Source organism: Neopsephotus bourkii, unplaced genomic scaffold (genome assembly GCF_033783945.1).
Source record: "Neopsephotus bourkii isolate Nb327-2 ecotype Australia unplaced genomic scaffold, CSIRO-AGI_Nbou_v1 NB_991, whole genome shotgun sequence".
Taxonomy (NCBI): domain Eukaryota; kingdom Metazoa; phylum Chordata; class Aves; order Psittaciformes; family Psittacidae; genus Neopsephotus; species Neopsephotus bourkii.
In genome coordinates, this window is record NW_026901483.1 from 1,407,379 (window position 1) to 1,695,736 (window position 288,358).

General features: G+C 37.5%; 2 long non-coding RNA genes across 4 annotated transcripts; both read right to left on the reverse strand.

The window, feature by feature from the left end:
- Positions 1 to 6,007: 6,007 nt before the first annotated feature.
- LOC133215625 (uncharacterized) lies at positions 6,008 to 46,194 on the reverse strand. 2 transcript variants are annotated; one of them, XR_009726438.1, is made up of 3 exons: positions 46,131 to 46,194; positions 43,456 to 43,558; positions 6,008 to 6,124 (listed from the first exon to the last, which is right to left on the reverse strand). It is a non-coding gene; the product is annotated as an uncharacterized LOC133215625 (long non-coding RNA). The 2 variants fall into 2 exon arrangements; XR_009726437.1 differs by lacking the exon at positions 6,008 to 6,124 and adding an exon at positions 15,592 to 15,857 and having other exon boundaries at positions 43,460 to 43,558.
- A 25,886-nt stretch (positions 46,195 to 72,080) lies between these two features.
- LOC133215626 (uncharacterized) lies at positions 72,081 to 211,727 on the reverse strand. Of its 2 annotated transcripts, none has more exons than XR_009726439.1 (3): positions 211,583 to 211,727; positions 82,992 to 83,276; positions 72,081 to 72,192 (listed from the first exon to the last, which is right to left on the reverse strand). It is a non-coding gene; the product is annotated as an uncharacterized LOC133215626 (long non-coding RNA). The 2 variants fall into 2 exon arrangements; XR_009726440.1 differs by lacking the exon at positions 211,583 to 211,727 and adding an exon at positions 129,632 to 129,720.
- Between the last annotated feature and the right edge of the window lie 76,631 nt (positions 211,728 to 288,358).

Here is a 288,358-nt window from a genome sequence, read left to right on the forward strand (position 1 = left end):
GATCATCACAGAAAATTGCTTAAAAGATATCCTGATACACTATAACAAAGAATGACAACACCTTCATTGCTGGCAGAAGTACTGCTGAATATTTGTTATGTAGTTTTGAGTGGAAATATTAAAATCCCATTTTTTCTGTTATTAAAACATTTTTTTAACACACAGAGAAATAATAACAAAATATTCCCAGTCACTTAGTATTAATTTTTCGTTCTTTTTCCTACATACAGTCTTGCCCAGTGCATTTCACTGTGAGGAGTACTCGAAGATTCTGTATTGTAAAGGAATTGTGAAGTAAGACAAAAGACATTCCTGCCACAGCAAACCAGCCTGCCCTCACTGAACACGCACTAGTTCCTTTACAGTCTCTAAAACAATCCTATTAAGTTATAACTGTAGGATTCACTAAAGTATTTCAAACTGTTTTAGAGTTCCATCAACAAGATTTTCAGGACCTGTAAGAGTTATTTAACTTTCTGTAGCGTTTCAGTCATTTTTATCGCATCTGCTATCCATGCAACCGCTGTGTTGTTGGACTCATGTATAAAGACACTTCACTCCTGGGAATGGCTGCCACAGGAAAGGTTCCACACACATAGACCCAAGGGCTACACATACAGTATTAAATTTAACAGCTCAAAGGAATAAACAATTACTGGGACTGAAATTCAATTGCCTATAGTATGAAATTGCTAAAATAGTTCTGGTAGAGTTACAAATAAATCTTATATCAGAATTTAGCTCAGACCATGGACTATTCCCAGGAGATATTCTGACTTTTTTGAATCTGTTCTGGAAGTTCAGTGAGCTTGATAGTGTGAACACAGTCTGTTCCATGCCTCTGATTTATTAGTATAGCTACAGCCTATCAGTCTATAAATTAGGGTAGCAGCACTGGGGTAATCACTCATAGTAAATAAACATTCAAAATGCTAGAGATGGATCTGTACATTTCACTTTCCTATACACAGACTTGCTGAAGGTTAGCTTGTACCAACTGTCAGTTGTCCCAGTCTGAAGAGCTGTTGTACAGATGTACAAAGAAGCAGCAAAGTTGATTTAACGGAACAAGGAAATGTGAGGAGGAAATGCATTCACAGAGGAACAATATTTTGCAACAGCAAGACAGCTGGAAAACCTGCACCCAGCCTTGGATGCACTGAAATGGTTATTATGGATAGGTTTGGTTAATGCAAACTATCAATAAAATGTAGTCCTATTCCATCCTCCACTACCTTTTCCTTTTTAAGAGAAAAAAAAACCTCTTCCAACTTTGCAATAAAGTGGTAATTTCCTGACTAGAAGCTTTAAGAATACAAAGCTCACTCTTGCTGAGCCAAGTAGTCTCTTTAACAAAGAGAATCACACTTTAGCATTCTGCAGCACCTTTGTGGCATATTCTTCTCATCAGCCTTTCATTGCAGTACACTCATCTTTTCTCAAACCCACATACAAAGAACCACTGTGCACATTTTGCCTCAGATGGCTTTTTCTTTCCACCTTCCCCATTGTTTGCCAGGGTCAAACATAACTGGGTGAGGGAGACGCCCTTGCAACAAGAATGGAATAAGAAGCCAGTGAGAGGCATTATTCCTGCACATACAGCATCTCCTGTACTCCAGGAAAAACATCAGGAAACAAACCAACCATCATATTTTTAGTTCAAAAGGTACATGAGGCAGGGGTGCATGCTTGGAAACCTGTTGAAAAGTTTATTTAAAACTATCATATAAAAATAGACTTGACAACTAAATCAGCATTAAAAATAGTTTCTCAGAGATAAAATAATTTAAGGGTTTTCACAGTTAACAATCTGCTTTCTGCAAATAAACTTCACAGTTTACTATAAAATGATCAAAGAGAGATTAGCTAGCTATTCAATTTACTGGAAAAATGTTACACCATACCAATGAGATTGAAAAAATGACTGAGGAGCTGAATATGTTATAGATGTAATGAATCCAAACAGTAATAGAAATTCAGTGGGTATGGAGTCATTAATGTTAATTTTATGACTATTAAAATCACCAAGGGGAAAAAATTTGCTGGCACGAAAGCTGATAACAGCTAAACAGTCCAAAAGATCTCATTTCTAAAAAGTATAACGAATGCATTTCTAACTCTGGAGATTCTTTACAACACATGATATAGAAAGCATGGAACACACAGGGTTTTTCACCTTCCGTGGATTTGCTAAAATTAACTTCAGTGGCCACCCAGTATTTGTTCACAGTTAAGGAATACCGTGGCAAGAGGGTAAAATACAGACTGGATGGGCTACAGCAACCCCATAGCTTGGTGCTCCTTGGAAGCAAAGGGGTTCCAAAAGCTGCAACGGAAAATTTACCTGTCAGTGGAAATGTCTCTCTGACATTTTAGGATTTTTCTCTAACCCTGTGCTGGTTGCCTCCATTATAGATCTCCCTGTTCTTTGGGCAGAGGCACGGCAGGATCATTTGTGAGATCCTGGTTTTCACCTTCACACTGAATGTGTGAAAGGCTGTGTACAGCACAGACATTTAGAATAAGATAAACCAGCCCAGTTTTGAACAAAAGAAAACCTCTGCAGTGGCAGCGAGGTTACACAGAGTAATGATGTTGGTTTTACATTGCTGTAGTTTTCTGTGCAGAATTCCGTGTGGTCTGTAAGGTTGGCTCAAAACATGATCTTATTAGTAACATTATCTTATCCATCTCAGCCATTTCAGGAAAAAATTAAGTAGCAAAACGGTGCATGTGAATATAGATTTGAAATAACATGACTAACTCTGCCCTCAAACAGCTGAGTGAAGTTCACACTTAAAAGAACTAAGAATCTCCTTCCTTTTCCTTCCAGAAAAGTTTGTGTTATTCTCTGAAGTTAATTCTTCTCCATTTTCTGCCTCTTGAAGCATAATAGCAGCAGGAGATTTTGTGGGCACAGTTTGCAATAGCTCTTCTATGCGTTAGGTTTCAGTACTAATTTGGAAGCTTTTTTTAAGATGAGTCTTCTTTTTCAACGTGAATCTCAACAATAATTTGCCAGTTACAATGTCTCACATTTCAAAAAGTATGTTTTTATCTCCAATTGTCTCTAGTTTCTTTAGGAAGGATGTAATTTCTAGGTGAGGGAAATTCACTTCTTGATTATGAGAACAGAAAGAAATGTCTATCAAATTTATCAATATATATTCAAGGTGCACTTGACAACCTACCTTACCACGAGAAACTGATTAATTTAGAATCTCCGAGGTCATAAAAAAACAAATTTCCAACTCTAAGCTGCAAGCTGAAAATGAAATAAGCACAATCTAATAGTACAGAATGAGAAAATGTTACATATCCACACCAATATGTATGTAAGAATATGTGACTTGTGAACCTTTTCTGCGCAACTTTGAAATGATGACGAGGACACAATATGATTAGGACCAGCCTCAGCTACAGCAAAGTTATAACAGTAATGAAAATGGACATTCTAAAAAATGCCACTCACCTCTCCTGCCATTTCAGGCTGGACACTCTAATGACATTTCCAGGCAATTTACTTACTCATTTTCTGTTACAACAGCTGTCATCATCTGTGATCTGAAAATACTAGAGAACTGAAGAATGTGATGTCTCATCACAAGTCAAAACTTTTTAATACAGTTTGCAAATGAATGGTTGTGAACCAGTTCCCTAATATTTGCCTGACATTCTGATTTATGAACCTGGTTCTCTGGATAAATGTATTTCCAGTTTTCATAGCCACTTCTCCACATCAGCTCTAATCACCCTGTTTCTCTCTTCCCAAAGAATTATTTGGTATCTTCTTTTGCTATCAATAGCAAGCAAGCAAGAAAATTATTAGTATTATTACTTCCTGAATTGAAGTATTTGGAATCTATTTTTGGAGTTCTATTTTATACTTCTTTTAAAGTTCTCCTCGCTTAGAGACAGTAAGAAATGTACTGAAATTGAAAAGAACACCCACCGAGGTGCACTCCGACACCTTGAAAGTTTCTTGTTTAAACTTATCTATTCTAAATTTATGCCACTAACGGGTCTGCCTGCTTTCATTTCCCACATCTCCTACTTGATGACAAATGTGAGAATAGTATAATTAGGTTCTATTGTAATGAACTGTAAAATTTATAGTAGATTATTAAACTGAGCAGCATAGAACAATATTATCATTAAGGATTTATAGGTTATAAAATTCAAATTATATATATTTCATAAATTCTCTCTGATCTTCACAGCTGTTACAACTTCCCCAAATATCCTTCCTGTTTCTTCTTTCCGTCTGGCAGTCTCTCACAGGTTAAGAGAGCTAAAAAAAGTTGCACAGAGCTGAGGAAATGGAAGTTTTTGCACAGTTCACCAGTTGCAGGTATGCTCTTGTTGGTTAATCAGCATGGGTGTTCTGTGTCCCAGCTACAGTTTGTGTTGAGAACATCGACTTAAAATATGTTCTTTACAGTAATCAAAGGAATAATAAGCTTTTAGCATAGCACAGCATATTATTGTATCCAAGGGAGAACTAAGCACATCTTTTAGAGCACTCGGTTCTCTCCTGCATCAGCTTCCTGACAGGCACATTTTAGAAATGGAAATTTAGCCCTAACCCTTCCCCACTTTTTGTCCTCTTGTAACATAAACAGCATAATAGTTTCATCCCAAAAGCTTTGTACCTGGCAACACTGACACCTTGCTGAGAGCAGGCAGCACGTAACGTTAGCTAGTGATCTCCCAAATTGCCATTTTTCTTTTTCAACTACCTCTACTATATATCTTCTTGATAGAAAACTATCAGATGAAGTGCTTCTGAAGTAAAGAAATTCACTTCAGAGGTTCTGCAGATTTTTTTCCCCTAGTTTTTTCTTGAAGTCATGGCTTTAAAAAACACTGACAGTTTTGATGGAAGAGGTTGCTGCCAGCAAGAAAACAGATGCAAAACTGAGGAAAATGTGTGAAATGTTGAGAAGAGTAAATCAGCGCTTCAGTGTCAGAGTCACTATTTCATTATTCAGATGCAAGAGGCTGAGCAAAAAAGATGAAACATGTCAAAAGTAAGAGCGAGGTTAGTATTGAAGTTCACTGAGAAGCTTCAGCATCCAAGGCTTCTGTTTTGGAATATTTATAATTACTTTCCAAAATCCTTGTGCTTCTCTGACTTTCATCCTTTTTGATCAATATACCTAAGCATATTTGCAGCATTTGTTTCACTTCACTGTACACCCAACACAACTGAATTTTACCACTGTAAAGCTACACTGTAATGAATCAAGCCAAACACACCTCTTTCCTTAAATATACAGGAAAGTTAATACTGAGAGAATGTAACGTGTTTGGCAAGGTTGGAGGAAATTAAACTCCTTTTAGAAAAACATCCAAAATATCTTATCCACAGCAGGACTGGATTTATTGCCTGTATATTAGACTGAATAGGGCTGAGTAAGCATACAGATGTATGGTTGCCAGTTCTGGAGAAGGCCACATGGATTCCTACATTTATTCCTGTGTTTCTTTTTAAATTAACAGCATTATCATTAGTTTTGCTTCTTGACAGAAATAACCTGCAGAAGACCTAATATTGGCTAAACTATGGGCCTAGCCACTACCAGCCACACCGCAAATTGGAATCAAAACCTTATTCTGGGATACATCATTTACATCAAACAATCTAAGTGTTCACACTGGAATGCTAATGCAATCTCTCTTCCAAAAATGACAAAACATTTCATTTTAATCTTTTCAAATTATGTTCTTACTACATCTTATCCAAATCATCCTTTTCTGTCCAACTCCACCACTGTTTTTAATAAGCCCTAATAATAAATGCATTTTAAAAGCAAAATCAGTTTGGTAACAACCTTCCAAGATTTTTTTTTTCTTTTTAACTTGCCAGGGAACAAAAAAGGTAATTCGTTATTTACCTGTTCAACAGCCTCAACTTTTCCGAGACATTGCAGACAACCTGCAGAAACACTTCCATCAGCTGAGTCTGTCCCACATTTTCAAGAAAAGCCCCGGATTCAGCAATCTGTTTGGGATTCTCTGATATATTTGCCAGTAGACACTGAACAAAGCAATGTTCTCTGTGCTGCAGTTTCGTGTGCTCCAGAAGAACACAAGATTTTGGAGCCTGGAGATGATCTTGCTATCTGTTAAACATAACAGCCATTAATGACTGATTTCTACCCACTTTTTTTTCCTGAATAAGGCTTCTCATTAGTGTCGAGTACCATTATCTGGAATTTTTCTAACAGTTTTTGCTTGTTATCCAACCAACACATTGAAGGAGAAAGCCTGTAGCAACATTTTTGAATGATGTGTTCTCCAGGCCTTAGTGGCAACTCTTCACTAATCAATAAACTTCATCCATAAAACTAAATGCATTTCCAAGTATCCACCATATGAAGAGTTGAGACAGCAAATAGAATGTGCCTTCTGAAAGTACTTTTCCTTCCCAAATAAGCCTTGGTTATCCTGCAAGATTTTCAGCCCAATGGTAATCTCTCAATCTCACAGGGGAACACACTGCTTGTTTCTTGTGAATTAATATTTTATAGCTTATATTGTGCATTACAATTTTCCAGTCCTCACTCGAGATGAAAGAGGTATATTTATCATTTCCAAGAACAATAGTTTTGTTTCAGATTGCGCAGGGAAGGCCCAGAGCCGTCCTAAAATGAGCACAGAGGAGGGGAAGATGAAGGCAGGCTTCCCAGAAATATAAAAAAGACCTTTTTTCACTTTTTCTCTTTGCCCTTGATCAATTTCTTTTCTCAAGGTGCTTTTGAACAATGAGGCAGGGCCATGTACTTGGCACTGTCAGACCCAACATTCCCTCAATGTCATTTGAAGAAATAATGATTTTCTACAGGAGAAAATACTGTAGAAAGGATTCGACAGATAGCGCAGCAGACACATTTTTCAAATGGGACAGACAGTCCTGCAGTTTTATACCAAGTTTTGGAAAGCAGCAATATACCATGGAAACCGGAGATGCTGCAGCTCAGCTTCAAATCTGACCTGGGCAGGTGAAAGTGGCAAGGTTTTGGAAAGAGAAACAAAAAAGCAAAGAAAAAAAAACCCCTAGTAATGAGCAAAATCCAGGCTGAAGGGCTTGAACAGAAACTATACCAACCAACAAGATGTTAGAAAACCTTCATACGCAGAATATATCCTTTTCTGCTGCCCTGGAGTCCCAGATGATGCCCCTTATTTCACCTGAAGCCCTTGCTAGCACAGTGAAAGGAGGCAAGTGCTTTAACAGCAGTACCTGCCTTCCCAGAGAAGCTCCCTGCCAGGGAAGAAAACCTCCCTTCCTTCTAACACACTGTGCATCTCTCCTCCCAGCATCTTTTTGCCAAGGCATTATCACAGGAGAAGACAGACTGCCTTCCTGCACTCCCTCCTTGCCGGCTCCTTGGGGGAGAGCATGGGTGAATCTACTCAGGATGGCCTTCAGAAGCAGGCAGTGTACCCTGTTAATGCTACTAACAAGTGAAGTGGATCAACACCTTTAAACAACAATATTCCCTCCCTCTGAAATCAAACATATAAATGAACTAAACAATTTCTCACTCAGGCAAAGCAGATTGTCAAAGCTGTATTTCATATATCCCTTTTAAACACAGTGAAGGTTTTCCACATTCTTGTATCACCTCTGTCAATGGGCACAGCAGGGTGTAAAACACAGCTTGTCCCCAAAGGTGAGGAGAAGGCACATTGCTGTGCAGCAGGGAAGGCCGGGCAAAGTTTTTACACTATCCACAAAGTGAGACCATACCCTGCCTGCAGGCAGCGTTCAGCCCATCTCTCAGGCCAAGGTAGATGGAAGGAACTGAGGGCAAATAACAAGCATAGCTTTGCACAAATAGAGAGCAACTGCTCTTTTCTCTGTGGTTGTCCTCTTTGTCTGAACACATGACACTGTATTTCCCATCAAGCAGAGCAGGCTTCCACAAAGTCAAACTGTATGCGTACATTGACAAACATAAGGACTTGCTTTGAGGCCAATTCTGTGTACGATGTGCGTACAAAATACTTGTAGCAGATTTCTTTACAGCAGGTAGCAAACAACATCATCTCAAAGTATATCTCTTAATATATCTCAAATAAGATATATTAAAATATACAGTTCTTCAGGGGTTAGTAGTGCCGGATAAACCAATACGAGCACACACACCTGCAGAAAACAGAAAAGGGTTAAGGAACACTTTTTCCCTTGACCAAGCACTTCTGAAAGCTGTTTTAGAGGTGGTGTATCCCTGCATTTGCATAAAGATGTTGACAAATCTGTCCTATATTTTAGCTTATTCTTGGAGTGATTTTTCTTTAATATATGACCAGAATAAAACTGTGTGGAAAGCTGTAGTGTATTTTGATTGTTTATAGATGCTGCAAATAGTTTAACAAGCACCCTCATGACGTTTTTTGCTGTAGGCAAAACATTTGTTTTCTTCTGCTTGAAAGTAATGGGGTTTTTTACTGTTTCCTTTTTACAACAATTCGGAAAAATACTAAAAAGAATGCTTCTAGTATAATCTTTTATGAAACAGACAATGGCATGAAATTCAATCCAGATCTCATTCTATTAAAATCAAGCTATCCCAGATATTGGCCACCATGGATTGCAAGTTCTAATAAACGTTAAAAAAATCTATTGAGATTTTGACTATTACAAAGTCTTCAATGCACAAAATTCCCTACACAGAAATATGTAAAAGATTCTAATTTACACTATGCTGTCTTAATACTTAATTAATATTTTTGCTCTAATTAACAGTTACTGAGTAGCCTATTTACAATTCTTTCATCTGCTCTCCCCTTTCCCTGCCCGTGTTTGCACTTTTGCAATATTAGCTGTCTGAATACTTTCATAAAAAAATATTAAATTACATTTTGCCCACCTATATTTTCAATGTAATAAAGAGCTTCTGGGCTCTGGAGCTCTGAAGGACTGGCAACCCAAGGACAGCTACAAGAGAGGCTTAGCAATGCAAGCTGGAATATACTGAACCTTGTTAAGGGACACTCCCAGTATCCCAAGAGTTGTTTGTCTTCTTGGACACAACAAATAAAGATGGTTTAGAGAGCACTGCTTTACACACACCCGTGTCCTTACTGAAACAAACACATATTCACAGTATTGGGAAAGCTGTAATCAAAAGTCTGTTCCAGAGGTGTAAATCAGTAAACCCATTGATCTGAGAGAAAATAGACAGTATTCAGTAAAATCCTGATAGTAAAAGTATCAAGGTAAATCTGTGATAGTAACAGTGATATATGTGGCTTGTATTTGTTCTCATTTTTTTCACTTTAAAAATGCTTTGTTTTCACTGACATCTGTTTAAACATGTTTACAGTCTTTCATTGACAACTGATATCTAAAATTCTGGAATCATCTGTAAGGCAGGGGGAAGGTTGGTTATACAAAGGAATGGAATCACAGTTTGGACTTTAAGATCTGCTCCAGAGCCAGCATTTCTCCCTTGCATGTGCCCTGGTGTCAATGCACACTTTGAGGTCACATTCCTTCAATAGAGCCAGACTGGGTTTTTAGAGCAAGGGAAAGTAGCTTGGTTCAAGACAAGTAGCTCCCAGTGACCCGCACCAGTACAGAATCTGGAGCACTTTTTAGGAAAGACAGTTCCAGCAAATGAGTTCAGCTGGACCACTGCCATCTTTGTGGAAGGACAGCAAGACAGCAAGAACATTGCAGTCCAAGTAAATGGCCAATATTTTAGTTGTTAGTGGCAGAGTAAACCATAAACAAGGAGTTCTACTGTAGTTCCCAAGTTATTTATGGCTGAGATGCACCTGAAAAGTTAACAGTTAGTAGGCAAATGCGCTCTTTACAAGGCTCTTGAAAGTCCCATGAAGTCTGTATTTACTTAGCATTTTCTCTAACTCCCTCATTGGAAACCAAGCAGCAGCAGTTTCAGAAAAAGCAGTAAGAGAATAAATGCTTATTTTCCATTCTAGTGCAACAAGACGTGGCTGAACTCCAGAGTGCTCCAATTAAAACTGGACAAGCCCCATGACATGCCTTCCAGGTTCAACCACAGAATACATCTCCAGAAGAAATTCATGACCACATTCATCCCAAATGGAGATGTTGCCTGCAGACAGTATAATCCAGGAACACTTGAACTGCTTTAAAATTTTGAGACTATGAAAAAACCAACAGATCTCAATGCCCTGCTCTGCATGGTTCACTACAGTGAGGCAGAAGCAATAGGTTGAAGCCTGCACCATTTCAAAACAAGCATGCACAGATTCAGTCATACAGCTCTTATTGATCTAAAACCATAAAGTCACCTAGAAGTGTTCAAAAATGCAGGACTATAACTTCAGACCAAAGCAGAGTAATCCTGTTTTCAAAGTTCCCTGATAAGAGCTGCAGTCTTTTGAATTTGCCTTGAGTTTCAGTTTGAAGATCTACAAAAAGATATCTATCTCTAAAGGACTCTGCTCAAGAAATGTCAAATGTAAACAGACTTTGAAGGAGTTAAACAACTGTTTCCAGAGCAGCAATGATCAATTTTAAGCCTATTTGTTGTTTTAGCTTGAATTAACAACACAGAAAGAAGACCTCAACACAAAGCAATAACATGCAGTGAAGTGGTAGGGTGCAGTGTGATTAGGCAGATATTGCTGGGTACCAATATTAATTCTGGGGTAATGCATGTACATACAGCACTTTGCAGCTGACTTCATTTTAATATGTATAGAGCGTATGTTCTGACAGCTGTGTGTCATAACAGGATCCCATCTCTGTCTCACATGATTGATGTGCATCCCCTGAGACTGCTATCTTTCACCACAAACAGGTATTATACAGGTAGTTAGTGTGAAGGGGGTATCATCTGTTACAGGAAACCAAGGGGAAAAAAGCCAATAAACTGAAAAGAGTTGCTTTTATTTAAAAGCAGCAGGACAGGGAAAATAGTTCTTTAAAGGAGAACCTTTCATCTCACAGTGCAGGCTTAGAAGATATAAATGCTTCCCAATTTTCATATATGAATATCTAAATTCAATCTACAGACAGAAATTGAAACAAGAGTGGCCTGGTTTCCAAATACACCAAACACTTTCAATTCTTCTGGTCTCTCTTCTTTTTATATCACGCTGGCTTTTCAGGTATCTCTGTATTGCATATTGCAAGCTCATGCAAGCTTCTTTTATGCAATGTCCACACCGGCTGAACATGAGCCAGCTGCAGGCAGGATGCTGCCTCAATGATGGATCCTACACTGAAACATGGAACAGCACTTGGTATTCTAGTAAGTGCATGGAGAATGGAATCGTTTCTTGCAGATCAGCTAAGTCAAAGTTCAGAATAGTACCCTCTGTAGTCCTGTATGTTGCTCATGTGCCTCCCTGATTAAAGATGAGATTGTAGCATTTTATTTAAATACTGGATTTAGATTAAAAAAAACACCAAACCAGGAAGACTGTTGTCCTTGAATGCAACCTTACGTGAATTGGTGGCTATTGAACAACTAAGTGAATACTGTATATTGCCTTTTTTTTTTAACAAGACAAAACACATGCTACCGCCCCACACATGTGTGTGCACATGCAAACACACACACACATCCTCACATTCAGGTGTCTGAAGTATACACTGATGGAAATCATGACCTCTTAACCCAAACACTGTGGAAAGCACAAACCTCTGAACACAGCCAAGCCATCTGGGAATTTTCTGAAATGGCTCATGTTCTTCTGATCACACTCACATCCGACATGTTGGAAACAGGACTATACATACACTGCAGGGAAAAAAAAGAACACCACAAAAAAGGTTCTACCATTTCAATGGGAGGGACAGAGACAGAAAACTAGTTGGTTGGTTGGTTTTACTGAAGGAAGGAGAGGGAGAAGGAGGGAGACCAGACAGAGGGTGATTATCCAGCTATTCATGTAGGGAGAGAGTTACAGGTCTGTGTATTTAGCACAGTAAGACCTGGATAAAAAGAACTCACCAAAGAGGGATCCAGTACTACAGACTAGGCTGACCCTGACCAAGCAAGTGCTGTAATCAAAAAGCTATGAAAATACATCTGCTGTACCTGGTAATCCCTTAGGCACATGACTATCGGAGAGCCAAAATCCCTTGCTACTGTGAGATGACCCAACTCTGGTTTTGTTGGCCAAAAAGGATGTCTGGGAAAATGAGGAGATTCTGTAGCCAAAGTGGCATCACTGTTCTTCCCACTTCCCTTGGGTCCAGTGACCAACCCTATACAAGAGGAAGGCATCAGGGTAAAAACCCCTTCCTGGCGGGTAGCAGGTACCCCATAAGGCACATAAATTTGTAACACCTTCATCTTTTGCCTATCAGGATTCACATCCTGGTGAAACTTCTGAATTACTAAGGTGTTGCACCTGAAGTGCAAGGGTAACAGTAAACACCAAGGGACACATTTAACGTATTCTAGCTCAGCTGAAATAATGAACATTTACTTCATGAATCCCATTAAAACTAAGTGTGAGATATGCTAAGCAACTTAGCACTGTCAGAGTAGAGATACCATTGAGACTGTCCTGAAGCCAAGCTTTTAACACTAGGATACATTAATTTAGGAAAATGATTTATTAACACACAGATTCTAGCCATCCAGTGGGTAAGACTGAATGCAAACTGACTCAGAATGAGCGACTGCTAGGAAGTACAGACTTTTTTCTGCATTTCCCATTTGAAGCAGCCGTATGGCAGCCTGAATGTTTCCCAAGTGTCCTGAAACTATTATATTCTGCTAACAGGTTGACACCCATAAGCACTGCCAGAATTGCTCTCGTCTATCCCTCATTATTCCCACTTATAACCTACCAACTATAAGTACTTATTCTCTAGGTAATTGCTTCACCGTAATTCACTATTAACTCTGGCCACACTAGAATGAATGGATCTAATAGTAACAGAAATTAGAAAATAAAACCCCAGAGTAGGTACAGAGGATCACTTGGAAATCTCTTAACTTCAAACTCCAGCTAAGAAATCACTATTGAACTACTATCACTCACATCACTGCAGAAAAAAAAGTTTAAAAGCCCTCTGAACATGCTTGCCAACCTGCTTGGCACTGGCATCGCTAGTGACCTAAGAAATGGAAATACCCATCTTCAACTGTTAGCAACTTTTTTGTCCTCTCAAAATATACTGTCTGTCCTGAAGCTGAGCATCAGATAATCAAGACTATTAGACAATCGAGTTTGGTATTGACTGACAAGGCAACAATATTTCTATATTGTTAAGATATCTCAAAATCAAGGATTAAGAAAACCCACAGTATGTGCTGCTTAAAAAAGACTTAAGACATTCCACATGATGACTGCCATAAAAAGAAAATCACTCTGTAGTAAATCAGAAATACTGCTACAGAATGTTCATCTCCAATAAGAAGTAAAAGCTTCCTCTCTAAAAAAATAAATCTCATTTCCAAACTCAGATTCTTTGTGCTTATATTATCTCAAGCAGGACAGCAATTCTCAATTCCCTGTCTTAAATTAAAGTATGTCACAGGGCTCTTCCTCTGGACTAACCCAATTCCTCCTTGCAAACACATCTTCAAGAAGATAAAGAAAAAAAAAATTGACCTTTTTTTGTTGTTATTTTTGTCTTAAAAACCCAGAAGTACTGATTCAATACTGAACTAAGGGTGAAGGTCAATACTAAGCTGGGCATTTTGCAAGAAGCCCAGTGTGCAGATGAAACCCTCCTGCTCCATTGCCTGAACTTGCTGTCTCTGAGCCTCAGAGTAGCCCCAGCAACACCCATCTCCATCTCCTCTTCCCAATTCAGAACAGAACACTGCCTGCAGCAAGGCACTACATGCTGCTCACACCTATGTTTTCTGAATGCTTTATCAGCTCCTCTGTTATCATCCTTCCCTTCCACCCCAACACACAATTGACAATTGCTCCGTATTATTCCCCTTCTCAATTAAACTGTACTTATGGGTCATATTAACACTAAAATCATTATTCAGCAGAGAGGGCTCAACTGGCCACCAACAGAATTCTAGTCGAGATCCAATGTCAGTAAAATCTACTAATACCCATCTCATCAAAAGGCTGACCAACACTCTTCCCAAGCATGAAAAACACAACGTCAGAAAAACTAGCAAGCCCCCTATATACTAACAGAACCAGCCATGGTTTTTACAGCATTGAAGTATTCTATACACTGATCAAACAACACCAAGTACAATTGTTTCAAATTAAATCTTCCAAGCTTATAGAAAAGACTGTGATACTGCCAAGGCAAAAAGCACATTTGGTTTTTAGCTGATGACTGATTATTATTAGACATTCTGTACTAGATCTACGACATCAAACCTACATTTAAGAATTTTTAAAGATCTTTCCCAATGTTTCTGAGACACATTTATGGATAGTTTATGACTTTCCAGAGAAACTGCACCTCAGAATTTTGTTTCACTGACAAGAAATAAGATGTCAACTCTGTTTAGTTTTAATAGACATACTGAAGGTCAATATAGTCTGCATATTTAAACCTCTAGAATAGGCAAAAAGTGAAAAGGCAAGTAAATAATCTTAAAAATACCAGAACCCAACCATAAAAATCTATTGGTCATGTTCAGTGATGATAGCTTACTTTCCAAATAAAAATCACAATTCACCAGTGAGCAGAATTATTGAAGTAATGCTGTACTACACTGTTTTAATTTCAGGTATTTGAAAAAACAATGATACCATAAAATGACCTGGAGTGGTGGTGTCGCATAAATCTCCAAGCACTTTCCATGTCCTTGGATGCTCAAGCCTAAAATTGTTTCATCCTTTAGCTGACAGTGCACACTGTAAAAGTTGCAGTTTATCACTCTTCTTTCATTCTTCTCCAACAGTTACATTACCACATCCCTTTTTATTACTATCACAGGGTGTCACTATATAAGTGACATCATAAGGGGAGAACAAGGATTTGCCAGGAATAGTCGGAATTGCTCTGCAGTGCCACAGAGCTCTACATTTCAGAGAAAAAGGGACAGCCTTGCATTTTAGCATGCTGAACATGCGCTAGCAAATCTATTGCCTGTCACCACAGTCCCTTGGACTGGATAAATTATATCCCGCAGTTGGGTAGTACAAACGTAATTCTGTTGCCATATGTTGTGCCAAAGAGCTCATGCCGTGACAGGCTGCATTACAGATTATGCTTTCCCATGCGATGCTGATTTTGTTCTTCATCTGTGAGAGATAAACCTTGTCTCCTTTAAGATTTTGAACTATCCAAAATAAAACTACCTCCAACAAGATGGAGATGCAAATTTTGCTAAAATTAAAAAAAAAATACAAAAAAAGGAAATAAAATAATCATCAAAAAGGAATGAAAAAGACAGAAAGAAGAATAGCAGAAAAAGTACAACAATTTTTCAGATTTTGGAAATTACTTATCTTGCCCCAGTATACAGCCAGAATTCACTATGCATCAATCCCGCAGGAATTCCAGTTCCACCTCCAAGTTAATAAGTCAGAAAAAATAGAGTCAAGAACACTGTGATCAGCTTCACACATTTTCTTTATCAGACACACTGCAGTATTTCTGAGTTTCTTTGGTTGGCTGATTTCAAATGCTGGTGTTGGCAGCAGCTCACACATAGAGAAAAGGAATATCATGAGAGAAGAAATAAAATAGGTAGAGCCCCCCAGAGCATGTTTAAGAGATTTTGCTTGTGTGTTCAATTTATTACTGGATTTCATTATTTAGCAGAAGTGAACTGAAGTAGTTGATAACATGCCACAAATGATTTCACCCGTCAGCATCCAGCTTGGCTCAGGAATAATCAAAAGCCATTGTTGCATGACTAGAGTTGGACATCAGAGAGAAAGAAGGTCTGTTTGAAGTCTTGTTCCTGGGAAGGAAATGACCACATCATGGAAGTCAACTCAGTCAACACATGGGTTTCATCTCTGCTTGGCCAAGAAAGGTTGGACCAGATGATCCTGGAGGTCCCTTCCAACCTGGTATTCTGTCATTCTATGTTTCATAGGGCACAAATGAAAATAACTGCATTTTAGGCATACCTACAAAATATAATACGTGAGGGGAAAGAATGGACAGTAGGTACCTAAGATCTCACATGAGAAAAGCTACTCCTTAAGGCAAAAGTCTGAGGCAACGAATGCAGAGAAAATCAAACACTTGTACACTTTTTAAAGAATTAAATAACATACATTCCCTAATACAGTCAGTCTTATGCTGCTCAGAGCTGATTTGCTTCAGTAATTTAAAAAAAACCCAAACCCTCCTGGAAGAGAAAGAGACACTCGGAATGGGTTTTGCATAGCAACAGCCTTTCAAATGCAAAGGCTTGCTACACAAGAACATTCAGAGTCAAAGGGTAGGAAAAATCTTTACTGGAAATTCATTCAGAGTCACAGTCACATCAGTTCCTCATCCACCCATACATCAAGAAAGAGACTGAGATATTATTTCAAGGAATCATGCAGGAGAATGAACCCCAGCCCACACTGCAATCATCAAAAATGCTGCTGGCAGAAGTGGAAGTCAAGGAATAGCAAGCACATCTTGCCCACCAAAAGCAAGCCTAGGCCTGGTAGAACACTGACCCCCATGGTGATTTTCGTCTCTTACTTTTTTAAACAATGAGTTTAGATATTTGTTATGCCAGTAGGCAGTCTATAATCCTCACCCCAATTTCAAGGTTACTAGAACATACTCCTTCGGATTTAAGGCCTTTTGCCTTCAGCTAAAATAGAGCTTATTCTAATTATCTTCATTATAACTCCATAATTCAGGGCTCCCATGGGCACTAAGGGTGTAACGAGGACAGCATCAATTTTTATGTCCACTCACCTCTAAATTAGTATGAGCTTATTTCACTGGAAGACTGCGCTAAGTAAAATAAATTCTTTCCGCTCACTTTACAAATGTGTGGATGAAACTTTGTGCTCAAGTACATGAGTCTGTCATCTGCATTCCTGTTTCTCAGTGCTACATACAGCTTATGGTCCAGATGCTGTACATATTCAAGGCTGGTTTATGTGCTACTTTCATGGCCAAGTTGCCAGAATGGCTAGAAAGGTTTATGGCCACGTTAAAGAACATCCTTACGTAAAGTTATCCAACCTCTTACTCACTATCTAATAGCTCCTGGACACCACCTCCCTCTGTAAACTTTACAGGAGATACTCATATACAACCAGTAGGATCAAAAGCATCAAGTAGCCTTTTGCCACAAGAAAACACTGTGAAACCTTCCTCAGTTTTGCCCCAGGATTCCCAAGACAAAAGAGTAATGTGAGAATGGAAAAAGCCCTCAAGGTGAGGGGGAACAGAAAATTATTGTTTCTCTTCAGCTGTGAGATTTAAATTAAAAGAATAGACACCGGCCCTAGATGTGCAGTGTTTTCTAGCAAAGACACTCCAAGTTGTATAGACGCAGTTAATTACCACAGTGAATAATGAGGTAATGGCAGTATGGAGAGTATCTTGAGATGAAAAAGAACAACTCGCATTATGTTCAGTAAAGACTAAATCTATGATAGATCAATATATATGCATCAGCTAATCTCCTGTTCAGTTATTTAATATTTACTGTTTAGAACCGAGACTGAGGCTACTACATTTATTTCATATATGTAAGGCCTGTCAGACCACCTAGTGTCTGGAAAATGCTGTAAGTGAAATCTGATCAGATTTGTTATTTCAGTATTTCTCTTTTTTATTTCAGCATGCCTCACCAGTTGGCAATTACTTCCTACTGTACAACCTATTAAATATTCATGTCAGATATTATTTGCATAGAGCAGTTTTTCTCTGATAAAAAATACGGTATTTGTTCACTGCTCAGAAGATTGACCTACGGTCCCTACTTTAAACACACAGTTATATTGATTGTGAAAATACACCAGGAAAATTATGTAGTTTATATGCATGCATTATTTCTACCGAGTCATCCTCAAGCTTATAATTTAAGCCTCAGTATTTCAGGTAAAATGAAATTGCTTCACTAAGTAAGGCTGCTTTGATTTCAGCTTCGCTCCAAGCTTTGCCAGGCAAGCAGAAAATCTGCACAGTATGAAAGGTCTTGTTCATATAGAATGTATAGTCATGCATTGATAAAATCGTATGCATTCAAAACACACCATGCTTTTGTCCAAATATTGTTTTACAAAACCCTTTTTTTGAAAATGTAAATAGTTCCATATCCTATATTAATGGAAGATCATCATAAATGAACAATGAATTTAGACTTCCAAAGCACTGCTATGACTACTGCATTATACATAGCATACAAAGGACAAAGAAAACTAAGGAGCTTCCTTCAAACAGGAAGAAAATCCCCAAATGCAAAGAACCCCAAGCAACAACAGAAAGATAAGGTAACTGGATTTAAACTAAAAAGAAATGTACTGCTCCTCAGTGTGTCCCCTTGAGGAAGAAACTCTGAAATACCCACTTTTTAAAGTCTTATCTGCAGTTTACTTTGCTGCCCCTCTCACTAGACAGGAACACTTAAGAGCACAAACCGGGAAGGTGAAGGGGAGAAAAGAACAGAGAGGGGAAAACGAATGGACTGTTTTCCTTCCTCTTTTGTTAGCATTTGGCTATTTTCACACATCTAGCCACCAGCTAGTCTTTCCCAAGTCTTCTCCTCACTTCATATATTTTGCCTCCTTGCCTGTCACTCAAGTCTCTTGTTTCTTCCCCATTTCAGTCCTCTGTTTCAAAAGAGCACCATCTAGACAGTTATTCATCACAAATCAGAACAACGAGGAAATTTACAGTTCAAAACTTAGAGGAATGACATTATCCCAGCAGTGCTACTTGCTATGACAGGAAATCCATGTCCCAGTGAAGCCTGTTCACCTTATAAGTCCCACAGCTCAAAGCAGATTTCAGGTTGCGTACAAGCCTTCCGTTGCTGTCTTACGTGCAGATAAACTGCTAGCACTCTGCAATGCCATTTCATTTCAGGACTTGCAGGTCACAGTACTGCAGATGCAATTACAATGCTGAGGTAAACAATCTGTTTGAAGAATGGACTCCCTTCTAGAACTCTGGAATAGGCCTAACAGGAATCACGCTTCTCTAGGATGTGATATTCTCTTAAATCATAAAGCCAAGAAAAAAGTTCTCTGAAGACTGCTGAAGTTGGTATCCTGGGGCATACAATATTCTACAGGTTAGCCTGATGACTACACTTCTGTATTTACCTGATGTTCTCATTTAGTTCTGCACAGGGTAAATGTTAACCTCAGTGGAAACACAGGTGAATTCCTGCTGAATTCTATTACCTGAGAAACTCACCCATGCTACTGCAGGGTTAAGGGGTTGCCTGGCTTACTTTGCTTTCATTTACCAGTTGCAAAGGTTTTTTGGCCAACAATGGAGTAGGTTTGTTCCCCTCTCCAAAAGTAACTTCTAATACTGTGTTTCCATACTCATATATACCTTGTTTTCCTTAAACCCTAGTGATTATTCCATTTCATTAAAAAGACAAATAATCTACAGAATACACAGCCAATTTTCAATCTCTCTTTATAAATGCAAACAATACAGTAATGACTTGCTATCATCTGTACTCGCTGTGACATGGTAGAAAGCCAAACACAAACAACTGGGCTGGAAAAAAGATACAAAGCCTCTTAAAGGACTGTATAACATCCAGGAGATAAGAATAATAGGTAATAAGATCATTTATCTATTGACATATTGCACCCAATGTTAAAAGCCTATAACACTGGCTTTTAAATTTTGTTTCAAGACTTCCTTTCTTTTTAAAATGAGAATTAAACCAGCTTTTACTTTCAGTTTGCAGAACAATGAAACTTACTAAAAAATAAGGAAACCATACCCATCAACATGGTGAACTTGCAAGTCTGGGCTGTAGAGAGCTGTAAATCCAGCAAACAGAAAGATGGTGTGGGACTACTATGCAGACCTAAGTTACAAGCTGTGCATGCTACTGTTTTTCTGTAATTACCTTATATTTCAACAGGAAGACAGATGTAATGTCTCAAAGACGAAGGGTCTATCTGCAGCAATAGGCAAGGCAAGTTTGCTATGTGGTACCTTACTGATCTGCAGATTTAGACAACCGTATTGTTTTTCAGTATATTCAACAGGACTAGTTACTCCTCTATTAACTTTGGTGTTCCAGCATAGCAAAGTATATACTTTAATGAATGCTCCCCTAATGAATAAAATTCTTATGAGTGTGGAAAAAATCACTCTAACCTGTCCCATAATGTGGGTAATGCTTTTTCAAGACATGAAGAATTCTATACAAACAAATCAGTTTTTATTTTATCTTCTTGTTTCTTTCCACAACACCCAGAAATAGTCAAGAGTGGAACTAAACTTTTGCTACTTTGTGTACAGATTTTTACTATCATCCAGTAGAGGCTCTTTTTTCTTTATCAAATTGCTTACTTAACTGATTCAGCAGGAACACTTCCAGCACGTGGCCATTCAACAGATAACTACATAGAAAAGAACAAGCATACTCTTTCTAAAATGCTTCTTTTAATGGATCTGAAGCTTTTCCCCTCACATTCTTAAGCAAGCACATGGACATTTCCTACACTGTTTTTGCTATATAGAAATGCATCCCAAGAATATAAATGTAGTAACATATCTGTAAGAACAATTCACCTCTTCTGCCAGTGAAAATCTGGAATAATTCCACCGATGTTTCTGAAATTATCCTAGTGTCCAGAGGAATGAAGTAAAAGAAAATACAGAGCCTTTTGTCTCCAAGGTCTATTGCTATACAAATAATTAATTAGTGTAGGTTGTGTGCTGCGGGCCTTCCTGTCTGACCACTAAGCAATTAAATAAAGTGATTCTAGGAGCTGTAAGTGGCTGCTCCTGAAAACATACCATACTTCAAAACAAGAGAAAAAAACATTCTTTACTAATTCAATTTTTACATAATTATAACCTAATCAATCTCATATAGACTTTTTGGCATCACTATTCTCTCATTGTTACAACAATTCATAATTTAATCTAGCAGTAACAATCTTAACAACAAAGTCTGGACACATTCCAGGCACAAGGGCAAGGGACAATTTCTACCAGAAACATCATACATACATTTTACCATTACTTAATACTGCATGTAAGAGATATCCATACACAGAGAGATTTAGATTTTCCTTGGAGAAAACTCACAGGAACTATAATCATTAGCTAAATGTCAACCAAATGCATTATGGAATACATCATCATTTTGATTTCCTCAGAAAGCCTGAAAATCACTGAAATAGGAATACAGGATTCTTACTGATACTCTGCTAAGAGAATGAACTGGAACTGAACAGTTAGCAGCACAGAAATAGAAAACAGGACAACACAATATGTCATCAGCTATTTGGAGGTTTACCCAAAAAATTGTCTTGAGAATTAGATGAGAAAACCCTGATCATAATAGCTGATGGGAGGTTACAGAAACCTGAATAGAATTCAGACACCTGGAGGCCCCTCTAACCTTCTGGCAGGACCCAGGAGGGCAGAGATGACTCAAAGCTATCATTAGCCCATCCTATTGATAATCTGATTCATATTGATTGATGTCCTTGTCTCAAGCACACAAATACAATAATGGGAAGTCCCAAGTGGGGGAACAGAAAAGATTGTTTTCACATAGTGTATGGTCGCAATTAAAAAGTAAACTAAAAAAAGTAATAAAAAATAAATATTAATACATGAAAAAATCTCAGCAGTTGGACAGACATTAGGTATTTGCTTGAAACTGATGTCCAAAGCATCTTTTTCTACTTCCATTGTAAAATTATATTTTAAATTAAGAGTGATTATTGCAAATCCTCTAATACTATAAATCAGGGACTTGATAAAATGTTCCATTAGCAGTGATACTACCAAACAACACTGATAGCTCAGGAAAGTCACAATTTATGAAGTTAAGATTCCGTTATGTATTGTACTTTTAATTTAATTGGATCTTTCAGCCACAATCTCCCACAATCAGTTCCACTGTAGAAACATGCAGGTAGGTAACAGGAGAGACAATTTTTACTAAGGTGCATTATCAAACTCACACTCAGGTTTAGAGAAAACGGCATCTTTCTGTTAGGGAGCTTTGGGGCTGGTCCGATGTATAAAACCAAGGTGACTGTTCATCACTGCAAAGGGTTTGTTTTGCAACCACTGTTCAAGCAGAGATTCATTAATTTTGTGCATATGAGGTTCAGAAAGTACCTTCCTCACTGGGGAGCATTTAGTGCAACTAGACAAACACAGATGTTTCCCAGAAATCCCAAAACACTCTTACGTTCAGCGATTCACAGCATTTTTAAAATCAACTACGTTAATCTCCACTGTCCAACAGGCTGTATCTTGCTCTCAGCAGGATTAGTTATGTTTAGATGCAACTGAAAGTTATGGTAATCTCTACTATTTTTCTCTGCCCTTGAACTAGTCCCACCACTGCTTCTACATGAAAGGTTGAAAAGTTTTTCAGGAGCAGTATGGATTGAAAAAAACCTCGGAAAATATGACAGAGAGAGAGGTCTGTTTGTTCAGTTTTACAACAACCACCCAAATTGCTCCTGCTATGCAATCCTTATGGCTTGTCTTCTCTAAGGCATTTTAACCAAAATTTCCATTGTAAGTTCTGTTCTTCACCCTGTGTGTGGCTAAATTCCATTCTTTTCCCTGTTTGTGACCTGGGGATTCTGAAAGTTGCTTGAGATGCCAAGGAAATAAAAACCTGTCCTTCATTTTTCCTTTGACCAGCTGAAGGTGAGAGCTGTAGAAATTTTGAATTGCTGAATACCAGGTACTTTGAATCCTAAAAAGCACAGTGTAATGTGAAGGAACTTGGAAAAGGTCTGTAAAGTCAGCTGTTACTCTGGAGAAAAAACAGCAGAAGACTCATTTCTTACAGGCTGCTGTATAATCATTCCTCATATAAACAAAGGGATGTCCCAGTATTACTTGTAAGGACTGCAGAATCCACTGTTGTACGTTTTCGCTTGAGGCATGTGTTTGTGGTTCGAGATAATCCCTTAATCACTGATGTGAAAATTGCTAGGGATACATACAGACAGGACAGCTAGGATTTTCAACACAGCACCATTGTCTTATTTCAAAGAATGAGCACAGTTTGAAGAATAACCGATTAAGATCTGACGTTATGTATTTTATTTAATTTAGGAAAACACAGTGATCTTTTTATAAGATACTTAATGAAAAAGGAAAAAAAAAAAGAAACAGAACAGGAATTGCTCAACTCAGCACAGAAAGCACAGGCAGTATTAGAGGCTAAAACCAGGATTTTTAAAAGGAAGTTGCAGAATGAACAGCAGAAGAGCTACTAACAGAAGGACCTTAACAATGAGAGAAATGGGCTCTCCTGAATTGCAGTGTACATTACAAGAACCTTCACAGAAGCTAATTGTTTGGGCTGCATCAGAGTAATACCAGAATGAATGAAATTAAAAATCAATCTTGGAAGGCAGAAGCAGGGACTGGGAGAATGAAGACATCAGGCCCATTGGAGGAGAGGATCAGGTCTGAGATTATTTTAGAAACATGAATGCACACAAGACCACATGATTCAGAGCAGCCCTGCAGAGAAGGACTTGGGGGTGCTGGTCGATGAGAAAATGAACATGACCCAGCAGTCTGTGCTCGCAGCCCAGAAAGCCAACCTTGTCCTGGGCTGCATCAAAAGGAGCGTGACCAGCAGGTTGAAGAAGGGGATGATCCTGCCCTTTTACTCTGCTCTCGAGAGACCTCACTTGGATTATTGTGTGCAGTTCTGGTGTCCTCAACATAAAAAGGGCATGGAACTGTTGGAACAAGTCCAGAGGAGGGCCACGAGAATGATCAGGGGACTGGAGCACCTCCTGTATGAAGACAGGCTGAGAAAGCTTGGGCTGTTCAGCCTGGAGAAGAGAAGGCTGTGTGGAGACCTCATAGCAGCCTTCCAGTATCTGAAGGGGGGCTACAGGGATGCTGGGGAGGGACTCTTCATCAGGGCCTGTAGTGATAGTGATAGGCCAAGAGGTAATGGGTTAAAACTTAAGGGAAAGTTTAGATTGGATATAAGGAAGAAGTTCTTTACTGTGAGGGTGGTGAGGCACTGGAAGGGACTGCCCAAAGAAGTTGTGAATGCTCCATCCCTGGCAGTGCTCAAGGCCAGGTTGGACAGAGCCTTGGGAGACAATGTCTAGTCTGAGGTGCCCCTGCCCAAGGCTGGTGGGTTGGAACTAGATGATCCTAAGGTCCTTTCCAATCTAAACCATTCTATGATTCTATGATCATGTAAAATCAGAAAAAATAACATATGCATTACAAGAGACATGTATAAAATATTAAAATATCTTAACCTGGTCTCCAGGTTTTGGCTGGGATAGGACACCAGGCAACAGAGAACTATATGAGTTTTCAGCAGTGTGCCATGCTGAGAACGGTGCCAACCCAAACATACCCCAAATTCCACAAATGCTGGAATCCAGGTAATTTAAAATACAACTTGATAATGAGAATTTCCATAAATCTATCTAGCTAAATAAAGCTGTTTTGAATAGATACAGATTTCTGGTAGGGCATATATATATAACATACAGTGCATTGATCTGCATTTATCTCTTCTTGGGCACCTGCAGGACATTTTCACAAGTGTATAGGGAAACCTTTTCCTATATGAAATCACCCATGTTCACAAGACAAAATGACAATGAATAATAGTATGTGCAGCCTGACTTCTCTAGGAAGAAAGTAGATCAAAACAGGGTCACCTACGGCAGATCACTCAGGACCATGTCTGTGTGGATTTCGAGTATGTCAAAAGGATGGAGACTCTGCAGACTCTCTGGTAACTTATTCTAGCATCCAATCAAACTCACAGTAAAAGATGTTTTTTTTTCTTATGTTTAAGTAACCAGTGTTTTAGTACTCACAACACCACCTGGTTGATTAAATGCAGCTCACTTCTTAAGCGTCGTTTCTTTCTCTGAAATCTTTCTTGCCTCCAATACACTTAGTAAATGTGGAAACTGCTTCAAAGCACCATATGCTGGTGTTTTCTAAACCATCATTTTCTGCAAATTGCCATCTCTCAGAAGTTTAGGTGAAAAAGCTTCCTTCTTATTTGAACAGAAACTCATTTAGAAAGATGAAGAAAGTCCCTCTGCATCTAAATCCTGACTTTTGGCTATTTCTATTGTGAGATAAAACTAGAAAGTGAAGCTAACCCGTTGTCTATTAATACATTACAGGTACTGCATGTCATGTTACGCTTCTCTGGAGTTACTCAAAACCCACCTGGATGTGATCCTGTGCACTCTGCTCTGGATGAACCTGCTTTAGCAAGGGGGCTGGACTAGATGCTCTCCAGAGTGCCTTCCAACCCAACCACTTCTCTGATTCTGTGATATTTTTGAACATCTATGCTTAAAAAATTAATGTACCTTTGAGATGCATCACCAATGTTATATCATAAACTAGCATCTTCAGAATACCTCTCCTATGAAAATGAATTGTAAGGCCAAGTTCTCTGAAAAGAAATTTGGTTCACTGTGCTTCTGCCATAGATCAAGCAGTCCCAGATTAATTAAACCAGTTCATTTCTAGCACTCCATTTTCTGCACTGAATGAATTAATTGACTTAATCAAAGTCTTACAAGTTCTTTGAAATGTAAGCTTAAATTTTATAGTAACATGGACCAGCATTCAGAGTCTGATTTTCAGCTGGACCTGTCCACCCCTTTTAAGTGTCCCATTCACTGTAAGTAGAACTGCAAGCACTCAACACTTCAGAAAGCAGGGTCTCTTTTGTATTAGCACTAGCAGGATTGTAACAAAACAGCAAGAAGGGCACAAGAAGAATAGGAAAAAAGGTAAAAGGGTCAAAAAGGTACCTCATGTGGAAGCCTCAAATAAGCCTCGAATAAGTTTTTCTTGGAGGAAAAAAATGTCTGGTGCTCTGATTCACAAAGAAAGCACATCTCCCAAGAGCTACTATCTTTCTTGGTTTGTGTCAAAAAGACTTTATCTGGTTGTTTCCTTAATGTAGGATAATATTCTAGACAGCCATGTTGTTATAGTGATCCCTTCCTCCCCCAAAAAATTGCAGATGAACCCTTTAGCTCTCCTTCACATATACATCAACAAAGAGCAAATGAACACGAGGTAAATCATGTTCAAATATCAGATGAAACATGGTGAGCCCATACTATTACAGCTAAACAGTCCGGCAAATTTATGACAGCTTTACTATTACCCTGTTGCTCTAATTCTTAAAATGTTGCTGGATTTCAGGCTGTCCAGAAAAAAGCATTTTTTCATAAAAAGACTTCACACTCCAAAGTAAATAAAAATTCATTAAATTTAAGCTCAACTGATCTCTAACAAGGCTACTTTCAGAGGTAAAGAGAGAAATATTCTCTTGAACATTAGCTAAGAAGAAAGAAGCCTGGGCTAACTTGGCTCACAGAAAATCAAGATTTAGTCTTTGCTCCTTTCACAAGTCTGCGCAAACTTTTTTTCCTCAGCCTTTTTCTCATTACTGAGTAACAGTGATACCATTTCCCTGCCTCACAGGGATGTTGTACTCGTGACTGTAGTAACTGTTTTAAGGAGTTCACTATGCCTGTGAAAGTAGGTGCTAGCACATCAGATCCTTAGATATGAAAAGCCATGCAAACACAAAGGTTCACAGGTGCACAAGGGCTATTAATATTTGATTAATGCTATTGATGTGCTCAGATGAAAGATCAGGACTGAAATTGCTAAATGACAGATATAAAAAGTAGCAAAAAAACCACTTAAAGTACCTAAAACAGTTACTATACCCTTTATTTCTTCAAAGCTCTAATGACAAGTCAACAACCCTAGTGTCATATGGGGGGGGAAAAACCAAACCAAAAACTAAAAACAAATCAAAACAACACTGCCTTAAAAATGCCTTAAATCATACTGCATATTTTAGTTTCTTAAATTTACCTAGATAGGTTTTTTCTGCTTATCCCTAGGATTTCATTTACTGTCTCTTGCCTTCTTTAGTGATTTGTTTTCTACTGCATTTTCTTTAAATGCCAAGAAATTACTGTAAATTCTCCATCAGCATGTTAAATGCTCAGCTTCTAAAGTGCTCTTTCAAGCTCAAGCGTGTAAATATGCTGGGGTTTGGGTTTTGTTTGTTTGTTTGATGTTGGTCTTTAATGACTGCATTAATCTACATAGGCATGCTTAAGTTTTTACCATGAAATGAACTAAAATAGTCTCAGTAGCAAACCCAGTTTTTCTCCTTTGGACAACTAATTGCAGACAGATTGTTAGTGGTCCAGGAGGAACTGAAGGTTGTGGGTATGGGGAGGAGGAATTCCTAGCATAGCAATTTCCTTCTGTTTTACTCATGACACTTCCCATTGTATTTTAGCATTGAAATACACATGTATTCATAAGAGACCTATGAACGCGGAGGAGGGTTTTTCCTTTTGTATAAAACCTATTCACTTTGATCAGATTAATTTTGCTTTCTATACACAACTGAAATCTCTCTACAATTATTTTTTTTCTTACTACACAATTCTACTTTTTCAAATTTACCCCTTCTTGTCCTGAGTTTCTAGTATTGTTAGCCCTAATTCTTCAAATTCTCCGGAATTAATTTAAAGCTTCACTCTCTCAAGTACATTCTAGCAGCATAATTCTTTTGTCAATTTATTTCTTTTCACTCAATAACTTCCATTCTTTTATATGGTTTTATTGACGCTGTTAAGAAAGATGGCATAGCCAGAATAAAACTAGAAAAATTAATTTAGAGGAGATGATCAAGACTTTTGTCTTGTCTTAACATTTACAGGACAACTGAAGCATGTCTTCAGAAGCATTTTAAACCAGCATTTTGCTAGTCCATCTCTACAAGTAAATCCTGTATTAACATTCATACTACATTAGTATTGCAAACAGAAGCAACCAGTTTTTCTTCAATACACCTGGATGTTAGTGCCAATTGACTGACGTCTCTGTGACATAGCCTGTAGCAGCAACAGGCAGTACTTCCAAGCAGCAGTATACAATCTCTAAATCACTACCTTACTGAAACTAGGACAGTTTATCATTTCTAGCCATCACTTTACCTGTATCTGTTAAATAAATATTGAAACCCTCCAATCAGTGTTGAAGATTTGGTGGTTTTATTTTTCTCATCTCGTGAGTTTTCTGAATCATACTAAAACTCAAAAAAGCAATTGCTGCACTGAACTTTGGTTTGCAACTCAGCTAATTGTTGAGAAGACGTCAAGGAAAACAGAGGCTTGAACAGCAACTAACTCTACTTTTTCACCACTTACATCCATTGTGTTTCGGAGTTTTACCCCTTAGTAAACTTCAAGAAAAGGACTTAGATACAAGGTCAAATACACACCTATTGGTAATGCATACTTGTAGAATCTTCTATAATTCTCCAAACATTTTATGTTAGAAAATGAGTAGAAATAAAACTAGGCAGTTTTACAAGTACTGTTATGCGTTACTTGTCTCAAACTGGTAATATATCAAACAAGTACCACATCTGAGATTACTAATAAATCCTAATATGATAAACTGCTAATTTCATGTCAGAACTAAAGTGGTCACATTTGTATTCATTAACTGATAGCTTCTGAGCATTTGTCTTTCATTTGGTTGGTGTCTCAAGAGTTAGAACATTTCTTAAATCTCTTTCATTCTTTCACAACAGAGTATGGTAAGTGCTTCTCTTATTTCTATTTTACTTTTGCAGTACTGGAATGCAACTTCATTTAAATTAATCCAATACTTTAATTCTATATAATTCTCATAGTTAATTTGCTGTATTCTTCTGTTACAGTCAGTGGTTATAAAAGCTTAACACAGTTTATCTATTCATGTACACAGAGGAGATACCTGTGATCTCTGGCTTCCATTTATTAATCTCTTCGGGGCACAGGGATACAAAAGACTTGTCTCCTAAACAATCTGAAGAAATAATTTCTAGAACATTTGTAGTCATAGGGGATTATGAATCTACAGAATCTGATCAAAGCCACACTGTGCTCACGAGTAATAGTTTCATTGATTTCAGTGGCCTTTGGATCAGGCCTCAAAACCCAACAACTGATTTGCTCCAAATACAGCTTGGGAAATACACAAATTACAACTGAGTGCAGATTTTTAGATTAACTCGGTTGTGCTCCAGTTTATTATTTAAACCTTTATTATTGATTATCTAATCTGTTTGAAAATCAAATCTAAACATGAAAATTGCACTCCTTTGTGATGGAAATGATGAAGAATTAAGCAGTTATCCAAGGTAAGACAATCAGTGATTCTCATGACTATCGTAGCTGAGACAATGAACCTCAGATCCACAACAAAACAAGAATATCAAAGTGCTGTCTTTTGCCATATATTCTGATCTATGGCTCAATTTAATCACGCTCCATATATATATATTCCTGGCTCTCAGCAGCCAGCTCTGAAGCGTCTTCCTTGAAAGCTAGCCTGAAGTGCTTTCAGTTTACAGAGACTATGAAGAACCACTAGAATAACTGTCTCTTTAACAATTTTCTAGTAAACTACAATTTTTCAGAAAATGGCACTATACAGAAAAGTCTACTACAAAATTCAATATAACAGAAGATATTTAATTCAGAAAGACTGAATTAAATGTTGAGAGAGCACTTGATAGTTTGAAACAACCCACTGATTTTCAGTTCTCTATTCTTTGCACATACACTTAGAATCTGAGAATGGCTTCAGCTAAGAAGAGGCTTTAAAGACTAATTTATATGTTTGGTGGGATGGTGATGTAATTTGATAGCAGAAGTTTTTGTTTGCTTTGTTAATCACTTTTTAATTGCACTGCATTCTTCTCTTTGATAGATAAATTTGCATTACGGAAGAAATGAGAACAAGAAACCTGAATGCTATTAAGTTTTCTATGAATTAACATACTTCACTTCTAATTCCACTCAACAGCTCAGTTTCTCAAAAATCTTAGTCTTTGCTGCTTACTCACTCTACTCATAGAAGTAGACTCAGTGAGGTAAGCTGGACGAACAGGATTCAGACCTTGCACCAAAACCGTGTTTATTAATTTCACTGTTTAAACAGTTTGACATAATAGAAAGCATCCTTCATTGCTCTCAATTAATAAGAAAATTGCAGTACACACTTCTGTGTGTACTCTACCAGAGCACTGAACAGGTACCAATTTCAATATTTGCTAGCTTTGGATTATTTCAGATTTTTCTCTTTAGTTGCTAGTCATTTACCAAAACCGTAAAATCAACAGTGATTTTAGCTGGTAAGTAAGGAATATACAAAGTTCAAGGTTTTCATTACCAAATCACACTGTGATCATTTCAAATACCTTGCTGGTTTTCATATAACACAATTTCTTTAGAGCAAGGGAAAAGCATACATGCATGAAGTGCAATGCCATCAAGAGGCTGAGTCATTAAGACAGTCAAGTGTGTTAGATAACCAAATCTCTGCAGACCCATCACTGGAAGCATAACTTGCTTCCTTCATTATAAAGAGATACATCTTGCTACCTTCTCTCTACCTCCTTAGAGAAGATATCCCCAATCAGATAATAAGGTAAACCAGCCTCTGTACTTTTTTCTCAGCAACTACCATGGTTAGGGGTCATGATGATGCCATTAAATATCAATGCTTCAGACTACACATATTCACCCTGGATATGGAGGGTCACCTGGGATACCAGGTAGAGTGTCTGAAAACCCTCAAGGGTAGCTTCCTACAGAGTATTCCGTAGACTAGTCATAAACACACTGCACAGCACTGGCCTAGTATTCCTTGTGCACTGAAGCACCCCTATGCTCCTAAGACACATGATTAAGTTTTTTGATGTGGGTTTTTTTTTTCTGTTCCAAGTGATGGCTGGGTCATAATCTGCCACAATGGTATTTTTTGTCTGACCCTGAGAGGGTATCTCATGGCAGAGGAGGGTTTCTGCAGGTGCAAAGCTTGCTGGACTAGAGTCCAAGATTCTGCAGGACACAGGCAGACAAATAAGGCTCAGACAAACTATTCTCCAGAATTCATCTGAGATTTGTATCTAAAGAAGTACCTGTCTCATCCCAAGAGGAGCTCCGAAATCCACTAATAAACATGCAGTGTTGCTAGCCAGCAGGAGGAGAAGGAACAAACCAGGCAGTCAAGGTAGATGTGAACTCAATATTGACAGTTCTGTTTAGTTAGCACTTGAGAAGACATCCATGAAAACGGGACTTTTTTGCTGAATACCTTTAAACTGGTAAACACTTTGCATCAACATTAATGGGAAAAATGTGATTTCCATCACAAATATGAACTCTGTTCCACTGACTGTGCTCTTACAGACTGCTTTTTGTATTTTAAGAATGCTTCATAACTCCTGGTAAGAAACTACAAAATGCCATCTATTACAATTTCATGAATAATGAATGCCTATATTATAAACTTTTGCTACAATATTTGCATTCATACAGTTCTTTTGTTCTGAGATACTGTCTTTCGATACTGTAAAAAGTCTTCTTTAATTCACCTGAATGTCTTTCAGAGTATAGATGAAGGTCAGTACTTTCATAAGCTTTCTTCCTCTGTAATCCCATAATACTCTTATGACATTAAGGTATGTACTTAGATTTGATTGTTGGCTTTCATTTACTTAATATCTTGGCAAGTTTGCAATACTGCCACAAAATCTGTTTAGTAGCAAAGTACACAACTGTTCTGCTTTTTAAGATAGACTTATTTGTATAAATTTATTCCACAGGCTACCCATTTCAGTGGCCAGATGTTCTTTTCTCTTCGCTTCTTAATAAACAAATACACTTAACTAAGCAGACATTCGCAAACTTCTTCATCCTAATGGCTTTCATAGTCTACCTTCTTTTTTGTCTTTTCGTCCCCTCCTTTTTGTCTACTTTCTTATATGAAGTTAGGGGCACTAAAGGCATTTCCAACATAAAAATATTCATTTGAAAGGGATGGGCAGACGTATATCAAAACCCTGCTCTCACAAGTAGTTTAATATCTAACTGCAAGCTCACCACTTTTTCTAAACTGAGCCTGACATCTGTTTTGGTTTACCATTTGGTAATGACATGAATACATACTAAAAGGATGAAACAAAATTTAAATGTAAGTACTCCCTTAGATGCACTGGATGAAGAATATAGCATTTCAAGACTACTCATCTCCTTAGAGTTTACATGGAGGGTAGGTGATGGCTTAGTTATATTAAAAACATTTGGGTTTGCTGCTTGGTTTACAAAAACAATTCTGCAGCAAACATTTCATACAGAAAAACAAACCAAAACACAAATACAAAGCAAAAACTTTGCACTTCTAATGCAGCATTTCTGACCAGTGTTAGTTCTGCATGTAAGCATTCTTTTACAGATAAGCAAATGACTATGTTCTTCACCAAAGTTGGCTAAAAAGCAATGTGAAACAGCAAAAGAAATAATGTAGAAGTTGATGAAGAGAGCACAGACTCATGGCAGCAATCTAACTTTGTGAACCAGCTAACACAAAGTAGATTTGCCAAAATCCCAAATAAATATGAAATATTTCAATTCAGGACTGTATTAGATCCTATCACATGTTTGTATAACCAGGATTCTCCCTTCCTCTGAATTATTTGGTACTGACATAATGCTGGATTAGGTAGAGGACTGAGGCTGATGCAGTTCTGCAAAGACCATCTTCCCAGCTTTTTCATTTTGCCTCCAAAATGCCTACAGCCATTAATACTTGTGATCAGAATTAGAAATATCCGTAAGAGTAAAATGAAAGTACTACAGTTCTGTTCAAATGGAATTGTCAGAAATAGTCTGTACTTAGCAAAGTTTTGCCAAATTATGGAAGTTTACTGCTGACAACTCATTTGTAAAGTTTATTATGACAACTCTCTTGTAGTCTATTTCACGTAAAGTTAAAACGGAAACTGAAGCAAAATATAAAATCATTTTATTTAGCACGATTTCTCCTGCCCTATTTCACTTGTGCATATATATATATGTGGGTATTTTAAAAAAAGAGTCGACAATGACATCTAGACAGAGCTGTGCTCATCTGTTCTAATCTTGCACAACCACAACTCATTTCAAGCTTGTAAAGTGTGGTTTATACAAGTTACTCATGGGCATGACTGGCCCAGAGGCAGCAGCAGCAGCACAAAGTGCCTACTCAAAGTCCTAGATTTAACAGTTCAGGCAAAATCCCAGACACAATGGTAGCTGAGGCTGCTCAGACTATTATACTGAATTGCTCAGTCTTTGAGGTGGGAGACTGCCAACTGTTAGGGCACTATCATTCCTAAGGCTTGAGTCATTCATGTGGTAAAGCTGAGAGCCACAAGATGCCACTCACCATTCGTTTCATGCCTTTGGAAAGGTTTTGGCTGCAATGAGAAATAAAAGGGAGGGAAGCACAGAAATAATGAACCATATGCAAAAACAGCAAGAGCAATTTACTCCCATTCTAATGCTTTTTACATCAGAAATAGAAGGCATTGTGCACTCTTCTCAAAGGTGCTGATCACAGAGCCCTGGGAATCAAAGTCACTGACATGCTTAAAAGGTGTTAAACACCCAGTTAAAATAAGAGTTTCCAAGTATCATTTGGTCTTTAGGTATCTGATTGTGTGGACTGAAGTACAGAGTGGTACCACTGAAATTAATAGCATTTCCTAGCCATTAAATCTCCATGTTGCATATCCTGATTAATGATTTTGGAACCGCCAATTGAGAAAGTTGTTCAGCTCAAAACCAGCTTTGATTCAGTTTAACTCAAACTCAGGGAGTGAGGAGAGCTTGTATCGCCTACAATTATCAGGACATCACTTAACAATGGGGATAGCAGAACATCCAGGTTGGGACTCTCTGTGGTAAATTACTTGTAGCTGCTTAAGGGTGGTATGCAGCCCATTTTGACGAGCTATTAATTAGCTTATCTCAAGCTAATCCTGGGAGCCCACAATTGTAGAAGTCATCTGAAGTATGCTTTCATCAAAAACTGTTTCAGCACAACAATAAAACTGAAGAACAGGACAGGTAGAGCTATGTGCTCAAAGTCAACAAACATCCAGAAAGCATTAATCCACTTCCTACCTCTTTCCCCAAGGTTTCTAACTAGCAGATCCCCATATGAAATAGATATTTTACAACATTAAATAGTTGATATATAAAATTATATTATTTTGCTTATTTGCCACTAATTCTCCCCTTTATAACCAGTCTTTAAACTTCTCTAACAGAGAGAAGACAATTATCAGGGCTCCTAATTTTACAAGAAAATGAAGAGGAAAATACCCGGGACGACGGAAAAAAGAATCTATTAGACTTTTATTCTCTCTTTTCAACTGCCATATTTAAGGAAAGAAAAAAGTAATCTGAATATTATGCAAAAATGTAAGAGAAGGACAATGCAATCATAGAGTACCTCAAGCACTGATTCAATCCTCAACATTTTAATTACAGAATTTATAAATTAATTTTGATTCTTCCTGAAAAGTTCTTCATGGACTGTGCACTGAGGTAATACTACCGGATATAATTTATAGTGTTAGGGAAATTCTTCTACAACTCTCATGATTGCCTTCACTCACAGTAATTACTCCCTTCCTAAAGTTTGATCTATGGGTCTCATTTCAAACAAAGGATTAAAAGCCCAGCCTAAGAGGGTTCTGCCATCTTGGACACTAGGGAAATGCTCCTTAAGCCTTCTGAAGGAACACTGAAATTACAGAGTCATAGAAGGGTTTGGGTTTGAAGTGACCTTAAAGCTCATCCAGTTCTAACCCCCTGCCAAGGGCAGGGGCACCCTCCACTAGCCCTGTCCAGCCTGGCCTTGAACACTGCCAGGGATGGGGCAGCCACAGCTCCTCTGGGCAACCTGTGCCAGGGCTTCAGCACCCTCACAATGAAGAATTTCTTCCTAATACCTAACCTTAACCTACCCTGGTTCAGTTTAAAGGCATCACTGAATGCCACAGCCTTCTCCATATCCTGGGCAACCACGTCTCCCATTTACTTCTGGAGAGGGCACTCATTTACCTTTGTCTTCTTTTACCACTGATGTACCTAAAGAATCTTTTCTTGTTGCCCTCGATGTCTCTGGCAATATTTAATACTATCAGGGCTTTAAGTTTCCTAACCTGATACCTGGCTTCTTGGACAGCTTCTCTGTATTCTTCCCTGGCTATCTGACCTTGCTTCCACCCTCTGCAGGCTTCCTATATGCATTAAGTTTGTCCAGGAGCTCCCTGTTCATCCATACAGCTTCCTGGTGCTTTTGCCTGACTCTCTGTCAGGATTGCTCCTGAGCTTGAAGGAGGTGATCCTTGAATATTAACCACCTTTCTTGGGCCCCTCTGCCCTCCAGGATTTTATCCCATGGTACTCTAACAAGCAGATCCCTGAAGAGGCCAAAGTCTGCTCTCATGAAGTTCAGGGTAGTGAGCTTGCAGTGCATCCTTCTTGCCGCCCTAAGGATCTCAAACTTCAATATTTCATGGTCACTGCAGCCAAGGCTGCCCTTGACCATTTTCCACCAGCCTGTCCTTGGTAAGAACAAGGTACAGCACAGCATCTCTTCTCACTGGCTCCTCTCAGTTGGAGGGAGAGATCTCACAGGTAAGAAAGCCATTTCCAAGTTAGCTTTTAGAATTTCCTGGCTTTGATTCAGGAGAAACAACTTTTCACAATTTGACTGTTCACTCAAGCCTTGAATTGCTAAAACCAATAGACAGATTGTGATCGCAAAAGGGGAGGACAGAAATGTTTCATGCTTAAGCCTCCTTGGTAAGAATCACATTATTGAGATCACTAAAGACCTCTTCTCCCTTTACACTGGCAGACGCCCTACAGCTTGCAGGGTGTCCAGTTCTCTTCCTGGATCTCTGCAGTACTCACCAGCCTGCCACACTTTATATGCTATTCCTGAAAAGTGAGAGATCAGTAGTATAGACTATTTGGCCCTTTATCTTTAAAAAACTGATGCTACTCAGAAAATACCAGAGCCAATTCTCTGCTTACACAAATTGTCCTTTTTGTTCCTCTCCATCTAACTGATACAAATGTAATTAACTCCATTAACTTTCACATCCATATTCCTCCCCCCCCCCCCCCTTTTTTTTTTAATTAATACAAATGAAAAAGATTTGGACCTTTACTTTCTGAAGTCAGTGCTGCAGAGAAGGAGACTAGGGAAGCCAGCTACCCTAGAAATATGGCTTGCTATATATGACATTATCCATACCACAAGAGTTTGGGGCACTCTCAAATTACATAATACCACACAGTGCATTTTAATTCAGATGAGCACTTGTTTCTGGAAGGATTTAGACTACCTCAATGATCACTGAGTGACATTAAAAGGGATAAAGAATGGCTTTAGAAGTGGTTGTGCATATATTTAACTTGGTGATGTACTGGGGGAATGAACGGACTGCCTCTCATGACCTGCATGGAAAGGCAGTAGAATAAAAATGTACTTCTGCACTTAGCTTTTCCTTTTTAATACCTGTCATGTCTCAAATTTGCCACCTTTAGATGAATTGCTGTTCCTCCCATGCATAGTGTGAACTGTTTGATGTATCTTTCAAACAGCTCTTAAAGCTGGAATACAGTGAAGTCATGTGATTTATCCTGAGTCAGAGGTGGCATTCCTCAATCCTGTACCCAGCAGCAGAGCAGAAAGACTCAGGATGTTCAGGTTTGCCTACTATTAGGAAGAAGTTATCTCACCCCTTTAGTTAGATTTTTCAAAATTTCTAGATTCCAAGTTTTTTCTAAGTATTTCTTACCATATGCCCAATCTTTTATTGTAGCAAGCAAAAAATGAAAGGCGAGGTCACACCACCTACCAAATTACTGGCTCTTATGGGAAAATATGTAATTCCTCTTTTCTTCCCATATTTAGCTGGATTCAGTCTCCACACAGAGATATACAAGACTGTACTGGAATGGAGCTGTGCATGAGAAATGTTTTTTTGTATGGCAGCAAACTTACTGCCTTCATCACAAATCCAATTTTTGCATTGGTGGGGAAGCCAAAGAAAAAAGACGCCATCACATCTGAGACCAGGACATTCTCCTGTAGAAGAAGTATATGTCCCAGTCAAAATAGTCACTTCCATGGTAATTATATTTTAACCTGCATTTCAGAAACTGTATGTCTTGAAATGACAATCCTGGTATAAACGTTTAAGAACAGAATCTAGAATGTTGTGCTGAATTACCAATTTACTCTCTGACATTTGTTAATACCTGTATTTCACGAGGGAAAACCCTTCTGATACTAGGAGAAGACTAGATATTTCATATATCTAGTCTCATTTTTTAGAGGTGAAATATTTCAGTATAAGTCAAAACAAAATAATAATGCTGGAAATTTTACAATACTTCATAAAAAAAGTAAATTTTAAAATAGATTAAGTTGACACCTCTCTAAATTCTTTTTAACTGACTTATCTATTTTTTCATTATACGAAAACAAGCAAACTGAAACAAAAGAGGTTTTTTTTTAATTCAAAACATTGATATATATGACAGATAGGTAATATATGAGACATTCTTTGACTGTTATCAAATCCTGCAGAAAAAGGCAAACATTCAGCAAGGAAAGGCTATCCTGTCATTTCATGTGAACAGAGAGGGATTGTACCAGTTCATATTTAAAGAAATACTTTTCAGTCCTCTCCTAATTCTGTCTCCTGATAGATGGGACATGATGTTTATGCACAGAAAGGCCAGTAACAGGCACCCACAGGAGCCCCCACCCCATCATCCCCACAGACTGGCAGGATCTCAGGGAGCTGCCCAATAACAGCACAGCTGTACTGCTGTGGGTATGAAGTGTATTGAAAGTGATTTCCACAGCACACATTTAAACTCCGACTAATTGCTTAAACAATACTTTCATTTTTTCAGCATAACTTGCTAGATATGCCCTCTGACACAGTTAGTTTGTCTAAAAACCTCAAAGTAAAAAATGCAGGATGCAGCAACCCCTTCAATGTTAAAAGCTTTAGTTCTGAGCCTTTCATTAGTATACAGAAGGTGAGCCTCTAATTACTAATCTTTCACAGTCTGTAGCACCCTAGGGCTTCCAAACATCCTGGTGAAGGCAGGAAGGATATTTCAGACTTCATTTCAATTCCCTTAAACTTTTGTCAACAGCCTCATTTGAAATGAAAACTGCTCAGTGCTGCTCAGCTGCACTGTCTCAGCTTCTAAGCTACCCAGCCCTGAAAAAATGCCCTCATTAAAAGAGACAGGCATGAAATAAGACTCAGCTTCAAAAACCTCCAAACTACTGCAACACTGAAAGATGAATAAACTTTTGGGGTTTTCTGTATCACGAAGACATTTGGTCATAAGAATATACTCTGGATGGTAAACAAGAGGAAAGCACTGATTTGGTAGATATGTATGAGGCTTGTACCACTGCTTTTTTCTAGTCCTTTGCAGTACTGCTAAACACACTCAGGCCCTGAGCCCATGCTTTGGCACTTGTGAAGATCTGCAGGGAACCTTCCTGAAGGCTTCTCCTTGATGATTTCTGTTATCAGAAGGAAATGTTTCTCAAAATTCAACAACTCACATCACAACGGCCTGTTCTGCGGACTGGTAGAGAGCATTTCCAAACTCTTTACCCTTATGATGTGGGCACTTGCACCTTCTTCCTCTTATGTTCTTTACAACCTGGGTTTTGGACACCATTACAAATGCCCTGATATTTCAATCTAGACACAGGCATACCTAAAGATAATCCTCCATAAACCAGGGCAAATTTCACTGTCAAAGTGATGTATGAACTACGTGACTATAATTGATAGATGGCTATTCCTAGGAAAGACACCTTGGATAATTAAATGTTATTTCTACTTCATTCTTAATTCTGATTATTACATGTGCAGTTACTCATGTTATATTTTCTGATTTGAAAAATGAAAGTAATGAGATTGAAAACCTCTTTAACAATGCGAGGAAGAGACACAAAGATATTGCTTTAAAACCATGGAAAAGGCATCTGTTCTGAACTTCATGTTTTAAACTGAACATTCAAAACATTTTTTGTCGTTCCTGTCAATTTCCAGTATGAATTCTCTAAATCTAACAATATTGTAGCCATTCAGGAGAGACAAATACCTACTTTGAAAAACTTGTTATATATCATGGCTTGCTGAGCTACATCCGCAATCCATCACACCTTGTATGGCTGATATATAATGTGCTCTGACATTTTATGGAGATATGTTAATTAACACTTTATAATACTGCAAAATCTGCAAGTAGAATTATTTTGAACTTTTTTTTCCTTTTAAAGCCTATTAAATATTCCAAGGATTAAATTAGTAAAAAAAAAAAAAAAAAAAGGTAGGTGTGTGTGTGTGAGAATTTAAAAAATAATTTATTAGGAAACAATTTTATTTTAGAATGGATAGTTTTTAATGTAACGGTATGGTTGTTAAAGCAACATTGACACTGATAATACAAGCGAACCATAGTGCACCATGCTTCATACTTAGCATTCAGGGAAAGCACAATCTGCAGCAACAATAAAGAGTAATTCTGATCTCTGGAGAGGAGTCTCAATGATCCCATTAACATTGATCACGTTGGAAGAAGTCTCAGGCATAATACATTATTAATATCACCCCTTTCTGATTCTTTTTTAATGGTTTGAAAAGAAACAAAGGAAATTAGATAGAAATGTCTCCATTAAAATAACATAAGTGGCCAGACTAAAACCCACCAAAGACAGGAAATCCAGAACTAAAAGTTGCTACTGCCACTGAGCATCTCCAGACATTAGCTGAACTTGTGTGCTATACTTCGCAATATTGAATCCTGGCGTAAGTGCAAAACAAGGTGACTGAAGAATGAGTCACCTCCTTCCTGCAGGTTTATATCCAAACCTTAATGCATTTTTTGTGTATCATACCAGGAACTGTCTTGCAGTTCCCACTCCTTTAACACATGTGATTATTCACAGGAATTTCATCTTCCATGAAAGACAAAATCAGGCTAAGAGTTAAAAAAAAATAGAAGCTCTCAATGTATTTGATGGAAAGACTGTTCTTAGAATGCTCGTCTCCCAGGGTAGCTATAACATACAGAAATAAAAAATCAAAAACCTGAAAACCAGAATACATTACCTAACTAAACCTTATTTTTTTTAGTAGTAGAAAAGAATTGTAAAGGAGCACGGCTACTCTGTACTATATTTAAAGCTGGCTTCAGTATCCAGAGCTGATGTTCATCTTAAATTATACCAGTTCCAAATTTTCCAACAATATATTTCTTAGATATTTCAAAAGAAGATGGAATTACTCATCTCCATTTATAGACATCTTACAGCCTACAGAAATATGAGCTTGAGTATTACCATGATGTACAGGTCGGGTCTCCACATAGGACTGAGGTACGGCAACCTGACAGAGGGAGAGTCCTCTTCCCCCGTGCATGTGAAGCCTCCCTATCTTGGGCCAGAAAGACAGAGGCCTTAACTGCTGTGAGTGTTAACATGCATGGATATAACAGAATAGAAACCTCAGAACAGAAAACAGAAACTGCTATCTACTCAACTTAACTCATCCCACTTAAATTTTTGTCATTTCACTGAGTGGTATGGTTCCCTTCTTGCTCATTCCACCCCACATTCCCTCTTGGCAACACTTCCTTATCCACAGACTTACATGAAAAAGTATCAAACATAGTAACGAGCTTTGGGCACTTCTCTAAGAACAATACGTGGCATCCAGTACTTGTGTTTCTTAAAGAAAGTTGCATATTTATATCACACGTAAACTTAAGAACAAACCAGGAGAAAACTCTGACATATCTGATAATAATTATTCATAAATTCCTCTTCTAGGTACACAACAACAGAATTTCCCAAATCATGAGGTTATTTGCAAAGAACTTTTCCATGTGCATGCATGACAATAGTCATGGACTCTGTTAAGATCAAGGGAGCTCTCAGGGCACTATACAGGAATTCAAGTGCCAGGACAGAAGAGGAGCACTAGGAAACTTTCACTGAGGGTGAATGCAAATGCACAGAGTGAAAGAGTGTTTACAACCACCCATCTCCAACAGCTGCTTTTGAAGCAGATAGATATTGCATTGTTTTCTTCAGAAGAAAGATGCATAATGTGCTATTAGCAAAACTGACTAGTATAATTAAAGATATAAAGTTCTCGTAATAAACTCCTTATGGAAAAAAAAAGGCTACAGAAATGCTGAACAGTCCTCTTTGAATACATTTTCCTGTCCAAAAGTTACAATATCTGGGGAGCTGCAGCCAAAAGACATATCTGTTTCCTCTAGCCATGTTGCCCTATATATGGTATTTTTATGACCTAAGATGGACAGAGCCCATGACATTACAAGAAAGATTTGTAGGCTGGGGTCACACAGTGGAGCTGCAAAACTAACTGTGAATTTTTGCAAGTAACCCAAAGTAAAAGATCACTTTGGCATTGCTAACAGGTTTACTGAAAGAGTTTACATAGCTGCCAAATCAATACAAAACAACAGCAAAAATACCTCTTGCTTTTTCCTAGTGGGAATGCCGCTAGTCACAGAATTATATCTGTGCAGTTTTCTGAGCACAAAGAAGTCTTCACTCCTCTTAAAAAATGATACTACAGGGAAAAGCATTCCCACATTGTTGTAAAAGATTTCCTTCTCTTTAAATGTGAACCTATAAAAGATTACCACATAGCACTTTCTGTACTAATGCATTCAAGGTTACTATAGTTGGTTTATGGCTCCTTGTTAAGTAAGTACAGGAAAATCTTACTTATTTTCAAACCAAGCATCAATGATTTTCCATTCATTTCTCATAGTACCCTTTGTTGAATGAAAAGAAGCTTACACATGAAATTACTTCTGTATATACTTTGATTTCACATATGTATACACAGGCACGTGCTCTCCATATACGTATGTACATATATTTATATATGTATGTATAAAAAAATAAAAGTGGTAAAGTTTTGTTTCAGAGAGCAATACCAAAACCAGCAGGGGACAAGCAGCAGCACAGAAACAAGAAAAGCTCTAGAGTGAAGAGCATGCAAAAATCCCAACCACATCAGAAACAGATTTGTTTAATAGTATATCAGCATTTGGGAAACACCTAGCTGCATTGCTTTTTTCATATTGCATGCCCAAGCAGTTAATACAATTACCATAAGCAGGTAAAAGTCCAGTTCTGTCTTTGTACTTTTGTGAAGTAGATTTCAGTCTTTAGGGAAGACATTTTCTATTTGCACCCACAAAAAATGTAAGAGGGAATTCATATCATTTTTTAAGATGTAATTCAAACGCAAATATTTTTATTGATCAGTATTTTTATATTTGTTCCATGTATGTTAAACTAAATACTAGGAGCTTCTTTTAAGGAAAACGAAACACACTAGGCAGCTGAATCCCACCAGCCATTATAAAAGTAAAGCTACTGAAATTCAGCTCCCAGAGAAAACTACAATGTGACTCGTGCTGGTGCTCACTTCAGGCAACTTGACTGAAAAGAATTAAAAAGAAAAAATGTCTCAAAGCAGGGCTGGTTGTCTCCTATTAAACCTTAAATCTCTCTGCTATTCTGTCCCCAAACTGTTGCCAAGGCTGACTAGTTTATAGTATAGTTGCTTCTGGTACAGGACAATCTGCTGCTAGTCAGTCAGATACAGAGGCAGAGCCACAGGCTCAGCTATATGTAAAACCTACTGCAGCTGTAGACATGGCTCAGGAAAAGCAGCATTACAACTCTCATGACAAGAGAAAGGGATCAATGGGTAATAGGTGGCACAGACTTCAGGTGTCTAAGCATTGTCTCCTGGCTCTGGAAAGGTGTATCAATTCAAAAAGATAACTATTTTGCCCTAGGCAGCTAGACTCTGAATAGCAGTTCACACATTAATATGGAAGGTTATCATCTTTCTCTGCTCTTACTTCTCTATCAGCTAACCACAGAATATTTCTGTTCATATTAGAGTTGAGGGACAGCTCTGCTAATAAGTTGTAAACCCCTTTCTGTTTAAACGTAGACTAATTTAAGTACTCAAAGTCCACACTTCTATTTGGATTTTCCTGACATTTGATATTTGCTCTGGAGTTCAGTAAGATTAACATTTCGAGGTCAAAGTCATTCAAGTCATCAGAAAGTAATGCTTGTAATAAAATCCACACCTGCCTTTATGCTGGCAGTTGTTAATTACCTGTCTTCTAAAACCTCAGATATCAGAACAGAACTATAGCCTTTTGTGAAATGGTCCTGATCATTCCACGCTCACAGAATTAACATTAAATATAAAAAAAAATCATGCTTTATAAAGCAATTCAGTTCCCTAGATAGTTTCTATGGTCTAGCTAAACACTGCTTCCCCATATTTCTACTGCCAAAGCGGTTCTTGTTTGTTTATGAAGGAGAAAATAATCTGAGTATTGAAGAAACCCTACTTACCTTAGCATCAAAAGCACTCCTTTTACGTGGGAGCAGACTGGGCAAGGGCATCTGTTTCCCCTCTGCTGAATTTGCCTCAGGCCGTAACAGGGGTAAAAGCTGGAGAAACAGAAGGGATCAAAACATACACAAGATTTTTCAAAACCTTTATATTACACATCTACATGCTAGAGTGGAGGGTGGAAAGGTGCTGCCCTACAGAAGCTTAAAACAACCCAAGTCACAGATGGTCTCTTTTTACCTCACCCTTGTCATAGCCTCCTAGAATCATAGAATAGTTAGGGTTTGAAAGGACCTTAAGATCACCTAGTTCCAACACCCCTGCCATGGGCAGGGACACCTCACACTAAACCATGTCACCCAAGGCTCTGTCTAACCTGGCCTTGAACACTGCCAGGGATGGAGAACTTACTATTTCTTTTGGCAACCTGTTTCAGTTCCTCATCACCCTCACAGTAAAGAACTTCTTCCTTATATCTAACCTGAACTTCCCCTGTTTTAGTTTGAATCCATCATCCCTTGTCCTATCACTACAGTCCCTGATGAGGAGTTCCTCTCCTGAATCCTTGAAGGTCCCCTTCAGATACTTGGAAGGCTGCTAAGAGGTCACCACACAGCTTCTCTTCTCCAAGTTATCTATGAAGCCCCATTCCTGTCCCAGTCTTGAAACTGAGATGGTTGTGAATGTGACATTAACTGGGATTCAGAGAGCTGAACAGCCAAGTATATCCTAAAAAAAAGTGATGGGAGGAGGCAGGCAGGTGTCTGAGGCAGTTCAAGGTTAATAAAGGAAAAGGAACATGACAACAGCACCCCTAAAAAGCCCTGAATTGAGGGTTTCTATCTTTTTTAGAGCCTCCCTCTAGTCCTAACAACAATAACAAGAGTGCTGGTGCCCAGAACAGATTGTTGACCTTTGCCTAGACATTTGGTGGATACACAGTTTGTGCTACTTTAATTAAATATAGGGCTGATGGCCTGGATCAGTGGTCAGAAACTCATTAAAGTAATGAGAATGCCTTTGCAGCTACCTTCCAGGCTATCTTTGCAAACTCTTAAGGCAATATTAGAGATTGCAGAGTTGAGAACAGGTCCAAAAATCTACTAGAAGAATAAATGATGATGGAGACTCATTATCAGATGAGAGAAATTAATCCAGATGGCTGGGAACAGGGATAGAGCAAGTTCAACCTAGTTCTGTGTATTTCAACTAAAATTATTCCATCCCCAGAGTATCAGTGAACAGAGAAAATGTCTGCAGTAAATTCCTATCTGGAGTATAGTTGTGAAGATTAAATTAAATTTAAAATTTGGTTAAAAAGATGGACAAGTTTGAAAGATTAAATATGAATCTACATCTGAACTTTTCCCAAGTCTCTTTTCCTAAAGTGCCTGTAACCAGAGGGTCCCCCAGGATTATCTTCTCGAGTATCCCTGCCCTCTCTGTCAAACCTCTGTTCAAAACCTCCAAAAGCAAAGCAACACCACAGAACCACAGCCATCAAAATCTAAGATGTCCCTACAGTATTGCTACCTAACACACGGTACAAGCACTTGTTAAACCCACAACAGAACTGGATTTATTAAAGTAGGTTGTGAGAAATCTCACAAAAGCCTTTGAATTATCATTTAAAGCTGCATTGGCAAAAAGTCTTCTGAGCTTGTAGTGCTTTAAATTTTCCAAACAAGGGCGTAGAGCTCATCAGTCCAAATGTAAGAAGTTTGCCTGGTTGATTTTATTTCCCTTGGCATTTTTCCCTTTTTCTTGATAGAAGACAACTCCATTGCTATGCTGATAAAAGAGCAGGAAAGCTATATGATACTGCCACCTCCATCAAAAATTCACTTCCTTGTCAAGAACCTATATATTACTGTTGTGGCTGAAAAAGGCTTTGGTGTAGATTCAAGGGAATGCTACTGCGACATAGTGTCTGTGTTTGCATTAGGGCTTTTCTCTGGTCTGGCTAGTTATTGTTTCAGTCAGAGAACCTTTTTTTGTTTGTGCTGTACTTGTCAGCTGCTTAGTGAGCAGGCTGTGGGGAAAACTGATGCTTTGAGAAGCCTGTTTTCAAGGTGATTAAAAGTAAAGATTTTTCCTCTTGTTTTTTTGCTGCCCCGGGATTTTTACTCTGGAGCAAGAAGCTCCCTACTGAAGAGAACAGAGCTTTCAAGAATGACACCTCTGGTCAGTACAACTGCACTTGTGCAACAGTGATTTTATTATGCAGTGCTGTGTTTAGCCAACTGAGAAAGGGACGACAATTAAAATAAAGCTCTTGTACAGTACCTGCACTCAGGCAGATATATTATGCTCTCATAAGAGATAATATGCCTCAGAGAGTAAGATGGCAAAATTCAGCAATGATATAAGATCTTTTGAAAAATACCCATCACCCATCAAACTATGCCTGTGCATACCATAGCTGTGATCATCTGAATTAATTCCACAGTGAATAATGACAATAAAGCAGAATTCCTGTGGCAGAAGAACAGATAAGGAAGAGAATTTCACAATTCTTTCTTTGTAAAGAACATTCTAGAGAGGCCTATTTTCTCTCATACTACCATTCTTAGCTGGATCTGCAAGTTATTAAAAAGGTACACCTTGCTGAGACACTGGGACCTCAATTTAAAATGTAAATAAAGGAGGAAAACAAGTTCTTGTCTTTACCTTGCAGAACTCTTTCCAGGTTTCCCTTGGATCTGTTCTTTCCCAGCCTTTCCAATTTATTGTATTCTGTGAAAAACTGAAAAGAAATAAAAGTACGTGTTAGAAGAAAAAAAAAAGAAAAAGTTAGCTGAAGCACTATTTTTCTGTCCATGTGCTCTCTCCAGAAATCAGAAGATAATGGTGAAAATCACTGATACCAGACAAGTACAATAAAGGCTCTAGCAAAGACCTTAATAGGGCATAATAGCTGCCAATATGATGTACCACTGTTCAGGGCCTAACTTTACACTGGTGAAAAGAACTCCAGGGCAAATAGCTGCAGCAGCTTAGGAAGACAATTCAGCTCCATGAAGTATGACTGAAGAACCCTACCCTTCCACCCTTAGCAAACACACGGAGGTAAGAGTGACAGTCCAGTGGTTAAGACAACTAATAGTCAGTTACAGAATTTCTCCATCTGAAATGCTAGGAAAGGAGGTCAAGAACAAATTTTTCAAATTCAGAAATCATTTGTCAAACACTGCTCTTAAAATTGTGCTGAGCTCCAACTCTGACACTCAGAGGTCAGGTGACAGGCTTAATGATCACTGAAAACCATCTTTGGCTCCATTTTGTGTTCTGAGTAGATTTGTATGGAATTTAGAATTTATGGATTATGGGAAAGATTGACCTATTATTTGCTTTGAAAACTGAGGAAAAGTAGGTTTTGTACTTTCAGCTTTCTTCAATCATATAAAATGGCCACAAAAAAAATTGTATTCTTAAATTTTGTGTCTTAAAAAAAAAAAAAACAAGCTGAAATTAAGTATGAAGTTATTTCATACCAACACAAATAGGAACACTCTGAATTAAAGGTCAAGCTATTTCATTACAGCTACCCATTCAGAGCAGCAGGAAGGGAATATCTTTCAAACATCTCTCAAGCCATTCTGTACTGCAGCTGCCCTTTGTTGAACTTGCTCAGGTTCTGCTGGGCTTTTAGAAGTAGCAGGCAATTTTGAGAGTTGGCCTAACTCCAACAAATGAAGTTTGTTACTGGTATGTAGATGTACAGAAATTTATCACTGAGAAAAGCTGGAGTTACATTATTTAGTGGAAAAAGACAAACCAACATTATTTGTTAAATTCTGCCATTTGCCTGTTAAAATTTGTTTTGGTGAATAAGCCATTTAATACATGAATCAAATTAGTAAAATATATACCATACATACAACATGAAGTTCCAATGTAAATTTGATGTGTACGTATTATGTATATGGATTATATGCACTTACAATTAGACACATTAATGTATTAAAGATGGTAACAAACATAAATAGTAAATACTTAGAGGACGAAGATATAAAGTAAATACTGTACAAAAGCATATTTGGAGGTGATTTCTAGAACTACTTTCCTCAGGAATCATACTGACAGCAGGCCTCACAAAGCCAGGTTAACACAAAGTAGCAGATTAGCATACTTATGGATGTAGATGAGAAATTATGTATTTATATGAGTAAAAATGAAGCTTGCATTGGAGTTCTTCCTGAAATAAAGCTGCTATTTCTGGTACATTATAAGTAACTGGGTGGAAATAAACCTTACCAAAATAAAAGCATTAACAGACCAGATTTAATTCAAAGTCATCTGGTGAAGTGTTATAATGATTTCTGAAATAAAAGTTAATATAGAATTAAATACTAAAATGTGTATACTGTTATGCTATGGCATATTACATGGGTATTTCATATGATGTGTATATACATCAGAACACAGGAAACAGCTTTACAAAATTCTGAAGTATCTTTTAAAAGCATATATAAATCAATATACTAAAACTTCTAAAAACATAGTAGAAAAATGGTGGCATTCAGAAAATGAAGTTTTGAAACATTTAACAAGTCCCAGATACTGCTCACAAGAATTGTTATGGAACATCAAACATTTTGAAACATTTTAAATGTTTTTAACATTTTTATTCATTAAAAAAATGGACATACCTTTGTAACCAATTCAAATGCCAAATCTGTCTAAAATGTTAGCTTTCATCACTTAATCAGTCCACTGTCACAAAGCTTCTGATGCACAGGAATATATAATATATGCTTGAAAAACATTCAGAGACTGGAGTGATGATGTCAGTGCAAGAAGAGAACCAGATAAATGGCATTCACTGTTTCAGCACCACTGTAAAAGAAAATGTGTACTTTCAGCAAGAGACTCATTTAACAGTTGAGTTGATCTTAGTTAATGCTTTAAGATCAAAAGTGCATAACTTAATTACTGACAAAAATTGTAATAAGGGATTTAATGCTCAAAGCATCTTATAGTTATTTTAGTATTAGCAATTTTGATTGCATATTGTATCTGTAGCAATTTAGACTACATTCTCAGGCACTCCAAAATCTTGCAGCTTCACTGAAATATCCTCACACCAACCTGTCCTTACAGGTGAGCCTAAAACTTCACCATGTACCCCTGTATTAAAAATCAGCAGGTTGACTTTCTAAGACACTGAATACCGAGTACTGAAACAACTCATATTGCAGTAATAAAAATCAGTTACTTGCTTATATCAGGTATACAAACATTAATACTCCATTGTAAGATACCATATGCTATCTCTAACTCCATGTTAAAGTTCACCAGAATATGACACTGACTGACACTGTAATATAATATTAAAGAGTTCAAGCTGTCTCATTCAGGGCCTTGCACAACACATCATTTCAGCTGTTCTGCCCCTTCTTTACCAAACACACTGTTAATATTTGTCTTGGGACCAGACATTAACCTTGCAGTTAACTCTCTAATTAATAACACTCTTTCCATGAAGACTACTCTGTGTTTCCATATGGTGCCAGTCTTACTTGATATGACTAGGAAACAGTAAGGAAATATGTAATTAAGGGATCTACTGGAGGAGGGAAAAACCTTAGAATTCCCAAATCCACATTTTTATTTTAGTCCAAATTGGAATGAGAATTCTGAATTATGCTAGCATTTTTCACCAAACAAAATTCCAGTGTTATCTTTTTATGGTATCTAGGAAAAAAATGTACTTTTAGTCCTAAACTTCAATATTCTTCCCAGCTTCCAAATCCAATCCTCCAATACAGCTCCATTTTAACTTAACTCATCCCAATCCATGACACACTTTGTGAGATACTTATTATTCCTTTAAACTTTATTTCAATTCAAGCAGTTACTGTCCAAAGACAAGATTATTTCATTTTAATTCCCATGCAATGAAGTATGAATTTATCATGGTTTAACCCCTGATGGGAACTAAACACCAGGCAGCCACTTGCTCACTGTCCCCCTTCCCTGGTGTATGGGGAGGAGAACTGGATAAAGGTAAAACCTGTGGGTTACAATTAAGAACAGTTTAATAACTGAAATAAAGTAAAATTATTACAATAATAATAATAAAGGAAAATTACGAAGAGAAAGAGAGGAATTAACCCAGTAAACAGCACTGATACAGATTACAATTGCTCACTACTCACTGCTGATGTTCAGCCTGTCCCCAGGCAGTGATCAGCACCTCCCAGCCAACTCCCCCCAGTTTATATACTGAGCATGACACTCTGTGGTGAGGAATATCCCTTCGGCTAGTTTGGGCAAGGCGTCCTGTCTGCTCCCTCCCAACTTTCCATTACCCTCCTCACTGGCAGAGCATGAGAGATGGAAAAGTCCTTGATCAGGCTAAGCACTACTGAGTAACAACTAAACCATCAGGGTGCTATCAGCATTGTTCTCAGACTAAAGCCAAAACACAGCACTGTACAGCTGTTAAGAAGAGCACTAGCTTTATGCCAGCTGAAACCAGGACAGAATTACAACGTGTCTGAAGAGCTCATGCAGCTCTAGTGTGCGAGTGGTTTCAATGATCAGTCTTTGAGAATGCTATAACAGCCGATATTGTACATATGCATAAATGCAAGTATGATTCCAGGGTTTGGAACAGGCTGAGGCTAGAGGACATAAGTCAGGATTTAGTGGCCACAAACTATGAAGTATGCAAAGAACATCTAATAAATGAACATTTTCAAAAGTTAAAAATGTCAAGAGTTTGATCAAACAGAGACAAATGGCTGTCATTGCCAAATACCTACTCACTGTCGCATTAACTAGCAGTGCAAAGCCTTCTCTAAGGTCACTACCCCGTGGGTTCTTTCTGGTTTAACTGCAGCAAAGAATACTTTATTTTCTTCCCTTGTTCTTGTACACACAGAGAACAGTTTAGATTATACTCATAAAATAAAGGGAAATATTTTTTGACCTTGATACTTGGTATAGAGAATTATAATCCAAATGGTCAGGTTTTTGCAAAGCTTGGATAAATTGATATTAATAATAAACTGTCAATTGCCAGTCTGAGAGCAACACAGTTAATACAATTCAATGTAAACATTTCATACTGTAATAACTGGTAAGTAAGACCAGATTTGGATATTTAAATCATTATTCATTTTGGTTTTCACTTCATCTTTTTTTGCAAGTGCCTAAATATAGCTGGGATCTGTAGACAAAAGCAGCTGTACATCAAGAGGCATGTGCTGCAACCTAGGCACCTAGGCAGAAATACATGTGGGGTTCTCAGCCTCATCTTAAACTCCCTATCCAAGCAATATTTCTAATGCCATCTGTTGTTGCATTTGAATGTTGCTAGTCTTCTAACATTAGCTGATTAGTCTTTCCTTGTGTATCTGAAATAATGAAAATGTCTTAAAATACATTTTCACAGTAGAGACTGTACTAAATGAAAAAAAATGGCACAGGATCAGCTCATTCTAAGAAATGACAAAGGAGAGAAAATAGCTATTTTAGATATATTAATAAAAATATTCCTAAATATTTGAATTACAAATATTTAATACATCTTACTTATAGCTTTACAGTGCAATCTTAAGCACATATCCATCATATTTTACTGTATATGTTTTACAGATTACATACACACACACACACTTCTGGGGACAAATCAGGTATTTCTAAGTGCAGACAAAGATAAAATGACTTGGTATCTAGAAATACAACAACAAAAGAGAACATGGTAGTAACTTGCCCCAAGGCAGCTCCATTTAGCTTTGCCTGATGCCATAGGCTGGTCTCCCCTGGCAGGGAACCATGCCCTTCTCCAGCTACAGAGCCTAGTGTATAAATCTCTGAGGGTATATTCCATGGCATGATGCTCTAGCTGGGCTTGCTGTAATTATCCCTCCTGAGGAACAGCATGTATCAGCCTGAGAAAAGTACCACATTAATGGGGTTTTGCTGTACTACTACTACTACTCTCCTTTGAGAAAGGCTAAAGGGCTTCAGAAGCTGAGGGTGGGGAACTCATGTCCCTATTCTGCTATGACAGTCACGTTGTCTGTCAGGGAAATGTGCCAGATTAATCCTTTCCAGGAGCTGGGCTATGCCTGAAGCTCCCACGCTGGAAGTGACAGAAGTACTGTGAAGCTAGTTATGTGCCCAGGAGCTACAAGTGAGCCCAGAGGAAAGAAGTATATATATGTACATATAGTGTAAGAGAAACGGTAAGAAAAACACAGACATAATATTGGCTCAAGTGTCCTTAAAAAGGAAGACAGCAACACTTGGGAGGTTCCGTTGGTACAAAGGAAATAGAACTCGAGCAGGAAGGGCCTCATTAATAAATAAACTAAAGAGTAAAAAAAAAAAAGGGGGGGAGAAAAAAAAGAAAAAATAAGAAAAAAAAAAAGAAAAAGAAGATTCCTACAGGACAACTAAACTGGTACAGACAGAAGTTACTAATTCTAGCAGAGCCAGTATCTTGGCAGTTTTTACCCAGATGTACCCTGACAAGCATTTGGATGATATGGTCTAGTGTTTTGTTCTACATCAGTAGAAAAAACCCAGCAAATAAAAAATTAATGCATTTCTGCTGGGTATAGCAAACAGAATTGGTTAAAAAATGGTTCAACAAGCCACACAGCCAGCATAAAGGAAAGGGTGGGAGGAGATGGATTTCCCCCTTCAGCAGGCTCAGCCCTAATGCACAGCTTTACTCGCACAGTACTTTTTCCTCTAAAAATCAGTTCAGAGACAGCTTACTGACATCCAGTCACCAGACCAGCATATTCAGCAGCACTAGCAGAACTTGATAATGAGAATACCTACTTACAGACTGAAATTGGAAGGAAAGAACAATCATGTTTGCAATTTGACGAGACCACCAAGCTTAAAATACTGATCTTACAAAAACAGTATGCGTAACATGGAATCAGCCCAAGTGCTGATGTGTCTTATATGAAAGCAGTCAGTGTCCTCTAATACCCTTCTATTCACAACAATGAAAGAAAAAGAGCTGCTGTGCTAGCATCCTCATCAAAGTCCTGATGCTATAACAGTACTGCCACTAAGGGCCTCTCAATTTTTCTAGCAATGGTTACCCACAACTTCATACAGCCCTGAACTTCCATTTGCCTCTGTAAACTAAAGTACCAGCTCTTCCTCTGAAATTCCTGGTTCTTGTAACTCTTCGGCATTGCTGATAACAAGTAAATAGGAAGCTCTGGAAGATTTTTCTTTCTCCACAATCTTTTTAAAGTCTGAGTTCAATGTTATCATCTCTGCTGCAGAAATCTCAGCTTTTGACTCTCTCTAATTATGGATGATTCATGTTGTAACAGCACTGAATGCCTTGGTTGAGAGTTGGAGTACTACCAATCTCAGCACATGCCTCCAGTGTCAAGCACTGCCACCTGTGTTAGCACTTCTAATAAACATGAATATCCAACCTTATCATCTGAAGGTAAACTAGGTAGGAAGAGACAGACTAACCTGGAGGACCAAACATTGCATTTCTGCCAACTATATGGGATAATGTGAAATACATACAGGTTTTTTAAATTTCTGTCCAAGATATAAAGAAAGTATATTTAAACTTATTATCCATAAGCATTATTTTTTAAAAATATACGATTACGCTACCTGCAAGACTACCATTTTCCAGAAACATAAGGCAGATGTGAATTCCTTTAAATATAACAGTCCTGTATTTGTATTTCTGCTTTAAAAGAACCTAAAATGTTTCTACCGGTAAAGCTTATCGAGGGATAATGCAAAATAAATGCAGTTTCCTGAAAGATCCATTTTCAGTGTACTGCATACAGGTATACTAAAGACAGGCTATGCATATTAAACCTCCATGCAAAAAACATCTGAAAATATGTTGCTAACCAAGCACTTTCTCCTGTTTCCAAAACTAACTGAATCTGCAGATGCACAGGATACTTAACTAGGAGAAGGGATAATGTATGCATTATTCCTTTACTCACTACTTCCTCTCATAGCTCTCAGCATACAGGTCTGACACTACACGTAAGAATGAGAGAGAAGAAAGAACTTTACAAATTATGCCAAATAACATTAATCCATCGAAAAGGACATAAATTAATCCTCTCTTTTCTGAGACTCAAAGCTAGATATCTGTGGGCAAGTATTCTAGAAGCTCTTATTTCATTCCTGAATTCAAAAACTTTCATTAATTTGGGTCCTTAATTGTGGAGATTTATTACTGGCATATTTTCATCACTTTAGTTTCCTTTTAATGCAGCCTTAATGAAATGCTTCTATTTTCACACAGGCCTTCTATATCAGAACTAACTTCGGCAGCGTTGCAAAAACTGCACTATAAAAAAGGCAGATGAATGAGCCATGTGCTTATCATAAAATACTATGATTTACTAATAATGCTAAGAGCACTTCGATGTTGGGCACTCCATAATAAAGGCTCTACATGTTTATTGTTTTCAATTCAGTGACGATTCTGCCCTTTAAAATACATGCATCTGTGAAATCCTGCCTTAGAAGCAGGCCGATTTGTCTATTTGGTGGTAAGTATTAATTTCAGGTGTTCTTTCCTTAGCTCTATTTTCCTTCCAAACTCACACATAACTCTCAATGACATTAATGGGGCACAAAATGTGTGCAATACAGAGCGGCAGTATTAAGGTAAGGTACCTTTGAAAACCTGAACAATCTACATGTTACTTATCTACCAGGTATCACCACTCATAAAACACAAAATAAAACACAGGAAAACAATGCTGACAAGCATATGCATTTGGATATAACACACACACATAGTGAAGAGCTTCTTCAGTATTCTGAGACATGAACATAATGTAGTTAGACTGAAAAACCCATGGCCAAATTATATACAGTAACTTCTTTCCTATTCTCTGGACCTTTCCCTGTATGCCTTCGTTAGGATGATAAGCAAAAAGGCATTCAGATCCTACTGACAGACACTTCATATAAAATTAATGATTGCAGGCATACAATGTTATTCACCTTCAGTGATATCTGTGGTTTTCCCTTTCACGATTTAATGATAAATCCAGTTTGCACTTAACAGAAAGTACTTTTAAAATTAACTTTCATTTATGGAGCATTTACCAACTTATTTGCAAATCTAATTAAAAATTCTTAGTTGTATATTTAAATTAGAGAAAGAAATATATAGATTCTAACTGAAAATACCTTTGACACTTCACTGTGATATATTTTACAGGCATTTTTTTTTTTCCTTTTGTAGGTACATTTAGAGCCATCAGCTTATTAATTGGATAAAACAAAATATGTTTTTCAAACCTAATTCTCTGCAGACTTAATACACATTGGTGAAAATCCATTGAAACTAGCTGCAGCCATGCAAGTGCCCCAGTGGTCCATATTTGGAGCTGCATTCAGCAGTCCATTTCTAATCAGTACAGTTTTTAAGCGTATTACTAAAGGGTCACTTGTATCAATAACTTAATCACAATCTTAACAGTAATTACACCTTAACTAGCTGAGTAGCCTGCACTTCAGTTTTGATCACTTATTTTCCCAGAATGAAAGGACAGGGCAAAGAGGGAGACTGCTTGCGTTCACCCAACTTTTAATTTCAAATCACAACCAGAAGTATGAAGTATGCTCTTACTATAACCTAGACTGCATGCAACAATTTGTCTTGCAACAAACAAGACTGGCAGAAAAATGACAGTGTCAAATACCGTATTTTTCATTAAAGATCAGCATTGCAGGAGTTTTGTTGTGTTTCACCTCTGTGATGAAGTTTCATAATGCTGTATTCCTTTTACCCCAAACATCCTTTGTCACTGGCTCATTAATGAAAGTATACTTGTGCTTATAGAGTCATAGAATGGTCTGGGTTGGAAGGGACCTTAAAGCTCACCTAGTTGCAACCCTCTGCCATAGGCATGGACACCTTCCACTAGAGAAGGTTGCTCTACCAATCAGAACCAATCTGAATTGACAGAATTCCCTACAACTAATGAAACTACTGGCAGCTTCCCAGACCACTGGGCTAGACCTGCAACATTTTAATTCCAATAGCACGTTCTTTCCTCTCACAATAAGATTTCAGTGACCTGTATTTTTCTCTGTATTGACAGAGTTGTTTATGGCACTCCTCAGGTATAGGCCTTGGGTCCCATTCTACATTTATCTGCTCCCATTAAGTGGTGTCATTAAAGACATTTCGACAGCTCTCTCGGCACTCTATGAATGTTTGTGACATTAAAGCTTGAATGTCTTCAAATTTCCTACAGCTAAATGTTGAATAGCTTGAATTCTTATTTATTGGTTCCCTGCAGTAACAAACTGCACGTTCATCTTTGACAGCTCCTTTCATGATGAGCTCTGTCCACAAAAGGCCGATGTTTTGAAAGTGCATTTGAACAAACACGCACATTTTAAGGGCGAAATTTATTGCAGCACTAAAGAAAACCTGAAAATAAATCAGTATGAAAGGACATAATGAGCTGTTCAGGTGTTAGACTGAATCACATGTACTTACTTCAAGAAAGTAAGTTCCATCAGACAATAACTCCAGTATTTGTTTCAATATGGGATGATGAGAGAAGCATTCTCATTCCCAGATGCATGAAAAGACAAGGCTCCCACAATCATCAAGCAGCAAATGCAGATCAGGTTTTTATAATACTGCCCAAATTCTATGTACAGCACGTGTAGGAAACTCAGAACTTTCAAATTAGATTCATTTGTTTGTTCCTTCCTTTTAGATACATTTCACTAATCATTAACTAAACCAATTTAGTCAAGAAGCTGAGCTCATGTAGGTGTTTTCCCCGTTTTCTATTAAGCTTAACATCTTAATCAATACAGAAGGGAATGCTGTTGTAATTTATTTTGTTCAGCCGAAGGAGAGAAAAACGTTTATCTAAAGCATTAGGCTTAACTAATAATTATATTTAAAAAACCCCAAACAAACAAGAAAGGCCAAGTGATCACAAACTCAGAATCTCAGGGTCAAGCCAATGTATGAAGTCAGCATATACAAAACCGTAACTGTTCTCTAAGCAGCTCTTCAAGAAATATCATAGAGATTTTTAATACAGGCAGTGTATTGGGAATATTTGTTTACACAGAGCCTACAAATTCCGTATATACAAGAAGATGAAAGTGTAATGATACTGTAGTCTCTACTGTGTACTAGAAATGTCCAAACACAGACTAAAAGAGAAAGATAATCAAATGACAGTGCAAAACCCTTTTCCGTATTCTTTCACCCTCTGAACACGGTTAACATGAAGATCTTCATTTCCTGTACCTACCCATTTCCTTATGCCTTGTGCTGTTGTACTCAGTATTCAATTCTGGGTAACATTCTGCAGTGGAAATATAAATCACTAAATCTACAGATGGCAAGGGCAAGAAACAAACCACCCAGAACCCAGAATAAATAATTCACAAAAGCCATAAGGCCAAGACAGGAAATATGTTCTCCTTATTTTCTGTGCTGAAATACTTTTCCAAAGGTTTAGAAATAGGTATTTACAAACAAGAGTCAAGTGACTTAGCTCTAGAAATCATTTTTTTCCTGTGGTATCAGCAGGATAACATTGATTTATATGGGGACAAGTTCAAGCCCAGCATTTGTTCTTTGTAGACTGCCCCTCTAAAGGTGAAACTCATAGTTCAAATCTTATATACCAAATAAATTCCACTTAAATCTACTTTGATGGCTTAATTGGGGTGTATGACTTGTGTTGGCCTCCTGCAGAGTGCTGGATTTCACTCTATATTACTTGACCTTATTGCAAGAACAGTGTTGCATCTTTTACTGTTTGTTTTATTCACAATCCTGAGATGAATATAATATACAGAAGTTCGAAAAAGCATTCTTGAAGCAATTTCAGTGTTAGAGGAAAACACTGTTTACCTTACTCCTGGGTAAGCAATGGGACTACAAACACCAGTACTGCTCAGGCTAACCGTTCCTTCTAGACGCATGGTTTGACTGCATTTATGATTCATAACCCCCCAAAATACCAGTCTCAGTGCCAAAGTGACATCAGGTACATACAATACACAGAATACACAGAATATTCACAAAAGGGGTTTTCCTATTTATTAAACTATTCTGCCTACATTATGGGAAATGGTCACATCTAAATGAAGCATGGGGAATAATTTCCCTGCTGATGACCGAGTATGATTTTCAGGTACATATACAAGGTGCATATTTGCATTACTCTTGTTCCATCAGCATATAAACTACCTTTTGCTTGCTTTAACTGATGCTTCAATAAATTGCCGAGTGGACCCGTGTGCATCTAGAAGCTGCACTGCTTCATTAGAACACTGCTGTGCTCAGATAAATAAAGACCAGTATTACTAACAGAGGCTTATTTTCTGGAACCAGTGTCAAATTAATAGCTCTACCTGTCCTTCAGATACGGCTCACCCAGCTGCATCTTAGAGTGTCTTTAACTTGTCTCTTCTACAGTATCCCAGCATTACCCTCAAATCAGATCATGGATTCAGGGTCCTTCAACACCAAATCAAGTACAGCAAAGAAACAAGGATGCTTTCGGAAAAGAAACAAGACATATCCTTTCTGTAAGTAATGCAGCAAATGGCTGCCAAAACTACAAGTGAAACTACTTCCCTTGGTACTACCTATCACCCGCAGGTCCTTACAAATGCTCCGTAGGGAAAGCATAACCTTGAAGGAGGAGTAAGAAGGGCTGTAAGTCTCCTGATAAAAACTATCATAAAACAAACACACTATTCCCTTTAAAGGAAATGACAGCCCATGACCTCACATTCCAGAATCTTTTTGTGTCTGTAACATTTTTAATGATACAGATACTAAGTCTAGAGCAAAATGTCAGCCATACATACACTTTAACAGTTTAAGGAGAAGAATTAGTCTAAGAAGAAGAATAATCTCCTAACTGTGCAATTTTTCTCCATCTCTAGATATTGACTGTACTGAAGCTCATAATATCCACTTTACCAAGAGGAGAGGGGCAATAGCATCAATTACCTGTTCACAAAGAGAAATCTAAAAGCTCTACAAGGAACAATACATAAAATTAATTTAGGAATAATTAGGTGAATTTTTTAGTCTGAAATTTTTACAGGATTTAGAAGTTAACTATCAGTTTCAGTGACTGTTCAGTATTCCACAATACACAGCAAGCTCCATAAAGAACTGTTAAAACAAAAAAAAAAAAACCCAACATTTCATCTTGATGACACTGGCAAATTCTCTTCAACTTCTCTTTAATACGAATACTCAGAAGTGAAAAAGCCCTCAAACAAGATTTCAAGCATTAAGGTAATACTCAAGAGATCCCTCCAGTTTTCCTTCCTGAGCTTTTTTGTTTGTTTGTTTTCTACTTTTTCTGTGCTATGAACAGAATTGGATCCAGAAAGTACAAATTATTTGTGTACTATAATATAAAGGGGAACAAAAAAACAAAAAAAAAAAACAGAAAAAGATTTCTTACCAGTAACTGGAGTTCAATATGAATGTTTTTTTATGACCTTTCAGTCCAGTCTGGAGAAGACCTCCTCTTTGCAAAAATCTTAAGACAATATGCACGTCCTTGCTCCATGATGCTTGTCCTGAAGGCACATAAGGAAGAAAGTATCCAGTTTTTCCTGCAGCCACAGATACTGAATTTCAAATCCTGAAAAACTCTGTAGGAAAGAGAAGGAAAGAAACAGACTTTCATATCACACATTCTGAAGAATTACAGTTTAATTCAGTCCTCCACTCTTTGAGAGTGTCATGGTTCCTCTCGCTCGCTCACTTGCTCCCCCTCCTTCCTCCCCCGTGGCTCCCGGAGGGAGGGGGAGGAGAATCGGAAGAATGTAACTCCCACGGGTTGAGATAAGAACAGTCCAGTAACTAAGGTATAACACAAATCACTGCTGATATCACCAATGATAATAACGATAAGGGAAATAACAAGGGAAGAGAATACAACCGCTCACCACCTGCCAACCGATACCCAGCCCGACCGAGCAGTGATCTAACCCTTCTGGGTAACTGCCCCCAGTTCTACCTCCCGGGCATGAGATGCTGTGCTATGGAATACTACTATGGCTAGTTTGGGTCAGGTGTCCTGTCTCTGCTTCCTCCCGGCTTCCCCTCCTCCCTGGCAGAACATGAGACTCAGAAAGTCCTTGGTCAGACTAAACATTACTGAGCAACAACTAAAAACATCAGTGTTATCAGCACTGTTCCCAGGCTGAAAGTAAAAAACACAGCACTGCACCAGCTATTAAGGAGGAGAAAAATGACTGCTACTGCTGAACCCAGGAGAGAGAGCTAATCCTACTTACATTCATGTTGGTGATAGCTCCAAAAAGCTTCCTTCCATCTGGAAATGATATGACAAACTGTTTTGGTGCCATCTGATGTCCCAACAACAAGTGAGTAGTTCTACCACATGCCAAACCACTGCCAAGGTCTTTGAGATGATATAGTACATGGTGAATGTATGAATGTAACCCCCATTGCTGCATAACAGATGTCAGATGCAAAGATGTTTCTCAACTGAGCAGTAAAGCACATTTCATTTTAGGTATAATAATTCATGAGTTTAAAGATCCTAATATATCATGGTTAACAGCCAGCCATCACCTACTCCCTGGGAAGTCTACTGCAAAGTGTCAGAGTAAGTCATATACAAACACATTAAATTCTAACAAGTATATGCAGAACCACTGAAATCACTGTACCTCAAAATCACTTATTAGTCACACTAATTTAAGGTAACACTCTAAAAATAAACCTCTGCTTCATAAGGCTAAGCTATGAATCACAATAATATATGAATAATAACTTCAAATGCAGTAATGAATAGACATGGGAAAATAATATGGTTTGTTCAGGAGAGTGCCGATTATTTCATTTCACAGAAGACTGAAAAAAAAGCAAGTTTCATTATTTTTATATAATCATTCTAAATTGCAAAGCCCTCCGCACATTCAGCCTATTTAAATACCATTTTAACAATGTAATTGGTAGAGATACTTCTCTCAGTCTTCTTTTAAAAACCTGACACCAGTAACAACACCTTAATTTATTTCTCTATTCATTATTCTAAGGGGCTGACACCTGGCGGAAGCTATTTTGTTTATATTCATTCATATCAGGGTACTCAGCTGGAGAAGGCCCAAGTGAATAATTAACTAATCAATGGAGGAACAGTGCATTTCCCAGCACAGAGGAGATCCTGGAATACCCACTCTGTGACAAAGATAAATTCACATGCAAGCATGAAACTCTCAAAATCTGAAATCTTTAAAGATAAAACAAAGAAATATTTGTTCAAAACTTTGACCGTGGTTGTCAATCTTTCATCCCTTTAGCAGCTGTGAACATGTTTTGAAGCAGGGGCACACTGGGACAAAGAATTTAATTACAAATTCTATCTAATATGGATAACACTTCCAATCCTGTACCAGTGCCAGGTCTTGAACATGCATTATCTACTTCACAGAAATCTAGTGGAATAAACCTTACACAAGGGAGGTCACATACAAGATGCAATATTATCCATGTTTTCATCATGTTCCTTTGAAGGCTGATAAGCTTTGTGTACATTCTTGATTCAAACTCCAATTCTCACACAGGGATAAAGCGTCCATCAACTGGAATCAGAAGTATTGAACTTAATTTGCTTAGACATAACCTGACCCTCCCCATATAATACACAAATATCTTAGGTGTCAATATACAGAATATTAGGCTTTCACTCCAGACCCAAGAATTCAGAAGTTAGGCACCTAACTAAATTTTCAGGTTTCCAAATCTTTACCTGATCCAAGAATCATTTTCATAAAGAGGCCTTATGTTTATATATATTTCAGTAACTCTAGGGTAAGAAAGTCCAGCCCAACATTGCGTATTTGCAGCTGCTCGAGTGATGAATCCCTCCAACACAAAGAATTTCTTTGCACATGTTACATTTGTACCCCTGTGACATATTGATTAAAAATGTAACTAATCTTACAAGAAGTCTTGCCCAAATGAAATCAATTATACTTTGTCCAGAATGAGCTGTAGCACCTCTGTGGAAGAAAAATGAGAGGAGATGTGGGTTTGTGGAGGTTCTCTATTGATGAATGGACATAGAACTGTGAACGTAGCAACTCCATTACCACTACAGACAAATTAAAACTAAGGCACTTCTTTGTATTTCACCAGTTATACTTTTTTTTTACAACAGTAACTGAGTAAATTGGACTTTAAGTCTTCAGTATCATGCCAAAGATGGACTGAGCCAGAAATCTTCCATCCTGTGTTGTCTCACCTTTTAGTAATAAAAGTATCAAAAAATTAAATACTTCAAATAACATGGAAATATTAAACTTGGTCAACATTTACTACATTCTAACAACCAAGGCTTTTAGCCTTTCATAGTTTCATAACATATTATAAGAAGTGGAAGCTGATGAAACTACTTCAAGCTAAATAAAAATAATTGATTCATAAATGAAAGTTGTAAAGCACAGACAGGCTTTTTACTTCTCCAAAATCATGTTGAACAGGTACTAACAGGCTGCATCTGAAATTTGTGCTCATTTCTTCAAAAGATATATAGAAACTCCACATCCCCCAAAGCTATACTCTGCAATAGCTAGAGCATGGAAAACTAAAATGGAATAAAAAATAACACAGCAGACTAGAGGTAGTGGCCTAGTTTTCTGGTCTGCTAATGTGTAAATGTAATGTTTTTTTTTAAAGGTACAACAATATATAAAGAGGCAGACTGCAAACCAGTGTAGTCCTAATTGACACTGTTGGCGTCCCAGTTACTTAGAGTAATTAAATTAACAGTCCTGTAAAAATATAATAGTAGAAAATTACAAACTGGCTTAGACATTCATAAAGAGAGTGAGAAAAAATACCCTATTCTATACAATGAGAAAATACAGAAAGTCTGATGATCTGGAGATCTCTTAGATTGTAACAGTGCTGTGAGAATCATTGTGTAGTCTGAAATCATCAAAAATGTGTGGGATTTTTAAAACAGTTTTGAATGACATGAATTACACTCCTCTTTCTTATATTAGCTTCTGGGACACAACACTGCGTTAACTACATCCTCTATTAGTGTAATACTATGCTACACAGACTGAAGGTTTAATACATTAACAGTGAACCTTTTAGGTTAGTCTGATAGAATGTTGAAAAACAGATTACTGGGAGATTTGACTGTTTTGGCAGGGTATTTTATTAGCTACATTTGCTTAGGAACAGAAGTATAGTAATTAATTAGCTTCAGGTGAAAGTACCACAGATGAAGTATGTATTTTATATATTAGTATATACATATTGGGTTTTTATAGTACTCAAGGTGATGCCCACAGTGAGTGCATGACTCACGTTATTGGCAGGGTGTATCCTTTGCCTAGCACATTTGATATTTTCTTCTTAATGAAAGCCACTGTAGTAATGCAAAATGAGATACGGGCATTACATATTTAACCATATATTCTAGTGATAACAAATACAGTACTAGCTATAGCTTTTTGGATCTTACTTTTTTGGCAAGTACATAAAAAATCAATACATTAAAAATTAAAGGCTTAAAATCACTTCTCCAATTTGCTGGTTGCTCCTTATGCCCTTCTACAAATGCTGCTCTTCTTCAAGATCAGCAAACCATCACTTTTTGCCTTTGCTAAATTTTCCCCAGTGGAAAGTAGCAGAGACATTATATAAGGAGGAGGGAGAGGCAAGTTATGAATACTTTTGAACTACAGCTAGTATCAGAATGGCCTATGCAATATGTAGATGTCCTTTGTAGTGGTCTCTAGTTAATATTTAATAGAAACATAAGAAATATAGTATAATTAAGATGCTCAACCCTGCAAAGTTCTTCCACAGGTTTATAAAACTACTTATAAGCCCCTTCCCCAATTAAAAGCTGCAAGTCTCCAGATTTACAAAGTTACATGAGCCAGTTACATGAGCCGGTGAGCAAACTGTTCAGTATGTTTGTCAAGCACATCAGGCTCATTCTTTCTTACGTCTGTTGAAATCTCTCCCCAGCAAATCTGGTGAGAGAACATGTGGGAACATGTAAGAATAGAGGAAAAAAGGATATATAAAGGATGACCTACCAAAGGAGCTGAACTACACACTTACAGCAAAACTCACTGGATGTCTCCCTCTTTTACTTTCATAAAAAGAGGAATGATAAAATGAAATAAAAAATTAAGGGAAAAATTGCCAGCTTAAAGAAAGAAAATACTTTTTTAACCAAAATTCTAACTCTAATTCTTTTCTTGAAAAGAAAAGGGGGAAGCAACGGGTACATAGAGAGCTGCTTCAGGACTTTTCCAATTTTCTAGAACTTTCGTATTTTTTCCCTTTTAATTCTAATCAGCAACATCCCTTGTGAAGTTATTTACAGTTCCTCACCAGTTATGAATAAAAAGTAAAAATAAAAAAACCCTATGCTGTGAAATATCTGTTTCCATCAGTATCTCTGCAGACAACACTGTTATTCTTTACTTGAGCTATTTCCAATTCAGATTAAAGTGAGAGTATATCCAGTCCTCACTAGTGATTTAAAAATCCTCCACTCATGTGTGTCAGGTTTTATATATTTTAGAACATATGCCAAGAAGTGGCTGCTTAAGACACGGTGTTTTAGGAGAGGGAATTGTGTGAGAAAGAAAACGAATAAAACAATCACAAAAATATCTTATTCTTCTGATTGAATTTTTATCTCATCTTATTTTTATGCATTTGCTTATTTTTTTTCCTAAAGCCAGTGATACTGAATGCTGATAAGATTATGCTGGTGCAGCTCCAGCCCATCACAGAATTGAGGAAACTTGCACACATACATTTTAAATAAATAAATTTGTCTTGAGAATATTATGGAACTGAGCTAAAGAACTAATCTGAATACTATAAAATATAGGAAACACTATAGGAAAAGGTGATCGGTGGCAGATGATAAATTACCTAAGTGATTCACTGCTGCTCTTGGAAAGCTCTCCCGTAATCTGATGCCATGCCTGGATTATTTGTTGGCCATGCTCCTATGGCAATGACCAGCAAAACAAAACAGCACCTTAAAGGTGGTCACTGAAAATAAATTTAATGTAACAGTGGAGAGCGACATGAGAACTAGTGCAGGAAAAGGTTTTTTTATCATTCGATGACAAAACCTCTCACAATATAGTTAAGGTTATTGACCATGTTCTGTGCTTCTAGAAAGTGAAGCTCACTGTCAACTCAAGCATCTGAAAAACAAGGAGTACTTCAGATTGATGTGTCTGAAAAGCCAGATGTATTGTCAGGACAAAAACTGAAGCAACCTTAACTCTGCCCCTTCAAGTGGCCACTTAAAAAAGTCACTGTATTAATTATTGAGGCTCTTGGTCATGAAGGGACCTGCCTGAGCAGTTTTCCATGGTCACATTGAGAAATGAGATCCAAGGACCAATGTGAGGACTGTGTGAAAGGGAAAATTCATCTGAACACTCTGGTCACCATTTTTCCTCAGTAAAGTATTCTATGACAAATGAAGCGTGTATTTAAATGAAATAAATGTAGTTGTATTTTAACATGGATATGCCAGATTCACTGCTTTCGTAAATATTATGAAAGTGTAAAGACTTAACTATTTTTGGACCTGTGACTATCCTGAGAAACATGTTAATCCACATATAAACACAAAACGACATTCATAAAACTCCAGAGAAATACCTACTTGAGACATCATATGATCGTCCATACTGTGTATAGCCACAACCAACAGTGACATTAAATTAACTGTATTCTTTCTGTTGGTGAACTGTAATATCCAACACAGCACTCAGTTTTCAAAAACGTGTTTAATGTAAATCACCAATTTAATCAGAATTACAGCTATTAAATGTAACACTCTTGAGAATCTCTTGATTTAATACTCTTAAGCATAAGTAAATACAGGGAGACACTTGTTTGAATAAACATGCTAACACTAAAACATTGCACACAATTACTCAAAATGGCTGAAAACACGGAAAATTTGTGTATGCCTTTTGTTTAAGAATAGAAAAGAGTTTACTTCTTTAGTTAAGACACTGTCCTGCAATTAAAGCAAATCAGTAAATCATATGGAAGCTACTAGATTTTCCACTTGCTCCATATTTTCTGTGTTATATCTCATAAGCCGTATAAAGCTCCTTCAAAATTGTACAGTTTTTGTGTTTGAAAGGGTTAGATATTTCATGGGTGAAAAATCCCTAACAAACATGATGGGACGTGTTATTCTCATGTCACTTCTCCTTATACTGACAAGCCAAAGATGAAAGTTGGATGTACTTTCCCCAGTTCTGATCTACTGCAATTTCTAAATCAGATACATGAAAGACAGCTCAAGATGAGATATAAGTCAAGGTGCCAAGACCTCTGAGAATTCAATGAACCAAGACTTCCTCTGGTTCTTGGGCACTTGTATTTTTGGGACATTTCTGCTTTACGTTGAAACACATACTGTATCACTTGATAGCTATACTGCAGAGCTAAATCCTGAGGATTTTATGAATAAAATTTGTGAGAACTTTGTTTAGAATAATTTGAGGGAATACTGTATGCTTTAGTTGAATTATGCTTGTCACAAAAATCTAGAGTTGCTTGAAAAACTAGATCCACATCTATTCGAAGATGGGATCACAAATAAAAGTGGTTCAAAGGCTTCTCTATTTACAGCTGTCTGCTCCTGGCTCAGGGCTATTCCATGAGACTGAGGCTGCAGGGATGTTGAAATACAATCTCTTTTCACTGATCACAAGTTCCTGAACTGAGAGGCACAGGAAATCACAATGGCTTCCACCCCAGAACCACTGGGATCAGCAAGGATTAGTAGAGAGCCGTAACAATGATTAAAGAACTGGGAAACAAGCCCAAATGCAAGATTTAAGATCAGGCTGTTTATCTCAACAAGGAAAGTTAAAAAGAGACTCAACTAGAATAAAAGTATCTAAAATATATCTGAGACCAAAGAGGACAACTGCAGAGCTTTATGTGTATGCAGGAATACCTAGTTGAAAAAATATATAGCCTACAGGAGGAAGCACAGTTCTTCAGAGCCAAAACTGGATTTTATAAGATGTACAAGTGATTCAAAAAGTCAGATGGGGCATAAATAACAAGATGTCTGTGCATAATGTGGAGTATTCCTCCTCTTTTTCTACTAGGTGATAAATCTCACATAGAACACACCACAAGAAAAATAATGAGATTCCTAAACAGACTAATGCAAGAATGAAGAGCAGGAACATGACTTTTCAATAGGCATGATAGTGGAAAACATCCATTAAGCTTTTAAGTAATTTAAATGCATACTTAATACAAACACTATACTCATCTGCAGGACTACTGCCACAAATAAACATGAGCTTTCTAAGAATTAAAGACATCTGTGTCCAATTGCATTGCTCAGTGACCAATGGTCCACCACACTTCTCCCTTTCCCTATCCCACCTGAGACCTGCAGCCTACACAGCTGTCGGATACATTCAGGATTTCTAGTAGGGTGGGAATCAACAGTGCTGGAAAATTATATTCACATGGTATTAATGAATCTTTAATTGGAATTCTCCTCAGAGCAACTCAGAAGAAATGCCACCCAATGATAGCTTCTGTAGCAGGACTATCTGTATTTCTGTGTGACTTCCATTACTAGGGTCTCACCACTTAGGATCATTACAGGTTTCATTTTTCATAAATTCATTTTTAGTTTGGCAGGAGATAATAACATCCAGTGAGCTGACCCAACCTCAGATAATTACTATCAAAATTGGTCCTGCAGCTTCAATTGGAAAAACTTTTCCTCACTTCCCACCTAAAACTACTGTGCTGCATGGGTGCATTTCAGCAGCAACTGAACTGATTGCAAAAAAAGAGTTTCAAAGACTGAAGTATTAATTCTTTGCCTAGGTATCATTGTTTCCTGGTAGTGAAATATTTGGTAATTATGCTTTGTATTTTCATTTGCATTCACTTTGATGAGTAATCGGTTGCAATCCTCATTATTCAGAATGCAAATTACAGTGCTTAGCTATAAGTGGACTTGTATGTAAGAGGGTACAGTCTACTTCCACAGCCAGAGTATTTGGTCTGTAGGTCAGAAAAGAAACCAAACCCTATAGACATTTTCTTATTCAGGCACAAAGTGTGAATACATTACTAAAAATGTGTTTCCCATGTTCCCATGGCCCAAAAAATCTTTTGCATGTCATAGCTCTTTCTGAACAGAATACTGTCAATAATCTCCAGAAGAAATGGCTGACTATCACTGAAGTTCCTGATGAAACTGCAGATTACTCAACAGATTTGAAATGCTAAGAAAACAGGATTGGAAACACAAGCAATAAGTCAGTCTGAAACATTAGTATGAATTGGATAACTTATAAAGAAGGATTGGAAACATCTTGATTAACACAAAAAATGGGTGCAAGATAAAAAATGGTCAGTGACAGACACAGATTCCTTTTCAGGAAAAACTGGGAAGGCTTGCCATCAAAGTGCTCGCATGTATTCTTACTCAGGGAGACTCAAGGTTTTCTGTCATTCCATCTGACACACTGAAGTCTTCTCTGGAACTCACTGGTGTCTACTTTTCTACTTTGAAGTGACTATTAAAACTGTTTGCAGATAGTTTGTAACTGCTATTGAATTTCAGTTGTTTTCCTACCCAGTCATGCCAAGTCCAACAGTACTAAGAAGCTGTTTGAAAATCCAGTACAGAAAAGCAGATTTGCACAGCTCATCCTCACTGTTACCCCATAATGATTTCTCCATGATACTATAAAGCTTGTAGAGAGTGAGCAAAACATCAGGTAATGCTTTTAGTTGTGCCAGAGCTTTTGAACAAACTTTGGGAAGAGATTTAAATCAGAGCTGGCTGAAGAGCTGTTGAAGAAATTGCAAGGGACCTAGAATATTATTTCCATATGGCTAACTCTTTCACTTATACAGCTGTGAATAATTTGACATCATAGCACCAGGACACAAACGAGCTTCAGGATTCAAACTACTGGCTCCTTAGAAGGAACCCAGCTATACAGAAGCTACATAATATTATCAACAATTAATAGAAATAGCTTTTTTTTTTATTAGTTCTCCTACTTGAGCGTATTAATCAAATAATGCCAAGAAATTCATGGACAGAAGAGGGTGTAAAGTTTTGATTTTAAACCCAAAAGGAAGATCACACAGGAGCTTAGAGTGCATTCAGCAGACAACAACAATGTAGCTTGAAGATGTTTTCCACTGAGGAATCTGTTTCTGGATAACAAAAACTCACAACTGGAAAAACATAAGCATGGCAAACTAGGCTCACACTAAAGAAGAAAGTTCTTAACAAACTCTGAAAATTTTAAAGACAGCCAGAGAACTGCCTTTTCCCTTATAAATATTACGGTTAAATTCTTCACTTTAAAAATTAGTAGCATTTCACTGTGTTCCTCCTAGATCTGGAAAAGCTACCAGGAAACCAGAGTGACTTTCAAAGTATAGTCAGTCACTGCAAGCTCCATGAACAGCCTCTCCCCTTTATATCAAAGCTTGCAGGTCTTATAAAAGCCATTTTTGCTGTGCTGCCAGTTTAACTGTGTGTGATGTCTTGGGTATATTGATAATCCATATTTTCTTCTTTTTGTTCTTTTATAGAAATAAAATATAAAGTGGTTTCAAAATCCTTTTCCACATCAGACCCAGCAAATTGTATCCTTATAAGGTGGTTGGTTCTCCTTTCACATAGCAGGACAGAACTGATGACGTGCATGACCAGTTATCAACACCCCAAGAAAGCTGTAACCATTTTTGGCAGCAGGATCCATTAAAAAGGTTCTATCTTGAATGAAGAATGGGCCAAGAAAGCCTGAACAGTCCTGCTGACAAGTAAGTCTATCCCACAATACAGACACATTTTTTAGCTCTCAAGAAGATAACTGTTCTCTGGGACTCTTTTGGCAATCTGTATTGGAATAGTATTTTGGCAGGGATACAAAATCTACTTGAATGCTCATTCACTCTGAACATATCTGGAGATGAGAAGTCTTTATTTATTACTATTAAAACATATTTGGCATAAGTACTTTAAAGGTAAGGAATGCTAGAACATATTTGACTCTAGGAATAAATTAGCTCAGACACAGCGTTTTTTTCTCAATGTCAAGTACTTCATTTGTGAAGGTATATTTATCAACTGTAATTCTGGCTCTGTCATTGACAGAAGCAGAATGAAGACAGGAGAGAGGAAGTGTCTGCTTGCCCTAATAAGGACTTCATAAGACTTCCATGTCACAACTTATGAGACGGATATAAAAATAAATAAAGAAAAAAGCCCTCAATAACAGAGGTTATTCTAGAAACGAAAGTTCATTCCAAAGCCCCTCCAGCTGGTGGGAATATTAAGTATGGCCATCTTTTGAGTGGATCTAGTGAAGAAACAATGCAAATCATTTCAAATGAAACAGCCTAGTTGAATCTAAAGGACAAGAGTTTAGTTTTAGCTTGCATTTTTAACTAATTTGAAACCCTTTAGTTGCAGCATGCGTGGTGCTGTATTTTTAGTCTATTTATCTAAGCCAAAGAGTAAAATATTTATAATGTTGTATCTAGATACTGATTTATCCTCCTTGAGTTTTGTGGCTTTCAATTTAGCTGACAATGGAGCTGCCCTATCTAATGCATTCATCTACATAGAAGGGATGGGTCCTTTCCAACTCTCTCTAGAGCTGCTGGTTAGGCACAAAAGGGGAAACAGAGGAAAGAACCAAATTAACACACTTGCAGGAAACAGCAGAATCCACCTCCAAGATTGTCTATGCAGTCCAATGCACTTCTTTACAGGGCTCTTCCTTCTTGGAATCAGTCTGCTTGTCCAGAATAATGTGCTTCACTGACAATGTATTTCACATGAAATGCTTAGAATTGGCAGTATTTTCCATCTTAAAAAGCCTACACCTTCTTTTTCATTCTAAAATCTGGTCCCAACAATGAGAGGGATGATGGGTATTTCTCTCACTAGCTGAAAAATAGCTAACTCCATTTGGAAGTGACATGAAGGAAGTAAAAGACAAATTTCTGTATCAGGCCAGATATATACTAATCCTGCCTCACTGGTGTTGTTTTGGGTTCCTGTGGCTTCTGGAGCAGCACACATTCCATGAATAAAAAATTGGGACTTCACTGTGCTTCACACTTGTGAAACATCGTCCTTTTAAAAAAGGGTGGATGAATCTGTCCATTTGTTGGAACTACAGTTAGCACCCTTATTTTATTACCTCAATTTTTGTCAAAATATGCCATCATCTTCCTTGAAAATACAGGTTTGTTTTTAAGATTTTTTTGTAAAGAGATTCTTACAGAGTCCATAAAAAAATTAAATCTCTTATCTTGTTTTAAGACACACCTTTGATGCTTCAGCAGTAAGTTCTTAAAGAGTATTTAATTAGAACTATTTCAGGGAAACCTGATGAAATATAAAAGATAAGGGCTTTTGCATTTTAGGAAGAAAACATCCAGCTAAGATGAAGAACAGTACTTTCCTTTGTACATTTCATAATAAAATAACCTTTCCTTCTTTCATTAGCAAACTATGGCAGTGTACTTTTCCTTAACAGTTTTTTAACCTTAAATTTTTTATGAAAAGAATTTTATAAATGTCATGGACAGATAGGACCAGCTGACAGCAGGTATAACGAGAGACAGGTGCTACTATAGCTCTTGAATGTAGCATTCCTAGCGTATCTTTAGTATGACCTATGGCACCTCTGCTACAGAGTTCTGGGTCTCCAAAATACAAGCCAACAAAAGGAAGCGTTATTTTCAATTTAAAACCTTCTTCACAGCATTGACCACTACAAATACAGAAAGGGTGGTTGGTGACCTATGGATGTGCTGCAAAGCTAATCTGTCACCAGCAGAGATGAACAAAGCAATCAACAGACCTCAAGCAAAAAATTATATCCTATGCTTTGTACAGTGCTGCAGACACAGTAACAGCTATCCTTAATAGAATAAGACTGCTGGGAGAGATCGCCATTTGTTTCTTGATGTTAGTGCCTCCTTCAAAAGAAATAAACAGTAATAACACAGGCAGAAGCTTTGTTGCTGAAAAGTGCACAGGCTCTCAGGGGGATTTGGGAATTAAGGTGTCTTTAGGAAGTCTTCCTAAAACACAGTGGCTCTTGAAACCTCAACAGTTTTTCAATATATAGGATCTCAAAAGAGAGGGAGAGAAATGCTTTCCAGATATCCTGTAAAAGCCCCTTCCACAAATACAAACACTGACACTCAGCATTACAAAGCAGCTGTTCCTGTTGACTTTTTTTTTTACACATTAGTTTGATTATTGTCATGTGCCAACAGTTTTCAAGTGAAATACTCAAATAGTCAGTAACCAGTACTACAATCAAAGAAGAAAGTAACACAGACACAGAAGGAATATCAAGTAATACATTTTCATTTAGAATTTTAGAAAGCTGTAGATTTAAATTTGTTAAGATTTTTTTTTTTTTTTTTAAACAGAATATAACTGTACCCCCTCTGGAAAGCATCCTAAGAATTACCAATAAACACAAAGTAAGAATTATGTCTTTCAGACATATATTTGAGGACTGTGGTGTGAGCAGTGGAGGAGCTTACCAACTGTGCTGGGTCTCCCTTTTGCAGCATGGAATTGGAATAGCTCTATTGTTCAGAGATGGCAGTAAAAAGAAAGGACTCTCACACAACCGCCAGTCTGGATGAGTGCTCTCCCTAAGGAAAAGAGGAAAAGTCATATACATTCATGTGCTACACCTGATTCACTTCTGATAAATTAGATTTTAGCCTGAATAGCAAAAGAGGAAGCCAAATGCATAGACCTGTGCATTGGTACAGATGATGAAACAAAGCTTCATCTTCTGGAAAATGCCTCCCTGATGTCCAATGGACAGCAAAACAAACTCTCAGTGTATAGTCATAACAGTGAGGAAGGGAAAGTGGTTTGGTTTTTTCATTGACTTTTCATAAAGACAGCAACTTAAATTAAAACTATGCTAAATTTACTACCTTTTCTATCGTATCTAATATATACAATGGGATCTCAGTATTGTCAGAGTATTCTTTACAAAATGAGTGGTAAACATGTTCAAAAAGGGTCTGGAGTAACGCAAATGCATTTGATGTGGGCATCTGTGCTATTTTGCCATCACTGGAAAACTAACAGTACTACAGCTCCTGACTGTTTGATCACTCCACCGGGTACCATGAAGCGTAATTGATAAATGTCAGATCTCCTTTGTACATGAAGAGTTTTTACTGTGAAACATTGCTCTTTGAGCTCTGGACAAAAGTTAATTAAAAAGTTGGTATCAAAGATAACGCCCTCAGCAGGAAACATCTATTGATCTCTTCAGCAGCATAAGAGAGATTGATATAAGATTATAAAATGCTCACATAGAACAAGGCTGATTGCCACAACTTACATGCTCAAGACTGGATACTACAGAATATTAAAAGTACAAAGTAGCAAATCATCAGGAAACAATACCAGCCGATATTGCTGATTCTCCATGTTTTACAAGCCCTTTTCAAATTCTATATAAAAATCTCCATTTCTTTCATGTTTCCTCCTATGGTTATTAATTTAATTTAGAGATTGGAAATTTATTCAAGGCTTTCACTGAACCTCACAAGCCTTATACTTCTTCCAACAGTTAATACTCAAAGTCCTGACAGATTATTGCACACTGTGGCTTTTCTTTACTTCCTCATCCTATTTTACCTTTTAGTACAAATCTGAAAAAGCTAAGTAGACATAATAGCAAATTCTTCTGTGGAATGTGCTATCTTCTTTTCAGAAGCAATTTCTTGGCATTCTGAATGCCTGCTCATGAAAAGCTCATGAAAATGAAAAGCTCATGAATACCTTTCTGTAAAATTCAGAGTGTAGGGGTTGCTCTCCCAACACCTACATTATTTAATTTGGGAATATCTTACACACACAAGAAAGCACTTGGATAAAAAGCTTTTCTTGTGCTTTTTTAAAAACAAAATTCAGACTGTATCACTGTTTCTGTGACTAAAAGTTTGAAAGAGCTGCAGAACTACTTCAATGGAAATTTCAAATGAACGGATCATAGGAATAAAATTGATCTCTGCATTTTTTAACAGTTCCTAAAATCTTGGGTGTTGTTCTGAGCAAGAATGCTTCTTTTGTCTTGCCGTCTCTTGCTGAACTTACTGCTTTTTCATTATACTGAGGGATATCCAGGACTACTGGCTAATACATCACAGGCACCCTCACCATGTGCTGCCAATGCCAGCTCTCTTCTCCCTTGGTTCAGACAAAGGCTCTGTTCGCTCCTGTTGAGATGCAGGGTCTGCCCTCCCTGAACAACCCAAGGGTCTAAGACAACACTTTTTTTCCCCTCAAATACCTTTAATCACACTAGCCCATCTTGGCACGACCAGTGTGGTGCTCTGTTCTCCCATCTAGTCAAAAAATGCTGCTAAAAGACTATCTTTTTATAGCTTATTGCAATTATTTTACATGGCAGGATCTTGGAGTGGCACCACTGCAGCTTAGTACTTACATTAATCTAAATTAAATTAGCTACTGAGCCTTCCAGCTGGAAATCCCTTATTATCAGTGACTTCCTGTTGGAATTATGGTGTAACTCAGAAGAAAAGCCAATCAAAAGCCCAAAGCATTAAGCTTGTTGGGTATATCAAGGCCACGTCAGAATGGAGAAGAAGTGATCAGCCATGAACACCATGACTAGAGGATAAAACACAGCCAAGTTGATCTTTGTTATAACTCAGTTGCTGCATATTCATGGAATCAGGAGACAAGGGATCAGCACTTTTTAGGAGCAAAACTGTTATACAAGCTGACTTAACCCTTCTTCATAAGTTACTTCAAACTGAATAAAACCCTAATGATATAAAACTTCGTACACACAAAGAAAAGGAAATGGCCTGATTGCTGCATCAAAATAAGCAGACAAACTGATATTTAGAACAGTCAAAATATTGAGGGGTCTTTTGTGGTTTTCACATAGAGTAAAGAACATCTTGCAAAGTGTGTGTGAAGAGACAAGCTGGTAAGGCAGATAAGAGGGTTGTTTGGGTAGTAGCAGAGAATGACAGAAACTTGGTTGGGGGCAGTGTTTGTCTACTTATGGCCTGAAAAATCTTTTCCTATGTAGCATTCCAATATATTCTTCTAAAAGAAAACCTGTATCAGAATTTGTCTCATAGTTTTCTGTAATCTCTTGTTATTACTAAAAATGCTGGTTAGGTGATTTCAAAGGACTTTCACATTGATTGTGGGTTAAATGTCAGCAGAGTGGTTATTGCTACATGTTTTCTATGTCCTCTAAGGCAATAATATTTTTTTTTTAGTCCTGAGTCTCTTGGAAGAATTCCCACAGAATGTGATTTTTATTGAGTGTGTTAGGATTTTTCTAGTCCCCCTGTCAATGCTCTCAATTAGTGACCATAAATAATTTCATTTTTATCTTCCTTGTGCATTTTTTAATTCCCCGAGGCTCTGTTTCAAGTTCTAAGCTTTTGTGTATTTACATGCATCCCAGGGGGATTATTTTCTAACAACTTTGCTTCAATTTTCTTTGTTATGTGTATGATGTAAAAAAAAAAAAAAAAGTTGGCATTTTCTCTGATCACTCAAAAGCTATCTGTGTTCATAATTTTGCTTTAAAGCTCTGCCATCCAGTACATCTTTTTCCCCCTAAACACTGATAAGACTAAAACCCTTTTTACCAGCTTTCTTTAGCTCATAAAGTCTGTTTCCTTTTTTCCTATTTATATTTTTTATGATTTAATATCAGCTTAAAGAGCATCTCTGCCTGTGAATGTTGGATTTCTGGTCCCAGTTCACCTTCTAAGTGATAAGATAAAATATACCGCATCACAGCATCTCAGGAGCATCTTTAAATAACTGGCTGACACACATTTGAAGACGTTGTTGCCCTCCTGTTTTTGCAAGATGGAAAATTAAAGTGATTACATTTACTTCTTGGTAGCAGAACAGATCAACAGGATTATCACAGCTCAGCTGTGCGTATTAGGCATACTGAAATCCATTCATATGAATTCAGTATATGCTATCAAAAATTTCATCAGCCCATGCCTTTGCTTTTAGTAATATGTGGCTAGACACAAGAAGAGGTCACAGAGATAGGTAATTTCTATTTGTCGAAGAAATCCCAGTTAATAACTTTTCCCCCTTTATTAAAGGTGTAATTCATTTTGTCTACCAGAGATAAGGGAAACATTATAATTGATAATATGCATAGTTTCATTCTTCATTTATCCACACATCCAAGTCTGTCTACATAGATTCTATGGTGAAACTTAGCCCTAATAATGGCACTTTTCATGAACAAAATACGTCGACATTCTTACGTATACATTTCTAATAATAAAGGCTAAACAATGAGAGAAAAAGCTAGCAATTGGTGATGCTACCAATTAATTTGTAACACAAAATAGCACCTTCAGCTCTGTAAAACAAATAATAGAAAGAAAAAAAGGAAGACATCATGCAAAGACATCTTCAGTTTCCTTTTATTGCACTGTTATACTGGACACACTTTGATTTTACTTCTGCACCATGGCTACAGTGAAATTGGGCTAAACGATGAGGTTTGCTATAAAAATATATCTAATGGCATACATCACTTCCTTCTACACATGAAAGAAAAATATTTGTAACTTCTGGTACACACTGCTCACTTCATAAAGCACAAAAATCCCTGATGCTGAACTGCAGAATCCATCTTTTGTCCTCCTTTCAGTGAACGTGCTGTAATCAGTTTGATACTTAACATACACATCCTACTCAAGGTGTTGCATAACAATCACTATTTTTAATTCCAACACTGGAAACGTTAAATTGCATTTCATATTTCTATAAAAGGCAAATTTTTGCCAATGAAATCTGCTAGGTTAAGAATGGTAGAATATGAATGGCACTTCTAAAAGTAAAGTGACATCCTCTTACATATGCTTACCTTATTGTTTTTACTGCATTTTATTCCTGTTTGTTTTGCAAAGCTAACATAACTTTGGGAAAAAGGGGCTGGATGCCAGTTAAGACATTTAGAGAACTGTTAATTACACTCTAAAAGCATTTTTTTTATCATTTATGAACTGTGAGGCAGAGAGAACCTATTTGACTGAGTCTGCAAAACTGCCAATTAGGAACAATTATTTTGTTTCCTTTTCAGGTGAAGAAATATGCCCTAGAAATTACTCAGTTACCATAAATTTGGAATACAACGGCAGAGTTTTTCAGAGTGATTCCTTCATAGTATCAGTTACTTTTTTTATCTCAGAGACAAGCCAGGCACTGCATGTCTCAGCCTGCGTGCCCCCTCTGTCATGAAATTCCAGCCCAAGACAGGAATGTCATTCTCACGCATTCTCACGCATACCAAGAAGATCAACATGTAGTTAGCTATCCCAGCTCTCTACAGATACCAAAACAAGGTATTTTAATTCACAAATCAAATTGTTTAGATAACCACCTTAACAGATAATATGCCCACAAGTTTACACAAGCTGGCCATCCTCTCAGAGGTGTAAAACAGCAACTCCCACACATGCTGTGAAGTTAAGTGCTGGGTTTTTACCTGCTGAAACAGCACTTCAGCTTGTAGAATCATCCACATGGATTAAAAGTTTTTTAAATCATGTTTTGTTTTAAAACCTTCACTCACAGTTTGGATGCAGACATATTTATTACTAAGTCATGGATATATTTTCCTCACCTTACAAAGGAATTGTATTTGTTGCCATTTCAAGAATGACATGGAAAATACAGCACTTTCCTTATTTCCTCTATCTGTTGCACAGTATTTTCATTTACCTACCACTGATGATGATGTACTAATGATAAGAGAAAAAGCTTTAAACAATAAAAAGTAGAGGTGCCTATTGTGAGCTGTGCGTGGATTTGAAAGAGCACAAAAGAATAATATGTAAATGCATCTGTTATGGTAAATCCATTTCCTAGAATAAAATTCTGTACCAGAAACCATTACACAGGGTATTCAGAGACGCAGTAATGTTTTAAACACCAGGGTACACCATAAAGCATTTCAGAGACATTTCATCCAGACATAATATGTAACTGGATAAGAAAAGCTAACTGTGCATATATAATCAATAATGTGGTGTATGCCAGTTTTAATAGTATATATAAAAGCTTTATATTCTCTATCAAAGTCTCACTTTTAAAAAACACAGCCACTCTTTTGCTAAGCTTACCAAAGTAAGCATTCTAAACTTAGAAAGCCATTGTATTTTGCATAATGTAGAATAATTACTGAATTACTCTATTTTTCTGAACTTTCCCTCCACATAATTTGATTAAGCATTATTATAAAACAGATTTTGCAATTAAACTTACTGCAGCAAAGAAAACATTTGTAAAGGCTGACTAAAACAGGAAGGCTTTTTTTTTTTGCCCCTAAATTGCTTTCATTACACAGTTCAAGTTAGCACCTGGGAAAACCTCAAAGCTGTTCACCTCTTAGTATGTAGAAACTATTACATTGCAAAATTAAGTATTAAAACATTGTCTTGCAGGACCTCTGCCCCAAAGAGGCACACCTACAGAGTTCTACAGGAGCAGAAGTAAAGGAGGAAGGACTGCGAAGTTCCCCTGGAGCCTGGCAGTGCTTTATCCCCAAGCTGTTACCTATTGAGATGAAGACCTCCATCAGGAAATCGTCAGGCTCTACCTATACAGGTCTTGGATGCAGATTAACAACTTCAAAGTCCATGAGATTCAGAAACCCCATTCCTAAGAGGAATACTGGCTAACAGCTTCTTTCTCTTGAGGATTCTGTTCCTGCCTGGTAATTTCCTCGGAAATATGATGTTTCTACAAGTATGTGGCTCAGAAAAGGAAGATTAAAGAATATGTGTGTGTGTGTGTGTATCTTCTCTTTGATAAAAAAATACAAGAGATCTAGTGGGTCCCTTCAAACCCAAACCATTCTGTGGTTCTACGATCCTCATAAGGAACCCATATCAGAGATGTCATTGAATGGTGAAAGGACAGGATGAAAACAGAGCTCAGCTTCACCTTAAATCGGATGTAACAAGTTCACTTCCCTAAACTGAAGGAAAAAATGACTCTAGTCAGACACTGTAGTTTTGGTGGTAAAGACCAGTTAAACATGGGAACAGATGGGCCCTGGAATCCCTGGGATCTCCATCTCAGGTTTGAGAACTGACAGGCAATCATCCAGACAGTTAATTGTCAGCACATCCCAACATAGTTTGGCCAAGGCCTACCAGGATGCTTCCACAAAATGTCTGGGCATGATTTAGGGTGTTACAAGGACTAAGACTCATTCACAGTTGGCAATACCAGTTAGGCAATCCTGTTTCAAGAGGAAGAGAGTTCAGCCATCTGGATGCAAGCCATGCAGTACCATTTTATCTCAGGACCACACAGCAGAGCCTGATATATTTTACATATTAATACAAACACATTTTCTGAAGTCCTCTTTAGCCTGATTTTCCAACAGTTCTATAACATGTTCTGTACTGTTCACTAAGATGCAATCATAAAGCAACATTGAAAAGAAGCCCATTACATGAATTTTGAGAAGAAATTATTCAGCTGCTCATAGGAGCAGAAATTTTTAAAGACAATTAGGCAGAACAAGTAGTAGAGGAACTTCTTTCACCTTCAGGTCACCAATTTATACTGATTCATCTCAGTGGCGACTGGAACTCATTACCTTTTGAAAGATTTGCAAGATAAATCACATGTCTTTGTCAACAGCTTCTCATGGAGAAATGTCAGTATCGCCAGATTTGGTATTCCCTGGTGCTATTAACATTAGTGGAGAAGAGATTCAGAGCAGCCCTGTGGAGAAGGCCTTGGGGGTGTTGGTTGATGACAAAATGAACATGAGCTGGCAGTGTGCACTCGCAGCCCAGAAAGCCAACCGTATCCTGGGCTGCATCAAAAGGAGTGTGACCAGCAGGTCCAAGGAGGTGATCCTGCCCCTCTGGCTCTGCTCTCAAGAGACCTCACTTGTACTGTGTGCAGTTCTGGTGTCCTCAACATAAGGAGGGCATGGAGCTGTTGAAGCAAGTCCAGAGGAGGGCCACGGGGATGATCAGGAGACTGGAGCACCTCCCATATGAAGACAGGCTGAGAAAGTTGGGGCTGTTCAGCTTGGAGAAGAGAAGGCTGCATGGAAACCTCAGAGCATCTTCTAGTATCTGAAGGGGGCCTACAAGGATGCTAGAGAGGGACTCGTCATTAGGGACTGCAGTGATAGGACAAGGGATGATAGATTCAAACTAAAACAGGGGAAGTTCAGGTTAGATATAAGGAAGAAGTTCTTTACTGTGTGGGTGATGAGGCACTGGAACAGGTTGCCAGAGGAAGATGTGAATGCTCCATCCCTGGCAGTGTTGAAGGCCAGGCTGAATGGAGCCTTGGGTGACATGGTTTACTGTGTGGAGTCCCTGCCCAAGGCAGGGGGGTTGGAACTTGATGATCTTAAGGTCCTTTACAACCATAACTATTCTATGATTCTATGATTAGTGTAATCAGGGCAGTGGCAAAAGACTTAGTTTTATACTCAGGACTAAACTTCTGTTTGTACCTGCAGTTAGAACCCTAACACCTTCTGATATTAAAATAACTTGGGGTCATCTCTAATGAGGTGAAATCACATCTCACCATACTTACAGTAACAGTTTATGCATACAGAGAGGACGTCCTGAGGCTTTATTCTGAGACTGAACTACTGTGCTCTTTTAGTACTAGTCCCTCCAGGTACCTTGAACTATGACATGACAATAGCATTGCTAATTTTCTGCTACTATTTGTTTTGATGAAATTCACTTTAAAATTAACCTATCTTATGGAGCTATTTAGAGCTGAAGGAGATTGATTAAATTAAGAATGCAGTATGGTGATTGTTAGGAAATAACAGTGGTAGTAGACTTCAGAAACTAGAAAACAGCTTAAGAGCAGTGAAATTAAGGTGAGGTATCAGGAAAAATAATGAGATTTCAGTTCCTAAATAGAGAGAACAGTCTGGCCATTTGAATGTTCTTTAGTCCTTCAGCACAGTTTCAAGAACATGAAAAAGAGAACAGCAGTAACTTGATGGTTAAGTGGTTCAGCCAAGAAGGCAGATCTGAACAGAGAGTCAAGGGAAATACAATGCAAAACTGTTAGGGCTTGAAAGGAGGTAATATTATGAAGTAGGATTTCTTTATACAAATATCTTGATTTCTCCTGAATTTCTTCCTTTCTCCCTCTATAGCTCAAAGAAAGTTCCTTCTGTTGCTCTCTGTTCAGCACCAAAGCACATTACACAATTTCCTCTGTTGAGGTTTTGTAGCTACGTGAGCAAGTACACCGTTAAATGGGGAATATTAACAAAGAATGAAATCTACATCTAGCACTGACTGTACCATGTGTGCCAAATATTGTTATAAAAGAAATATTGGGAACAGCAAATCACAGAATCTTTAACATGGGGGTGCTTAAAATCTGGATTTTTATTCTCCTAATGGTCTGTCACTCTTTCTGTTTATCATGCCAGCAGTTACAGGCAAAATTTGCCATCAAACCTAATAATGAAATAAACTCATTAGTCTGATTAGTTTAAATCAGAAGCAACAAAATAAAGAAAACTCAAGATTTATGCTTTCCTTTGAGGAGGCCCTGCGAGCTATATAATATTGTTGAAGCTATGTCAGAGTCACTTCCAACATCCTAAGTGACTGGCTGAAAGATGGGCATCTGGAATTAAATCTCCTTGCTTTTGTTCAGTTGGGCCAGGCTGTCATGCCATTGCAGAGTAACTCTGAGTGATCCATGAGCATATTTTCTGATGTTATGAATAGCAACACAGCAGCAACATATTCTTCTCACTCTGTTTATTCCAATAAACTTCAAAAGATTATAGAAGAATAAGCTGCATCCAGCTGAATGTCCTGGGACAGTCTGTCCTCCTGAGACTCCTCTATGCCGAGATACAAAGTATACGAGATTTCAGTAGAGTATAAGGCTGCATTAAGAACAAGGGCACAAGTGACACAGTAGAAAAAGCAGCCTCAGGGACAAGTCCTGCAGCGAAAAAGACATAGCTGCCAGCAGTCCAAAGTATCTCTGAAATATTACAGAAAAATGCAAGATTTCCCATTAAATCAGAGCTAGAAACACAGCTTTTGTTAATGGCTTTTCACTGAAAGGGAGTTGCACAATTTGTACCGCTTGTTTGGGACATTAATCCTGTGTAAGTGTTCTCAGCAGGAAGCACATTATAGTTTAAGTTCCTGGGTATTCTGGCAAGTTAACCCCCAGTGTTAGCACTGACTGTAGGGTTGAACTTGTCAAGAGGACTATGAAACACTGGACTCCTGCTCAGCTATCTCTCCACAAACAATCCAACAAGAACACATGATACCACCTTTGAATAAAGATTAGTGGTGCACATAATTTGCACCTAAGGGGGATCAACAGTGGGAGGGGAACATAACTTGGGCAATTGCATGGGAGCTGCAAGCCAGAAACAATTGGGCAGGCTGAGGCACATACAGAACCAGGCACAAGGTGAGCTTCTTCACAGTTCCTTGCTCCTACAAACCCTCCTACACAAGCTCCTGACTGACCCACACCTACTCTTCCAGACCAGTATCCCTTCCCAGAAAACTACTGCTTGAACCAAGCAACATAAAACAATGTGGCAATTCAGCAAATTAAACCAAACTACAGTAGGGCTAAATTAATTTTCAGTTGCATCTCTGTTTCGAGCAGAGTTGATAATGGCTTTTCAGAAATAAAAAGCCAGAACACAACCCACACATTTTTATAGCCTGTGATGAAACAAACCAGAATAAAATAAGTAGAAAATATCCCAACCAAAGCCAGCATAATGAAAAGCAAGAAAAGCTATGTTATATCCTAATGCTCTGAAATCAGAAGTTGCCTGCACAGGAAATTTGATACACTATTCTTGATATCACTCACCTCATTTGTGAGATTTAATGACTACCTTATACAGCAAGTACAGTGCTTATACAGTGGATACTGCAAAACTGTATCCATCACCCATTCAAGTAGACAGCAACAAGCCTTAGTCTAAGCTAAAAAGAGAAATTACACTAATGTAGCTCTGTCTGCATCCTATCACTTGCTTTTATACAATACAGCCACAAAAGTCAGACAGGTAATTCAAAACACCCTTATAAGCAAACTACACTTACACGTGAGACTTGCATATACTTAGACAAAAAGCCAATCAAGTTTACATGGGCTGTGTAACACATAGCAGGATTATATATAACTTGCTGGGAACTGCTAATACACTTTTTTCTTAATAACAAGGACAAACTACCTTTAAGGAGTCAAATACCCACTGGAAGGCAATCACGTAAGATGCCTGCCTGCTTACGTGTATGCTGGTGAATCTGCTGATTTGGTGTTATAAAGATTATCTACATGTTTTTGAGTTAGGTATCTGCAGCTCAAAAGGGCCTAGCATGCACATTCAGATACTCACATTGTCCTGGCTTCCACAAAGAGGCTGGCTTGAAGGTGGAAGGCATGTTATACCCTCCAATCACATCACTATAGGACTGTGATAAAAGTACTTGTTTCCATGCACACAAAGTCACACAGGTATTTCTTGTTCTGTCCTCTCTTAGACTTTGTATTTCTTACGCCTATTTCTTTACTTCCCTCATATCTTCCATAACATTTTTCCTTTGTGATCTTTCTCATACATCAACTAGGGTTTTCCAGGCAGAAGAATGCACTCAGTAAGGTTGTTTTCTAACTTGAGACACTTAAAAGGAAAAAGAAATAATTAAGGGTGAAATCCTGATTGCACAGAAGTCAATGTCAAAATCTCAATCCTTTCAATAGTTCTTCATCCAAGGTCTCTTTCATACTCTTTTTGATGAATTAATGCAATGTCACATTGCAATGTTTCATCTCAAAAGACTGCACTTTCATTCAAATGATAATGTGAAAAACTTGCAAATTATCATAGAAAAAAAGTGTTTCTTTTTGGCATATACAATCTCTTCTATATTGCAGTAAGGTAACACTGATACCATGTTAAAGGTTATGCCACAGTGAATAACAGTGGATTATTCTAGCTGCCAGTTATAAAAATATTTTTAGCCTTTTTTTTAATAAATCTTAAAATAGGGTACATACAGCTTGTGACTTTTAACAGCTTATAAGCTTTAGACATGATATCATATCATAGTATAACAAAATCCAACGCTCACTATCATTTTTTCATACTAAATGAATCGTTTGGATCAACCATATACTGGAAAAGAGCCCTATGAAGGTTCAATTTCCTAAATATGAATTGAATGTTACTCTTTCAATGTTCAGCTACAACTCTGCATAGAGAAATATTTCAAATTTAAATACAACATTTTTTAAAAAACAATGTTCCTTTTAAAGTTAAGCGAGTCTTCATTCTAGAGTTTCTTCATCATGTTTTCTCATGGAATTATGCACCTTTCATTCCAACCTTATAAATTCTGTTAACTATAGTTACTATTCATATACAGTTTTCCATAGCACACAACTTTGTCCTGATCACAAGAGAATTTAACAGCAGTTAAAACATCTTTGTTTAGTATAGTGTTCATTAAAGATTTAAATAAGCACTCTTAAATTACAGGTCTAATATATAGAAAGAAACAATTATCGATTAAAAATACCAATAAATAAGTAAGGTTTTTATATAAAGCAATTACTGTGCTTTATAAAGCACATGTCATTAACATACCGCCTATATAATGTATTAATAAAAGCTAACTTAAGCTGATATATTAAAGAAAGTCACTTAGACACCTCTCTGATCATTGGAAATCTTTTCTCAATCCAGTCAAACTTACCCCTATTTTTACTGAAGTTAAATATATGTTCCTCACTCAAAATAACATGTGAAAACAGGATTCTTACAGACACAGAATGTTTTCCATAATAGCTTCAGAGTTCCAGCAGAAAAGATACTTCTACCTAGTCCTAGTAAACTTAGTCCCAAAGTTGTATTTGCAACCCCCAAATAAAAAGCAAATATATACCATATTGAACATACTTAAATCTTTCCTCCTGAACACTACAAGTCCCTTTGTAAGTTCAGCACTTAGTCTTCTAGTCTTCTAAAGATCTTTATTTGGGTTTTAGACTAAAATAAATACTATCACAGTGAAGTGTCTGAAACATTATTAAAGTAAGCTTCTTTTGTCCTTTGTGTGCCTCAGGGCTATTAGCTAAGCCGCTGCACCCTATGCAGACTTTAGTATGCTAAAGTAAGGGTAATAATGAGGTATAATAAAAATGCATATATATATATTACCATACAATAAGTGACAGATTGCTGCATTCATTTTGGAAATATTACTAACAAGACAAACAGAATTGTGCTATGAGACCAGATACAGAAATAATCAGAACTAGGCTGCCAGTAGCCATCTTCGGGGTGGGGAAAACTACACACCATTCATTCAGCTTCTTTCATTAATGAGTCTGCTGCTTTATTTTCTCTTGAACTTTACTTACAAACTCCCCAGGCTACACCCTGACATTGATTTGTAAGTAGAAATCTCAGTGAAATCAAAGAGGAAGTTGGTTTATAAACACATAGTGCACCATCTTCAAAACCGTAGGAAAAACTTCTGGATTTTGTAAAAACAATGGACCTTCTTATCCAGACAAGATTCACTTCTGAAGCAGGAAATGCAACCAGAACATTAAAGGACACTGCAGAGTCCCTTAAACCTTTTTCTTGCACATTTCTGATACCTCCGGTAAAACAAATTTTTAAGTGCTTTGATTAAGCCTACTTCTTATCAATTTCACACAAAGATGCACACGGATGAGCTACTCTTGTAGCCAAAGGGCTGAGGAAACTCACAGTCAAACCGGACATTCCCACTTCTTTTTGCTTCCAGTTTCAAAACTACTTAATGGTAGGGTAATGGGGAACACTGGAAGCATCAGACTTAGCAAAGAAAATACACAGCTATGTGCTGTGCTGCATCTTACACATACATACAAAAGTACAAGTAGGTCAACCAAAACCAAAACAGAGATAGAGCTACAATCAACTGAAGTGCAAACTCCTGCTGTAATCAAAATGCAGGTGAAATCATCTTGATTGTGCTATAATGTCATATAGGAAGAAATAACTAATACATTCATTCCTTCAAAATCAAATAACTATGTAATAAATATTTTTAATAACATTTACATGACGTATTAGCTGCTAATCCAACCAGTCAATAAAGACAAAAATTTTAAGCTTAATATTTATTAAAAATTTTAAAATAAACCCAGTTTTAACTAGAATTGAATAGGGTTTTGCGCAGCAATAAACCTTTGAGACTGTTATTTACTAAAGTTGCAGAAGAAAGGTTAATTTCCAGAAGAAAGGTGAACTGAAAAGAGAAAATAACAGACCTGGCACCCACTGAATGTACACTGTACCATTTAAATCTTTGCTGAATTCTGTACAGTATAGGATGTTGCTTGAAGCAAACTCCCTTCAAGTCTCATCTGGGATCACCACTACCCAGCATTTCACTACGAACTCTGGGGAAGGAAGGGCAAACTGGCATTCATCACATTTGCTCCTTACCTGAAATTTATAGTTTGAAACTTTGTCCTGACACTGAAAATGGTAATAAATCTAGAAAGAGGAGGAGGCAGGAAAGGGAAGAAAAACAGCCTTCAATATTCTATACTGAAGAAAAACCAGCTATATAAATCAAAAGGCTGCCTTATCAGTATAGAGATTTTTAATAGAAAAAATATCAAGGGGAGCATACCATATGGATTTAAGTGCTCTCCACATATGTTGGTTTTTTTTTTTTTTTTGAAGACTAACATATGTGAGGAGATGCATAAGAAGTGATTTCTGAAGATCTCATCTGGCTTATTTTTAATTGGAATTATATTAGATTTTCTATGTAACTGAGTAACAAATGACTGCTGTTGCTTCACTAAGTATTACTGTCATTTATAGATTGATAGATTTGGATTTTATTTACTTTGAATATGAAAGATGGGCTCATTAATAGATAAAATAACTGCAAAAAGGAGAGTGAAGACTATGCCATATAAAATACGTGTAAGTCACAGAATGTTATATACATCATAATTGCATTATTATACTTTTACTGCATGTTTAGATTCAAAGAATTTCACAACTTCAGTAAGGCCAAAAAATGTATCATACAAGACGCCCATCTAGAAAGTCACAAACTTACATCTCAAAACACAGCTGCCTTAAGTAATTTTCTGGTACCATTTTATTGCTCCACTACAGATTTAGTTACAATGTGTCAGAACTTTGGTCAGTTCTTGGAAAACTATAGCTTGGGTTTGAGATTTAAACTGAGTTAAGTTGCTGGAACAAATATCTCCAGGCTAAATTTCTGACACTCCAAGTGGCAAAAATGTTTATTTTCATTATAAGCTGATAGATCTCATTTACAAGTGCATAATCCAGTAACTTCTGCCAAGGGAATTAGTCTTTTTTCAGGCTGAATTACACCTAAGATTTTACTACTGGCTGCTGCTTACCAATTCGAACAACTCCTGTTATGTACCTGCATGGTCTGACTACCTCAAGATGTCATGGGCCTCTATAAAAAGATTTGGATGGTTAGGAGGAAGTCTCAGAGATATGACTCAGGTAGCTGTAAAAAAAAATCTATCAGAAGCCACAAATTATTTTGTTTTCTGAGGAAAAAGCAAGATTCATTTTTAATCAAAACAATACACATCAGCATTATGACATATGGAACTTCTGAAAGATCGTAACTCAGGTACTCAGCTGAAACCTTAACTAGGACTGACATGGTGCTAAGAATAATGTCAAGCCACTGCGTAACAAGTGGATGGTTTCTATGAGCCAATGTCTGGGGCAGCTCAGTTCCATTAATGTTTTACTCCATTATCTGAGAGCTGACATCTTTTCAGTAATTACTGCAGATGATACCACCTCTGGTGTAATTAAAGAACGATTATTTAGAGTGAAGTGAGCCAAGATCATCCCCATTCTCTGTTTAGGCCAAAGCCAAAGAAGGGCTTGTCAAATAAAATGGATGTTTTGCATTAGGGAGCAAAAAAAGGGTGATGTAAAGAGTCAAGTAATTTGATGGGCAACGCTGCAGTGGAATTAATTCAATATGTTCAATATGGTCAGTTCCATGCGTAGTAATATTGGACAGATGGGTATGATAGCTATGTAGTTTCACTGCTTTTGCATTAGTGATTCAGTACTTACAAAGTAAACCTCAGTTCCTGGCTTGTTGCCCAGTGAGAGGAAGACTGGAAGCAAAACACATTAAATGCTCCTGCAAATCCACATACTCTGCAACCCTTCTGCAATGAGCTTCATTCAAAATGACCCTCTGGACACCAACCAAAAAAAAATAATCATCATCGTAACATGAGCCTATACACTTTTTGGATTAACGGTTAAATAATAATGAACGAAAACTGAAAGGAGCAATTCACTTTGTATGAATACTAATGAGAGAGGGCTTGATGCATTCTTTGGTTTTGACAGGAACTAGGTAAAAGGACTAATTAACTCTCTTACTTAAAACATAAATTGCATGTTTTAAGGAATTACTTAACAGAAGAATGGAGTTAATGAATGCATTCTATCAGACACAGGAAGGCAAAAGATCACAACGGACCAAAACATACATTTCCTAATGCATCAGAGTTCAGTTCTTCTACAGCAAAGGTCAGGTTTGGTCAACCGGAGGTAACAAATTTTCCCTTCAGGAGCTGATAAAAAGACAGAGATTCCCAGCCATGCAGAGAATTACTGAGAAACAGTTGCAGTGGGTTTAGCTCCTTGGACAACATACAGTCATATTTTCTGTCAAATGCACATGACTCTTAAGTGTCACCCACAAAAGGTGGGTGGGTTCCCTTGTCCTGAAAGCAAACATGTCATCATTAACATTCAAAAAGCAGGTGTAGGAAGAAATGTAGGCCCTTGCTAGAATAGTAAGCCATCCGCTGAATGACATGGCTCAAATAATTTGTGTTTACAGGCTGTTTAACTCAGATATCCGTAACTTCAAGAGAAGCTCAGAAAAATTGTTCACATCTGACCATTTAATTTTCAAATTTCTTACATTCCAGACTCAATTCCATAAAAGTTTATTATTTTTTAGTCTTTTAACCTCCTGTGAGAAAAGACACTGTGATAAAGGAGTGTGACATCAAGCTAGAAAAGTAATCTCTTTCTTGTAACAGAATATTGAAAAAGTAGGGCTTCCTTTGCAACTAAGCCTCCTGAATTGAAGGCTGTACTTCTGCTTTAGCTACGCGATAAAGTATTTTAGAAGTTGAGGGAAAAACTTAAAACTATGAAGAACTGGCAGATATCAAAGACAGAAGGTGGTGCAGTCAAATGAAAAAGTATTGACACTGAATAGTAGTTCTGAATATGAAAGAGCATATGGCTGATCATTAGCAGGTTTTCTTTACTTCCTGAAAGACATCCTCCTTTCACCAACACGATAAGCTGCAATTCCAAATTGGAGAAAGTCCTGAGAGTTGAGGCCGACAAACCACAGAAACTTCCTTCTGAATGAAAATTGAGCAACTACGTCTGTCTACTTATCTGACAGAAATAAAAGCATTCATAAGAAGTTCTTTTCATATAAAACACCAAAATGTCCTCTGTGAACACAGAACACTAGAATTCTCAGAGCTGAGACCTGAACACATCCTCTACTTGCTCTCCTCAAACCACACTGTGACCACTCCCACCAGTTTTTTCTGTCCTTCAAGCTGCATAAGACAGAGATTGGGCCATGTAATTTAACAAAAAACTATTTTAAGTGAGGACAACTCAGGGAGGGCCACAACTTGTGGGCTTGTAGAGTATTCTTATTCTTAAATAACATTTATCTATTGCTGCTGCTTTCAGTGAGTAAACAACAGAGCATGAAAGGCAAATTACAATCTCTGGATGAAGAACAGGCAACAGAGACAAAGTAAGCAGTTCAGCCTGTACATGCATTTTGTCTTACAGCCAAGGTAGACAAGGGATATATTTTGTATGAGAGCGTCTCAGAGCAACATTAGCAACCATTCAGCATCCTACATATACGCTCTACTTAACGTAGATCAAAGTCTAGTGTCAAAGTTCTCTGCATAATACATATAAATAGAACATAGCAACTCCAGAAAGAACACCCAATGCGTGTTTCTCATGCACTCAATATGACTAGGGTGCATGATTTACATTTGTTTATTTAAAGGTACATCATCATATGTATGATTTGTAACAGTACTCAGCAGCTCTCAGTAGACAAAAAAAAAAAAAAAAGTATGACCTCAGAGAAGAAATAAAGAATATCTTTAGCAAATAAAGCCTTAGGTGCATAAGGAATTTATACTAACCTGCACAGGATAATAGATAATTTGGAAAACATTACTAGTTAGGTGTCACTAACTAAGATATGACATTTGTGACATATGTGTACTTGTTCTCATAAAGGTGTCACTATGTTTCAAATACAGAACCAAAATACAGACCTTAGGGCACCTAGGAACCTGATCTTTTTTGCCAATTCCATTCCTCAAAGTTACCATGATAAATAAATTACAGCCTATGGTACAAATATATGTTTGAAATTAAATGTCCAATCTGAATATTGTTAAAATCAAGAAAGCTAAAATGTTAAATTGTAATTATACATACGTTTTGAATTCCCATAAGGAAATGAAACAAATTATGACAAAATGTGGTAGGAAAGCTCTCCCAATACCTATCCCGAATTAAGCAAAATGTCACATTTATCCTTTAAAGCTCTCAAGATACACATTTCTCTAGCCTTTAAAAATGGCAACAGTGTAAGAATCATGCAGCTTCATTTGGAGGGATTCACTTCCTTTCCCCCCCCACCCCAGATGAAAGAAAAAGATCTCTCTAATATCCCCCAGGATTATCATGGAAATGACTGACATGAACAATTATTCGCTGGGAATACTGCTGGAATAGGATTTATAGTAGAATTATCATCCTCATTATACACATTGAGAACTCATGTCTAAGGATTAAGCTATGCAAGTTGCAGTTTTCAATGCAGTTAAAAACACGTTATTCACAGATGTGGTTTTCCACTTAATGCAAAGGTTATTCAATCTGCCTTCCACTTTCCAGGGTCTCTGCTACAGTTTGTATTCCTATTGATGCCATCACTTGCTATTGCAATACAAATACTTTTAACATCCCTAGTAAGCTGCTACTTAGTATTTAAAATTTTTGGTTTATGCCATTTTAAATTGCTGAGTTGTTGAATTGTTGATTTTATGCTTATAGTGTTTTAAAACCATATTGTAATTGCTTATTTTTAGAAGGGTTTGGTTTTAAATCAGGAAACTGTTATGCATATGCAGAGAAGTTCAAAGCATTCTGACAGGAGGCTGCTTGCTAGAAATCTATGATAAAATAATTCCTCTCTCTGAGGTCACTCAGAGACCAAATACTACCAATATCACAACCATATATCCATCACTTGCAGGGTATCTATGTTGACGGTAGATGACATAGTAGGAAACTTACTGCAGTGAATGCATAGGATATCGAACAAACCACTGGTTATTTTTCTGTCTAGCAGTGTACAATGTATCTTTCCCCTTTGTTTCCTCATTGAAAATAAGATTTTGCCAATTTTTCATTTTTCTAACTCTCCTCAACACATTTTGAAGCTTCTATTTTTCAACCTTCCATTTTTCAACCTTCCATTCTACTGTTATCTATGACAGTTATTTACATGTTTACCTGCCATCCTTTGGTACTCTCAAGAAATCAGGTAATATGGAGAAAGCCACACCAATTAAAAGCCTGTCATGAAAGATCTGCGTGAACATTTGGAACAGAACAAGATGGACAACACTTTTGAGAGTGGTGGGCTTACCAGGATATGCCTTTCTCCCTACACTACCTACAAGAGGTGACAAAGACCTCCACAGGTCATTAAGTACATCCAGGCATCTCTCTGGGGATCTCCTTTGCAATTTTGTAGTCAGTTAACTGACTAGCATTATAAACTTTGAGGCATTTTTATTAGTAGCTATGAAGTTCTGATTTTCAGATGTTTTAATTTCATCCAACCTACAAGTTAAAAGTCACATCCAAATTTAGTTAAATCCTGACCTAAAGTTTTCTAGGGATAGGGACTAGAAAGCTTATTTACAGCCTTCTTTTAAGGTTACAAAACATTTAAAACACTAGCATTTTAAAGAGGAGCCATCAACAGCAATATCATCTTCCACAAGCAAAGTTCTATTTTATGTAATGTGAAAAGCAGATATTACCTTAGGCTATGCTTCTTATTTAAGTCCATACAGGGCTACACCCTAGAAGAAAGTTCCTTTTCCAAAATGTCAGAACAAGAATAGGATAAGGGGATGACTTATTTTCTGCCTGATGCCAGATGACTCTGAATTTAAATCAGCAAAACCTCAGGAGACTGGTATTTCTCATAGAGAATCATACAGCGCTTCCACTGGGAAAATATTTACAAGTGAAATGCAGTTGGAAAAGACAGATGTTAAATGCTAATGTCATTGGAACTGCTTAGATTTGTTCAAAGAGTTGTGCAAGTCTAAAATCATCATTCTTCTTTGCTGATCTTTTTCATATACTATATGAGGAAGTTTACACAGCGAGCGACCAAAATCAATGCTTCAATATATCATAACAGAAGCATAACTCTGGCTTATGACAATCATTTCAGTATTTTAAAACTTTTAGCAGAAATTAATGCACTCACTAGAAGGCACAACCAACAGTCATTTCACACCATTTTAGCACTCTGGAACTGCCCTCTGTGGTCACCTGAAGCCAGATTGGCGGAACGTTGCCTCTTGGGACTGGATTTGTCATTGTCAGCGTTAAAAGCTTAGAAACTAGAAAATCCCTGTCTTTCCAGCAGATTCTCTAAAGCATATTCTGATGAAAGGTGCATAAGTTTAGGGTTGGTAGCACAGATGTAAGCGGACAGGTCTTTCTGTGACTGGTGATGGCCAGGAAGGCTCTCTAGCTTGTAGTCAGATACAGGAGGGCTTGCCTGAATGGCCTGTCTCAATTCAGAGACCTTGTTGTAAATTACAAGGCATATCAATTGTCACTAACACTTTCTTGTATTTATATCCACAAGCCATTTGTGTAAAGTAATAGAAGAATTAACTGAAAACAGTATTAGAAAAAGAAATCATTCTCAGGCTTTAGAAAATAGTGAAAAAAACATTCTGATCGGTATACTCACAAAACCATTAGCTTCCCCAGAACAACACATTTGTACATAGATATTATTGCTTGTAGAGTATTAAAAAGAAATGAAGAACTATTTCCAGTATTTTGTCTGCAATGCAACACCACTTAATAAACTCAAAGTACTTATAATGAGCTGAAGTGCAGTGGTGGTCAGATAATTTTCAGGTGAAAATGGCATTTTTTTCCCCTTTGTTTCAGCTGTGTTTATACAAAGAACACAAGTATAAAACTCTTATATATTTTGCAACCACTTGGCACTATAAACAAAGTTTCACAGAAGAGAGAAATTATTTGCTGTCTCATGTATTAGCAGTATAATTATCAGGTCAACCTTAATTCCAGCAAGATATTTTTGTATAAGAGGAAATAAGCTGCTAGCTTTTCATGACCCAGAATGTGATTGAGCTGCTAAACCTCTCCGAGCCAAGAGGGACATCTCCCCAAGGCTGCAGCTTGCCTGTAGAACAAGAGGTGTCAAGAGAGGCCAAAGCTGCCTCCCACTGCTCTGGCACATTTGCTCTAAAGCCTAGCAGTGATAATCTAGTAAGCACTTCCCTGATTACCAACTAACAGAAATGCCAACTGTTTTGGGGAACCATTTGTGATTGGGGAATGCTGCAGCACTCCATTCTCAGTCTGATAATCAGCTTCACATCTTGCATATTTGTTAAATGGTAGCTGAAGAATGCAACAGATTTCCGTTTCAATGCAAAGCAAAATCTTTAACATTGAACTTTCTCACTTGCTGCAGCGAGTGAGAAAGACCTGCGAAGTTTTTTCATTCCCATTGGAAACTATCTACTACCCAGAACAGTGGGCTGAATTCCTAGTATATTTAAAATTCTATTATAGCAACCAACCATAAATACACCTCTCAAGAAGCTTTAGAGCAGTTTCTATCATCAAATACATATTTTATTTTTTCCCAGTAGTGCAACTCTTCAAACTATTAAATATTAAAACATTACTTTGCCACTCAGGTCAGTTCAAGAGATCAAGTAAACTCCATAGAAAGTATCCTACTGGCTTTTCTGGTAAAGCAAAAGTGTAATATGAGGACTGAAGAGAAGCCAAGGGGTCAGGACCATAAAGATTTTATTTGAATAGTGTTCCAGTTTGCTTACTGGCATAGTATATACATGGGTCTACCACATGCTGCATGCACCTCATATAACTAAAAAAATCTACAAAGTAAAATCACAGCAAATAGGTTGTATGCAGAAGCACCATAATAAAAAGTAGTGACACTAATGATAGACTTGTCCTGAATACCAACATCTGAAATCAGACAGAAAATGGCCATAGGAGTGATATGGTTGGTTTACATCTCTCGCTAGGGCACATAAACTCAAGCACGGAGTCATATTTATACTGCTATACAGTTTCTGAACTGGATTAACCCAGAGCACAAGGCAAGCAGAATGCGGATCTGTCTGCAGCTCTTAGTGCAATATAACCTAGCTGGGTATAGAAGGTGGACCTGGACTCTCCGTTAGAAGGATTTACATTTGAAAGCTTTGAAATGTGCCAAGTTGCACTGCAGAAGCTTTTAAAGACAATGCCGCACCACTTTAAAAATGAGCTTTTCAATACTTAGTGTAAAATTCTACTGGGTTTATGTACAATAATTAGATGCAGAGAAAAGTTACAGAACTGCGACTAGTTTTCACTATTTTTCAACCCGTTTAAAGTTCTTTACAACTTCCTTTATTCATTGACATGCTTTTTGTAATTATTCTAAGCTTGTGACCAGAGTAGTAAAATGAAAGCTATTAACTGTGTGCCCATAAATCACTTTTAAGGATAAAAAAAAAGTTACTTATTTTTATACATAAAACCAGCCTACCTCTACATATTTCAATTTTCTTTCTATCAGTCTGTTGATAGAATATTCCTACTTTGTAAGTATAAGAAAAATACATAAAAATACTAGTGGTTCACAAGAACAGTAAGTACAACTATGGGGTTCTGCTCTTATTAACAAAATTCTTAGCTCCTCTGAGGTGCTCCCCAGGCATGGCTCAATTATATTCCAATATCCAAATGTATGGTCATTCCATGTAAGTTAATTTTTATTTTGTTATCATTGTCACTTTCAAGGTTGTATTAATACTGCTTTAAACAGTGCTTTGGTGTCCTCTCTGAACTCCAATGCACAGATAAGCAGCACTGCTTTCTTCTGGAATACATTCGCAATATATAATCTGGATTGATATCAACTTCAAAAAGTAAATCAATGGAAAAGCATCAAAAGGGCCCTGTGTCAGATATAATTAAAATTATGCTATTTCAGAGCTAGAACTGCCATCTATATTTCACTAATGTATACAAATGTATTATTCCACATATCATACTGTATGAATAAGCTAATCGAGTAAGAACGTAATCAGTAAAAAGAGTCTCTCAATTTAATTATTTTTTTAAACTGGAAGTCGTTTTCAAGTGAAATAGGATGATCAAGATGTTATACTGAGGTATTTTCAATATGGCTATTTAAAAGCAAATTGCAAAATACATTGCTCTGAATAGATGCGGAAAGGGCTATTCGTAAGTTCTGTAATACTACTTTGACTTTTTAAATCAAAATGAAAAGTTTAACCATTCCCGAATCAAACCACTTCATTACAATTCAATTTAGCATTAACCTCTCTTGACAAGCAGTCACAGTGTCTTGTAAGACTTATAATTTATTTCTCTTCTTCTCCTGCATGAAATGGGTTCTTTGGCCTTTGATAATGAACTGTGGTGATCCTTTGACTCTCAGGGTACCAATTGTTTCAACAACAAGGGCAACAAAATCAGCAGCACATCATGGGAATTCAGGTAAGAATGAAGCTCAATACAGAAATCAAAGAATGAGTAAAGAATATGTCTAAATCCAAGCATTAGGGACCCATTAGAAAAGATATCAACTCCTGTAAGACTTAGGCACAATACGTAAGGCAGAACACTGAAAGATACATTGAGATTATTAAAACCCAAACTGCTGTGAGATTTTGATCAAAAGAAACATTTTAGTGATGTACACAAACTGAACCACAAATAAGTCTAGTAGGTGTTTAGTTAAAATGCAAGGTATCTTCTGAATATATTCTAAGGAAGTGTCAAGAAGAGAAAATAAATGGTCAGAAATGTACAAATCATCTAAAAGACCATTAAAAATTACTAAGAACTAAATCTTACAGAGTTATTCTAATTTTATTTTAAGTTGTAAACCTGAAAAGGTCTGGTAGAAATAAGATAGCAAGGTATAATGCTAAAAAGTTAGTAGAAGGTATCTGATTATAGCAAATCCAGAACAGGACCCAAAAAATGACCAGTCACACTGAATGAATGAAAGAGCACCAGTTAAGAGCAAACTGAAGATATACCAATTGTTCAGTCTGTACAATTTGTGGCATACAGAAAATACAGACCAGTTATTTCCCAAATAAAGGTGTTTCTTCATGACTGTGTCTCACCTGTGATGATTGTCTGCCATTTTCAATTAATTTAAACACAGAAAGATCCTAAACTGAGCTTGTTAAAATTCATGGCTACAGGAACATATAATCCTATCCTTGGACAACAGTTTACATTCACTCACATTATGTGAGATCACAATAGGTATCTTGGTACAAGACAGATTTTAGAGAGACATCATGCATGACAGATCCAGGTGTAGTAAAATCTAATCCCAAACAAAATTATGGAATAGCTGATATGAACCCAATGGAGTACTACATTCAAGGAAATACAATTAATCCTGCATACTTCAAGATACTAGAAAGAATAATACAAATAAAAAAAAAGCACAAACTAAACCCAACAAAAGTAACTAAACGAAGAATCTTTACCTATAGCCATAAAATTATCATCAATATGCCCTTCTAGCCAGTGCCCAAAAGGATGTATTCTTGGGCTTTACATTGTTTTACTTTTATTTGATCAGCAGGAAAAACACCACCTAATCTGCTCTCTGATAAATGTCACCAATCCACAAGGATCAGAAAGCATTGAAGTATAAGGTGGAGAGACAGTCCCTGAAATCAAAGCAATCTAGGTAGTTTGGTAAGGTGCACACAATTACTTAATTTTACTTTGATACAGCCAAATACAGTCACATCTTTAGTATCAAAAGTATGATGATTATACCACAATAGATATTGTCCTGAAAAGCAATGTTTCTTGAAAAAGCTACTGAAATTCCAGTGGATAATCAGCCAGGATGTAAAATTTCAACAGAATCCAAAAGTTCTAATACAAATAAAAAGAAAAAATCTGAAGTGAGCAAAGATAATCAGAATGTGATATCTAAATGTTGACCAACCATTAAAAAAAACACAAAACTTTAAAAACAAGAGGGTTCAGATATATTCCATGCAAATGGTTAAATGCTGGGAAAATATGCATAGGAGAATTGTATCTCACTATCTTCTATTTATCGAAAAGCTTAAGGTCAAGCCTTTGGTATCAGCTGCTGATCTGTAGATGAAAAATTTGGCAATTGGTTCAGTCTACCAGACAGAAATATGAGATTAAATGGCTGGAAGATAAATTAGAAACAGTCAGAAATAAGGTTCATTTTTGTACCAGTGCCAGCACAGGGGCAAATAGAAGACTTTTTAACACTAATCATCTTAAAGATGAGGCAGGGTTGTTTTTTTTCTATAAGATCTGCACCAATACAAACAGCAATTAATTCAGGAAGTCAGAGCAGATGAAAATGATACTCCCTTCTGGCTGCATAATCTATTACCTAGATGCTCACAGCCATCAGTCTTGGCATCTTACATAAACAAATACTTCATTGAATGATATTTTTAAACCTGAGTTAGCTTTGGAAAAGCAACTTCAAATAATTGGTTTTCTTTTAATAAAAAGGAATTTTTGTCTGTGTTGTAACTTACTTCAAATCTTTTTCTTATATATTTGCTTTGTACAAAATTAAATGTAAGCTACTCTTACAAACATAATACTTTCTAAATTTATATTTACTGCTAAAGTCATCTTTTTATGCTTACATGTTTCATCAAAATATCATCTATCATTTTTTATACAACTTATATCAGCAATACAAGCACACATTTGCAAACACAATTGCCTTTTGTGATCCAATTTTGATTGTATTGAAATTAAAAATAAATTATTAAAAATTGAATAAAAATGATATAGTAAGAATATTTCAGGCAGCATTATTACTCTGATCACAACATTCTTAGACTTAATTACACGCTGTTCTTCTATGTCACTTTCACATATTATACTGCCTTATCCTCTCCATTTTTATATGCTGCTATTAATATTTAACTATCAAATGTCTTTTACTAGGTGATGTTTAAAGATTAGATGACTAGGAACTATTCAGGTAGCTACTAAAGACTGAATTATATTCCAAATTGGAAATCCCTTCTATCTAAATAGTAAATCTACACACACCTTCACTAGATATAATATTTATTAACACATTTAGCTATTCTCTGAAATAGTTCAATTCAGTACCTTGTGACAATATTTAAAATGTTAGATATAAGTAGTCCTATTCATTTCACAAGTGTGACATCAAAAGTGCTTGAATACTGTGCTGAAATGTAAACTTCAGCCTACTGTCATCTTACATACCACAAGATTTTGATCAGATATGAAATTACAGATTTTAAAAAATCAGTATTACCTTTTAAAGAGACTGTGATTCAACACAGGATTAGCTTCTCTGTAAGTATAAGAAGAACTGACATAGCTACATAAACTCCGCTGAAGAGTGAAGTATACATATGCACATACAGTATCCTCAGTGAGGAGGATCGCGCCATCATCTTCAGATATGTAAATGTTACATCCTAGCTATACCATCTATTTTAAAAGCAATCGACTTTCTGCATGACTAAAAACATACTTCGTTTTTTCTGACTAAATGCCATGCAGTGACATTCCTCCACTTTTGCAGAGCCGCACTGCTTGTTTGTGAGATGAGGGAGATACTACTGTCAGCCAGATTTACTGTTGGGTGTCTTTCCAATTCATACCAAACAAATAAATGCTAATGAAGCCATCAACCTCACCCTAAACACCCCTCCTGCTTTAAATGATGAAAGCGCTTTCATTTGTTTCATTTTCCTACTAAAATAAATGTTTTAGCTCCACTGTGAAGTTACGGCTTTGTATGCCAGTCCTACAGTGCCAATGCTGCAATGGTGTTAAGAAGTTAAATGGAAGCCAGACACGAAGCTTGTAATTCTGTTAAGTACCTTGGAAGCTTCCAGAAGTGCCAAATCAATCAATAAAAGCAGGGTTACAACCTAATTGCAGCAAGATATCATTCATTGGTTTATTTCCTTCAGAAACTCTGTATTTGAAACTACCATATTTTCAGAAGTTGCTTTTAAAAATGTTAGTGACTCATGAACACGTCGTTACTTGGCAGTCAGGCCTGCTGGCTTTTCTGAACTATCTGCACAATCATCCCTTTAGCTCTTCTAATCATTCCAAGCTACAACACTGGCCATCAAAAATGAAGCCAATTTTCTCATGGTAGTATTTACAGCACAAGTAATCACTGATCATACATAAAATCACATTTTTAACCAACTGTACAGCAGCAGGTGACACAAAATTCCTTGGGGAAAAAAAAAAAAAGAAAACTAAGGATTCAACAGACACAAAGTTCAAAGGGAATCCACTCTAATTGTGAGGATAGGGCTTCAGACACAAAACCCTAAATGTTTAGTTAAAAAGACAAAGGAAAACCTTTCCCCAAAACTAACACTGAAATACGTGATAAAACACAGTTGTGTAGCTATTTTTTTTTTAATTGAGTTATTTTTACAATAACAAGATTAAATACTTGCCCTTGGCCTAAAATTGGAGGAAAAGCACACTGCCTAAAGGTTTTGAGAACCATCTGCTCTCCAGAATTTAAAACCACTTATGTATCCTACCTACGCAATACTGCGAGAGATTCGTGCTGTAGAAGTATAGTACTAAGGTTTTTCTTTCTTCTCCTAAATAAACATTTAAATCAATCAGCATGACAGAAGGTGCACATTAGACAATGTTTCCACCACTGAGGAAAAGCTATTGAAATAAAAGAATCCAGATGTTAGACCAAAAAGAAGTTTATCATCCTCAGAAACCCCCAAATTGCGTCTGATGTTTCAGACAAGGACTGTCTAATTTGCTAATGTGCATTTTTTTGCTATGTGAGACAAAAAAGTACACCTGTTAAGAAACCTGCTTTCCATATGCATTGGAATGACATCTGTAGCAGCTAAGCACCAGGCAAATCCAGATACCCCTAAATTACTTTGAACATGTCTCACTTTGTATGACTTCCTCTGGAAATCATCAACCTGCACAGAATAAATAGGCCTAACTTGTTTATGTTTTTACAGCATTTAGAGTTACGTTGAGGGGAGAAAATTGCCCAGCAAGTTTTTTTTAATAATAAATTCATAGATTGTTGTACATACTTTCAATTTTCATATTTTGGAGTTTAGAAGAAGTTAAACTAGGTAGAGCCACAGGGCTGGATAGTCTGCTTCAATAATTAAGTTCAGTATCGCTTGTGGTCACCTACAACATATATGGACTGGCCTCTTCAGCATCATGTTATCATTGTCTAAAGTTCCGCAATAGAAATCTAGTTCTCTATTAAATCTGACCGTGTAGTTCTGAGAATCTACTAATGAGTCCTATTTTCACTACGAAAAACTGCCTTACTTCAGGTGAATTTCAATGATGTTTTGCAATTTTCAATCTTTAGTGTTTCTTCTCTGTGGGGGTGCTGAGGCGCTGGCACGGGGTGCCCAGAGAAGCTGTGGCTGCCCCATCCCTGTCAGTGTTCAAGGCCAGGCTGGGTAGGGCTTGGAGCAACCTGATCTAATGGAAGGTGTTCCTGCCCATGGCAGGGGGTTGGAACCAAATGAGCTTTAAGGTCCCTTCACACCTGAACCATTCTATGATCCTATGATTAAGGCTTGACGAGGAGGAAGAGCAGGAGAGAAAGAGAAAATACCAAGCTCAGTAATGATTAGTCAAAACCATACCTAGCAGTCAACGTACATAAAGTACAGCAAAATCTAGCTCTAATAAATCTTTCCATGATTGTATTATGCTTTTAATCAATTATTTTTATTATATCTTCTACACATTGCAATTAAAACCATGACCACTGCAGACAGTAACAAACATGACTGCAGCTACAAAGAGCTTATACTCCAAGTAAATGGACAATAGAAGAAAGGAAATGGCCCAGACACAGACTGATGAAGGCCCTGATAAAATATAAAAACTAATAAGAATCATAATTGCTACAAGTAGATGCTGCAGTAAAAAAGTGGGGGAAAAAAAAGGTAAAATCAGAGTCCTGCTTTTACTAAGTGACACTCCTAACGTGAGTGATGGAGCTCTGAAACTTTCAGTACTTCTTTTGCACAATGGCTGCATTATAGGCTTATTTTTCACTGTAACATAAGAGGGACTATTTCCACCAAGACTGTATTTGATGACTGCTGTCTGCTTTTGCGAAGATCTTCCCAGCAAGATTCATAGGATCCTTCTGTCACTGACATCTAAACAGACCTTAACTTTTTCCACCCAATACAAAAATCTGGAGTAGGAGGCTTCTGAAGAAGAAAGTTGATAAAATGCTGTAGTTAAGCACATCTTGTAATTATCATAGGGCATATGATCTGTCATATTAATACATATAAAAAAATGCTGAGATGTTAAACTTGAAAATGCAATGCAGGTATTAAACAAGTGAATTATTTTACTTATTTTCCATACATTACAGCTGAATAACAGTTCAGTATAGTTATGGCTGAAAACTGCTTACTATTTAATATAGGGCTATTCTAAACTCTCCATCTGCTGACTCAAATGCTTTAAAATTACTATGCTTGAAGGTGGTGGCCAAAATATTGGGTAATTTGGAAAACAGGTTCTTAAAGACACAGGTCAGCTTCACTCTCAAATGAGTTTGTATCACCTTTTTCAAACGTGTTTTCACAAATTGAGAACTGAAATGATGGTAAATGGCATACATTTCCCTTATATTGAAGGAAATATTATAAAATAGTTGGAGTGAATATTTAGAATCAAGGCATGAGAAAAATGATGCATAAACTGAAATATACCTTTAAATTAACACAGGAACTTGTTCAACTGATGTTTGCAACTTTTCAAAGACACACAGTAGTTCCTGATGTATCCCGGCTGATATGATGTTCCTATCTTCTGGGAGTACACACCTCACTCTTAGCCTAAATCCAGAAATGTTCTGTCTAAAACTAAAGTTTATGACTTCTGTGTAATACTATAAACATGTGATTTACCTCAGAAGTATTTTAATGAACACTAATCAGTTATGGAGAAGATGGGGAAATACAGCCATCCCTTTTGCATGATTGAACGGAATCTGGCTAAGAGAAAGCAGGCACTGAGTCCCTTGGTTTAGTTATCTGTAACAGTCAAGCTCCCTTGATTACATGAACTGCTTGGCTTTTGTTAGCTCTTGAACAGCTTCGTGATGGAGCTCAAATACAGAGAGTGAGGATTAGAGTAAAAGAATTCAAGAATAGTATATGATGAAGCAATAAGAGGCCTGAAGTGCTACAGCTCCTTTTGCAAAGAATATATATGTAGGATCTACAGTGCAATGGCTCAGACAACTTCGGGTAACAATTTCTTCTTCTTGTGAACATTCACTGTATTTTCGCAAAATCAATTCAACAGTTGAAAAGTTGGTAAAAACAGAGAATAACCTATAGCTTCTCTTCATAATTTCTTGATGAATCAAAGATTACTCTTAAAAAGACATCAAGTCTAAAGGAATTTGCTGGTGTGAACAGTGCATCAGAAGTCAAGCACTGAGCTAGCTATGACCTTCCTGTCTTGCTTTAACATCTTTTTAAACTCCAAAACAATTACTGACAACTAACTAGAAAGCAAAACATCAACAAAAACCATTCTTACACATTTACACCTAATTACGGCAACACAATAAGGAAGACAGCAGTTACACATGACACCCCGAAGCTAACTATGAGGAGAGCAAGACCCCACTGCAAGGTCAAGAGAAAGTGGCATCATACTAATACACCACTCTGAACTGCTGTGGATTGGTAGGAGGATGCAATCCATAGATCATTTTCTTATTCTACTAGTCTTAAATATTTAAAACAATTTTAATGTATTCTTCTGATGTGCAAAGTGTCTTAATGTGTGGCTTATCAAATTGTTTGTGCCAATACCTTATTTGTTCAGGTTTATCTTGATTCTAGTATCTCACACAGAATGCAGCAGAACAAAAAACGCCTTTAAGTTAAAGAAAGGGATAGACAACTGCTCTATATCTCTGTTAAGGATGCTATAGTCAATTACAGTAGCTGAATTATTTGTTTTTATAATACTACAAACCAATTCTGCTTTGTTGGCTTCTGGCTCTGCACTCAGAATATATTCACAAATCTCAGAGGACACAGAGCCTGTATTATTCCCAAAAAATCCATATACAAGTGACTAGATATATGATTTGTTTCTGTATAAAGACCTTCACCTTTCAAGATGCAAAAGTATCACTGAAATAAAACCAAAAACCATTGAAACAAAATAACACCTATGCAAGAAAATGTTTCACATTTTTCAGGGACCTTTTTATCCAAAATACAGGGGGGAAATAGCAAAAAAAAAAAAATGCATTCGCAAAAGAATAATGAAGATTTTACAGAATTCCTTTAAAAAATAAAAATCTACTTCTAATATGCAATGGCTTTTTCTGACAGCATATTCAAAACAGTGTCTCAAAGACCATACCATTAAGCTGTGTTGGTTTTTTCAAAACCTTTTTCAAAATCATCGTGGCATATAATAAACATTAGGAGTTTTTAAATGGATACTCCTACAGCCAACAGTGACAAGAAAATTAATCTGCTACAACTACAGGACTATTTTAATCTTGATTTTTTTCCTTTGTTCTTATATCACTAAAAAGCATTTGATGTACAGCAGATAAGATGTGACAACAGGGGGATGAAAACAGAGGTAGATTTGCTATTATAAACTAAAACTCCATAACAATTCTACTGAATATATTTTTTAATAAATCAATGTCCATCCATTAAATCCCTAAACATGACAGAGCACTCTTTCAGAAAGTCTTCTGTATGGGAATTTACAGTTATCTGTTCAGTTAGACCCTCACGGTGGTTACTGTATTATTGTTTGCTCACTTAGCCAATGCAGTTACATTCACAACTGTTACCTGATAAGGGCCTTACAGACGATATCTGTACAGACTTTGGAACCGTAGGTTAATTAATTTTCTTTCCTTGGTCTCCAGGATAATCATACATTATGATGTTCAAGAACACATAATATGAAATCTTAATAACTGCACCGAAGAATGTAAGAACTTAAGAACATAGCTGCACTGCATCAGAGCAGTGGTCCCACTGCTTTGTCTTCCCAAACATCTACTGAATTATCTAACATAAGCCTAGGTTACCACCTGGCTACTTTTGAAACTCAGAAGATTAGTACAGCGTAAGGAACTCCTCACATAGTGCTTTGCCCTTTCTGTCCATACACTCAGTGCCTCGGAAGAGTGCTCTGTTCTAGACATTATGCCTTCCGTCTTTCTACAAAGTAAACTTCAAACATAGCAAAGCACTTCACCACATTCTTTATCCCCAGTGACCACAGTGAAAACATACCTACTTTATCTGAACTTCTTGACATTTCCTTCTCTAACTAGGAGATTTCTACAATAGAGGCTGGTACCAGGCTGGAAAGACATGAGTTCCAAGTTCTCAGCAAAACTTAAAGGTGCTCTGCTCTCCCCTTATAGGGGACCCACTGGTAACTATTTAGCTAAGAGGTGTTCTGAAAGCTAAAGATGGAACATTCCAAATTTGCAATTTTATGAGTAAAGTTTTGAGAGAGTTTAGATTTAAACACTCAGATTTTGTTCATCAAGATCTACATCTCTTTACCTTTTTAGTTAATGTACTTGTAGGTGCATATTTTTAAGCTACAGTACTGGGAACTAACTGCTTGGTGTCTCCAAAGAAAGATATGCAAGATTTGCTTGCTGCTTTTTTTGTCACTACATGAAAAAAAAAATAACTAAAAAAAATTACTATAATTTCAGTGTGATCAAAAACAATTCACAAAATATGAATTATTTAAGCAGTGTCTTACTTGTATGACAGTAAATACATTACAGAGTACTTTTGCATTCCCAATATGCTAATTTGAAAATTCTAGACCTGATTCTTAGCTACTAGGTACTAAGCTTCATAAAGATGCATCATTTTATATCATCTATGAATTTGGAGAAAGAATCCTTTTTCAAGACAGCATAAGATCTCACAGGATTTTATATCTTTTTATTTTCTACAGGAATATCCATTATTGATATGATCATCTGTTGCTTTTAGAGCAATTTTATGAGTAAATGACAATTATCTGTCACTGACTGCATATTATTTAGCTAATGAAAATTGTATTGCTCCAACAGAGGGGCAGTAAATCCAATTGTATTATATACTTCCTGGTTTAACTATTCTACCTGTTTTTCGAAAACAAGTAGTAGAAGCATTCACTCGCATGCTGTAGGGCAGAAGGTTAAGTATTATAGAACAAAGGGATGGATTTCTTTACCTCAGCACTTACAAGCAATGAGTTTAGAGGAGGTAAAAAAAATATCCTTCATCCTGCTTTACTGAAACAAACACTTGATAGTGCTGTTCATTTCCAACAGTTGCGTAAAATAATAAAGCAGCATGGTTTTGTAACTGACTTAAATCTGAATAATTATTAACTATTAATAATTATTCATGTTGTTTAGTTTCCTATAATGCAAAAAATGGAATTAAAATAGTACTGCAACTAAATCTCATAATGCATGAGCAAATAAGCAGTAACAATTTGGTATTCTTGGTGAATGCAGTGTATTCCCTACAATGGTCACTCAGTTAAAAACAAACAACCAACAAACCAAAACAAACCAAACAAAAAAAAAACCTAACAAAAACCCACCAAAACACCACAACAGTTAGAATTTCTGAACACTTACTGCTAGCTGAGCCTCCTCTGGTAAGGAGGTTGGACTGGAGAGCATTTGGAGATCTCTTTCAATAATGATGATTTTATGACATAGTTGCTATTAAGAAAAAACACCTCCTAAGAAGCAATATAATATCAAATTTATTTACAAGACTGTGCAAAAAATAGAATAAAACACTAATCCCTGTTCCTGAAAAATGAAGTGACAGAAATAAATTGAATGAATGCAGCATAATGCACTAGGACTACAGCAACTTTATAACCATTCTGCTGAGAGAAGTTCATTTACAGGTTGCAAAGCACTAGAATAGAACCATGACTCTGTACAGTAATGACCTTGTGAAAGATGATAATTTCAACAGGTGTTTAAAATAATGGAAATTGACAACATTTATTAATCATTATCTTGAATTATAATGGTATTTTAGAATGATATGATACTCTATGATTATTTAGGCATGTTCAGATTTATCTTGAGTTCAGGTACCAAAAAGTTACTCAGGTTTCTCTGTAGACACTCAAACGGCCAAATAAACTTAACAGCAACTATTTTAAATCATTCATTTGGCTTTAATCTTTCATTACTTTGGAGAATAAACCAGAAATAGAAGATTCAACTTATGATGTTCCTCTAAATGATACACAACATGAATTAGTGCTATTGGCAATAAAGCCATTTTCTCTACCATGAGCATCTTGCAAGGACAAAGAATAAACAGTTCATCTCATCAGAGAAACATAAAGAAATCAAAGCTAAGAAGTGCTGAGTTAAAAGGAACATAGCAACGGAAAATTCAGACCAGATACAAACTGGGAGAATGGCATAACTGAAAAACAGATGCCAAACTACAAATGTATCAAAACCTTGTTGGTACTAGAAAACTCCAGATGAAGTTTATCTCACCAGAAAATATAGTATATTCAACACTTCCACCATGGAAATGTCTGGCATCTACTGACTGATTGCAATGAAGCTTACCTAAGCTGAGAAAGTCTGTGAGTCAGTAGCAGTCTTGACCCTCGTTTTGGTAAATTCTCATCCTACTTCTCTTACCTAACAAATAACAAAAGAGTGAAATTAGCAAAATGAGAACTTTAAAAAAATAAATCTCCACCTGGCCCTGACAGTACTTCAGATATTGTTTTGCTTAGGCCCGCTATCTTCTGCTAAAAATGTACAGTTTGGCCTGTTGACTTATGGTGCAATAGTCGTACTTGCATGAACCAACTCCGGGCTCTTCCACTGAGAGACCAGGCAGCTCTCACCACATAAACACTTCACATCTGCGGCAGCACTAGAGGCCAAGCGGCCATCCCCAAATACACCCACAACATGTACAGCAGAAAAAGTCCACAGAAAAGTCAAAGAAGTCAAAAGGTATAATAGTTGATGATCTCTATAAAAATACATTCTTCCAACTCTGTGTCTGTTGCTGAGAACATCAGAGATACATGAACTTCACAATACTGTTCGGATACTCTGCTGAACATATTCAAGTGTGAAAGTAGTACTGTGATATGAGGTGAAACTAATAAAAAGAAAAAGGCTGCCTGTCTGGAAGGAGCAGTCAGGACTGTTCTACTTTTGCTCAGTCTTTCAATATGATTTACATCTATGAGTATCTATTAAAAACACTGTTGCTTTTCTCCTGGATCTAAAGGTGTCAAAGAAGCATCCATTATAACACACTGCTTATTATTTCAAAAATCTGAATTTCCTTCAAATGGAAAAAATCAGATAGAATGACATATTTTTTTATTGCATGACAAAAATGCTGTATATTAGAAATTAAAGAGATCAAGACAATCAACAGCAAGACTATGACTGGTAAATCAAAAGAATGAATGAAATGTATGAAAAGGAAAAAAAAAATACCCACCATTCTGCTTAAACAAATGTAGCAGACAATACAGTAGTGAAGAACAGAATACAACAGTCAAAACACAATAAAAAGTGACTGCACCATCAAAGAACAACAAACTTGGTGGATGGGGAAGACATGCAAAAATAGCCAAGTGCAAACACTTTTTATCATGCTCATATTCTATTTCTTTCTGTCTGTTTTCTGCTCAGCCTTCCTCCACTCACTCGATACACATGCTGCCTGTCCTCCACTGCTGATCAGTCATTTGGAATGCGACCTAAAATTGAACAACCTTCATTGAAAAAAGTCTCTCCTAAAGCACACTCACCTAGGTATAAGGAAGATAATGTTTTTCTTTCATTACATCAAGACCTGGTTAGTTCACTTACAAACTAATAACCATTCTTTCCCATGGCAAAATAAATAAACCTGGAGATCGCAGGCAGAACATTCCCAGCATAATTGAAGATTTTTTTCCCTTTTGAACATTTGTCAACAAGCAGGATTATTGAACAAAATAAGTTTCCTTGACAGAATGATTTCAGCTTTTGAGAAAATGTATTCTGTCAACAAGACGGAGTAAGGACTTGACAAAATAATATGTCAGAACCACTGAAGTGTTTTGAGTTTTCTTCTCAAGCATAACAATGAGAGGTTGTATGTGTGTGTGTGCACAACGTCAAAAATAACTCTTTTGATACTATATGCATGTTTTCTCCTCAGGTGTCAAAGTCAAAGTCAAGGTCTGGCAGTTTCTCTAATGTCTTCATATAATGAGCTATGGCTAGAAACTAATGCCATTTACAGATACTGACCTCAAGACCCTTAGAGAAAGTCCTTTCTAAGCCAAGCATTTAGCCAAGAATTAAGCATCAAAACCAAAAGACAGCGACAAACACAGTAAATATATATTTTTTAAAAATAAATAAATCTGAAACAAAGCAGAAAAAAATTATCCTAAAAAATTGTCTGGAGTTAGTAGCACTCTTGTCTTTTCCATAACTCCATGTTCTATATTGGAAGTCCTGCTCCTGCAAGCAGCCGATAAGCTCTCACATTGGTCATAACATTTCTGCTAAAGCTGAATTGCCTTTTATGGAAATACATGGAAAAGCTTTGGGGGAAGAGGAAGAAAGGGGTAGACTTCAAGAACAGCATTTCTAGTCTTACTGCGTTTTACTGAATTCAGCTTCTCAGTCCAGAGATTCTGGCAGTAAAAGCATTCAACACAAACTTTTAAATCAAAGCAGAGATTTAAGTACTTAATTCTTGTCCCGCTACTGGATCAATAGTGGATGCTGATAATTTACAGATACAGATATAAAAGTACATTGATAGAGTCAACACTGGAGAGAAGCTAACAAAGAGGTGGGATAAAAAGGAAGAACATTATTTACAATATGCTTTGTCTGTACTGGAATGCAGCTAACACTAACATTTTTCTCTGGGATTTCTGCTGCTGGAGATCTCTATTTCCCAATGAGTTCCAGTGAGGGAACGAAAAGAATATATAAATAAAATCAAATGCAGGCATTACAACTGTCAGCTGTAAGCAGGAAATTCTGTTTTCCTGCAAACTTTGCAGGAAATTACCTTTCATGATTGAATTACCTATATAATTTTGATACTTAATGGAGTAGTTCTTCATGTTTATTTGTGGTGCTACAATGACCGACAACATACTCAAGTGCCTCTCTCTCTACTACCAGTTACTTGTCAAAGGTTATTGATTTCTCCACTTCTGCCTTTGGTTTTATGTTAACTGTGCATTTTCTATCGGCCACATGTAAACCTGGCTTTAGATTTTGTTTAAGGTTGTGTACTTACTAATGAAACAGTCAAAATCAAAACGAACTATGCCTTTTCAGAGATAATCTGGCTACAGTGCAAGGCCCATTTATGGCGTTGTCAGTGTATTTTTCATGTTTTTTGTTCTTCTGAAATAACTGGAACAAATAATAAAATGATGACAGGAACATGTGGCATCAAAATAAAGGTACAGCATGTTTTACCACTGGGGACAAAGTCTTGATATTAAGTTTTGCCTTCAGCAATCTTAGCTTGATAAAATAAGTACTGGGACACCATTTCCAAGTCAGGCATTGGATTAAGTGTCTCAAGTGTGACAGCTGACTACAATGAGCTTACAAGTCTCTCTTTTTGGAGCAAATCCACAGTAGACTTAGGAATTCTCCAATGCAGCAGAAAAAATGTTCATAGCAATAAAGAAAGCCCAACAATATTGTAACACCGGGAAACTAATGTAAGATGTGTCAAGCTGTATTTTCATAATTGCATACATGATACACTGGAGTAAATTTAGTATGTGCAACGTGAATGCCTGGCTAGATGAAGCACTAGGGACTGTGCAGTTACTGCTGTGGAGGAATTAAACAGTGAAGGTACTCTACATACTAAAATCAAGTTGCTTTTTCTTGGTTTTCCTCTTTTTTACAGGGTGACACAGAGGTGGCACATGTGTGCACGTGTGAGTTTCACTGTTTTCAGAGTTACTTGTGAGGATCTCTACACAAAAAGTTCTTTATTGTTTTACTTCCTGTTTTCCTTCTTCATGCTGGAATAATTTGACAAAACCCAGTGCTTAAAAGAGAATGTTACACCAGTGCTCATAGAGGTAAAAAGTAACAGTCATCATATCATATAAATAAAATGTGAATGTCTTCCTGGCATTACTTCTTCTATGCTGTACTTTGTTGTAACAAAATGCTGTAGTTAGCGTTGCTTTCATGACAAAGTGTTCAATAATAACTTGCATTTTCTTTTGAAAGGCTAATAAACCTTTATGTCTCACGTGTGTGTTCCCATATGGCATACTGAAAATTCTGCTCTTACATCTGGAAGAACGTAAGTCAAGCATCTCTAACACCCACATTTCAACACAAGTGGAATGTGAGCAAAGGTACACTGTCAGCACTGAATTAGTGAAATAGTCAAAATGCAAGAAAAATACAGCCAAAATAGTATAGCCACAGAAATCAGTGAGGGAAAATTTCAACAGTTCACCAAGCTATTTTTTGAGAAACCTGAAAGCCTCATGGAGCTAAACATAAGAAAAAGACTGGAGGGTTACGGGGGTGGTGTGAAGCCACCAACAAATTAGAAACCAGGAAATTGCTCTTTTCTGAAGACAACACTTTTGATCCAATTTCTGCTCTATAGATCGAAAAAGATCCTTTAGTCTCCACTGTTCAAAAGAAATCCAATTCAGCTTTTCAGTGTGAGACAAATTATTACTCCCAGTTAAAGAGAAATCTGAATTGAAAATGTATGCAAATATATACATACACACCACCCTTCATACAAAACAAGTGTATGTATGGAATATTTGTTTGAGTGTATGGATATATGTCTATATATAAACCCACACAGAGAGAGCCCCCTAAAGCAAGCAGATACTTCTCTCTGTGAAAGAATATGTATAGATAACTGTGTATCCAGAAAGGTCCTTTTTCATAACTCTATAGTTCTTCCTGAAGTTTAGCATTATGCATCCACTTACTTAAAGGAAAAAGACCTGATGAATTGCAAATTCAATAAAAGCATGAAACGTACTATTCCTGCATACACAGTATTATATCTGAACAAAAATTAAACGATTTTAAAGAATGTTTCTAACTTTTTACATAAATATTCTGAAGCTTGTTAAAATATTAAAGACATAGCCATAGTGGAGCACTAGACTCCTGTGCCACTTTTCCGTGATTGTGTATTTCCCTTGAGGTCCCATAAGCGGCACTTAGGCAGCCTATGTTCTTAAAGCCCCCAGGATCCTAGAATTTACGATCAAAAGATCTTTTAAAGAACAGTAGGTGCTGGAAGCTTTTAAAACATAAGATGTTGGAGACATTATAAAAAAATAACAAAACACCAAAAACCTAGCTGCTTCTCACCCTATCCAGCTATGTATTTCATGAATCCTGTGAGCAGGTTAATCTTTGACACAGCCTCGAGCTACTTTTATTGTAAGAAGTTCAGCAAAGAACTGCGTACAACCTGCTACATACCAGTCTGGGATGTAGAGTGATTTGAACTACAGCAAGCTACAGCATGCATTAGGATTTTTATTAAAAATAAATAAAGGCTTCTCAACATTTTTCTCCTTAAGAGGGAACAACTGAGGATAGAGACACAAAAGTGAATATTAATCTTGCAGTTTAGCTTTGTAATAGGGTATGCCACAGAGCAAAGGGACATGGCAAGAGCTAGTGTAATCAAGTAAGTTTACACAGGCACACAGTTGGCTTCTTATCACTCAAGTCAAAGCATGTGCCCCACCAGATCAGCCCATCAGTGTGTGATCCTCCCTAGGAGTCTGACATGGCCATATCGTATACATCTTGCCAATTGTGGGCTTTCACACAGAAGCCCTTTGAAAAGCCCATTGTGATTGACTTAAAACTTCTAGGTATACATTCCAAAGGCTGAATGTAGAGCATGGCACTTCTGTGTCTCCTTCTAGCTGTTTTCAATTTTTTTCCTTTTGTAGTCTTAGCACATCCCTTTGTTTTCAAACTACAGGACAAAAATTCTTCTCTGGCACACTACCCATTTAAAAACCCCAAACAAACAATAAAAACAGAACAAAAAATCTCTCTCAATATTATCAATGAAAAAAACAAGGCAAGCCCCAGAGTAATTTGCAATCTGATGTCATAATACCAAATAGCTGAACAGACACAATCCAGATGGACTGAATTATTTTACATAAAGCATTCTCTTCATACCATTGCCCTGAGGGCAGGCAAAAGCACATATTAATAAATAAGGTACAATTTCTCCAATATGTACACCACTCCCTGTGCTAGCAGTAACTTTAATGTACTTTTCACTTTAGTCCGACATTTTGTAGTATCTGTTACATGCCTGTGCTGGACAGAGGTAACACTTAGAGAGGATGAGTAGATCCAAGAGAGTATTTTTCATTACCTCAAGGAATAAAATAACTGACAGAACAGTAAATAATAAACATGGTTTCCAATAAAAGAGTGTTTCTCTGAGGTGCTACCAACACGCAACTCAAAGCAGAGGAAAATAGGCCATTCATTCAGAAAAGGAAAACAGTTACCTGCCCTGGATTATACAAAACCTCTAACTTTACATTTCCCAAATCTCTACATATAGTAGACATAAATCCAACTCCTGTATTCTAAGGACATGAACACTTGCATACAAAGATCCTCTCTGCAGTCTCAACATGACATCCAAAGATAACTGTCACTATTTTGGTAATACCTCTTCCTCTAGAAGAGAAATTTTATTTTCCAGAAGCTGGAAAATAGCTTATGGGCTAAGCAAGAGCACTAAAATCCTCTGAAGTGACTTAAAAAAAACCTTAGAAAGTCTACAGAATATGAAGAAAATATATTTTATTTCATTCTTTCTGTTTGACAGCTTTTCTGAGCTGGCCATCTGCATTACTTCTGTATGCTTGCCAGATGACAAGCTCTATTTGTTGAGCAGATAATTGTAGCTGTTTTATTTTCCCAGTAACACACTATCAGAAAACACAAAAGCGTTCAGCTTACTTTAGATATGTTCTTCAATATACAGAGGGCAGTGAATAATAGTGAAAACTGTTTTGCCTGACAAGGAAAGCATGAATGTGTCACATCAAATACTTTTGTCTTGCTCAGTGTTCCTTCAGAACAGATAGCATTTAGCTTTCATATTTTACAACAAAGACTTGCAAAGATAGCTGTGAATAGGTTGTATTTCAGGTACAATTTTTTAAGAAGTTTACTTCAGGTTTTTAAAACCTCCTTTCATACATCTACATATATAGACATTATATTTCATATCATTGAAATAGGTAAGCATTATAAATGGCCACTTTTAAACGAAGAATAAGAATTTGAAAATTCAAGGCATTATATTACATCAGGAGCAGGTTATGGTTTTCTGGTCATAAATATTAACCCTTTATAAATACAGCTGTATTTTAAATGAGCTGTTTCAATAACAGTATCCCTGGGTATGAATTTTAATTACATTCTGTTTATATTAGATTGCTTTCCAGAAGATTTGCTTGTTTTGGCATGTAACTCCAGAGGAGTGACAAATTCACAGTCCTGATTTTATTCACATAAACAGCCGGCTAGAGAGTTATTCAGTCACCAGTTTTCAGAACTAAGGTCTAGAAGTCTTTTGGGTGCTGTTCCACAGTCCACCTGAAGCAATGGAAGACACACTTTACAAGAAGCAGTGCAAGCCCAGGGCCGACCCAACCTGAGCCGGCTTTGGTGCCAAATAACCACACACCACCCCCTCCTGTCCTGAGTGACCACCATCACATATGAAGCCCAAAATCATGGACTATATGAACTCAATGGGCATTTCGTGAATATTTCTGGACATGTTACACAGGCAACAGAAGTCTGCAAGTCTTTTGAGTGCTGTTCCACAGTCACTAAGTCAGGATTACTGCTGACAAGTCCCTTGCCTTTCCTTAGGCATTTTCAAGCTTTTGCTTGTGTCCTAATAGTATTTGTACAAGTCCAGATCAAGCATTTTATGAAGTTAAATTACTGCCAAAATAGTATCTTTTTCCATACAGTGAGTTTTTAAATAATCAGTTTCCTGAGCCCTCTTACCATACAATGTCATAAATGCCAGTGCAGCATGCAGAACAAGGCTGGAACACCTGGCTGGTGGCAGATGGGAAGACTGGACACTGTAGACCAGATTTAGATCAATTTATATTTCCATTCGTAACAAAAGTATTTAAGTTGAAACAGAAAACAATCCATACATTTGCAGAATACTGAATAAAATCAGCCTCTTATTTGCTTCTGGTATTGCCGGAGGACCATGACAGAAAAAATGCCAGTTTCAGGGCAGGGAGGATGCAGATTCTATTGTTTCAAGGTAGTTCAACTGTGCAATTTAAGATACAGTGTAGGGGGAAAAAAAAAAAAACCACAACCAAAAATTTACACACCAGCACAGACATAGACTCTGTTCATCAGAACAGGAATACAATCAATACTGCACATGAAAAAGTGATGCTACTTCAAAGAATGAATTTAAAGACCATCCTCAATTTGGGCAGCTCATTATGATCATTACTTCTAATTCTGTATAAAGCAATTATCATCTTCAGTTTTGGTTACACGTGCTATATAATCAACATTGGCAGGGATGCCAAGGAGGCATATTCTACATATTCAAATAAGAGAATTAAAAAAGAATCTTTAAAAGATGGAGCTGCAAACGTAAAAGAGCATTAAGGATTACAATGGCTTGTCACTTGAAAGTGGAAATCAATAATTATTCAATAACAATTCCATATTCATGGGAACACAAGTCCTGTCAAAAATGTTGTATCTCACAATTTCTTTAAAAAAGGGAGAGAAACAGGATTTGAGCTGTGGGAACCTATTCTGGAGAGAAAAGTAAGAGGAACTACAAGAATCAGAATAAACTGCTGTACATAAATGGTTAAGGGCAAGGGAACAAAAGAATACCTAGCTCTGGCTAAACAACATCTCACTAACCTGAGCTACTATGTTTACCACAACACTCAAGACACTGCCTAAAGCAGCCAAATGCACTTACAAGACTTGATTTACCAGTGTACTCACATACTTTACACAGTTCCATTCCAGTACAACTTCAAGAATTGACAGGTATGACTGACTGGTGCCTGACTTCCATTTTGCACTAGGGTAATTCTATTTGCTAAAATGATGCAACAGCACCATTAAAAATAGAAACAAGACTCATTATGTTTAAATATTTATGCTTATAACTCCCCCCCCCTTTCTAAAATCAATGGCAAATTCATCCACATCTGTTAAATACCATTTCACTAGAACTTAGAACTCAATTTTTATAAATATCTTTTAAGTCCATATTTCCTTTCTTTTTGTTAATCAATCATTTACACACCAGTGCTATGCCTTTATTATCCTATTATTTCATCTCCACTGATTAGCAAAGTTCCACTTAGCTGCAAAGAATAATTGCTGGCACTTTTGCAAAGCTTTTAATATATAGATTTTATTTTTATTAAAATCAAACCTATCATGAGTTTGCACATCAAATTCCACACATTAGCAGTTAAAAATTTAAGGCTGAATCTTGAAGTGACTAAAATACATTAACATGCAGCACTATATGCATGTTTATCACCTGAATATTGGATAGGTCATGAGCCTTCTAAAAAGTGTAAATAGTTATATTCAGTAACATAACTTCACAAAAAACAAACCTGTTGAGTAAACAGTACCATACTATGCATATACACATGATAACAGAAACCTTTTTATTATCTTTTTTACTGTTTAATTACTTTTTCTAACTTCTTGTCTATTAAGGCAGAAATGAAATAACTACATTTGCTATTATGATATCTAGAGGGAGAAATCACATAGAACAAAAAGCTTCCTTTAAGGGCAACAACTATAGGGTTAGAATCACGTTAATTCTCTCCCTTTCTCTGTCTCTCCTTTCTTTCTTTGCAAAGTGTGTTACTTCTAGTGCAGATCGAAGCTAATAAAATAAGCCAGTGAATTTTATAAAACCATCTTCTTTCCAGGAAAAAAAAAAAAAGATGTATCCTAGATAGTAACAGGTGAAAGAGCTGAAGGCACAATATATTGGGGAAAATCCCCAGGCATTTATTCAGTCTTTCAAGATCCTTTCTGACTAATTGAGTTTCCTCCTCCAATTTGCTTCTTTTGTCTCTGAAGATGGATATCATGGCATTTCTAAACAAGATGATTTCTTTCTCCTTACTCGGACTTCTTGTCAGGTCACTATCATCGGGTTAAAACTTAAACAGGGGAAGCTTAGATTGGATATAAGGAGGAAATTCTTTACTGTTAGGCCGGTGATGCACTGGAATAGGTTGCCCAGGGAGGCTGTGAAAGCTCCATCCCTGGCAGTGTTCAAGACCAGGTTGAATGAAGCCTTGGGTGATATGGTTTAGTGTGAGGTGTCCCTGCCCATGGCAGGGGGGTTGGAACTGTGTGATGTACTCTAGGTTACCCTGCTCTTGCAGGGGGGTTGGACTAGATGATCTTTTGAGGTCCCTTCCAACCCTTGGGGTTCTGTGATTCTGTGATCTTAAGGTCCTTTCCAACCCTAACTATTCTATGATTCTATTATCTTCTACGTTTACATTAAGCCATGTCTTAACATGTGAAGAGCATTAATTGGGAGGAAAATGGACCAAGATTCTGCAGTATCAGTGAGATTTTTAAAAATCTTTAGATTTAGCAGGGTAAATGGTATTTTTCATGAGCTAACACCTTGAATAAGACCACTATGAGGCAGAAACAGAACAGAAATGAAAATGATGAAAGCCTACAGGGAACTGACAGTTACCTAGAACTTCTGTGGAACAAAACTCATTTCCCTGAGGAAGGGAAACATGCAGAACTACTTAATTTTTAATCTTATTTTTAATATTTAAAATCAGACTGTCTCAGCCACTTCTAACAAGATGAAGCCTAATACAATATAAGTACAATACTGGCTTAAGACAACAAACTTTGCCAGTTAAATGCTTGGCTCCAAACTAGTCTGTATTTATTCTCTTCACATACAGGAAGTCAAGTATAAAGCAGGAAGGTGACCTTTCCAGGTAACTAAGATAGTACACTTTAATTGCAGAGATAGGTACAAAATTACACCCATTTTTTTGTAAATTATTGTGTGCAATTTGAGAAAGACTAGCACTTACTGCTTTAAAAAATACAGTAATACACAATTAAGCAATAAAATGTACTTACACAAACAGAACAACCCTAATACTGCAGCAAAATGAACTTACAAATGAGAACGCCACACAACTGGAGAGGGACTCTGCCCAACTTTGGTGGTGGTAAAGACAGAAAAGGACTTTTCTCTCCCTCTTCTACAGTTCTGTAAAAGTTCAGTGTTGTTCCAAGCACTAGACTACCCAAGGTGGATGTGCTAAAAAGGAACTGTAGTCACAGTTTTAGCAATATCCATTTTTTGAGACCACAGGAAAGTCTGTGAAGCTATTTTCTGAACTATTTATATGAATACTACTGTATTCGATGTTCCTCAGCTTTGAGCAGCACAGAAGAAAGGAGTCAGAGATACAATGACACAGAGATGGGTACCGGTTTGTGTAACATATTTCACCCATTTCAGCAAACACAAGAAACTCGTCTCCCATTCAAAGTACAAGACTTACTAGAATAACTGTAATACTTTTAAAACTGATTTATTAAGAACATTCAGGCAGCCACAGATGAAATAAATATACTAGTCCACACTGAAAAACAGATACAACCAACATTATTAAGTATCAATTATTATTCAGAAGCAGCTTTTCTAAAATTAAAATTCCAATCAAAGTTCTCTTTCTTCTTTGGCTGTCAGCTTGTAAATGTATTTAAAATTTCTTTGCATTTATCTGGTGCTTGAAGGGCTGAAAACATGAACACACGTCTTAAAGATGATGCATATTAATGGATATTAACTTAAACCAACAAACACTTGAATGCTAGGCCTGCTTTAATTTAAAGCAATACCATTAATAATCAGCAGAACAGAGAATGGGGGCCATGTATTTCCTAGTTTTTCCAGTACTAACACTTTAAGAGAAAAATACTGTGCCACAATTTCAGGGCACTCCAGAGTATAGTCACACTTACATTAGATTCATATGTTAAAATCCCAATTTATTCAGAAAAAAGTCTCCTGCTAACAAATGTCAAACAAAAACACCAAAGAAAGACCATAATTTCTTATTTTTACCATATTAATTGAGAATGGAGTCTGCAATTTAAGGATGTCTTGCCTGCATGATGCTTTCACAGGTTAATATGGAATCTGCAGTCCTTACAATACTCATGCCTCCTATATACGTAAGTACCACGTTAATACTATACACATAGCTTTCAATTATTTTTTCTATTCTTTCAGCATCCATAGAGTGTGCTGTTGTACAGAAACTCCAATATACTTCTGGTTTGCACACTCACAAGTTTTCAGAAATATAGTCAGCAGGTATAAACAGGGTCACTGTCTTCACGTACCTATCACACATTTCAATAGAATGCTGACAAAGATTTTCTTTCAGACCTTTCTTAAGCACTTGAACACATGGCAGGGTGCAGTGTTTCAAGCACCCTGCAAGATTTTGTTTATTACGTGAGTTAATTTAGTATGTTGCACACATCAAATACACAAGTAAAGCATCAACTGTATGAAGCGAGGAAGACTGCAGCACAGTCAATGAAAAACAGCATTTTTGAGAATCTAATTAATTCTAGTTTAATTTCTAAAGTATAAATCTATCCAATTAATTCTATTTTACTCTGCAAATTATCTGAAGAACCAATATGCACTAGTTTTGCACCTTCTGTCTTTGGTGGCTAAATACGAACACTTGCGTATTGATACTCCAGGCAGGAAAAAAATACTTCCAGTGACACAGTCAAGATAGGAAGCTGAAGCATTTCATATATGTTGATTTTATTGACGTTTAAATATATATCTATTTTAAATTTGTATTCCTCTCTATACTTTGAGATTTTTCCCCACACACACTTTGTAGAAATTTGTCATCATAGAATCATAGAATAGTTAGGGTTGGAAAGGACCTTAAGATCATCAAGTTCCAACCCCCCTGCCATGGGCAGGACACCCCCCATTAAACCATGGCTCTGTCCAACACGGCCTTGAACACCTCGAGGGACAGAGCATTCACAACTTCCTTGGGCAGCCCATTCCAGTGCCTCACCACCCTAATAGTAAAGAATTTCTTCTTTATATCCAATCTAAACTTTCCCTGTTTAAGTTTTAACCCATTACCCCTTGTCCTACCACTACAGTCCCTAACGAGTAGTCCATCCCCAGCACCCCTATAGCCCCCCTTGATGGATATGTTCAGTTATTGGGCTTAGGGATAAGGACAAGGAGGGCAGGAAGAAAGCAGGAGTTAATGATTTCAGAACAGAAATGAAAAATGTTTTATAACAAGTTTACACATTGGAAACATTTCTTTTTCAAATGAAACATTTTCCTTACAATTTCCTGGAATTCTCATATGTTCTTTTCCTGAAACAAATTCTAGGGTTTTAATAAATTATCATTGCTTAAAAAAACCCAACAGAACAGAACTGGCTTTGTCTAGCTCTGCTTTGGAAATCAAACAACTTGGTGCACTGCTGACAGTAATAGTCGCTGGATTAATCTAAACATATGGTCAATTCAGTACAACAGAAAAAGCAAAATTGTGAAAACAAGTGATTATTCTGACAAAAGTGAAAAAGAGTCTTATTCTTTTGGTTCTTTTTGATTCGAGCAAGATCTTTGCATTTCATCCCATGCACGTAAAAACTTCATAATAATTGTTTGCTATGGAATTCAAAGGAATTCCAAAAATTCAGAACACAAACATCCAACTCAAGCACAGCCTTGTGAGATACCAAGCATTCTCAAGATCTACTATGAGGAATCCTACCACTGAAAACAACAGCAGCAGCAAATACTTCTTGACTGCCAGAAGCACTTCACATTTCACAGTAACTGAGATGAGTAAAAAGACATTTTTTTTGGTATATTAATAAAATTTGGGCAGCATAAATTTTAATCCAACAGAAAAACAAACAAACAAACAAACAAACCTATCTTCTCTTCTGACAGATTATTATATGGTCATGTGCCTGAAATCTCTCAAGAGCCAAGGGAAAAAAAATGCAGTTTCAAGCAGCAGTAGAAAAATGGATCCAAATGTCTAAATGTTCCCCCCTTCCTACTCCTTCCCCCCCCAATAATTAAAAATCGAGCTGAATAGTGTATTACATACAAATAACATGGGAGAAAGCGGCTTCCCCACCCTTGGGACTGTGTATTTCCATTCACAGCAACATGTAAAATGCCCATTGATAATAATTTTGTTTGTACTAAAGCCTCTCTGTAAGTACAGCAGAATGGAGATAAACTGCTGCAAAGAACATGGGACCTGTGCTTTGTTTTCCTTCTTTTAGGCTTCACTTAGTCACTGACTTCAGGAATCAAAGGAAAAATCAGCAACATGTAGTAGGGCATGTACAAAGTAAGCCAGTCTGAGAGCCAAGAACTGGGTCATCTCCAGTCAGCTGTGAAAACTGCTACATGCTACAGAAAGGAAGAGGAAACAAATACTGGGAAGATTTTTCCCTGGGTTTAGAGCATCTGCCAAATTTGCCACATGGAAAAAGCTTGTTACCGGATTCTCAACAAAAGCAATATATAATCTGATTCAACTCTGCACAGAGGATGCTTAATCAGGACTTCATTTAAAATTAAGATCAATATTTGTAAGAGAGTTTCTTTTTGTCTTTTTTGCTAACTCTTAACTGCTGTTCCTTCTGTATGATTCTGTCAGTAAGGTTTGTGAGAGACAAGAAAAGTTTTGCAGTAAATTGCCCCAAATCACATACATTAAGAGATGGGCTGAAAAGAATTTTCAGTCTTTCAGCGTTCTCCATTTCACATACTGCCTCCTACTAGGGATGGACTTAAAACATGTTGAAACTTACCTTAAAGTAAGACACAAGCAGTAGACAGTAAAGCAGAGATTAAAATCTTGGGATGCCTCCAAATGCTTGGTCTCAATCAGATAGAATATAGAGCTTTAAACAAGAACTGGTCAGCACTATTCTGACAAATTGTTTTCTCGAAAAATGCTGTCTCAATGGAAAGTCAAATTGCTCTTGAAAAATCTTTATTCTTAAAATGCTCAGTATTATTAAAAGCAGGTTTTCCAAAGAGAAGCTGTTCTAATTCAAAGCAACTAGATTTTATCCCAGGCTATAAATACCCAGTAGAGGCAGAATAAAGGTATATTGGCTAAGGCTGAGAATGCCAGGAGTTTGTAGTTCCCTACAACAAAGGACTGTGAAAGAAAAAAAGGAAAAAAAAAAAAAGAAAAAAAAAAGTAATACATTAGTATGCCAGTAAGCCAACTGAAAATACAAATCTTGCATTTTTATTCATGCACTATCTTGGGAGTGGCGTAGAAAGGCCAAATCAGAAAGTTGTGCACTAACCCGTTATGGTTTTTACATAATCAAATACACCGTTAGCAACACCATGAACAATCCACAAGTTTTAGAGTAAATCAACAGACCCGGAATATGAATGACCCAAGTCTTTCTGTTTGTTTTGTGCCATGGACTAGAATGAGGAAAGGAACCTTAAATCCTTCTTTTACATTGTTTTGTGGGATAATCATGCGCCAGAAAGGAGACTGGGTACAGTAGCTTGGATGTCCTAACACATTCAGGTTATTTTGCATACTTTACTGCTGAAATGAAAATGACCATATTTTTAGCTCTATCAATTTAAAGCATCTGTTAAGCACTTTCAAATTAATTACATTGTACATTGATTTTTTTTTCCAGGCATAATTATTAACCCTTGAAAAGTCTTTTAACAATCAATTTACGCTTAATTAAGCTCTCTCTGGCACATCCTCTAGGACTTCACTAGACACACTTTTTAAAAGTTACTTCCAAGATGTATGGAAGTTACTTGTTACTAGAAACCCATACTATTTTTTCTGCCCAGACTGCACCACCCACATGTTTACAGGTCCCCTTCACTAACTGGGTCATTTGAGACGATCTACAGGTTCAAGGCACATCATGAGTATTTTACGGTCTAGCAATGCACAAGGAAACAAATAGCTATCAGATCCAGTACAACAGCCCTGGGATTAGCAGGTTTAGCCATGACAGACAGTGCTCTTGCAGAGCCCCTGGCACAGGAACAGCTCCTGCCCAGGTGCTTTTAATAAGACAGGCACCATAAGTGAGAATATGTGACTTAGTGTGCACTCGCTTTTATTCTAAAACAAAATTTCTTTTTACTTTAATGACAATATCCAGGGATTACCGTAAATACAAATCTGCTATCCCTAATCTTTTAAGACAACTATTATGTTATTCAGAAAACACTTTCAATGTAATTCAAACCAACCTTTAAATACAGTAAGCTGTAGTTGTAAACAGATCAGTTAGCTTCTTTGTTTGATTCTGCCTTCTGTTAAAATCAAACAGAAAAAGCAATTTTACACTATAGAAGACAAGGCATGGACTCTCATGAGAAAATGTGGGAGAAGACAATGGCACTTTTTCTCAGTAAGTTCAACATAGATTGGCTTTTTTACTTTTACATAAATGGGTAGTGTTTTATCGTTAAATATTACCTATGGTTAAAACTGACTCCCAATTTTTGGAGAATCAAAATGGCTTTTAGTGTGATTTATCGTTACTGATTCTTAAAACTCTCACAACACATTTCACTGCAACACAGATCAAGATTCCTCCAAGGCTAGCCGGGTGCTATTTTACTAAGCTTTATGGTCCAGACTGGGAAATGCTAATGCAACAGTCTGTGTACAAGCATATCTTTGGCTAACTACTGTTCATCATATGCTCTTTGTCCTGCAGCAGAATAACAAAGACCAGAATAAGGAATAAAACCGCAATAGTGACACAAGACATCATAGGCAAATTCTTCATAGGCTATGTAACACAGCTCTCAATTCTTATGATTTGTTACTTTTTGTGGTCTAGACAGATGTTTGAGAAAATGATCATGGTTCAAGTCTTTCCACCTTGTACTAGCTTAATCAAAGCAACTGTACTTCATCCAAGTTATTACAATATATGATATATAGTGTATGCAAATCATGTACAACTATAATAGCATATATTAATGTAACTGTCCATTGATAAACAACAAATTAGCTTGAAATTACATGCATGAAGAGTGTTTGCTTATGACAAACACTGAGAAACCATTCATATGAAGACGAAATGTGGCAGTGATGTGAGGAAGTCCAATTTTATCTGTCATCAGGCAGCCACCTCTCTCTCCATGCTGAACAAAAAGAATCTTCAAAGTGGCTACATTTTCTTGTATGCTTTACTGCATACCTCATCTCAGAAAACTGCAAGGCAGCAGAGAGCACTGAGTGCAACTAGAATCTCATCTCTGTACCAATAAAAGAAAAGGCTGCTGCAAAAGCAGGAGTGGAAACACTATTGACTGAATACTGTCAATGACCGTATGTCCTCAGCACCCTGCACAGGAGATGCCATCGATTACTAGAGCCTGAAGGCTGGAACAGCTTTGTGACCTGCCTATTAATTTCCTGGACTTCATGCATGCCACTCGCATAAAACCATTCTGTAGGAGGGAGTTCTAACTGCACTCTCCCCCACAATAGTGCACATTTCAGAAACACAATGACTTCCACAGGTACACCAGGAAACATTGCAAGCTTGTTACTCTCACACTTAGTCTACAGCTAACACAAATTCTGCACATAGATCCATCAGAGAGAGGGAAACAAAAAAGGCAATTTGGTCAAATTAATGTGTTTGCAAATAATAGTGGCAAACAGCATCCAACATCATCTCCACAGAGCTTGATCACAGATTTTAAAATTGTTATATCAATGTCAGTACCCAATTCTAAGGATACCATTTTAAGAGCTGAAGTAGCCACAGCATCTAAGTCACTTGTATAAAACATCAAATTATACACTTCTATACCCATACAGTGCTTCACATTTCCAGGAGTCAAACTCTAAATTCATTGTAGAGTCCTACATGTTCAGTTATTGGTGTAATTTTGTCCAGAGGAATAAAATAACCAAAACAGATGTCACACATTTAATTTCATCTGTCAGACTGGGATCACAGTTCAAAAACTAAAATTATTTATAATGGCTTTCCAACTATATGTTTTACTTCATACTTCTCACAAACGTCACACTGAAATACTGCAGCAAGCATCTACTGATTAGCGTTGTCCTGAAAAACTGTATATGTTATACAGACCTTTGGCAAAAGTGGTAAATCAAAAGCGATTCACAATAATTTACCCAAAAGCTCCCTCTTCACAGGGAGCTGTTCTTCATATTGGTCTCCAGAAAGAGCTTGTTTGCAGATTAATATTTATGTCACAAATAACAGACTCCCCTGACCCTGTGAAAAGTCAGTTCCATAGGTGTTCTTATCAAAATTTATCTTAGAATTATTTCCTTGGAAATAGTTATTATTCACTAAATTCTACACCAAGACCCACCCTCCCTGTATTGGTATATCTATCTTAAAAACAACAAACCCCCCCACAACACATTGTGGAAAAATGCGAGAGTAGTGTTTTTTATTTCACTTTAATCTGAAATCTATTCTTATTGAAGATGCCTATAAAATTTAATTTGCAAACTAGTACATATCTAGAAATTTTAAAGCAGTCTGAAGAATTTTACAACAGATATATAATTTTTTGTTAAAGTACACGGGTTTTTAAAGTTCTACAAATTCCTATTCAAACACTAGAGAAGACTATGACAAAAATGTTAAAGGGTTTTTACATAAAAAGTGAGATTGTACAAATTAAATTTCAGTATGTTTCTGATTCTTCAAAGACATTCTATTGCAGTATCATTTGAACATGTGCTGATCTCTTCCAACATAAATACTGATCCCATGATAAAAAAGAAAAATCTAAGGCACCAATTTTATGATTATTTTTTATTTAGCTACAATGTCAGTCAAGGTCGGGGTAAATGCTGGCTGTATGGTTATACAAGTTGCTGAAATCCTGTTGCAGTGGATGAGAGTTTTTTACTACAAAACCATAGTCAATGGAACTAAGTTTATAACTGAGATGACTTATACAGCTATAATAGCTGAAATAAAAGAAAATTACTGTAGCACATTTGCAACACAAAAGCACACTCTTCGGTGAACAAAACATTGATGATGACATTTTTCAGACAGAAATTTAGTGGGCTCTTTCGACTGCAGTTATGTTACTGACAATCATTGTTTAAAATAGGGTAGTATTTGGGGAATAAACACACAGCTATGGTTTCCACACAGAGCAGAAGGAACAAAAACAAGTACAGTGCAACCTCCAGAAAATCTGCACCAGGGTCATGTAAGCACATGTCACTACTATTATAGCCTTTGTTTTTTTTTTTCCCTCCCCTTTTTGACTGGAGCAGCATTAATCCTTGCTAAGGCACTAAAGATTAGCAGACGATTTTGCTGTCCCTTGCTATTGCTTCTAATGTGCACGTATCTACTTTTAAAATATTTAATCAGTGTAAGTTCTTTTTCTGCAACCTAATTCTATTGAGAAAATGAGAAGGTTGCACTATATCTATTCTAATCCTAGTCATTTTAACAAACATCTGTCCTGCATGATTTTTGTAGTGTAACAGCTGGCCACATCGTTACTTTTTCGAATGTCCAGGACAAACGAAAGCATTTACTCTCCAAAATACATGTTTGAGTACTGTAAAATCCTGTGATGAACAAATATTCCTGAAGTAAATCATGGCATAAATTCTACAAGGAGGAAGATTAATTTCCTTCTACTTAAAAACACAAACAACAGAGTAACCTTACCAACCCTCCCAAAACTCCTGGTAGGTTAGTACAGCTGGAGAGAATATGCATGGTTACCTACTTTTTCATTTAAATGAACAGTCAATTGAAAGAAACACTATTGAAGTAAATAAGAAAAGCAGTCTTTTATTTTAAGCTAACATTTCTGTCAGACATGAGACAAACCCATGGTGTGTATGCACCACGCACCAACATGCACAAACTGAGATATAACACATTTAAACATCTATATGTACGTGTGCATCTTAATATATGTAGGTAGGTAGGCATGTCTGTTAGGGTAAGTTCTAATGGGGACACCAGAGCATTGTAGCTACAGGTGTTTAAACATATTTTGTCAAGCCTGATGAGCCTCTCAATTTACTATTTCCTGTATTGTAGGAAATAGCTGCTGGATAACAATGCCCCAGAATTTTAAAAGGGAAAAATAAATATATAAAAAAAATCATACTATATTTAAAATATTGCCAAAATATTATTTTGCAGCTCATAACAAGCATTTGTTTCAGTGTTTTTCTCTGCTGCACTCATGGCCTCATCTTTATCTAATTTTTTTCCTCTTTCCATCCAACAAGTGCAGTGCTGATTTCTTTTCAAGCTCTGGCAAATTTTCCATTATACTTACTTATTAGTTAAGCTACTTGGTGCTGAACTACACCAGCTGACTGGATGAACAGAACTAATAGCAATGCCTCTGAGAACAGAGAGTTTTTCTAAAATTCAGTTTTTGGTTGATTGCAGATTAAAGTCAATTGTGGAGCTGTTGGCTTCCTCTGAAAAGAGGAGTGAAGTAAAAGGACAGCATCTTTTGAGGATTCAAAGGAAGCAGAGGTTTCATAAGTGAAACTACAGAGAAAAGGCAACCTAGATCTCATTAAGACTACCTATCATCATTTAGGCAGGAAAAAAAAAATCACAAGTATCCTAATACTCTTGAATTTAACATGAGTGGTAGTTACAGTTCAAACTCTTAGAAGCTAGTAGAAGAAACTGTCTGTCTGCTTAAAAACCTAATCTTGCATGAGCTGATTACAGGCACTTCAACCATGAGAGGTACACAAAATGTGGCCAGACATGAACAAACTGTGGAATGTGGAAGTTCTGCAATGCAGCTCAGCCATGTTGAGAGAAAACAACTTCCTCTCATTCCCAAAGATCTCTTCATCTTCAAAGATGTTATCAAGATTTCACACCCAAAAACCAACAAAACAAATGAAAAAAAACAGGGTTTAGGAGGCGGTCACTCCTGGTCATTAATGTTACAGATTTATTTAGTAGGAACCAGCAAGACCCAGAGAAGATATGACTTAGTGGTTTGGTCTTTCTAGCATTAAACAGGTTCTTCTAATCAAATCATTCAAGGGAACAAGAAATAAAGGATAAGGAAAAAGATGTATTACGTAGAATACCTTGTACAACTTTCAGAAAAAGCAACTAGTAAACCTCAGGTACATTTTGTTTTGCAACAAATGAGATAAAGGGCTTAAAATGCAATTTTTGCACTTTTTTAGCACTAAACAAATTATTTGGAAGGAACAGCAACTTCTAAGCCTATGAACCTGAATATGCCTGATGATACAGGGACCCTGGATACCTGCATGATACAGAAGATTTTAATCTTGGCTATTTTAAAATTAGCTACAGGTCAATTAATGGGTCCACTGACCTTCAACATACACTGTCCAGCCAATACTTAATAAAATAATAATGCTCCAAAGAATGGTATGTGGGAGGTATAGTTTTAATATCGTTGATCATTTCTCAGTAGAGGTCCAAGTTCATTCTATCTTTTTTTTTAACTTCTATTCTTCTTTTCCCCTTACCTAGCTAAGACCCTGTCTGTGATTCAAACCTCAGTAATTCATTTACATTTCATAGGCTACTTTCCCTACTTTACTGAGATGTTGTAAAATATGAGGTGAAGTTTGCAAAAGGATTTGGATGGGAAGTCTGAGAGCTTGGCATTCCTTCAAGAAACAAAGACTGAAAGACAGTCAGTGCATGCTACCTAAAATCACCATAAATTTCAAATCCAATAATAAGTTACCATATAGCAGCACATTAATTTTTGTTTAGAAGATGATCTTTTTGTAAGGAGCCAAAATTACACTGAAGTGCATTCAACCGTATCACTGAAGAATAACAGATCTCCCTCTCACAAGGTACAAGGGCATTTGTCACATAATTACCACATTATCCTCAAATAATTGGCACTGCAGAAGCAGCATACAACCCAATAGGTGTTCATTTGGGTTTGCCTGCACTGTCAGTAGCAGGAAAACACATCACAAATTGTCTAAATGCCCTGAGAGAGAGCAATGACAGGACAGATGTTTAGAAGGGGTTTAAGAGACAGGATCTCTTTCAAAAGAGAAACAGCAAAGCTCAGGTTTTAATTATTTTGTGTAGCAAGCTGTTAACATTGTTGAAGAGAGAGTAGAGAGTAAATAAAATCTTCAATTTTTAAGCCAACATAGTGTTGGCTATGTATCTATAGAAAATAATCTGGCATTTCATTTCATGGCATTTCATTTGAGACCTATGCTAATCAAAAAATGTGAACAGAAGAAACAAAGAAAGTAACAGGAACAGAATTCTACCTACCTTTGGGCTAGTGGCTTATATATTGCAATAATTAAGAATATCCAAACATCCACGCCTGCCATCATACATCTGCTCAGCTTAACACATGAAATGCGTCAGCAGTTTCAACCTAACATGCACTCATCTAGTATCCCCATCACAACTGGGACTAATTAACCTTGCAAAGAAGTGCAAGATACTAATTCAAGTGGAGTGCCATGCAAGAAGAGCTCTGCTGCTTCCCTGTTAGTATAGTTACAGCCTTAATTGCCTCTGGAAGCCCTAATTGGGGTGTACAGAGTGAATATTTCAGAGAAACACCAACTTCCCTTTCTGTTCAGAAACACTGGTCTCAGCAAGACTTTGAAGCAGATTAGTACCTATATTTGTTCTACTCATGATGAACACGCTCTCTCAATATTGAAAAGCTTTTCATCTCCACAAACACTATCTAACACCATTTAAAAGCACTACATCCACTCTGTGCTTTCTCATGTCTTCCAAATGAGGCCATTGGCTGTGATATATTATTATTCTACTGTATTAACTCAGGGGAGAAGAGGATGACACTTTCTAAGACAACTTTATCTTTTGTCCTGGGGCAGCAGCTGACAAGTGAACCGAATCTCCATTCTCAGTTGAGTCCCTCACTCTTCCCTTCTGAAGGCACAAGTTTTGTTGCATCTGCAACATCTCCCACTGGTAAGGATTCTCATCTTTCAAGAACTACCACACAACATGAGCACACGCTCACCTCCACACCCTGAAGACGTAACAGCCCCAGCTGCAGTGAAGCTTCCTACTCGACACCTCCCTTACAGGAACTACCATCAAATTACAACTTTAACATCGATTTTAAGAATATTGGACTCAGAGCTGTTTTCTGCAAGGCCAATTAATGCTTATCGTTAAACACAGCAGCATAAATTAACGGAAAAGCTTTTACCGTCCTGGGCGTACGTGCCGAGGCTCTGCTAGGAGGAGGGGCTGCCCTCAGCTCTGTGAGGAGAAGGCAGTTCCAGCCGGTTCCAGCCGGTTCCCTAACGGACGCACCAGAGGGCACCGCTGAGCGGGGCAGGGAAGTTGGCGGCCTGAGGGAAAGACGGTTTACTTTGTCTTTGTTTCTCGCCATCCATTTTAACGGGCAATAAATTACACGTTTAGTCTATTTTGCCCATGACGGTCACTGATCTCCCTGTCTTTAAGCTCCTGAATCTCACCTTCTTCCTTTTGAGGAGGGGGTCTGAGACAGTGGCTTGATGAGCATCTGCCACCCAGCCATCGACAACCCACCACAGAAAACCAGCAAAACTATCATAAATAAACAAACAAGCAACTTTGCTGTCTCATGGCATCTTCTGGAACAGAAATTCACTTCTCATCTGCTATTTTTCAGTCGAAACTGCCTGCAGTTACACATCGCTCTTCTCAGCAACCATCACTTCTCCACTGCCTGATGAAGATGCTGCTGCCAGAAAAGCCTTAACACTGAATTATGGGAGAGAGATTTTTCTCTTTCCTACATTGCTGATTTTTCTCTTTTCTCTCTTCTTTTTATTTTTCCTTCCAATTTTTGGAAAAACAACCTCCCTCAGACTCCTCCGCCTTTTTACATAGTTTGTTGGTTTTTCTTACCATCATTCCTTTTTTCCAACCCATTTCATTCACACCTTCTAAAACCTGACTTTTACAGGAACAAAAACCCCAAAACAACATTCATTAGTCTGAACTCACTCAGCAGTTCGCCTTGCTTTGAGCAGGGTATTAGACTGGGTAATCTCCAGAGGTCTCTTCTCAACCCACATTATTCTCTGATTCTATGATATACAGAGCTACTTTTTGACCAGAGCATGTATTCCACCTCACATTCCAAAATAAATGTAGGCTCATGGCATCCCAATTTCTGCTGGCCCAGAGAATGACCTTGGACTGTTAAGATTACTCTCTGTTGTCCATTCCCAAGCAAGATGCTCTTATTCAGAAGGATTATCAGAATCAGTAATGGCCTTTGCTCCTGCATGGATTTATAGCATTTGCAAGTACAGCTTGTGCAGCATTGAGATAGACAGGGTAAACAAGGCTGTAACAAAGCAGTAATACCAATGAGTTCTGGTTATCAATGTCAAGCTTCAAAGGAAATTTCAGTGCTGAAAAAATGAAAATCTGAACAACTGGGACTAAACAGAGTTTCTTATTAGAATAAGGAAAAGTTCAGAGATGCAAAAACTTTGTTAAAAGGGAAGTAACTTTTGCTATTTGTTTTCATATAGTAAGTTTCTTAAGAGTAAAAAACTAATTGCTTACTAAGACAAATAAGCACTGTGTGGCATGTTTGAGTGTTCACTAAGATTTACACAAAAGCTAGAAAGAAAAAACATTGTGCCTTCAGGACAAAGCCTGACAGTTAGTCTGTCACAATGATAAAAGCTTCTAACCTTGCTGTCAGTCGATGTCTTGCTTAAAGTGGGTTTGGAGTCAAAATCTGTGGTAACCAGTAAGATTAATTCTACTATGCACAGTTGATTAGCTCTCACAGAAAACACCATCAACAGAGTTTAACTTGCTTGTTTAATTGTGATGTCTCCAATAATAATTATTGATTATGTCAAAAAAATTACATTTTGTATAAGACCACTACACAACACATACAGTAGCAAAGTGCCAGCTGATACTTTGCCAATTTGACTTATTAAGAGTTCTATATACACAAGTGGCAGCTAATGTGCTGGCTGCATTCCTGCTCTGCCTATTCTATCTTAGTACCTCCCCTTCAATGCTAATCAGTGAGCAGAGCATAACAAGGAGATAATTAGACACCGCTGTTATTTGTGCCAAGAGACTTTATGTTAATATTGTTAATATATTTAGTTTTTTTTCTCTTGCTGCAGGTTGCATTTTAAAGCAGAAGTTGGAGAGACACCCTCTCAAGCTTTGATGTTCAGTATTAACTGTCCACACCATGCTTAAAATGATATTAAAAATGTGTAATATGCATTTTTATATCTTATCTTTTGGTCAGCTTAACCACATTGGGAAGTTTCCTTTTTAGGCAACAAATTAGTGATGATGCAACAGCAACAGCAATTAACTTCTAATACTGTCTGAAAGTGAACTAAGCTACTCCACTCCATTTTCAGAGGCCAAAATCTGCTCAACTATTCTGTTATTTAATACAAGGTACGCGTGAACTACTACTCTCTTTCTTTTGTAAATATCCATATCAAAACCACCTGAGTTTTACATTCTGCATTCAAAAATGCTCACAATCTCTGAACATAATGCCAAATCCTCTCAAAATCGATGCTACAGAAAACTGTCAGAAAATTACCATTTAAACCACAGCTAAATATGACAATGAGCTTAGCTGGCAAAACGTTCATTTGGAGAAGAAGCAATTAACTTAAAAAAGCGTAAACAAGACACTAAAGAGTCAGACTAACTAACAAAATTTGTTTCCTTTCTTCCTCATTTAAATGTTAAAAATAAGTTAGGAAGCAAATTAGATTCTAACTTATAGCTTTAGAAATTACGATAAAATGCAGTACCTGAAAATAAAAAATCTCAGAGTAATTCATTCTCATTTGTGTCTAGCTTAAACAACAAAGTCCCTTGGAAGCAGACCTTTATATAAAGTCATTAGACTGTTGCTATTTCAATGGGCAAGGTTTTTAATGAGCCAATGGCAGCTCGCTGATAACAATTAGATGAGATGAAATTAAACCATGCACACTCTTTAAAAGAGCAATGGTGCTCCTGATAACAGAGACTTAATCCTTGTGTTATCTAATAGGCTGCCTGTCTGGAATTTACTTCACTGCAGGTTGAAATTTAGTATTACATGCCCATCAATAACAGTGTGCAAATACAAACCATGTAAGCAAACTGATGTAATGTCAACCTAATGAGATTGGAAACTCTGCTTAAGGAATTATATTTTAGTCTTTATCAAATAAAGGGCTTAGAGGGGAGGAGGCTTTCCCAAATTTACTGGAGTAGGAGATTTCAGTCATTAATGAGAAGATCAACACTAAATGTCAAACTAAATAATATAATAAAATCTTGATTTCTGATACTTGCCAATTCAGAGTCACTATTTTCATTTACCCTGTTGTAACAGGTTCACTGGCCATATCAGGACTTCCAGCAATAGTAAAACCTCATTTATCAATGTTCAGACACTAATCTGAAATCGCAGCATACCAAAAAAGCTTAGTGAAATACTTAATTACAAAACAATTACAAAGTGGTCCAAGGGAAATCAAATTCCTTAATTCATAATTAGTACCAGGTTCAAATGGAACTTACAAGGAATATTTTGAAAAGCTTGAAATATAAAAACATACAAATACACTAATGACTTCAGAAATCCATCAACCTTCTTTCTGTAGTGTGGCATAAACAGAATCACTTAGATGATGACTAGCATGAGTTATCCTGTCTGCCTGGTTATAACTGTGACTTTTTTCTAAACTTTTCCCTCAGTGGAAATCTGCAGCTGGATCAATGTTCATATAAAATACGGAAACTTACAACCATTTTAGGAAGTGGACATACCTAGCTTGAGTTTTCTTTCTTTCTTTGTAAAGCAGCATAGCTCGTTCATATTTTTGGCTATTTGTTAACTTCAAAACATCAGTCATTTTTGGAGATCTGACCATCCTTCCAAACGCTCAGGATGGGATTTTTGTAATAGGGACCTGCTTGCCCCCCATTTTGATTTTCCATTAAAAAAAAAAAACCCAAAAGACAATAGAGGCATCCAACAAAATCAGAAACAGCATGCAGTGACCTAGGTAAGCCAACACAGCACCCTAGTGATAACATGGAACTAGTAAAACTAAAAAGTTCACTTGTTCTGTGTCCATTGTGCTATGGACACTGCTATAATGGTAGCACATTCATGTTGTGCGTGTCTATATATATTGTTATCTTTAACCAAACTAACCTGCTGTGAAGACACAAGGCTTTAATTTTATGGGCTTGAAGAGACCTACAATTGTGGATTTAATGATGAAATCTATTCCACAATGCCTTCATTCTATGTTACACAAGCTACCTAGACAAAAGCCAGGATAGGCATGCTGACGTGTTGTGCTGTCCAAAAACCAGACAAGTGCCCTCCACATGTTTTCTGAAGTTTTGGATCAAATGTGTAAAAACTCTATAATAAACCATTAGAAGTAAGGCTACAGTAGCAAGACATATTTTTGCTGATAAGGTGAAGAGTTGACTCCCATCTGGAAGACCAGTACTGGTCCTCTCCATCAGTTAGATCTCATGGGAATTCCAGGACTTAAGTGGTGATCAGCTCTGCTTCACAATTAACGAGTGATTCCACAGAAGTTACTACAGGTTAACACCTCAACTGCAAAGATGGGCAAACACTTGAGTATAAACCATCTCATAATTTTACACTAGTTCATTCCTACACTTAGAACTCTCACCTTCTTAGACCTTCTCATTTACACTTCAGATTTCTTCTAACCAAAGGTACTACGCAGGATATTTCTAAGGACTAACCCTGGGTAAGATGCCCTTTAGAAATAAACATCTTCAAGATGATCAGTATAGGAGGAGATAATGAAAAAGAAAAATCCAACTTTTAGATTACCTTTAAAAATGCACTGGAAGTCCAAAAGGATAAAAAAACATATACTAAAAAAATGCCCTCTTGTGTTTCATCAAGGGATTCTAAATATCATCATGGGAACAATCAATTTGCAGCAGCCACGGACAGCCTCAAGGGCTTGAACAGCTTAATTGGAGAAATGTTTTAAAAGTTAAAAGGCCAGAATCACATCAAGTACATGAAGCAAAAGCTCACAGATGCTTCTAAATGTTCAAAAAGGATCATTAGAAGCTAGTTTTACTGATGAATTCTAATCAAATACCAAAAATATTAACATAAGCATGTATATTATATTATATTTTATTCTAAAAAGCTGAACTAGTAATTTTTAACCATTATCCTTTAATATGTATTTAATGTATAGAAGCTTAATTTTCAGGTACTTAGAAACATAATTGCCAGTTAATTAAAGTCAGGATTGAAATTTAACAGTTCACTTAAACCATTCATCTCCTAATTTAGTTTTCTTCTTTATGTTGAATTAAATGTTCATGCAGGGAGACAACTTTTATGAAAGTTGAAGCCCAAATGCATAGAATATGAATGGGCACAAAACCTCAGGCTTTGAACTTCAGAGCTAGAATGTATACCTAGAAGTAATCCTTTGGCTTAATTGCACATAGAAATAATGATGCCTTTAAAAGCACCTGTGTTTGCTGAGTAACTCAGACCTTCAGGATGTAAATAGCACAGGAGGAAAATAATGTGCAGATAAGGAGCAGCAATTCTACTGCAGTATTACCTCCCTTCATTAAAAAGGTGTGCTCTGCCTTTCCCACCATCATCCCTCAGCGGTGCTGCTTAGGAAGTAGACAACAAAGTTTATTACAAGCCAATCACTCCCACGAAGGAGGGGTTCTTCAGAGAACTATGATCTGAAATATGCATAAATTAATAATTCAAAGAAAATGCTCTTGTTCTGGAAGTACTGTAAGCATTCTAGAGATAGAGGTCATGAAAATCTTGATCTTTGGTCCCATTCTCACAGTGTAGCCTCAAATCACTTCAATGTAGTATTCCAGATTTGCAACAGAGGGAAGTGGTGAGTGGGGTAAGGGGGGGGGTGTGGGGTGTGGGGTGTGTATGATATAAATCCTTGTTTACTCTTTGGTAGTGTAAATTCACAGCACCATAGAAAAAAGCAACAGTTATGCCACAAAAGCACAGGTCAGTATATGTGCATCTCTATTAGTATCATACTAAAACTGGTGTTACTCAAGATCATTTTTTTTCAGTAACAATTCTAATATTGGCGTCTGTGCTATACTTCCATGTACTGAGACATCCTTGACACACCCTTCTGCTGGAGTTACTCTGGAAGCCTGCGCCCCTGAGGCTCCCTCCTCGTCTCCAAACTGCAACTCGGGAACTCGGGAAAGCCACCTGCATCCTGGCACCTTCTGGGATTCTCCACAGCTCCAAGAACAACGGCCCTGTGCTTTCTTATGAAAAAATGTACGATGCTGATATGAGCCAAACACAAAAGAACCAATCCTAGCCACTGTAATACAGAATCTGTGTCTTTCAACTAGTAAGGTCAATAGTTTTACCTTGAAATCTTCAATTGAGCCCATTTCCAGATATAAACACTTAATTGAATGTATTTGCCAAAGTTTTGTCTTCCACTGTGGCAAGCCATATTTAAGGTTGATCTCTTTTATAATCTCCCAATCCATCTGCTTGACAACTTACCTAGTCTTTATCAAAGGCTAGCAATCAAAAGCCATTGTTGTTCTTTTATGTTGTACAATAAATAGCTCTGAGGCTATCCGTTCTAAAAATTACGAACAGCAATGAAGCTTTGCCATACAAGTCCTCTAACATAAGAAACTAGAGTTAAAAGATAAATTTGTGTTCTACTTGAACTAATTATTTGGAAAGGAGATTGCAGGAAGCCCAAAACATTGAACTAATTCTCTGTGGACTGCCTTCTGGTAAAGACAACATGAAAAGAGTCCTCACATCATGTCCGTAATTATTTTGGAGAATACAGAGCTGAAAGTTAGGTGAATGTTCAAGAGTCTTCCTCTTGAAAGAAACAATTAACAATTTCTAAAAGTCCTGTTGTGTAGAGCTTCCTGAAGTCCCAGCCTTGTCAGAGAGGCAGTCTCAGTGGTAACCGTGTGGCATGTTTTCTGTTCTAGGACTTCACAGTTAAACTTGTGACAGTCACTGGCTACAGCTTTAAACCTTCAGTTAGTAATAGGCTGAAAAGTTTCAGGGGGGGGAATCAGGTGGTGCAGAGCAGAACCACTCCATCAGAACAGCTGAGAATATCACTTCAAATCCTTATTATTAAATAGGCTACATACAATGGAACTGAGCCTCTACTCTGCTACTCCAAGTTTCTGCCCTTAAAGTTTCTTCTACGTAATTCTATTAATAGAATGATATGATTCAAGTATCAGAATTATAGTAATGAAACCAAACAGTATTTCCATGCTGTATGTGTACAGTACATACTGCTAACAGTACCTCCATAGCTAATTTCTGTACAAGTCCAAAAGCTGCTCAGAAATAGCCCTGAAAGCTTTTTCTCCACATAGAACACTTCTTTTCACATCTTATTCTAAGGAACCTTTGGCATCTCTAGCTTTAGGGTTTTTTCTGCATCTAACTTTCTCCTAACTAAAACATGCTACAGAATATAATATATGCAACCTCAGAGCTACAAGATGCCTTTGCTTTTCTGTCTTCTTTTAATAAAATGGAAGAAAACCCAGCCCCTGCCTTTTGCCTGAAAGATACAACTGGAAACAAATGGTTATGTTTACAATAACCATCTTTTTGTATTCAGACAATTAATTGGAGTGCACAATCCTAACATTTTCATTTAGCCTTGACTAAATTTGTACTCCCTACCGCTTCCTTAGGCAGTAAGCCCTCTGTATGATTTGCTAGGGACAGTCCCAATTTTTTTCTGTAGCAGTCATTTGCAAGTGCTGCCTGCTTTACACTGAAGAGGAGAGTAGGTGTGCTGCACAAACTCCAGACACTGCCTTCCCACTCCTAGAAAGGGCAACTTTCTCCTGTGGACTGGGGCACCAGCAGCTAGCAGGAAATGCATCTACAGCAGCAGCGCTTCTAGAACAGATCGATTTCATTTACTGGTTGTTGTTTTATTCACGCACCTTCAAATTTGTTTTATTGTTTTCATTTTCTACTCAATATATACACAGGAGGAAATGAGGCCAAAAAACCCTCATATCAAAATAACCTTTCAAGTTTTTCATAGGTAGATGGGATATTCTGATGTGGGAATCCATTATTTTTCCATTTAGGCACTACAATATCCTTTAACTTACTCCCATTTTCCCTTCCTAATTTGCCATCTCTTAGATGCTGAGAACATGTAGAAACCTCTGAGGGGCATTTCTCTCATCAGCAGAAAAGGAACATTGGAATAATGACTTTCAGGCATTGGTGGCAAGCATAGTATTCTCAGAAGCATAAAATCAAAACAGAAAAACTCCTAATAGGTCACCTAACCTATCTTTCTGCATAAACTGAGTTCTGCCTAGCTGAAATATCCTCTATTTTGTTAAGAAGTTGCCTGCTTGGGATTCCATAGACAGATTTCTTTCCAGTAATACAACCATACATACGCTCTTTCCCATGTCGTCTTTTAAACTCAATAAGGAATCAAAAATCAGAATATATATGGAATAAAAGGCAAGAAGCTCACAGAGTTGTTGCCTTAATACCACCAACTTAGCCTGACATAACCCAGAGTTTTGGGCTCCGAATTAACTGGAAAAAAATATTAGACTGGCATAACATTTCTGTGGCAATAATTACATTCTAAATGTGCTGGAATAAATTTAATCTTGATGAATTCCATCTGATGCAATGCAGTGAATACTGCCTTTCTAATACACCTCGCTAACTCTCATACCAAGAGGGTAAGATTGTGAAATTCCTGAATAATGAACTTTCTTACACAGTTAGACGACCACCCATGTCTAACGATACACTTTAGCAGTTTCTCTCAGAAAATCTAATGATCTGCTTGCGGAAACTGATAGGTCTATATTTGCTCTGTGCTTAGTTCTGCAACTATTCACTTATACTACAACCTTATTTGTGCTACTGTCATAACCAGGAACTTAAAACATTAAATAGCTTCTGAACTGGGCATCTGCTTAACCAAGTTACATTATTCAAACAGTTTCACCAGCAGAAGTTGTGACAGAATAGCTGCCCACATCCATATGGTGTTAGCAAACATCTCTAGACCACAGACCACCTCAAAGTATTAATACTGCCAATAGTTTTAGGCCACAGCCTCATGCTATCAGTGGACTAGCTCTCATTTTTTAATGTGCCTTGAGGAAGAAAGAATGGTGAAGGAAGTAAAAAGCTTGTCTTTCATTCAGTAGCTGTTCGGTGGATCTGGAGAAAACGGACACCTCATGTGTTCCGCTGAGTAGCAGTCACAGATGGATGAGAAGCTGACCTTCCAAAGCAGCATTCAGCAGAGCTGAATTAGCACAAAGGTATAAATAACCAACTATTAGTGCTGCAGCAGAAGCAGCGATTCTGTCATACTGCAAGGCACGACAATCAGATTTTATTATTTGCATGTAATCACAGTTGCTATGGGGTAGACAGGAGTGAAGAAAGACAAAAAAATTATAACCTTTATGCAAAAGTAAAATCAAAGTAGTTTTGTGGAAGCATTTAAAGCAGTAAGAGTTCTTCTCAAATGGGGCTTCTTGCCTCCATTGTGACAGCAAGGGAATTTCTTTCCAGATCGCATAAAAGCAAAAAAGGAAAAGTTTCTGTCATAGGTTAAGCCAGTAGTTTTCTCCTAGAAACGTGTTTACAGTTTTAGTCTCAACAGGGAGGCATGTTATGCATGTAAATAGCAGGTGGTTACAGGGAGTTACTTTGACAGTTAATGTCTTGAGCTGCCTTGATATCGGTGGTCTAATAGAGTGGCTCTGTAGTAAGTGAAGTTCCTGATGAAAGGCAACCAAATTAAGTGGAGCTTTTAATCTCAGTTTCTAGCCAGCTATACTGTGACCATTCAAGGGGGAATGAAGAAATGATTAAAAAGAGATTGCACTCTGGCTCTGGTGGCAACTGACATAAATGAACTTGAAAAGACAAATAAGACGACACTAATTTTAAAACCACAGTGCCTCTTCTCAGTCAGCATCACTGGGAATTGCACTGCTGAAAGCAGAGGTGGTCTGACTGTTGCCCAGAAAACAAGCAACATCATGCTGTGGCAGAGGGGCAATGTCAAATGCACCCCAAAGAGAGGTAATTAAAGTCTTTGTCTTATTTATTCTTCTGTGCAGAAAATTAATAGCTACAGTGCTCATAATGTCTCCAGGGTCCTGTGTTTAGGCTTAAGTCATGTTTGCTTTCTATTTCCTAAATTATAATCTGAAAATTACATTGCTGATCTCGGGAAGGTACACGATTTTCAATAGCAATGTCTCTGTGCCAAAGAGATAATTGAAGAGGCCATAATTTTTCCACGCTGCAGTGAGGGACTTTTCCTTTCCAAATGATGGCCTTTGCTGTGCATCTTCTCTTACAAAAGCCTGTGACTTACGTCTTCCACAAAGATGCTTGGGCAGAAGTATAGTATTCGCATCAGTCAAGTGTATTCAAGAAGTGTTAGAAAACACCATGAACTGTAAAGGCTCTATAAAACAATATCGAATTTACAACTAACTCATCCATAAAGGCATTTACTTATGTTTGTCTTGCATGCAGATTAGGACAAAGGGGTTTCAGGCATCTCAGTGATTCACAGTTTGGTTACCAACCCATTCTAATCCTGACTGAATCTTTGCATTTAACTGCGTGGCTATGTAGTGAAAACAAATCTTACTCTTCAACAGCACTAGGGGTAGGTTTGCTGCTGGAGCTGCCCAAGACACATTTTAAACACAAAATATTTCTGAAAGAAGTACAGCTTTTTTTGGCAAACATGGATTTTCTTTCCCTCAAGAAAAGATATTACCAAGATACTACTGCTATCTCATTTTATGATGATGTTTCAAAACAGAAACCCAGACATTTAAGCATTAGATTTTTTCCTCAGAACTTTAGGAATCCTGGATGTTACATCCCATACAACTATGAAATGAAAAGGAGTGCATGGAGCAGCGGCTGTGTTGTAGCACTCTGCTCACATTTCCAGGGAACCCTCTTTCCGCATAGCTTGTGAAAGCCAAAAGTGCAAATGTGACCATCTCCTCATAGATTTGCACATTTCCATGCCACCATAGCCTGCAGTGGTGTGAAATATTCTTTGCAAGAGAAAGAACAGTGTCACTGCTAATCTCTTTTCTCTGAGAAATACCCCATCTGAACAGGACCAAAGGTGAAAGCTGCACTGGAGACATGCAAGATACAACATCAGTCTGCCAAGCTATAAACAGAATGACAGTCCTAAATATTCCTTAATTATTCTGATTCTACTTTGCCTTCCTATTAGTTGTTAGCAAGTGCACTAGAGTTGCACAAATAGACTAGAGCCTATTTTGCCCTAGAGTTCTGTTTCAGAGACAAACTGTGTGTATCCTGCCTTTGCGTTCTGTCAGAAGGATGCCACCAGAAACATGGTGGTCTTACAGGGATCTGTCTTGACAGGTAATCTATTACATGATGCACACTGAGGCTATGTCTGCCTCCTGCCCCAGAACATGGGCAAAACTGGAAATCAAAGAAACACCAAGCTGGCTCCTTTCTTACGCTGTAGGTATTTTTCTCCATCAGCAGTGTTACGTCCAGGAGCATTAAGAAGCTATGTACATGTAAGATCTGTGGGGAAAAGAAACTCTGAGCAGATTAGACCCTGCAGAAAATTAAAGTATTGAAGCCCCATACCCAAACCCTGAAAATCAAATATTGACAGGAAGATAGTCCATAATAATCCCCTAAGTGTTTCTGCTCTGACAATTATGTGCTAAAAATACTAAAAGCCCGCATTTCACTTGAAGTAAAATTACCATGCAAGTGACATTTCCTCCTTTCTCATTTCATGACAAGACTTTGACTTAGAAGTCACAAACAATCATATGAATTTGTTAAATCTTTCCCATTTGCTTTTTACTCTGCAGCCTTGACATAACATCATTAGAAATGCTACAACTACAAATCTATTCCTCCACAAAACTTGGTAACTGCCTAACTTCCAAAAAGCAAGAACTCATAATGGAATATACAAACATGCTTGTTACCCTGCATTTCATATCATTCTATGATTCCATAAAAGGCAAGGTAACAAACATGCTTGAAAAGACACTCTAACAGGTTTCTGTTCTACTGAGAAATATAGAAGCGGCAGGAAAGTTGCATTTGGGAATGCACAGAAAGATGATGCACCCCTCATGGTTACACAGAAACCATTTCTGGGGCCTGATTTCAGTATTGCAATGCCCTTCCTCCAAAGATAGCTCTTGCATCAATCCAGATCCTACTATGCACTAACACTACTGCCTTAAAGAGTCTCTGCTGCCCTTTTCACAAATCTGGTAATTGTACACATCCTATTCAAATTGCTTCTCAAGAAAATTGTACAAACCAGGCTGTAATGACAGATTCCAGACCCCCTCCTTCCTGAACTGAAATAAACTTGAACTCTCCCAAGACAACAGCTCTCTATTCATTTTGTAGGAGCAGATGGCCTTCACTTCGGTTTGTTTTTCTTCTTCTCATCAGATCTAAAAAATCTAATCCTTAACAGATCATTGTGATAGTACTTTCATATGCTTTGGTCAAAAACTCAGCTATAATCTTACATAATTCTTCATGTAATCAATGGTATAGGATGAGAAGACAATCATGTCTTTCCAAGTCACAGTGCAACTTATGTTTTTACAGTCAAACTAGTATTTCAGTAACATCAAAGCTAAAATATCATTTATTGTAAATATTATTAACTCAGAAATACACACCATATAGACTATTCTGCTAAAAGCCTAGCATAGTCACCTGAAGTCATTTTAATACTGGAAAACACTAACTGCTGCAGGATACAATGTTCAATGAGAATGTACAACTTACTTTATTCTTACCATTTGTCAGTGACAAAACAAAAAATATAATAGCAAAGCTACCAAAAGAATTCCCTGAGATTATAATAGCGTATGGAAAAATATATGTATGTCAGGTCTGTAATACACATCTACATGCATAGGTGTGATTTAGTTATTGCAGGATAGCCATCTATCTCATGCTGCAAGTTATCTGTCTAATGAAGGAACAAAGAACAGTATCAGCAGGAAATAACACAGAACATACTTACTGCATAAGAAATTAACAGCTGTTGGTAACAACTTAGTGTCTAACTCAGAGAAATTCCTTTGTTAAACTATACTTCGACTTCATTAGCCAATACTTGTCTTTGTTTGTGCCAAATATACCAAGCAAAACCAAATAAAACAAAAGTGAATGTCGTAAAAAATGACATAAAATACTGAATGAACATATCAATACAAGCAAATCATTTCTGCAGGGCAAATCAAGACCCAGGTGGTATCAACTCTTCTTTGACACAGACAACAATGTTCCAACAAAGCAATGATGTGCCTATGTTAAAATCATTTAATAATTCTACTTATTTTTTTATATGCTGTGGAGAAGATACTGAAAAGGTATAAGGATTTCTTCTCCTAGACTCCAACTGCAAATACTTCTCGGTATAACGCTCATTTAAAATCACTGCCATCTAGCAGCAAATCACTTAACTGGGCAGGTGAGTAGACTGAATTCAGTCTAGCTCTGAAGGAACAAAAACCTGTATCAGAAAAAATCACTTCAAAACCACGCTGCACATCTCCTTTGGTTGCCTGAGGATTAATGTGGCTAGAAACTAACCGCACTTTTGTTACTGGAAAGGTCTTTGTCTGATTACAGGTCAGACACATTGACAAAACAGTATATAAAAACTACATAGGTATTGTCCTTGATGTTTCTGTTTCCTGCAAAGAGGACTTTGTGCTCAAGTGTAGCCGTCAATAATATTCACATGCAGTTAAAATTAATCTTACAGAGGTGTGACAAATTTTATCCTTCATCACTTTTAAGTTTGTTAAGATTAATGAAGCACATTTCTGAACCTCATGATGTATTTACTCTTTACACGTTACTAATACAGACTGCATGTATTCATTGCTATTACTGTACACTCGTTATGAAACCAAAAAATAACCCTTGACTGAAATAGTTGGTTAACTTCAGATATTACCAACATTAGAAGTTTTCTTTTTTATCTCGGGGGGGGGGGTGGGGGGTGTTTGTTTTTTTAACAAAGGATCATCAGAATATCATGTACTTTGAATCACCTCAATCTCATCACTTAGTACTGAATTAAAATGTAGCATCTGTTGCGTATCACCAGTGTGACAGGCACGTACCCATCATACAGACTGTACAAAATGAAGAATTTAGTAAATGCAACTTTTTTCCGCAATGCATCCAAGTTATTGTTACTGTCTTTCTTACCAACAGCCAAAATGAAACACGGAAGACAGGAATGAACAACTGCACTACATTAATTTAACCTTGATACACAGCCTGTCAAGTATTCCAGAGTTTGCAGACTGGAAACTTTTCAGATTTTTAGATAATTACAGGTCCCCAATTTTTTCATTATTTATTCAGACTTTTCCATCAGTTACCTGGTATTTTCACAATTACTCCTCTATTCTGAAGGAAAAAGAAAAACAATTTAACCATTTAACCTTGCTGATGCTGTGCAGCTACCAGTATCATCTCAGACTGCCCCAGATTCAGCCTCAGGAAGCTTTCTTTCACATCCTGGGCATTCAGATGCACACTGCTGTCCTTTTTGGATAAGATGAATGAAAACAAGACAGCTAACTATCACCAAGATATTGTAACTGTCTCAATCAATGTCTCATCCCAGCCACCTTCAGCCGTTCCATGTGTAAACTGTGCAACCTAGTAGAGTCCCACATATGAAAACTTCATTCAGAAAGAAAGCAATTACTGAACTTCCCTTTTGGATCTCCTCAGATACTACCCAATAAATTAAGCTCTCCTGGGTTATAACTCCACCAAGAATTAACACAAGAGTCACCTATAAAGCAGGCTGAAAATTGCAAGGAATTCTCCCAAGTTATTTTTTTATTTTTTAACAAAATCCATTGCCATTTAGTTACCGTGACTTAACTGGATGCAGCAATTGCTTCACATGGGCTTTGTGACAGTGAAACAATGCTGTTAACAAAATCTGAATGAAGATGTTGCTCCACAAGGCCTGCAAAAAGGAGGTATTTAGCTGTGCTGGCAGTAACCTTCTGTACAGATTGAAGCAGGATCTCTTTCATTCTTTTATTACTACTACATGGTGTGCAGCAATCACACAGTAGGACTCCCAGTCCCAACTGGGGCTTCTATTACTCCTAGATAAATAAAATATGTGATTAATAATACACACTAGAGCACATCAGTACTCCATGAGAAAATGGAAAACACACTCCTGGAGAATAAGCACATGCTTTACAATAATTCTGTTTAGCATTCAGTTTTTCTTCTCACTTATAAACAACAGCAAAAGAAGGCAATTGTATTTGTAAAGCAGTTTAATAATTTTATAAAGGGAGATGTACTCCTTGCTGTACATCACAGCATAATGAATTCCTTTTGAAATAAGAGGAAAGAATAATCCCAGAAGCTCTACGATAAGATGAAATGCCATCCTAATGCAATCTGCATCTTGTTCCCACCATAATAAGCAGCTATTTTTGCTTTGCAAATTGAACACTACACTGCTCCAAATAACTGGAATGAGTGTGGACGGGGCAGAATCTGCTTACAAGGGAATAATTTTTTATGTAATTATTAATGAAGTTGTTTATTGTTCACATTGTCTGTGCAGCCTATAAATGCCTATATTGAACATTCAGCAGAACTTAAGACAAACCATTAGTCTAATTTGAATAGCGGGAAGGGATCAAAGAGACCAGAACATAGTTTCAGCAGCTTTTTGAATTTGACTTTTAATTCAGCAGAGTCCAACCTGCAAATCTCAGGTGATTTGACAGACTGGAAGTCTCTTATGTATTTCTATCTGACTTCATAAATCCTTCATATGTTTCTGTCCGAAAGCTTAAGACTTATACCTTAGTGGCCACCTTTGGATGAGAGTTATTTATAACTGTCAGCATTTGGAAAATAGGTTTAGTATGAAAAGGAGACTCTATGGCAAGACAACTGAACTGTGAATGGGTCTTATGGGTTCCTCCAAACTCTCATTATAATTTTTAAATGGAAAATGGCTTCATATGTGATATTTGAGCTCTTCTAATTCAAAATATGCTCTACAGTGCTATGAAACAGAAACATGACTTGAAGGTGGGTGCATTTTTTTCTTTTACATATATATATATATAGATACCCATCCCCCATTACTTTTTCCACATAATGTTTAGTGGTCAGAAATGTAATATATATTCACTGCTTTTAATACCAAACTCTCCATCGACCATATGACTAAATTAACATTCTTAACAGTAGAAACAGTTTATCATTTCAGCAGTAATAGGATAGAGAGTACAACAGTGCGATGTTTATGTGGGGGAGAGAAGCTGCACTATGCAGCTGCTAAAGAAAGCACAGGAGTGCACGCCTGGGACACCAGATGAAGACATAGGTGAAGATTAGGAATCCTGCAAGGGTCCTAAGATTTTAACAGTATGTTGTCAGAAGGAATGATGATGGATGCTATTCCAGAGCTCAAAGAACTAGTAAACCCAAGCTAAACATGAAAGACACAAGACTCCAAAGCAACACAAATTATAACTGCTCCCCTTACACCTATTTTGCAGGGGTTTTATCTGCTTTGGTTTAACCTAGATGATTTTGCTGATCCAATTCACAATGTGACTCCATATAGGGCTGTATTAGTATAACTGAGGGAGCACTCTGTTGCAGCATAGCACAGAAATGGATGGCTCTGGGTGCGATGGGAACTCACGCTGAACTCATGAGATCATCAAATGAGAGCTTCTCTTCCACCTCAAGGAAAGCATGGCATTTTTCTGATTGCCTGTGACAAGTGTTTGATCCAGAATAATGGGAAGCTGCAGCTTCACCTACAGCTGAAAGGTGATCAGAATTTGAACTCCACTATGGGGACAGAAACCAAAGTCAGGAAAGAATACTGTCAAGCTATAATATATCTTCAAAAGAAGTAAACTAATTTGGATTATGACAATAAAATTTTAGCCTGTTCTAAAACTTAAATTATCCTACTCTGATAGTGAAAACCCAAATGAATCTCTAACAAGTGGAACATGAAAAGCTCCTTGCTTTGACTATCAAAGAAACTGTATGCAGCACTCAGGAGGCTGTGAGTAGGATCATTCCTTGCTGGTCCTCAAAAAGGAAACTCAATGCAGTACCAAACAGAACTCCAGCCTATCTCAGGTATCTTACATACAGAGGCACAACTCCCATAGATTTTGGTGGAAAGGGTATAAGCTGAATTTAAGAGACAACAGCATCTGCAGAACTGTACAAGTATTTCTAACGTATATGAAAAGGCCAATTCAGCTGTACTTACATCGCTCAGTTACAATGACCGACTGAAGTTATAAACCCACTTGAAATATCAAGAATGTTCAAGTCCCTAACTATAAATGGCAGCATAATTTCCAGCATGATTTACAAAAGGTAACAGAAGCGTGGGCTGTAACATACACTTTAACTGTGAGAACGTCTGCAGTGAAGCACATAAGAAATGATACAAAAAAGCATAATCCCTTTCTCCCTCTTCTCATGCTCTGCTTTTAAAATGAGGTAACTTCAGTCCCCAGTAGAAACCTCTCTTCCCTCAGATCAGCTCCCCAGTTCAGGCAAATTTCTTAGATCCCCATCTCAAAGTTTTCACCACTTCTGTTGCTGATGACTTTTATAAAAGATAATGCTTTAGTTGCAAGCCCTAAGCGTTTTCCCTTCCTGCACTTCTACTATTTCAGGATAAGTTTCCCTGATTTGGGTAACCTTATTTTCTAACAAGGCTTTCCCTGCAAGTCTAAATACGCCTAGACATCCGATAAGGAGTTTATCTCTATTGGACCCATACAAGAGAAGGTGCTTACAGAGACAAGGAACAGTCTCTTCCAAGTGAGCTGGCACTGGAGCACACTATTTCAGTCAACTGGCATACACTACTTTCGAATTCTTAGGCTAGAATAACAAAGCACTGAAAACCCATGATGAGAGACTTCATTACCTCTCTGCTTCACAGTCACCACAATTTCCCAAATCTTGCTTTTAGCACCCAGCTACAAGTTCAGTTCTGGAGCAAACAGTGCCAGTTCAGTGGCCCTGTACTGTGTGCCACTTACCCAGCACCTAGCCAGGATCCTAGGAGCTCAGAGGAAGATGCAAAATCCACCTAGATGCAAACTAAATTACCTGTGCTTCGTTTTATGCTCCCATGGCCAATATTCCTCTTGGCACCAAAAGAAAAGTGTTGCTAGTCCACACTAAGCTACATTTTACTGCTAGCAGCTAGCAAAGTCTAACATCATTGAAAGAGAGGAACCAGAGTGCGCAATTAAGTAGCAAAAGACAGGTTAAAAGTCTGGAATTCGGACAGTAAGATTTCATGTTTATGATGCTGAGGTGCATCTTAGTATGTTGCTCATTTGTTCATTCATTCATTCATTCATACATTCATTTCATCTCATTTACAGTATGTTAATAACCAACATGAAACAGACTAACAGTTTGCATCAGGTTAAGACTGTAAGAAGTAATGTGCATGTCCAGTTTTAACGTTTCATTTCCATTATTTCAAAGGCATAAAATTTGTTAAAATCAGCTAAGACTTCACTGGATATTTTAACAATCTCAACTAACTGCAATTAGTTATTAAGTGGTCAAATATCTCTATATTTCCCTGTCTATGCAAAAATAATCCATATATTAGTGAATAAAGCTAAACCATTTCAGTCTGCACCTCAAGCAATACATAATTTAATGTTTTACATTATTTCACCTTTAGTTTCACTATTTTCACCTTTAAATTGATTATCAATATTGTTCTGATTTATTTGTTCTCTCCACGTGGCTTCTTCTGTTCCCTTTTTCAATTGTGCTTCTTTTTCAGACATGTCATTTCCTACTTGCTTTTATTTCACTTACTCCTTTGTTTTTCATTATTTTTTCTATTATTTCATCTCCCTTTCTGTTTGTCAATTTTAAGAAGGTTTTTTCAGTGTGGCTTAGTGTTTTGACATGCCTTTATTGTTGCAGTTGTTTTTATTTACTTTTTTGCTTTCATTGTTCTATAGATGAGACACTATGCCAAGTGAAATCCCTTTTCAAATTCTGTTTGAATAAAAGATGAGCTGTTCTGGAACCATTCCAGATGTAGCTGCCAAAATGAACTGGTCCAGCACAGCGTTCTTTGTATGATAGTTTCACTACCTCTCAAGCCCTAAGAGAAATACAAGAACCCTTACAATGAATCTCCTCTTTTGTCATTTTTGGTACCTTTGATTATCTCTGTCTGTAGTATTTCAGAGTCAAAACTAAGTGGTGAAAAAAAAAAGGCTTTCTTGTGCTGACTTTTGACAAATACCTACTGATAGAGGCCTTCAGAACCGAGTACTTTTGGGAGCAGTAAAACTGAGGAAGACTGAATTCTTGCAGCTCTTGCAGTTAGGATTCTCCCATGTCTACTGCTTTGGGGGTTTTGGGGTGTTGGCTTTCTGTCTGGTTATTGCTTTTGTTTGTTTTCTTTGTAATACTTCTACTTGCAACTTGTACAACCAAAGTCTTTTCATATTTCTGCCATTGTCTCAAACCTATTTATAATGTGCCAACAGATTCTGAAGTTTTGATTCAATGCTTTTCTTGCCTTATCCAGTGCTTAATACAATGGCTGATTATTTGACCACTCCCAACATTCAGTTATTCCATTTCACATGGGCAGAATAGATTTATTATGGAGTCATCTTTCCAGAAGTCTTAAAAATACATAGTTGGATTAAAAAAAAAAAAAACAAAACTCAAACTTTATTTTTTATGGAAAAGGTCTGACTGGCATCTAAGCATTTTGGTTAATAGCGGTGAACTACCTGTGAAATCTTACAGCACACCTGAATGAAAACACACTACTTAAATGTTTACTATTGGAATTTGAATTACTAGGCTAAATAAAGCTACCACAAGTACATGATTTCCACTGTTACCACGGGTTTCTGAGTATCTGACATGCTGATGGATCCCTCTGCACATACCCAAGCTGTTATTATCTACACAAAACCTGGACGTATTTACTGCCAGTGTACAGATAAATTGTAGAATTCCTTTAATGCAACTTATTTTATTGCTGCACCTAACTGATGGGCATAGAAACCTCTAACAAGGTGTTGCTGTACCAGGAAGCAGAGACTGGTGTAAATGTCTGAACTGGCATAAACCCAAATCCATAGCACTGACTAAAGAGGCAGGTGGTGAACACATCTACCGAGCATACTTATACTGCTTATTTGTGCATACGGAGGGAGTTTAACGTTTCTTAGGAGCTATTCAAGTGACTTTCACTCCTGCAGAAAGTACACCACATGCACAAGTGCCAGAAAAATGTCATATGGGTGCTACAGGCCAAAGTTTTGTCCTAGAAATTCCAGAATAAAATGTCTTAGTTGTACAAGCACAAGTCTGATTTGTTCTCACAGCCATAACGTCTTCTGATACAAAACAGGTATATGGACATGTATGGCTGAAAGATTTTGTGGATGCTTGAACATCAAATCCTACATAGCCTCAGAAGCATAGCTCAGAAAAGAAGTATCTGAGCCATTTCTGAGCTGTTAAACACCTCACAATGCCACAGTAGCATTCCACTTTGATTCTTAAGCATGTGTTGCTGCATGTAGAGGCACTGCCTTTTCAGAGCTAGCTCAGTTATTTCTGCTTGGCACCACACTGACATAGCTCTACATCCTTGCATTGTGGAACATTAAAAAACTGCTTTACAAACGGCGTAATACAAGCTAATTATGTTTTCCTTTGCTGCACTTTCAGTAGGAAGACAATGATTTCCCTCTCTCTTGAGTTACTATTTCCACTGTGGAGGTATCAATTTACATCAGCTCTGTCATGTGCTGTGTCATGTTATGCAGACTTCTAATACCAGTTCTGTCCAGTTCTGGGCCCCTCAGTTCAAGAAGGACAGGGACCTGCTGGAGAGAGTCCAGCGCAGGGCAACTAAGATGATTAAGGGAGTGGAGCATCTCCCTTTTGAGGAAAGACTGAGGGAGCTGGGTCTCTACAGTTTGGAGGAGACTGAGAGGTGACCTTATTAGTGTATCAAAACATATAAAGGGGAAGTGTCACAAGGATGGAGCCAGGCTCTTCTCAGTGGCAAACAATGAAAGGACAAGGGGCAATGGGTACAAACTGGAACACAAGAGGTTCCACTTAAACTTGAGAAGAAACTTCTTCTCAGTGAGGGTGACAGAACACTGGAACAGGCTGCCCAGGGAGGTTGTGGAGTCTCCTTCTCTGGAGACATTCAAAACCCGCCTGGACACGTTCCTGTGTAAACTTATCTAGGTGTTCCTGCTCTGGCAGGGGGATTGGACTAGATGATCTTTTGAGGTCCCTTCCAATCTCTAGCATACTGTGATACCATCAGTACACTCTACGCCCATCAGTTAATTTATCAACAGGACAAGTGCTCTTGGATGAATTGTACATTAAAGGATCAAACCAGTGGTTTCTCTAAACCTGAAGTGACACCTGGGTTTTTAAGGAGAAGAGAAAAAAAAAAACAGCAAAGCATTTGTATCCCACACTAATGCATCTGCACCTCTGCTACGTTGTCCTTTATTTAATACCACAGAAAGCCACAATCAAATTAATTAGCAACGCTCCATCACGAATGCCTCCTGGTGTGACAAACGGGATCATGTCACTCCCAAGGTACTTCAGGAGAGGAGTATCACAGCTAGCAGTCACGAGAGCCAAATCTCCACAGCACTTAAAAACATTTACTACTTTGATTTGGTGAACAGCTTCTTGAAAAGAAACAAACTGTACCAGCAGCTTGTACCTGAACGCTTCTGAATCTATTCAGCCCACCTATAAAGAATAAAAAAGTCTATCAATATATTTGTATGTTAGTTTCTGAAAAGCAAAACTAAGAAGAAATTGTATGAAAGACAGTATTATGTTTTTGAAGCCAATTAACAAATAACATCTATAAGCAGAAGATGCATCATGCATCAACACGCAGCACTGACAGATATGAATCTGCACATGTGGGACAGTCTGACACAGAAATGAGTGGATGCATTCAATCAGTAAGCAGAAAGTAAAACAAATGCAGTAAACCAGAAAAAAAAAGTCTCTGCACTTGACTTTTAATACTAAACCAAAACATGTCTACATGACTTGAAGAAAAACACCTCTTAGCTGCTTTTAGTCTGTTCTCCACTTCTACCTTCTTCTCCAATGAAACATACAGTCTCACAGGTCACCAAATCCTGTTCTAACCTGCTCTGATCCTGGAAAATTACTTTTTGTCATATTTTTTAAAATGAGTTCTTCATCTCCAGGAAACATGAATGAAAACCAGTTTGTAGAAGCAAGCCATGTAACAGCAATCTGATTACTGTTGCAATTAACTGCTGCAGTTAAAACTGATAATTATATACTACATATATATTATATATGATTATTATATTCTCGGTTAAATTTTTATGTAGAGGAACTCTGAAAATTTCTTATTATTTTTTAAAATTTCTCCAAAGCTTTAAAACTAGAATTTTGCATTCCAATGCTCCTACAATCATGGGTGTATTTTAAATGCCAGATCCCACCAATGAACATGACAGATGCTGCCACACTATGGTCAAGATGCTTGCAGCAGGAGGAGCAGGGGTTACAAAACCCATTTGTCTCCTTCATTTTTTTGCACACGGAAGACACACTTGTCAGAATTCAAACAGATCCTGTCTCCTGGGCTTCCACGTCCCAGATGCTTTATCCTTCTTTGGATTCAAGACAACTGTTACATCTTTCCACTGCATACAAGGAAGAAACCCTCATTCTTTTACATCCTTCAAGGAACTCTCATTCTTTTACATCCTTGACTTTTTCATTCTTCCCATCATATCCATTTACTAAATGAGTAGTTACAGCCATTGAAGGTTAGAAGATGAAGTTTATATGTATCAAAGTACGTATTGTTCATTTGTACTGTTCCTCTGATCACAAATAAGTGCATCGTGATAGTTTTTTGGTGGCTACCTGACTCCACCCATTAAAAATACTGATTAAAAAGAAATCAGCTATGGGACAAATGTAGTAATTTAACACTTTTCTTTCACCAAGGCCAGTATTTGAAGGATAGGTCGAGCACTTTCCTACTTACAAAATGTGACTTATGGGACTATCACCTCCTGTGATATTACTGAAGAAAGAACATATAAAATGGTCTAACAGATTTATATGATTTTTTTGTAATGGCTCTGGCCATTATTGACATTCTTCAATTAGCAATGACCTTTATGTTCCAGGACAAATACTATTCCCTGGAGTAGCCACTTAGAAGAAAATCTAGTGCGCTGTGCTTGAACATGTCATTTTTATGCTACTTCAAAAAAAGAAATGCTGCTTAACCAGCTAATTGCAGAAACTGTATGTCATCTAATGATAGGTCTTCTCTCTAGGAAACTACAGTAAATTAGCACTGCAAATGGGATGGGGCAATGCCACTGGTTTCTGGTAGACTGTAAATGATAGATGTTCCTGGCTCGTAGAAACATTTTTCCTTTGCTTGCCAAGAGCTATAAACTCATTAGCAACTCCTCATATTCTTGAATGCAAAACCCCACAGCATGTACTGGACATCTGGGAAAAGCAGTAAAAGCAGATTAATCACTGCGTCTTTGTGATATGGTGGAAACACAGGAAGAATCTCTTTACTAGGCAACTATATTTTTGTCCTAATCTTCTTTAACCCCTTTCTCTGTTCAAATCAGTATTAACAAGACTCCTAACTTCTTATGTAGGACACTTTTCTAGGAAGAAGTGAATTCACCAACAGCTATTGCAAAACCGAGGTGGTGAGTTTTCCTTTTGAAACCACTGTAAACTACAGTGATTTTTCGCTAGTCAGATAAGGACCTCCTTTTGCATAACTAGGATGGGTATGTGTAATCTTCATGGAACACCCTGTGTCTTACCACTGAACACATGGAACCAAACCAGAATCAAGTTCCTCAAGGGACATTTATGTGCCACCTTCCATTGCAAATGACACATGTATCAGAGGGTTTGATTAATGAAGAGTATAAGGCAGAACCAATGCTGAGGTGTTAAGACAGAATAGCAGCTAATAAAGCTGTCTTTACATCTGCTTTCTACTCTGATAAATGATACCAGCTAGTAGTAACAGATTTTTAAGTGACTTTAAATGACACCATCAGTGATCAATGAAAAAATGTTAGAAATGGCAGGCAGGAAGAAACTTTATCTACTAGATCCTGTCCACTGGGCTTCTGACTTATTACTGTGCCATGCACAGAGTTTCTTATCAGAGGACTGTATCTTCTGTTCCATTTCTGAGACTATATATCGAAAGTGTGTATAATGTTAATGTCCTTCACCTAAATACAGAATTTTCATTGTCAAATTAAGCTCTAGACGATCTTAAGAAATCATGAACTGGTTTCTGCTATGAAAAGCCACAATATTTTAAACTGCTACTGACGGGAGCTACACATAAAAAGCAAAACCTGGGTCGTAAGTTCTTTCAAAGCTTATGCTATACTTTATAACATCAGACAATACTTGTAAATAGATCTTTAAAGTGTATTTATCCAGTTGCAGACACAACACATCCAAATACACACTAAAGCTCTGGCCTATGTCATGTCAGGCTTCTAATTATGATTTAAGAACTCAGAACATGGTATCAGTTTGCACACCTAACTGGGATCACAGTGAATTCACATCTGATGGAATCAGACAAATACATACTTTGAGCAGTAAAGGCCTAAAATCTTGACACTTTATTAAAGTTTCCTAATAAAGATTAAACAAGACAGAGTACCAAATACCATTTATCGAGGTCCTGATTCCAAGTGGTAATCACACAATTACTAAAAATGCAAGGAAAGCCTGATTGATCAGTAAGCATATGAAATAATTTGTGGTTCCGAGGAAACAACAGACAGCCCATAGCCCTATCCAGTTTAGGCTAAACAAAATTGTGCCAAATGGTTGTTTCGTTACAGTCAAAACAGTTCACAAAAGTATCTCCTGGAGAAAGAAAAGACCCTCTCATTTTTTGACATGTTTAAAACTTCAGCTTTAAATTCAGACTTTAATTACGTAGCTAAAATTAGACCAAACAGAACTCAGTTCTGATCAAGCCCAGCTCCCCCCACAGACTCCTCCTCCACACTAATCACCAGGTTATTTCAGCATACACTGATCTCCCCTAAAGCAAACCTTCTGAAGGCTTCTGTTGTTACAACTTACTTAAGCTGTACAGCCAGAGCAAACCAGAAGCAAATCTCTAAACTTCAGAAGCTGACATTGTTGCAGATCATCCTGGGATCATCTGCTTTAGGTTCAAGAATTATCACATTATTATCTGCACTAGCTTTCGTCTCTAAAATATGTGAAAGAAAAAGTTATGAAGAATCTTTGATGCTGGGGAACTTCTCTGCACATAATATAAAAGCTTCCTTTTGTTTTAAATAGGAACCTAAAAAGACATCCCAGATGTGCTAAGGCTTCTTTTCCACCATGGATACAAAAATTAGAAGGCATCTTCCCTTTCCTGAAAACCTGCTCACTAGTTAACACTGGAGTGCCATTCATCTAGTTACCTAACTGGTGACCTATTACCAACTTCCACTGATCAAACAGGAGCAATGTTCATATGCTGGGTTTCTTAAATACAGTGGAGGGTTCTTGGCCTCTTCTACAGTAAAACAAACTCTACACTTCCAATACATCAATGAAACCCCCTACTATCAGCTCTCCAATTTCGGTACCAGTTATTTAAATCAGTCTTGTGATTTGAGGTGATGCAAGAGTCTTCTATGCAAATACCTATTACAAAGAGAGCGAGGCAGATGTATACCAGATGAGTGTAAATTGTATCCGACCTCGAAACACGTCAGATGCCAAGCCCCTGTTTATGTGTAATGGAAAAATTACAAAAATCCATGTCCGGTCCATTTGGTTGTGTTTAGCAAGCACTTCAAAAATAAAAATAACCATTTTTTTCATTATGTAATTGCAAAACAAAAGGCCAATGATCAAAGACACTTTCACCCAGTTTCACCTATGCCTCTTCTTTCGTACATGCAAATGAAAATACAATAATCAACAAATGAACAAAATAGGGTCTAGCTTTTAAATTACAGAAGAGTGATTTTATATGATCAAATAATTTTAGAGGTATCCTTATTAATAATTATTATCATATTTCTACAGTGCAATTCAAATCAATAATATTACTGAAATCTAAAGCCAACATACTGCCCTCTGGTCATGCCAAATGCAAGTTATTTTCCAAACTGCTGAAGTCAGAAGAACAAAGTTATTCATCTATTAACAGAGCCTATTTTTACTAGACAATGAATATAACAGCACCTGATTCTCATGTGTGTCTTTTTGAAGTAGAGAACTCTGATCCTCTAACAAAGCAAGGGAGTCAGACACTGTAATCATCAATTACATCGTCAGAGAGAACAAATTACATATTAGCGACCAAACCCAAATAAACTGAGGAAAACCGACACAAGAAAGGGAACTGCTCCCTTCACTTGCTTCCCCTGCTGCAGAGATAAAACAGGAATTGATCTCTTATAATTTAAAAGCAGGAAGAAGGGAAAAAGCATGACATTCTGGGAACATTCCTCTTTGACTTGGAATATGCACAGGACTTTACTCCCACATAAAACACAGGTCACTCCTTATACCCTGGTAATATTTAAAATGCGTTCAGTGCTTTACAAGCACAGAGAAAGAGATGGTTTAGGCAAGAAGACTTAAACAAAATATAAACTTGGATTAAAAAAAAAAAACAAATAGAAGATATATGCATACCTGCAGAGGGAAATATTCTGTTGCCTTTATGTATTTTTTTCACTTCAGAACAGCCCCATTTAACTGCGAAATATTAGGTATTGCTTAGACTGAATAAATGATCTCAAGGGATCAGGGTCATCGTTAGCCCATGTTTTACCCTCTTCCATTTTTAAAACAGTGCTCTTTGGTGGGTTGACCCTGGCTGGAAGCCAGGTGCCCACCAAAGCAGCTCTATCACTACCTATCCTCAGTGGGACAGGGGAGAGATAACAGAATGAAAGGCCCTTGGGTTAAGACAAGGGCAAGGAGAGACCACTCATCAATTAGTGTCACAGGCAAAACAGACTCAACCTGGAGAAATTATTTTAACTAAAAATCAGAGTAGAATAATGGGAATTATAAACTAGTTCTTAAAACACCTTCCCCTCTCCCCTCCCTTCTTTCCAGACTTAACTTTACTCCTGAAATCTCTAACTCCTCCCCCCAGCAGCACAGGATGGGGAAAGGGGACTGTAGTCAGTTCAGCAGACTGCTCCAGTGTGGGTCCCCCACAGGGTCACAAGTCCTACCAGCAGATCTGCTCTAACGTGGCCTCCTATCTCCATGGCGCTATAGGTCCTGCCAGGAGTCTGTTCCAGCATGGCTTCCCACAGGGTCACAGCCTCATTCAGGCATCCCCCTTCTCCAGTGTGGGATCCTCCACAGACTGCACATGGATATCTGCTCAACCATGAACCTACATGGGCTGCAGGGGCACAGTCTGCCTCACCATGGGCTGCAGATTAATCTCTGCTCTGGCACCTGGAGCACTTCCTTTCCTCCTCCCCCACTGACCTCGATGTCTGCAGGGCTCTTTCTTGCATATCTCCACTTCTCTCTCTGGTGAAGATGCCTTCCCCACATCAATCCCCTAAAATATATTATTCCAGGTGCACTACCACTGTCACTGATGGGCTCGGCCTTGGCTAGCGGTGGGCCCACCTGGAAGCCATCTGGCATTACCACTACTGGACACAGGGAAAGCTTTTCACAGAAGCCACCCCTGTAGCCCTCCCACTATTAAACCCTTGCCACGAAAACCCAATACAAGCTCTTAGAAAAAAAAGGCATTTAAAATGATGAAAGCAGTGTGAATTTCTAGGTACTTCATATCAAAGTAGTTACACAGAGGCAGGATGCTGGACTTTGGATTCATCAGAACATGGCTTTTGATGTAAAATTTCATTTATTACTGAAGCCCGAACTATAAAAATTGACCTTTCCCCAGCTCAAATCATCCCAGCCTTTTTCCTTATAGAGGATAATAGAAGTATTAGATTATAGGAAATGGCCATTACTTATGTTACATCTTTAATTAATTGTTCTTGAACTCTTGGCAGAAGCACCAGAACCTACATTTTATCACGCACTAAACCTGTCCAAATGGCAAGTAACACTTGAGTGTTGCAATGTGCTTCTCCTTTCTGTATCTCTGTAAATCACTAAAAGCTGACAAATCTCCCTGATGGCATTTCAAAAATATACAAACATCTACAAGGTAGTTTGTAATAACAAGCTCACATAAAGGAAAAAAAAAGAGATAATCCTACACTTTAGTAAAACATGGATTCATTTGGTGACCAACTGTACTATCTGTAAGCAGCTTGACTCATTGCATGTGAAAAATGGAGTGGCACTTTCTATCTGCATGAATTTAGTTTCCCATGATATGCACAGGAGATGCTCCTGTCACTGCCTGAGCTCCGTCTACCTTTGGGGTTTTCTGAAACCTGGAAGAATGTGGAAAATAAAGACTCAGACTTGCACGTTAAGTCTCATAGGCCCAGAAAGCTCATGTTCTATCCAAACTGAAGTTTCAGGACACAGCAAGATGAGAGGCTGGGCAGAGTAAGGCCTTTTGAAGAGTGTAAGCAGTCTAAGCTGCCACATGCTCATGGCCACTAACCGTCTCTGTTACACGGATCAGACTACATCACAGTAATGTTAACAATACCAGTTTGCAACCCTGCCAATATCAAACTCAGTGGAAGAAAACCCAATTCCTTTTGCCAGGCAGACGCTAAACGCATAAAACACAAGTGGCCACAACACTCATCCCTGGTACAGTGTCAGCTTCCCCAGTGTTATTTATTATTCTGCTTGGAGAAGCTTATAAAGTTCATTCCTTAGGGTAAGGTATTTTCTTAATGGGCAGCAAGTTTGGCCAGAGTTGTGCTGTTACCTAGTATTTTCCCTGGCATTGTGTCAAAGAAAGGTTTTTAAGGCTTATGTAAGAAATGATGTTTAGAATGATGATAGGCCAGGCCCTGAGCAGACCTTAATCCTTCGTATGTCTGTCGACTCCAACAGAGCTATGTTAATGCATAGCAGCTGAGCAGCTGTCCTACTGAATAATGTTTTATCCCTTAATCTGGTAAAGGAGTTCTTCACCTAAAGCCATGCAGAGTCAGGCATGCATTCATAAGAAAAGGGAAAGTCAAATCCAAGACCAGGAACTGAACCATTTTTCTGTGTTCTATCATCAGACTTACACCCCACTTACACAGTCAACCATTACTGAACTCCCTATGACTATTTCAGTTTGACAACACAAATGAAAACAACACTTACCAGTATCAGAGTAACACATTTAACAGATAACTGACAGGTAATTTCAAATAGTTGCTATGTCAAGCATAACATGGAGAACTCCAGCTCCCATGGAGCCCCAAAGCCTGTGTCCCAAGGGAAGTCTCATGGTCATCCAGCTGAGCTTGTCAGGTCAGAGATACACACACATACAAGCAGGCAGAACACATGCCATAATCAGTGATAATTCCACAGCCTAGCTGAGACATGCTTATATAGCAAAGGCCCAATGCTAGATACCTGTGATAAATAAGGTCCTAAAACTGAAAAAAGAAGGAACTGAATTTAAATTTCAAAGGTCTGAAGTAGTTACTGGAAGTTATGGGACTGAAAAACTTTTAATCCCTCCTTTCTAGTCTAAATTTAAGAAATTCTTGTCCTAAACCCTGTCATGTTATAGGGTAAAGTCAGTGGAAGTTTCTAATTGTCTTCAGCTGTAGAATACAGAAAGGATGACGAAGACCACTCAAATGTCACAAAGAAAACTGATGAAATCTCTTTTATAGATTGCATAACAAAAGGGCTTTGTGAAAAAAATCATCTCCCATCACTCTATAAAAAGAGAAAAGAGCTCAGAAAATATTCCTTCTTTTGGTAGCAGCTGAATACTTGCACCAGTAAGGAAACTGAGCAGAAGCCGTCTTCCTTCTGATATATCTAAATCTGCTTGACCCTGGACATACATTGTTTCACTGGTACCAGGAACGCCAAACCTACCCCTGTGATGTGGTTGCAAATGGAGGGGTTTAAGAACCTGGTGATTTCTGCAGGAAAGCCAGTATATACAACACTCAACACTCTAAATACTGTATTAATTAGGTATTGATCAAAAGGTTGCAGGCTTCGTGCAGCAGAAACTCACCGGACCATGCACAGATGTACACTGTGGGGAACAGCCACACAAACACGTCTACCTACTGGATTTTCTCCTTGGCAAAAACAATCGATTTAAGAATTTAAAGCTGCATTATAGGCCTTGTCTTCCCACCTGCAATGCCAAAAATCATTTCATCGAGATAAACAAGAAATGAAGATAACACTTATGTCTTGTCTTTTTGTGACTGAACTTGCAAGGAAAGGACTTGAAATGTAGATGCATAGTTCCATATACAGAAATAATGGAAAGGAGAAGTCTACACCTTAAGGACTGTGATGGCTAGGCCAGGGAATACCCCATCTTGCCATATACCCTACACTGAATATACTCATGAAAGTTTTGCTGTAGCTTATGATGTATGGTAATGTTTACTTACTCAAATGATATTTATTGTCCTTTGACAATCTCTCCTATTGTATTTGAGATACTTTAAATAAAATAAATATTTACATATTTTTTATTAATTGAAGACTTTCTTGGCCATTTTGGTTTCTCTCTCAGAAACGGTGCTTCATATTAATAACATCTAACTAGAAAATTTTTGACACATTAATTGTGATCAAATGTAAGGAAGTTTATCAACAAACAAAATCAGAGTTTAATTAAAAAAAAAACCAGATTAGGAATGTTTCTCACACTGTAATGCTTTCTGCCTATTAAAAAAAAAAAAAAAGAAAAAGAAAGAAATATCAGCTCCCAAAAGGCAAGTCTTCACTTTTGGTAACTGCAGTCATTTAGACTCAAAGTAGCTGACCAGAGATTTTCTTTGTGTGTGTACATTGCTGCTGTTGTTTTTAAGCACTCAAACCCACAGATGATTTGAGCTAATATTGACCTTTAAATATCAGTTATACCACTTTGAGATAAATGAGTGTTGCTACTTGAGAGCTGTGTGAGGCACGCACTAACCTGGGGAATGAGTGGCTGAGCTGGGAGCACAATCAGTGGTAGCTCTGACTAATGAATAAATACAGCTGGGACAAATGAGAAATACTGCAGCTTTGATTTGGTTTTTTTTTAATGTCTCAGTCTACAAAAACCGGAGGGGACAAGCAGTGACATTTTTAGCCTCTTTTCCATTATCAGGAATTGCTGAAGAGTGGGCTCAGCTGGTCTAGTATTCAGTGCAGCAACAGAGCCACAATGAAGGAAATGAAGATCTTTACTGGAGTTATTTTCTCTACTGCATTCCATCATGAATATTTTTGGCTTGGACATGGGGCAGGCTTGCTTGTTGCCCTCCTCCTAACCCTTGTGGGGCTGGACCCTCACTCGTGGGCAGTGTGGAAAATAACTGGAGCTCTTGGAAGAACTAGCAATCAAAAGCAGTTGCCATTCAGTGCTAGTGGTGGCCTTCATACCCAAGACCTACAGGCTGAGTTCCTTCAGCACGTGTGTCAGGAGTCGTCAAATTAAATAAACCATACAGAGTTTTGAACTTACTCAAAGTATATAAGGTCTTGGATTTTCAGCATGACTCTCTCCTGTACTTCTACTGCCGCACACACCAATCACCCCAATTTCATTACTCCCTACACCTGAATTATCTTTATGGACAAACTGCTGAGACAATTCCTAAAAAGGAATGTATTTTAAATACGAAAAGAGGTCTTTGTTTTATATTGTACAAAATTAATCACTGGAATTGTTTTTACTACTAGAACCCAGTAACACTAAAACCCACAACACAACAGAACATGAAAACCCCAAAATATCTGGAGTTCCAGTAGCATGGAATTTTCCAAGGATGTTTTCCCCCCCAATAAAATATTTGCAAATAAAGCATATGATTATACAGGATGTCATCAATCAGCAACATATTTTAGGAAGAAATTCTCCAATTATTATTCACTTAAAATTTCTCAGACTTTTATTTAAAATCTCAAGTACTGGTTCTTACCAAATGGAATACTGCATGAGGCTGATTCCACAACTCACCCGGCACAGAAATTCAGTTAGACTTTATATCTGTACAATGGAATGAAATATAGTAACGTACAAAGGTGATCATAAGAATGCAGTTAGGAAATAACTGAAAGCTAATTGCATCTGTGAGTAGAAAGCATTACATGTAAAGTACTCCTACTGCCAGTCACACATTTGTTTTAATATAGTTTAAGGTCAAATCATCTCTAATGTGATGCGGCATGTGGATAACATGCAAATTCCCTAATGTAATTTTACAACAATACACATAAATATTTCAAAACTAAGTGGAAAGACAAACACAATTCATCTTGTCTAAACACACATTCTCTCTTCCCTGCATCATCCTCACTAGTTAAAGACTACTACTGTAGACATTTCCAAGAATATAAATCTTGCAGTAGTTGCTAGTGATTCCCTGGCAGTGACAGAAAAATGAGAAACCTAGCTAAAAAAAATAATAATATAATTCTACAAATGAAATACAAATTCTGCTTACTTAAGAATCAAGAAAGTGTTTCACAGATATGCCCAGAGGAAGCAATTAATAGCCCCATAGGGAAGAAATAGTGGAAATATTTTATTACTTGTACATCATTAAATACTACTAATGAAAGAGATACCTGCAACAGGTAACATAACTTGGTTCATGTATCAAAACTATTCAAATAAACCCTTCCCCTACTACTTGTATCCCAGTCTCAGGACTACGTGTAAGAGAAGGGCTTATGATGACATCTCCGGTAGCAGGGGCTTCTCAGGAGTTTTTGTGATCAGCAAAAAGCAAATATTTACACACTGAAGTAATTAAAATTCTATGGAAATCTCTAAAAGATAGATGCATATTTCCTAATAGTTACACTGGAGATAAAACAGAAGCTACGGACAAGTACAGGGTTTCATACTGCAGGTATTGCAAAATGCTGGCCCACAATATGCAGTAGAACGGAAGAATGACAACAGCCTCTGCTGGACATCTGTGTACCATCAACAGATTTCATATTTCTATTTTCCTTCACAGTCTTCACGTAGGTGAGGATAATGCATGGAACTGAGTAGGCACAAATACATTATTTAACACCACGGACATGTTTCCCAGGCAATCTCATTAGCTGTAAAAACACAATAAGCAGGTTTTAGTAGATTTCCATCTACTTCAGAGTCTTTTCCTATATTATTGTTTCAAATATATGGTTAGAAAAAAATAAAAAGGTAAAATTATGTGCAAAAACTAAGCAGGGCACTGATTTCTAAAGGACATTTACTGAAGATGCCATGCTGCATACAAGGTGTATGTTCTACTTAGATATTTGGCACACCCAACAAAACTAAGTGTCTTCATTACCTAACCCATCACTACTGCTTGAACAAAATGAAGAATATTCCGTTGACACTGTTTGATTTGTGTGTGAAAGTATTATCTTAAAGATAAATTTATCTCACATACTATTTTTATATATACTAGCAAGTATACAGTACTGTTATAAATTCAGCACCTTGCATATCTCTTTATACAAGTCTCAATCTAAGCGGGAGGAAACTCCATAATTATCTGACAGTAACTAATGCTAATGTGGGGCAGAGGAGGACAAAAACTCTTACATCTCTTCCCAACTCTTCTTCTATTTCTACAAGAACTAATATGACTGTCACCTTCACTATTCAGAAGGAACCATTAGCTGCAGCTGATTAGCACACCAAAGATGGTTTTACCTTGTGTTTCAAAAAGAGATTCACTTTTTATATATGATAGAAGAGTGATAGGTTATCAAAACCCTCTACTTAAGATGAAGAAGAAGCTCCTGAATGGATGATAATAGGAAAGAGAGAAGTACTTAAATTTGGGGGCTCAAGTCAGATAGGTAGATAATTCAGCTATTTCAGTTGTAACTAACAGGCATTATAGATTACTTTTCAGTGAACCTCTATTATTTGTCTTTTATGAATACAGCTACCTGAATGCTGATATTCACATCATCTAATTCATTACCACTGATTGACTGGCAAAAGTAAGTTCTTATAAATAAATGTATCTTCAAACAATTTGAAGTAGAAGAGTAACTGACATCATCTCACAGGTATAGGAACATGCTAGAGACCGGAGAAAGACTCCCAATGCAAAAGGTAGTGAATATCTTTTTCTGGAATGAATTTTCAAGATGGATGGCATGAGGAAGACCTAAAAGAAAGATGTCAGAGTTTAAGAATGACACAGTGAAGGTGTCTGCAATACCCAAGACTGAACTTTATGGCCAGAAGATTTCAGGAAACCCTAATAAGTTAATCTTGGCATTCAAAATGTCAGAAACCTAAGGAAGATTAGATAGAAATGACAAAGTTCTCCCAAAATTTTATATTTGTGCTCTCCCACCTCTCAAAAATTTGTTATAAATTATGTATCAGGTATTTGCCAGCAGATAGCTACACAGAAGGCTCTTCAAAGTTTCAAGTTATTCTGAAACGGAAGTAATCTGTTTCTTCACTACTTACAGTCCAAGCAGAACTTGTAACTCTGTGATCATTTTATTGCCACCAATACTCTCAAAAGCTAACAACCAACATAGAAGAGCCTTATACAAACAGGGAAAGGCTCCACCTAGACCCAAAAAGTCACCAGTATTTGAAAATTTTATAGATGTGTCCATTAGCAAAATAAAGGCATTAGCTAGAAACCTGTATTGAAGAGAAGAAACAGCTTCATATGGTTAAAAATGACTGGTCTTAATTAATCTAAGTATTTATAACTGCGCTGATTTGGGGTTAATTTAATATAGTGAGATCTCAGTTGCTCCAACATATTCTATAACCAGTATCTGTCAGATGAGCAAACCAGCAGACACGTCCTCATTCTGTTCTTTAATGGTTTCTTTCTCTTTCCTGCTTGCACTTTTTTTAGCTGTTACTTTTGCTGCGCTTCTGTTTTCTGGTTTTATGATGTTCATCATAGCTATAAATACATAAACAAAGCACAATACTCACTGATTGCTATTTTATATGCTAAAATTCTAAGATACAGTATTTCAGAAACAGAAAAAAACGTCCAGTCCCCAGGATAGTGCTTATTCTATTTCTGGAATAACCATCAATGGCAAAAATCACATTCCAATAACAAAAACCACTTTTTTTTTCCCAACAATGGTGAAAAAAGAAATATTCAAACTCTTTCTAATGAAAAGCTTTCTTCAACTCCTTTAGCCTTCTATTCCATCGCTGAAGAGATTTTGTACAAATTCTCTGAGGAGCACTTATATTTCTAGAGAAAGTATACACAGACCAGAAAAAAGAATCACACTGGTTCACCTTCATCTTTGAACACAAAAGATCCCAAACTTTCTTGACATTTTCACCTCTTCTTTTCTCTAAGTATGGAAGAAAATTATTGCTGTTCTCTGGCCTCCCAGCCTTTCGGTCAACAGTGGCATCTCCTGCGAGGTGGCTGCAGCTTTAACATATTCATCAGATTTAACAGGCCTGGCTATTTTTAACTGAAGTGGTCACTGCTGCTCAGTTTCTCAAGCTTGACATCCAAGGCTTGCCCAGCTATTAACTGTAACCTGGCAGGTTTGGATCCTCTCCCAGGGGAGAGCACATTTGCACAACAGTCCGGTGCGGCAATGCACATACTGCTTGACACTGCTTCTCTAAATGTATCTAAAATAACAGGGTCAGAAAACTATTTTGTGACTACCCAACCAAGGGTAAAGGAAACCATACAAAACCATGTAAAACCTACTTCAAAAGAGATCTATCAACAGTGAAAACTTCAGAGTTCAAGGAAAGTTTAAAGTGGATGAGTTTTCATTTGGACCTGAGCTGGGCCTCTAAGTAACTGCAATTCTTCCTCCAAGCCCTCCCTTTTCCAAGGGGCAGTCATTCTTGGATACAATGCTGGAAAGCTTAAGAAACTCTGGAACAACCAAAACAGTGTAGTGGTGATATTATTTTCAAGTCCAACATAGATGACATCTGGACGCCAAGCAATAAAAGGCTGCACACAGTGAAATTCTAACTATATAACAATCAAGAGCTAGTAGGTGAAAAATAACACTTGAAGATTAAAATGTCTTCATACATTTGTAGTGAGCAAAAGCCCTGAAAGCAGACCCTGATTTAAAGTTTGTGGTTAAGCAAGCCTCTAAGCTGTGCAGATGCAAAACAAAGACATTTTGGAAAAGCCCATAATTTAAATACTGGCGGGTTCTGCATTTTGCTCTGCCCATTATAAATGGATGTTCAGATTCTGATTTTGCCTCAGGGCCGTGCCTCTGGACTTTCTGACTTTTAAAACACTCTGCTCACATTATCTCAGAAGTTCACCTGGATTCAGGCCAAAAAGACCCCCAAATTTAGCACGCCTGAAAGTGAAAACAAACTCCCTAAAGATTAATAGCCTCTTTGCAGCAGGATTAAAAATGGAATTTCTTGGCCTCTGATATTGTCGTTTTGATATGTCACACCCTGTTACATCAGTCATGTTCTGTTATGTTAATATGTCGAGATGAATCACAGTAATGCCACAGCAGCCAAGAAATGTCAAAGACCACTACCTTGACACCAAGTGAGAAATAGCCCTTACGTATGCTTAAGCCTTTGACTCGCCATCTTATGTTCCACAAAAACACATAATCCAAGCTCCATGCACTTACGGGAAGTAGAGAATGAAGTATTTTTCCCTTCAGATGAATTCTGCTTTAAGTAAAAGAACTGTAGAAGTTGGAGTACTGTTAGGTTGCATCTTCTCAAACCATACCCTTCCCATTTTAAAGACTGGTATATCATTCACCTCCAATGAGGTAGCAAAACTGTAACGGTTTGAAATTCTCTCTTCTGTTTTTCGTAATCAATTACCAGCAACAGCTAAACCAGAAACTATAGGAAATAACATACTCAGAATTAGGTGACAAACGAATCTGTCATTTTAACACCAAGTCAGGTCACTGGTCAGGCTTTAACTTCTTTTCAAGTATTTGGCAAAAAAACCCAACAACCCACAAAAGCTGTGATTAAATTCAGTGACTTTTATCTTTCAGTACCTAGCAACTGCTAAACACAATGGTTCCTGATATTACAACAGTTCTCTGGGCTATACTAACCCCCTTCTAATTTAAATAATGTCTAACAGAAAGCTCTCATTTGGTCAGTTTATCAGATGATTTACAACTGCAGTCAAAAATACCACCTCTTCATTTTTTGTTAGAGGATGAATACATTCATCTGTATATTTATTGCTTTTTCTGGTAGACCTCAAACACAGCTTTCCTGTACCCAACTTAAGTATGCAGCCATGTAGATGTTATCCTCCTTTTGTAGCATGTCTGCCAGGAAACGGAGCAGCAAGCAGTCAATGGCAAAGACTGCGCGATAGCAACTTCATGGATCCTTTAAATTATTCCACTGCAAGTGGAAACCTCCCACTGCATTTAGATTTGGCAAGTCAGTCCTCTTGAACTCACTCCAGGCATTATACAGACTCAGAAGGCTAGATTTAATAAGAACAACTTGGTCAGAGTAGCTCAAATTTATACAAGTACAAAGGGAAGTCATTAAAGATGCAGTTCACACAAAAGCTATGCATTTATGCATTTTGATTCTGCCCCTTTTTCTACTTTGGCAGAAGAACATGAACAGAAGAAAAAAAGAAGATCAAAAGCTATGGAAGTTTTGCAAGAAGCCAAGTTAGTTCATAAGACCACAGAACAAAGTAATGTTATTTCTTAAGTTGATGTGGCCTTAAGTGTCTTAAATATGCCTTGAGCTTGCCGGAGGCGAACAACTACTCCAGACCATCCTACTGCTCAGCTACTTTTTGTTCTTTCAATTAGGAGAAGGTTTTTGCGTTGTGTCTTACCTACCTCAGTCTTCCGCCTGCTTTGGAAACACTTAAGTTATTTTGAGAGTATGTCTGTAAACTTAGCTCTCACTGACTCACCTCGTTCACGTGGACACGCACATACAGGTGGACATGCACCCTTTTTCTGGTCTCTAAAAATGGGGTTTGTTTAATCTTTCCTTAAAAACAGGGTTGTGATATTCTTCTCCTGTAGGTTTTCTATGCTTAACAGAATTACCAGCTGTCACTAAATTAATGTGCTGTTCATAAATCTAACTGAATGTTTTGGACAGCTGTTCATCTGGGCATAAACACATTCATTCTAATAGCTACATTAGCTCTACAAGTTTATTTGGTTGTGGTTTTTTAACTTTCACTCAGTATAATTACTTCTGACACTCTCCCATCAAGTAAGTTCTTGTGCGCTGAGAGTTTTCTTACTTCCACTTGTTTTAAGCCAATCAAGTCCAGTTTTTTTTCATAGCAGATGCTGTAACATGATGGACAGTCTGTCATAAACAGATGGACTTGGTCTCAATCCATCTTCAAAATACATCCCATCAAGAATGAAGGGCTACTCTCCTGGGAGTACCAGTCAATACTCGGCACACCTTCCCCGACGTTCCGTCAGCGCAACTGGGCACATTCTGAACAACTGACTGGGGGTGAGTCAATAATGAGGGGAAACAGTAGCAGTATTTTACCCAAACTACAGCAGTCTGCCTATCTTCATGCATAAGTTATCCACATTATGGAATATTGATACAGTAACAGACACAGCATGGAAACAGACATAGAATAACATGGGAGGGAGACAGCAGGTAGGGATCAGGTTTGGATCACAACTGCTATAGTAAGAGAATAATTCAGTAAATGATCATGGAGCCAGCAAGACTTGTCTCTTACATACCTATAAATCCAAAGCCAGCAAGAAATGGTAATCTATATTCAGCACAGAAGACATTCTTCTCACTTCTAAGGGGAATGGGGCAAATTCCAATTCTGTTGATAAACAAGATTTGAGCAATCTTCTGAAGCAGACTGCCTTTCAGTTCTTCCTGAGGGCCGCTATCTTTCATTGTTCACCAGACCAAGAATGACTACCTGGTATCATCGTCAGACAGCATAATTAACTACTGGCCACAGCATAGTTAAACAACTTGTTTTGTCTGAAAATTCACTATTTTTTGATTCCTTGAGATTCTAGCAACTTGACCATAAAGCACCCATGTATTTCTTTATTTTTTTGGGTTTATGCATGCCCTGAGCACCTATGAAGCAAATCTGACATGCTTCAAAAGATGTCAAAATACATCATTACAAATAAATACAGTATAACAAAACCACATTGTTACAAAAGATACATTACAAAATACTGTGTATTAAAGTGTGGTTAACTTCTCCATGACAATTTATTCACATCTATAAAACACAGTATGAGTTCATAAAGAAAAAAATTTATCCTTATTAATAATGGTCTAGTGGAAGGTATTCCTGCCTGTGGCAGGAGGGTTGCAACAAGGTGATCTTTAAGGTCCCTTCCAACTCAACCCATTCTGTGATTCTATGCTAGCATCAGTCAGACCGCAGTAGAACGGCTAGGAACCCTGGGTTGGTACATCGTCCACTTCAACTAGACTGAACAAAAGGATGTGGGAGAAGATTCAGAACACACATGACATTTCAGAAGGATGAAGGTTGGGTCAGTTTTCTGTGTAGTTGCTTCGATTTCATTACAGAAGCACATATAGGTTAAAGAAAAATGAAAGTGGGGGGAGTAGAAAAAGGAAGAGGGCAGTGAAATGGATAAAAGAAAGGGAGAAGTGAGTAATAGGGAAGGATGCAAGAGTGGAAGAAGAAAGCTCTGTGACAAAGGTGGCAGAAGAAAACCAAGAGGTAGCAAGGATTATTCATTACTTATATTGCCTTCAGGTGATATGGGTCAAGTACAAACAAGTGCAGACAGCACCCGCAGATCAGATTATATCTGCAGGTCCTCAGTATACAGCCTTCCTAACAAGAAGTAGCATACGAAGTTTCACACTATCACCAACAATTTTGACAATCTAACAGCAGTGACCCACTAAATGAGATTCTGAAGATGCCAGTAACCTGCAGAAAAACCCAGAGCATGACACTATTTCTTCAGGTGCTTTTACTAAAACTAATAATGTTCCAGTAGATCATTTGAACTAGCTGCAGCTGAACAAAAAGGCCCAATTGTTTAGTACATACCCATGATGTGATCCAGATAAGAACACTATTTGCACCATGGGTAGAGATTATGCTACAGTCATAGTCACTTTTAAATAACTGACCTCTTTGGACCTTAAAAACAAAGGTAGATGAATGACTACTGTAACCTGAAACAATACAGAAGGCAACATTCTTTTTAAATCTCAATATACAAGAAAAAAACATAATTTAATGTTTAAGCACCAAAATGTGATAAATGAACCTTCCTCTGGATGTCACTATTCTTTGAGAGCTGAAAACACTTTAGGAGAGAAATAAGAAGGAAAAAAAGAAAGCAAGCAGAAATCCACCTATTCTCTACAGACTTCAGATGCAGAGCATTCAAAACTCTTCAATTAAAAGGGGCTTTTTTTACCTTTTTCCTTTTAGCTTCACTTCCAGAAAGTATTCTGTGTAGTAGGTGGGTATCTGAAAAGGACTCTGCAAATTGCTTGCCTAAAGCCAACTAAACAACTGTACTGTAAAAGCACTCCTCAGGTATTTCACAGACGTTAGCTGGAAGAGATGGCACAGAAAAGGGCAAGTGGATTTTCCATTATTCCAATGCATTTACTATGTTCAGATGGACTGCTGTGATAAGGAAGCACAAATCAATTTGGATAGTACATTCCATTTAATTGCATATACGTCAGGCAAAGCATATATAAGTCTGAGGCTTCCTGTGCAATCTGTAAGCTGCCATCAGCACAATGAAGCTGCTTTTATCAGTTGCACCACCATAATCACTTTTTCCTAGGAAGAATGCATCTTTGTGTCTGGGAATCAGAACAGAATTTTTGGTTTCAGATTGCTAGGGCTTGAATCAAGATCCACTAACCCTTTTTTTCCAACTTGCCAGAATGAAATGGCTTAAAGTGGGCAGAAATTTGCCCATCTCTGTTAAAAGAGCAGTATGAATTTTACAGTACTTGGGGATTGCCTTGTCACTGTAGCTATGCTTTGTTTTACTCTCCAGGAAGCAAAGCGATACAGACTCTCCTGTTTTACCAGCGAGGGATCTGGCAGCCATCTGCACAGTTCCAGAACACAGTATGACTCACACATGAGAGAGATATATTATTCATGAGATGTTCCAGGGTTGCTTCCATTCTCTTGAGTAAGAGGTGAAAAGCTCTGACAGCAAGGGGGGCTGCTCAGGAAATTGAGTTCTGTGTAAAAAGGCATTTTAGCAGAGATGTGGGTCTTTAGCTGTGTATTCTAACAAGACACGCAATGCTCAGCTCCATGGAATAGCAGGTTGTTTAAACAATCATCATCTTTTGCTGCAAGATATTCCTAGAGCGCTCCTTATCATCTGTGTGTTTGAGGTGTAAGTATCCTGAGAGCCTTGATGGTATTTTATGGTATTTGTGCAGTCAGGAAGATTCATCACTGACACTGCAGATCACGGAAAAATTGCAATGAAATTTAAGAAGCAGGCAGAGGTGAGAATCATGCTGTCTGTTTCCAGCCACTTTTTAAAGTCTCTCAACAGGATAAAATGCAAAACAGAATGACTGTGTTCAAAAAATGTGTTATTCATGCATGGTAAAAGATGTACTGAATTTAAAAAGCCACAGAAGGAAGTTCTGGAAAGCCTCCTTGCCTCTTCACTCAGGGAGCAGGCAAGGTGGGGATAGAGAATATTGTCACTATGATAACTAGCAAATCTTCTAGAAGTAGCTGTAGCTTTTATAGAGACCTGTCTCTCCCTTAATGCCACTAGCTGCCCACCACACTTTCCAGGACTGCAGCAGAGGTGAAGTAGCAGTAATTATTTTGCTGTTGTCACCCATAGTCTCATAATTCTTTGTGGAAACTGGCATTTTATGTTCCAACTACCCAGAACATAATTTTCTAACTATCATCAGCTCACAAATCTTCTTCAGTAGAAGAACCTTTCCCAAACTTACACCGAGGCAATACTCTAAAACATCCATGGGTGACTGATTTGGTCAAGTCTAATCATCATGGATAAGACAGCAGAGATTTCAATTTGCTTATATCTGGACTACAGTTTGCTCAGGAGTGAGCTTTCAACTTGAGGGAAGACTGTATAAGGGCATTGTGTTGACTGCAAAGGCTTAGGGATTAAATCACCACTTTCAGGACAATCTTCCACTCTGCTAAGGACACTCCCTAATCTGTGATCCATATAATTACTTTCCCATGTAGACTGAACTTAAGAACTGTTTGCTAATGCTCCAAATATGCAATATCAGTGTTTAAATATCCACAATCATAAATACTGACAGATGCAAAATTTTCAATGAGTTTTGTTGGCATATAGTGGTGTAAAATACACAGGTAAATAAAGCCACTAGAAATCAGAAGACTCCTCTGCAGTGGAGAAGAAATACTGGGGGGAGTTGCTACAGTGCTTGATCCAGTCTACTGGGGACTTAAAGTTGATACCTACACACACCAACAAGTGAGTGCTGTCCTTACTAGAACACTGGTTCTTCTTGCTTCAGTGTTTTCCAATGAAAGGAAAATCTTGTCACAAGCATAACCTATAGATATTAAAATACTAAAATAATTCCAGGAGAAATAAGTGTACATATAATAAAATCAGCAAAAAAAAAAAAAAAAGGCAAACTTTTTTTTCCTCCCTAGACAGATGATTCCCAATGTCAGGGGCTCCTTTTGCTGAGCCCTGGAGGCAGAATGGTCAGTCTGAGAGGCCAGAGTGGCAGGCCAACAACAATCTGCATCTTTCTTTTTTGGTAACTGCTTCTGAAAAGCCACACACATTTTTATGCAGATATGAAAAAGCTAAATTGATAAAAGCTTTATGAGAAATAGGTCTTTTTTATGTATGTCTTTTTCTTACTTAGCATCTAAGTAAAAGAGCAAATACATGAAACAACAGTAGGCTTTTAAGTACTGCTAATGCACCCAATGATATTTGTTCATTTTTATTGCCCAAATAACTCATTCACCACTGTGGCCACTTTTATATGTACCTAAATAAGACTTTAATTTGTGAAAGAAAAGCCTCTCTATCTTGGACTGTTCATACTGTGCAACATTACCACATGGTAAGCAGTTTTTTCACACATGATAGGGACCTCACACCATACACTAGCCAGTACTCAGTCAGAGAACATTTATTTACATGTGTGATGTGGTATACAGATTAAATGATGGTACCTCTAATACTTGAAATATTCTGATATTTCCCTGTTAACAGGTATTGAAACAAAGCACACAAGAAGTGTGTCCTCCTCTTGAGACAGAAAACCACATTAGCTCCAGTCACAGAAACAGTAGAGGAAGCAGTGTATCACTGTACCCATGCTGATAAAATATACCTCCTAAGGCTTCAAGCTCTCTATGCAAGCTCAGGGATATCAACATCCCATGCTAAAAATACTGAAAGCAACTTGCCTAAAGGCACCTGCAATGTTCTGTACCCAAAGACCCCAACTGTACTCAAATCTGCTGAGTCCAAGCCTAACAATTACAATCAGACAGTTATTCTGCGTGAATCCTGTTCTTTGCACTCAAGAGCTAATCAGTATGGGTATCCCACACAACCATTATTTCTTTGACAAATTGAAAACTTTGATGACACAGGTTGAAGCTTCAGCTGAATCATTATTTACACTTATTGGCTTGGTCTTTTAGCTTTCATGTGTACAAAGTAATAACACAAGGCCATCAAGTGCAGTTCTAATGTGCCTTGCAATTTTGACACCAAGCTCTAATTACACCATGATTGTTATTTTTTATTATGAGCATTTCACCTCTTTTTTTTTTGGTAGTTCAAGAGAACAGGAAGCACACAGAAAAGGATGGTTGTGAATTTTAATTGCTGAGCCTTAATCACAAAACACAGTGAGAAAGGGAATTAGCCAAATACAGTGTAGCAGAAAAAAATTACTTGTATCTCTGCGGTTTGCCATAATGACATCTGGTCCTGTCAAAACTGGCAGTTCAGACTCTAGAGGATGAAATGTTGAAAGAATATGTAAGTTCTGAACTTGAGTTAAGTTTAAGAAATTTTCTGCACTTCCAATTCTCAATATCAAATGCTTTGCAACAGGATTTTGTAAGAGAAAATAACCCCCCCAAAACAAGGTTAGAACTTCAGCTGACAGAAGTCCCCACTCCAGTTACTTCAATGAATAAATCAAAGCAAGTAAAGATCCAGTCCCAATTATTAAACCTGGGGTTTTTTTACCAGATAATGTTGGCCTAAATTTAAGCTTCAAAAAGAGAAGTAACTCAGAGACTATGGTATTCTTAGAAGAAAACACTTTTATACAAAAAAAAATTGGTTCCGGTTGCAAGAGTTTTAATTAATTTCATAACACTTTTAAAAAGCATGTTGATTTTTCTGTTTTTCCTATGATGAGCTGCTTTCTGTGAACACCACAACCTGAATTTAATTGTAGCTACTGGAATATAAGTCTGCTCCCACTGCTTCTATGCAGCATGTCACTTTGTTTTTCCCTGTTATATACTAAACTATACCAAACTCAGCTTTAGGACTATGCACGTTTTTTTAACAACATTCTAAAACCTTAACAGCTGACAACAGTAATTTCATTTCATTTTTTCACATATTCTAAAAGCGATGGAGAAAACTCAATCTCAAATCCACTTCCTGGGAACGGTATCATTCACTTTTCTCACAAGGACGTTTTTAAGGAGCAGTCTCCTTGGTACTGTTGAGCATTTCCTGTTTCCAGAGAGTTCTCTGTAATTCAGAGCAGATCACAAACTTCAAGAGGAAAAAAAAGAAAATTGAACAGAAAGAAAAAACCACAGTAAAGACACGAAGGAAACGATAAAAATGGAGCCCAAAAGGTATAAAGCCAAGCATTACAGAAATGACTATAGTTCCTACGACAGAGATGTTCTCCAGATGGTTTAGTACTGAAGGCAATACGCTACTATTTAGACATATTTTATGCTTCTTCAAGAAAAGAAATCCAGTGTCTCCCCCTGCTTCTGCAACGCCTGTTTCCCAAGAGCATTGCTCCACGAGCAGGGCTCCCAGCTTAGGAGACATCCCTAATTGGTCCTCCCTCCCTCACGGTTGCTTGCATTCTCCTTCCATGCAGCACATTACCCTCATAACTTCCAACCATTTACTGACTCATCAAACATGTTGTCAAGCCTCATAAGTCTCACTACAAATAGACTATTTCCTTAGTACTCATTCAACCTTTATTGCACGAACTGAGGGTTGGCTTTTTTTTCATTTTCTCTAATGACCTGAATTTGAAGACATGGATATTCTTGCTATTGCAGTATACTTTATTTCTCTAATAGATTTTATAGGTAAGAGGTGATTAACTGCCTAAGCATCGTGACATAAACCTCCTAAGAATTTGCAAACAAGCGTTAGTATTATAATCACAATACCCAGGACAAAAATTGCTTAGGGAATTCTTTCAGTTGTTTCACAAATGGCCTAGACTGGTCCTGCCCATGGAATGGGTTGAACTACAATGATGCGTGTGGGACACTCTCAACCCAAACGATCCTATGATTCTGTGACGTTTTTTTTCTAATTTTATACTATTAGAAAAAAAATATGCCCTGTGCTTCCAAATATTCTTTATTATTAGGACAAAAAGCTATGTTGGGGTTTTTTAGTTGATTTATCCCTCTCAAAGATTATAGAAAATATTGAAATCTTCACAGAATTTCTTTTTCTCATCTTAAAATATGGTAACAGAAGAATTATTGATTACTTTCTTATCCTGCCAAACATTCTACACATGAAAAACCCACACAGGTAAAAGGGACAACCTGAGAGGTCAGAGATGAGAAAACAGTACTTGTTGCTGAAGCTTGTGTTGCAAATCTTGATCTGCACTGCTGCTCACTCGAGTTTACTGCATATATCTTGAATACTTTAGTCTTCCTTACTGCATTTTCTATACATATATTCATTGCAACTATTTCACTGTGAAAACGTCACTGATGCAGAAGCCTTCTGTCTCCAACAGACAGTGCAATCTATTGTATAAAAATCTCTCCTAATGCTTAAACTTTACTCATGAGACAGACCTGCAGTGTTGATGTAAGCTGGTACACAACCCTAAAATGAAATCTATTTTCAGCTGATTATATGAGGGATGAATTGAAATCCAGGTGTCCTAAAGCATAGCTAAAGAAGGTTTCCTGGACAAAATGATCAAATGGCTTCTTTTTATTCTTCTCTTAGACAACTTTCCTGACACATTATTTCTAACCCAACTACGTCCTGTATTTTTTTTTTTTTACTTTTGGGTCTTAGGAATAATGTATGATAATAAAAACCATATTATTTTAGCATTTGGATCTACTTTGAGCTTTTATTTCATCTTCTACATTTTCTTTGCTTCTTCATTGTGCAAATTTAAGCATAAGCCAAATGCTCACAAGTTTCAAAGATGTGAATGCAGTTTTTACAAATAATGAAACACACCCCAAACACAGCTCTTTCTTCCCCTACACAGGAAATTCAGAAGTGAAAGGATGAGATATTTCTTATGGCTAACCAGGATATTCTGAAAATACAAAATTGTACCAAATATTTCACCTTTTCTCATAGCTAATATATTAACATCTGAACAAAGGCTTTTGTATCTAAATACGTATCTCCTTTGACTACAAGTGATCAGGAAAAACAGAATCCAACCTTTGCTGCATCTTTCAAAGAATCCAGAGAAGGTCTGAAAACATTCTGCAAATGTGATTATTGTAAAATAGGCAAAAAAGGAACACCCTCCAGATACAGAAACTGATTTCAGTACAACATGGGGGTAGGCTTTCTTTCCAGTGTGATGATACTCCTGCTAGCAAAGACAAGGCTTTGAAGAACTGGACTTCTGTGATCCTTGTATAGTCTCAGTGCTCCTCAAGGGACAGTTCTTCCTCACCTCCTGCTCAAGCCCTGACGCACAACCATCACCTGAAAACTATGCTGCAGCCCTCCCACTTGGAGAATGGAAATAAGGCTAATTTACTATATAAAATGCCACATCACCAAATGATTACATCAAAAATTGCAAAACTAATCTCATAGCTAGGATCTGCATTACTGCTTTTAGCATGGTGATTAAAGTCTGCAGGGTTAGAATGGGAATTGTTCTAGCTCACTTCTCTAGAGACAACAGTGAGCCTTAGCCACACTCTGACTAATTTCAATTTATTTACTAAATATAATTTCTTTTAAACAAAAAATAATGCATGTAATAAGCACTTGGGCTTCAATGGCCACAGTCCAATTTCAAGCTCTGTGAATCTAAGCATAATTTCTACCTACTTTACTTCAAAACGATTTTATTAGGTCACTGGAATTCCAGTCATTTACATCAAGTATGAAATGCTGAGGGACAGGACTGGTAAAGAGCTGCAAGGACCTTCAGTAAGTACACAGACACAGCAAGGCACACTGTTACATGGCCTCGCTGCATGCTGACAAGAAGTAGTCTCAGTTCAGTCATTTTAACATACTTACCAGGTCTCTACTAAGCAGCTAGCATAGTAGCAACATAATGAGAAGGAGCATGTTAGAAACTGTTGGATAAAAAAAAGTAAATTGAAAGAGTCCCTTTCCATTAGCTCTATTCCAAGATGGTGCATGGAAGATGAACACAGCATAAATTGCTAGATGTAAGAAGTAGGGCATATGTAAAACAGATCTTCAATCAAAATAAGAAAGCTATACTGTTTTGCTGAAAGTACTCCAACAGTCATAGTGGGTACTCCTGTTATCTGAATCCATAGCAACAATAATCCATTTTAAAAATTGTAGTAAGAAGGTAATATATTATCATGACAGCTGTGGTAAATGAGTGCCTCTCCTGTGTTATGCTCTTGACTTTACACAACAATGTTAAGATGTTTTTTAACCAAGTTTTCAAGATGAAAATAACATGGTGTCAAAATATTTTTTCTAACCAATCAGCACTATTGAAAAACATCACTGAGCTTTGCGTTTCCATGACAACTAGTCTCAAATGTTACAAAACTGCACCAAATTTACTTACAAAGGAAGGTTTTAAAGGAAAAATTGGATCATGTAACACGTAACACCACACAAACTTCCGTAGGTAATATATGCTCACAAAAAAAAACATGTTTAAGTTTTCTAGATTTACACTTCTTGTAGGAACTTTTCGTACTTGTTAGGGACAGAAAATACTTTGTTTCCTTCTCTACTTTAATAAACTGAAGATTTAGCTATTGTACATTACCAAGTAGTTGCAAAACCTATAAACTGGGGAATTTTAAACCATTACTTATTTCCATCAAGCAGAGCAGGGGCTGTTTTGGCCTGGTTGGACAGCTACGCAATTAAAAGAAAGAAAGTATTATTCTATAGTTCCCCTGTGTTTTTCCCCTGGGTATTTGCCTCACCATTAACAGCTGAGAAACTCAACTTCATTGCTTCTCCTGAAGACAGCTCATCTTGTGGCTAAGGAAAATAATCCCATGACTATACTGGCAGAGATGCCTTATCAAACACTGTCTGCTATGGGATTAACAATTTATTATCAAATCTAAAATCACTCACATTAGTGGCACAGTGTGATTAGTAGAATAAATATCACCAGAGTATTAGAAACCAAAACATAAATTTCATTTATAGTGGATTTGCAAATAACCAATTAGAATCTATAATAAATTTACAATGGATTACTGTCTACTTTAAGAAGTTTTTTTGTTAACAGTTGGATGGAAGTAAAATAAGAAAGAAAATGTTTTTCCAGTCTTATTCCACCTACCCTGTTAGTAACAAACTTTTGAAGCCCACAGTAAAATTATAATGACAGGACTTAGATGTCCTTTGGCAATTAACTTGAACTTCTAATAGAGTAGCACTTTCCTTTATCAGCAACACTGCTGTATGCAGGTTCTGTGGCTGAGAGAACTACAGTAGGAACCAGAAAAAGGGAAGTTACAACCTGTATGAAGTGAAGCAGAAAGTCAAGCATCTAGAATAATGATTAACATTTATATGGTTTTAGAGTATTCTTCTAACTCACTTTTCCATAGATGTGACTTTCTTTTGATTAAAAAAAGGAATTTTGATGGCACTAACAAATGGGTTCAAAGTCAGTCTGATCTCAGTTTTAATTGGTTGCCATAACCCAAGCTGGTAGTTTATTACAATATGGGCATCAAATCAAAAATAGGAGAGATGTCAGAGAGTTGCTACCTACTTGATTCTTTATTTATAGACTTCATCATATCTGTTATCCTTGTGACCTCCACTATAAACGTTAAAGAACAGTATTTTTCATGACTAAAATAGAATGGGGAAACTCTGAATTGGTGAGCTTTATCCAGAGGTTCAACTCATGACTGCTGTTGTTTTCAGTCAAGCGATCGGTCTTTCAGAACGTGCCTTGAGGAAGCGACAGCTACATTCTACTCTGCCTAGGACAGTCTGGGAAAGATTGCTGAAAACCTTACCCACTTTGCAGAGCAACAGCTCAGTACAGTCATTCCCACTGATTTCTATGCACAACTTCAAATGAAAAAAATGTCCCCAAATCATCACATTTCCAAATGATTTGTCTGCCTAGTTGGCAAGTTACGGTGAAAGACAATTCTATGGCAAAGAACAGGATTCTGTGAAGCACACTGTGAGCCCTCCAAATGAAACACAAAATGTTTCTCGGCATTGATTTCACTACATCTTGTAATAATCATTCCAGGCTCCTTGATTGACTCTTAAAATTACAGCACACATTTTTCAGAGCAACACATCTATACCATCAAATGAGATCTGGCACAAAGTACTTGTTTTTAAGTATCCTTTAAAACATGACATTAAAACCTCATAAAGAAAGACCTGATTAAACATATTCAGGTTCCGTCTGGATGACACAAAATAGTAACAAATAAACAAACAAACCATCCCCCATACAGATTGAGGAATTCTGAGGAAATTACACTGGTTTTAAGGATAAAAGGAAGAATCTGCTCTTGTACACCCTGGCTTGACATTGACTTGACTGAATTGCCCTGTCAGATGCACTCACTCACTGGTACTCACTCTTGGCAGTATCTTATAGACTCATGAAGAAATAGCATTAATTTCCTTCTTTGAAGACTTACAGTCCACCAACAGTTCATTATTTACCAAGTAATTAACTACCACAACAGCCACCGTAAACTAACTGTAACCATATGTGCTCCACAAATGGAAGAAACAGGTAAAGAGACCTAAGCATGCTTTTTCAGGCGATGGCAGCAGCAGTACAGAACGGTGAGCTTAGTTTCAATATACCCAAAACTGAAAGAATTTTAGTGCAAACAATTTGAAAGTTCTGCCTTTTTTCCTAACTACTTTAAGTGCTCTGCATGCCAAAACCACATGAGCATGGCTTGTCACTGGATGCAAAAGCAACCTCAATCACTCCTACACACAAGAAATCAGCCAAGTCAAGTGTCAATAACAATCTTTCAGTAGGAGTTCCTGAATCACACAATGTGAGACAGTTTCCATTTGGGGGTTAGAAAGGATGGCCAGTAACTTCTGGAAAAGCTTTCTGAGGAAGCAAAATTGGGATTTAAACAACAGCCACAAAAAAGAAATCCCTGACACTGCAGCAAGCTTTTAATCCTAGAAATCCGCCTCTATTCAAATAAAAAGAACAACTGTAAGACCACGCAAAATAGATATTCAACCACTGAAAACGATATGAAAGTAACAAACATATCCGCTGGTCAATTCAACCTTTCACTGCCTTCCTAGCATATGTGCTGATCTCACTAAAGCATACCAATAAAAGTACATAAGCACTGAATCAGGGTTGGGTTCCCCTATTGTGTCCTCAGCAATGGCAAACTGTGGATACGCACCATTAGTTGACACCGTGGCTGCAGAACAAGGCAAGCGTGCAATGGTATTTCTCTGAAACAAGTCTCCCAACTTCCAGGGACCTGCAGGACAAGGAGGTTTTGAGCCAGAAGCTAATTCTCCCAAGTTTACACCTTTTTTGACACATACAAACTTTCCCTTAGCAGTTACCCCTTTTGAGCATATTCTTTTCCTCTTGAGCCTGGCACCTCTAAATTTCAGTTGACGTGCCCTACTTCTTGTCTAACAATGTCATTCCCAGAGGTTCTTGCCTATGCAAGGCATGACCTAGAGCCCTGCTTTCTCCTGGCTGAAGTTCCCTGTGTGTATCATTAGTCCTCGTATGGAAGCCTTTCCCCACACTTGAACATCAGTTTCAGCTTTCTCTGCAACCTCCATTATACTATGCTCTATTTTTATCAGCAAGAAACATCAGTATTTGGAGTATTCAAAATGCAAGTAGACCACAGATTTACAATAGGGCTTAATAAAGTTCAATTTTTTATTCCTTCTCTGATAAATCCTAACATTGGAGATTCTTTGGGGTCATTTTTTAAGAACTGAGCTGAGGTCTTCCCAACACTTCAATGAGTTAAAACGTTTTACTGGGTTAATGATTTCCACACCACAAATGTCATCCTCCTGAACCTCCTATGGCAACATGGCACCTATTCTCTGCCTGCACTGCCAAGAACAAATGTGTTGTTGGGTTAATTAATGTTACCTGAAACAATCTGCTGGCTTTACTGCTTCCATCAAATGGGCATGCCAAGCTCACAAGAGTAGTAATTGTTTTAATGTCTCTGTCTTGTTTGGATCTTCATTTCAGGAACCACTGCCCTCTCCAATCTGAGAAATTAATTTAACTCACTCGCTACCTGATCTCTTGCTGAATACTATTTTAAAAATGGAATAAAAAGATGATAAATTCCTGCTGTTCCTTCTCAGCCTTTTCAGTATGATATTCTCTACCTTCACAAATACATGAGCAAAAAACCCCAACTTTATTAAAACTGTTCTATTTGCAAGCCATTTAACTTTCTCCTACATACCTCAAACGACTTAGCCCCTACCTGTACACTTGCCAAATCACTGAGATAAATTAAAGGAGGGACACATTTTCTAGAAGACAGCTTAATATATCCTCATCTTTGCCCTGTGCAAGACATTTACTGCCTGCTCACAATTACTCCTGGGGATAAGACAGGAGCTGAAGGCAGGGCTCTGTTTTGTCTCTACAAACAGCACTGCAAACTTTTTTTCACCAGTTCAGCCAGCCAGTCTGGTCTCTACTCGGCAGTATCTAGGATCACATTTCAAGTATGATAATTAACTGCCAGAATTACAGCCACACTGACATAAAAAGCAAAGCCAGATGTTCCCTTAAAAATTATATATGGGATCACATTAACTGCTGTCTGTGTCCAGGTTTCTGCAAAGGCCTTACTTGGGAGAACTACCCACTCCAGTGACTGCCCCGTGCCACCACCTCGGAGCTGCCTCACAAAACTTTCAGAGCACTGATGGAATTCTGCAGAGACATGGAAGCACACATGAAACAGCTTAATGCAGAAGCCAGTGTTTGGCAGCTGAAGACAAAGTTTGCAGAGCTTTTTGTGCAAATGAAGCACTTGTAAGGGTGTATTTGTAGAGAATTCTGAAAGACACTCATGAATAAAAGTCACTTGCTTGGATAATCACTGGGTTTCTGGGGAAACAACTACTGCAGAAAGATAAAATCTTCTGGAATATCATGTATGAAGTTCCTTTAAAACTCAAACTATTCTTAATTCCATGTGTAGAATCAGACCCACAGTGAAGTCACTCTTCTGCCTTTCTTAGGCCTTTAAATAGGGCCAGACAATTAAGAGAAAAGAGTTTCAATCAGAGCAATTTTTATATGCAAGTTGTAAATCTCAGGAGTTTATAACAGCAACACTGACATAACCGTAATACAAGCTTCACTATGATAAATCAGTCATGTGTCCTGTAAGTCCCATTCTATAAATCAGAAATTTGGAATGTAAATCCCAGCACTTGTTCATAAATCAGCAATACTGATTAACACCAGGAGTAATACATGGGCAGTAACTCACATTTGGCAAGATATTCCCTTGTGTCAGTTCACTTAAAAAATGTTTGAAGTTGTATTTAAGGGATTCTCCCTGTGAGTCCCCTGCATGCGCCTGGTGTAGCTGCTGTAGAGCAAACCCAGGAACGTAGCTGCCTCTCTGCAGAGTGAGACAGCTCTGACTGCTCAGCATAACTCTTTGTTAGTCCAAGGGGGGAAGATGTTTCTGTTACTAACATTAGTGTCACAATAGCAGTTATTACCCAAACAGACATCGGAAACTTAACACCCCAGGTTCCTGCACACACTGCATGCCTACTTCCAAACTCAGTGCTCCTGCTAAACAGCTGAAACCCATGCAAGCATCTTCCCACCACACCTACTGTCTGAGCAGGAACAGGGGATACATACACAGTGTCAGTAATTGCTGTTTCCAAAAAATAGTAAGGTAGACAGGTACAACAACAAGCATGGAATGTATAGGGAAATGCAGATAATGGAGTAATGAGCCTGACAGAAAAGTGCTGTTAGTGCTTTTGGCTCTTTACTTACTATACAGCTACCCAGCTTAATGCTGCAGCTTGTGTAACCCTAATTTTTCATTAACTACAATTTTCAAGTACATATCAGATGTTTTGCCTTAAAAGGAAGAAAACAGCACGAATACAAGAAGTATTCTTTATTTTCTGCTCTGCCTGTGCAAATTTGCCTGTGGTTTCCTTTAAAACAAATTTAAAAAATAATAAATATAAAAACCTCACAGAAAACACCCCGTGAAATTGAATTTCCAGCTTGTAAAACCTTTCCTACTACAGTGACAATGGTACTTTCTAGAAAACACTTCCTCCTAGCACATGTTTAATGTGATGTATATTTCTAAGTGAAAGCTGTATACCTCGTCAGTGCAGTCAGTGGATTCACACATGCATACGTTCATTTAGAACATTTTAATAATGTTCTGTGTTTATTGAACTCAGGAAGGGTCATCAGGGTGCAAGCTTAACTTTTCTTCCCTCCAGCCTTTGATACACATGGAAAATGAGGGAAAAGTTACTTGTTATCTATTACTGAATCTTGAAGAAATTGTTGCTGAAAATACCATTTTGCTTCGATAAATAACAGTGTAGAATGAAGTATGTTTCTCTCCTTACTAGAATTATATATTGTACCCAATATAAACCAGTGCAACCACTGAGAGTTAGACTAACTGTGTGTGCCTTCCTAAGCTATGCCCAATTCTATAGCTTATGAGGATGGGAGATTTCCCCTGTGGAAATGCGCACCTTCCAAAAGCCACACCTGTTACCACTACAGAAAACAATGCACCAAAATAACATAGTTTTTATTCTTAACACTGTCTTTCCTTCCGTTTAAAGGAACTGACTTGCGAGTGGAACTAAGCTGCAAACACAACTCACCTTCTCTCTATCTACTTGCAATTCTGGTGGCTAAAATGAGAAAACAGATTAATGCTGTTAAAAACACACCTCCAGACCTCCCAGGACCTCCGTACATGCAAAGTGGGATTCCAGGAATGACAAAATGTGTGCCCTTGAAGAGCACACTCCAAACAGGCCCGCCACTGCCTGTCCCGGGGTACTGCAGATGTAACTACATGAGCAAATAAAGGGCATGGGGATTCTGTGGAGACATTAATCTCAATAACATGGTCTTGTGCAGTCAACCAACAACTGTGAAGGCCTGATATATTCCTTTTGCTCCAGTATCTTTTTTGTAGGCCTCCTGTACAAGAACATACTAGGCATAATATTTCACAGCAGTTATCAGAAATGAGGAATTTAGACAGCAGATTACAGTTCCCTCCCCTGAATCAATGTAGGTTCATGCTCTGGAGGCAGGAGAAGCATAATGCAGTGGGATTATGGACGATGAATTGCAAAACTGCCTTATCCAGAAAATTAATACACAAAATAGATAAAGATAAATTAACCAGAATACCATGTAGAATGCTTGTGTAATTACAAGTTCAGATTGCAAGACTGATATTAAGTCCCTAGTTAAACAGTAATTTCAAATCGGATTTTTCACTAGCAAACCAGTCTATTCCGTTAAAAAAAAAGCTTTTTTCTCTAGCAACTTTCAGAGATGTGGTGGAGATTTTAGTATTTCTGATGTGTTTTTAAGAACATTCTTACCATAATACAGATTGCCTGTGTTTGAATGAGCCTATCCTCACAAACAATTGCAAAGAAGGGAGTTATAATGGGAAATATTAAGCACATTTAGGATAAAGCTTGCCATGCTGTAACAAAGTACTTAAGGAGTTCTATAGTTTGCCTTCAGAATAAAAAAGTTCAGTCACAAAGTCTGTGACCTAACAGGTGCTGCTGCTGCCTATTAATTGCTGAGAAACAATCTCTGACTTTCCTGGAACTCCTTCCTGGTGCATGTTGTTTTATGGAACATGTAGATGAGAGATGTGGAAGAGAAGCAAGTCCTATAGCAAACATACATAGCTCAGGTTCACTTCACGTAAAATGTTATGATACATTATCAGTTGTGTTTCTGTCTTTGAATCATTTCAAGGTATTCTGAAATGCTATTAAAATCTCTGCCAAGCAATGCATTTGAAAGATTCGCCCAGTCTGACAAACTGTAAAAAAAGTATTCTGAAGAATAACCTTTGATTCCAAAGGGAATCTGTAACTGTGCAAAGGAAATTGCAAGTATTTGATAGTTATTTGTACAGAATTATGTCCAGACTTGCAAAGGATTCTAATAGCACGGTATAATGTAGATAAAATAGTTCTGCCAGAAAGGTACTTCCAAAGAATCTCTCCAGGATTTTTGACCAATCTGTAGTAATTGAAAAGATTATCAAACTGGTTTTGAAGTACAACTGAAAACTGCTAAATGCATGTATCTGTGAACAGGCAAGACAGCTCCTTTTAGGAGTTTATTTCTCTAACAAAGGTTAGATTGCTCCAGGGCATACCTCCTTTTGGCACTCCTGAGGTGCCTTTTTTGAATATAGCAGGCTAAAAGAACCAGTTTTCATATCTCCAAAGGAGATGGTAACAAGGATAACAAAGGAGAAGTTAGCTCACTGCCACCAAGGTGTTAAGCTCGTATTTTTTCTCACACAGGTGATTATTTTTGCTGAATTATTCCTCCAGTAGATGAAAGAAATTAAATACAACTTACAGAGGAAAGCAAAACAACAGATGGAGAGACTGCCATTTTCTGGAAATCAGATATTCATTTTTTCCTCCCATGTCTCCATAGCTTTATTGGTAGGATACATTAGGCTTTTGAAACACAATCCATTTAAGACAATAAGAATTGGTGAGATCCATTCTGGAAGTCCAATATTAAATTACAAATAAAACATACAATAAAGATACAACTCACCTCCTTCTCTGAATGTAAGGTGGGATAGGTAAACACTGGGAAATGTTATGTATTTCAAAACACACAAAGTTCAATCGAATTAAAGCTCTGTTTCACATTCGTTGGCTCTACTTCCAAGGAAATGCTCCCATTCTAACTAGCTGTATATTTATTTTAATATACAATGCTGCAAAATACCATCTTACTTCTGTTATTTGCCGGAAGGAAATTCATTTCAAATATGAAACTTTTACATAATATTTACTGTTCAAGTATTTCAGCTTTTATTAAATGGGGCCAAAGAGGACGCCAAGGGATTTAAAGAGAGAATTAATAACAACCATTACTAATTTAGACTTATGCGGTACTTTATTGCAAAAGCAAGGATGAAGATAGGGAACTAGGGATAATCCAATTGACACTAAACATTTTGAGCCTATTATTCATATTTGAACAAAACATTTTTTAAAAGGCAGCTACATAGCTAAAATAAGACACATAATCCATCAGAGACAGCATGCAAAATTAAGCTTTTCCTTTTTAATTTGCGGGGGGAGGGAAAAATATGCAGATCTAGCATCCTCACCATATGACCCACAGTGATTTCAGTGAGATCTCAAATATATTAAAATAAAAACAAATGTAAATCAACTTAATTTACAGAAGATCAAAAAAACACCAGATTTCAATTAACCATTCTTTTGAAGTAAGAACACTGGAAGAAAACCGGGACAACATGGGACAATTCAGGATGGAAGGGACCTCAGGAAATTATCTAGTCTAACGTCCTGCTCAAAGCAGGGCCAACCCATGGTCAGGTCAAGTTGCTTTATCTAATGTGGTTTTGAAAACCCCAAGAAATCTTGGAAGTGGCACAAACTCTCTTGCACAAACTTTCAGTGTTTGACTGCCCTCATCATAAGGAACTCTTTTCTTAAATCCAGTCAGAGGTAGAAGGATTGTAATACAGACAATAAGGACGATATATTTCCAAAATGAGACAGACTTAATGTATACAGTCACCCAAGGTGAGAAATGAGTCTCTGGTTTCATTTCACAATTTAATGAACTACTCCACCATTATAATACCTCTGTACAGAAAACAGAAAAGGTGAACAGAAACCCTGATTTATTGGAAATCCATATCATTAAGGTCAGTCTCTCTGTTTTTCAGTAGACAGGATGGACATACTCTCCTTAATTCACCATGTACATTCTGAATCCAATCCAAACTCTATTGACTTTATACTACAATCATTTGGACTTAACTTATCCTTTCCCTTGAGTTACCAGCAATTTGTTAAGTGAAAAAACAATTCTGTTTCAGTGACCAACACAGAAGATTTCATTCAAAACCAAAAGAGGTCAACAGATTAATCTCAGTATTTCATAAAAGGAATATGTGACTCTATTAATGTCAGCAGGAGAAAAGAAACGTGGTCCACATGAGTTTCACAACAGTGCTCCACAATGAGTTTCAGCAGATAGACGATGCAGTAATACAATCTCTATATATATAAATATGCAGAAGAATGTTATATAAAATATTTAATGGACTTCAACCATTTGTATCATACTGTATTGTTGTCTTTGTTTTTCAGCCTGTCTGTAAAATTCAAATTTCAGAACAGAAAGCCAAAGCAAAAACAGATGAGGAGGAGGACAGGGGGTCTAACTGAAGCATTCAAACGGCGTTCAGGCGTTTGCAACATATATGGATCTAAAATGTTCTCTTTTACGAAAATACTGACATAAAGAGAAAACACTCCTCACACAGTTGGCACTACAAAAAACTCCATGAGTTTTCTTAATTTAAAAAGTTACAATTTAAAACATTCAAAGCAATCTGTAATGAGTATCTTCAGTGAATACTAACTGCTAGTTCACTGACACTTCTCTGCACCACTTACCACTTTGTTCGCATTATGCAGCTAATCTACCAGGCTCAATTCTACTGCTAAAACTTCTGAAAGCATATTCCACATATAGAGCTCTGTATATAAATATTTCATATACACCTTCCAAACACCTTCCAAAATATGTTAACTAATTAAATTTGTTAAAGCACTCAAAATCACTGTGCAGTTTTACGTTGTTACCGTAAACTTAAGAAGAGAAATCATAATAAAATCCAATTGCATGATCACACATCTTTTTTTCCCCACAGGATCCCTGCCTCACTGAATATGGAGTTATTTAACATTTACTTTTTAGCTCACAACACAATTCATGCTCTCATTTCTAATGAACTGCTTGCTATCCAACAACTCCGCTTAAACACAAGAAACAGTTTCCCGCACAAGGTTATCTGTAATACTCATCAATGTACTTATCTGAATGGTTTACAAATAATTAGTTAATTCATCTCCATAGCACTCATAGTACTTTTTAGAAATAAGAAACTGAAGAATAGAAGTAATGCAGTTACAAATCTTCATTTATTTTCTGTGCTGCAGTTGTGGTATGTCACTACATAATACTGCTATGTGTTATCTTCAAACCTCAGTTCCCACTGCCTTCCACTGCCAAAGAGCCGACCTCCAAACAAATGGCTGGAGATGCCTCACAGTGAAGGTCATCACCACCTTTAAATGCCACTTCTTTAAGGTGAAGACTGTCAGTGATGGGAATAGACTGTTCAGACACACAAAATGTGTTTTATATGTAGCCCCACAGAGCAGTGTTGTTTCAGACCTTCATTGCCTTCCACCTCCTATCACTTCCCAAGTTTCTATCCCTCCACCACTTCTTTACCCTTCTAAGTTAAAGTCAAACCATTCCCTCCAGCAGAAAGAGAATAAATTCCTTCTTTTTAGTTCCCACACTTGAAACTGTAATAGTCTTTCATGCTTAATGGCCTCAGAAGACAACAGGCAGGCTAGCAACCAGTGGCTTTGCAGGGCTAGAAGATATTTAACACACACTGATTTTAAAATTATTTACTTTTCACTCATCCTTACAGAACATATGTGATATGAAATGCTCAAAGACATGCTAGTGCATCTGCATGACTTCTTACAGGACCAGCAAAGGGCATGTCCCCTACACTCCTGTACTTACGATCAAGTTTCAAGGTTGTTCTGCAAACTCTGAAATTCTCTCTCCAGGGATCACAGTATCATAGCAACATAACACCACAAAATACCTGAAAATGGTGGAGTATCCAAGTTCGCAGAATCACATACCCTATCATCCTTAAAAATGTCAGACTAAACAGAAAAAAAGACTCAAAAAGTGGTGCTTCCTAAACTTCTATGGCACCTAAACTGAATTCAGCAATGAAGTTTTCCCCCTCATATTCTGAAAGAGGTTTTTCTTACAATGGAAAAATAAAAACCTTTCTACAAGAGAACTTAAAAATATCCCTCTACACCAGACTCCCTGCCATTCAAAACCTTCAGTGTGAATTTTAAAGCCAGCACCAAAGATGGAAACCTGTCACAGAGGGTGTTAGGAGATCTTCACAGCAAATGGAGTTAGAGCTACTTTACAAGTAACTTGCGAATACAGCAGCACATACATCTGAGTCCCGTGGCTATTCTACAGATGATTTCACTCAAAGCCATATAAAACCTGATATTAATGGCAGATAACAAGACAATAAAGACATAATGCTTTGCCTTCAATTGTGTATTTCAACAAGGAACTTCCATTCTCAACCAAACAAAAAGGTGGGAAAGCAAACTTAATCCACCACAGTGACAGCATCCTGAGCTTCAATCAATTCAAAACCTTCATTTTTTAATAATTTTATTAACTAAAGGAAAATAAGTGGCTATGGGTTTTGTTTCTACTACCAAATTCAGTAAGCAGTTATTAAAAGGTATTAGTAATACCAGTTATGTATCTGTTCTGTTTTATAATGGAAAGTAAGTACATAACATAATGCAAAAACAGAAGAAATACAAATACCCTGGCATAAAATAGTTTTAGGATTACCATCGTTGTAAGTCTATATAATGCTGAAGAGAGTATCAGGTTAACTTTGTAGTAAAAATTCTTTATGGAGCAAATAAATCTTATGTATTGAAAACTAGAACTGAGTTTTATAACAAAGCTGTATAAAACTGAGTACAGTAAATGACAATGAACTAAATTTATTATTAACAGCTGTAATGACCATTAGCTGGAATTCTGAGTCATTAATGAAGGCATAAAAGATACATCAAGGAAAATGAAAAGCAGAAGCTAAGACACCTGTGCTTCAGGAAGAGTGGTGTGAACTGCTCTGAGCTTATTTGAGCAAAAGAAAAGCAGCACAGCATTGCAACCTGTCATAGTCTTGGCACAAAATCTGTTATTTGAGGCCTCTGATCTGTAAAATCTGAATTCCTGCACTGGTTCAAGGAATCTCAGGTTTTATTATTAACAAGTCAGGTTTTATTTGTTCCCATCTTACATCAAACCCACTCTTGGGTAATTTATCTTTCCCCACTCCTCTGTCCAAATACCATCCTGGTTTTCTTCTCTTTCCATCCCCTGCACTCATTGAATGAACTATTTACAGTTCCTTTCTGGATAACAAACTCCCTGTCTCCATTTCAGACAACCTCCAACTCTGCCTCTGCTCCTTGCACTGCAATGACACAACTTTAAACCAAGTCTCTAATTGCATCTCACTCGTTATGCTTCAGAATCGATACCTGTTTTGTCCTACCTGACCTGTCAGTCACTTCTGACACACAGCAGCCCCTTCCTTTTTCATGATATCTTATCAACATTAACTTCTGTGCTTCTATTCTATTCTTCAAGCACTCCCACACCAGTTTCCTGAAGGCAATGAACACAACTCTGGATTTCATCCCCACTTTTAATATGTACCCTGCCTCAGTGTCATTTCTAAAATGAATTGTGTCCTTTATATGACTACTGTAGCCCCCAAATCTCCCTCCTGTGTAGTAATATCAGCTCAAATCCCATCATCTCTGCAACACATTTGGTTACATGCAATATTGTCTTTACTTCAAAAAATCAAGCTCTCTAATGAAAATCTGAGAATGTCCAGTCAAAAAAAATAAATTCAGCTTTGGCTTTCCTAGGCCTGTGGTTTCTAGCACAGGTCCTCTATGACAGACCCATAGCATGAACACATTTTCACAACTCCATTCTCTCACCATTTGCAGGGCCCTGTTGACTTTGTTTACATGGCACTAAAGACAAATCCATCTTTCCTGAAAGCCTTACAAGGTAGAAATTATTCTCTAACAGTAAGAAGCTCACTCAAATGGGGACTATTGAGAAGGACTGAATTATCCTTACCCCACTGCTCCATGGAGAAGCTAAGGTACAGCAAAAACAGGGCTTTTACACAGAGGAATCACTGACCTTTCCAAAGATCTGAACATTCTCTCATTTTTCCTTCCTCTTGATTAAATAGCAGGAAGGGGCAATTTTTATTATTCCATTTTTCTTTGGTAATACAAGGAAAAAAAAAGTCATTGTAAGAATTCATGAAAGCACATAAAAATGCAGTACAGGCAGGTACTCCTCCCTCAGGCACAGTTCTCCCCTACTGTGTAGCAAAAAAACCCCTCAAATGCCTACAACCAAGTGGATCTGATTCTCCCCAACTAGATCCGAACACTGGAGAAAAACTACAAATTCAAATTAAAACCTATTAAGTACCACTGCAATCACCACCAGAGGCAGGGGGCTGTGGATCCCAGCCCTCTTTAGGAAAGAGACTGCGGCATACACTTGGATAGTGCCATTTTGTGATCCTTAGGCCAAGAATGTTCTTGTCTGTGTATGCAGCTCCCAATGCAAAGACAGTCTTTAGACAGTACCATAATCAAATGATAATGTAATTGAAATGACCAGAGCAATTATAAAACTCTACTTTTACATTACCACTGCCAGTCCACAGCCTCGCTTCAGTTTTGTAGGGGCTTTTTTAATTACACTGAAAAAAATTCAGTTCAACCTGATCTACTGCTCCGGCATCCACATCCCAAAATACTAGCTTTTAGTTTCTAAAAAGAAACAAATCCTCAGGATGATCAGACATTTTCCACTAAAAATGCAGTTTTGCTCCGTGTTTGGTTTCCTGCAAAACATTTCAGTGACAAATTTAAGCAAGTTCTATCTGTAACTAAGTCAGACCACAAATGGAAGAACTTTGGTGAAGACTGATATCTTGTTTCCTTTAAAACTTTCAAGAAATAACCTTTGCCAGTTCTCACATGTTAACACAAACAGCAATGCAAGAAACATCTTGTGCTGTTGCTGATTAAAATGCTCTCAAGAAATAGTCTTTACAAGTTTAAACTTTCCTTCTTTGATGATCTTCTAGTCTTCCACCTTGTACAGATGGCAAGTTTTAATGGGTGGGATCACATACTAGTTTGAGACATTTATACCTCAGATCATAGATCAAAGTGCTGGCACTCTGTAATCAAATATCGATAGTGTTTTTGTAGAAAGACCCCATAGAATTTTATAAATAATGAGCATTTAGTGGAATGTGCAGGCAACAGAGAACAAATTGCATTTTCTCCAGAGGGGCTTTTAAAACCACACCTCAAATGTGATAAATGTAGTGCGATGAAAAAGACTGCAAATGTTAATATGCTGTGCAGAGTAACGTGTTTGAAAATTGGAAGCCAGAGCATTTACTTACTCTTGTTTAATGGTTAAGCAATCATTTCATCAGGACATTTTCTCTTCTTGCAGTAGCAGTGGGTCAGAGCTAGCATTTCTCAAGATTTTACAGATGGCAGCAAAACATAATCATTTCTCTCCTCCCAAGGTGTTGATCAGGGTATTTTAACATACTTCTAGTTCAGTGAAATGCACTGCTTTTGAAACATGTAAACATGTTCACAAATTTATTACACTATCAAGTAATGAAGCAATACAATTTTCAACTAAGGCACCATCTGAGAGTAACAGAAATACCTTTTATTGCTGATCCTAACATCCTGCTCTTGGGTGGGAGAGCTCTCGGCTGTCGAGTACACAGGGCAGTACCTTTTAATAGCTGAGGATATAGGTTGACCTCCTCCCTTACTCCTAATCCATACCTCCCTGCTTTTGCCACTACTGCCACTGTGAGGTGTTTGGTATGGCCATACACCTGAACTGCAAAAAAGGTCATCCTTTCTGCCTTTCTTCTATCTTCCAGGCCTCACATCCTTCCTCTCTCTTTCTTTGCCACAAAAGAATTAAGCCTTGACCTTATTCTGGTCCCTTTTCACTCCTCTCACTAATGATGCAGTCTCCAAGCAAAGGAGAAGGGGACCTAAAGAAGAACAGAGCTCAGCAGAAACAGGGATAGCAACAACAGCTCAATTACTTCTTCACAGGAATCAGGTTCAAGCAGCAGTTGCTTGTTACTCTTGAAATGATCCCTGGAATCATGAACACTGTTAAGCAGCCTTGTCAAAATTCCCAGGTGTTGTATGTAACCCAGGGCTAAAGTCTGAGCCTCTAAGTTGAGCAGTAATGTCTAGCTTAAGGATTTTTTTCTTCAGTGTTCCCCATACAGCCACCCTAACATTTCTTAAAACTCAGTCTTACCAAACAGTTAAGTGCTCAAGAGGGAAGGAAGCACTTGGGAAATAAAAAGGCTCTTGTACCATTGCAATCTTTGACAAATACTGTCAGTTATTAGTCTAGAAATATGAGTGCTTCCCAATGTTCTCTTCTACGCTCTCTTGCTCACTCTAGAAATATAAGATCACATTAAAGGGACACAGCACCTGGTTATTACTGCACAAGGCTCCTATTTGTCACTTTCCAAGCTGATGTGGGGCTTTGTCTCCCTTGTGCCTGCACACTTCTCCCCCATGCTACATTAGAGATCCTGGACCCCAGGAATCAAAGCCAGACTTGTTGGCTGAGCACACAAGTTCACAAGTTTTCAAACAGCATTTGGAAAGAACTAGATGTTCTCTTTGAGCAGAATTTTATTGGCAAAAGCCTTAGTGGTTATGTGAGGCATGCAGTCTTACCAGAGTTTCTTTTCAGAGGTATGCTGTCAATCCAGTTTGGAGTGCCTTGCTATTTTAAACACCGTCAAGGAGGTTCAGAGTGAATAATGGGTGCCTTCCAGTGCCACCATAAATCAAGGCAAATAACGAATAAAAATAATGTTCCACTCACACACTTAAAGTTCTTTAAACCCTTCTAATCAACTGTAACTCAGAAAAATATGAATGCAAAGACTAACTCCATGTCTAACACATCCAGAAGATTTAAGTGCATGTGTGAAAAGTGGTAACCAATAAGCAAGATTTACCCGATTGCTGCATGGCAATGTTATTTAATACACATCTGTGTTTAGAAGCTTAGAAGCAGCAGGGAAGACAGCATTCTCTCCTTGGTTCTGTCAAGGTCATATAGCATTTCTAGTCTAGATAGTAGCCCAAAGTCATGCAGTTAGCTTTAAGTTACTGCAAAACATTGATGTTAATTCATCTAAGAGAACACCTATTCATTTTGATTTATTTCTGGAAGGGACTTAGCCTACTTGGAAGCTGCAGTCAGTCAATAAATTTCATCAGTGGTTACAATCTCTCGGCATGGACTGAAAAGAAAAGATGAACTGACACAACAGAGAGTCAGTAAAATAAAGGTCCTAAACCAGTCTTACAAATCCACCTATCTACCTGTCTCAAATAACAAGAGACACAGTGCTCAGTTTAGCAGTTACGAATTTTGGTAACTTTGCTCTACTAGTCAGTGTAACTCATGGGACCTTCTACTCCCCTTACAGCTCAAAAAACATAGCAAGCCAGAGGTAAAATTCACTAAGTTAATGAATTTTAAAATCAACTAACCCTAGCATGAGTGTTTATATCTCTTTATGTATATTCACACAGGGAGAAAGATACATATGTAATCACGTACACGTAGCAATGAAAATATGTAAGTGAATAGTTTTAGTTTGCTTACATGAAACCCAAGGTTTGCTGCCTTACAGAAATTTTACAATGAACAACATTAATTTGGGAGTTCCTGGCCTTGTGGGCAAATACAACTTTTTGCTTTTTCCTTTGTCAATTTTCTATTTTAACTACAGTTGTCTGACAGTCCCAGGACTTTCCATCTAAGGACAGAGTCTCTTATTACGTGTGACAATGAGCTGAACACTCTGGTTACCTACCAAAATCTTTTGCTCCATCACATCTCACAACCTGCTCAGTCTGTTTTGTTCAGGATCTCCCTGGGTTGACTCCTCGTATGATCACCCACTAATCATGCAGCCAAAATTTATCAAGCTGGCAACAGTGCTCAGTGCTACTCTGTGATACTCATGAGAGCATCTCTGTTACAGAAAATTGAAAGCTATCTTCAGTAGGTAAGTAACATACAAGTATAGGTGTAATAGCACCAAGTTTAATTAAGATGTTCAGGTTTGAAAGAACTACAGATTCAAGGTCCCAAACCCCTCAAATGTTGACTTGACCACTGAATCAGCTCCCGTGTTTCTTCTTTTTTACTATGCAAAGTGCACACAGTTCTGCAACACTGCAGGTGAAACTGCAACAGAGAAATCCATAGAAGATACTCATTAGAGCTACATATCGACAGAGGCTTTCAGCTGCTGCAGCATTATAATGTTTATCCATGTCCTGTGACAGAAAATTGATTTTACCATTCATTAAGTACTGACTGTCTATTAATGGTTTTGATTCTTAAAACACTGGTACTTTAGCAGGTACCACATGTATATGTTAGACAGCTTTGTGGAAATTAAGGCAAGTCTTCCAAGAGATGATGTCTCTATACTCCTGCTTTATGAAGTATGTTCTGTAAGAACGGCATCTTCAGCAAAACAGGAAATCACATTTATTTACTGGAAAACAAGCAGTAAAGGCACTAAGAAAGCAGTAGGGGAGTGCCTTTATTAAAGCTGTTGTTACCAGAACAGTACTCAAAGAATTTGGGGAATTTATTTAATTATGCCCTGAATCATTCAGTTTAGAAGAATGTGCTCTCAAACACACATGCAAACATTTCATATTTTTAATGCAGAAGCAACATGAACAAAATAATGCACAGGAAATTCTTATCATTGTTATTATGTTGGTTTTGATATACATTGTTTATTTTATTATTCTGAAGAGCCTGCAGGACAGAATAACATGAGAAAGTGTAGAACGGAAATTAAACAGTTATGCTGATGAGCAATGAAATTCTATGTGGGAGACTAACATTCCATTATTCCACAGGACAGAAATGTTGTTTAACCTAAAAAACAACAGTCCTTGCATATCTCGTCTCTTCCATATAAGCCAAGTCTAAAGGACCTTCATGTTCTCTAAGGGCCAGATCCTCTGCCAATTCAGAGCACTTTACATCCATTTTAATCATTTTATACTACTAAAAACCACTTATATTTCTAACAAACATCAACCAAATAAACTCTTACTGAAATTGTTAACTTACTGTGCCTGTTCCAAGTTAGTAAGTTTAAGACGCTTGCAATTCTTTACTAAGATTAGAAGCTGCTGTACTCAGCACACAAAGGTGGAAATATATCCCTACTAGGCCAGACTGATGTATCAGTGGAAACAAGATCTTGCAAATAGAGACAATAAAATAGTGCTTCTCTATCTCTGACTCATTTTCTTTCTCTTCCTTTCTTGTTCCAAGCAATCCACCAACAAGTGGACCCTAGGAAAACAGTATCTGGAAAATCATTTGTAATTTTGTGGTGATGTTGTGGCTCTGCTAGCTGAAAAAGTACACTTTCTGCTATTTCCACAGCAACTACTCCAATATTTTAGAAAGCACTGCATGTAGCCAGGGCAAGTTTCACCTCTCAGGCAGAAATACAGCTCACATTTCAAAGCTGTATCTCTCCCTTAAGTGCTGAGTGCATTTGTCACTCCTGAGAGTGCAGTAAAATTCAACAAAATCTATGTGGCTACATATTAATAGTGGAAAAAACAACAAATAGTCTCCAATTATGTCTCTTACAACTAGGAAATGTATTCCTTTCAGGAGATACTTGATCACTTAAAGCTGTGAGAAAATAAACTTAAAGACATTTCAGTATGTGGAACGGACACAACATGCATGTGGCATGCAGAAGGACTAATATATAGTTGCAGTTATATTTAGGCATTAAAAAACTTATCTGCTCAGAACAGGTAACTACCCCAGTAATTACACCTACTTATTTAGGTTGGACACTTAGCTTTCAAGTTAATTACCAGAAAAAAAAATTAACCTGGAGTGTCAGCAGGAAATTAAAGAAAAAACCTGATGTGTTGGAAGCACAAAGCAGAGGAGTCTGCTTCAAGGCTCAGATCAATTTCATTTTTTAATCACTCTCTCACATATTCATTCTATTATTCACACTGATAATCTATTCATCCCAAGATACACCTGTGAAATTGCTCAATACTGAAGTTTTCATGGGTTATATTTTTCCCTTTGAAAGGGCATGAAAAATAAATCATTAAGAAAATTAGCTGTTCTGATTTGAGTGGTACATAGCTCTCTGTGACCACATGGTTCAGTTTGAGACACATACTCTGGTACGAGATGTTACGCATTCTACTAAAGTCCTTAATCATTAGAGCCATTTCTGACAACACACATTCAAATTTACCTATAGTAAATATATAGTATGTAGCTCCTACATGTAAGTATATATACACAGTGTGTCTGTGTGTCTATATATATATATACATACACACACATGTATGTATTAGCTCTTAAACTTTTCAACTGTCCTTTGATAAGATAATCTCAAGATAATCTCCATCCTCTATTAGATACTAGGGGAAAGCTAGTAACTGAGGATGAGGAAGTTTCTTTCAGTCTTCAACAGTCACACCTGTTTCACCATCCTGATCTGCTTCTATGATAAGGTGACCCACCTGGTTGATGTAGGAAAGGCTCTGGACATTGCCTATTTGTACTTAAGTAAAGCACTTGACACTGTCTGCTACAGCATTCCCCTGCAGGAACTGTTGGCTCAGGGCCAGGATAGGTGGATTTTTCAGTGGGTTTGAAACTGGCTGGATGGCTGGGCCCAAAGAGTGGTAGTAAATGGTATCACATCTAGTTGGCAACCAGTCACCAAACATAGGCACTGAAACAAGCTGCCCAGGGAAGTGGTGGAGTCACTGTCCCTTTAAGTGTTCAAAACCCATGTAGATGAGGCCCTCAGTTATATTGTTTAGCAGTGGTCTTGGAATTCCTGGGGTAATGGTTGGACTTGATGATCCTAGAGGTCATTTCCAACCTAGTTCATTCTATGATTCTTCACTGTAATACATGCATTAAACAACTATTCCATCATGGCATTAGTCCATTACCATGTAATGACTCAATTAAAAGCAAATTTAGGGTTACACGGTTACACAGTTACTATTTCCCAGAAATGCATAGTAAAGGAAAAGTGTAAATATGATCATAACAGATGTTTAACTTGCATGTTGATCACTCACACAACCAGGTTCAAGAATAGTTCAAGAGATATAGGTAGTGTTTGTTCCACCTGCTTAACTGACTTGACTTTTGAGTGCTTTTTAAAATATCAGCTTTATTATTCTCTGGATACTTTTTACCTCATAAAAGCAAACCTCTTCAGGAATCAAGTGGCTGAATCATTCGCTACACAACAAAACCTGACATACAGCAAATTCTTCTGCCCATATAGCAATGGATAGAAATAGGTCACATAGAGGTAAAGGCCCAATATCCCAGAATAATAAAATAATGGTAATACTCAGTATGGCTTTCCATCTCAAAGAACTGTAGGAACAATTATTAATCTTCATACTTTGCTATGAACCTGGATGGACTAAGTGAATAAATTCAGTAGTTTTTTTCCTTTTCGCATTTCCTATATTTTAGGATAAACTTAAAAATGGTATTAGTCTGACTGAAAAGCAGAGACTGAAACTAATGATAGGTATTACTTTTACAGGTATTTTGGATCTTGCAGGTTTTAAAGCAACACTGCTGGAAGATCAGAGAAACCCTTAGGTAGAAGCAGTATTTTGTATCTTGCTCAAGTGACTGTCATGTAATTTTTATATTAAATATTGAATGATAAGAAAACTAATTATCATAACACCAGCATAGAAGACACTTGTATAACCCAGTATAGAAAGGAAAGAAAAAAACTGCAAAACTACATTCTTATTGGTGGACTTTAAAGTATATATATAATATTTATGATTCAATAACTAGGAGTCTGTTAGGAATAATAAATAACCAGAGCTTTTTGTATGATTTTCCAAAGATTCTGCCCACATCTTGAAAATAATTAACTCAATTTTATCCAAATGACAGAATAATCAGCAGGAGTTTAATTTCCCTGAAACAGACACACACCCAACACCCAAGAATTCTATTGCAAAGAATTTTAATTAAATCTATATAACAAGAAAGGAATGTTTCACATCTTAATTGAAAAATCACCAGCTAGAGAACTGAGACAGCGAAACAGTCTGGAAAGCACTGAGATATAATTGAAGAAAAGAATAGATGAGAATATTTCAAATGGTCTCACTAGTCAGCAACTAGAGTAAATACTGCAAGTCAAATAAAGCATCTTAGTGATTAAGAGGAAAAATAATTTAGATTCTATTGCTCCTTTGCTTCGAGAATTATACCTCATCTTTGAGAATCCCTGACTGAACACAAAGCTTCATCACATACTCCACCAAACCAGAAGGCTTACTGTTGATATAATCACCTTACATGATGGAGTAAGACACCAGCCTAAAAGCAAAACAGATAACCTGGTATTTCTGATCACTTTGGCAGCTTATACCTGTATTACAAAAAAACTCACCTTCTCAAGGATCCTTTTTAAAGTATTCATAAAGACAGGGAAAAGCCTGCTATTTGTGGGCACTTAGACCATGTAAACGCTGTAAGGACAAGGTAGTATTAGCTTTACTCCACATTTACTCCTTGTGAAATGAAGCAGTTAAGTTTTAAGATTTTGACATGGGAAACCTGCCAAGGCCAGATGGAAATCTCAGCTGTCACGAGCAGGGGTCATCCCGTCCTTCTCAGCACAAGGTGTTGCTAAAACCCTGTGTACGGTTCATACCTATCCTTTCTAATTAGGAGCTAAAATGATTTTTGTTGTATATGACTGTCTTGTTATTTGTTGTCTTCTCTTTGTTTAATTCTAATTTTAATTCTAGAAGTCCACCAGAGATGCCCCTGTGGTAGTGCTGATAATCTAGGTTTATATTCCTGAAGAATTTGTTTAAGGGAGGCTTGGGTAAGCCTTAAAGGGAATCTTTGATAAGCCTCTGCTCTTTTAAATTACTTTATCATAATGCAGCATTTTCAGAAGGGGTAATTCTTGCTGAATAAAGGAAAGGCTTACTGATGCCAATTTTATAGTGGAGTTTTAATGGAACTGCTTCTGAAATACTCTTACAGCTCTATTTAACCCTCTGAAAATATCTATAAATAACTCTAATTAGCAGACATGCTTAATGCTGATAATGCTGTCCACCAGAGAAGCACACAGAGGCACCTCTTGCATAACTAACCATTAGATGGTGGTGTCTGTACTTTTTTTTTTAATAAGATGCAAAATTCAAGGCTTTTACTAGAATGAACTGAGATCTAAAGCAAACTGAAGCAAACTCTTGAGAGTTCCTCAAGCGCTGATGAAGACAGATGTAGGTAAAATGACAAACTCTAAACAATACCACGACCAGTGGAGCAGTTGTGGAAATAGAGGATGTAAGGGGCAGCAAAGAAATGTTAGCAAAAAGCTAGAAAAATTACTTCTACTAGAAATGAATAATAACTGGACCTCACTTAGACTTCCTGAACAGATTAAACATACCACTGAAGTACCTTTAAGTCCTACTATCTACATTCAGCTATGGAATTATAAGATCATTCCCAGATTTGAGATTTTTTTGTACACTTATTTTCCTCTTGACTCCTCTGCAGGTACTATTGTAAAAATAAACTACAGCATGACAGTTGTGATGTGCTGCCAGATATTAGAGCTTAGAGTGAAATCAATCTAACAAATGAACCAAGTAAAATCTGTATAAGATTGAAATTCCAAACCCAGATTGGAATAATGTAACACGTTGCTTGCCAAGGAGAAGCATTCTGTAGAGTTCTGCCTTACAGAGACGCTGATGTTGTCTGCAGGGGCCAGCATTGACATTGCCTACCTTTAAGCCATATCCCTTAGATGAAGTCCTTCTCTAAAGGCTGTCAAGGCAATTATGCAGATGTAGGAAGAATGGTCCCTGCACGGAAAGCAACTGGTAAAGGCAGGAAAGAGAGACTAGGAGCTTTCAGAATGAAGGGAGGACATGTGGAGTTGGTGGTACGTGATCTGGGGGTTAATAATCATTTGGAGCATGGAAGAGGTGGACAGGAACTGGCTGTTCTCTTTTCCCCAGATTCAAACAAGCTTCAGGAGGCAGCAGCACCCACTCAGTTCAAAACAATTTTAAAGAAGGAAGGGAATAGGGGGGTGGAAAAAAGAAAAAGGAAAAAAAGACGATAAAAAGAAGGACTTCTTCACAGAGGTGTATACTTGACCTCTGGCACTTCTGCTGTAGGATGCTGCAGATGCTACAGCTCTACACATGTTCAAAAAGCTTCTCTTGGTAGGTAGGTGAAGAAATACACAGGAATGAATTGAAAAGCAAAGCTGGCAAGGTGAAATCAGATGTAAGCTGATTGGTACCAAGTGGATATATCATGTGTGCTTGCCCTGTCCTACCTTGTCCCTAGACTTTCATTTATAGCTATTTTCAGAGACCGGATACCGAACTAGATGGCCTATGGTGACACTCCTATTTCCCGGTTTACTTCAAATATAGTTTCATAAATTACTTCTCTAACTTAAGGACAATTTTTACCACTTCATTTTTAGCACATGCAACTGCAATTATATTTCAACTACTGTACAGAGCTTAAGCAGTGTAAATACCATACCAAGACTATTTCTGCATTAGCTCCAGCACTATGACGGCACACACTTGAAAAAGTGCAACCCATTCAGATCCATAAAATACCATTTATGTCAATGGCCAGGCTGTTTTTCTCAGCTTTCCTTAAAATTGGTTTAAACAGCACTAAAATTCCTCTGCACCTTTACATATACTTACTTGACATGAGAGAAATCACTGGACACATAGTGAATGCTTTGAAAAACTCTTAAGTCACATTCTTGGGTTATATCAAAAATCTGAGGCCAAACAAAGTTGTTCTCAAGTTTCATTACACAAGACCCCAAAAGTGCTCGCAGTTCATTGCAAATAATGGGGGGGGGAAGTTCTGTTAAGAAATTAATTATTTACTGGTCACTGATGGTGTATTTACCTGATGCCTGAACACCTGCGTATGAAATCACAGTGTCTCCCCTTCCAGATGTAAAGAAACACAAATCAAAGTTTCCTCCTTGTCCTGCTGTCTCAGAGATTAATGTGGAGGGAATGATTTTGAAACCCACTGGGTTAAAGGAAAAAAGCTAATTTATGTACATTAACCTATCCGGTCTGTCTCACCACATACTTACTAACATAACAGCATGTTACTAACTGCAGCATAAAGTAACTCTTTGCATTGTTATAAGAGATGGAGAAGGGAAAGTACTTTGTACAAATTTAGAAGTACTCACCACATGTACTTCTGGTTTTAAGCATTTTTTTCACTTTCCTTCTCTCCCCAATCCTGTATCTACACCTCACATACTTAGGAAGCTGCATAGTTAAGTACCTGACCTGAACACACTGATTAATGTTTGTACTAACATAAAGAATAGCATTTTTCCAAGGAATGACAAATGTAGAAGCTTGCTATACTCCATCTCCTGAAAAGAGGAAAGGCAGACAACCTGTGTGCAAAACCTTCTGTTAGTATTGAGTTTACTGCCAGTTTGTACCAATTTGAATGTGCCTGATGGACAACAGGTAAAAAAAGATAAGAAATTATGTCCATAATCATAATTATCTATTGCATAGGCATATGTAAAGCATCATACCAGAATCGGAATGGGTTATCTTTAGTGTAAGCTCAATATTTTATCCATTATTAGGTTCATGATTTCCTCTTTCGCCTTTCTTTTCAATATAAAAACTTGGCTTTTAAATAATGTAATGATATGTTATTTTATAGTATTTCTATTAAAAAAGAAAGTCAGCTGTCTTCCTTGGAAGCTAACACAATGTAACACTCTGCAGAGGGCACTCTCGGTACAGTTAGAACAGATCACCTTTTTCCACTGCATCTCTCCTCCATAACTTTAAGAGCATAATATCACATTTACAATAGTCAGAAACACACAATAGGAAAAAGGCTTTCTCATGGTAGCACTACAATGTATGAGGTAGACCTGTGAATGAGAACAAAGTAAACCTAGCCAGAGAACAGTCACTTTTCAAATACCATCAATGCTTTCTGGCTTAGTAACATACCATGATTTAATTTGCTGCTGAGAGCTAAGTACTAAGACAAAAACAGTGTCCTGCTATGATTATTTTCATTCCATTTTCTTTATTGTTCCTTTGAAGGTTTCTATCTATTCAGATACAGGAAGAGATTTCTGCATTAAGTAAAAGGAGGACTGTAAGCAAACAGGATCATAGCAGCACATATCCTGTATGGCACAATAATAAGACTTTTCATTAGTCTAACAGTAAGTTCTCATAACCAAGATCGGACCTACTGTCTACAGTGGAGGTGCAAGGAAAGGTTCATTTCAATGTTATCAAAAAGCATATTCTTACTGAATTGTCTTACTGCTCAAACCATTCATACCAAATGCACTGTCTTTCTGCTGACACAGCTGCTTCTTTTCCAACACTGCTGCTCATATGACCTTTTTCCTTCCCCCCCCCCCTTTAGTACCATTTCTGGGCAGTTTCACAAGAATTTTGATTCCTGTTGTAAAGTTTCTAGCATTACAGTCTCATAGCTGTTTGCTGACAACTTCAAAACAAACCCTCACCTCACTCCACAAAGACCTGCAGGCAGCAGTGAATGGAAGCATATGCTCGCCAATAGGTAAAATACATACTCTGAATGAAACATGTTTAAGTGCTATTGGGGGTGGCTGAGATTTGCAGGCACACTAAAAAATATCAGAGAATGATGTCTGGTAGATAATCCTATTACAAAAGTTCCGAATGATCTGGTGGATGACTGATCCTTGCTATTGTGACGCTAGAATTTCAGCACAATCGTATGTGGTGACAAAACTGTGCTGATACAGACTGACAGATACACAGTGAGACTGCTTGTGAGCTGGGGAAAGGGACATACGCAGCAGAAACCAAACTTTAATACTCAGTGTAGTGATCCCTTACCTTGCTAGCTACTCTAGAAATAAAAACACTTCACTGTGAATTAAAACATGCCCTATAAAAGCAATCCATAATGCTGTCACATTTTCCTCCTATGCATTTTCTTTACTGATTTAAAGATCAGACCCTTGGGGGAAAACAGGAAAATGTTAGTTAAATTACTCAAATTCACTGTGATAAAGCACTTTATGGATGGGCACGTTATAATCATGTGCCATTAGGAAACTTACTATCCAACAAACAACCTGCAGCAAATATTAAGACATTGCAATCTGAATCTTTGAATCCAATTAAAACCTGACCTTTCTTTCTGGAAATGGTTAGGACAGAGTTTAATACCTCTATAAAACTGCTAGGATATGTGAATTCAGATGAGTAGCACAATTTCCTCATGAGATACCACCACTTACTGTCATAGCCCTGACTCCAGTTTACTCGAAAATGAAAGCAACTTCACACTAACTGAAGAGGATTCTTCTGAGAGTAGCTATTGCTGCTTAGTTTCACTTCCAGTGTATTTTTCTCAGATTCAAGGAAAATGACTTGCTGTTACTTTATGTTGATTAAATCGTGTCAGCAAGTGTTCTAATTTATGTGCTTTAGCTAGCAAAGTAGAATGCAATTTTCATTTTTGGGCAAGTATAATCATAATTAAAAACACATTAGCTGATTATACCAAACATCCATTCTAAAAAAACATACTCTGCATCCTGATTTATGAGTCATGATTTGTTAGCTAACACATTTTGAAATACTGTAACTTTATAAGATGATGAATGGTTTTGATCACACCGTGACTACCTGAAAAGGGACACTTAAGACCACACACTACGAACTCAAAAAGTTTTACAGTAGCCAGATTAGGGTGCAAATGTAGGCAAAAAAAAAAAAAATCTTCTATAAACATACAAAAATTTAAGCTACAACCTTCACAAGAATTTATGACTAACCCAACCTGAGAGTTCTGATTTCTATTAATACATAACTATTTCCTCTGTTTTCTACAGCTACTGTTACAAAGTTTTCAGGACAGGAAAATACTTCGGGTAAAGAAAGCCTTCACTTTTCACTTTGGGGTTTAAGTTATTTCGAAGACATTGGGACTTCTCATCTTTAGTTCTAATTCAAGTCAGCAGCATTAAAAGAGACACGAATCTTCATTTTCAGACATTCCTGCTTATCTTACTTTACTGCATTCTTACTGTATTCTGGTGTCTGTGCTCACTGCAGCCAACAGTGTTAACACTGTGAGAGAAGGAACTATATCTGTAACAGTGCTGTGCAGTGTGGTAGCATCAGATCTCTAAATATCCCAAGCACCAGGGAACAGAGATATACAAAGTTTTTCAGCCTTTATGTAAAACAAAAAGCTTGAGAAGCATATTTCAAATGACAAGTTCTAAAATAAAGATTGAAATACTTTGAAGTTTGGGTGATGCTTTGTCATCCAAGGACGAAGAAATACCCTCTAAAGCAGACTCAGTATTTTCTATTTCTGTATGGTAAAAATATCTTATGCTATTATAAGGAGCTTAATACTTCTTCACACATCCACTCGTTTGATCTCATGTTCAAGTTTTTGACATCCTCCACAAGCAAACATATCACGTATAGGATGTATTGCTTTAACAGGTATTCATTTTACTGAGCTCCACTATAATTTGTTAGTCTTACATGATGTCTCAGGATATTTCACACATTCTGAAAAGGAAGCTAAAAGGGAATAATTTGCATATATTACTTAAGCTGTACATGCTGTAAATATTGATCTAATGATAGGGAAGGAAGAGGAAAAGGTTGTTCAAAATTAGCACTTGCACTGCTATAGTTTTTAAGAATAATTTTTCAGGATCAATTTTTAAACTTGGTCAAGAGATGACAGCCACTCTGCTTCCAGTCTGTGGCATTCAATGTATATTACGGCAATTTACAGATGATGAAAACTTTTATTCTTGTAGAGTTATTATCAATTCAGCACAAACAATTCAAACCTCAGCTACTGCTGTCTGTGTCATGCAGAGTGAAGAATCATTTCCCAGGTTTGACCTGTATTTTAGACAGCTCCACTGACTCTCAAGGATGATGCACAGGCACTCTTGTGCAATGTTCTGAGTAACTGAAGTATTTTCTGTCCTCAGAACTGAGAGGCTGTAATTTATCTAATGCTTGAGAAAACAAAAACAACAACAAGAAAGCTTTCATCACCTTCATGCCAACCTCCACAGTCACTACCCATTTTGGAAAGTTTCTGGTAGAGGATTGGAAATCTCAATAAATATGAATAAGCATAAAGAGGATTCAGCTAGAGAAGTGATCACAGTCTCTTTGGGATAAAGGTGTCTCCCAAATGGTAAGTGGCTCCTCATCATCAGCCCATGCTTCCCCCTGCCCAAGTGCCACACACAGTTTCCTTTTTGCCCTTCCTTCCTTCCATTCTTCCCATAGAATTTTCTGTCTGTCCTCATGTTTTTCATACATGATTTCTCTCTCCTTAGATGATTGCCTCTGTTGAACTTACTAACACTTTCACAGCCCCCACAAAGCCAGGTTTTGTTTCCACTTTCTTCTTTCCATAATTCTCTCTCCTGGAATAGGCAGCTACACAGCACAGGAGAAATGCCTCCCAGCTGCCAGCAGAACAAAGTTATTTAATTTGGAATTTAAATTTCAAAACCAAAATTCCAATCAAGATAACCTTGAAATCTGGCAGGAGCACACAAATAAAAAACATAAATAAAACACAAAGTCTCTGAGGAAGACTGAATGTCATTTCAGAAGACAGAAGAAAGCCCAACTGTCATGAGTTCAATGGTTTCACCACCTCCACTAACACTAGATAGGCTACAGTGATTCCCAGAGAGAAGGCATATAGCTTTTCACTACACAGATAACCTTGAAGAGGACTCTGGTCTTACTGGCTTCACTGGTGCCTGGAATCAGCTGTGATTTTGTGTTCCTCATCTCTTTTAAGCACACACAGAGCCCCTCACCTGAAAGCCCTGACATTTTAACTTCAAGAATTGTCTATACACCAAGGAATACAAAACGTATGTTACACTTCCCTCTGAAAAAAGATGTATTTGTCCAGTGTGGTGAAAATTTTAACATTATGGCACATATTACCAATAATGAAACACCCCGAGGAATAACTAGAAGTTATGAGTGATTCAAGTACAGGGCTGGGGAGCAGCTGCATACAACTTTACCTTTTGTTTTCAGGCTTTGCTCAAAACACAGTGCCTCTTTGCTGAAAGTGTAATGTGAAATAGCACACTGGACAATAGAACAAAACACTTTCCTACCAGAGAATACTGTTGGGTCCAATTTTTCATTGCTTGCATTTTGATTTTTAAGTTTTTTTCCATCCAAGCCAATGCTTTTGCTCTGACAGCATTTAATAACAAGTTTGACCTTGGAGTGTCTAAGTTTAAATGATTTCAGAGTACACTGCAGAAGAAAATCAGGGGCCAGGGATTCTTTTCCTTATTTGAATTTTATTATTTTGGGAAAAGGGGGAGTCCCTTGTTTCACAGAAGAAATTACTTTTGAGCCACAGTGTGAAGACTTTTTGCATGCCTGCATGAAGAGCCACAACTTTTTACACTTACTGCAGTTGATATATGATTGTCACCAGCGCCAAAAGGAACTTAACTGCTTCCTCATGGGAATATCTCTGAAAATACAGTAAAGAAAGCTGAGAACTGGTTTATATTTCCATGTGTTGGAGAAGGAACAAAGTTTGAGCACAGTCCCCTCCTGACAGTCCTCTGGGCTTGTACAGCTCAGAGAAGCTTTGTGATTCTACAACCCTTTATTTTTCTAGTGGGTTCACATCCAGCATTCCCTCTGTGTAACTCAATTATGATTATCAAGCATCAATCCCAAGAAAGGTACAGGTTTGTAATGAATAAATGTCACTGACTACAGTTTTCTGTATTTCATCTGTAGATCAAAACACACACATTTATATCTGAAGTGCCAATTTTGCAAGTATTTAACACAGATTAATAAACTTCCAAAATTATTCCCATTCTCATATTTTGGGGCCTTTTTAATTTCTCAATTTCCTATAAAGACCACACAAACTTTGAGAAATACTGAAGATTCACAAAGAGTAATTATTATAGCTTCGTACTAAGAATGAATATTAACTATTGTTGCTGCACAGAAAAAAGCAACTGTGGTGCAAAAATACTGTTTGGTACGTTTGTTAGAGTTATTACAGAAGTCAAAGATTAAATTATCTTTGGTTAGAGCTACCTTCGTCTTCCCCCCCCCCCCCAATAATACTATCACAACAACAGTGTGACATGGCTCCTGACAGTCTAATCATGGTTCATCTAGCAATATTCACAGGGAGTCAAAATGTCGCTGTTAAATCACTGCCCTTCCCTATTCTAAAAAGCCACCAGGTGAGCTGTTTCAGTGGTGATAACAATGGAAAACACCACAAAGGATTTATTGTCAACAGTTCTGTAAGAGAAAAGCAACACTGCAGACAATATTGATTGCTGTAGGGGAAAAAATACATTTCATTGTTCTTACATAAGCCATCTTACATAACATGGAATAATGTTACATTTTATGGACGCTATTTTCATGACAAAATGCTCTTGGAAGTTAGAGGTTATTAACGTTCTGTACCGATCTAATGCAATTTGAATGCGTATGATGTGTTCACTATGGTAACTATTACACAAAAGAAAAGGCACTGATCTTCATACAAGATCCTCTTTTCTCACAAGTAAGCACAGAAGTATACACAAATTCTGCAAAAAAAACTGCTTTCTTGGTGCATCAAACACTTAGGAGAGGAGAAAAAGAAGAAAGAAGAAAAAACAGAATCAAAGACAAGTAACTTGACCTTTTTGTTATCTGTTTTTGAAAATAAAATGAAGGAAATTATACTCCTTTAGTTGTTCATAAATCATCATCTATTTGATAATGAGATATCCCATTCAAACCTATCAATAATTGTGAGTTACAGTTTACCAATGACAGTCATAAACGGCAGTTAGAAGCATCAAATTTATAGTGAACTCTCACTAGAAATTTGTTTCTACAAAAATATTGCTTAAAATTCACATGCCTGTGGCATTTAAAATTATCAACATAGTTACAAAGAAAAAAACATAAATGAAACAAAAGCCATCAAAACCATTCAATTTCATGTGCATTTTTTAAATTGTGTATTTAATTCACAATCCTTGCAAAAACCATTAGAATTCACAAATGACAGTAATAGTTCTTCTCTAAGGCCTCATAGAGACAAGTGTGTAAGTGATACATGGAGAATGCCTGCCCTATCTTCAACCAAAAAGCACACAGACTCTGTTCATTTGTTGTTCACGGTCTCCCAACACGTTAGGGCTGAGAATCCTAAACACACCATCAACTGTCAGGTTCTGCCAAAGACAAAGAGACAATAAACTCTCTGGGCAACTGTTCCATGCTTGACCATTCTCACCCTAAAAATGTTCTCTCTGATGTTTATATGGAATTTCTTGTATTTTGTTTAAGTCTCAATGCCTCTTGCCACCCCCACCATTATCCAGTCTGGTATTTACACACACTGACAAGATCCCCCCAAAGCCCTGTTGTTTAAAGTCTGAACAGTCCCAGCTTTCTCACCCTCTCTTCATATGACAGAACGAGACACAGCACACCAGACACGTCTCATCACTGCCTAATAGAGGGGAAGAAACACTTCCCTTGATCCACCGGCAATGGTCTTCCTAATACAGCCAAAGAAGCTGTTGGCTGCCTCAGCTGCAAGGGCAGACTGCTGGCCCATGGACCACTGGTCCACCAAAACACCCCCAGCTGTTTTCCTGCAAAGCTGCTTGCCAGCCAATCACCCCCAGCCTATATCAGTGCATGATTCTTCCTCTCCAGCTACAGGACCTCACAATCCCTTTTCGTAAAGGTCATAACATTCTTATTTGCCCATTTCTCCCATCTCTGAGATCACTTTGAACAGCACCTCAACTCTTTTGTGTAACTTCATTTCTAATACATACAGACAACATACAAGTCTATGACAGCAATGACACTCCACTCTATGAACAACCTTTTCATTTAACAACTACTACAGTAGAGATAATTTATTCTTTGTGTATAATTGATTTGTGTCTGCACTTAAAAATGTCTTTTGAAATCCATATTATAACTAATACTGTCACATAATAAAAAGCAACATTTTAAATTAAAAGTTAATTATTTTCCATTATTCAACATTACTAGACAAGGCAGGAACTCTAGGTTAGTGTGAAAACATAAAAGAAGTTATTCTGAACTCATAATACATGGGTTTAACAGCTTAACGTCAAGAAGCAATACTGTAAATTAAAAACTAAGTAGAAGGATTATAGTATTTCTTATTTAGAAATTTCACAACTACAGATAATTAAGGCAAGTGAAATATTTTTGCAGCATTGTCCTGGAATCTACAATTATAAAGTATTTTTACAGCAATAGCACCGTACTCTGTAATAACACTCTAGACATAACATCATCATGGCATTTGAGACTTTTACCGCAATATACTGCTGCATTTTTTCAAGGTTTTGTAGGACTTATTTCTATTTCTTTCTTCCTGTCATCATTACTACAAGACAGCTTGCTTCACCTAGCTTATCTAAACCACAGCTGGAATCAGTAAATCACAGGTATGACAGAGCAAGGGAACCTCATTCACTGCAGGTATGTAAAGGTGCCACTTTTGAGGCCCCCACTTAAAAGTGACTGTTTCAGAAATAGAAACCACATGTGGGCCACACATGATTCTTTCCACCTACTTAAATCTGAAGAATAAAAACTCCTCATAAGCCATGTGAAACAGTTTGAGTGTTGACTTTCTGCAAGTGTAAAAAGTTTTCGAATTGAACAAAATGCCTGGAAATGAGCCCCATCTCATTTTGAACATGTATCCTCCAAAGAAAAATCATCCTCACAGTAGACTACAAGACAACTAATAGTGAATTCTAGAGATGGAGAACTGTGATACCTTATAGAGATTATGGAAGAAATTTAAAGACAGTTTCAGTCTTGTCATATTCCTTACACCTCAAATTATGCGTATTCGGAAAACTGTCAAGAAAGTCACCCACAGAAAAGAGCTCCTGCTGGCAAGGTCTCACCAGGGAATACAATTAGAAGCAATCCACGATCTCCATTCTCATGTAGATTTGGATATGCACTTACCCCTTTTCCCTTGCCAGCTTGGGACAGTATTGACTTTTACAATTAGTCTTCTCTTTGAAGTCTCTACAGATATCCAGACAGCTTTAACATCCCTCGTTCCTCCAAGAAGTATTCCATTCTCTCCCTCAGCAGATTACCAGGCACTCTCCTGGTGAAAAGGAAAAAAAAAAGGTAGTTTCACTGACTTAATTATGCAGGTATATCCTTGTTAGACTCAGACTCATCTACAACAATTAACCCCTTATCTCAATAATTTTATGATGCTGCTCCTCTCTCCCTCCCCCTAACTCATTTGCTACTGTTTGGCATGTTCCACTGGACCTTAGTGTTCTCTTACCTATTTGAACATTAAAAGCACACATGACTTATGTGCTTAATTATATATATATGTATACACATACCACATTACTGGCTCTCAACTGAGGGAAGTCGTGATGCAGTAAACTGCTTTAGGCTGCCTGACTGTATAGCTCCCATAGCATTAAGGGGTATTTAAAGAAACCAACTCTCATTTACTTCTGCCAAAGCATAAGCCCACAAGTCTACAAATCCCACAACATAAATTACTACATTCAAGGCATATGGTTACTTTTTTTGACAATATGCATCCACATCTACGCAGTCACTCGATCAACTCTACCTTCATGGTGCACAGATTGTAATCATCCAACAGTCTCATATTCTACATCTAATATTCCATAACTGCTGATTAAAACAACCAACTCCAAAAGATTCTGATCTTATTTTAAGAATACACACACATGCTACATACACAGTGTAACAGACCATTGGCAATAGGCTTGAAGAGCTTTCAATCACATTAATTAATAATAAACAGTAAAGTGATATGCCCACGGAAGTCATAACATCCCTGCATACAGACAGGCCAAGCATTGCATTGAAGTCCTTCCAGCAGGCACAGGAAGTTTCCAAAGTAATTGCCCTTTAGTCATTACAAGATTACTTTAATATATGCTGGTGTGTGAAGGAGCATATAGAACCAAATTTTATTTCTGAAATGTCTACATCCATAAAGATGCCTAATTAAGGTATTCATTAAAGTATACAAAGTTAACAGGAAAAAATCTAGAGACTACTATTACGCTTCCCCATTAAGCTAATTTAATTTGGTTATAACACAAATTCTAATAAGATGATATTATTAACTAGTTCAATTTCAAAATGTCTTACCATGTTTATTTTTATTATGTTACTAAGCAGAGTAGCAATTGACCTAATTTATTTTATTTAATAACATTTCTCAATCCTTTTAAAAAGGGACAATGGCCTATTTCTTTCCTTAAGCTGTCAGTTTGCTGCCATTTTAAACTTTACATATAGCTAAGGTCTTCACCAATTTCACAGACTAGCATTCAAAACTATGTATTCTTCTTTTACTCAGATCAGTCATTTGGTCTGCAATGACAACATCTGGGAGTTCCAACAGTTATTGCCCTGAACAGGCGAAAGATCTGCATTTCAGTTGGTCACCTGTCCAGTTGGATACTTACTTTCTTTCAGCTTTTACAAATAGACAGTATTTCTATTATGATTTAAAGTCATAATTGATGCAAAACTATACAGCTGGTTTTAATACTGTTCCAAAATTGAAAGAGAAGAAATTTTCTTCATAAACAATCAGGATACTTCAAATTTCTTCCCCGGCATTATATATTAGATTTTCCATGTTCTGAGAATAACATTTCAGTCACAAATTCACAACATCCTTGTCTAAAATCTGGACACAGCTGTCTAGCATAAAACCATTATGTAAGGTTCTGCACAGTTTGCTAATTCTGCAGCGTCAGGGCTGCTGCATTTAACCCCAGGGATCCTCAACATGTCCTGTCTACCACCAACAGCATACAGAGCAGCATTCTAAAGTGACCCATGCAGGCACCCCGTTTTCAGGAACTAGGCATCACCACAACCAACCACATTACCTAGTGAAGGGGCTCTCAGCCTTGTCTGAACACTCTTGAGGAGCAGGAGCCTAATACTGAGATCACAAGAAAGAACATGTAGAGAGCTGTATTCACTGCAAGCTATACATAATGAATCCTGAACAGGCCTCTGTACCTTGGCAGTGTTAATTATCACCTTGGATTCCTCCCATTTTTCCCCCTGTTGGTATTGGCATATTCTATCATTACTTCATCAGCACTTTTTTCCTTGCTGTCTCTCAGATAGCCAACTCTGCATGGAGAAGCTTCATCATGTTCTCTGCACTTGACCTCATCTGACCTGCTAAACAGTGATTTAACATACTGTATGTATTAGAAAAATCAATACTGACAAAATTTTCAAGTCAAACCTATTGGTATGATTTAAAACCCAGAAGGTTAGCAATAAGGTTATTCAGAGTGGAACTAAGATGTAACAAGCTACTTCTGTCAGTAATGGACACGTCATTTCTCTCCCAAAACCTGACTCAAACAAGATAAAGACTTTTCCAGTAGCTAATACAACATAGAGATACATTTCTTGTTGAAAAGTAAATATTAGATTATATAAATAAATACATTAAGATAAGTATTTGCATAAAGCCAGCTTGCCCACTATTCCTACATTGCTTTTTACTGCAGTACAGATCTCAAAACTAAACATTTTGGTCACAGAGGTCATATCAGTTTAAAAGCTTCCACCTACTCTGCCACATTGATTTTCTAATGCACATAACATGTTAAAACAAATACAGTCAATAGTTCAGCAGACCAGACAAATCAGGGACCAGAAATGCTGCAAAGATTATCTTGATGCTTCACCAATCACAAGTATGGCCTAATGTCAGGAGATTAAAGGGATTTAATTTCATGTCAAGGGATTAAGTTTTATACCTTATTACACGTAAAGTTAAACACCTCATAAGCAATTATAAGCAGTGCAGTATACCAGGAAATGCATAAAGCTAAAAATAACAATTTTGAGTGAAATGGTATTTTAAGTTGGAATATGTGAATCAACAATTAAAATCTTGGGCAATCTCCCCCAGCATTTGGTAGGCAAACGGGGAAAGAGCTAACAATGTGAATGGTGAAGAGAAAGCACAAGGCCTCACCAGACCTGAAACAGAACTCCTCAATACAATACACCTATTATTTATGTCACAGTTTAATTTCAAAAATTAAGTTTAAAACTAAATGGCAATGTTATTCAGAACTGGCATTACTCCGCTTGTTCATTTTAAGGAAAAAGGCTGGCAAGGACAGCATTCATGACAACTAACCCAATGTTTGCCTAGCATTAACAGGACACCCCAGCACACTCTCCTCTGAGAGGGAATTTTGACTTTAACAGGCTTTACCAGCCCAACTGCATAAAGAATTGTCGCAGCTAATTTGCACATAAAAGCCAGAATAGTTTAGTTTTGCAGCTGTGGGAAACAATTGATATTTCCTCCCCAATGGAAGTTATCACTTACTTGTCTTTCCCCTACCCAGCTCAGCAAAATACTGTAACAGAAACCACTCTTCTCTGAAATAGTTGTGATCGGATGACACAAGCTTCTCACACTCTTCTTTAAGCAAAGACTCTAAAAAAGCAATATAACAACCTGTAAAACAAACACGGAATTAAAGTACTGGGCGATTATGAAGTTCTGCAGTTTTGGCAACTGTCTCCACTCAAAAATGCAATTCTTTGAGCATATGGTCCACTGTCCTAATTTCAGAAGGAGAAATCTGGGTTTCTTTCAGCTGAAAGATGCTTTAAACCTGAGAAAACGTGAATCTGGTTTTGTTATTAAGCCTCACAGTATATGATGACTCTTACAGTACTCTCCTGTGCTGCTTCTCATGCATCAATGTATGCAAGAGTAATGAGAGAAATTTGCTTGTTGATGCATTTATCTAACAGTTCATTATCATCATCAGGGGTCAAAATACTAATCACCAGAATGTATTAGGAAAAGAAAAAAACACTAGTAACACAAAGTAAATGCTAGTAATTAGTGGCACAAAGACAAAGCATATGGATATACAGTGAACAATCTCTTGTTCCACTGAGACACATGTAAGCATCCAGAAAGCAGTGCCTAGTTACTGAATTTAGAATAAAGAGCATCAATGACAGCAAGTTTAAAATTAGAAGTGCAATCAACTGAGAGTGGCTTATGTTATGCATTGGATGGCTCCACATAGCTCTAAGTTTTCCTTTCTACTTCAAGGCAATATTTCTAAACTCTCTCCTGCTGCTCTGGCTTGTCACACATACTGATACTGTGGTCACTGCAGTTATGACTCATATGTTTCAGCTTTTTTTGTCCACTAGACAAGCGGATCCAGAATTTGAATTTATTTCAGAACTTGGCATTATATATCTCAATATACAATCTGAATAAATTACTATTTTTACTCTGTCACTGTTCAACAAATATAGGAACAACTGTTCACCTCCGTGCACTGCATGAAGAGGACTTCCTTTTTAATGATCTCTGGTAAGAAAATTAAGACCGATTTTGATACCATGCAGGATCAAGACTTCAATTAGTTTCACTGATGTAATCTACATGCTCATTTCCAGGGGTGGTGGAGTGAAAAAAATTGCTCACAGAAATTCACTTCTCTGAGCCAGTCATGGACAACATCCATCCATCACAATATGAGGTATTTAAAGCCCTAGAAACAAACGGCAGAATCTATAGAATACTACACAAATGTACTGGCAAACTTTAATGCTGCAATGCTGTAAATGCTGATTTATTTCCACAGAGAGCAAATTCAACATAGACTGTAATTCATTAAGTAAATGCAAGGCTATATGAATGTCAACTTTCCAAAATACACAAGATACAGCCAATAAAAAAAGAAAACAAAAGAAAAACACAACTAAATCAGAAGGTTACAGACATATCTGTTCTAGCTCTATCTCTACTCCCAACTCCCAGTCCCATCAGCAGGACTGGCAGAATTGCCCATTTACAGCCCACGGACTCAATGCCACAGAAGCAATCTATGTGATTTCGCAAAGAGGAGGGACAGCTGATTGTCTGGAGGATAGATAGGAAGAGATCGGCTATTCCATAATGAAATAGGAGTAGTAATAATAATAATAGCAGTCCTCTAAGCTTCCTTAGAGATTTTGCTTAATTGGACGGTGTAGATCCAATTCTGATTCTGGAGATACTGCTATAACTCCAACATTTTTATTTGGCCTAATACAAAAGCAGTTCAGCAAACCCCAGAGTTGGTGTGTTTGTAAAGGTTGTTTAATGAATGTAACAGAGAACAGTGAAGACGAGTGCTTCATTCTGCAAGTCCACCAAATGACTTGGAAGGTCACGCTAGTTTAAGTTCCTTGGCAATTCCAGTTTCTTCCTGAAATATTTAAACCAGTTGGATAAAATGCTTTATAACATTCAGTTCTTCTTTTTGCCTACAAAGTAACTACCCTCTACAGAATTGTGGTATTTTTTCCTTGGTATTTAATTTTAAAGTGAAAATAAGCCCAAAAAGAAATGGCTCTGCTTGCAACTGAAGAAGAATAACAAAACATCTAATCTTCCCCTGCCTTTGTGCATATTAGGAAAAATGACTTGAACCTACTAACAGCACAAGAAAGAATTTTTTGGTATGGACTTAACTGTCAAGATTTCTTAATTAAAAATATGAAAGGAATTAACTCTGCCAAACCAAAAAGTATCTTTAATGAAGCTATCTACACTGGAAATTCACTTCTTACCCTTTATGAAGTTTGTATACTGAATTTGTTATGGAGACTTCATGCTCCTGTCTTCTAACTGACACATTTTTTCATATCCAGAATGTTTTTCTCTTTCTTTGAATATATCCTGTCAGGCAGGACTTACATACAAAACAAAATTAATTTGGTTGAATCTCTAATTTGATTCTGCTGATAAAAAACAAGTTCTGTCAAATGATTCAAACCATTCTGTCAACAGAACATCCCTGGCTACTTCCAGATCTTTTCTGCAGATGCAATTTGCAAAAGAAAATCTTCTCTTGAAAGCTAATTCCTAATTTTAAGGTGCATATAGTTCAAGAGCCTTATCCCCCGAAGTACTGAATGTCTTTGTAAACACCTTCAACTCCCTCTGAAGGCACAAATGTGAGGGGAGTTGTGCGCTTTGCAGATTTATATTCCAAGCCATCAGAAGCATTACAATTTGTTCTGTCATGCACCGTGTCTTAGTTTGTCTTCAGCATTTCTTACTTTTATTACTACAGATCCTAGAAAAAGGTTTATCAGACAAAACAGACGCTGGTTATTTATCCGTAGCATTAAAACATAAAGCCAGATTTATAAATGAGATAATTTTATCTGTCCCTAATTTTGTAAGAACTCAACATTCTTTTAATATTTCACAGGCACCCTTTAACTTCCCTAGCAAACTGCTGTTCAAGAGAATTAGCTTTGGGAAAGCAGCGATTTTTTGGCATTTTACTATGATAAAATAATTTCACAGAAATGCACCTGCAATATATTTGGTGGAAACCTTTTTTTCAATTTGGCTTTCATTTCTGAATCAGGGATTTATATTTAAGATGATAGCCGAGATCAATGTTACAGGCATTTCACAAATGCCTGACTGTATTATTGGAACTGGTAAATTTCCTACAGAGGAAGAGTCTTAAAAATGAAATAAATTCACACCTGCTTATGCATAGCTATGGTGCTTGTTCAAGACTCTCTCATTCAGCAACTCTTCTCAATTCCTTTTTCTTTTAATGGTAAAGGGGGTGAGTTTGAAGGAAATATAAATATGAATATTGATTGCACTGTGCATTGAAAGCCTTTGCAATTGCAAGGGCTCCATGGTTCTTTTTAACTTTATTTATGCCTACAGCACTTTTTTTTTTGGCACAAATATAAGTATACAGGATATGCATGCAGCTTACATAGTTCCTAAAATTATTGTTTAGTGAGTTACAGCTGAATGCTGTGCTGTTTTTTTTAGTGTTCCTTCTTTAGCTTCAAGTATAGCAGATATAGCTTAATGCTGGCCCTGAAAGGACAACATATTACCCTCCAATAGCAATTAAACTGTTGAATTAAAGGTAAGTGGTCAATTCTCATTGCCAGGTATTATTTTTCTTGTTTAAGAACAAAAGGCCCTTCTACACTGTATGATAAAGACACATACAGTTGTGTGCATATACACAATAGCAGAGTACTGTGTGCTTACCACCACAGAGCCTAGATTATCAAGTAATTCTCAAATTCCAAAGCCATGTACAAGGAATGAAAAATTAATACCAAAGGCATCTTTTCTCTGTACCTGTGTGTAATATGGACTCTATATATCCTGTTAACAACCAAAAAACCTAGTGGTGTTTTGTTTCGGTTTTTCTAAATGATCGGGTTCTGTTTTTAAAAGTATTTTTTTGTTGTTTCTTACACATCATAATATAGTTTTAAGATCATCTGATCTGTGGACTTAATTCAGCTGTATCTCAGCATAGCAGAGACAACATTTTCACTGGGGAGAAAAAGACAACTCTATTGATCATGAGATATTGCTGGTTTGACACTTAAGGCAGAATTCAGAAGGACAATCTATATTCTCCTAGTTTCACAAAATAAAGATATCTCGCACAATTCAGAAGTTTTCTTCAGGGCTTTATCAAATCCCTCCATCCCCAGTATGGCTCTACACACCTATCATCAGCAGATGATGTTAAGGCTTAGAAGAGAAATACAGACATCCCTTCACAAAATGCCCCTTCACTTTTATGTTCTGCCTGCGAGGCGAAATAGGGGAAAGCAAATGCTCCACGGAAGACAGTTGTGCTGTTCTCTTTATCCTCATCAAGCCTTAGAAAGAGAAGAAAGTAATACATACGAAATCTGTCAGGAATTCTCTAAGGTGGGATTGTGGCCAAAGAAAAAAAGTCTTACACCACTTAAACCATCCTCTGCTTCCGGCATACTTCTGAGAAGCTCAATGACTGCTGCAGTAGTGTGAGGTATATTACAGGTTCAAGGTAACAAAACCAGAAACAGTGAAATTTCTTCCACCTTTATCTTTCTATTTCAAGGTTCCTTAGGAAATTCTTTCACCTCTTTAAATGTACCAAATGTTGAATTCCTCAGTGTGCAGTAACTTGCAGTTTTCACCTCTTCAGCCAACTCGTTAAGATGTTCTCCAAGAAGACAGTAAAAATACTTTTATTTAGGCTTAGAATTCTTTGCTCTGTCCCTTCTTCCCCTATTTCAGCTATTAACTAAGTTAAGAATGTATTGTCAGACAACATAATTTGCAATATTCAGTAAATTCAGTGCCATGGCTGTGCCACAAGTCCCTTCTTGCACAGCCACATTTATAACTGTGACACCTCCTTCACAGACTAAGGGCTACACTCATGAGAATTTACACTCACACCTATAAATGGCTTCAATTTAAAGATAAAGGATCACAAATCACAAACATTTCAGTAACAGATTCACAAAATACCAGTCAAAATTTCTCTTATTTTTTTTTTTAATTGCCTGAAGCTTATTTTCCCCTCAGTTCTGGGAGGCAGAGAAGAGCAAGAACAAGTAACCCCCCTATTCCTTTGGTGAACCCACACTAATGGAAACAGCTTCAAGGGTTCTGTCAGCCTTCAAAAGCCATAAGCGTATCTTAAAGAAATATCACTGGGTTTACAATTTCAGACCTCAAGACCAGAACATGTTAACCCAGCATACAGGAGATGATCTCACTGGTCAGAGACTGAAGCCATTTATAAGCCAAAAAGCACTGTCAGGGGATTAAGAGTCTCATTTACCATACAACCAAAATGATTCCTATTCACTGAGTTGTGGGAATAGAAGTATTTAATCAAAGTGATGGAAAAAATAGGCACAAGAGTTTTGATTCTCCAAGATAATGAAACTTTGGCCATCACTTATTTTTGTTCAAGTTGGGTTTGAAACATGCATCATTATCATCACCAGATCACAGGAGTAACTAGGGTTTTCCACATATTTACAGTAGTTTACATACTGAGGTATTAAAAAAACACCTATCAATGTAAAATAAAATAAAGGGAAAGCAGTGAAGTAGAACAGAAACTCAAAAGAAACTTTAAGTTCATTTTACAACATATCAAATCTTTACTTACTATAATGATTAGCTGTATCTGACTTTAAGTCACTTTTTAATCCAGAATACCAGAACCATAACATTTAATATAATTTCTAATCATAGAATGACTTCACATCATATATAGCAACATATTTCATGCTCTGTAGAGTAAAAAATGTAGGTCAGGACCCACAGGCTATAGTCTAGCTATGCTGCTGTGAGTTTAACATATTATTCTTTGGGGAAAATAATAAAACAATTTAATTTCACACACAAGCCAATGATCTTCAAACATTCTGATTTCTTAAGACTAAAAGCAGACAGATACCTAACACCTCACTGGTGTGAAAGTCACCCTACTAGATGCAATAAGTTCTCAGTAAGAAAGCAAGTTAAAAGTTTTGCCTTGCTTCTAAGTGAAAAGCATGAGAATGGATCAAGAGAACCATAATTACTGTTAAAAACTGTCAGTCAGTTCATCCACCTGTACATTTTACTTATACACACCTCCTTTCTGCTCTAGCAGGTCTGCATTCAATTGGTTTAACCGAATGGCTCCTGAAGAATAACAAGGCTTGTCATTATCTCTCTACCTAAATCATCTTTTCTTCTTTTAGAGATCTTTGACTCCAGCACTCATGTTCTGTATTCATACACCAAGTCAAATAATTAAAGAGAGTGACTTAAAAAAAGGGGGTAAGCAGCAAATTAGAAAGTCCTGATGCCATCCAGTTTACTGGTTTAGTGTACACAGGATTGTTCCACTGTCCACGTGTATGTATGTTGGACAAATGGCATTTTAAAAATGTTGGAAATGTTATGAATATTGGAAACTAGCTCTGCCTACTTGTTTGTGGTCTCGCCCCTCTGACAAAGCTCTTGATATGCACAGCAGCATTTGAGCATGGGTCAGTCTGCTCTTTCAGGAAAATACTCATTTCTTCAAACAACTATCTCCCAGGAAATTGGTGATGGGGTAGGCAAATCAGCAAGCCCTGTACTATGTGACCAGCTCTGATAGGAAGGATGATGTTCTATCTTACAGCACACAGTTTTAGCATGAATTCTTCAGGGCTGAAAGCTCAAGGGAGAAAACACAAAGAGGAGGAAGGTTTTTGTAAGAATTAACATTGGGACCTGCCTCTCAAGTTCTGTTTTATGCTCTTCTCTCTCTACAATTTGTATACGGATACATAGAATATGTCTTGCAGCTGAGCAGATCTCAGCAAGTAAAGGCGTACATATCACAGAGTTGCAGGACAAATCATGCTATGCTAGGGAAAATTATTTTAAAGGTTTATTTTACATTGTTTACACGCAGCTGTTTACATGCAATACCTAATAATAAGCAATGTATCCTTATTCAATCAGCATTAGCCCTCCACACAGCAAGAACAGTATATATAGTATCTATTCTATTAGACCAATAGAGAAAGGTGGCAAATAACATTTGGGGGTGTATTAGCATGCAATATCCCCAAAGCTGTTTGTGTAAAATTACTTTAATCATGAGTCACAGCCATATATGCCATTTACAGTTTTCTGCAACCCTTCTGGCCATCCCATCAATTAGGTCTGTGAAAGATCCAAGATCTCTGTAGTTTCACCTAGCACAGCAAGGAATATTCTTACTTAAGTAAGATTTTCACTTCCCAAAACACTACCATATGAGGAGCAATAAATGGACCTATCATGGCAAAGCCTCTCTGAACACAATCTTAAGAGTTCAATGATGTCCTGGGTTCAGCAGAAGCAGTCATTTTTCTCCTCAGTAGCTGGTGCAGTGCTGTGCTTTTGACTTTTAGCCTGGGAACAACGCTGATAACACCAATGTTTTTAGTTGTTGCTCAGTAACGTTTACTCTGACCAAGGATTTTCTGAGCCTCATGCTCTACCAGGGAGGAGGGGAAGCCTGGAGGAAGCAAAGACAGTACAAGTGACCCAAACTAGCCAAAGAGGTATTCCATACCACAGCACGTCATGCCCGGTATATAAACTGGGGGCAATTACCCAGAAGGGCGAGATCACTGCTCGGGTCAGGCTGGGTAATGGTCGGCAGGTGGTGAGCGGTTGTATTCCCTTCCCTTGTTATTTCCCTTATCATTATTACTATTGGTGGGAGCAGCAGTGGCCTGTGTTATACCTTAGTTACTGCACTGTTCTTATCTCAGATCGTGGGAGTTACATTCTTTTGATTCTCCCTCCCTGCTCCAGGAGCAGCAGAAGAAGTGGGGAAGTGAGTGAGCAACTGCATGGTTAAACTCAGGAATAAGGTTCATTCATTGCAAAGCTGAAACATGCCCTTTGAGAAGACAACCTGCTGTGCCTTAACAGAGCCGTTTGAGACTTGCTAAGAAGTTGTGGACACATGAGCTGCAGACTATTTTAGGCTACCTAGTAAAACCAACACAGAATACATCACACAAACTTGCAGCTACACCATTTACTAGGTAAGTTTCTTTTTGGCCTTGAAAAGTCTGTTTGTAAATCCTTCCTTCTTCCTAACAACCAAAGATGCTTAGAAACTAGTGACGGATTATGGCAGCACTATGCTTGTCTTCACGTGGGTCATACAAGCTAAGCCACACAATAGCAATCAGCTCAGAAAGATGGGTTTTTAAGAAAGTTTTTATTGCTGAAGATGTATTCAGACCCTGATTCATATTCCTCACCTGAATCAAGCAGCAGACACTGCAATCTAGCTAACCCATCTCTTGCTGAATGTTCAATTTAATCATCAGGCTGCATACTGGTGAGAAAAACCTCTTCAAAGACCTTCCACCACCTTTAATTTCTAATGGCAAAATTAGCAAAGCAATTTAAGAAATACATAGTGAGTATAATTAAAAAGGTCAACTTGACTTTGCAGATTAAAAATTAGGTAGTTGCTCTGTAATGGTAACATTCGCGGTCAATGTTTTCCCAACAATAATGAAAAATTACCTATTAGATTTTCTCACTAGAGATGTGTATAAAAACATCTGGCTACCGACGAGCAACTCTCAATTTGATAAATCATGATTTTACATATAGAATAGGAGGTTGATTGATTTCTGATTTTCTATATGCTTCCTCCATTTGTAACTCCATATGTAAACTCTTGAGCCAGAATTCCATTTAAACCTCAAAAGGTTAGGACTGATTTTGATCTTAAACTAACAGTAATGCAGATCACAACTGAAAAACATAAGCAAGAGCATGGCGAGTGAAAGTAATACATGCATTGAACGCATCCACAGTAGCAAAAACACCCCTTCCACTTGACTTCACATTAGGGCTCCTAATCCAACTAAATTCCCATGTTTCTAAGAGATCCCCAAGGAAGGAGTGAGAAAGGGACATGGTCAAAAAAAAAAAAATCAAAAAACAGATAGTCAAAACTCCTCTTTTTCTTCAGTTAAATTCAGATATCTTGTCTGTGATTCAAAACTTAAGTGTTGCAAGTGCCAGGCAGTACAGGCTGGCTACTTATGGGACCATGTAACTTGAAATACAAAAGATTTCCCTTTGCACTGTTCTGTCAAAGACTGCAGTACATTCTGGAAAGCTGAAGAAATAGCATACTGCTATTCAGCCATTAAAACAAACAAGCTTCCCAGTCTATCCAACTCAGTAATTTAAAGCCACTTCATTACAGAAGTGCCTTTTAAAAAGTAATAATTTTATGAGTGCTTCTAGTTAAACTATTAAGATTGTCTTTTCTTCCAATTAAATTTACTCACTTATAAGGAAGAGATGAGCCTATGTGAGACTGAAATCGTCCTCATCCTAAGAACATTATTGCAGTTCTTTACAGAGAGTGCATTTTAACACTTTAACAAGAAAAATCTGCTCATGTGAAGATAAAACGCAACACCAGGGCAGCATGAACATGTGCAAGGTCACCGTTTGTGTAGGATTCAGTCAGAGCACTGCAAATTATTTGTTTAATGTGCAAACCACTGAGTTGCTAATGGTGAGATTCTTAACACTTTTAAGCACTGCAGAAGTAGATGTCCAGCTTCCCGTGTCCACAAGCTGCAGTCAGATCCTCATACCCTTAAAAATTTTAGTTGCATACACTTCAGTACTCCTGTGCATACACACCGATACCAATTCAGCTACTGCTGAACCCAGGACATTCAGCCACTTTCAGAAAGGACAGGTTTTAAGAAAGGTTAAAGCCTCAATTCATAAAATAACGAATGCCTGAGGTGCTGCTTTCATTTGGAAAGCCTAAAGAATGAGACCCTTACAATTACAGCCTGGGTGACCATGCTTTTACAAATAACAGGTTGTACAGATACCTAGCCCATTTTAAGCCTCCAAGCCTTTCCCTGTTGTTTGTAGTAACAGAAGTACCTTAAAAATCCACTAAATTTATCTGAGAAAAAAAACCCTATACTTCCCCTACTTCTATTAATCTTGCTTTCAGTCTTACTAAATTACACCAACCCCAATTTAAATGTTTTGGGGTTTTTTTACATTTAAAAATGATACTTAATCATATTTGTTTCCTAATACAGGTGCGCTTTTCATGATCTATATTGCACTCAGTACTTGGACACAAACAAGTTTGCTCAAAATAGCATCAATTATGTACATGTATTTATTTAATATGCTGAACACAGTTACATTCACAGAATAATTTGCTAAAAGGATAACCACACCAGAGCTCAAAAATTAATGGTTACTATCGTAAGATCTGACAGCATAAATAGCAAGTACTGCTTTTAGGAGCAAAAGTATTTTTTTAATGACTACTTCCAGTGTTAGTAGAGCTCCATGTATATTCTGTAAAGGACACAACTTTTTTACCAGTATTTTTCAAAGCCAGATTAGGTTCATTTTACAACAAAGGATGCTGATATGAAGGAAGTTATCTGACCCAGAAAATTTCACATCACTAGTCAGTAACAAAGAGAGTAAAACATAATCCAGCTCTTCTGAACTTTAAGCTCCAATTCAAAATAGCTGTTCACCCCTCAGGAACATTAAGGGGGGGGGGAACAACCCCAAAATCAAGCATTAAGAATGTAGGCAATAGCAAATACGAGAATTCAACTTGTCTAAGGCAAAAAAAAAGTAAAAAAATCCATCTTCTATCTTGACTGAAGACAGGATTTCATTCACTGTATATTATTTCTAACACACAGCAGTTTGCCTCCATCCATCAAATAAATACTATATAGTAACTGTAGAAGAGGTTCAAGATTTGGATTTGTATCAAGATATGGAATTGCAAACAGCCAAATGGACAAATCAAGTGCCCCCTAGCCTTGTAAAAAACAGAAGAATATAGGGTAGATGACTCTATATTTTACATAGTCTACGTAATGACAATTAGATAGATGTCAGTAATTGACATCTTAAGGCAGTACTAGCAAATGAATCGATATGTTGATACGTATGAAATTTGTTCTTTCTGAACACATCAGAATTAAAATACTGGGGCGGTGGAGATGAGTCATAGACAGCCATCTTTACTTTGGTGTGGCCTGAAAGCTAACAGCAGATTTAGCTGTTGACATAAACAGGAAAGACCTGCTGACTGTAGCAGTTTTGTCTGTATTCATTGTATGATATGCGTATGTAATTACTGTCTAATATTATCCAAGTACCTATTTTTATAAGCAGACACTGCGATTCATAATCTCCTTTCCTCTCATTTATATGATCTAGTTATTCTAGCTAGCAAAGAAAAAGCAGACTGACAATCAGTTTATTCCAAGCTGTTCCAATTATGTAGTTGCTTGATTTCAAGCGTGAATAGTTTGAATATGATATAAGAAAAGCGCTGGAATGGAAATAGCTGTTGACAGGCTCCCACCTATGGGAAATAGGAAACATATCTACTGGTTTAGGATATTGTTATGAAACAGGCACTCAGGTCTCCAGACTCTCTTTCAGGATTCCAGGGAAATACTAGAAGGCTCAAACTTTCTTTTCTCTAGGGCTTTTAATAGAAGAAATTAATTCAAATTCAAACACTCCAATAAACAAGCAGACAAACACTGTTAGTTACAAGTCCTCAAGGTACTACAAACCAGGCAAATGTTTAGGATATCTCAAACCTATTAGATTAAGCTCAGCATAAATGCATTCTTCATTGTAATGTCATGCTTATTTTTTTTTCTTGAAGTGCTATTAATACCTTTAAAGAATACATGCCCTAGAAAATTGTTATACAGTAATCCATTATTAAATATTTGTCATTAAAACCTGGTGCGGCTCTCGAATAATAGCTGAACTTTAGCTGTATTACTTTACACCATCTATTACTCCATATGCTTACAACCAATATTCATTTAAGCAGCTATGTACTGAACAAGTACATGGAAACATATTTCCTTTAACAGAAACTGGGCAACTGTTAAGTATGTCTGGAGACAAAGGCATCCCTTCAGCTGCAAGACAAACATACTAAAAGGTGTCCACCAAATAAGTACCTACTTGTCAGCAGGTGTTTGGCTGTACTGAAATATGTCAAAACCTCTAATACACTTACTTCTATGTCAAATTTTACTAAGCAGAAATTTTAACTGATTCATTCATTGGCTGGAACTTGAATTTTTGTTTACACATTTGAAGTGCAAAACATTAAATTTAATATTTATTCTTCATCTCTGTATTAGAAATGAAGAGCAAGATGATGTTTCCATTTCCCTAAAACTGAGACATCTGACACAGCTAAAAGCACTCAAAGCAGCAAAGAAACCATCCTGTAGAAATGCCTTTGAAGTACCTTCAGTGTTTTTTCATAATAGACTCCAGCTGTGGGCTGCTTGAGAACTACACACAACACTTTTTAACCTTGCAATAGAAACATTTAAGGGTAATGATACTTTGCGCCCATCAGATCACTGTACTTGTGAAGAAGTAGACTGAGAAGCATTTACTGCTGCCACCACCTTTTTTACTTCTTTAATCACAACAATGCCAGCAACAAAACAGAGGAACTCCTTGAAAGGAGATGCGATTACACCACCTCCCCTCTCCAGGGTCTGTGAGGCAGACACAGCAAGGGCAAAGCCAGCTGGGCAAAGACAGATCTGCAACACAGTAGAGACACTACAGAGACACTGTGGAAAGGAACTCGGAGCAGATGCACAAGCAGACCTCAAAAGTGATGGAAAGAAATTTTCTTTGGGCCTAAAAGCATATGCAGTTCACATGGGCACTGAACACTGTAAGCCTGGAAAACAGGCAAGTAGGGAGATACTTTAAAAAAATTACTTTTTCTTTTCCCCTCAACCTTTTACATTTGTTTTGACACTATAAAATTTACGGTTCAAGTTCATATCTTCATGAACCTCAGGCCTTGAAAGCAAAAACCTTTTGGTATCTTTAGGAGCTGGAAACAAGGAAACTCTTCATTTCAACACACTCTAATTTCTAACTTCCCCACTCATAACTGTTATGAGACTGGATAATCAACTACTACGTTTTGAGTGCAAATATGCCTTTACCTTCTCATTTAAACTTGCTCACTCTGAAGGACAGAAGTTTACCTACAGCCATCGCTTCTGCACTACCCAGAGCATAACTAAACAAAACCAAAACAAAAAAAAAGGGGGGGGGGGAAGAAAAAAACAAAAAACCCACCCAAAATACAGCAACAGCTCTCAAAAAAGCATTCACAGCTACTAAAAAGAGGAGCTCTAAACCTTATGACAAAAGTGGACCATCACCGCTGCAGTTCATTCTTTGTACAATGTTGTTGCAGCCACTGACATATCTCAAACATCTGAACTCCAGTTTTGTTCCATGTCCTCTCAAGCAAACAGTGCAGCAGAGGCATTGCTCCCAGTGTCAGCTTTCCCATACTGCCAGGTCAGCTGAAATGAGGAAAGCTGTATCTGAAAATTGCCAGCCCCTCTCGATTTCACAGCACACCCTGAAAATGAACACACTAACATTAACTGTGCCCATTCTCTACATCCAGATCTCCAGAACCTGTGGAGTAGCAACTTCTGCTTTCCTAAACCAGGTGAAAGCACAAAAATACAGCAAAATGCAGACGCCTGGAAATACACAGCTGGTTGTTCACTCATGCATAAGCAGCCTTCATGGAAGCTGGTACATAACAGGCTAAATGAGCAACTAAATCTCTCCTGAGAATACAAAACAATGTGGGTGGGGAGACAGAGAGGAACTGAGAATTGGTCCACACATAAGTACCATTTAAGCTACATCTTTTTAATTTCTTTTGACAGTTGTTCAAAGGGTCTTGCTACTCTGAAGGAGAAAAAAATTAAAGTAGTATTATCCTGCTTTTTCCACACCAGAGACACAGCCCACTGCCTGTGTGGCCTTTGAATAGAATCAATTAGGTTGGAAATGACCTTTAAGATCATCAAGTCCAACCATCACCCCAGCACTGCCAAGACCACCACTAAACCATATCACTAAGGGCCTCATCTACACATTTTTTGAACACTTCCAGAGACACTGACTCCACCACCTCCCTGTGCAGCCTGTTCCAATGCCTTACCACACTCTTGTGTGAAGAAGGTGTTCCTCATAGCCAACCTAAACCTCCCCAGTGTAGCTTGAGGTTGTTTTCTCTTGTCCTACCGCTTGTTACATGGAAGAGACCCATCCTCACCTCGTTACAACGTCCTCTCAGGTAGTTGTAGAGAGTGATAAGGTTATGCCCGAGCCTTCTCTTCTCCAGTCTAAACACCGCTCAGCCACTCCTCATCGCACTTGTGCTCCAGACCCTTCACCAGCTCCACTGCCCTTCTCTAGCCCCGCTCCAGCACCTCAATGTCTCTCTTGTAGTGAGGGGCCCAGAACTGAACACAGAATTCCACCTGCAGCCTGGGGAACATTCCAGGGGAACGATCACTGCCCTGGCTCTGCTGTCACACTATTTCTGATACAGATCAGGATGTAGGAACAGGAGTTCGCCACTGCAGATCCAGGGAAGGCCATCACAGCACTGTCACACCAACTGTTGGGGCTCGCAGGTTGACTCTATCACATGCCTTTTGTTTCTTTTGCAGGGACTTTGTAAGGAACTTTCCATCTTCCCTTCCAGTGAGAGGAATAGGAGCTAAAACCTCACCCAACTGCAGTACGAACAAAATGAATTAAAAGAAATTAAAATACAAATTAATGTGCACAGAAATAAACTGCTAAAACGGGCATTAAGAAAATGACTTTATAATCAGTAGGATATTTGGCTAATAATAAATATTTTTACTGTGCTACCCATTAGAGAGCACCTCTGCTGATGTTTTTTCTCAGTTGCTCATTTTTCACTCTCCAGCTGTACAATATCTGGCACAATGGGGCTCTGATCTCAGCTGGAGCCTCTCTGCACTCTCATCATAGTAATCTAAAAAATGGTGACAGAAACCCTCTCAGTATCAGTAAAGAGTATGTGTGTGTATATATATTTATGTTCCATTTTCCTGAACCTTGTTGACCTCCTCATCTTGATTTCTTGAAAAAAAAGCGTTTTAAATGTGGTTCTTTATGAACAAACCCCAATTGTCATTTACACTTAAAAGACCGAATCCAAAGCTCTCAAACTAGCAGTGAAAATGACTGTTACAATACATCAATGAAGTGCACCAAGAACGAAGCATTTTTGGCAGGTGAATGAACTTAAACAGAACACTTTTCCAAATATTATGAGTAGGACAGAGTCATGAAACTCTTTCTATTTTCAAGGGAAAAAAAAACACACACATGAAAGTTTTGCTTTTAACTATCCCTCATCCTCTGCCTCATTAAAAATATATATTTGATAAATAAAAAAAACCTTTCCACATATAAAATCAAGTGATTAAATGAGCAATAAATATTATACTGATTAATATTTCTGATGCAGTGGTTTTGATTTACAGGTTTCATACAAGATTGTTTTAAAAATTCCAGCTAATACACATCAGTAAGTTTTGTCACTAAAATTTGCATTGACATAATGAATCCCTAAGTGCAAAGGTGAGTTAAGCTTCTTTGGGTTTTGGCCTTAAGCCATAAAGCCAAGTACCCATTTACAGCAAGAGAAAGTGTTCGTAAATAATGTAAAAAGGCAAAAAGTTCTTTACATCAACCCTCTATTTTTATTAGGTGAATGTTTATGCATCTGCATGAGGAGGAAAACCTATACCTAAATAATGTTTTTTTTCTGCAAAGTATAGTGTGGTAACGTATTCTGGGATGTGCTGCCCATTGCCTGCATCTTATATATTAAGCAAGAATTGGAGCTAATTCAGTATAACTCTGAGCTGTGGTGTTCTGTGTCCATGTCATTCACAGATCTCAACAGTCAATCTGTTTAGGTGACAAATACTCAGAATACAAAAGTGCTGCGCAGTAAGTTGCTCACTGACACCAGCTGGGAACCAGATCTCTGCTCAGAAGAGAAAGCTAGACATTAAAGAGGTATACACTGATCAAATATATTCAACATCCCAACAGTGGGGGCTTGCCACCGTTGAGCCTAATGAAGCACCAACAAACAAAACTTCCTAGTAGCAGTGCTCCCACACTGAAGATCAGCTGATGGTATTGCTTTTAGACTACCTCACAGCTAAAACTAGAAGTAGATTAGAGAAAGGAAGAATGCCAGAGCCTCATAACAATAGGCTCATAAATACTGCCATAACAAAGTAGTAACATGTGTTGACTCATTGGTCACAGCTGAACCAAACAGAGCACCCCATTTCTCCTTCCTCAAATGATGTTTTCACTTGTTGCTTTCCAAAACCCTAATTCTACGATGTTGCTGGTCAAAGTTTTTATCTTTCTAAAACTTCAGGCAGAGTCCAAATCCAACTGAAGTCATTTGTTATCCACAAAGACTTTCTCATGTCTTGAATAATCCCCTTTGTGGACAGTTAATTCATTTTACATGACACTGTTCTGAAGCAACGTCAAGTGAATGATATTGCATCCTAATATATTCTGGACTGAAGAAAACTGGCTGCTTGAGTCAAAGAGGAGATAATGACATCGAAACCTATGCTTCAGGAATAAAAGTCAAAAACTCAGGATCTAACACTGTCTGAATTCCAACACTGGAGTTAAGAAGCTGAAGTACAAAATACCCTACGTGAGGTTTTCTCCTGACATTCCATAGAAGTGTTTCTTATTTTGCAGAGTTTCATTATTTCTCTTGTTCCATCTAAAGCAAAAAATGAACAGTTTAGCATGTCTCTTCATAGAGACATGTCATACAGCCCTGGAATGAGCAGACTCTAAAGAAAAACACCTTTTTTGATGTGTTTTAGTGGAAACATTGAGAGAATCATAATTCTGTGCTTTGCACCAAACTTCTACATCAGTACTCAGGAATAGAGACGAGATGAGGGAAATATAGCACCTGCAATTTGGCCACAACTAGGGGCCCAAAGCAGATCTGATTTTTGGATTATGGTAACCTGATAATAAAATCCAGAAGAGGACTCTTTAATATGGTAACTGAAACCTCTGTATTTAATATACTAAGACAATAGCCACACATACATCACTGCTTCCTCATGCAATAAAAAGCATGTTAATTGATCACTTCTGTAAAAATATGACCAATGTAACTCTGAAAAGATAAATATATTCTAAATACAAATATTCAGACACTGATGTCCTGTTGCAAAGGTATAGATACAAATAGTCCAAAATAATATACTCCAAAATATTTGTCAAGCCCTTTTCTAATAAGTGGATGCTGGATCAGAACATCTAGAAGGCTCACTTCCTGCTTTTCTATTGGTAAGGTATCAAGGTTAATTCCATAGGACACGCACCTTACTATGGAGTGCGCTAGTGTGTACTCTCTGAGAGCCTGTCCATTTTACACAACCAAGTCTGGAAAATTTTGCCTCTTAAAAAAAAAACAACAAAACCCACAGTTTCATAACATCCTCTAACTGCAAAGCCTGCAAATTCAAATTGCTGCATAGATGCAGAGTAAATACACATTTAAAAATAGTATCTGATAACAAAAGATTGATACAAATAAATCTAGACTTACTCAGTGACTGTTTACTGTACTGGAAATCAGAACTCAAAACTCCTAAGTTTTGAATATGAGGATCCTAATCAGGAGTTGAATTGCTCAAAGCCCTTATAGAAACATAGAATGGTTAGAGCTGGAAAGGACCTTAAGACCACCTAGTTCCAACCCGTCTACTATGGGCAGGGACACTTTCCACTAGACTAGGTTGCTTCCAGTGCCATCCAAACTAGCCTTGAATACTTCCAGGGATGGGGCAGCCACAGCTTCTATGGTCAACCTGTGCCAGCGATTCACCACCCTGACAACTTCTTCCTTGTACCTAACCTGAAACTCACCTGCTTAGGCTTAAACCCATTACCTTTTGCCCTATCAGTACAGTTCCTGACGAAAAGTCCCTCCCCAGCATCCTTGCAGGCCCCCTTTGGATACTGGAAGGCTGCCATGAGGTCTCCATACAGCCTTCTCCAGGCTGAACAGCTCCAACTTTCTCAGCCTGTCTTCATACAGGAGGTGCTCCAGTCCCCTGATCACCCTCGTGGCCTCCTCTGGATTTGTTCCAACAGTTCCATGTCCTTTTTATGTTGAGGACACCAGAACTGCACACAATACTCCAAGTGAGTGTCACAAGGCAAGAGCAGAAGGGCAGGATCATCTCCTTTGACCTGCTGGTCACATTCTTTTTGATAGAGCCCAGGATATAGTCGGTTTCTGGGCTACAAATGCACACTGCCAACTCAGGTTGTGCTAAACATTGATATTAATGTTCACATCAAAAGATACATGTTAACAATTCAGATAAGCCTTTTAATTTTGTGGATGGTAGCTTTAACACCTGCATTCTAGGTATCTCACAACAGCACAAGGAGTAACATTACCATCAGTGGAAATTCTTATATGAGTTTCTTTTCTATTGGAAGAGAAAATGTTTTCCACCTTCCACAAATGTCCTTTAACTAACAATTTTAAGCATATGTTAAAATACTTTTTCCTCTAATGTTTGAAGCTTCTGTGTTGATCATGATAATCACACCTTCACCACTTCTTTCACACTATTTAAAGTTTGGTTCCATTTTCCAGTAGCAGATATTTTCCTTGATATGTTATTGAAGTGTAGCAAAGAAAAAAAAAATCCATTTATCAATATGCAGAACATTTTGTAATATTTCTTTCCTTTCTATTTTCCATATTGATTTATGTATTTAGTGATTTATTTATTATTTCAACAAATGGCTTACTGATAAATTGGCTGTGTATATGTGAGAATCAAGTCAAGAAATTAATTTCTATAACACTGAGTTTAAGATCTTTTTTTCTTTAAATACCTAAAAATCATTATTAGATAAACAGTAAGATAAATTCTAAATAAATGCTTCATAAATTAGGAACACACAAATCTAATAAGCAGGTAGACCTTATCTGTGATAATCTGCAGAATTTATTCTAAGTTGCTGGTGCTCAAACATCTTGATTTCCTTCACTAAGGAAAGCAAATTTGTTTTATAATTCTGTCTAGATACACTGCTCAGCCGTGACTGCCACGTGCTTTCCTATACAGTGTATTAGCACCATAGTTCCTGCCAAGACAACTGCTAAAATCATACTGAAAGACTAATATGCATATAAGTTAATAGACAATACAGGCATATGGTAGTAACAGCTAATAGCAGAAGAGTGAGAAAAACACGTAAATAAGAAATACAAAATATAGTAAGAATATAAAAAGATTGGAAAAGAATAGTTTGAGAATGTATCTTAAGTAACTTTTACTTAATTGGAAACACAGAGCACTATAGAAAAACAAAGTTATGAAAGTGCTTCTTCCCTCCTGCCCTGAATTCATACTTCATTTTTTTAGGTCACAGATTAAATATATGAATTGCTTCATATACCACTACCAAAATGCTTTTAGCCTAAAAGAGGTTTCTGGTCATAAATCAGTAATTTTACAAAATAGAGTAACTTTGATAATATTTTTAAATAACAGAAAAAATAAATATATAATTAATAGTAAAATTTTATTTGTTATTATTTCTGCAGCTTTATGGAAACAGGACTATCAGTTCTAGATATTTATTTAACAGGACATACAGAGTTGTCATCAATTTCTAGCCATTTTCAAATCCCTACATTACTCCCCAGTGTGAAATTCATTAAGAGGTGCCTAAGACAGACAGCCATTTTTGGTAGTGTCGAACCAAGAAAAAAATATAAGTGAATACCAGGAGTTCAGTGCACTATTTTACTTAGCTGACTATCAACAGTTTTTAGCATCTGTTTTTACAGGCCTGTAAATAACTACCTATAAATCTTAAGCTTACATAATATTACCATTTAACATGGATGAATTTCTAGACTGCATAATCAATAGTTACTACATTGCAATGTAAATGCAGCTTCAAAGACTTTTTCTAACCAAGATTTATTTCTCCTGATCAGTAACTCACACTAATAAAAGGATTTAAGTGAAATCTTACAAAAGAACTTAATCCAGCCCATTGTTTCACTTCAGGGCTCTGCATTTATTTCACTGAGGCCAACAAACACATTTTCCAGGCAAAGGGAGGCACAGGGAGGGGGAGCCACAAACAAAACACTGTCAAAACCTTAGTTCAGAAAAAAAGCTGAATTATATAATACTGTATTTGGAGAGACCATTAAAGTCTTCTCAACTTAACTTTAAAAACAAATATTCATTAACTCCAGCAACTAAAACATACAGTTAGATCCACCTACGTAACTATACCGTATTCCCTTGGCTCAAACATTTAATTTCAAGTGATCCCATCCATTTCTGGTTCACCTTGTCCTGTATGAGCCATGAAGCAAACACAGCCTATGCCTGACAGAACAGGCTGGTGCTGCACAAAGCTCTGTACAGCACAGTGTTTGAACGGCCATAACCTTCACCTGCATTTAGTGTCCACTGCTACTGGAAACCAGAAAATCCATCTTTTATGAATGTCATATAAATCATTAACATTTTTTCCTGAAATTATATGCACTGCTTTGATAGTTTAAGCTTAGTGTACCTACCTAAGATTTGCACCTTAACTATGTAAATACGTGGCCTTAAATATGTTAAAATCAAGCACTGTGCATCATAGCGAACTGCATTGTAAGAAATGGTGTTAACTTCAGCATTTGAGAGAAACTTGGAAAAAGACATGATAGACTTTCAAGAAGTCCTTCCAGTCACTCTGTAAGGCAGTGAGGCAAGCCTACTACTTTAAGTTGAAATCAAAACTGTAAGACTTTGTTAGAAGTCACTGGTACAGAACTCCTGCACAGAGACATTTTTCTTTCAGATTTCTTCCCCCATGGCCATTTACCTGTTCAGACTGCAACCAGCTGCCTGACATCCTCCTTTCTGATTGCTCCTTATTAGGCATCACTGTAAGTCTAACTCTCCTACTGTCACATGTAATCTTTATACCCCCTTCCTTTGGTTAGGCACTTGCGCATTATAGAATTTAGCCAAGGAACAGCAAGAGCCTCCTGCAATGAAGCAGAACTCCTCAGGGCATGTTTATATACAAATACTGAATTGGAATAACTCAATACACAAATCCTAACTGTTACAGCAAAACTAGCACAATATTTTCAGATTTCATTAGGAGCAGCCTACAGAAAAAAGATTTACTTGGACAAGATTACTAACTCATACAAAAATCAGTGTGCCCACCTACAAGTATTTGTTCAAACCACTCACTGCAATACATCGGTCCACAACTGGTGGGTGGTACCTAGCTGGGGAAAGTGCTAAATGAAGGGCACAGCTTATTCAGATTGATTTGAACAGGCTGGAGATCAGGCTACTGGGAAGCTCATGACATTCAACACGAGTGAGTACAAACCCTCCCATCTGGGATGGAATGGCTCCATGCAGAAGTACAGGCTGGACTATGACCAGGAAGCTGGTGAATGACAAGTTACTCATTCCCTTTTCATTGGTCTGCAGTTCCACCTAACATCTGATTTTTCCCTGCTGGATATTCCTCCTGTTCACTTTGTTACCTCTAAATCTGATTCTACCCTGCTCTCCAGGTGGCTTTCACTAAACAACCAGTCATTGACTAGAAACATGAGTCCTTTATAGCCCTGGGGCCTCTGGTATTATCCTAAGCTTGATAATGGTCAGCCCAGAGCGTACCATATTAAATGTCACGGTACATGCAGCACCCATGCCCTCAGATAACCGTACAGCAGAAACAAATCTACCAATCTACAATTTCAGGTAATTTCACCAATTTGAAATAAAGCTGTTTTTTTTTTTCTTTTTTTGAGCATTTTCGAATTCAGCCTTGAGCTACAAAGGTACATTCAGTCACTGAAGAAAGCTTCCCAGCCCAGGAAATTAACTTATCATGGCACCATATCTGATGCAATGCTATAATCATTCTCTTCCTTGTTTAATGTGTGGCTGATTATAAAGTCCTAATTATAACGGCAAGGAAGAACTGAGAGCAATGCCTATCCTCATGTGCCACAGCCAAACATGCGAACCATTGACACTACTGACAAAGAATGAATGAATTGGATTGTGAGAAGAACAAAACATACCTGAATCTATTTTATTAAAGATCTTTACAACAAAACACTGCTCTTAAAAGTAATGGAAAGGGAATGTAGGAATGTTGCAAACCTGGAACTCCAAAATCTAATTATTAGCGTCAAAGAAGGGGAGGGGTTTTTTTTTTTGTTCCTTTTCTCCAGTTTTATGCAGAACTGAGAATCCAACAGTTATAAATCACTCCCACAGGAAACCTGAACCAAACACAGTATTTTGCTGTGGGTGATGCGGCCCATAAGATTTTCTCTGATCTACCATGGGATTTAAAATTTCTGTCAAAAAGAGATTTGTGTAGTGACTTGGGATCTTAATTCCATATAGTGTATTCTAGAGGCACTGAAGACTGGGCTGGGTTCTCCACAAGCCAGAGTAAGTTTCATACTGACTTTAAAAATTGTTAAAATATAATGTCTTCCTCAAGTATCAAAGTTATTTTTTTAGTCCTCTTCTAGTGTAACGATAGATCACTGCTACGACTAGAAAAATGCATACCTGGGCATACATGCACATCTGAATATGCAAGTACATGGGAACTCAGTCACAATTTCAGAATCAAAATTTCCTAATGTGCAGTTGTTAACTGACGGTTTTCTTGATATGAGGGACAACCAGCTACTTTTGACCTGGGGCTTCTCGTCACCATGAAAAATTGTATTTAAAAGAGTAAAGTATATCAAAACCTTGCAAGACTTCAAACCACTGTAAACAAAAATTTCAACAAGTAATAAAATCCCACTTCTTATACCTGAAACAGTAAACCAGAATATTATGTAGAAAAAGGTTTTCCTCAAAGATTTTAAAAACACACAAGAATATTCCTTTTTTCTCTGTCTTGCACGGTGATGCAACAGTGAGACCTAACACACACTTTGTAAAGGGATAGATAGAAAAAACATTCCAATTGAAACAGTTAACTATTTCTTTTTAAAATAGGGGAGGTTTTTCCTAAATAGATGGAATCCAGAGCAAAAATACTGTAAAGCTTTTGTCAGTGCTTATTTCAAATGATCTGAATAGCTCGCCACAGCCTTGTCAGCACTAAGCAGCATACCTACTCCCACAGTTTGTTAAAACCCTTTATAGCATACAGCATTTTGTATAGACTACCTCTTTAATAAGTCCAGTTAGTAGATAATAACTACAGCTTAGTAAAGGTAACAATGTCTTTTTCCCCATTACATGTCTATGAGGATTAACAATCACACTGGGCCAAATTCCACAGGAACTATGCCATAAATAGTCTACAAATCTCCCAATTTTAGTGTACTCAGTTTCTTTATTAAATTCAGACGTTTCCCACCATTTGTGTCAAATGCAGTATTTCAAAGCAGCGCTGCACTAGAGAGCAAACCTCCAAAAGGAGGGTATACTTCCCTGTGCAGACTGAGCTGTACTTTGATGTAGTTTTATGCACTCCTCTCTCTCCCATTTACCCGAAGTTAACCAACTGATAAACAGGAAAAAATGTACCCAGGAAACCAAAGATTATTCACTGGGGAGGACAAATTACAAAACTGTTCTTCATGCCCAGTAATCGCTTAAATCACAAACCATTAGCAGCAATCACATTGATCACATAAAACAACTTGCAGCCCCAAGAAGCAGTTAACCATAATCCTTCAGAATACAGACAATTAGCAACTGTATGATTTAGTATTGCTAATAATGATTTACAATGGCTATTAAAAGATACTATTAACAGCCACTTTACTATGAAGCTTTGACCTTTGGCTACTGAACAAGTAGTATTTTAACTAAACTGTTTCAGTGAAGCTCTTTTCTTAGATAACCATGGTTTAAGACTTCAGTATGGAAGGGACTGGTGAGAAACTATTGAGTGATGAAACCATTCAACTACAATTTTATACTTTAATGTTCTACCTGAACATCCCAAAATACTGGTGATCAAATGGCCATGTAACTGCCAAAAAGGCATATATGTATACACATGAAATAGCACATGAACTTTCAGAATTTCCAAAAGCCAGAGAATACATCCACTGCCATTCATTTCAATATTATCAAAATCCTAAGAAACTTCTTTATAAGTATGCAATGAGATCTTCCCCAGACTCCCTTCAAAAATTCTGTTCCATTGCGTTACTGACCTTTTTGTGTTCTTTAAATTGTCGGAATAAGGCATATGTAAAACTTGTCCATAAGGATTACTAGAATTTTTTTACACAACAGGGAAGACCGTTTGTCCATTCTCTACCTCAATCCCCTTCATCTGGGTGCTGACAGCATCTATCTCTGGAGTCAGTATCTGTGCAAGTGCTCCAGGTTAACAGCAATACACTTGATCAAAAAGGAAAGCAAGAAAATGGGCCACACGATAAGACAACATAAATAAATGCAACCGTAAGTGAAAAACAGGGTAAAGAGAAAAGGTCAGAAGAGAAAAATAGCAGAGCAGTCAGCAACATCAACATCTGCAATCAGCTGATATAACTGCACATAACATCTCCATTTCCTTTATATTTTTTTCAATACTTAAAAGTACTTTAAATTACAGCCTGGCTTTTCTGCAACACACCAGATAAAACAGATATGGATGATCTGAGATCAGCTATTAATATGGTATTTCAATACTACATTCAGACACACATGGATATGAAAACATCTACAAGGTATGACATACAAACTTAGAAAACCATAAAAAAATCTTTAACAGTAAACAAATGGAAACATGAGGTAAGAAATCCTACAAGTCTATAAATATTAATCATAAGAATCAAGGTCTAATTTATCTTCTACGTTTCTGATATCTGATTTTGGTCCTAGACTGCTCTATGCAAAAACAGTATTGAATATTAAAGGTAAAACCAATATCCTCCTATAACCACATTAGGTCAAATTAAATTGATATTTCTGTACTTGCTGGTTTATAGCAATTTGTTACAGTAAGCAATTATCAACACACGTGGCTGAATACATTGCATTCATGGACCTTCGTAATGCTGGGAGAACAAGTTGGTAACAGAAACAGATACCCTGCTGCTTCATCTGGAATTTCCCCAGCATGTATGAACTGGACTGCAGGATGGGGGGAGAACCCTACCACACAAATACTCCACAGACAGAAATGCCCTTAATTCACCTAATCCAACAGAGCTCCCCTGAGTCATTTCAGGAGAGCACAGGCAAGCTAAATGCCCTTAATTCACCTAATCCAACAGAACTCCACTGAGGCATTTCAGGAGAGCACAGGCAAGCTACTCACAGTTGGTTTCCCTCATACACTCCAAGGATCATCAGTCACTGAGTTAGTGTCATCCATGTCCATTCTTTCCCTTCAGTACCTGTTCATGGGCTACCTGTCCAGGAATTCATGCAATCCCTTTGTGAACCCACTGAAACTATGTCTCCAAAACGTCCTATGCCACCAGATTTCTTAAGTTTTCTGTGTAAATGGACTCGACTGCATCTATTTTAAACTGATACATTTCCAGTTTTAATCAATGACTACCAGTTCTAGTACAAGACTTGTTGTGTAACAACAATTTACTCACTGTATTTACTTAAATCACTTTCTTTATGATTCTGTAATCCTCAAACTTCACATTTCATTTCAGCCTTCTGCACTCCAAGCTGAATCATTTCAGCCTTTTTAGCCTCTACTTACAAGGTACTTTCATTACAAGGTTTCTTCATCCTCTCAATTATTTTATCTATCATCATCTACACCCTCACTCTACTGTGTCTTTCTAAGAGTACCCAAGATACGGGCATGAGGTTCTAAATAGCATTTATCTCCTTCTTAATACCTTTCCTGGTAATGCCAAAGATATTGAGGGTTGGTTTTCTTGGGAAAGGTATTCACTGAGCCAACAATTTCAAAACCCTTTAGCAATGACTCTAAATTCTGTTTTCTGAAATCTGTCAGCATCTTACCAGGTTAGGTAAGATTATTCTCCATTAAGTTTATCTATGCAGAAACTCATGTACCACTTCTTTTGCTCGTTCATTACATTTTGTGTAGTTTGCCTGGCACAGCTTTAGACTGCCCCTTTGGCAGTTTATCTGCAGCCTTGGAGACTTCACCGCAGCATACAAAAACCACTAGCAGTTTATTTTGAGCCTTGCAATTCACTGTCTATTTTCCTACTAATTTTTTTCCAAAGGTGCCCACTGAAGACTCTTCAACATTTTTTACAATTATGTGTATGGATGAGAAAACACTTGGATTGGAAATAACATTTGAGCTATTTGCCCGGTATACAGGCTACTAAAACTGACTATAACTTGCTATTAGCTAACATTAACTGCTGCAGATTGAGAGTATTTTAGAAAACATATCCTACCTCTTAGTTTGAACCTCAGACGATGAAGAGTAATGAAGTGACCATGTGCATGACTTTTCCCAGAGGTATTCTGTGCCTGAATTCCAGTGATAGCAAGGCCTCAAAAATATCTTAACTTGGGTCAGGGCAGAAACTAATTATTTTGCTGAGTATCTAAAGCACATTGCAGCTATTCAAACCTCTCCAATGAGGTATCAGTGAAGGCATGTCAGCACACAACTCTTAAGGTACGGTTTTGGTTGCTGTTTCCTGGATATTTATAAACCTTTATAATAGCTAAATTTAAGATTGGAGAAGGTAAATACACACATACATACTTACTGAACTGGGTAACTAAATCCTAACAATTTCACTCCCATATTCCTCTCCTTTCTATGCTCTGACTGTCAAAGAGCTTCTGATTGTATTTTTCGTAGTTTTCTGAGGAGGAGAAGAGTTTATCAATCACGTTGAGTCATTCTGATACTTTATACTTCAAAATTTTTCACTAACTTTGTTCAGCCAATAAAGAGAAGCATTACAATGAAGATTGTATCTCCCCAGACATGAACTGCCATCGGTGGTTGATGCTGCAATCCAACCCAAAGAAACAACTACTTAAAACCTAATTAAGCAGTCCCCTTCACAGAAGGGACTCAACTCCCTGGATCCACAAGTGCCTTTACTCTTATGATCACTGCAGAATTGGGAATACAGTCACACTGTTCCCTTGGACTCCAAGAAAACAAGTGCACAGTGAATAACAGAACAGACACACAGATAACAATAACTAGATGCTGTATGAAGAGCAGCAAAACCTAAATAAATAACGTTCCTGCTGATCAAAGTTTAATAATGCTAGATGACTTTTAACTCATTTAGATTAAAAACCTGATGAATAAGTGTAGCACAGTATGTGTGTCTCAAAAGAACACAAGCACATCCCCTTCCCTCATTCTGCAAATTCCCAACAAAGCTTTACCTAATCACAAGAAGGTAGCAAGAATACTTGTGCACTTGGAACAACTCTTTGAGATACAAAGCAGCAACAAACCTCTTCACCATTACATCATACCACAGCTCCTCAGGTTATTTTTCATCTTTTGGATGCTGTAAACCTCTCCTGTGTAAAGCAAAATGCCCTAAAGCACTCAGACTTTAGCAGTGATTCATTCATGTGGTACAACGCTGTTGTCTGTAACTGCAGAATCAACCAGTGATCATTACTGCAGACAGGAATAAATCTTCCTATTGTTTTCTACAAAAAATTAAGCTTATCTGCTTCTAAAAATGGCACATCTCTCAAGCTACCTGTGTGAAAGACTGCATCTGCTGTTAGCATTCTGTACTGGTTCTTTAATAGAAGGTAATCATCCTTCAATTCAGTAATACAGCTGGGGTTACTACTAATGAAGAAAAATAAACAGAAGCACACATCCCTACATTAAAAAAAAGGTAAGAGCTCTACATCACTACAATGCAGACACAATGCTATATACAAGTGTGTCTTAAGACTTGCAGAAATAAATATTTACAATTTACAGTGGACAGCTGCTTCCACAAAGCAAACCAGACAGTAAAAGTTATGTGTCTACACAGCCGATTAGTTGCATACAATTATACATTTCCACCCTCACTAGAAATGCATAAGGCAATACTGCAAACAATCAGCACTGGCAGAATGGCACTCAGCTACAAGAGGAGAAAGTTCCCCCCAAGTTCCACTACAACACAGGGCACAAAGTTATAAGAAATCTTACCGAAGTCTAGGATTACCTGTGTACCGGTTAGATGTGCTGCCAAAATCATGGAAATCAGTATCAACTGTGAAATTGTTACAGGAATCACAGAATGGTTTGGGGCGGAAAGGACCTTAAGATCACTTAGTTCAAACCCCACTGTCATGGGCAGGACACTTCACACTAGACCAGGTTGCCCAAAGCTCTGCCCAACCTGGCCCTGAACACTGCCAGGGATGGAGCATTCACAACCTCCCTGGGCAACCCATTCCAGTGCCTCACCACCCTCACAGTAAAAAACTTCTTTATATCCAATCTAAACTTCCCCTGTTTAAGTTTTAACCCATTACCCCTTGGCCTATCACTACCACTACAGTCCCTGATGAAGAGTCCCTCCCCAGCATCCCTATATGCCCCCTTCAGATACTGGAAGGCTGCTATGAGGTCTCCATGCAGCCTTCTCTTCTCCAGGCTGAACATCCTAAACTTTCTCAGCCTGTCTTCATACAGGAGGCGCTCCAGGCCCTCATCATCTTCATGGCCTCCTCTGGACTTGTTCCAACAGCTCCATATCCTTCCTACGTTGAGGATACCGGAACTGAACACAGTGCTCCAAGTGGGGTCTCATGAGAGCAGAGTAGAGGGGCAGAATCACTTCTTCCAACCTCCTGGCAGCACATTTAATGTAAACTTCAATAATGAAATAAAGTTGACTACAAAACCCTTTCCTCTGACCACTATCTTCTGGAATGCCTGCAGAACACCACAAGGCACAAATAGCTAAACTAGTATATTTTGAGCAATGGTTAAAACCACTGAAAAATGCAAATGAAGCAATAGCTGAAAAAAAAAAAAAAGAGTAAAATGTAATGTATATTTATCATCTATTCTTCTCTACAAATGATAGCAGAACCATATGCAGAAATACTAATGCTATGAAAAAGAAACCCACACCAGAATGCAGAAAGATTCTAAGACTTAAAAACTGGCCTTTGCAGTGAACCTCAGGGGGGAATAATCACTTTTCAGATCAATTAGAGTATTTTTCTTTCAGGATCCCATAGACTTTCTTAAAGCTACACGGAGAAGGTTGCTTCTGAAGTACAAATACAAAAAAGCAATACCTTCTTGCCCACTCCACAAAACAGTAGATAGTTTCCACAGAATTGCATGCTCTGGCAAAGTGGTTTCCTCTACCTCCCCCAGACCCACAACTAGTCCAACATTAATCAACACACTTAAAACCATAAAATCAATAGGAGAAAACTAATACTTTTAACAAATGGTTAGTAACCACATCAGGTGGGCAAGAAGAACTATTCTCATAGGGAAAAAAAATATTTTAGAAGGCTAAAATTAAATTTCTTTTCCCCAAATCTCATGTGTCAAATTGGAGAATTACATTTTGGCTCAGGGCTGAATTGCACTGTAGGTGGACACCACAATACTCAATCTATCTTGAACGGCTTTGAAGGATTTTCTAAAGAAAAACTTCATTTTTAAACAAAGTTCTAGAATTGAAGAGAATTTATTTAAATCTCACTTTACAAACTATGCTTTAAGACTCTCCATTGCCAGGAAAAGACAGTTTGTTGCAAAAATTTCATTGTTTATTCACCAGAATGTTTCTAACTACAGTTTAGACAACTGGTAGAGAATTATAGTCAAGATAACTGCAGACAGACAACCTCGAAGTTAGCCTGGTATTTATAGCCATCCATCAACTATTGCTTATGGCATGACACTTGAACCAACTGTATAAGGTTGCCACTGCTATAAACAGCCACCTGAAGCTATGTATCCAGTCAGCTCCACTGACACACTGCTGGGAAGAACGAAGGGACGAACCCAGCTTTGCCATGGCCAATTCAAATTAATACTGACTTCACTGTAAAGCTAACACTTGCTACATCAGATCTTTCTGTAACCTTTGCTTCCAATTTTATGTTCTGTTTAATGATGAAGTCCTTACTTACATCTAACATCATAAGTGCTCTGTGGAAGAGAGCACTGCCCTTGGAGGTTCTTGCAAAGGACATGGCACAATGATCCCTGCGGTCCTGCACACTACTACAAACACAACTTCAAAACAGAAATGAGCGAAAAAGGTAGGATCAGTCATCACCTAATTTTGTTCTAGTGTTTATAATACAAAATTAACTTATTAAACCCTTTTTTGCCACCACTACAAACTATCAGTTATACAATCATAGAATCATCTCAGTTCTGAAAGACCTTTATGATCACTGAGTGCAACTGTTTCCACAGCACTGGCAAGTCCACCACTTAACCATGTCTCTAAGCACGTCTGTATGTCTTCTAAATCCCTCCATGGATGGCAACTCCACCACTTCCCTGGGCAGCCTGTGCCAATACTTGACAACCCTTTCAGTGAAGAAGTTTTTCCTAATATCCAGTGTAAGCTCTCCTTGAGCAAAGTGAGAGCCATTTCCTCTGGTCCTATCACTCGGTACTTGGGAGAAAAGACTAACCCCACCACCTCATTACAACCTCCTTTCAAGTAGTTGCAGAGAGCAATAAGGTCCCCCTGGGGAACACCACTTGTGACCAGCTGTCAACTAGACTTACCTCCATTCACCACCACCCTCTGGGCATGGCCATCCATCCAGTTTTTTTAGCCAGCCTGTGCAAGCCATAAGCAGCCAGTTGCTCAAAAGTATTTTCTATCAATCACCTCTCAAGTAACACAACACAGCAGATAATCCAAAAGCTTTTAAGACTTAAGCAAGCTACAGTTCAAATCTAAGGGGTTCCCACTGACTTCAATGTGAGCTGGTTAATATTTTTCAAAATTGCTTTTATGCATACCTTTTATGCATACCATTGTCAATATGAAATGCCAGGCAAAGCATACGAAGAATACTCGTCTGTAGAGCCAGGAAAAAAGCTTTCCATGCTGCTTTAGAAAAATGGCCCTTCAAGCACTGAAAAAAAATATGCCTTTTGTTTTGGCTGGACTGCAATGGGGTTTTTTTGAATGTTAAGACTTGATTATCACCAAAAGGAAGTGATAAGCAGATAAACCATAACTTGCAGTGCCATCCCACCAACTGTGGTGAAATGCTGTTCCCTTTTCTCTTGTAAATTTCTCTATCATTTTTAATTAGACCTTGAACTAGACAAGGCTCTTTTTCACTTTTGTTTATAACTTTACATTAATGACGGAAGTACATGATACAAATTTAAGTTAATCATGATAAAAAGAAAGCAAGAAAATATCATTTATAAAGCTATAAAGTTCCATATAAACCCTTCCGACCCTACTATGGAAGGTGATATTTCATCTTCAAGAAATGTTAACTGTATCCCACATTGACTGCTTCATGGGTAGGATTTTACGGTCAGCTTTATTAGAAGTGTAAATGGGTTGCAGTGATGGGCTGACTGACTCTGGAGGAAAAAAATCCTGGAAATCCGTGCAAATAAAATAACCTGTACAAAGAGTAGCTATTCATTTGGTGATCTGTAAAAAGCAAAGCACATCAAAGTGTTTTATTTGCATTAAGATGAAAATTACATGTTCAACAGCAGATGCTTTTAATATAGGCAGAGAAAATGATCCTTAGGCAGACAGGGAGACCAATGTCAAGCTTGGCAGCCTACAAAGTGCAATGCAGCACTCATACTTATCAGCAGTTGCAGTGTGAAGGCAGCAGAGCCATGTGCCATTATCCCTCTTGGCTCGACACTTGCGTTTTACCCTCCAAAACGAACTCAGCAGCACCTTGCTTTGTACTGTACCTAAGCAGAGTGGAACTGGTTTACACTCCAAGAAGTTAAAATCCAGAAGCAAAGATTTTCTTTTGGAAGACACATTCAAAGTTTGATACATACATCACATCTAATGGTGCATATTTGTGTTTATCAAATTGACATTTCTTGTAAAACACAGATCATATATAATACATCTTAGGAGTGTTTAACAGTGTTTGCAGTTATTTTTCAGTAACAGTGTTGGTAGAGTGCACTTACAGGTCATGGATCAGGGATGTCAGAAGCAGAGTCTGTGCCCTAGGTTCAAAGCTGGTCTAATAACATGATATCAGTGTGCAGAAGTCGAAGAGTACCAACAGCATCATGGACCAGATAGCCACAAGATAATTAATTAGGTCTAGATAGCTATCCAGACCTAATTTAGAGGCTATTTGAAGACAGAAGAGGCATGATTAATGCCCATCTTAGTTACCACAGATTTTGCATCCTTATTAAATCTCATTATTAAAGTCAGGCAGGGGACAGGAAAAGGACGACTGCAGAAAACCCAATCAGAGGAAGAAAACGCACATTTCCTGTAAAGCACATATTCTCTCCAGCTGTCTTGCCTTCTGTGGTGCTATGGTGTGACAACACAAGACTCCCCATGACTAGAGAAAAAAAAGACAAGTGAAGGGTTTGCTTCAAAGGAATATAATTGTACTTGGGAGAAAAACATTAAAGAAGGAGGGTATGAAGATGACTTCACAATATCATTCAGAGGCTAATTTAATCCCTTCAGAATCAGCACACAAAATCTTTTGATCAGGAGGGCAGAGATAGAAGGGTAATTTCTCTCAAGATAAAGTTAGTTTAAATGAATGTTCTCCCTCCCCAAGAGGAAAACACAATCTTACCTGAAATTAAGAATTAGATTATTAACAAGAATAAAAGAAAGGGGGGGGGGGGGAACACAACTAAAAACAAATCTATTACTAACATAATACCACAAATAGTGTTGCAAAGCAGAGGCTAAGCAAAGACTCTTCTAACCTTGACCTTAAAAGTTAATGATAACATAATACTGAAGTGATTCTTAAAATGTAAAAAAGGTACAGCTTCTGCACGTATCACTTGTGTCACTCTTGCTTCCCATGCTGGGACCAAATGCTATACAGAATTAGTTTTACAACACTAATTCATAAGCCAGACAGTCCAACTGTGATCCCTCTCTTGTGCAGTGATTATTCCAAAAGTCAAAGCAACTCTGCTGTAACATAAGCTGATTTGCACCAAATCCATTCTAAAATTGAAGAAGAAAAATGCTAGTACTGTTGTTTGGGAACTAATCTTATTTGTGAGTAAGGCATGGAATAGTAGGAGTTTGTATTGACTCCTACAGGACACTCAGAGTGACCAAGCAATGAAAATGAAAACTGAACAACTTCAGTGGACTTTACAAGCGCACACTCCTCTTCCCCTTCTGAGCACTGTTTAATATGCAACTGCACTATTATGTTTCTTGTTAGGCAGACAGCTTAAAATTGGAATTGTGGGAGATGTGATTGATGACCAGAGTTCCCACAGCCCTTTCAATGAAACATATTCCATTTCCATTTCAAAATATGTTTATTATGAATTATTGGTTTGTCATTGAACTTGATGAAAGTGAATTTACAAGAGCAACTCAGACCTCTGCAAGGGAAAACACTTTAATCAGGCAACCTTTCCCTTAGTCTTTTCTACACTTTACAGAAACAGATAACCTAGCGAGAATTTTACTCTTTGCATACAGAACCAGTTTATTGATTCAGCAATGTTTCTTAGCATGGAAGCCATTTACTCAAAGTCAAAAAATGTTGTGACCTCAACCCCTTATTCTCAGACTACATCATTAACATCAGTGTCTCAGGCAAAGCTTTATTTCTGAAAAATAATTGAAAATATCTGAATACTGGGTAGGAAACATCTTTTCAAGATGTCCTAACAGGAAGAAAATTTTCAAGCAGAACGATCCTTCAAGGATAAGCCGAAGCAGGAATTTCGCCTAAACATGCTTCGACTTCCAGAATTTCCGTTGTCTGAATGGCTCTAGTCTGAAGTTTACTAATCAAAACCAACACAAGAAAAGAGAAGATGCCCTGGTGAACTACACAATCATCCCACAGCTTGCCACTGCTTAACCAGCTGGCATTCCCTGGAGCTAAAGGACTGCCATCACTCACAATACAGCTGTTACACTGCATGCGTTCAGGAAATTGGGACATAGTCTAACATGGCTATTGTTGCTATCTCTCAGTCACAAAAAGTGGCATTTTATCAACAAAAAAAAAAGTTATGGAAATGTTTTCCCCTGTCTTCTACAGCACTGGTTATGCAAACAGGATCTCTTTTTAAGGCACAACAGTTATCACAGGCCCTCTGCAGAAGCAGCTGACCCTGAGGAACATTTAATGACAGGGTGTTAACATTCAACACACTAGAGCCCCTGGAGCTATCATCTTAAAACCCCTCAAACTCCCTGGCATCAGTTGTTAAGTCAGCAGTTCAGCTGACCATAGATCTCATTTAAAGTAGAAAACATTCCTTGCCAGAGTGTGACGAAATGATTGCAAGGCCTTTAGTAAAGGATAAATTCGATTGCAATTAAAAGCATACAGGAACCAGCATAAATGCTCCCTATGGAGGCATTAAAGAAGCTTGTAAAGTCTAAGGTCATTATGTAGTACCAAAGGTCCATGTCAGCACAGTGATACATTCTCATTTTCTTTACATTTTAATATAGGCTTCCAGAACCTCCCCATCAACTTTGGACCATTACTCGAAAGAAAAATAAAAAGCATAATGTTGACATGCCTGTCATTTCAATAAAAAAAAAAACTGTAGAACCTCAACTGCAATGAAAACAACTTATATTTGGAAGATTAATGCTGGTGTTGCCACTAGTTACCATTGAGAAACAGCAGAAATTGCGATACATTTTACAGAATCTTACACATATGGAGATATTTTCATTAGTGTCTCAACGCTTTCATTGCACATTGTAGGTTAGAATTTAGATCCCAATGGCAGAGGACAAGACAGCAGGCCAGGGCTACAGTTGTTATTAACTTGATAAGTGAAAAAATTTCTCAGTGCTACAATTAATATATCTCACTGGTAACTGCTAAGTTTCTCAATCCAGTCTACATACCTTAATCTAGTGTTGCTAGCACAGTAATACCCAACAGCTTGTTCAAACTGCCTCATTTTTTTTTGTAAGATAGGTCTTCAGGAGTCACTCATTTTCAAAACCAGACTCTTCTCTCACCTTACCAATGAATTCATCCTATGTTAAGGCAGCCTTCCATTTATTTTTCTCCTTTTAGTATTCTTGCGTTTCTATGTTATTCATTAACTTATGAAAACTCACGTTACATGCCACAAACAGGATCTTATGACATGCTAAGCTTCCAATCAGTAAAAGCAAAAGTGATCTCAACCAATTTGACTGTCCTTTTCTTTAACATAGAATTCTTAATATAACATGTAACAGTACTAGGGAGAAAAAAGAGTATCTACCAGGTATGAAACTAACTTAGTAGAGAACTTCCAAACCCAACTCATTCTTCTCTTGTGGTGATTCCTATATCCAGGGCAATATAAAACCTAAACCAGCATTTCTTCCACCTGAAGTATTCTAGTCTGTCTGCATTTGGCTTTTCCTTACACATAATGAGGAAGCCTTTCCTGGTTCTGTGAGGTATCCTGACAATCCCGAACAGAAACCAATTCTACTTTTCTCAGTTGTCTTCAAAGTCATTCTACTCCTTAGTTCCTAGATAGGGGGTATCTAAAGAATACTAAACATAATAAGTTAAATGTAATTAAAGTAGAAACACAGAAAGTATTCATTATCTTTGATAGGAAATATTCCAGAATACCACTGTTGGAAAGAATGCACCTAGCATACAGGAACAGCAGCAACATCTGAGCTCCCAGCAATAGAGATTTTTTCCTGAAGAGTTAATTTGGATTTTCGTTTCATTAGGATTGCACATTACAGTTCCTACTTAGAGTTGATTTGCTTAAGCATACACCAGAGGATAGCCAAGCCAAAGAACAGTTTTGAGAGAGCTACAAATGGTTCAGTAATAGTCTGAATACTAGCAAAGTGGACATGATGTATAGCAAATAAGGAAACACTTATTCCACAAACAGCATGACTTCAATTTTAAAAACCTTTTCTGATTTGAAGGAACTTATGGCTTTATTCACTGGCAAACAGCTGCTCTCAGTTAGCTTAAAAACTATGTACCATGTCCTCTCCTCCACTAGCACAAAAACATAATCAGACTGATATTTCATACTGCTCCAGTCCTAAAGGCATTGAACATGACTTCCATTTCCACGCTTTGTTTAAAAGGGGCTTCATGGTACAAAGCTTTGTCCAGGTGAAGCCACATTCACACTCAAGAAGTCACAAGGGAAAAAGAGAAAGAAATGGAAATGAGAATGAGAAAGGTACCAGAATTTTCTTATTCATCCAATTTAAAACATATATATATATATGTTGGTATATTTTGAATGAGTTCTCTCTCCACACTACAGGCAAAGTATGGGATCTAAGATTCTGTTTGGCTCTGCATTATGATTTACCACTGACATGTTTGGTTTCAGTAGTCTTTTCTCCTGGGTTTTTGGCCAGACAGTGCTAGTAATCTGATTTACTCTAGAGAGTAATTTGCAGGCATCTAATCTTATTTACCTCAAAATTGCATGGTGTGTAATTCTATCTTCTACATTGTATGCCAGTAAATGTACAACTAACATGATATTCCATTCCTGTATAAGAGCTCAATCTGTTAATACATTCCATGTAAAGCTACCTGTTCTTAGAGAATAGAGTTCAAATGACCTTGGCTCCAAGGTCTGTCTTATCATCATTCATTCATTAGAGGACCATGGAAAGTAAACCCAAATCTAAATAGCTAAGAAATAATAAAAAAAAAATAAGTAAAATATGGTGCTCCAGAGAAACCCATCGCCTCTTAGATAACTACACACATGTACAGATACACTCACACACTGTTTAGCCCTATGACAGTATTTTGCATTAAACAGCTTCAATTTACTTTCAGAATGCAATACATCTTGGGACACTAACACCCAATTAGATAAGCTTGTCTCCTGTTTCAGTCTCTAAATGTGAAGAAGGCTCAGCTGATCAGCCAGAAGGACAAGCAAGAACAGGGTGCCTGCTGGACTTAAGTGCTCAACTTAACAAGATCTCATTCAAGTGACATGGAACAGTCCAAATATGTCAGAAGTGAGATTTTGGTCTCCTAGATACCTCAAGCTCAAAGACAAAACTATGCTGTGGTCTTGTTCTGATTCTAATCAAGGGTAGTGCGGGGTAAAAGCCAACCAGAAACAGGTTGATGAGTTTGGAAAAGAAATACTGTATTTCACACCTTCCTCTATGATTCTGAATTTCTCATATCTATAATGTGGCTTCTAACACTAAAGAATTTTTAAGGTTGGCATGATTTTAGTTTCAGGTGTCAGTTTTACCAAACATGTTTTTCCTCCAGATATGTAAGCTACAGTGTGGTGCAGAACATGAGAGGGATTTGATATTCTGGGAACAGTATTAATAGAACAAAGAAAACACACTTTGCCTTGCTAGTTTTTTCCTCCTCAGCATAGTAGAATAACTATTAAACAGATTTATTGATGGTATGTATGATTATTTCAGTAGAAATGTGAGGGAGCAATTGATCAGCATTCACACCTCATTTCCCACCAGAACTGATGACCTCCCACAGTACATTCAGCTAAGGGATCGTACCAGACAAGGTGAAAGAATACATAACTCAAGACCAAGGCATTCTTTCTCTTGTTTTGTCATAGATAAGAGCATAAATTTGTTTCTCTTATGTACAGATGTGTGCATTCGCTTTGAATGTACAAAGCAGCATTGCCACGTAATTACCATCTGCCACTTCAGAGAGATACAGCTGCTGGGTTTTGTCCTGTTTGTTTTGGTTTTGCAACCTTTCTTCATGGATCTCATGAAACAAAGTAAATTACATAATGTTAACTATTACGAAGCAGTTTTCCAAGCTACAGTGAGCGACACTTTAAACACAGTCTCAACCATTCTCAGTAAAACTCAAGTCCTCAGATACACATTGCATCTTTAGTGCTTTCATGTAAAAGGCACTGATAGTGAGACAGGACTACTGGAAGACCAAGTAAAGAAATTACACTGCCTGGCAGAGTATACATTCAGAAGCCCATGTACCACTCAGTCCTGACAAATTCCCAAGCCCGATGGGCAACATGCATCATGTTCAGTACCACACTGAACAGCACTGACATTTTCTATCACTGATAGACATCCTCCAGTGATGAAACTGAAAGCACTATGTAGGGGAAGCCTTGGAGCTTAATGTATATAAACAGTTGTTTGACACTGGTATTTATGCTCTGTAACCTGTAGAGTTAATTAGAAGAGTTATGAAATGCACTGCCAGAATTGAGAGTATACTCCAGCTGTAGAGAAGGGCTTTTAGATTACAAACCAGGTACTGGTCAATGCTTGACAAGCAAGTTTAATTTATTTCTAATTTAATCATCTCTGTTCAGTCATCACTAGTGGTTGTTCTGTTCTAGCTGTCAAAGCATGCTTGCAGCCTGTTTTTTGTATGTCACACCTATGTATTCACATCCTGCTCTATCCTACTTATGCAGCATCACAATATAGCCACTAATTTGAGGGTTGTCTACTTTATTCTTTTCCTGTTCCTTTCCCTCTGACAGTGTTCTTTTCAGACACGGCCCGGGCTGAGAAGCAGCATCAACCCATACTATGAGGTGTTACCAGACAGCAGCCCACCACACAAGTGTACTAACACAAATACTCCCATAAAGCAATTGTACTTTGTGATCCTTCAAGGACACGACCTTTCTTTGTGCCTTTATGTTAAGCACTGGTTAATTCTTCACAGCTATCTCTAGCCTCAGACCAGCACTCTGGTGGTATTTTTTAAAAAAATCAATGGAGGGGGAGTGTTTCAACCCCTCAATGCTCTTTGAACAATGGACACTCAGAACAGCAATGCTGCTTATCAGCACAGTCTGATTAAGACAGTATCTAAAAACCACACCGAACCCAAGGCTCTCTCCATCTTCTGGACTTCCTCTCTTTAGGGAAAGTTTGAACTCAAGGTCTTTGCACAAATTAACTTTTCTAACAGGAACCACAACCGGGGAGATAACAAATGTAAGCTATGTTTGTAGAGACAGATCAAAAGTAACTTTATCACTGGGGCATCAGCCCAGGCACTCAAAACATAAGAAATCAAAGAACTGGTAATTCCTGCTTCTTTAATATGTAACTGGCATCAGTGAATTGAATTATTTCATTTAGATAACCTTTCAGAAAAGCTATCCCAAATCCAAATAGCAGCTGTCTGAAAAAGGTCCCCAAAGAAACAGAAGGATGGGTTTAGGAAATAAAGCAGCACAGCTGTGGAAGTTCTATCAGTTCCAGCATGGAACTGTGCTCTATCTTTAATAAAAATACACACCCACAAGTGAAAAAAATAACTGTGATACTTCAGAATATGTTTTCCATCTTCTGCAGAGACAGTTATTCCAAACAGAGAATAACTTTCTCTGCAGAAGACAGTTATTCTTTACGTTGCCTGCAGAGACATGAAGAATAAAATATGCACCTTGCCTGGACAAGCTAACCTCACACACGTTTCCACCCTAATCATGAGAATGGTGAGGACAACAAAGCAATTTAATCGTTTAGTAGTTCCTACTCATAACAGATTGCTTTTAACAAAAGTTTTCCTTTGGAAGAATGCAAAATTTCTCCCAAAGGAAAAAAATTAGGCATCTACCACAATACCAGCTTCATTCTCACCCTCACTCTATACCCTTCAGGTACCCCATTCCATTAATTTCTTTCCTATATAAACATTTATGTAGTGCATCCCTCAGAAGAAATCCCAGAGCAATGATGAGCTTGTTAGAAGAATAACTTGACACAGATTATTATTCAGCAAGTATACCGCCAGCAAAATAAAACTGTCTTAAAACCACCATTTGGCAGTGGCTATCAAATTCAGCTTGTTACACAGTGTTACCATCGTTCATAAAAGTGCACTCTAATTCAGGTAAATGAGATAGCATGAACACAGTGACATTGTTAACTTAATGACCCATAGCCAAATTATTTAAAACTTCAAAGAAATTCAACTTAATTGTAATGGATATACTACAGAAGAACTTAAAGCAGCTCCGCATGCCTTTTAGAATAACCTTAATGATCTTTGTCTCCCTTTAACTGTGGTGTTTGTATGTTTTTAGAATACTGCTTACAGTCAGTGTTTCCACTATGGATGTGAATTCCAGTTTATAGCTGGTGCCATCCTCACAGTAAAATGACATCCATGTTCTCCAAACCAATCACCACACCATATTTTATACTAATAAGGTACAAGAACTCTGCAGCTATTATGAGTAAACTGAGTTCTGATCAGACGTCAATTCTGTCAAGTGAGAATTTGTCTTTGTAAAAAAGGATACATCTACAGATTCTAAGGATACTTCTGAAGTATTTTAAATAGGAAGCACACAAAATTCACTTTAAATTAATTACCAACATAACTGTATTTTGCCTTGTTCTAGAAAGCAATTTCAGAAGCAACAGTTTATTGTGGGCTTCCAACAAGAAATCCCGCTAAAAAAAATCTCAGCTTTACTGCAACTGGCATGTTTTAAGTTATTCTGGAGACTGGCAGTCAAATCCAATGTACTTATTTTTCTTACCTGCATTGCTTTCATCTCCAGAGCAAGACTTCATGTCCAATATGAATGTTATGAAACAGAAATAGGAAGAGGGTTTTGTTTTTTTCCAAATTATCTAATTATGAGATACAGAAGGAAAGTTACTTCCCACATAACGCAGAACAGCAAGATCTGTTTAAGACTATTGGTACAAGTCATAGTAAAGATTTGGAGCATTCAGCAAAGTCAAGCAAATTATACTGCATTTCCATACTGGTTATTATAGTGTAAGGAAACAATCAAAAGCACACTTACAGGCAGTATAAAACACACAGGGGAAAAAACCCCAACCTTTAATCAGCTTAGGCTGCACTTTTTGGTGCTGGACCACAACAGAACTCTTGCATACAGCAAGTTCATCCACTAATCAAAGGCACCATTAATTAGCACATATGAGATGGGTTTTGGGTGTCCTTAATACCTTTAGAATGACCTTTGTTTCATGCAAGATAATAAAAAGATCCACTACTACTCACAAAATCCCTCTGTTAACATTACTCTCCTTCTTCAACTATAAATGCAAAATAAATTAGTCTAAATGCTTTGTAATTTACCCACCTGCTACATGATGTGGGTGATGATTTCATAAGCCATGCTTGCTGCATTACCTAATCACCTCGTGCTTGGAATTTCACTGTAGTGTGCCAGGCACGAGGAGTGGGGGAGTTGCAGCTTTAATTCTCAGCACAGGCTTATTATGCAAAACTGAGTTCTACAGAACTAGATTCAGTAAGATCAATGACAGTCTGTACTTACAATTTCATGAGTTACCACTTTCAGTCCTGTGTCATAGAGTAATTGGTTCATGATAGGTCCTGTTAATAAAAACACTTCTTCACCATTCCTATTTGAAAGCTTCTTGAAATGTGTATTTAACTTCTAGTCAGGTCTTATTCCTGAGTAATTCCAGCACAGCTCAAAAACACAGTACTGCATAGCAATTTTTCCCCTCAGCAATATTCCTACAGAGCAATCCAGTGGATTATAGGACAAAATATTAGCAGTCAAAGAGACTCCCTGGACCAGGAGTCCAGGAATGTTACTAAAAACTGGTGTATTGTTTAGAATTCCCATAAGCTGATGAAACTACGCCTTAAAACTAGCTAAATGTTTTCCCCTCTTATGTCTCTATAAACTGTTAGTCTAGAATTGTCTTTAACAATCCTTATTTTCTTGCACAACAGAGTATAGTTTTATTGCCTCTGAAATAGTCATGTTCCAAAACTATAATTTTAGCACAAGCAACATATGCAGTGAGAACACAACAGTCCAAATTTCACCATAGCCTGTGCAACACATCAAGGACTCTGGAGCTGTGCATGGGTCACTGCAGTTCCCATTGCTCAGTTATGCCATTTTTACTAAGACTAGATGAAGTGGAATTAGTTTGGATTTGCTTATTTCTGCTGTTGTCTTTTCTTCAGCAACACAGATAATTAAACTGAGACTTTTAATGTATATATTTTTATTACAAATACAAAGCAAATGCTAGGGCAGCCAGCATTGCCTGACAGCCACTTGAAGACTTCAGTCTCTTGATCTTCAGTCTCTTGATTCTGTCACATCCTGTCTGGAGAAACACTTAAATCACAAGTCTGTCCTATTCAGCAAAATGGGCTCTGGTCTCTGTGGGGCTCCCAAGCCTGCATTTAAAACACACACACACACACACACACACACACACACACACACACACACAGAAAAGGATCAACATTTCCATGGACCTCATGCGTATTTTCAGATATAACTACTCAAGTTACATATACAAAATCAAAATGTGTTTAAAAAATCATATAGGCTTAAGTAACAATATGAGCCCAGGTATCTTTGTAAACTCATTATCTTCCTTTGCAGAATACATGGCCACATATGGTCGTAATTCCAGTATTAGTTACATTACTTGCACAGCCCTGAGGAGTACGACTTGGGGGTGTTGACTGACAAGCGGAGCAACATGAGCCGGCAGTGTATGCTCACAGCCCAGAAACCAACTGTGTCCTGGGCTACATCTAAAGCAATGTGATCAGCAGGTTGAGAGAGGGGATTCTTCCCCTCTACTCAGCTCTCATGAGACCCTACCTGGAATACTGTGCACAGCTCGGGGGCCTCCAACATCGGGAGGACAGTGACCTGTTGGAGCGAGTCCAGAGGAGGCCATGAAGATGGCTGGAAGGCTGGAGCACCCTTCCTACATAGACAGGCTGAGGAAATCGGCTTGTTCAGCCTCAACAGAGAAAGGCTCTGGGGAGACCTCACAAGTCTCCCAATACCTAAAAAGGGCCTACATGAAAACTAGAGAGGGATTTTTTACAAGGGCACATAGTGACAGGACAAGAGGGAATGGCTTTAACCTGACAGATGGAGATTTAGGTTAGTTACAAGGGAGAATTACTTCCCTGTGAGGGTGGCAAGACCAAAAATTTAGATGCAAAAAAAGGAATCTTCCCTTTGCTGTACTTTTGCCTCACTTTATCAGTCTATACTGGTTTTAGCTCCAAGCCTGACACTGGTGTTTTCCATGCTGTGTGCAGATTAATATAAACAAATCTGTGCTGCATTAAAAAAAAAAAAAAATTCGAGAAACCACATACCAAACCACAAGCACACAACCAAAACTCTACTGGGTTTGTGTTTAGGGTTTTCAGATTTTAATCCCACTATTTTCAATCCTTCCACAGTCAATTCAGCAACATAATGGATATTTACTGGTATTTTCACCAATATCTTTTCTTTTTCTTAGACCAAATGAATTTTCTAACACACCTGTGTTGCAGGGAAGATACTTTTTCCAGACTTGCTTCTGAGATTTTACAGAGACCAAATGCTTTCTGTACTGAGAGCCTTACTGTTGGAGGTGGAAACATGACAACCTAATAATACGTTGGGACTTCAGAGACAAAAGCAAGCTTAAAAAAAAACACGGGAATCAACTCTGGGATTATTTTCCTTTTACATTTTCAACACAGATGGGAAGGTGCTGTCTTGCTAGATGGCCTTGTTCTCTTTTTAGCTGTTTCAATGTTGTTTAAGGAACAAATACACAAAGAGGGATTTGCCTCTGCAGTGCTGTCAGCTTCCCTCTTACTGCCTTTTAATAGTATTTGTTCCTTAGCAAGAAAAAGTCCTAACTCACGCAACTCAGTTTTATATTATTGTAATGAGTTAACTACAACATTGGTTTTGTTCATGTAACTGCATGTCAGTAGATGGACTGGAATCACAAATTCTCCTCTCCATAAAGACATTAGATTAAAATAAACTTTAAAGTACTTCTCCCCAAGTGAAAGCCATTCAATTCTCCCACCCTACAACTACATATCACAACCCTGCTACTCTGAAGTAGAAGAGAAAGCACACGGAGATATAATTCCACTCTTAAAAACCCCTCTCCAAATCCCATCCATCTACACATAGGTGCAGCTGTGTATGTAGTACAGCAACAGCTCAACATGATGTCAAGAAAAGATGTCAAGAGATTACAAGGAAAAAAAAAAGAATTCCCATCAAACCTGCTCCTGGTCTCTCTTCTACAAAGCAGAAGCACACAGAGACCTGCAAAAGAGCTTTTATGCTACAAGCATCAGTCTGGAATGCCAGAAAGCCCACAGCCTGAGTGCAAGGCAGCCATGAGATCTGACAGCACTATCCATAAAAAGCGGTCAAAATTGTGTCAATGACAGCATACAATTTCACTATGGGAAATCTGATCTTCCACTAGCTACTTACACCCAAGTATAAACTTTTTAAATTGTTTATGCACTCTGAGACAAAGCACTGTCATTTTTTGTAACCTCTCAATCTTATACCCTGTCAACAAACCAATTTTGCCTTCCTGTTCAAATGGATTTGACTTTTACAAGGCTCCTATACCAATCATGTTTCTCTTGCGCATTTGCAGTCTATTTCATGATATGTATGGGAAGAAAGTCAAGACTTATAAACCAAGGAAGTGAGCAACCGGTCTTAAGAGCTGGGTCTGCTAAGCCACTTCAGTCACCCTTCTGTAGCTATTCTAATTCCAGCTACGTTGTTTCTATAAAGATAAAAAGAACACTGCACACTTTAATAGGCAGCTGGATTGAGATTTCTAATTTATCTGTGAGTACCTGTGCTGCACTGTCATTTTCAATGATTAAAAAAGGAAGAAAATTAATCAAGTTTCTTGGCCTGTGATTTCAAAACAAGTACATACTATCTCTGAATATTTCAATATGTAGATATTTCAGTCCCTGCATCCAGTACTAAATATTGAAATTTTTGTCAATCCATTAGGTTGATGTCCAATGTCAAGAATCATTCAAAACAATTACTTGAGATAGGGACAGAACCAGAGAAGGCTGTGTTAAGGAATTAATAGCAAACAGAAGTTAACTGCTTCAGAATTATTAACATTTATGGTCCAGGCACCTTGTACTGAATAACTCCTTTTCTTCAGTAGATCCTCCTCCCAAAGTCTTTAGATAAGTATATCAAAATCCAGCAACATTAATTTACAGGAAGTGTTGGCAAAGGAAATATTCTTAAAGGCAGGAATGTTATGACAAAAAAAAGAAAATGCATTGGTATTGAAGTTTTCAGCACCAGAACTGAGGATCTGGGGTATTTAACAGGTAATTTAACATTACTTGTCAGTAACCACAAGTCACAGCTTTTTACAGCTACTCTACAGCAAAAATCACTGCACTTCAGCTTTTGCTATTCTAGATATGGAGAACATAACAGTGCATCATATATATACTGTGGCAACGTTTTAGCAACTATGGAAATGTTGACAGTTATCATTGTGGAATTGCTGCTGTAAGCCTTATGGGCTTTTTGGAAACATTTATTTTCATTTCAGTTAACTGGCATTAAGTAAGGCACATGAAAGACGGTTACAAAAGCATCTCCAAAAATAAACAGGCAGGGTTTTTGAAAACAGCATTTACACCACAGCTGCTTCTTCAATCTATCAGTTCTGTTTTAAGTCCCTCAGTGACCAAGCAAAATAAAATCAAGCAGAACTGTTAGGAACTTCAGTAGTGACTTGACCATCTTATCCTTTTCCACTGCATCTGCCATTTCAGTTTTCCCACAGCTGAAGGGAGCAAAGGGCACCTTATGACTGAGTAAAACTCAAAAAGCACTAGTGGCAACACATACACATTTGCACTGATTTCTAACATCACACTTCATCTATTCAAGCTTCAAAACTCTCACTTTGAAACACTCCACGGATTTGTTCTCTTCTTTCCCTGAGCTGGTATGAATTAGTGTTGTTTCTTAGGTCTAAAATGCTCTCACTTGTAAGAGCTTTTAAAATTTCATACTGTATAACCAAATTTACTTCATATCCAGCTACTTATTCTGCCTCATAATTCAGTTGTTAAAGAAGCCAGTTCCCACTCCAAGTATTTTTTATTATTTCCTTTTAAAATTTCCTTCAAAAATTCTAATATTCCTTTATATAACATGTCTCTGCAGCCAATATGTTCTGTTCATTTAGACACAAGATACATTTGGGGCAATGTTCCTTTTTAACTGAATGCCTAAGCAATCTTTGGGCTGCTTTCATAGTAGGATACAAACGAAAACATAAAAATATCAGAGTTCAGAGACAGAAATGCATATGTATAACTAAACCAGAAAGGGTAAAATGTAATCAATGCTTATTAACTTTCATATAGGATCTAGAGACTTTTACTTTAAAATTGTTTTACACTGACATTATAATTGGCTTCATTAGTCTTGAAAATTGTCGCTGCAAGTCAGACAGGCTGACTGCCTGGCTCCTGCAGTTAGGAAATAACATTAGAAAATGCTAATTGTTAAATGAAATTTCAAGCTAAAATATCCTATATGGAAGCACATTGCACTTTAAACACAACAGTTTTAGAGCAGACAAGGAGAACATGGATTTAAAAATGCAAATTCAAATCATCACCAAAATGGGAAGTGGGGTGCATTATAACTTTTAAGATTGAAGCTTATGTGGAAAAGCACACACAATATACCCAGGAAACACTAAAGCTTCTAATGAAGCAATCTGGTGAAGAAACAACCCCTCCATGCTCTGCTAAACAGTTTATTCTGCACTTCTCAGTTTCTAATATTTTTAAGAAACACCACTTAATAGGAATTTTAAGGAAAACTTTCTGACTTCAGGTAAAGGTATATTGTTAAACAGCAGAAACATTTAAAAGCCTTCTTTCTGTAAGTTTTAACATATTGGCATTCTCAAAGTACTTTATTGGGTAGATTGAGAGAGGAACGGATTATGAAACCTGACTTCAATAAAATGGTTTTAATGAGGTCCTGTGTAAGCAGAGATTTAGGTCTTCACAGGTTTCAGCTATTAAATACTTGGGTATTTAAGTTTGCATTTAATTTTCATCTCTTCCCGAGTATTTCTTCATTAAAATATTAGCCAAAAATTGAAAAAATGTATGTGAAAGAAGTCATCCTCTCTTCTACATTATAGTCTCCAAAGTGGGTTTTCACCCAATTACTCCATTGAGGCTTCTTTAGAGTGTTAATACAAAATTCTTGTAAAGTAGCACACTAACACAGGCACTGCGAAGTTGAGAGCTACCTCCACATGAAACCCAATATGGCTGTATTTCAAGAATAAGCTATTTTAAAATCAGTTTAAAATCTGTCATTTACTCAATTTCTCAGTGGCATATGATGTAAGAGGAAAAAGGAGACAGTCTTCCCATCTCTCACATGGGAGAACACACATGTTAGCCAAGAGAAACTTCACAGGTCTACAAAGGCAGTTCATAAATCTTGAGACTTGGAGAGCTCTGCTTCAAGTTCCAGATGTAAACCCCATGACAATCTGGGCTAGAAACTGATAACTCTGTCACACTGCCACCATTCAGCTGCCTCCACTTCTAACATGGCAGTGAAAGAGTGCACCAGTACCTGCACCTGGTGTGGATGAATTATACCTACACACAGAGATGCAAAGAGCTATTGGTTACTGCTTAGGCTTAAATTGAATCAGGAGACATTTATCTGCTGGCAAAAGCTATCAAGCAGCAGCACCTTTGACACTTCTGTGAAATTCAGTGTTCAAAAGATCACAAAGAAATTCGCATTTATACATTACGTAGTACACTAATCCAGCAAGATACATTTGCTATTTCACCATGTGCTTTGTAAGAGATAACAATTACAAATGCTATTTTCTCTTCTAAGGCTAATGTAGTTTTAAAAATAATGTTAATGTATTACTACAAGATATGTTTTCCTGCAATTGCTCAGATAGCTCCTGGAGACAAAAAAATAGCTTTGCTTATTATAAGATTCCTATTAAAATTAAAAGAAAATAAATAACATAAAATCAGCAGCAGACCATTGCACTGTGCAAAGGAACCGTTCCCTTTTTTCTCTGCCTAGCCATAACAGAGTAGTAATAACTGTACTTTGTTGAATCAAAGTTCATTGTAGCACCAATTTGTAGCACTGTAGCGTCTGTCTTTACTTGCCAACGTGGCATGAAACAGATGCCTACAGAAGCATCTTAGGACAAGGCAAAGAATACCATAGTTTTTCTCAGACTGTTTATATTCATAGAGCCCAAGCCAGAAACAGGCTGTGTATGAGCTCTCACTTCATTAACACTTTCATTCTCTTACTGAACCCATGCAGACCTTTCATACTCACAATGTCTGCAGTGAATAGTTCCATAATCTGGAGTTCTCATGTTTATGTGGATTCAGATCATGAACAAACAATATCATTAAGCAAGCTTCAGTAACAGACCCTTAAAAACATCCACTATAGAGTTTTTGGAGTTTATTCTCTTTAACGGTACTAATGATATAAACCACAGGCCTTGAAAGAAGCATCTCAGATCAAAGAAGACTGTACTGAGACATAAATACAGTGGTTTAACATTTTCATTTGCATGCGATAAGGACTTTGGAAGTTTGGTAATTTTATTCAAGGGAAGCTTGTTTATCCGCTGCTACCCTTCAGATTTCCTTTGAAGTCAAGTTAGTTATCAAAAGAGCTGCTGGATTAGAATAGGTATTCCTTTATATAAATAATGAGAATACAGAAACACAAATGAAGGTAAGCTCTGTTCTAACTGCTCATGGCAATTTAAGTCTATGAAGTCTAAAACACTGAAAGTTTAGCAGTACATCCTCTCACCACATAACACTGTTCTCTGACAAAAAAAAAAAGTCTTCCTTACAGTACCACTTTTGATAGATATGGCTGGTACATCTAACATTGGCTGACTCAGTGCATGTAAAACCTGACATTTCCTTAATTAATTAGTTGCTGAATGGCTTCCTAACTTCTGCGTGAATCACGATTAATGAAGTTTCAAGCATCAGGGACCTTTTTTGTCAGCACTTGAAGGAAGTATACTTTTGATCTCAAGCATCAACTCTGAAAACTAACCAGACAGTGATCCATATGGTACCCTACAAATTCAAAAGTACTTCCAAACACAGAAGTACCTCAGTACCTAAATTAAGTAGTTACCCCAGCTGTTACCTGCACTTCTTGCAAGAGACTTGTATTATAACTTGAGTTATACTAGCAAATACCATTGTTTTTGCAAGTCTTTTTCTAACTGATAGAACACTGTTGTATGAATACAGGCAAGAATAAATGAAATGCATATCCTTACAAGATTTTGAATAATTCAGTAAAAGCATCTTGGGGTTTTTTTCAGGCATTTCATAAAATTTGCTGTAGGAAGTGTTGGGGAAGAGGATAAATTCTCATGGGATTAATGTCAGCACACAGGAAGATCTTGTAAGGACTATAAAATTTCAGAGCCTGGCAAGTAAATTGGTCTTAAGTTTTAAAGTGTTTGACTAGAATAGTGTGATCATTCTAAAATTGGTAGGCTCAACATACTAAACATTATTAACAAACATCACAACCTCTCCTGAAGTATTAATCCACAATCTTCTTCACTTTATTTATTGAAGTCTAGCACTCAAACCCAAGGCAACTGCTATGACGGTACTTTATTATTGCCGACATAACTCAAACAGTACACATGAAGATGAAGAAAGCGATGACAGTAAGAGGAAATTAGTTTGAGCTTTCAAGCAGGTAACAGCTGACTACACCCTACTTGTGCAGAACATCGTAAATCTAATATTCTGTCTTACAGATAGTAATAAAGTTTGATGAAACTGCTGCTTAACTTGAAGTATAGCAACAAGTAACCAGAGGGCAGCAAATGTGACTGTGCTGTGCAACAGCTCGTTACCATGGGATACTTGCGAGATTCTTTAGGGAAGGCAGTTTTACAGGAATTATACTCTGAAGTACAAAAAAAATAAACCAAACCCAAAACTATTCCTTTGACACAGGGAAGCAGTTCGGTCCCTATTGCTGGCTTACATTCCTGACTCCATGCTCAAAAGATATTGAGGTTATCACTTCATGTAGTCTGATGCTTGCAGCTTCAATGCAAAAGACCACTTCTCTTGGTAGCTCAAGGCATCCAGCTTAGAATTCAAAGTACTGAGGAAATTAGAAGCTTTTCAGAAGGAAACTATAAATATGGCACAATTTAGTACAAATTTGGTCCCAAATGTAAAAAAAAAAAAACAACTGAAAGATTTGAAATGCTCATTCAAAATACAAATTTAGAACACAAAAGATTTAAAAGCCTTCCTAGACGTAGCTGCTTTGTTTCCCCTCATGAGAACATTCAGTGCCACTCCGGTAGGCACATTCCGCACTTCCAAATAGGACTTATCAAATCTACTTGCTAAAAACAAACACCACACAAAAACTGCAGTAACTGAAAAAATATCAAAAACTTGGCAATCCTCGACTACAGAAGCTGGACAGGTGAGTGAAAACTGCCTTCTGTGCCAGCAAGAAAGCCCATTTAGAGAACATGTGGCTTTACTTCATCTACACGTCAACAGGAAATTCATAACCTTGAGCCCAGCTAACAGTTCAACCTGGCAAAATATTACATTCTACTATTCATATTCATGTCAAATAGGACACTTTTTAAAGAGATCAAAGTTGTATCAGGTGGAGAGTTCCAATTAAGAGTACTTGGTTCTGGAATCACAATAAAGTTCATTTTGCACTTTATAACATCAAATGACAGACAGAAGCAAATGTATACAACTTAAAATCATTTTTTAGAGTAGGCAAGCAGCTGGAACCATACAGTCTGCATTGCCTTTTTAAACTTTTCTCCATAATATAGATGTTTCAATGGAACAAAACAAGTAAAGCAACAGGGAATACATTAAGAATAAAATTGGGTTGGTAGATACAGTCAGCACAGTTCAGCCAATAGCTACAATCTCACTATGCTTTCAGGAGCTATTCTCCTCACTTCAGCATTCTGTTTATTGTTTTAGCCCATCTGCAAAGCATGAACACTTGGATGTATACCATTCTCTTCCATCACAGATTTTGTTTGCACTTAAACATTGCCACAGTTCAAAAGATATGGCCCCTCTATCTACTGTAGATCAAAAAAGGTTGTCTTACAGATGGCTCTTCCCCCAAAAGGAAACACAGTAATTATAATTCACTTTTTCTGTCCTGATTATACAGTCTCCTTCCATTTACTAGCTGTGGGTTTTCAACACAGACACTGCCCATTCTCATGGTTATCAGTAGGATTTTTTTGTGCTCCTTCGGCTTTGAAAGGAAAACTAGAGAATACTGGAACATTTACCAGAATGCACAGAAATAAATTTTCCACTGTTGCTAACACAGTGCAGTGCTCCTTTGTTTGAAAGCAACCACTGATACTCAGCCTACTTGGTTCCTAGTTCCTGCATCTCTCACATGAGCACTGGAGCTCAGTGTGGTACTTACAACAGGTAACTTCACCCACTGCTACTAGTCACATCACTTAAGAGTACATCTGAGTGTTTTTTTATACAGCAGCAAGGAACCATATTTATGTGCACACATTAGATACAAAATGACTTGATCCTCAAAACTCCAAAGATTCAAAGGAGTCTGTATTTGTGCCAGGCTCACCATTCTATCACAAATCTTTCCAATCGCACTGCTTATGACAAAAGGAAAACGCTGAGGGGAATTCTGTTTCCTTTCAGTGTAGAAAACCAAATACCAATGCATTTTCAGCAAATACTTAAATGAGACATCCAGCCCCTAACCTATTTTGGGACCATAAATGGTAGATACCAGACTTGACTAATTTCCCAAGATAATGGGAGATAAAAGATTTCAGTCCACAAAGCAAAAACCATTGAAGCCTTCAGTAGGCAGATATAGTCTCTTTAATTTTGAAGAACAGCAATTTGGGAAAACATCTTAATTTACAAGTGTCAGATACTTATCCAAATCTGCAAAGAAAGTGAACATAAGAAAGCTTACAGTTTAGGTCAGGGTACCTGTACCACTACCAACACAGAAGGCGGCTCACAGGGATTAGTTCTCTCACCTAGTCAGTATTTTTTTTTTTTAAGTCTAAACCTGTTACCACCCCAACTTTCAGAACTGCCTCTCTGAGGTTCTGTATGAGGACGTTACAGTGAGATTCAGACATAATAAACCAAGTAGCCCATTTACTACGGTCATCTGCCCACTTTTGTAATTTCTTGCCTTTGTTAAAACCAGAAAGATAATCTATTTCCTGTATTTACATTGTCCGGAGAGAAAAGAGTGAAGGGAGAAAGCAAACAGGGAGAAAAGGAAGACATCCACACATTTCCCAGTTCAATAGAACACATGGGAGCAAAACTCCTACCATTGCACCAGCCTTTCCTCAGGCCTTCAACATCTTCATGGAGATCAGTCCCACAAGTAAAGATGAAATCCAAATGGTTTCCACTGCACTAAACAAGGCTGTTGGTTAGCAGAGGCATCCAAATTTTGCCACACCCTGAATCCTAAGGCAACTGATTAATGTTAATTGTCAGCAGCAACAGTGCCCCCCCACAGGAGGTGCTGGGGATTTCGTTTGCTGTGTTTTCTTCATAGGGTATTGTAGGCTTTTCACCTCCTGCTTCTCACTTTGAATCTGCTTCTCATTAAAGAATGACTGAGGCCTGATAGCAGGTGGTTTTTAAAAATATCAAGGAGATTTGGTGTTTTAGAAAGCACACATTTGAATTGGGGATGGCTCAGGTTTTGGGGTGTAATTGCAGTGATGGTATGGGTTTAAAAAAAAAAAAAAAGAAAAGGAAAAAATGGAACTTCTCCAGATGTCTTACAGGAACTGATTCTTCTTATTTTATGCATAATTTGGAGGTAAAAATGAAAATAAAAGTCAATGCTACAATCTGAACTACAGCTGACACTCTTCTCTGTAGTGTTCGACTACATAATCGCCTTAGTATTTTTGTTCCTTAAACTGAAGATAATCAAGCCACAGCACAAGTCCTATTCAGCAATTCCTCTTGCTCTAGCAACCACAATAGTGCTATCATTATTAATGGCAGAAATCATAATCTGCTTTCCCAGCAACAACTGTGATGACACAGATCAAAGACGAACATTAACTGACATGGAACTAGAAATAAAAAAAGTCTGCTTTAGATAGAACACAGTAAGCACTGAACAAAACGCAGTACAGAGAGGAAAATAATGTATAAAAAGGCAGATCAAATCTGTTTTCTGAGGATTCTTCACACATTAATCCTGAAGCTATAAGGGTAAATTACAACCTGCTGGTTTGAATCATCTGCTCAAAATACATTAATAATTTTATTCTTTTCTTTCTCCTGAGAAGGAGCTGTGCTCTGCACTTTGCTCACGTAAGTGAAGAATTCTCTGATAGGATCTGAATCCTCAGCTCCTTTGAGAAGAGGATATCTGCATACACACGGAGCAGCTGCTACTTTGTGCTTCTCTAACCAACGATGCAAGATAAGTAATAAAGCTATCCAGAGCACTAAGGAACAGTCCAACAGAGATTCTAATCTATGCTAGCACCCCATGACCCCTCAGCCCCTCTGTATTGGATAACTCTTGTGCATAGCACCTGCTTCAGTGGAAAAGCATACACGGCACACTTCACTGCAAGCGATTCAGATTATTTTTCCATCGCTACAGCAAGCACACAGTTAACATTCCTCTGCTCCCTGAGCAGCTTCTAGCAGGGACAAAATTTCACCTGCACATTTCACCAACAAGTTTATAGACATGATAGAACAAGTAGGATTTCAACCTTAAGCATATAAGCAATATTTCAGTTTTGTCTCAGCTTCTGTTCTGCAGGTACGCACCAAGTTCAACACCACTATGTTTTGGGATTTTACTATTTGTTTAATCTTTGTAAGCCGGACAAAAAAAAAAGAAAATACAAGTTTCACAAAAGATACCCATTGATGATTACAGAAGGCCAAGAATTGAAGAAATAACCTGTTTTCTCTTGGTATAATAGTTCAGATTAAAATTTATTATTAGTTCTGCAGACTGGGTGTATTTTTAAGTATTTATCAATATATTACATATTTTACATAGATTTTACAGCTTTCATCTTTGCGAGACAGATATGCAACTGGGATGAGGAAGCACAACAAATGCAAAGCTTTACAACATTAAGTACCATAAGCATTACTTTACGGCTTTCCAGTCATTAATATACGAGTATCAATAAGGCAGAAAATGAGACTCCTCACCTACCATACCTGGGGACATTGCTGCCTCTACATTGGAGCAGGCAAAGAGGCCAAGTCCCATATGGTTTTCCATTTTACCTGACCTTGTGTTCATTTAGCACAGGAGCAGAACACAGCTGCCACCTTTTCTTTCCACAAAAAAGCAAGCAAGCTAAGCCTGTTCTCCACCTGAAGTAGTTTTTGAAAGTAGGTTAAGAACTTCATGAAGGGTTCATGGACTAAGGAAAAACTACTTCTCACCATGAAATAGGTTAGTTAAGCACAGAGATGAAAGCCCTTATATTGACTGCTTTATTCTACAATGCAAAAGCTTGCATGAGCTGTTGCCAAAGCATCACAGTACTATCCATTCTGTGGTTTTGCCTGACACAAGAGAAAAGTATGGAAAGAGGCAGCATTTCTGTAACATTCAGTCTTTAAGGTACCACAATTGGGCAGATTCAGGAAGAGAAAGAACACTGAAACAAGGAAATAGAAACATATTTGTTTTATATCTAATCACAGAATCCCAACGGTTGGAAGGGACCTCAAGAGATCATCTAGTCCAACCCCCCTGCAAGAGCAGGGTAACCTAGAGTACATCACACAGGACCTTGTCCAGGCGGGCCCTGAATACCTCTAATGTGGGAGACTCCACAACCCCCCTGGGGAACCTGTTCCAGTGCTCTGTCACTCTCACAGTAAAGAAGTTCTTGTACTATATTACATATGTAAAGCACAATACCAGTCAAAGCACTGTATGTGCAACTTGTAACAGCTGGATAACATATACCTGGAGACAGAGGGAGAGGGGCACATTTTCAAATGGATCATTTTCACTCTTGCAAAACTCCACAAGTTTGTGTAGGTAATGGTATTAGTGTCCTTACACATTTGCAACACCGAACACTTCTAACTTGTCTGTGTTTTACCTTTTTTTTTCCTTTTTAAGTGAGTTATCATAGAGATGGTTTTTACTTGTCCTTCCTTCCAGACACTCTACAAAATCTATTCTTTAATACCACTCCAGATTTCATTAAAAAAAAAGAAACAAACCAAAAAAACCCCAACATTATCAGCACTTGCAAGTTCAAGTATGTTCTCAAATCTCTTTCATTACAAGCAAAATTACCATGCTGTTTCCCCCCTTTTGAAAATTTTCTATATGTACAGAATTGAAGCTACTCCCTAAAGTAACAGGAATCAGAGATAGCTGCTCTCCAAGACTTCAGACACAGGATTGCTGCTGTGGAGCAAGGTATTAGCACCATCGAATTCTATGATTCTGTGTTTAGTCCAGATATGTTGTATCATTCAGTATAAGGACACTTCTAAGAAAATGAGACAACATAACTGATTACAATATCTCATTTGGCAGAGGGAGGCAGACACAGTCACGACTGCTGTGCTACTCTCTGGCTGTGGCTTCACCTCCTGCAGAGACTACACCTTTTCAACTTCACAGTCACAGGCAATCCTGACCCACAGTAATGCCAAAATTGCTTCTCAACGCATAAACTGCAGACCATTCTTGCTCTGTCTTCCCTATGTGTGGTTTAACCTGAAGAGTTAATCAGCCCCCACTGTATTCACCAAGTCTACTTACTGACTGTTAAGGTAATGGGGCAATTGGTCTAAGCGGAATACAAGAAGTTCTGATAGAACAAGTAACTCAATACTGCAAGAGAACGGCATTACCGGATCAGCAACTCCAGATGCCCTTGGAAGCTGAACAAAGCCATACAACAGAACACAAAGCTGGAACAGAAAGTCATGCCTGCTAGAAATGATAGACTGAAATTTAATTTCTGGTGCTTCTAACAAGTTTAGGAATTGCCTATTACTTACTGCATCTTTCCCAGTTTTGTGCTCAAAACTGCAGAATGCAGCTCAGAAGACATCCTAAAGAAGGAATGCCTGTTACTAGATTACTGGGTGGTTATGGGAGGGGACTACCTGCAGTCACAATTCAGCCTGCCAAAAAGCTAGTGATTTCTTCGGGCAGAGAGTGCCCAGACGCAATAGAGAAGTCCTTCACATTCAAAGGAAATCAATTCCAAGGCTAAGGAAGTAAGACCCTAGCAAGCAAAAGACTAGTGAATTCTCCATATTACTAGGACTTAAGACATGCTTTTAAATAGAAGACTAATTTTCTTACAGAAAGTACCAGAAGTAAAACATGGCTATTACATTTGATTTTAACTAAGCACAAAATGCCACAAATCAACTCCCAGTGTTTCAAGACCTGCAAACCAACTAAAAATGTCTTTGAAGAAGTAGTCGCATGAAAAGCTTCAAGTAACTGCATTCAAATGATTCCCCTAGTTCAGCCTTTGAACTACAGTTATGTGGTTAAGCCTCTTTGTTTGTGGGTTTGACTTTGATAATGGTGGGTTTTCAGGGAGGAGGTTTTATGCTATTATGTCTCTCCAGTCTTCATTAAGCAGAATGCAAACCATGGAGATTATGAAACTCACAAGATAAAAACATCAACGATACACTAGTTTAAGATGAGGACCTAACTCTAAACACACGAACCATTGCTACTAAGCTTAAACAGAATTTCCTCCTGAGAACACCAAAAATAAATTGCAAGTTCAAATCCTTTCACCCTCAAAGTCAAATAGTGAATTTTGCACATACATCTTGCATGGTAAAAATGAGTAAAAGCAAACAATTACATTTCAGTTATCCCTCTGTGTTTCTAATTAAAAAATCTGTGCTTTATATTTGTTTTGGACCTTGGGATTTTTCTCAGGTTAGGGTGAAGGAGGAGAAGAGGAAGGCTTTTGCATAGTTCTATATTAAGCTATAAGGAACTTTCTAAGGAAAGGATGAGACTTGATCCAACATGTCATGGCTCTCCCACTCACTGTAACTTGCTTCTTTGTTTCAGAATTAACCATCAGATGCATCTTCCACCCACAGCATGTGTATAGATGAAATAAGCCTCTACTTAACAGAACAAATCACTTCATTGTTTGAGAACCATCTGAAAGGATAAAATATGTTTCTAAACTATATTTTTCCTTCCATTCTTATGAAAAATAAAGCTGATTCTGTACTATTTTACCTGAACAATTACATAGAATTTCACTTGGCTCAAACATCAGCTGAATGTCTCTGGACAAACTTAGGTCTTGCACAAAAAAAAAAAGACCCCAGAGGAAATGGAAGCTTTGTGCTCATTATGCTTCAGAAAACCAACTACATCATTCAACGTTTTTTTTGGTTTGGTCTCTCCCCTCCCTCCCTGATCAGATCTGAGAATGCAGTTCCTGCATGCCTCAGTGCTCCAGATCTTCACCAGTATATTCACTTCCCAGTGCTGCTTTGATACACAACAACTCATTAGAATTAGATGACTCCTTATCCAGGTACTACTGGAACACTGCAGCACTTGTCTTGCCATGCTTCTCTTGCTCATCACAGGCAAAATTCAGAGCACAGACTGTGAGGTTTACTGGAGTCTCCTGACACAACAATTAAGATTCAACATCTTCATTCTAGAACTACCTTGTGCCACCAGTAGGCAGGTGACAAGAATGCCCAAAATACTATAGGCCAGCAACATGCAATACAGAAAAGGGTTTGTAGCCATCTCCCATTGTACTTCTTTCTGCTATTCACATAAACATATCTCACAATAAAAAATCTTTTGTCTCTTTAATATAGGGAGTGCTTCAACAGTAAAGGCAATGATATTTTCTCCCTCCCTTTTAAACGTAAAATAGCAGACAACTGATAAGCCATGCAAGGCTCTTAAACACCCTGCCAATCGCCAGCTTACTACGCTGATCACTCCCTTAGTGGTAATCAGAAGTTCCCAGCAGACACAGTCAGATTTAGTAATCAATATTAGAGATGAGAAGTAAACAGATTCCCTTTTCTTTCACTAGTTTTATTTCCTAGATGAAGGCTTACATAGGAGATTTTCCTTTGAATCCTGCATTAACCAGCTAATTGTACAGATAATGAGAGGATTTCCACAGTCAGTGAGTTAGAAGGAACCAGAATTCAAAAGGAAGTTTCAAACCCTGTAGAATAGTATAAAACATACTCTTGGGGTCCAAAAATCAATGGAAAAGTTACAAATACAAATACCCAAGGCCAAAGTAAGTTTTCTACTGATTTTTATTAAAATAAGAATTGTCTACACGTGGCAGACCAGCAAAGCAAACCATGCATTACACCAGTTTGGAATTCACAGATCAGTGCTTCCTTATGACCCAACAAAATGATCAGGTAGTTATCAATGGCACACTACGTAGCCCTTTCACAGAGACTTCTGTAATTTATCAGCAGAAATATCTGGTAGCCTTACACAACAGCAGGGATTTCCATTTGAATACAGGAAAAAAAAAAAACAACAAACAAAAACAACCTGTAAGTTTACTTTAAACTTAAAAACAAAACTCAAATGCTTTTGATGTTTTTACCATCAGTCATGACAGTGTATTTTACTGGTTCTAACTGCAGAAGAATTCATTTTTCCCCACAGTAGCTGGTATAGGGCTGTGGTAGGATTTGTGTTAGAAATTTGTGCTGGTGGTAACACAGTGATGTTTTCATTACTGCTGAGTAGCACTTACTTAAAAGTCAAGGCCCCTTCTGCTCCTCAGTAGGCTGGGAGGGGCACAAGAAGCTGGGACAGATGACCCCAACTGACCCAAGGGACATTCCATACCATAGGGCATCATGCTCCGCACAAAGCTGGGGGAAGAAGGAGGAAGTTCAAGACATTGAGAGTACTGCCATTTGTTTTGCCATGTAACTGACATGGGATAGAGCACCGCTTCCCTGGAGATGTCTGAACACCTGCCTGCCCATGGGGAGCAGTGAATGAATTCCTGATCTGACTTTGCTTGCTCACACAGCTTTTGCTCTACCTATTAACCTGTATTTATCTCAACACAAGTTCTCACTTTTACTCTTGTGATTCTCTCCCCATCCCACTGCCGGGAGGAGTGAGTGACTAGCCATATGGGGGTTTGTTGTGGGCTGCAGTTAAGCCATGACATATTTACAGTACCCCCACTCTGGGCCATTCTTCTCATTGTAGTGGATAACAAACACATTGTATAATTGGACTCTGATTTTGTGTAAACTCATTAAGATGTAGGCAGTGGGAGAGTCAGTCACAGTGCTTTTAACTCCTCGCACTGTTTTGAACTATGAAAAGCTTCTTCTCAACTACCAGGAAAAATTTAGGTCATATTGGAGAAAACATGCAAAACCCTTAAAGTACTGGAAAGGAACATCCGTAAGTAATGAGAATTTAAAGATGACCAAGAAAATAATTCAAGTGTCACAAAGAACAAGCTAATCACTTTCAGGAGAACCATAGAGAAGAGATCCTTGTCTGCCTGTGCAACAAGTGAGACACAAGATGTTGCAAATATTATCTTATTTTTATTTTTTTTTACACGTGGTATCCTAGCTAAGAAAAATGAAGTTAAAAAAGTACATTTTGGATAATTTAAAGGTGCATTTCCACCACACACAGCTGACAAGGGAGACTTCATGAAAACTTCAGTGAGAAAATCAGGTAGGGCGGGGTGCACGTGCACAAAATTAAAAGCAGAACAGACCCACCTGAAGCTCTTCAAAATACCTTTGTCTCTCCCAGAGATAAAACCAAAACACACTTATGAAACTCCATGAAAGCAAATACAGGGTGAAGGAAAGACCCATTAAGCTTAAGCTGTGATATAGGTACAGATTGATGGACCCCAGGATAGGGGACCTTGACAACACAATGATCCACCACAGCGAGAAAATGAAATAAAAAAGAAAAAAGAAGCAGCAACATGGCCAGTTTATTTCATCAGAAGAAACCATTGGAAGTTCTTTGGCTAAAAGGCAAGACCAGAAGACCAGGCTGCTGGAATCTGAAAGAACCCAGCTTGTTTGCTTTCCAATTTTTCTCTCACAGCTTTCCCCAGAACATCCCTAAAATACCTACACTGTCACTATTTAAGCAGATCATATTACTGGGGAAAAAAGAAAACTATGCCTAAGACACTGGAAGACTTGGCTATCACCTGGCAAATTAATATCCCCCAAATAAAGGTTACAGACTCCAACTTTAGTCTGAAAAGGTCCTTGTTAACACTTTCAATGTGCTCTCATAAGCTTTCACACTCTTGAGTCAGCTCAATACGTGAGTTTGCACTGTTTAAGTATATTTAGAATTGGCTATACAGTATGTTCTTTTGTGACTGCTAGGCCTTGATTCCCAGCAATGTAAAGATTCTGCTGTCCTCAGAACATCAAGGCAAGTTTCAAAATAAAAGCTACTGGAATTCAGCCAGTAAAAGGTCTTGCTAATGGTCTTTGCCTCCTTCCCTTTGGATCTAGCTATAAACCACAATAAGAGACACATACACCGAAGTCCACTTAAATTTTCCTGATTCCACCATTAGATTTACTATAAACTGAATTCTTACACACTTTTCCAACTAGCAACTGTCTGTGCTACTTGTCCACTGCTAGCCCCTGTCATTCTGGGGCTATGTGAACTACACTGCAAATTCTTGTTCTTGAAGCAGCAGCTAGGCTACAAGCTTTATTTTAGGTTGATGCTGTAAGAAATAAAGTTAGTTCATAGTTGTTTTGCCCTTCTATAATCTTTTTGGGTTTCTTGGAGGTGGGTCGGGGGTTTTGTGTGTTTTGCTTTGTTGGATGTTGTGCTGAGTTTGGGGGTTTGGCTTTGGGGGTTTTTTGTTTGTTTTTAAAGAGAATGTGAAAGCTTTATCCCTATTTTGAGATGTGATTCAGCAGCATTGTGTGAGCTTTTCAACAAGTGAGTTAGAATTCTTCCCTCCATTTTTAGCAATGGAAAGAGGCTGTGTGCGAAGGCATGTGGATAGTGGGGGAGTTCAGAGAACTTTCATTATGCAATTCAGTAGGGAACAGGAATCCAAGGTGAGGAGGAGCCAGCAGAGTGAGCAGTCAAGTCAGCAGTATGAAAGAGTACAGCATCTTCAGAGGCTTTAAATTATGCGTCCTCCCTCTTCTGAACAAAGGTGTCACTTGCTCAGACTCAGAGCCAAAAGGGATCTTTTAAATTCCTTAAACCAACACTGAAAACTGGCCAAACTAGTAGTACAAAATCATCTTTAATATCTCACATTAATCTTTGAATGCTTCTCCAGGCTGTCTGTGCATCTTGAACTCATTTTAGCTGGATACACATTTGCTTTAATTCTAGGAAATCCAAAAACCTGGGGACTTTCAATAGATACAAGTTCTAGAATGGGAACCGCCCTAATTACAGCAAAGCACAGTAAAGCTGAAATGTATTTGCAATCCTCATTAACTCTGAAGCTGTGCCAAGTGAAAATTTAAATGTTACCTAATTTCGGATACAGTGGAAGGAAGTTTGTTTCTCCAGGAACATTTAATAGTGAACCCAGCACTATTCCTGGATTAATAGGCTGCAAAGTATTAGCAACTGATCTGGGTGAACTCAGCACTCTATGGCTGTTCAGCTATCAAGCATTCTACACTTGTGCACATTAAACACTATTGTGATGGAAAGAATGAACCAAATGAAGCATCATTTTCTCTTGAACCACAGTGTGCACTGAAAACAAAGCACATTTTACAGCTGGAGTCATACTTTCTCAAAATTAAATATTCTTGATTGCCTACAGAAGAAATTAACTTCCAGAAAAACTGGCAAAATAGATCACAGAAAAAGAACAGATTTTCCTCAGTAATTACGGCTTGTAATCCTGGAGGTCTTCCACACCCCCAAATATTGCAGTTATTATTGACGTTTTCAGGTCACTTCTGTGACTGGGGGGGGGGGTGATTACACACTCCCCCCCCCAAAAAAAAAACCCACAAAAATAATTTCTTCTTCATACTAAAAATGAAAAATGCATTTACAAAGAAGCAGGCTCAAATGTAAAAGTAAAATACCAGTGCCCATTTTGCAGAGCATCTGGTGCTAGAAATGCCCCTTGACACATTTTTATTCCTTGCTAACATTTAGCTCACACCTAACAAATCCCCACTGAAACATTGCAAAGCTATCTCTAGCTAGCTTTCTAAGTAATTGTTTTCTGCTAACTTCAGTACATTCCTGCAGAAAAGCATCTTTTGCATACACAGAAAATTCCTGAAGTCCTGCTCTTTCTGTATTTGGGCTGCTAGAATTTGACGCACAGAATAAGATGCATTTCAAGGTACTGCTAATATGTAATCATCAAAATTGCACAAAAGGGAAATTTAAGATTGGCAGCACAAGCTCCAGTGTGATGTTTCACATTCAGCAGGAACACAAGAAGTTTGGGACTGGAAGTTTCCTTCCTATGTTCTTTTCTGTTTTAGACAAAATGTCAAACCATCCTATCTATGCATTTAGACTTAAAACAGCAAAAACAGATTTTTAGTGAGTAACTACTATTTCTTAGGGGTGTTCATCCCAGTGTGTCTCTCATTTTCTTATGCTTCCATTTCTTCACTTCTTGGATCAGTTCTGACCTGCTGTCTGTTCATTGACAATCCAGCCTCAACTGCACTCCAACCTAGTAATTCCCTTCGGTTCTTCCTCCTCAGTTCCTTCTGTCTTTCTGTGGGTCCTTCTCCCTCTTAAACATTTATACACATTTTCTCACTTCTCTTTTACACATGCACACACACACGCACATACACACACACACAGAGTTGTACACAACAAAAAGGGGAGCTGCCTTTTCCTACGTTTTTCAAAAGATGAACATGCTGCATCTTGCATGTTTTCCTGACAGCTTCCTAAGAGTCACAAATCACATTACAGGAATAATCATCACTTAGAATTTCAGTCACAGAGTTTCACAGTCACTATTACTCTTACAGTTCCTAACAGATGTACATTAGCACTAGGACTACTTATTTGCCCTCTGGCAAATTGTAAAGACTCAGCTGTAGCAGATCATGATGGATTTTGGTGTGACACAGTGCTGTATGGTTGCAGACACTCAAGTGTCAGCTAAGTTCTTCCCAACAGGGTTTCTTCCTTCTGTAGATCTTTATATAGAAACCGTTCTATTAGTGGTACAAATGCAGTATCAATGGACAGTGATTACAGCAGAGAGTACCACTGCACAAGAAAGCAATGATCCAACTAATAACTGCTAAGAAGTTGCACACAGTTATCTCGTAACTATAGAAAAAGTTACTGATGAAAACTTTTGTTCATGTTCTGTTAACTTTTCTTTAGAAAAGTTTTACTCAAGTCTATAAACTACTTTGTATAATAGCATTTCAGTGTTTTCTAAAGAACTCACTGTTTTAAACAATGAGGCAAGGAAACCAACAGAAAACCCAATGCAGCACACCCCAAAAATCATTACAACTGATGCTTAATAGCATGAAAAAGTCCTCCAATAACTGTTAATTTGGAACTTTCTATAGCTCTCCCCCTCCCAGCACACACAAAGCCAGACCTTAAAGACATTACCTTTTGGTTGATAGCAAATTGTGTCCAATAACTGATTTTCTGTTTGAGTTGCCAACAGTGTATAAAAATGGTAACATTTAACAGAAACCTTATTCTGGCTCATTTTGCCAAAATAAACAATAGTCACAAGAATCAAGATACTCCATCTGAAATGGAATAATTCACTTTCAGCATCTATAAACAGTGAAAAAGTGGAAATAAATACAGATGAATGCTGCAGCAGGGAATGGGTTGAATAGCTCAGTTTCATTCCAGGAGATCAACTTCCCAAGGCAGAACCCTGTTACCAGCTGTGAGATAGATCTGGCTTTTCTTCCTTTGCCCGCTTAATTGCAAAGACTTAAATCAACTTTTTTCATACAGGCAATCGGGCTGCAAATTACGCTGAACTGACCTCAGTGTCAGGCTCTGGGTGTGCTGATGGGAGACACCTGTCCATAACAGAAAACCACTGCTCAACTTTGTATTAAAGTAGATACAAACCCATGGAATAATAAAAACCACTATGATGTTCTGATAATTTGGACATGCATCTGGGTAGCAGTGGATTGTGGTTGTCAGTAAGTGTTTATGCCAAGCAGAAAAGAATCAACACAAATGATTAAGAGAACACCATCTAGCATGGAGATCACACAGAAGCATCATGAACAGAAGAGATATACAACTCAAAATTGTTCAGGTAGAAAAGGAAATGATCTATGGTTCTCGTATTTTAAGGGACTGCCCAAACCCAACAGTGGTAAGAGAAATAATCCCCATAGACCAACACTAGTGAGTCTAGTCATTTCCCTAGGGAATAAATTCACCTATTGCTTACAGAGAAAAACAAGGGGAAAACAGTAACAGTCTTAGATGCTGTGATTCAGAGTAACTACTCTTGCAGGTCTACTGACTTCTCAGGTACATCTACAGTTCATAGGCACTTGACAAAAAGGTAGAGAGAAGCTCAACTTCACTAGTCATTCCAAAAATCTGTAGAAGCTGCTGTTCTTGAAGTAGTAATCACATCTTCTGTTTTCATTTCCAGGTGAGGGTCATAACTTGCAAGTTTTTATTCATCATTAGGGAAGCAGAGGCTGAGTAATTAAAACTCTTTTCAGAAGACATCAGTCAGAAAACAGTATAGGGCACACTGCGCAAGAGTGCTCTCACTTGTATTCTAAATGTATGAAAGGCTTTTCTAGTAAAAATTATCAACTTATAAATGTCCATATGAATCCAACGACTCAAGAATATTCTAGGGAGAAAAACTCCTCAAACATGTACTTCACATAAATTACCACTTTGTGTTTATGGAGTTTATGTCCGTCTATTCTTAAATACTGAATAAGTAAGTTTTTCCACTTTTTATATACAAACACATAGAGACTGTGCCTGTATTTACACACAAACACAGTTTGACTACATGCATATAGAACTTACACATGATTACACAGCCATGATGAACTACACTGCCAGGTCACTTTCTATATTCACCTTTGCAGAGTGGGCTCATCTTTAGAAGTTCTGGAAATGGAAAAGAGCATGCAAGTGTTGTCACTTCAGCGTGTGTTTAAAAGTAGTATGCACCATCTGTAACACCTTACTCAGAAAAGGAGTTCCCTTTTTTCCCCCCAAAGTCTGGGATGTGGCCTACAAATCTAGTAAAAGTCAAAGGAGTAACTTTTCCTAGAGCCTAAGTTTAACATCCATATTATGGGAAACAGAAATCAGTCCACAAATATGAACAAGAGTAAGTCCTCAGGGAGTCTCAAAAGCATTAATAGGGTAATTCACAATACAAATTTTTAAGTCAACTAGGTATGATGCCTGAAGATGATTTTCATCACCAAATAGCCAGAGTTGGTATGTTTATCCTTTTGCACACACTCAGAAGCAACCCCTTCCTGTTAGCACTTATAACACTTAACATATATCCCCTGCTGGGCAAAGTAATCCTCCTTGATCTGTGAAACATACACCTATCATAACAGGCTCAGCAGTAACATAGCAGTGACAGCTCCTACAGAAAATGAGAGGTTATCCTTTTCCAGATAACCTAGCCAAAGTATCAAAACCTCTGATTAAACCCTCAGATTAAGCCAGTTCATACTCCTACTCCTGAGCCAACTAAAAACAAAACAAAAAAGCCCCCAACCAAATTAACCTCCAAAAATCCAAATCGCAACATGATTGTGATCAAAAGCTGATTAAGTGAACAACTCCTGATGACAGCCAGAAACACACAGTTCCTGCTTTCCATAGTTTGTATAAATAAAAACCCAAGACATTATGCTTGTATCTCTATATGCAAGAAAATTATCCTGCAGTCTTAAACTGAATGTTACACAAACTTAAAATACACTGCAATTAAACAAGAATTCTTCTGCTGCTGTAGATTTCTTACAGCCTATTGTATGTAACATAGGCAGCAGAAAAATTCTTAAGTCATAGCTTAACTATCACTAGGGAATAAAAGAAAAATAAAATATGACAGGATTTGCTCATCTATTTTTTACAGCAAAATACTGTAATAATTTCAGTGACATTTTCCTTATTAGGAGTTAATTTAGCAGAAGCTCTGCCAGCGAGGAAAGTAACTTTGTACAGTCCTACATAAGACAATCAATCATTGTACCAGAAAAATCACAACATCCCTTCTTGAACATTTAATAAATATATTACATGTGTGAACTGTTGAAAACAGCAGTTTGAATCCAGTAGCTCTTTGTTACATACTTACAAACTTCATTAGCATCATCAGACAGACTTGCAGTGACAGAAAGAAACCTGTCAAGAACTGATAAAACTCTCATACCTCTGTTAAGATTAAAACCCAGGACAACCACAACCCCCGTTTCCTCAGGAATCAGCCACAAAAACGTCTTTAATGAGCAAATTAGCCGCTTAACATTAACCAGCAGTTTATTATTTCCATAGAACTGCTGTGCTAACAGCAGCCTCCCACGAAAGGCAGAATAGCTTCCCTACTACCTTTCTGTTCCTCTGGTGATAAAGCTGGAAAACAATTAATTCAGGCCATTCACATATGACCTAGAATTAAAAGAAACATAACTGCTTGACAGCAGGGAAAAAAAAATCAAACAAAACAAGAACAGCAAAAGTACACAAGAAACCCCACCATAACACACAACTCCCAAAACATGTAAGAACTGTACATAATGCATGAAGGATAAAAAAAGCATATAATTACACAGCAGGAAAATTTAGCTTAAGGTTCTCCTGGACAGAGGACATCTGAAAGGACATCCACATATGGAATACAGTCAAGTAGCAGGCAGTAAATGAACTCAAAGTACAATTTGTGAATAAACCACTCAAGAAATATATCAGTTTCTTTCACAAAAATAATTTCATTAAATATGTTTGTTCCTATATATTTGCCATTAGAGCGCAAATGTTTCTCTAACCAAAGATAAACCAGGATTCTTTGATTCAAGTGCAAAAAAGTTACTCCAAAAGTCAGTCTACAGGTGCACTCAGTGAGTTTTTAACTACAGCGATTATTTATCTCTGAGCAGTTTCAGGAGCTCACTAGCAAATAGGGGGGTTTCAGATTCTTCGACAAATATTACACATAGGCACGACATTTGTTTTGAAGATATACTGTGATATCTTCACAGCCTTTTCTGTGTTGAGTTCTTACCTAGCCAGTACTCCCCAACAGTTGGCACCAAACAGTTACAGTAAAATGTCCGCACCTCTAATTTCTTGCAATGTGTATCATGGCTTTAATTACGCTGCTGATTCTTCTCACCCTCGAGAAGATGAAGGGGAAAAAACAATCAAAGGAAGAAAACAAATGACAAGTAATTTATTTGAGACCAGGATTTTACTATCAGCACAGATGCACACAACTACAACTATGATACCCACAAGTTAGTTTATGAAGCTGCTGCACATTTTCTTCTGTTTTACCTTCCACAAGTAACAAATCATTTGTATCCTTCTAGGTGTTAATATATCCCATATCAACATATCTACCCATAAATCACAAAGTTAACAGCTCTTATCAAGCATAATAATTAGAAGTGCAGACTGATGAACAGAGGAAAGTGAATAGAAAAAAATACATAATGTAATGACAATGTCTCAAACAGCAATTTTTCATCAATATCTACTTTTCATGCAGTAATTATAATGTTAATCCGTTCTTCTGTGACAAAAAGCACCTCCAAGTTATTAATGACAACTAATATCTGTAATATTAATTTTAAATAATTCATGCAATAATTTATATACTAATAATGTAATTAGACCAAGGTTATGATCTCTGAATAGTAGATCAGTACTCTGTTCATGTTGGTATCTACTTTCTTCTGACACAATGTTTCTAGAGTCTTAATTAAAGCCTGCAGCATGTTTCAGCCTTTATTCATTATATAAATATTCTTCTCCCTCTCTAGACCATTCTTCCTCCCTGCCCAAAAGGACTATATTAAACTTTACGGCTGTACAATTCCGAAGCACAGTAGGAGGGCAGGTGCATGTCTGAGTTATGCAGCAAAAAAAATACCTGCTGTGTCCTATGAACAGTTAACACTTTTAAAGAAGTCTTCATCTTGTGTAGTATGCCTGTTCTAGAAGAGTTTTCCTCCCTTACTACCTCAAGCCCACTGCAAAGTTACACAAGGCACAGATAACTTGTACAAAAATCAGACAAGTACCAACAGATGCTGTAGAAGCAATGACAAGTACACCAACAGTAGCCACTCTTCCTCGAGCTCAGACAGCACAAACAGATCACCTGCACCAAGATGCCAGTTTACCCTTCCTGAGTTGGTAGGACAGTAACTGCAGTTTACAACACAGTGGAGTGCTGCTTTTCATCACTCTAAAGTAATGATGGTTCCCAACAGTCACATGTCTCTACATGAAGAAATCTACATAGCTCCCAACTGCCCAAATGACTTCTCCTTGACTTCCAAGTTCAGGAAAGCAAGTTTGTACTTTTTCTCCTTTTGAAATAGCTTTCGGTTTCCAGAATGCCAATGTGGGGAGAAAAGGACATGAGTAAAAAAAAAAAAAAACAAACAAACAAAAAAAAAACCAAAAACAAAAACAACACAAAACAAAACCTGTAAGTGAACCGGTGAAAAACCTTTTCTTAGAAAAAACACTTCAGCTCTTCCTCTACTCCATGTCATTAACAAATATTTGTCCTATGGTCATTATTGTAATGCTTAATCAATTCAGATGAAATTTAGACACAAGCAGCATTGTACCAAAAATGTTTTCTCAATGGGCCTTAATGGTTGAACGGCTATTCCATCCCCAGACTATACTATCTTCAGACTATACTACTATGACTTACGTATCATATACAACTGCCATTCATCAGGACTCATATACGCGACTCATTTAGCTGTTAGTATAAATGAGGGGAAAACACTGCAGTGTTTGCCTTCGTTATCTGTGTATCATCCATACACTTACTGGATAACTCTTGGCTGATTATTGTCCTCCTGCTTCCCATCAACTGGAACCAGATAAAATGTCTGCTTTTTACCCCATGGACTGACTGGGGAAAAAAAAGACTTCTTGATTGGTTGAGAGTAGCCCATAGCACTAATAATGCAGTCATTCAGATTAATCTGAAACATGCTTTCTATTATAGAGCTCAAATTTCCTAGGAGAAATGTCTTAAGTGTATTAGTAGTATGCTGTTTGAGGCTGCTTGGCACAGATTTTGTCTTCCTTCTACAACTCTATTATAAGAATTTATGACAGACATTTGGAAGATATTTATCTTTGCAAACAGTGAAATCTAAATAAAGCCAGAGTGATATTCCAGTTTATTGCACCTCATCTAGTATGAAAGAAAAATTTCAGAATCGTGGCTCACCAAATCTTACAGGAAATAATTTCAGTTGGGACCCCAGTAGTAAGGGAACTACTGAATTTCTTCAAGCTATTCTTGCAAACTTCCCTCATTTTCAAGACATGCTGTGTCTTCTTGCAAATATAACTCTTCTGGACTAGCAGCCTCTTGTGACCATTTCTGGCAAACACGGATGTTTCTCTGACCGTCTTCTCAACACTACTACTGTCTCAGACCTAAAACCACTTACCAAAACAAGCGGCAATGACAGCTGCAACTACACCTAGAAAACCCGAAGACCCTAACAAATGCACAGTTACCACTATGTTGTATTTTCCTAGATTTGCAAGATAAAGATAGTGTTCAACAACTTAAGAGAAACAGTATAGAGATTAACTTTCGCCAAACATTTTTTCATGCTAACTCAAGTGAGTGCAGTTCATTCAGAAGTATTGTGTAACAAACTCCTGGTGTTAGCAATGATTAAAAAAAACAAAAAAAAAAACCCCAAAAAAAACCAAAACCAAACAAACATTATAGTACACATCAGTGCTTCTGAAAAGTACATCATATTTTGTCATTACTGATTAAGTTGTCTGTTTTCCTCCAGAGAGGTAGTTCACAGAACAGATAGAGGAAGCAAGCCTTGAGAACAGTTCTGGCACACCAAGAAATAGAAAGCAAGGGATCTGGTCAATCCATCAATGACAATTACTGACATTGCGTCCTGCCAGATAACTGCAAGATATTAACCCCCTGCCTGTGATCTGAGACAAACTCTGTGCCACTGAGAAATAGAGTAAGAAAACTGCAATAAGCTAGAGTAGAGAGATAATCAGTGTACTCAGTGAAAAAGATTTATTGAGTTACTGAGCAATACTGAGTGTACAGCAAAAACCGGAGACTTCAGAAATCCTCCTCTCTGAATAGGCTTTGATGAAAGGCATTTGAGGAGCAGTGACAGAACATCCCAATCAGCACACACTTGTGTGTCAGATCTGAAACCACCTTAAGAAGTGCTCTGATCAGTCCACACTTAATATCATTGATACAGAAGTTCCTCATGCTGAGGAGGTAATCCCTACACCAGCAAGGGAAAGTTTTGTGCCAAGTAGGATTAGAAACAAGCATACTCACCTCACATTGCTGGCTACCTTAAAATACCTCAACTCGTTTAATAAACTCAAATCTACTACTTTCCCCTCTGCTGGCTAAGAGATTGCCTGTACCAAAAATAAAAATCAGAGCTATTTGATGTGCTTTTGAGTAAAGCTACATTAATGCTTGGGAGCTAGAATATGTCCTATTATGCTACAGTTCCAGATTAGAGTTGTATTCTGGAGTTTATGACCCTCCCTGTAAGATAAATCATCTTTATGTGAATAAGACTGTGAATGAGAAAATGGACCAAAACAACTCATGCAGAACTCATCCAAGACAATTGTCCTAATGCTTTTAACATCCACATTTATATTATGAACAGAGAAATTAAATGCCAGAAGCCTTACACCACCATTCATTGATTTCATTTTTACTGAATCACTTTAAGCTCAGCAGAATTTAACTTCCACAAGTAGATCTGGACTTGTACGTCTTAGAAATAAGACAAAACTGGGTGCTCAACCTTACACAGATAACTATTGCTGTAGACTACAGCACTTGTCACTCTGAGCCCTTTGCTGACACAGACCATTTTCAGATAATACTAAACACTGCCTTTCAAATTATTGAGTTTATCATGTCCCCAGCTTATCCCAACACTTTACTGGACTCCAGGTACTGGCTACCCTAATCTGTATCTAAAAGCTTAATTTCTCCATTACTGATCTTTTCTTTTCTGAAAGTTAAAACAAGCAAAACCAAAGAGATCAAATTTACCACTTTATAATTTTCCAATGGAAACAGCATGCCACGATCTGTCTATGTGGCAGTCTATTTCCTGCAGCGTTGAGTCCACAGAAAAAGGTGCTGCTGGAAACTGTAAATGCCACTGCTCAAATAAGGTACTTAAAACAGAGATGGGATCTCAGCATCTTAGCGAGAGAGCTATCTACTGCTCTACACAACAAAACTAAGTGTTAATCATTTGTCTTATGTTAGCTCAAGCTTTTAAAAGGCAAGTGAATGAAGACAACAGTCTTGCTTTCAAGACATTTCTTGCTGTCAGGACTTTTCTTTCACAGTCAAGAAATACTCTCCTGAACGGGTGCCTTCAGCTCAACACAACACTCAGCCATCACAGAATCATCTTAGAATTTAAGCCTGCTAGAACTAAAAGTCACGGTAAGACTGGAAAAATAGCAAAACATTCAGCTACTCACTGGAGAAAACCAGACTTCTAGCTAGGGCTTTTGAGCAGTGTCACTTTCATTTGAAGAAGCAATAGCCGTCTTTCACATTAAGATTTGATTTGATGAGCTGTTAATGCTTTACATTCTTTGTGCCTGGCTCCCCCTGAATGAAAGGTCCATTCTACAGTCATGGCTTTAGGTTTATGTCTCCACCACAGCTGGGAAAAAAAAAACAACAACAAACAAGCAGAAAAACCAACCCACTTTTTAGAGAGGCCAAGGCAGTTGAAGGGACCTGGCACATATTCCACAAACTTCCTTAGGCCTTCGTGACTCAGGCAACACAACTGCAGGACATACTGGGGATGGCATGTGCCCAACAACATAGACACCAAATTCAGGATTCCATAACTACACAGAAAGCTCTAATAGTACACTGCCTGATGGCAGCTCTTAGTCAAAGCTGCTAAATGTGCTTACCATCCATCATATTCATGTTAACTCAAAAATGCTTTTCCATCTTTCTTTAGTCTGAGCCAGCAAGCCAGGTCCATCACAAAATAAAAAGATTTCATCTGAGAGCTACTTTTCTTTTCTGTTTCAGAATAATTTCATTTTTGTAATGTCAGAGTATATTTGTCTTTCACTGTTCAAGGAAAATATTACCCTTTATCTCCCTTCAGAATCACATCTCCAGTTTTCTCAAGGCAAATAAGAGTGACTTATATTTTGTGACCCTGGTGTGGTGCTTTTATTCTTGTTTTCCACTGTTGTTAATAAATGCATCAGTGTTTTGTCAGTTAAGAATTCTGTTCTGTGAACAATAACTCAAATTCCTTAAATTTTAAAGGGCTAGTGAGAGGGAGTTTTGAAATCTAAATACTAAATTTAGAATACTAAGAACTCATATTAAGTTATTCTCAAACAGCTATGGAGCAAACAAGTACCCTAAAGTAAACTGCTTATACAACTGCAGAAAACACATGTGGCCTTAGTGGCAGTGCCTATTGCCAATTCTGCTGTGCAAGGGATGATACATGGAGCAAGTAGCTCAGGGAGTGGGGGAACATACATCTTCTACAGTAGGCAATGGAAATTAGAAATTCCTGATACACTCCCACAGCACTGAAGTTCTACTAATGTTGATGAAGGGAGTACAGCATGAAGCAATACACAGAAAAATGGATTACATTATAATGACAAATGAAAGTATTTGTGAATATAGTAATCTTACATGAAATTCCTACAGCACAGAACTGCAATTAGGCACTTCAGAATTCATTTTTCGTCTTTTTTTTAGTTTTTATTTTTGGTGGGGTTTTGGGTTCTTTTACAATGCAAGATCAAAGAGGAATACTGTATTTATAAACTGGGTGACTGAAAAATATAGTACTTGACCCATTTAACAGCACATCAAGTAAAGGAGTTGTCCTATTACAGCATTTTCATATACAAAGGATTGACAGTCTTCATCTCCCTCTCCTGCTTTGAAAGCAGGAACTCTAAAGCTGAACCCACAA